The 288,358-nt window shown below is 42.3% G+C and overlaps 2 protein-coding genes and 1 pseudogene across 2 annotated transcripts; 1 reads left to right on the plus strand and 2 right to left on the minus strand.

The window, feature by feature from the left end:
• The first annotated feature begins 91,524 nt into the window (after nucleotides 1–91,524).
• LOC147443303 (ATP-dependent zinc metalloprotease FTSH 9, chloroplastic/mitochondrial-like) lies at nucleotides 91,525–188,509 on the plus strand. The gene is made up of 17 exons (XM_086529198.1): nucleotides 91,525–92,509; nucleotides 147,790–147,943; nucleotides 148,072–148,161; nucleotides 148,586–148,671; nucleotides 148,780–148,906; nucleotides 149,193–149,312; nucleotides 150,198–150,248; nucleotides 150,352–150,413; nucleotides 185,081–185,138; nucleotides 185,479–185,604; nucleotides 185,692–185,772; nucleotides 185,856–185,985; nucleotides 186,066–186,214; nucleotides 186,361–186,642; nucleotides 187,711–187,809; nucleotides 187,886–187,939; nucleotides 188,008–188,509. The coding sequence occupies exons 1-17, from the start codon at nucleotides 91,788–91,790 to the stop codon at nucleotides 188,134–188,136; spliced, it is 2,520 nt and encodes an 839-aa protein (XP_086385324.1). The 5' UTR covers nucleotides 91,525–91,787; the 3' UTR covers nucleotides 188,137–188,509.
• A 16,028-nt stretch (nucleotides 188,510–204,537) lies between these two features.
• On the minus strand, nucleotides 204,538–204,891 carry LOC147443304 (uncharacterized). Its single transcript, XM_086529887.1, has one exon. The coding sequence runs from the start codon at nucleotides 204,889–204,891 to the stop codon at nucleotides 204,538–204,540; it is 354 nt and encodes a 117-aa protein (XP_086386013.1).
• A 14,275-nt stretch (nucleotides 204,892–219,166) lies between these two features.
• LOC147443305 (uncharacterized) lies at nucleotides 219,167–220,018 on the minus strand (annotated as a pseudogene).
• Between the last annotated feature and the right edge of the window lie 68,340 nt (nucleotides 220,019–288,358).

The following is a 288,358-nucleotide window of genomic DNA, read 5'->3' on the forward strand; positions in this document are numbered from 1 at the left end:
AAGATGATTGGTGGTTTGGAGGGTTAGGAGGGTTTGTGAGTTAGCCCCAAAAACAGTAGTGGGAAAACTAGTGGGTGAAGTAACGGAAGCCCTTCTATTACCATGGTAGCCGGAAATCCGAGTTCCAGGTGGGATCGGGGAGGTAAGAAGAACCACTTAAAACGCAGCCAAGCGCACAAATTGCTTTATGTGGTGGATCTAGGAGCGGCAGGCGACACCAAGATGAAGTAATTGAAGTAGCTCCGAGAAAGCTAGCCGTCAATGCCAGGGTGAGGTTATTGGAATGGCGTCGAGAGTGGTTATTAGAATAGTGCCAAGATGATAGCCGTAGGCACCGAGATGACAGTCGTCAGTGCCGTAAGTGCTGAGGGGACCGCCGTCACTGTCACAATCGCCAAGCCGAGAAAGATAGTCGCCTCAAGATGGCAGCCGGCAGTACCTAAAACGCCGTTGTGGTTGAAGTTATTACTTAGAATTAAATCAAAATTGACAACCTATCAAGATCACAATAAGCACAAATTCCTTCCATTCATTACAAATTAGGTATCTACTGTTAGAAGTTATGGTAAATAATGATACAAAAGAGTAATTATGGACATTTTAATTTTGATAGAAAATACTTATTCATTATATGGAATTTATGATATGTCAACTTATGCAAAGATAATCTTTGGCCTTGCATGATTGAAGCATTAAATTTTGGTTGAAATTTCATTTGCAAAGCAATTCGTGATCTTTTTATGCAATCTACACTAGTCCTAGTGTAGTTGTTTGTATCCTAGTCATGGTAGCTCAAGCTCTTCATTTGATTGACTTAAGTAGAGAGATTTGATTGTTGGTGGCTAGCTTGTCCAAATGGCTTCAAATAGAGACATGTCCTTTAGTAGATTCTTTCACTGTCTTCTCGGTGCCATCTTTGCAACTTACAGATAGAGAAAAATCCATGGAGACTTATTAGTACAAAGCATGTGATAAAACTTGTTTAAAATCATGGATAGAAGTATCATCCTATTATCAACAAGGGAGTTAAGTGCAAATCGGGCTCCAGCTGCGGGCTCTGCAAAACTTTTCAAGAAAACACAAGAAAAGCTAATTAGTTCAAATTAATTTACCTGGTTGTTAAAACTAGTAAGCTTCCTTCTAAGAAATTGGAAGTTTTCGCTTTCAATGGTTGGGTGTCGTCCTGACCCTTGACCCTCGACCCTCGAAATATAACCTTCCCACCCATCGTGGTTCAAACCCTGATGATGCAGATGAAGACTACAATATCTCAAAAAGCACCTCCTTTTGTGAGTCGAGATGGATCGACCTTGGCTTCAAAGGCCTTGATGGGTGGCCAAGGAAGTGAAGAAAATTTATCAATTTTTTTTTTCTTTCTTCTCGTGTTCGGTGGCCTACCAGGGGTGACTATGCCCTTAAGGACTAAGAGTCCTGAGAGTGGGTGGGCGGCCAATTCTTAACGCAATTTGGAGCCACACCTTTTTTCTAAGCTTTTTTTTAAAATAAAAAATTGCATGTCGGTAGAACTGCAGTGTAGTCGACTTGAGGACTGAGGAGGATGCATCCCAACAGATGCCATGTTTGATTATGGAAGGACTAGGGGCCCACCTACAACTGGCTGGCCATGGACACATCGTATGGTGTACTTGAGTCAAGGAGGTAATCGGCCCTTGGGCTAACCAGCGGCGGCCTTGACAAGCTGAGAGCGGATGATGGCGATTGGCTAACTTCGGCATGTACTTGATTATAGGAGATGAATTTTATGGTGACATCGAACTTCAAAGACAAGAACCATTTGAGACCTAGGCGGCCGCGTTTAATACAGTACCATGGAGAGCGACACTCTAATAGCATGGGGTAAAGCAAGGCTTGCATGCCTCATCCATTGTGCATTTTGGGCTCAGCGTCTACTGAACGATGCCCTGGAGGTTAGCACAAAGCCCATCATTTTTAGTTTGGGCTTAAGATTCCAAATAGGTGGCATAAGATTCTTAGAGCCAGCAATACTCTCTCTTTCTCTCCCTTTCTCTCTCTCTCTCTCTCTCTCTCGTACACCTAGTCAATTATGAGGAGCGTCATAAGCACTCTCCATCAAGGCTTTCATGCCATGATGAGAGCAATAGCAGGGCTTTCCTTATTTTACTACCTACATCCATGCTTTGTCTTCTTCTCCAATTCTCAATCTGAGATGTGTCAATTTAGCACTACAATTTTTCCCATAACTTTTTTAGCACTATTTTACCTGTAAAATCCAAGCCTAATATCTTGAATTCCTAAGATGCTTTCGTGTGCTAGATCATAGACCATATTTTGAGATATTTTAACACTATTTTTCTTGCAAATTCCTCCCAAAATTTTATTTTAAATTTCTCGTGAGCTCAAGGCTAAGCTGAGATATACTATTCTTATGACAAGGTTATGAGCTCTCTAGTTTTTTGAGAATTTTGCTTGCCAAAATATCAAAATAGCCAATGGTTGTACCATTGTAAATAACAAAAGTATATTCTTACCTTTTGGGAATCATACATGAACATGTTTTGCATGTAGTGAAATTCACCAAGTATTGATAAAATGCGTTCTCTATTCAAGCTCGTCTAAAACTGATATGGCAAATCTCTTTCGCAAGGCATCAGCATGAAGATTTCCTTGATCTTGCTTTTATTTTGCAATCTTTGATCTATTAGCAAAATTTACATTGCAACTCTAAATTTACCTCGGTGTTCTCAATGATATCTTCTTGATTGCCAAGATTGAGCCTTCATGCTCACATATAATTACTTCTCGTAAAACGAAACCTTCACTGTGCTACCACTATTGGGAGCAGGGGTGGGCTTCCACCCTTTACCATGAAATTCAACCATTGATCTTGCCTTGATGGAGAAGGGAAAAGAGAGCGATGGAAAGCATATTTACACATAATACTACACAAAGAAACATAGGAGACAAATATTACACAAGAAGGTGACACAGAGAAACTCCATAGCCCAAGACATAGGTTAAGAGAGGGGAAAGGGAAAAATTGAGAGCATCTACACAAAAATGACCTAAAGATTGTAGCTCCAAACTCCACGGCACCTCTTGTGGAGTTTGGTATTTAATATTTAATATTACTTGTTGGTGCCAAAATTTGGAGGCCCCTCTTTTACACTTAGTTCCACTTTAGTTATGAGTGGAGCATATCACTTATTGCATGACCCTCTTAGGGTGAGTTCTCGCTATTCTATTTACAAAGCAACCATAATGGCTTATTGATAAAATATCTAAACATTGTGCAAATATAAAATGGCCGAGTAATTTATTTATTGACGACTCCTTCTCCTCAACTCCCAAAATTCCAATCTACAATTCATCAACTCACCATTAGTAAAAAGAGAAAGATAGCACATTAATTAATCATTATGCTCCAGCTATCCCAATTGTAGTTCACCACATACAACAAGAAGGTGCCCAGTCTTGTAACATCATCACATGTTTCTCATCAAATTGACCATGACCATGAGCATAAATATCATCTCCTTCCAGCACAAAAGTTTCATCCAAAAGGGGCATAAGTTATGCATCCTCATCCTGCAAAGAAATTTTCATACTATCTATAGTAGGTTGTATATGAATTGTAAAGTGTTCTTCAACCCTCTCACCTTCTTCAAGAACCTTTTTAACTCTTCAACCTAAAATTTTTTATATTGCATAAAAATAGCATAAGTTTTGTTTTCCATGGCACCATGATATCTCATCCTCTCATCGGTAAAAATAAGGGATTGAAAATCAATAAGCACCCCCTCTAAATGGGCTTTTCTATTATTAGAACCTTCTTCAATTAGTAAATACATATAAGTGTAATACAAAATCATCTACATCATCACATAACTCTAAGTTGGACGTAGAGATAGAATCCTCTTCTTGCATGAAGTCATCATCATGTGCACCCTTCAAGTTGTGGAAGCTCATACATTCGTGGACAAGTACTCTCGAGCACAATATTAGTATTCCTTCTATGACTAGGAAAGTGTACACATGTTTCAAAAATCCATTTGACTTCATCTTGATTAGTAGTTTCTACATGGAAAACATTCTTGTGTACATCACCGGATGACCCAAAATTAACATCCATGTCACATAGTGTTAGTACCATATATGTGGATGTGGTGCATGCGAACACACTTAGGATCATCTAGACACTTTTTTACTCACAAAAGGTTTTTTCTCCCGTGCATTGTATATATACCCATCACTTTAGGTTTAACTTGTCTTTCTATTTTTGTACTAAGTTATACACTCTCTGTTGTGTGCCTTGATCTTCTTCACCTTCTCCAAGTTGTGTGTGTGCCCCTCCAACCCTAATTCTAACAATAAGTATCATAGGAGGTCACGTCCTCCTAGTACTCTTGTCAGCACCCCTTCACTCAAGTTATCATATTTTTGCAAGCTTTGGCGAATGTCAACAACGCAACTAATACTTCACCATATCTCGTAGAGCTTAAGAAGCTCAATTTTTTATTCGGGCTCATTTCGGCCTCTGTGTCCACTACAAGTAGTATTGTGCATGCATTTTTGGTCCTATTGTACAAAATTTTGTGAGTGAAATTTTCTACTAAGTAGGTCCATTATAGTTCTCTTCAGGTTGTGCTATATAGCATGTGTTCATTCTTCTTCATTTTCCCCCTTTCGAGGTAGTTTTCACATCAGTTGTTGCAATTAATTGCCATGGCTAACAACAACACACATGTTTTTAAAAGATGTTTGCTAGTGAGGAATAATTGGATGCACATAAGTACCCAACGTGGGCTTAGATGATGACACATGTTAATGTGTCAAAGGGTGTCTAGAATATTGTGTAGGGCGTTGATGTACGTATTCTGTGGATACATGATCTACTGAGAATGTTGCAGGCTCTAGAAAAATTGTTCCTGCTAGAGTTGTTGTGCGCTTTGCCGCACGTGTTAGAGGCTGGAAACTTGCATGTGCACTGTGTACGAGCCTCGAAAGGCTGCAAGCGCACAACTAGACATTCCTAGCAAACTCAAAGGTGCAGGGGTGTGTCACTCATGGCTCAATGCTTCCATCATGAAGGATCATGTGCCGCAAAGAAGGAGGAGCCGCCACTGCCACCGCACTCAACCGCTGATGCCGCCGCAATGCTCTCTCTCTCTCTCTCTCTCTCTCTCTCTCTCTCTCTCTCTCAAGCATACACACACACACGCATGCACGCACGCACGTGCATGCGTGCACGTGTGTGTGTGTGTATGCTTGAGAGAGAGAGAGAGAGAGAGAGAGAGAGAGAGAGAGCATTGTGCGCGTGTGTGTGTGTGTGTGCTCGCGCGTGCGTGAGCACATGAAAGAGGAGAAGATAGAGGTAGAGCAAGAGCACTTCTTAGCTTGCACCTCAAAGAATGAGGCTTTTTAGGTCAAATGGACCTTTTATAAGAGTTTGACCCATTCACACATCAGCGCCCACAGTGGCCGGTCATTGCAAAACTACTGTAAAAATAAGATAAGTGGTGTGCCTCTCATCGGAGATCACTTACACACCTATTTGATCGGCAAGCGTAGTCCATGACTCAATCAAATAAATAATAAGGCGCCCATCGTCGAAGGTGATAGGGTGTTCGTGAGGGTTAACATGCCCCCCTTCCTGATGTAGATTCCATCCTCAGAAGCTATTGAGATGAAGCCCGTTCGTCGAGGTGGAAGAGCATTCGAGATTGAATGTCCTTAGCCTTCTTCAATCACTACATCGGCACAGTAATTGCATTCTCACATACATTTAAAAAACATATGAAGTTGTAGGCACACAAATTGATTGGTAATAGAATATTATACAATTTGTCAACAGTAAACGTTGAATTGTAATATAATTAGATGCATAAGCAATTGTAAAGGTAAAAAAATAAACAATTTTGGGGTCACTAATTTAACCCGAAAAGGCACTAGAGGTCAACTATTAATACCATGGGCAAGCTTCTCAATTCTCTCTAGTCAATTAGGTTGTTTAATCACGAGAGCAAAGTATTTCATGTTCGAGGGTTGACTAGCGGTTATACCTAGAAGACCTTGTAGTTAAGCTACGATAAAATAAATTGCTTATAAAATCATCACTTGAATTCTTCCCTTTGTTTGACCCCTCAAAGTTTTTTCAGATTGATTTAATTTTTATGTGTTGCTTATTTTGTATGCCTTGGGCTTTTTGCTTTTCAAGGAAAAGTGCCCACACTGGGAACCTCTAAAGCTCTAGTACCATAAGCAATACATGTGAGTGAAGTACCAAATCAAGCTGGGATTTCCCTTTCAGCTTAAGATTTTACATCGTGGCACTTTTGAAATTTATTTTTGTTCGTTTTCAGCATTTCAATTTTGTAACTTTGGGGGGCCATATGACAATGTTACCGTCCCTAGGCTCATCACACTAGTAAACTCTCTTTATGATACTTAAGCTAAAGTACAATAGAGACTAAGCCCAGTAGAAAACCCTAGAACATTGCACACAATGCTACCTAAATCGGATTAAGAACCTAAAGTAACCATTGATTATTAGGAATGCATTCCCCATGGTATTAAGAGAAGATCTCTAACACCTAACTTGGTCAAACTAACTTAGTCACACTACTTGATTCTTAAACCTAGACAAGGGACTATAATAGAAAATTATATCGAATCTAATGTTTAATACTAAGCAAAGGTGTTGAATATTATGCTACCAATCATAGTTAAAGCAAATAAACATGAATGCTAAAACAACAAGAGGCACTGCTAATGCACAAGAAGCATCTGTTTGTGTTGATGATCGTGCTTGATTCAAAGAGTGGACGAGAGAAAGATCCCATGAAGTTCAAAATCCTAACAATAGCAACGCGTTCCTGTACACACTAGAAAACAGAAGGAATACCTCTAGGAGGCACATCAGTGGGAAGAGGCATCAACCTTTATTGAACACAATCAAACAACATAAGGAGCCCTAACCTAATTATTTGCACATCCCTAGAGACATTGAATAGATGGACGGAAAACCCTAGGTCTAAACCCCTATCCTTGTCATCGTCTCAAGAAAAACAAAGTCATCATCCATGAGACCATACGTGCCATCCGTGTTATCATGTAACTCTTCCTCATCATTAGAGGCACAAATGTTCACTAAGAATGTCACTAGATGTCTATAGTCATCTTGGTCAAGAGGGTAACCTTGAGCAATTGGAGAGATGTCCTCTACTAAGTATGGATCAGTCATGGTCAAGAGACGTATCAGCCATTCTAGTTCCTTGAAATTCTTCTCACACGCTAGCGTATCTACCAAATCCCATTCACAGGCAAGCACCGAGAAAACTATGTGAAATACTTGTGAAAATCAAAGAGGGTACCTCTCACCCAAGGTAGGAGTGGATGATCTAGAGTACTAGCCATATCTGTACAGACAGATAGATGATGGTTAGAGTGCAAATATTATAAGGGTCATATCAAAAGGCTGTGTCCTTGTGCTGCATAATGTGTTTTTATGATTTTGTTTCATGTACTAGAACTTGTAGGTTTCCAAATTTTAGTTTGGTGGCTCTTGTTTATTTACTTCTCTTAAAAAAATTTATTGATTATAGGGCTATATATATACATTCTCTAAGATTGGAAGATTGAGAGGCCAGGGAGGAAGGTTAAGAGGGGAGCAAGTGAATGATGGGTGTCAGCAAACACTCCCCCCTTCCTTGGGTAGATCATACCTTTTGGAACGATGTAGTCACCTTTTGAAACCAATTGTTCCAAGTTGTTATGGGTGAAGACCTTGACCGATAGTTTTCGACCGCCGTAGGCATTTCACCTAGTTGCAAGGGTGGTAAGGTACTCTCCCATGATTTTATTTGCAATGTTGTTGTAGGTGGTGAACTTACAACAAAAGGTGCAAATTCTTTCTTGTTTTTATGGATATTTACAATGGTAGGTGGAGGTTGTGTCGAAGCTTGTATTTTCGTATATGAGCTACAAGAAGAGCAAGAAGCTTCATTTGTTTTTTCTATAATTAAGCCGAGCAAAACAAGTCGTTCTCGCTTAGGCACCCAAACTAGCTCCAGATGAGGTGTGTAGTGTTCTGTGATCTTTTCCTTCCCACAATCTTCAATGGGATTTATCGTTATAGGATTTGACTCACATGGGTCAGGTGACACGTAAGAACATAATTTACATTTTGGCACCCAGATTTAATTGCAATATTTTCTTACATTTCTAGGAGCGAGTGGGGCGTTTCTTACAAGGCTTCTGTTTTTTAGCATAAAAAATTGTTGCTAAAGAAGCTCTAGGGACCCATTTGTATGTTTTCTTAGTTATACTACGATGGGTCTTGTGTGTCTCATTTTTTGTTTCAACTAGAGAAGTAGAAGCTCTAGAGAGTTGGGCTATAGGGACATATGGTTCAACCTCCTGGACATGCGATGTTTTGGGTTTTATTTTTTGAGGAGGTAATATCTCAGGGACTATGGCTTGAGTGGCAGGGCTAAGAGTTGGTTTCTGCATTGTGACATTCCTAGTCCCCCAATCAATAGTGCATTTGGTCGCTATCATCCATGTGCATCATAGGTTTATATTGCCTTCCATAGTTCCAACAGGCATGACCAAAAAGTCTTGAGCTACAACCCCGTTGTCATAACTAATACAAGTGTGCCAGATTCCAAAAATCGTAGTTTTTTTCTTGTTGACACACTTGACTTGGATAGTACTCTCAGATAGAGATGGATTTCCAAACTGACACCACATCCCATATGATAGCAGATTATATGTAGTACCCATGTCCAATAAGGCGTTATATAGCACCTTCCCATAGGCGCTATTTAGCTCAATAGGGTATTGTAGACGTGTGTCAGAGTCCAACCAATCATCATTTGTTTCAACGTGAAATGCATGTGTAACTCCAAGGTTGGCCTCCCGTTGGTGTCTTATACATTGTTGTCGCTCCTTAGCCTCAACTTGAGCTTGTATCTTCTTCAATTTTGCTTGTACCCTGGCTGCCTTTTTTTTATGGATGGCATGTAGCTCCTCTTGGCTTAAAGGATCATAATATCTTTCAAATTTACTCCCGTTGAGGAATCCAATGGTTTCAACTCCATCAAGAGTTTCCACATGAATGGTAGCTTGTGGGGTGATTTCGCATACTCTATATGGTCCTTCTCCGGAATATTTCAAATTTTTCTTCTCGTTACGTACTCCATACATAAGGACTTTATCCCCAGCCTTGATATCTTTGTTCTTTAGATGATGGTCAAACCATTTCTTTCTCCACAAGTGCATTCTTTGTCTAACCTCTCAAGGATATATAAACGCTCAACTAAAGGGTTACCATCTACCCGTAGACTAGGAATTAGAACTCCCATGTCATAACTGCTTCTTGGCCATATGCCAATTTGAATGGCGTACAATTAATAGCCACTTTGTAAGAAGTACGATAAGCCCATAGAGTTGATGTCAGCTTCAAATCCCAATCTGTGCAATGAGCTTCCTCTGTTTTGGTCAAGATAGAAATAAAGGTCTTGTTAGTGCTCTCAGCTTGGCCATTTGCTTGTGGATAATAAGGTGTAGACTTATGGTGGGCTATCATGAAGTTTGTCGTGAGTTCCTTTATCGCTCCAGTTATAAAACGAGTCCCATTGTCACTCACAATCTCAAAGGGAAAACCATATCGCATAATAATGTTCTCAAAGAGAAACTTGGCAGTTGACCTTGCAGCATCCTGACGTGTCTCCCTGGCTTCCATCCACTTTGTCACATACTCAGTGGAAACAATAATATATCGAGATTGAGTGTTACGAGCTGCCGGACTAATTGGGCCTACAAAGTCTAAACCCCATTTTTCAAATGGTTGAGTCACTTTAATAGTATGTAAGGGCATCTTAACCTTTCGTTGTGTGATCTTGTAACGTTGGCATTCATCACACCCTTTTGCAAAAAGTGATTTATCTTTGAAGAAAATAGGCCACCAATAGCCTGATTGCAATACCTTTCTAGCAATTAGTTCCCCTCAGAAATGTCCTCCGGCTATACCCGTGTGGGCTTCTTGCAATATGTATAAATACTCATCCTCACGAGCACGTCTAAGAATATCGTCCTTCTCTGGCTTGTAGAGAGTTCTTGCAATTAGAGAATAAGGTTCACATTCCTTTAACACTTTTTGAGCTATATCCTTACGAAGCTCTTTGGGTGAAAAACCATTCACTAGAAAGTTCACAATCTTCTCACTCCATTCAGGCACGGTCTCGAGTAGATATAGGGAAGTATCAAGCAATTCATCATCAATTCCAGGAGGGGCTTCACCATTGGATATGCAAGACAAATGATCCACCATGACATGTGTTTTATCGGTCTCACCACAAAGATAAAATCAAACTCAAGAAGAATTAACAACCATCATGTAATTCTTATCGTGGAACAAGGTTTATTTACTAGATACAACAAGGCTTGATGATCAACATAGAAAACAAACTTGTTGGCAAGAAGGTAGTAGCAAAATTTCTTCACTGCATAAATCATAGTTGAACCTTCCCTCTCTGTAGTAGTGTACTTTCTCTCAGCATCATTTAATTAACGACTTGAAAAGCTAATGGGGTAGTCCAATTTATGTTCTCCTGGTTGAGCTAGAACACACCCAAGAGCAAAGTTCGATGCATCAATATGCACATGGAAAATTACATTCCAATCGGGAACTCATACAATGGGAGCACTGGTTAAGGTTGTTTTTAATAACTCATAAGCATGGTCACACTCTGCGGTCAAGTGGAACTCAATAAGAAGTTTGTACAATGGACGAGCTATCTCGGCAAAGTTTAAAATAAACCGCCAGTAATTGTGCACTTTGTTGCACGTGTTGAAGGCTGAGAACTTGGCTCTACACTGTGTGCGAGCCACGAATGGCTGCAAGCACACAACTAGAAGATCCTAGCAAGCTCAAAGGGGCTGGGGTGTGTCACTCACCGCTCAATGCTTTCGTCCTGAAGGTTCCTGTGCCGTAAAGAAGAAGGAACCGCCGCTGCCATCGTGCTCAACCGCCTCACCACCATTGATCCCACCGCAATGCTTGATCAAACAAACTCTCTCTCTCTCTCTCTCTCTCTCTCTCTCTCTCTCTCTCTCTCTCTCTTTCCTCTCTCTCTCTCTCAAGCATACACACACACACACACACGCGCGCGCGTACACATGTGAGCACACAAAGGAGGAGAAGACAGAGATGGAGCAAGAGCACTTCTTAGCTTACACCTCATAGAATGAGAATTTTTAGGTCAAATGGACCTTTTATAAGAGTTTGATCCATTCACACATGGGTGCCCATAGTTGCCAATTGTTGCAAAACTACTGTAAAAATAAGATAAATGGTGCGTCTCTCATCGGTGATCACCTACACACCTATTGAACCGACAAGCCTGGTCCATGACTCAATCAAATAAATAATAAGGCGTCGTTGAAGGTGATAGGGTGTCCATGAGGGTTAACATGCCCCTCTTCTTGATGTAGATTTCGTCATCGAAAGCTATTGAGATGGAGCCCGTTTGTCGAGGTGGAAGAGCTTCCGAGATTGAATGTCCTTACCCTTCTTCAATTACTGTAAAATCAACCAAAATTGGCACAAAAATTGCATTCTCATATATAATTAAAAAGAATATGCAGTTGTAGGCACACAAATGATTGGTAACATAATATTATACAAATTGTCAGTAGTAAACATTAAACTCTAATATAATCAAACGCATAAGCAGTTGTAAAGGTCCAAAACTAAACAAGTCTGGGGTTGCTAATTTAATGGTTGAAAGGCACTAGAGATCAACTATTAATACCATGGGAAAACTTCTTAATTCTCTCTAGTCAATTAAGTTGTTTAATCGTGAGAGCAAGGTATTTCATGTTCGAGGGCTAACTAGAGGCTATTCCTAGAAGACCTTGTAGTTAAGCTACGATAAAAGGAATTGCTTATGAAATCATTTCCTGTATTATTTCCTTTGTTTGACCCCCCAAAGTTTTTTCACATTGATTCAATTTTGATGTGTGTGCTTATTTTGTATGCCTTAGGCTTTCTTCTTTTCAAGAAAAAGCGCCCACACTGGCAACCTCTAGGGCTCTAGTACCATAGGAAATACATGTGAGTGAAGTACCAAATCAAGTTGGGATTTCTCTTTCAGCTTAAGATTTTACAGCGTGGCACTTTTGATTTTTTTGTTTGTTCATTTTCAGCATTTCAATTTTGTAACTTTGGGGGGTCATATGACATTGTTACCCTCCCCAGGCTCATCACACTAGTAAAATCCCTTTATAATACTTAAGCTAAAGGTCAATAGGGACTAAGCCCACTAGAAGCCCTAGTACATTGCACACAATGCTGCCTAAATTGGATTAAGAATCTAAAGTAACCATTGATTATTAAGAAGGCATTATCCATGGTATTAAGAGAAGATCTCTAACACCTAACTTGGTCAAACTGCTTGATTCTTAAACCTAGATAAGGGATTATGACAAAAAATTATATAGAATCTAATGTTTAATCTAAGCAAATGTGTTGAATATTGTGCTACCAATCACATTTGAAGCAGACAAACATAGATGCAGAAACAAAGACAAGGGGCAATGCTAATGGACAAGAAACACCGGTTCATGCTCGGTTCGAAGAGTGAATGAGACAAAGAATCCATGAAGGTCAAAATTGCAATTCTGCAATGCATTCTTGTACACACTAGAAAACACAAGGAATGCCTCTAGGAGGCACATCAATGGGAAGAGGCACCAACATTTATTGAACACAATTAAACAACATAAGGAACCCTAACCTAATTATTTGCACCCCCCTAGAGAGTCCATGGTCAAGAGACGTGTCAGCCATTCTAGTTCCTTGAAATTCTTCTCACACGCTAGCGTATCTACCAAATCCCATTCACAGGCAAGCATCGGGTAGACTATGTGAAAAGTAAAGAGGGTACCTCTCACCCAAGGTAGGAGTGGATGACTCTAGCGTACTAGCCATATCTGTACACACATATAGATGATGGTTAGAGTGAAAATATTATAAGGGTCATATCAAAAGGTCGTGTCCTCGTGCATAATGGGTTTTTATGATTTTGGGTCATGTACTAGAACTTGTAGGTTTCCAAATTTTAGTTTGGTGGCTCTTCCTCATTTACTTTTAAAATAAAAATAAAAATTGAGTATAGGGCTATATAGATACATTCCCTAAGATTGGAAGATTGAGAGGTCAGGGAGGAAGGTTAAGAGGGGATCAAGTAAATGATGGGTGTCAGCAAACACTCCCCCCTTCCTTGGTTAGATCATACCTTTTGGAACGATGTCGTCACCTTTTGAAACCAATTGTTCCAAGTTCTTATGGGTAAAGACCTTGCCCAATAGTTTGCGACCGCCCCTAGGCATTTCATCTAGTTGCAAGGGTGGTAAGGTACTCTCCCATGATTTTATTCCCAATGTTGTTGTAGGTTGTGAACTTACAACAGGAAGTGCAAATTCTTCCTTGTTTGTATGGATATTTACAATGGTAGGTGGAGGTTGTGTCGAAGCTTGTATGTCCGTATATGAACTGCATGAAGAGCAAGAAGCTTCATTTTTTTTTTCTATAATTGAGCCGAGCGAAACAAGTCGTTCTCGCTTGGGTACCCAAACTAGCTCCGGATGAGGTGTGTAGTGTTCTGTGATCTTTCCCTTTCCACGATCTTCAATCGGCTTTATCGTTACAAGATTTGACAAGTAAGAACAAAATTTACGTTTTGACACCCAGATTTTATCATTTCCTTCATAGTAGCCTTGGGTTTCCAATAGTTGTTTAGAAATCCAACACAACATTTTCTTACATTCCTAGGAGCAAGTGGGGCATTTCTTACAAGGCTTCTGTTTTTTAGCATCAGAAATTGTCGCTAAATAAGCTTTGGAGACCCATTTGTATGTTTTCTTAGATATATTGCGATGGGTCTTGTGTTTCTCATTTTTTGTTTCCACTACAAAAGTTGAAGCTCTAGAGAGTTGGGCTATAGTGACATATGGTTCAACCTCCCGGACATGCAATGTTTTGGGTTTTATTTCCTCAGGAGTTAATACCTCAGGGACTATGACTTGAGTGGCAGGGCTAAGAGTTGGTTTCTGTGTTGTGACACTCCCATTCCCCCAGGGCCTATCAATAGTGCATTTGGTTGCTATTATCCACGTGCATCCTAGGTTTATATTGCCTTCCATGGTTCCAGCAAACATGACCAAAAAGTCTTGAGCTACAACCCCATTGTCATAACTGACACAAGTGTGTAGAATTTCAAAAACTGTAGTTTTTTTCTTTTTGATACCCTTGACTTGGATAGTACTCTCAGATAGAGATGGATTTCCCAACTAACGCCACACTCTATATGAAAACATATTATATTTAGCACCCGTGTCCAATAAGACGTTATATAGCACTTTCCCATAGGTGCTATTTAGCTCAATAGGGTAATGTAGAGGTGTGTCAGAGTCCAATCAATCATCCTCTATTTCACTGTGAAATGCATGTGTAACTCCAAGGTTGGCCTCTCGTTGGCATCTTATACGTTGTTGTAGCTCCTTAGCCTCAGCTTGAGCTTGTATCTTCTTCGATTCTACTTGTGCCTTTGTTGCCTTTTCTTTATGGATGTCATGTAGCTTCTCTTGGCTTAAAGGATCATAATATCTTTTAAATTTTCTCCCATTGAGGAATCCAATGGTTTCAACTCCATCAAGAGTTTCCACACGAATGGTACCTTGTGGGGTGATTTTGCATACTTTATATGGTCCTTTTCCTGCATATTTCAAATTTTTCTTCTGGTTATGCACTCCTTACATTAAGATTTTATCCCCAAACTTGATATCCTTGTTCTTTAGATGATGGTCAAACCATTTCTTTCTCCTATCTTTCTCCACAAGTTCATTTTGCAAAACCAATTGCCTTTCTTCGTCTAACCTCTCAAGGATTTATAAACGCTCAACTAAAGGGTTACCATCCCAACCTTCTTGTAAAGCTACCCGTAGACTAGGAATTACAAACTCCCATGGAATAACTTCTTCTTGGCCATATACTATTTTGAATGGTGTACAATTAATAGCCACTTTGTAAGAAGTACAATAAGCCCATAGAGCCGATGTCAGCTTCAAATCCCAATCTGTGCGATGAGCTTTGAGTGTTTTAGTTAGGATAGAAATTAAGGTCTTGTTAGTGTTCTCCGCTTGGCCATTTGCTTGTGGTTAATAAGGTGTAGACTTATGGTGGGCTATCATAAAGTTGGTAGTGAGTTCCTTTATCAACCTATTTATAAAATGAGTACCATTATTGCTCACAATCTCAAAGGGACAACCAAATCGCGTAATAATGTTCTCAAAGAGAAACTTGGCAGTTGACCTTGCATCAGCCTTGCGTGTCACACTAGCTTCCATCCACTTTGTCACATAGTCAGTGGCAACAATAATATATCGAGATTGAGTGTTACAAGCTGCCGGACTAATTGGGCCTACAAAGTCTAAACCCAATTTTTGAAATGGTTGAATCACTTCAATAGGATGTAAGGACATCTTATCCTTTTGTCGTGTGATCTTGTAACATTGGTATTCATCACACCCTTTTGCAAAAAGTGATGCATCTTTGAATAAGGTAGGCCACCAATAGCCTAATTGCAACACCTTTCTAGCAGTTAGTTCCCATGAGAAATGCTCTCCAGCTATACCCATGTGGGCTTCTTGCAGTATGTAGAAATACTCATCCTCACGGGCACAACGTCTAACAATGTCGTCCTTCCCTAGCTTGTAGAGAGTTCCTGCAATTAGAGAATAAGATTTATGTTCCTTTAACAGTTTTCAAGCTATATCCTTGCGAAGCTCTTTGGGTGGAAAACCATTAATTAAAAAGTTCACAATCTTCTCACTCCATTCAAGCATGGTCTCTACTAGGAATAGGGAAGTATCGGACAATTCATCATTGATTCCACTAGGGGCTTCACCATTGGGTATGCGAGACAAATGATCTGCCATGACATATCTCTTATTGGGTCTCACCACAACGGTAAAATCAAACTCAAGAAGAATTAACAACCATCATGTAATTCTTCCCATGGAACAAGGTTTATTTACTGATACAACAATGCTTGATGATAGAAAACAAACTTGTTGGGAAGAAGGTAGTAGCAAAATTTCTTCACTGCATAAATCATAGCTAAACCTTCCCTCTATGTGGTGATGTAGTTTCTCTCAGCATCATTTAATTGATGACTTGCACAGCTAATGGGGTAGTTCAATTTATGTTTTTCTGGCTGAGCTAGAACACACCCGATAGCAAATTTCGATGTATCAATATGCACATGGAAAATTACATTCCAATTAGGAACTCCTAGAATGGGAGCACTCGTTAAGGTTTTTTTTAATAACTCATAAGCATGGTCACACTCTGCGGTCCAGTGAAACTCAATAAGAAGTTTGTACAATGGACGAGCTATCTTGGCAAAGTTTAAAATAAACCGTCAGTAATAACCAACATGGCCCATGAATCTTTGAGCCCCCTTATATTTTTTAGGTGGTCGAAAATTGGAAATGGCCTTAATTTTGATCTTATCTGTAGAAATCCCATTTTTGGACACTATATGCCCCAAAATGACTCCATGTTTAACCCAAAATTGGCATTTGAAAGGGTTTAAGGAGATGAGATACAACCTGCACTTTTCAAACACTTTTTGTAAACATGATAGATGTTTCTTCCAAGAAGAATAAACACAAAGGTCATCTAAGAAAGCTTCGCAAAACTCCCTCAAATATTCCCTAAAAGCAGAGTTTATCAATCTTGGCAAGGGCATTGATTAAGCCAAAAGCAATAACACAAAATACAAACACTCCAAATTTGATTATAAAAGAATTTTTAGCTTAGTCCTCTAGTGCAATTGTGATTTGATTGTATCCAGAGTACCCATCTAAAAAGCTATAAGCTTCCTTTCCTGCAACTCTTTCAAGCACATGTTCTGAATATGGCAAGGGGTAATGGTCTCTCCTAGTGGCGGCATTGACCTTCTTGAGATCCATGCACACTCTGAGTTTCCCATTCTTTTTCGGCATAATAACTATTGGAGACACCCATTCTGAGTGCTCAATAGGGTATATGAATCTGCATTTGACAAGCTTTTCAATCCCTTTTTTAACAATCTTTGCATACTTAGGATTCATTGGATAGGGTCGTTGCTGGACTGGCTTAGCCATGCTATTCATGGGAATTGTGTGTTGCACCACAGAAGGTGGAACACCTTTCATATCATGATATGTCCAAGCAAATATATCCTTGAATTCCTTGAGATGTTCTTTAAGTACATACTCCGCAGTCTCTATCAGATATTGGGCAATGAAAACAGGTTTGGACTCCTCATTTGGGTCTGCTAACTCTATTCCCTTAACTATCATTGGACCATCATATACTCCGTTGCTTCCATCCATAGGCGTCCTCTTTGCCTTTATATACATAACCTTACGTTCCTTTGTGGTGTAGGATTTGAAATGTTCAGGTGCGGAATGTAAGTCTCTGCAATCTTTTTGTTTTGTGGACTATGATTTCTCATCCACTTCCTTTTGTTGTTGAGCTAGCTCTCGATTTTGTTGTCTCCTTACGGTGCGGCTCAACTTTGGCTTCTCTATAGCCTCTAGTTGTGTGATGTCAATTGGTTGTGGACTACACCACATAACGCTTTGAAGGTATTCACCCCAGTTATCTATCAACATCCGATGGGCATCACATGCCCCTATATAATTAAGCCATTCTACAATTTATTTTCATTTATTCTAGCACGCACATTTGCTCGATATCATCGCCTCTTATATCTCTTACTCTTCTAGTCTAATTTTTTATTACGATCAATCTCTAGTGAAGAGTCACTAGATGAATTGCTACTCGTGTCTTCTCCCCTTCCGGATAGATTATCATCTAGGGTAACACTGGGCCTTGAATGGTTCATCCCGACATTTGCACCAAGATTTAACTCAGATTCTTTGTCTTCAGAGTCAATTTCAATTGATGATTCTGATCCCGAATCGTGTGGGCTATAGTATTTTGAGACGCTACTGGTTCCAATGTCAGTCAAGCCTCCATCTTGTAGGTCATCAGAAGCTATATGCATTGCTCCTATCATATTTAAAGGTACAAGTGGTGGCATTTTATCCCCCTCAGATGTTACCCAGGTTGTCCCCCTATTTCCCAAGTGTCTATGGTTGCTAGAGGACCCAATCCACATTGTCAGACTCAGTCATCCCGGGTAGAACATCCATATAAGGAGAATCTTCCCCAACATTAGTGTAGGTGCATGTGACCTCAACACTTTAGAAGTGTTGGTGAGTGCCTGTGAAGTTCGCTCACCTAGTTTTTTAGGTGTTTACAACCCAATTTTTATTTTTATTTTTGGTCCTTTTTTATAAACAAGCCATGGAATATGGCGTGTGATAGCTCAAGATAAGCGTCTTGGCTAGAGGGACGTGCAGTGCTTTACAGCCCCCAATTTGATTACGCAAAGCCCTCGGAATTCTAAAAAAGGTCTTTTCCCAATCGTGAAGAAGGCTAGAATTAGTAAGTCCAAAGGGTGAGTATGAAGGGGATGGTGGAGGACTTGAAGAACTTGTTCCACATGCTCACCCTTCACTTGAGGTCCTGGTCTTTATATATATAGTAGTGTGTATACTATATCATAAGACTGAGACCTGGGCTGGGCTTGGCGGTCTCGAGGCTCGAGGGAATGATCCTGATCCTTCCTTTTGAAATAATATTTTTTTATTTTCTTTTTGGTTTTGAGTTTTCTTTTTGGTCCCAGATATTTCGAGCGTTTTTTAAAACTTGTTTTTTCTTTTAATTAATTAATTTATTTTTAAAAAATTAAACAAATTTGAAAAAGTTTTTTGTGGATAATGTTGCACGTGGGCACCGAGCTTACGCGCACACACTAATTACCTCTACTCACACACTTACACAAAACTACACATTGTCTACACTAACTACTGCACATTGTCTACACTTCCTAACACAGCAAAATTGCTCACTCATAGAGTACTCAATCTACTCATTGTCTACTGCACATTACAGATTCACACTAACTAACAGGTCTGCTAATACCTGCACATTACACATCTTAGCAAATCTAACAACACTTGCACATTGCAACACTTAATAGAACTAACAAATCTTGCTAAAACTTGCCCATTACAGCCACTTAGCAGATCTAACACAACTCAGCAAAAACCAAAAAATAGATGAAAGAAAGGCTTCCTTCAGAGGTAGCATTGAGTGCTCCTCAAGCTTAGTGCAAGGCAGTCCCCGACCCAGCGGTGCCAAAAATGTGAGCTTTGCCGCACGTATCGGAGGCTGGGAACTTGCTTGTGCACTATGTGCGAGCCTCAAAAGGCTGCAAGCACACAACTAGATAGTCCTAGCAAGCTCAAAGGGACAGGGATACGTCACTCGCCGCTCAATGCTTCCGTCGTGAAGGATCCTATGCTGTGAAGAAGAAGGAGCCACCACCACCACTGCACTCAACCGCCTTGCCACCGTCAATGTTGCCGCAATGCTCTCTCTCTCTCTCTCTCTCTCTCTCTCTCTCTCTCTCTCTCTCTCTCTCTCTCTCTCTCTCTCTCAAGCATACACACACACATACACACGTGAGCATTGGAAGGAGGAGAAGACAGAGGTAGAGCAAGAGCACTTCTTAGCCTGCACCTCAAATAATGAGGATCTTTAGGTCAAATGGACCTTTTATAAGAGTTTGGCCCATTCACACATGGGCGCCCACAATGACCGGTCGTTGTGAAACTACTGTAAAAATAAGATAAGTGGTGCACCTCTCATCGGCGATCATCTACACACCTATTGGATCGACAAGCCCAGTCAACGACTCAATCAAATAAATAAAAAGGCGTTCGTCGAAGGTGATAGGGTGTCCGTGAGGGTTAACAGTTGTTTTGCTTAGGATTGAGCAATCTGGTTGGAATGTAACAGATATGCAAGCCTCTGCACACTCCATCCTTCGGTAATTACCTATACTGCATGACTTTCATTGATAATTACTCCAAGCATGCATGGGTGTATCCTCTTAAAGCTAAGTCCGAAGTGCTCATGTGCTTCAAGCAATTTTTTTATGGCTAAAAATGTCTCAAAATGTATTATTCGATTTTGGCTTGGGTTTTTCATGCTACCTATGTGCGTAATAGATGCCCACTAAAGCTTTGCAATCTAAGACTCTTTATGAAGTATTGCATGATAAGAAGCCTTTATTGATCACATGCACATCTTTGGTTGTTTATCTTATGCTTTGTGCCACAAAATTAGTGCAAAATTTTGGATGATAAGGCTGTCAAATGCATTTTTATTGGTTAAGAAAAAGACCATTGGTACGAAGGGAGTTTCCAAGTTGAAATGTAAGCCGGATGGTGAGATTGATTGTTACAAGTCTTGAAGGAGTACGAGCGGAAGTGCGACGCGAGAGAGAGTGCGAGAAGAAGAGCACGACGATATGGTGAACTCGCTCTACTGTAATGTGTAGAGCATAGTGAGTTCTTATTAGGTTTTTACAAAAGAATATGTGTACATACCTGGCGGCCCGCCCACTTACCTGGGCGACCACATTGGGCTTTATACCCCAAAACCCTCCCACTTAAAGTCCAATGTGGTACTTTAAGTGTGAGAGAAGCTACTATACAAGCTAATATACAGGAGATGTAGAGAAGTGATGTACTACCCTACACCTAACTGCTTGCGAAAATGCGCAAAGCTCTCTGAGGGAAGTCCTTTTGTAAGTAGATCAGCACGATTTTCTGTGGTGTGAACTTTGACAAGCTGAAGTTGCTTATCCTCGAGCATTTCCCTGATGAAATGATACTTCACATCCACATGCTTTGTCTTTGAGTGATAAACTGGATTGCGAGCCAATTGTATAGCACTTTGACTATCACAATATAACACAAGCATCTCTTCTTTGATTCCCAAATCTGTTACTAGTCGATTAAGCCAAATTGATTCTTTGCATGCCTCTGATGCTGCAACATATTCAGCCTCTATAGTAGACTGAGTAACACAATCTTGTAATCTAGAACGCCATGATACTGCTCCACCAGCCAATGTAAAGACATACCCTGACGTAGACCTTCGGTTGTCTAAGTCACCTGCATAATCTGAGTCTGTAAAACCCTTTACACTTAGCTTCTGACTCCCATAGCATATACGCATACTCTTTGTAGCTTTCAGGTATCTCAATATTCCTTTCACTGCCTCCCAATGTTTCTTGCCTGGGTTTGACATGTATCGATTTACTACTCCCACTGCAAATGCAATGTTTGGGCGAGTAGCAATCATTGCATACATCAAACTACCCACTGCAGACGCATATGGAATCTTATCCATTTCAGCATGTTCTTCCTCAGACACAGGACAATCTTGTTTGCTAAGTTTCACATATGGTGGCAATGGAACACTCAGTGCCTTTCCCTTCTCCATATTGAAATGTTGCAAAACCTTGTCAATATACTTTGTTTGAGATAACCAAATCAACTTCTTTGATCTGTCTCTCTCAATGCGCATACCAAGTATATGACTTGCCTCACCCATGTCTTTCATGTCAAACAATTTTGCCATCTTTGACTTCAAAGCTGAAATTTCTTCCAAGTGCTTGCCAGCAATCAACATGTCATCCACATACAAAATAAGGATCAGCCAACTACCATCCTTAGCCTTCTTTGTATATAGACAGTGATCGAACTCACTACGTTTGTAGCCTTGAGAAAGCATAAACTTGTGGAATTTATGGTACCATGCCCTCGGTGATTGTTTTAAGCCATAAAGAGTCTTTAACAACTGGCATACCCAATCTTCCTTGCCTTTCTCAACAAACCCTTCTGGCTGCTACATGTAAATTTCCACATCTAAATCACCATGCAAGAACGCTGTCTTGACATCCATTTGGTGCAACACCAAATCTAATATGGCAACCAATGCAAGAAAGCATCTCAATGTAGTCATCTTGACCACCGGAGAGAAGAGTTCATCAAAGTCAATGCCTTGTTCTTGCTTAAAGCCCTTGGCAACAAGCCTTGCTTTGTACTTTGGCTGACTATCATGAGCGGTGATCTTATACCTGTAAACCCATTTACAAGGTAGAGCCTTTTTGCCCTGTGGTAATTTAACTAGCTTCCATGTCTGGTTTTTATGCAGAGTTGTCATCTCTGACTGCATGGTCAATTGCGGAGTCCTTCATTTGCACTGCTTCCTTGTAACATGAAGGCTTATTGCAATCAGTCAACATGACATAGTTCATAGACGGAACAAACCTATCAGGAGGTCGCGTGATACGTCCAGATCTACGCACAATAGGTGGCTCAGGCTCAGCCACAACCCGTGGTTCCACTCTATCATGTCCTTGCTTCTCTTGAGCCCTGACATTTTGTCTTGCACATGCAGGTCCATCTTCTTGGAAGACAACTCTTCTAATCTCCTCTACCCTCTCTGGTTTAGAATGATATTTGGCTTCATTAAAGTGAACATCATTGCTGCGGATAACCTTTTCTGATTCGGGATCCCAAAGTCTGTACCCCATCTCACCAGAATTACCATAGCCTAGAAAGATGCACTTTCTACTCTTTGGCTCAAGTTTGTTCCTAAATTCCTCTGGAACATGAGTATATGCCTCACTCCTTGTTTGGAGACACATGAAGTGATGCCCCTGAGTCTATAATCCAGTCACTCAGTGCATTTCCATCAGATGCTGTAAGAAGAGCTGAGTCCATTGTATTCTTCAAGAAGTAGATGTCTCCTGACACTAGACTGTCATCCTCTGCAACAGTGTTTGTCACATTTATTTCTTGAATCTTCACTGAGGACTTGTTCTTCTCACCATGGTCTTCAGCTTTCTCTTTGCCTTTTTCTGCTTTCCATTCTCTGGAGTCTCTTTTCATGTGACCCTTCTTGCCACAATGGTAGCATTCTATGTCACTCTTGCCTTTAGCACTGCGGGACTTGCTACGAGACTGATTCCTCTTTCCACCTTTGTACTTTTCTTTGGTCCTTCCCCTGACAACTAAGGCTGTTCCTTTGCCTTTGTCCATTGTCTTTCTATTGGTTTCTTCAGTAAGCAGACTTCCTTCTACACCTGCTATGTTCAAACCATCTGGAGGTGCAGAATCACTCAAAGCTGTGCGAAAAGTGTCCCAACTTTCCGGCAATGTGATCAACAGGAACATAGCTCTAACAGGTTCATCAAACTTGACACCTTGAGCTGACAACTGACTATAGATTGTGTTGAATTCATTCAAATGATTGGACATAGGTGTCCCTTCTTTCATCTTCAAGTCAACAAGCTTCTTAAGCCAGTATACCTGTGAAGTTGCACTTTGCTTCTCATAAAGATCACTCAGCTTTAACCATGCTTGATAAGCCAAAATCTCGTCTGCTACATTGAAGTAAACGCTTTCTGCCAAAGTCAGCATAATGGTAGAAAGTGCCAATGCATCCATTTCGCTCCATTCATCTTCGTCCATATCTTCTAGTTTTATCCCCTTGAGCTTTATAGGTTTTATCTGCTTTTTTTGTACCAACACATGCCAAATCTGCTTCTTCCACAATGGGAAATTGGTTCCATCCAGCTTCTTGATATTGTAAAGAGCAGTGTCCTGTGATCCATCTATAGCTATGCTTCACAGTAGTTTACTTTCCTGGGAAAAATTCGGCAAAGTTTCCCCTGTAAACTGACCTCTGAACCAATATCAACCTGTCAAATGAACCAAGAAAGCTTCAGATTCTGCAGAAATTTTGGCAAAGTCTCCTTTGTAAAATGGCTCTGGTGTACTAAAACCAGACCAAAAAACAACTCAAAAAACCATTGTCTCTCTAACACTGTAAGCTGTCGGTAAACCTGTCCTGCACCTGTACTGTCTCTGACTGTCCTGTCACTGTCCTGTAAGCATAGACTGCGACAATGCCTCAACGGCAGTAAAGCAAAGATGCAATCCCAACTATCTAACTCATAGTCAATACATCCTAGCTGCCTATCTAAGGGTGCTCGAGGGATCGCTCCAAGACCTGTATCACCGAAAGGATCTCAACATTCAAGAATCCCCCAGCTCAATAAAACCTCACTCGACCCTCAACAAAGGCTGCAGTAAATCTGACAGTACATAGACTTCCCACAAAGTCATACATCCACAAATTTCCCACTGTATGCTGTAACCGCTGCGGCGGTTGTTTGCTGCGTGACTCACAGCCAGCAAACCCTCAACAAACATACATCATCTCTGACAATACATCCCATGTGGAAGTACCTGCAATGTCAGGATGAAATCTGGAATATCAAGCAGCAAACACAAGCTACCTGATGAACTAGTGGATGTCGCCTACAGACTGTGTGTAGATGTGCCCGTGTCGTATGTGACACGCCTCCAAGAACTGTGAGCCGTCCTTTGATGTGTAGACAACCACAAATCAACACTCTGGGAGTGTCGATATCCTCAGCACCTGCAGTCGTAGGCTGAAAACCCCAAATTTGCAGAGTCGGATTTGCACCCGCTGAGACCACGTAGTCGAAAATGGCCTGCGCAGAACTTTGTCGAAGCCGAACGGTGACCGAGATGACCTCATAATGAAATTCTCAGCACACCTAGCCCTACGGGCTGTCCCACAAGATTTGGGGCCGTGTCTTTGCCTGTCGAATTTCACTCCAATCTGAGCTGGTGACTCTAGCCTCCTGCAGTGCTGTGCCGAGCCTCGATCTGAGCTCTGATACCAATTGAAGGAGTACGAGCGGAAGTGCAACACGAGAGAGAGTGCGAGAAGAAGAGCACGACGATATGGTGAACTCGCTCTACTGTAATGTGTAGAGCATAGTGAGTTCTTATTAGGTTTTTACAAAAGAATATGTGTACATACCTGGCGGCCCGCCCACTTACCTGGGCGACCACATTGGGCTTTATACCCCAACATGGAGGCCATTTTTCGGGTGATAAGATGGCAAAAATTGTCTTGACCGCAGGAATTTGGTGGCCTGCATTGCACATGGATGCTGAAGAGTTTGTAAAGCGTTGTGATGCACTTACCTGAGCGACCACATTGGGCTTTATACCCCAACAAGTCTAGACTTGTTGCAAAAGATTATGCACAACAGAATGGCATTGACTATGAAGACACTTTTACTCCCAATTGTTGTATGACTACTAGTTGTTTTCTATGTGCATTGGTTTCTCACTTTGGATGGGATGTACGTCAATTAGACATTGTTATTGCTTCCATGAATGGTGATATGTTTGAGGAAGTATATGTAATGTAGTCTCGCAATTTTGTCAAGAAAGGACAAGAAAAGAAATTGTGCAAATGCAAGAAAGATTTATATGGGTTGAAGTGGTCTCCTCATGCTTGGTGTGAGAAAGTTGACACTCATTTGGTTTCATAACAATCCAACTAAAAGCACTTTGCAGGTCAAACATGAGGGTGATGTAGTGATAGGCCTCTTGTCTAAACTTTAACATTCACTAAGACATGGGTTTCTTATTAGTCTCTTCTTCAAGCTTTGATGTGGATTTGGCATGCCCTTTAGGGCTTCATTTCTTTGTTTTTTGGTCAAGTCTGTGTATGAATTCCAATCTCTTAATGGCTTCAAAAAATATATATTCACTACTTACATAGTGCAAGGACACTCTAAAGAGAAGAAAAACGCTAAAGGGAAAATGAACAAAGAAAAGCACAAATGTATCAATATGCATTAGACCATCCCTCTTTATATGTCTTTATATGGATGTTAGCAGCGACTAACACAGGCTACACCGAATGTGCATCAAGCGGGAGATATGCTATGGTTTTGCATAATATTTCCAACACACTTTGTATAAGTCTTGGGCTCACTTGGAGTTTCGAAGTTGTATATGCTAGTTAGAAGGCTCAAGCTTAAACCCATAGTAGAAGGGATTGTGGTGAAATCCTTTCAAAGGAAGCCTTTATGCAAGGAGGTTTCATTCTTGAGTATCCACTCTTGAGGATCCACTTTTGAGAGCTCCCTCTCTCTTGAGTGTTCACTCTATGGCCTAGCCTTGAGCTTAATGCCCACGCTTAAGAGGCTAGTGCTAATCCAATTGTAATAAGATTAAGTTCTTTTTGATTAATCTAATTCATATTTTCTCATTAGTCTATTTATTCTCTACATTTCATCATGTCATGGAGTAGTATTACACTCTCATTATTCTAGATTTGAGAGAGGTATGTACTTCTTGCTATTAATAAGTCTTATCTCTCTATGAGCAATTGATTTTCGATATTTAGCATCACAAATTAGGTTGATTAAGTTGGGTCTTAATCTTGTAATTTGTGTGCGTGCCCTATTCTTTGCTTGTGTGTAGATAGGTTTTATGAAGCTCTAGGACCATTCACCTCGTGTGTGTAGCTATTGATGAAGTGCCGTAATTGGCATGTTGTAATTAGTGTGTGCTTATCATTAGTGTGCTTGGGGTTTCTAGTCTATGGAAGTGGGACTTTTGTGGACTTGATGTGTGTAGGAGTTTTAAGATTAGTGATTAGAGAATGATTAGAGTTAGTCTTGCCATGGCTACTCTCTACTTGCATTGGAGATGTGATCTCTTGAATCCTCTATTTCTATTCATCCGATGCTCGTGTTTCCATGCCCTAGCCGGGTTTTTCGATCCATGAATTTGATAATTTTGTGTGGGTTGTGATTAGGTTGTGCTACAATGCCTCCCTATATTTGGCACCGTTGTCGGGGATCGATAACCTAAGCTAGTGAGTTTAGGATGTGTAGAATAGAGTAATTTCATTACTAATTTCTTGGTTTTTGAGTGTGTGTAACTCAATTTTTTGTTCTATTTGATGATGTTGTGCAAGAAATTGATGCTAATGTTGAGTTATGAACACCCCAAACCCCAAATTCCACCCCCAATTTTACTAACTTCATACTAACCCTTCTAATTTCTCTTCGTTTCCATGCTAATTTTTACTAACCTTGCTAACCTAACCACTAACATTTGAAGTGTAAAGTATGTTAAATCCCCTTGTAAGAGGTGGAATCATCACTCTAATCAAGTTAATTGTGCTAATTTATGCCTAATTTGATGATTTGAGTGTTTATTTTTTGCCTACAAATGGTCGATTTTGGAGCCGATTTGATGGTGCACACACTTGTGTGTCCAATGATGCGACTTCGCGTGGAGCAAATGAATTGCTTGGAGTGTAATTATGATGTAAGTGCACTCACTTTGTCATGTTAATTCTTAATTGATTATGTGGTTCAATGTTGTTAATCATTTGCTACAATTAGGTGTGTAACACAAATTGACCTACACTTTGCACCTAATTTGATTCACTTGGAATGAAATTGATGATCAAATCTTAACTAATGAACCTTGGGTGTGCAAGATAATGCTTAAGAATTCATGTGTGTGCATAAAAATCATTGTGTGTGTGCATGCACCAAAGAGGGAAAAAAATGTCAAAAATTTCAAGTGTGTGTGCACCTAATCTTCAAAGTGTGCATACATAAAAATTCATGGAATTGATGATTTATAAGTATGCAACCATGTAATTGATGTGTATGCTAGGCTAATTTAAACATTGGATAAGTCTAATTGCCAAAAAATTGGGCAAAGATTGAGTATACGCCCATCCAAGACCACTTGATTTTCAATGATTGATGGTCAATTGGGGCACCAAAATGCTTTTTGATAGAGAAATGTTCATAAAAAGAATGTGCAATCATTATGTGTAAACCTAAATGCATTGGCAAGTGAGCCAAATTTGATCTTTTGTGCTTAATTTTTGAGTGTGTGCATTGCTTGATTGGGTCAAAATAGTGTTAATTTTTTAGAAATAAGCAGGCATGTGTTACCATATACATGTGGTAGTGATGTGTGTGAACACACTAGGACCGCCGGGGCATTTTTTCCCTCTTTAGGAGGTTTTTTCCCCGTGCATTGTATATACGCCCGTCACTCTAGGGCTATCTATCTTTCCATTGCACACTAAGTAACACACTCTCTATTGTGTGCCTCGAGCTGCCTTCGTCTTCTCCAAGCTGTGTGTGTTTCTCTGCAACCCTAATTCCAACAATTGGTATCAAAGCAGGTCACGTCCTCCCGGGCTTAGTCGCCACCTGCTCCAGCACACGCCTGCTCACTTTCTCCGATTTCAGTGAGCTTTGGCAAGCGTTCGTAGGTCGACAAATATTTTGGGAGAGCTCGAAGATCTTGGTCTGCTCAGAATTTTGATTTGGGCTCATTTCGGCCTCCGTTTCCACTACAGGCAGTACTGCACAGGCTATTTCGTCATTTTGTGCAAAATTTCTGTCAGTATCGTTTTCTGCATAACAGGTGCCTTATAGTCTTCTATGGTTTGTGCTATATAGCACAGGTTGTTCCCGCTCCATTTCTCCTATTTTCGGGCAGTTTTCACGTCAGGTGCAACATTTACCATGGCTGACAACCACAACACAGATGTGTTCAAGATGTTTTCTGCTGAGGACAGGTTGGATGGGGACAACTACCCTATGTGGGCTTATATGATGCAACATGTTCTTGTGTCAAAGGGTGTCTGGAACATTGTGCAGGGCATTGATGTACGTCCTGGTTCTGAGGATGTAGGCGATGTTGAGGATGTTGCAGGTCTTGCTGCAAGGATTGCAGCTGTTAGAGTTGTTTTGCCTACCGCAGAACAAGCTCGTTGGGATATTAAGGATGCGCAGGTTCATGCATTGATTGCGTTGTCTGTGAAGCGCACCATTGTTCCTCACATCCGTTCAGCAAAATCTGCAAAACAGGCTTGGGATATTCTAGCAGGTCTTTATGCAAGCCGCAATGAGGCTAAAATTTCTTTGCTGCGTAAAGAGTTGGAGTCGAAGATTATGCATGAGTAAGATGATATGGACACTTTCCTTGCTAGTGTCAAGGATATCAATGAGCAACTTATTTCTGCAGGTGAAGTCATTTCAGACAGTTCCCTTGTGCAGATTGTTCTTGATGCCTTACCAGATTCCTACCAGACTTTTGCTAGTACTTGGAGACTGATGACCCAAGGAAATCCTGAAGTTGTCAAGTTTGATGCATTATGCACATTGCTGTTGCAAGAGTCACTTTCCAGAAAAAACAGAACTAGGCAACGTGCAGTTGAACAGGATTTTATTGCTTCTCAAAGAAAGGGTGGTAACAGTAATGCAGCCACTTCTTATGGTTCTGCTGCGAGTGGCAAAAATTATGTTCCTAATGCTTCTACTGGCAGCACTTCGTCTGGCAATTCTCGTGATAAGGGCAAAAAGAAGATGCGTTGCCATTATTGTAAAGCCAATGATCACTTGATCAAGTCGTGTCCTAAGTTGAAGGCCAAAGAGGCTAAGAAGAAAGAGGGTGGTTCCACTACAAATGCTGGTTCCACTACAAATGCAGCCATTGTTGAGTCTTCTGTGAAAGGAGACTGTAATGTTGATGTTGATGCAGAATGGGCGTTTAGCGCAGAGTGCACTTACAATCCTGTTGTCCATGATGCATGCTTGTCAGTTGCTGCAGATTCACATGTGTGGTATTTCGACAATGGTGCTACAAAGCACATTACCTCACATCGTGAATTGTTTACCTCTCTCGAGTCTGTCCCTCATGGGAATTCAGTCACTTGTGCCGACAATGCCTCTTATCCACTTCAGGGAGTTGGAAAGATTGTGCTTATTGTTGCTAATGGCAGTTCTTTCACACTTGTTGATGCACTTTATGTACCTGGGATCAAGAAGAATCTCTTGTCTGTATCCGCACTTGCTAGACTTGGACTTGTAGTCAAATTTGTGGATGACAGATGTACAGTTCATGATCTCAGTTTTGGTGATGAAATTGTTGCATCTGGCCTTTTGTGTCATGGGCTGTATAAGCTCACTTTGTATGAAAACTATGCACAAAATTTTGCAAATGTTGTTGCAGATTCAAGGGCTATTTCAGATGCAAAACTTTGGCAAGCACGTTTTCGTCATCTGAATTTTGCCAGTTTGCTGCGTTTGCAGAAATCTGATATGGTTGCTTCTTTTCCGCCTCTTGAAGCACCTGTCAAACATGTTTGTGAAGGCTGTATTTTGGGTAAGATGCAGCGTTTTAAGTTTCCAAAGGATGGTTCAGTTCGGGCCACATGCAGGTTGCAGCTTGTGCATAGTGATGTTTGTGGGCCCATGCAAACTCCGTCCTTGGGCAATTACCTGTACTTCGTGACTTTCATTGATGATTACTCCAGGCATGCATGGGTATTTCCGCTTAAAGTGAAGTCCGAAGTTTTTATGTGCTTCAAACAATTTCTGGCTATGGCTGAAAATGTCTCGAAATGTACTATGGGCACCCTCCGTTCCGATCGAGGGGGGGATAATATGTCTCATGAATTTAATGCATTTCTAGCTAGTCGTGGGATAAAACACCAATGTACAGTGCCTTATACACCTTAGCAAAATGGTGTTGCTGAGAGGAAAAACAGGTCACTGACGAAAATGGCACGATGTATTGTCAAAAGTGAAAATGCTAGCCTTTTTAGAGGGGCAATACCATGGGGTTGAACCTTCTGCAGAAAAATTTTCTCTTCGTGCTAAACAAGAGCAAGCACCCACACCATCAGCAGCTATTGCAAGAGAGGTTGAGGATCACATTGGAGGTACTCCTCTCTTTCAACATTCAACTATTACATGGGATAATATTACAGTGTCTAGGAAGAAAAAACAAACAGGGGATATCAACTGTGAGGAAGAAAATACTTCACATCGGCTGAGTTCCGAAGCAGTTAGCAGAGTGGCCACTAAAGAATACAATGAATATGATGAGGGATTGGTGGCAAAGGAGACTAACATACATAAGACAATGTGGTCAATTTTTCATATATCAAAAGGTAGTAGAGTTCAATGCCAAGGATGGGAAGTGCAAAAAATGCATTAAAAACACCGGTAAAGGCACTATTGCACCATCCTTTTGAGGGATTAGTACTTGGGATAACGGAACAAATAGTGCTTATGAAAGAGGCTCAAAGACCCAATTCATGTGGATCTACAATGAGAGTAGATCACATATGGAAAATTTGTAACACAATCACACAGTGTCCAGCTAGAGTACCAAGCATATGGCCCGTAGAAAAGAGAACAAACTTGATTACTAGTGAATTACCGAATTTGGAGGTTGTAGGGTTCACAATGAAGAAGAGGCCAGTTACAAAAAGATGTGACGTGCATTATTGACCAACTATCTCAATTCAAGCCGCCAAGTGAATTGACTCAATAGTTACAATGGAAGCTCAAATTGTACAACATACAATGGACAAACGAGGCTGTCATAACAGTCCAAAATAAAGCACATTGTATGTAAAGCATGAGGGTGATGTACTTCTTATTGTGATTCTCTATGTGGATGATTTGTTGATCACTGGACCAACTGAGAGACAAATTGTTGAATTTAAGGCTTATTTGAATGCTACTTTCAAGATGAAAGATTTGGGGATGTTGCATCATTACTTGGGTATACAGTTTAAGCAGTGTGTGGTATTACCTTGTGTCAGACAAGTTACATAGAGACATTACTATGTAAGTTTGGACTTGAGGATTGCAAACCTATTACCATCCCATGGAAATAGGTTTGAAATTGAGTCTTCGTCATGCTAGTGATTCTGCCTTTGTAACTCTTTACCATACTATTGTTGGTTGCCTTATTTATGTATGCAACACGAGGCTGGACATTCAGTTTGCAGTCTCACAGGTCACCAGATTCATGCATAGCCTAGGGTCTAAGCATTGGTAGGCTATCAAGAGGATTTTTTTCTACTTGAGTGGCACTTTACATCTTGGATTGTTTTATCCCAAGGGGGGATCATTGCCGCTAGATTTACATGCTTTTTCGGAGTTAGATTGGGCTAGTTGTTTTGACACATGAGTGTCCATGAGTGGTTTTTGTTTCATGCTTGACAGTTCATGCATATCATGGTTGATCATAGTCTTCACAACTACGGTTGTGTGTGTATGGCTCAGACGCCTTATGGCTGATTTGGGTGTTGGACTAGACACTCCCAACACTATCTACACTAGCAGTCAGAGTGCATTAGTAGTTGCAAGGAACCCAGTTTTTCATGCTCACACAAAGCACATTGAGGTGCATTACCACTATGTCAGGTAGAGACTCTCAGCAGGAGAGATCAGCTTGGCTTACGTGCCAACACAAGACAACCTTGCAGATCTTTTCACAAAGGCATTGTCTCGTGAGAAGTTCAAAGCTTTCCACAAAGCTTTGGGCTTACTCCCCTTTGTGGACTGATCATGTCCTCATGGCATGGCACTTCCCTATACTCTATGTGCCAACTCTCATTCACCACATCACTCCCGGGGGGATTTGTTACCATATACATTTGGTAGTGATGTGTGTTCATGATGTGTATGAACACACTTAGGATTGTTGGGGCATTTTTTCCCTCACTAGGAGGTTTTTTCCCGCGTGCATTGTATATACGCCCATCACTCTAGGGCTATCTTATATTTCCATTGCGCACTAATACACTCTTTGTTGTGTGCCTTGAGCTTCCTTCATCTTCTCCAAGTTGTATATGTTTTCTTGCAACCCTAATTTCAACATATGTGCACATGTGTGTGTGTGTGTGTGTGTGTGTAATTAATTAAATAAAAGCATTTATTTTATATTAGTTTACAGATCCAAGAGATTAAATAAATAATCAATTTTATTTATAAATTTATTTACTTGCTTATACATAATTAGGGTATAAAAGTTTAGTTAGGTTCGATAACTTGTATGATTACATGTACATGTTTGTACATACATATATTTACATATTTTAATATTAATTGGACATATTCAAATTAATGAAAAATTAGTTGACATATTATTCAATTTCTTTAAAAGGATTTTTACCATTGGTCTCCCATCATAAAGCAAAAAAAATGCTTTGGCATGCTCTGTGTGTGTGTGTGTGTGTGTGTGTGTGTGTGTGTGTGTGTGTGTTCACCTCAGAATTGGTCAAATCACTCTTTTTCTCACATGTGCTTGAAAGTCTCTCAAAATTATCACATGTGCAAGATCAACTCTCACATATGGAAAGCACTTCACACTACAGTCCCCCTCTCCATTCTACTATGGAATGAGATCCTCCCTTCACCCTCGGGGCATGCTCAATGCAAGAAAAGAATTTTGTAGCTACCATGTCTCCAAAACCTTGTGAGCACTCTCTCTCAACCAAAACCCTTGCCTCTCTTGCCTCAAAAAAAAATCTCCCTTATCACTAAAATGATGTGCTAACTCTAACTCTCTCTCTCTCTCTCTCTCATTAATTGCACACCAAGCATTAAAACTATGACCTAGTACAACATCCTAGTAGAGAGGTTCTCCAACATCTTGCCCTAACCTCCACTTGTCTCTCTTTTCAAGAGACCCCTTAAAGGCTAAGCAACTATTCCAAGAGGACGTGGATGCTCTACTAAGGGACATCATGGTGGTCGCAATACCGAGGAGGAACCTATCATGGAGCAAATGGAGGAAGTGGAAGTAGCCCAACCTCCCCCTTTGGTCCAAGAAATTGTGGCTTGACTCCCCTCCCCACGGCTGCATATCCCATGGTGGTCACTCACAATGTAAGTCATAGATTGTTTTTTTCGGGATTACTCCAATGCTAGGTGTTAAGGGAAGTGAATAGACTACATGCCCACAAGAGATGCACATTACCATGTGAATGCTTGAATGACCTGTGGATTTCTTTCTATTGGCATGTTGTGACAAGATTTTGTTTCCTAATTATGGTATGGAAATGGTGGGAAATGTTAATTTCAAGATTGTGTATAACTCGGCAATGATAGAGGGTAAACTCTTTGATATGAGAATCAAGGAGGGCTAGAGTGTTGGGGTAAGTGTGGGTTTATCCTCAACCCATAGGGGAACCAACATTGATCAAGGGATCACATTGGCATAAGTAACTAAGGGAGTTGACACAATTTGCAGATAGGCCGTGGGTCCTAGCTATGTTTTTATGGTCGGAGCTCAAGGCCTTCTGATGGGTTGGTAGCTAGACGAGAGGACGTTGGAGAGGGGGAATGGGGAACACATCTTAGAACACCAAAGCAAGAGAAAGAGAAGGGGGGAAGGGGAGAACGGCACCAAATTGGGCGACAATGGCTTGATCTTGCTTCATAGGGACATTCACAATGCTTACAATGCCAACACTATGGCTAGTCTCATCAAAAACACCTCGTGGGCTTGATAGGCACACGTCTCTGTCATTAAAAAATACCCTATGTAGACTTGAACGACTCCAAAAACCCTAAAATGATCAAAAAAAAATTGGGGGTCTCATAACAACTTTAAAATTTACTTCCCCATTGGTCCACTTGGTGACCAAATTTGGTAACTTTGAGAGGGCGGTGCCCTTTTGCTTGAAAAGCTTCACAATTTTTTTCTCACTAACGCCGGGAACACTACCGATATCGCTAGTGCCCCTTTTGATTTTTGGAGGGCTCACATCTCTCTCTCTCTCTCTCTCTCTCTCTCTCTCTCTCTCTCTCTCTCTCTCTCTCTCTCTCTCTCTCTCTCTCTCTCTCTCTCTCTCTCTCTCTCTCTTCGTGTTCAATGAAAGGGCCATGCCCTTGTATATATATCCCAACCCCTTGGGGTCCAACATCGCATACGTGATCATTTGCTGCCACGTGGTAGCTCATGGCCGCCCATCACTTGGGGAGTTGAGAAAAACCTATATGAAACCCATAAAATAGATTTTTTTCCCCACACTTCAAAGCTCTGCCATTTTCTGCTCATGGATTCAATGCCCAAGCCGCAAAGCCATGGTAAAACTCTTCTATGCAAACTCTGAATCCCCTGGCCCTTTTTGCATTTTGAGGCTCTTGAGACTGCAAACAAATACCCTAAAACGGAGAAAAAGTCATCTGACCCCACTCCATCGTCAATTGTTGTAGACTTTGACTGGGCATATCTTGGAAATCATGACTCCGATTGACGAGCCGTCAAATCCATCGACTGACTCCCCACACTGCACACAACCCTCTGGAACCTTGATGAGCCCAAAAGGATTCCTGTTGGCATGCCTACCGAGGCGGTCAAAGTACCTTGAGAAAGAAGGTGGTCAGGTGGACTCGGTTAGTCAAGTGCATTACTTGCAATAGCATGCAAACTAGGTAGCCCCCTTTTGGAGAACAAGACTTGTACATTCTCAAGTTGAGGATGGGAAAAGAAGTAGATAGTCCTCTCATCACCACAGGGTCAATCTCCATGTGAGAGGATCTCCCTATACAGGAGCCTTTGAGTAACTTGGGAGTATGATAGATATCTTAGAGGTGGTATTAGAGCATAAATTGTAAAATCAAGGATATCCTAATGAATCATGGGTTTTTTGTCACAAGTTTACTTAGAAAATGAACTAGTGAGAGAAATGATTAACTTGGCATTTGATCGCCTTAGTAATCGGTGTTTAGAGGACTAGATAGAATTAGCACAAACATCTCTAAAACATCACTTCCTCTACTCCAATGCAAAAACTTATTTACGCTTCCCATCTCATTGTGAAGTGTTACTTGTTAACAATTTTAAAGATCTAACTTTGTTTACTCCAAATCCTTACTATGTTTCCTTTGGTATGCTATGGAAGAAAGATAATCATGAAAAAATTATACATGTACAAATGCCAGTATATTTATGGTATTATCACTACATATATTTGGAAGTTTAGGGTACTTTGTAGTCGTAAATTTCACCCTGGATCATTGAAGGTTTTAGGGTATATAATCTAGATCTATATGTGGATGCTATGCGACCTTCCTCACTACAAGATGTAGTGTTTTGAGAAAAACCGCTAGAGAAAGATCTTAAGACCAACTAAATCTTAGGTGACGACCTATCCTAGGCAATCAAGATCAAGGGTGCAACTCCTTTCCTTCATCATCAGAAAGCTCTCTAGCTATCTTCCCAAGTGAGCAACCTTAATCATGGTGGGGCTTGGCAAATTGCTACAACACCAACCCGCGCTCCAAGAACTTTAACTTAAAATGGGGGGCCAAGCACTAGGAAATCTAGAAACCCACTCCAATCTAGACCCTCTCTCTCTCTCTCTCTCTCTCCTCTCTCTCTCTCTCTCTCTCTCTCTCTCTCTCTCTCTCTCTCTCTCTCTCTCTCTCTCTCTCTCTCTCTCACACACACACACACACACACACACACACACACACACACACAGATGTGTTAAGTGTAGGACACATGGAGTTTTGAGAAGCTTTACTTTCATCAAATTGAGCAGTCTTGCCAAATATGCCAAAGGATATAGAATGGAATGTATTTGAATAGAACGCAACCTACTAAAGATGTTTTATGGCACGCACTTTGCAAAAGATTATGTCACAAAGAATGTGATCACTCCAGAAAATACTCAATTTTTGACGGATCTATCTCAAAAACTTACCAAATCTTGTGAGAAGGCTATTTTGGTTTTCATAGCCCTTAATGAAAGGTCTCCTTACACAAAAACAATTGAGTCAATTTCAGTATTGTAAGCCTATCTTACTCTTATTTTAATTTATTTCACGTATTTAATTCCGTTGAGGTGTGCCCTCTTAGGGTTGGAAATGGACCAAGCCTAGGAGTTTTGACTCGTGCATCATCCAAGGTTTCTTCCTACCCTTCCAATCCTAGTTGGAAAGTATTCCACCTCATATAAGGGAGTCCCCCACATTTATTTAATTCCTTTGAGGTGTGCCCTTTTAGGGTTGGAAATGGACCAAGCCTAGGAATTTTGACTCGTGCAACATCAAGGTTTCTTCCTACCCTTCCAATCCTATTTGGAAGGTATTCCACCTCATATAAGGGAGTCCCCCGCATCACCAAATGTTCATGTCATCTCGCAATCACTTGCCACCTCATCCATCACCTAGATGTCACAACTCTAACACGTCATCTTCCATAGGCTCAAGGGCTATAGGTTTCCCTCTATTGTAATGAGATCTTATGGCCCTAGGCCCATAGGGTGCCAATATACAAGTTCAAGGGCCATATATTTCCCTCTATAGATTGCCATGGTGCCCATGCAAGTGACCTTGAATGGTATAAATGCTCTTGCAAAGTTTATACATTGACACCCTAAGGCCACCGTTGGCCCTCGGCACATATGTTGCCTTCTATTCCAATGAGAGATCACATGGCCCTAGGGCCATAGGGTACCAATTTATAGGGTCAAGTTCCATAGGTTGCCCTCTATTGTAATCAAAGATCCTATGGCCCTTGGGCAATAAGGCTTCCATGGTGCCCATTGGGCGACCTTGAATGGTATAAATTCTATTGGAGGGCTTATATGTTGACATCAAAAGGTTACTGTTTGACCCTAGGGCCATATGTTGCCCTCTAATTTATTTAGAAATCCAATGGCCCTAGGGCCATAGGGTTCTAATGTAGAATAGAAAGGGCCACAGGTTTCCCACTATTCCAATTATAGATAATATGTCCCCAGGTCCATAGGGATGTCATTTTGTACATGTAGGTGCCCTTGAATAGCCTACATGGTGTTTGGTAGCGTTTACATTGACACCTAGGTCACCCTATGGTCCTAGGGCCATAGGTTACCCTCTACTCTAATGAGAGATCCTATGGCCTTAGGGCCATAGGGTGCCAATGTACAATCTCAAGGGCCATAGTGTGCCAATATAGAATCTCAAGAACCATTAGTTGTTCTCTATTCCAAATAGAGATTCTATGGCCCTAGGGCCATATGTTTCTCTCTATTCTACTGAGATTCCATATGCCCCTAAGGCCATCGGCGGTTTCCCTCTATTGTAATAAGATTAGTTGGCCCTTGGGCCATAGGCTGCCAATGTACAAGCTCAAGGGCTGTAATGGAAATGGCCTATGAACTTTGAGGATAGAAAAATTAAGAGAATTAGAGTGAGCATTTTTGTGAGATTACTTTGAGAATGTGGAGTGTGAACTTAATTGATGGAAGCAACATAAACATAGTACGTAATTAAATTGGCATGAACAATAATTTTGCAAGAGAGAGAGTATTAGAGAACATGACAATAGATGAGGACCGGATTTACTTGGAGCCGGTCCCCCCCTCTAAAAGGCGTTTGTATTACAGATTCTCCCATCAAGAGACACTTTGTTACAATACAATCTCCTTGTGACCTTGGTGATGCTATGAAGACGGAAAGCTTTATGCATCACAAGCTTAACATAAACTTTGTAAAAAGCATTAACTATACAAAGACTCAGTCCCAAGGCCTCAATCACCTTCGAAGGTGGAGAGAGCTAGTGAGGAATGAGGGTAGGAAAGAGGAAGAAGAAACATTCCATAGGAGAGAGAAATAATTCCTCACTTATCATCACTCTTCTTGCTTAGCGTAGCATAATAGCATAGTAATGAAGATGAAGAAGATGACAAGCTTAAGCATTGAAACGTGGCTCTTGGTTGGATTTGCATTCCATAGCCAAGAGTGTTGGTGTAGGCTCTCCACTTCTCAACAAACTTGGAGAAGGAGATGGAGCTCTTTCATTTTGCACTCCACACAATGAGAGAATGTGTGTGTGGGGGGGGGGGGGGGGGGGGGGGGGAGAGTATACCCCCCCTCTCATGCTTGGTCCACCTTTCTCTCTCTCTCTCTCTCTCTCTCTCTCTCTCTCATTATTTTATTATTTCCTTTCGACATGTGTCCTCTTTTTCCTCTTTGAGAGAAAGAACTTAATTATTTATTTTTATGTATCTAAATTCTCATTGGACCCCTTTAAAACCTATCCAATATCATTCAAACACATCATGAGAGCCACATGTGGAGGATCATTTGAACATGTGTCTTTTATGCTTATTAAGTCATTTGGTTGAATGGAATACTTCAAGGACTTATTCAATCAAGCATAGCATATTCATGTCTCTTGAGAGTTATCTTTGAATTGAATACTTCAAGAACTTTAATCATTTAAGCATGTGAGAAACACCTCAAGCTTTTGGGTAAAGTTCTCACTAAAACTTAGCAAGCCAACAAGCACCTTATGCTTGGGTAGGATTCCCACCTCAAGGTCATCCTTAGCTTGCCTAAGGTCAAAGGACTTTTGAACACTAACTTTTGGAAATCCTTAATGAAGCTAACCCTACGGTCTTTAAGCTCCATTAGGTAGCATTGCTCTTTGACAGACCATCTCTCATTTGGACCCTGTTGGACGGATACGCCGCGACGGACGTCAGCATAGCGAGAACTCACCTAACATATAATGTCAGCTAAGGACGAAGCTCGACCCGCAGGCGCGTGGAAGCAAGCATAAGGTGTCAACTTACACTCGACCGACTCCTAACTAATTCCTACAGAGATCTCTACCAATTGTCTAAGTCACAGCTTTCAAGAGTGCATAAGAGGAGACTTCCTACAATGCTTTCTAGACCCTAACACCCATCAAACAATCTCGAAACACCATAGAACTTGAAGGAGACCCTACTAATTGTTGGGGTATAGGCGCCTGTGCCTTGCCCGGCCGCCCAGAGTCTGGGCGCCCACTAACTTGTATACCTTATACATAGCATAAGTGTATAGGGGGCTGCTCACTCTTTGAGTCTCCCCACCCACATCGTGTGTGTCTCCTTCTCTCTCTCTCACTCTCCGTCTGTGGTGCTCCTCGATCCTCTTCAATTGGTATCAGAGCTATGGTGACCGCGGAGAGCACGACAGCTTTGAGAGCTTCGAGGCGATAGCTCGCTCGCTCTCGACGGTGGAGTTCGATCGTGGAGTTTCACGGAGAGAGATTTTAGCTTGAGGAGCATTGTCTTTGGAGCTTAGGAGCTTGGTGTGGTCAAGCTTGGTCGAGGAGGCGGTTGCGGCTTCCTTGGTGAGAGGAGCTTTTGAGCTCAGTGGAGCTCGTTAGAGAAGTGCTCGGCGGAGGAGAGCTTGACATTCGAGTGCTTGGATGCTGTTGTGGCAGAGCTCTTGTGTTGGAGCTTGCATTGAGAGGGCATTGCATCACACAAAGTGGAGCAGGAGCAGGTTCAAAACTGTGTGCAGCTCGTTTTTGCCATTTTCGGGCTCTAAAACGCAGTTTTTTGCGTAGCTCCGTCATACAGAGTCAGATCTACATGATCCACGAGTCTAGGTCAGGGTTTTGGCACGCTCCGGACGCGATGGTGATGTCTATTTGCTGAAATTATGCTTTGAATTACAGCAGGTACAGCAGCAAGTTCATTTGTGCACTCTCGGGTCCCAAAAACACTGTTTTTGGCATAGCTTTCACACCCGGACTCGGATACATATGATCCAGGAGTCTACTTTGGGGTTTTGGCACGCTCCGGACGCGCTCGTCATATCAGAATTTTAAAATTCTGAATGCTGAATTTTTTGCAGCAGCAATTGTTTATTGTGTGTCGAGGATTCCACACATGGTTTGCTCTCAGATGTGAGAGTGATATTTGCTGCAAGTTTCCTCACAGATGGGAGGATACGATGTATGCCTTACGTGGTTTGATGCTCAGGGAGACTAATGTGATTGCATTTTGAGCTCGGCAATGTATACCTCGAGTATGTTTTTTGGCAGTCACAGGTAGAGCAGATATTTGTGTACTAGATTTGCAGGTGTTTGCAATGATGTATGCAAAGTGTGGAGATTTGGTGCATGCATTTGGAGTACGGTTTGATGCGCTTTGGTTGCTCATGGTTTTGAGCGTGTAGTCAGTTTGGTTACTGGTTTTGTGGCCGTTTTACTGACGAAACTCTGGCGAAATTTTCCCAGGAGTTTTATGCGCATCATTTATGCGATCTAGGTAGAGATTGCGGGTTGCACTCAGCATTTGCGTGCGGTGTTCTCTGCAGGTGGGAGATTTGTGTGTGTGTATGCATCGATACCGCACATTGTGGGCTTGGTGATTAGCTCACGGGTTTGACAGGCGTACAGTTATCTTGGCACACTCACAGGAGTGAGTATTGTGATGTATGCTTGTGTGGCTACGAGCTAGGTAGCCGGATTCGAGCACTAATGGCTTGAGGTTTTTCAGCAGGTTTCAGCTACAGGTTTACAAGTTTACAGGTAGGTTTGAGGGCTTATTTGGGCGCTGAATTTTCAGCCATTGTTTCCTCTTTGTAGGTGTCCATGTATGGCTCAGTTGTAGGCTGATCTGGGACACATTTGTGACTTGTTTATGCAGCTGTTTAAGAGCTGAATTTTGGGGCTGTTTTGGGGCTGATTTGCAGCCATATCTTACAGCCATATTTGCAGACTTTTGTTGATGCAATTCGAGCCAGTTTAGGGCTGATTTGGTTGACATTTGCTACTCATTGTTGGTTGCTCTTTTGCGAGCATTATGGCTGATTTTTCATTTGACTTCCAGCGTTATGGTCTGACACAGTTTGATGGTGCAGATTTTGTTGCTTGGAAGGAGCATATGCTTGTTGCATTGGCGGATTTGGGGCAGGATAAACCCTTGCGTGGTTTATCGGCGAAGCCCAATTCTATGCGTGATGATGATTGGCAGGATCTTGATGAGTTAGCCATGTCTACGATTTGTTTGCATCTGGTTGAGTCTGTTTACTGGCAGGTCTCGAGGGAGACTACAACTCATGCTTTATGGCAGAGTTTACATGCTATGTACGCGGCATCCATGTCTACTAGGGAGTCTAGTCCCACTTCTATGTCCATGGGAGAGATTGGTCCCACACGCAAGTCTCGACGGCATAGAGACTTGACATGTTGGCATTGTGGACATAGAGGGCACATTAGGCGTCGATGTTTCAGGCGTTTGAGACAACGGAGGCGACAGATGCGTGATGCAGATTTGGGCATGACAGATGCTAGTGAGATCAGTACGGTGGTTACTGAGTATGCTTGTGACGGCGATGTCACATTTACATCTAGCTTGTCTTCAGACGATCTTATGTCTACGGATTGCATATCGGATTGCACATTGTCTTCACATTGGTTACTAGATTCAGATGCTACTTTCCATGTCACGTCGCATCGTGAGTGGTTTAGCACGTTTTCTAGTGGGAGACTTGGTTGTGTGCACATGGTTGATGGTGCTATGTATGACATTGAGGGTACAGGAGATGTATGTTTGTCCTTGCCCAGTGGTATGAGATTTACCCTGCGTCATGTGCGTTATGTGCCAGATCTGAGACGGGATTTGATCTCAGTCAGACAGTTACGGGATAGTGGATGTCAGATTTCGCTACGAGAGCGAGATTTTGTGATGCATTTGGGTTCGCTAGTGATTGCGAGAGGTGCCAGGAGTGGTACAGGTTACCCATTGCATGTGGATCACGCGAGAGACGGTGTTGTCTCTGTGATCATGCAGCCAGGTAGACAGCGAGAGAGCAGGCGAGTCTCTTTTGCTTGTGGGTTGCAGGATGCTTTGCATGGAGTGCAGAGTAGTGAGCTTGTTGTGCACACAGTTGGGGCACGACTTGAGCAATCACACAGAGAGGTGACAGAGTCAGACATGCATGCTTTGCTAGTGACTGAGCAAAGCAGAGAGTCAGTTGTGCGAGATACTTCTATGCAGGATAGACAGGTAGAGCAGTCTTGCTCTAGTGAGTCACGACAGGAGGACGTTGTGCAAGAGTCTATGCATACGGAGTTAGAGCATGAGAGCTCTAGTGAGTCACAGCAGATTGAGTGGTCATGTTTGCAGTGGATGATTGCAGAGGAGGCTGAGATGTCAGCGATTATGCAGTCATTCCTTTCTATGCTCGACAATGAGCATGGGGATATAGTTATGCAGGATATGTCTTCCAGCAGACACCTAGAGCAGCTGGTTTGCTCTGAGGTTGCACGACAGGTTGATGCGTCTTTTGCGGACAGTCAGGAGATGCATGTGGCTGACACGCCTTGTCAGTCAGAGATGCCTATTGCCAGGGACATATATGTTGATGCATGCTCCGTAGAGCTAGCAGGGCCCGCTAGCATTGCATCGGCATTCGGTGGTCTCATGTATGAGATGCTGATCTTGAGACCGGATATCGCAGCTGCAGTGGGAGCATTTGCAGTTGGGGTTGTCAGTCGTTTGTTGACTGATGATGGCATAGTGCACGAGGGAGATATGCAGGTATTGCGTACATACTTGCAGTACGTGTGCGGTACGTCTGGTGGTGTATGGACTTACACGGGAGCAGGACAGCCGGATGCACACGATCACAGCCAGCCAGTGGGCATCGGTTGAGAGCGGTTTTCTCTCACCTTTTTTAGTCTTTAGACTAGGTTCCCTTGCTTAAAGGCACAGTCGCCTTTAAGTGGGAGGTTGTTGGGGTATAGGCGCCTGTGCCTTGCCCGGCCGCCCAGAGTCTGGGCGCCCACTAACTTGTATACCTTATACATAGCATAAGTGTATAGGGGGCTGCTCACTCTTTGAGTCTCCCCACCCACATCGTGTGTGTCTCCTTCTCTCTCTCTCACTCTCCGTCTGTGGTGCTCCCCGATCCTCTTCACTAATACCAATAGGTCGCTCTCCCTAAGGTCTATGAACCAAAACCCCAACCCAAAACACCTGGTGCAAAATCACGTAGGATGTCTGCCGAAATTTGCAGGTCTTCGTTTCCAAAATCTAAAGTGCCTAATGTGTAGTTCTACTCCATGTGAACGTGTGGATATGCTACAATGCAAAATCGGACAACGTATGCTCACCCAAACACCAGATGAAGCTCGTAGAAGGAGCTCGCAGAACCGGACCGTACGCGCACAATGTAGGTATCGACGCGTAGCTCTCGTCAGGGGCAACACGCTGCACTCGATTCCAACCACCGGTGCACACGTAGCGTCAAGATGAAGCTCACACTCTCTCTCTCGTACACAGTACGCTCACTCATAGACTTCAAAACTTTTTTTTTAAATGACTAAAGGTTTTTTCATTAAGGTCAAAAAGTGGTATATATACCTTACAATTCTCAAACCCTAAAGTTCCAAAATCAACCATCTACTCAATCTAACTATCAAAACTGGGATACAATCTGGAAACTTCTTTAAGTCCCAATATTTACAAGGTGAAAAATCAGGTTTTCCTCAATGAATGAATAATTACAAAAAATAATAATCTTTCGAGTAGTTAGTTGCCGTGGGGTGTGTCCAGCTTCTAACACTCCCCCCCTCCTTTCTCATGTCGTCCCCGACATGGCCGCTGATCCGCTTCTTCATCGTATCGTTTCTCGCATCTTGATCAGTGATTCATATCTTGCATGTAGATTTATCATTGTGGGGCCGAAAATGTCAGTGTTTATTGTGAAGAAGCCTATGTAGAACGCTTCTTCAAAAGCCTGGAGGTGATAGGATGGTAGAAACATTATCCTTTGATACAACGCATGTATCACCTAAGGCTGACCAGACATATCATAAGCGCATAAGTAAGTATCCTGGAAGAAAAAGATGTTGTCGGTCACCTGGCCTGGCTTGAAAGTCTCAAATATTGCTAAGAGGGTTTTGCAGATTTTCTTCATCATGATGCATGTAAGGTCAGGTGAGCCAGTGAACAGTTTGATGGCGCCCGTTAGGGTTTTCACCATGTATTGGACACTTATTCTCTCACCTGCCTTCAAGCCTGGCAGCTTAGGGTAATTCAGCCAAGAGGGTTGGCTCCTTTGCAAGATTTCTTGCGCTTTCCACGTCCTGATCCTTGGTAGAGGACAAAAGCTGAGGTTGTCTCTGATGTTTTTCGGTGCCTCTACCAAGTAGATTAGGTATTGTGGGTACTTTGTGAGCCAGGCCTTCCTCCACTTTGGCTGAGAATCAACAATTAGCCTGACCCCTTCTGGTTGTGAGGTATCTGCATTGTAAAGTGGTACGGTCGGCTCTTCTCTTATCCGCTTGTTGATGGTGGTTGCCTCATATTTCAGTAATGGATATAGGAGAGAGGGTCGAAGCCACTCGCGCCTGAGGTTGCTGGCGTCGATCTTCTGAATGGTCATAGACTTGAAAACCCTCTGCTCCCACTCCAAGGCTTCCTTGGATGTCTCTCTGAGCTCCACCTCTATTGCTTTACGCAACCTTTCTTCCTCTTCCTGTGTTAGATCATGTGGCTCTTGAGAGGATCCTTCCAGGATTTCCTCTTGCATAGGCGTGTCCACTGGATCTACCACATTTTCTAAATCAATGCCCTCATTGGCTGCTGGCCATGTGCCCTCTTGCTCTCCTGCTTGCTGTCCTTTCAACTCCTCTATCTGCCTCAGGAGTTTTTGCTTTTGCGTTTCCGCTTCTTCACCCATATTCACAAGGAGGTCATTTAATTCGGCGTTTATTCTCTCCGCCTCCTTGAGCTTTCTTTTCATACTTTCTACTTCCTCTTGCAGGGCTTTTTGCTCTTCTTCCATTCTTGTTTGCATGACGATAGATCCTTCTGCCATCATCAATCTTTGCTTTTTCTCTAGAGTCGGCTCCTTCTGAAGTTCTTGCATCTGTTCTTCATAGAGTTGACTCTCCGTATTGATGTGAGACGAGCTAGTAGCTCTGACTCTGGCAGGTGATGCTCGCAGCCTCTGGATGGTTTGATCTTTTACTTTGAGTTGGTCCTTGAGCTCAAGGACCTCATCCTGGCTTGCTTCTTGATCTATTTCCGCCTTTTCTTTGGCGTTTCTCATAGCTTCAACTTCTTTAGACTCTTCCGCCAGCTGTAGGGTCAGGTTATCTCTTTCTCTCTCGGCATCTAGCAGTGATTTGCTGAGATGCTGAGATTCTTCTTCAACTGCTTGCATTCTTTTTGCTGCTGCTTGGTTTTCTTCCTCCATTGCCTGGCATCCTTGTAATGCCCTTGCTAGGCTGGCATGTAGCTCAGCTTCCCTCTCCTTCTTCCTTTGGCTTTGTCCTTGTAGAGTGTCTACTTCCATCTTAATCTTCACTTCAGTGGCCTTGAGAGCTGCCATCTCCCTTTCTGAAGCCATGGATTGCGCTCTAAATCCGGTTAGCTTCGTCATCACCACGTCCCAGTCATTGGAGGGTGGGTGCAGGTCCACTATATCTGTGGCAATTTCTTTTAATTCCACTAGCCTGATGCCTTGCATTTGTTCTTTAGGCCCTATGCTCGCCAAGTCGAATGCGACTGTGGCGGCTTCTTCCTTCGTGTATCCTGCAGCTAGCAGGTCCAAAAATGTGTGATAAGAATCTTCTAACTCTTTTTTCTCACTTCAAGGCTCAGCCTCTTCCTTTGGCTTCGGCTCCTGGCTCTGCTCCTGCTTGGCCTCCTCCCGTTCTTATGGCTTGTCTTCAGCCTCTTTCTCTTCTTGTAGAGGGCTACTAGGAGGTGGTGAGGGCAGTGGTGAGGGCCGTGGGCTGGGTTTAGGGCTGGCCGGTAGAGATGTAGGCTTGCCCTTTAAATCTCTGTCTGCTTTAGTTTTTCTTTCACTTTCTTGGCTCTCTTGCTCATCTAGCAGTTTCTGTCGTATTTGCTCCACTTCCTCCTATGTGAAAGGGACATGCGGTATATTCTTTGATGCGGCATCAAGAATCTCAAAATTCTTGATATAATCCTCGAATCTGTCCCTTTGCACTCTTCGAGATGATCCCGACATTGACTCTAGAGAAGGCTTTTAGAGTTCACTTAATTCGCCTTTAAGGGCTCTCTCTGCTTTGAAGCTCTCCATCAGCCTCTCTAATCTTGCCGCTTTTTGTGACCTTGTTTCTTTTGCAGGTACTTGGGCAAATTCCTTCTTTCCTTTCTTTTGCTTCGGCTGCTCCTCTTGAACCGGCTTTAGCCGTCTTTTCAGTCTTGTAGCCACCCTTGGTGCTCTTTGGGGCTCGTCTTCTTTGTCTTCTTTTAGCCTCAGCCAGTCGTTTTGAGACGGGGGGTCAGGCTACCTTCCTTTTGCATGTAGTGCCCCATAAATCACCTTAGTGATTAGTTCTCCTGGCACAATATAGTTCTTGTTACCCATCTTTACTAGGTTGTCATGTATATACGCCGCATAATTGATTATCTTTGGGGTGCCTTCCATCATTGCCCAAGTGAATGTCGTGGCAATTGCACCTGGTGGCATTCTGTACTTCTGTGGCCTCTTCGTACACATGTGAAAATATTGGTTGTACAACTGGCTCATGATTGCCACTCTTGGGTTGGCAATATCTTCAAAAGTGTAGTTTCCTTTCTTCTCATTGTACACCTGGACCTCATCCCTTCTTTTAGTTACACTATCCCCCTTGCTGAAGAGGTCTAGTGCATCTGCTACAACCTACTCATTGATGATTATTTCCATTTCTGGCCTGCCTTGTAGATCTGTTACTTTGGCCACTCCATCTTCTTTGATGGTTGTCACAAACTCCCATACTCTGTTTATGTCCACCCCTGCCGGTATTGCTTCAAAGTAGTTGTAGAGATCAATCTTCTCCAAGTACCCAGCCATCTTGCTTCTTACGAACTCATTGAGTTCTCGCGGCAGCATTGGTAGCTCGATGACATTGCCTTCAGTGTCTTTGAACACTCCTTGGTAGATCTTTAGGTCGTTGGACTCTAACAGATCTTCTTGTATCCATGTGCTGGTGGGCTTTAGTGTTCCTTCTGGAATGACGAAGGGTTCCACTTCTTCCAGGTAATCCTTGATGGTCATTCTTTTCTTCTTTGCCGGTGACTTCGCGACTGCCATAGATCCTGTTGCACTCAGTAGTCCGAAGTTAGCGTTTTTTCCATATTAGCTGCAAAACTGAGTTTTAACTATCCAAATGACTTGAAAATTGAAAATAAAGCTTAAAAGGAACTTGTGAAGCTGTGCATGTGCTCACGGTGCAAATCTGGCCAAAATTTTTCATTTAGACATCCTACGCGTAGGATGTCTTTTTCATCAAAATTAGTTGATACTTGACATGCTGGTAGTGCATGGCTCATGGAACATGGCTACATGCCTGGATTTGGATTTGGATATCAAAAGTGGGTTTTTGGGCTGATTCAGGCTTTAGGTCACAAATTGGGTAGAAAGTCCATCATAGATAGCAATTGAGGTCCAAATGGGTTGAAAATTGGTATATGGGCTCATTGCACCATGGTCTTGGCTCCCATGATTTCAGTCTTTGCACAGAAGGCCTACAGTATGCTGGAGACATCCTACACGTAGGATGTCTATTTCATCAAAATGACATGAAATTTGTTTTGTGGGTAGTCCTTAGCTTATGGAACATGGCCATGCTCTTGGATTTGGATTTGGACAAGGATTGATGCTTGTAAGAGCTTGTGTGGTGTTTTTGGGCTCCAAAAGTGTATCTTGGAGGTGTTGGGGGTCAAAAATTATTAGAATGGCTTCAAAATTGATATATGAGCTCTGATGATGAGGAGATTGGATATGGAATGAACAAACATCCTCTACAGGCCAAAAAAGTCAAATAGACATCCTACGCGTAGGATGTCTACTTCACCAATTTTTGCTTCTGACCACACAGATTGGTTGTTAATGTGTTGGTGAATATGTTGTGCAAGTTTCATGTGATTTGAACAAGATTTGGTAGGTCTATGGCCCATTATTGCCTCTATGCCCGAACTTTGCATTTTTTTATGCATATGAGGTCAATTTTGGTCCAAATGTGATGAGACTTGGTGGATAGCATGTGAAGGTCATTCAGAAAATGTGTATGATGAAAAATGTTGGAGTTTGTGCCCGAAAGTGTTCTTGAGACATCTTACGCGTAGGATGTCTCCTGATGATTTCTTCATGGATGGTGCTCCTAGTGCCTGCCCTTGGTCCCCCAAAGTCCCTTTTAAGCCTAATTTCAACAAAAAAGTCAAATGGATAGAGAATAACTCCCTGTGTGGACTTCAGAGCCTCCGAGTCGTTTTCTGGCTTTTGGAGTGCTTTTTGGCAAAGAAATTTCTTGAGGTTGGTCTCCATAGTTGCCTGACCCCTTGGAGATCCTTGCCTTATGGTTTTTGTCGACTTTGGCTTCACCGGAGCTTCATTTGGCAATTTGTCGCTCTAGAAGCAACCGTGGTTGCATTTACATACCTTCGATGATTTATGGTGGTCTACCACCATAGGACTTGGTTGTTGATGGTCTAGGAAAGTTGCTCGTGAAGTTTGGTAGCAAACAGCCTTGCGGTTTGGCCGCAAGAGCAATTTAACGCTTTGTGTGTTTGATGCCGTTTTTGAAGTTTTAGTGCCGCCTCGGGTCACTTTTTGGTCATGCGGGTCATATAGACTTGTAGAGCATGTCGAGATGCTCCTACCCATGAATTTTGGTGGCATTTGGTCGCCGTTTCGCCTATTTCCCATTTGGTGGCCTCTTGCAGTTTTCTAGAAACTAGGGTTTTTCCCGATGGTTTTCTACTACCTTTGGACATCTAGGATTGGTCTCCTAGGCTAGGGTAAGTTGTCGATGAAGTCTTGTTGCTTTTGGGTTAGCCATTAGGCCGCCGCCTCTACTTGTAGGTCTCTACCGCCCGCTTTGTGTGTGACCCCTACGCTAGTTTTCGCGACAAAACGACAAACATGCGCGAAAAGCTCAAGGTGGTGAGCCTACCTCTCATGTCTGGAGCTCGTCGGGTAGTCGTGCGCGTCGTAGAAGCTGCTAGAAGGTCGGTTCGCTCTAGGTGGCAGAAGCTCTCTCCACACGGTCAATAGTGAGAATGAGCTAAAAATGAGGTGAAAATTTCTTATAATGGAAATCCCCGAACCACTTTTCATGAAATTTGACATGTGCTCCTATCTTCTTGCGAGATGCGGTTTAGGCTCAAAAATTTCTTGATTTGGACTCCATTTGCTCTGTTGACCAGAAATTTGGCATTTCGGTCAAAACCTGGCCAAAACACGCTTTCCGCTCCAGTCTCATAATTGCACCCCTATTGTACCATAGGTTGTCCTATAGTCACTGATCATCCCCATTCTTTTTTTCATTACGACCGTTTTTCACTTGCTTTTTGTATTTTTGAAGTTTTTCTGTCGAAAATTAGCAAAATTAAAAGGAAAATTTCAAATCACACCCAAAAAATCTCCAAAAATCATAATAAATCACAAACATCACCGCAAAACATTATATACACTCACATGCAATTTTTATGCCCAGTATTTTACCCGAAAAATGTCTATTTCTACTTATATACACACACCTAGGGGCTTGATTTGGCGTTTGGTCCCATATACCTATAGATACATGCTGTATAAGGGCATAACTACTTGGGTTACTACAAAAAAAATTGCAATCAAACAACAACCCTTAAAATACTCAAAATTCATGCCCTTTTTTGCTCTTTCTGCTATTGGTTCCGCATTTGAGAATGCCTCCCCCCCTCCTAGTCGGAGTCCTCTCGGACGACAAGTTATCGCCTCAGAGTATGTGTCGTGCATAGGTTGAAAAAGTTGTGCTAATGCTTGGCCGATTAATGTGGCCCTATTTTATGCATACTCGGTCAATGCATGGAAAAATTAATGTTGTGCAAGAGAAGGGAATAAGCAAGATGCTTATTGGCATTCGCCGTCGAGGTTTCCTGTTTTCTTTGCAAGTAACAGCTGTAACTCTACTGCTCTCTGTTTAATTGTCTTTTTTGCAAAAGGCAATTGCTTTGCCGAAACTGTTGATAGAGCCGTAGTTGTTTCTAGGTCAAGGATTGACTTGGCCGGAATGGCTATGGGCCGTAGTGCCTTTGCTTTCCATTCGTATTTTGCTTCTGCCGGTTTTTGTAGATGTTTTGGGACTTCCTTGGTTGCCACTGTTTTGTTGTTGATTGGCATCCACATAAGTCGGTTTTCCTTTTTTAAATGCAGCTTTCTGCCTTCCGTTGTTGCTTGTACTGAAGGGAGTTCCTTTTGCTTTTGTTTTGGTATCCAAATGTTAGTGACATTTTGGTTATGGCTAAGCATTTTCTTTGGGATCAATGTCTGTTCTATGCCCTTGGTTTTTGGTTGAACCATCTGCTTCATTGGAATTCTTTTGTTGCATTGTTGTTGGTCTGCCATGGCAGTTCTATCCTTCCGCATCCATACTTGTTTCCCTTGTTTTAGTAACCTAGTTCTTTGCATTGCGGCCGGTGACTTCGTATGTCTCTAATTAGCATGGTTGGCCTTGACCTGATTGTTGGTCTCGGGTATCATGTTGTTCTTTGGTGGCATTTTTGCTTTTGGATCTTTTTTCAGTGATTGCATGGCTTGCAGCTGATTATTTTGGCATTGCTGAGCAAAGGCTATCACCTGTTGTTCATGTGCATGCTGAATTTTGACTGCCTTTGCATTCCAATCTATCTGCACATTGTACTCTTTTTGCCACGGTTGTCCCAACATCATTGGGTGTTGTGTGCTTTCATCCTCCACCACATAGAATTTGTGTGGGTAAATATATTGATGTATTTGTACATGCAATATAGTCCATCCCAATGTTTTCAACGGGTGTGATGTGCTACTTTCCAGCACTTGAGGAGTAGGATGAAGTGGACCTGTGAGTTTGAGTTGTTGGTATAATCCGTAAGAGATCAAATTTGCTTGAGCTCTAGAATCAAGCAATGCTATTGATTTAACTTGATTGCTGCCCACTTTGACTGCAATTATTGGCTCCGCTGTGTCTTCATCCAACTTCGTCATTCGAATGGCATTGATTCGCAATGGTGCTCCACTTTGTTGTTGTTGTCGCAGAAGTCTTATTTTTGCTATGCGTTCCTTTGCTTCTGATTGAGCTTCCTCTCGTACTCTCTGTTTTTCTTTCATTCTTTGTTTTCCTTGATGAATTTGTTGGTGCATCTCCTGTGTGAGTGGTAGATGGTATTTCTTCATCCGACATCCACTAATCTAGTTCGGCATTTCTTCACCTGCTAATGTAGCAAGCTTGATAGCTCCACTTTGTGATAGATCACTAATCACAAAGGGTCCCATCCCTCGCTTTTTAATTTTCTTGACATGTTGCTTCAAAGTATAAACAAGTACGTAATCACCTGTTTTGAACTATTTAGTGCGCACATGTTTGTCAAAAAACTCTTTTTGTCTTCTCTTTTTAGCATAGATTGAAGCTACAGCTCTCAAGCGGAGTTCATCTAGCTTTTCAAGATCATCTATTCTTGAAGAGAGCTCATGTCCTTTCCATTCTAAGCGTTTTGCTACTCGTAGAGTTGGAATTAAAAACTCTATGGATAGTATAGCATTTAGGCCAAACACCATGTTGTACGGTGTTGTTCCTATCGATGTTTTGTAAGCTACCCTGTATGCCCATAGTGTTGAGTGTAGCTGTTGATCCCAATCTGTTCTTGATTCTGACACTATTTTAGTGAGAACCGTGCATAGTGTTTTATTTGTGGCCTCAGCTTGTCCATTTGCCTGTGGATGGTATGGAGCAGATTTCCTATGTATGACCATGAATTCCTCTAGAAGATATTCAATGACTTCATTGAAAAAATGTGTCCCACGATCACTGACAATTTCTATTGGTAACCCGTAACGTACAAAAACATTCTCATACAAAAATTGTGCAGTAATGCGTGCATCAGCTTTTTGTGTCACCTTGGCTTCGACCCATTTTGTGAGATAGTCCGTAGCCACAATGATATATTGGGTATGGGTGCGATATTGGGTGAGATAGGTCCCACAAAATCAATGCCCCATTTTGCAAATGCTCTTGCTCCCATCATTGGCCGTAATGGAATCTCATCTCTTTTTATTGGCACCTTGGTGCGATGACATGCATCACAACGCTTTACAAACTCTTCAGCATCCATGTGCAATGCAGGCCACCAAATTCCTGCGGTTAAGTCAATTTTTGCCATCTTATCGCCCGAAAAATGGCCTCCATGTTGGGGTATAAAGCCCAATGTGGTCGCCCAGGTAAGTGGGCGGGCCGCCAGGTATGTACACATATTCTTTTGTAAAAACCTAATAAGAACTCACTATGCTCTACACATTACAGTAGAGCGAGTTCACCATATCGTCGTGCTCTTCTTCTCACACTCTCTCTCGCGTTGCACTTCCGCTCGTAGTCCTTCAATTGGTATCAGAGCTCAGATCGAGGCTCGGGGCAGCACTGCAGGAGGCTAGAGTCACCAACTCAGATTGGAGTGAAATTCGACAGGCGAAGACACGGCCCCAAATCTCGTGGGCCAGCCCAAAGGACTCGGTGTTGTCAAAATTTCATCTGAGGTCATCTCGGCCACCGTTCAGCTTCGACAAAGGTCTGCGCATGCCGTTTTCGACTACATGGTCTCAGCGGGTGCAAATCCGACTCTGCAAATTTGGGGTTTTCGGCCTACAACTGCAGGTGCTGAGGATATCGACACTCCCAGAGTGTTGATTTGTGGTTGTCTACACATCGAAGGACGGCTCATAGTTCTTGGAGGCGTGTCACATATGACACGGGCGCATCTACACACAGACTATAGGCGACATCCACTAGTTCATCAGGTAGCTTGTGTTTGCTGCTTGATATTCCAGATTTCATCCTGACATTGCAGGTACTTCCACATGGGATGTATTGTCAGAGATGATGTATGTCTGTTGAGGGTTTGCTGGCTGTGAGTCACGCAGCAAACAACCGCTGCAGCAGTTACAACATACAGTGGGAAATTTGTGGATGTATGACTTTGTGGGAAGTCTGTGTACTGTCAGATTTACTGCAGCCTTTGTTGAGGGTCGAGTGAGATTTTATTGAGCTGGGGGATTCTCGAATGTTGAGATCCTTTCGGTGATACAGATCTTGGAGCAATCCCTCGAGCACCCTTAGATAGACAGCTAGGATGTATTGACTGTGAGTTAGATAGTTGGGATTGCATCTTTGCTTTACTGCCGTTGAGGCATTGTCGCAGTTAATGCTTACAGGACAGTGACAGGACAGTCAGAGACAGTACAGGTGCAGGACAGGTTTACCGACAACTTACAGTGTTAGAGAGACAGTGGTTTTTTGAGCTGTTTTTTGGTTTGTTTTTAGTACACCAGAGCCATTTTACAAAGGAGACTCTACCAAAATTCTGGAGAATCTGAAGCTTTCTTGGTTCATTTGACAGGTTGATATTGGTTCAGAGGTCAGTTTACAGGGTAAACTCTTCCGAATTTTTCCCAGAAAAGTAAACTACTGTGAAGCGTGGCTATGGCTGGATCACAAGACACTGCTCTTTACAATATCAAGAAGCTGGATGGAACCAATTTCCCATTGTGGAAGCAGCAGATTTGGCACGTGTTGGTACAAAAGAAGCAGATAAAACCTATAAAGCTCAAGGGGATAAAACCAGAAGATATGGACGAAGATGAATGGAGCGAAATGGATGAATTGGCACTTTCTACCATTATGTTGACTTTGGCAGAAAGCGTTTACTTCAATGTAGCAGACGAGATGTCGGCTTATCAAGCATGGTTAAAGCTGACTGATCTTTATGAGAAGCAGAGTGCAGCTCCATAGGTATACTGGCTTAAGAAGCTTGTTGACTTGAAGATGAAAGAAGGGACACCTATGTCCAATCATCTGAATGAATTCAACACCATCTACATTCAGTTGTCAGCTCAAGGTGTCAAGTTTGATGAACCTGTTAGAGCTATGTTCCTGTTGATCACATTGCCGGAAAGTTGGGACACTTTTCGCACAGCTTTGAGTAATTCTGCACCTCCAGATGGTTTGAACATAGCAGGTGTAGAAGGAAGACTGCTTACTAAAGAAACCAATAGAAAGACAATGGACAAAGGCAAAGGAACAGCCTTAGTTGTCAGGGGAAGGACCAAAGAAAAGTACAAAGGTGGAAAGAGGAATCAGTCTCGTAGCAAGTCCCGCAGTGCTAAAGGCAAGAGTGACATAGAATGCTACCATTGTGGCAAGAAGGGTCACATGAAAAGAGACTACAGAGAATGGAAAGCAGAAAAAGGCAAAGAGAAAGCTGAAGACCATGGTGAGAAGAACAAGTCCTCAGTGAAGATTCAAGAAATAAATGTGACAAACACTGTTGCAGAGGATGACAGTCTAGTGTCAGGAGACATCTACTTCTTGAAGAATACAATGGACTCAGCTCTTCTTACAGCATCTGATGGAAATGCACTGAGTGACTGGATTATAGACTCAGCAGCATCACTTCATGTGTCTCCAAACAAGGAGTGGTTTACTTCTTATGTGACCACTAAAGATCATGTTCGGCTAGGCAATGGGCAGACATGTGAGATCTTAGGTGTTGGAGATGTTCAATTGAAGTTTCAGAATGGCTCTTCTTTCACGCTGAAGAATGTGAGACATGTTCCCGCAATTACAAAGAGCTTGATCAGCACAGGTTTACTTGATGATGCTGGCTACGTCACCACTTTTGGACAAAACATGTGGAAGATATCCAAGGGTTCTATGACAGTAGCACATGGAGTAAAGTCTGGAGGACTTTACATTATTTATGTATCAAATGTCTCTAAAAATGTAATCAATGTAACCGAGTAGCCGAACGTTTCTTTGTGGCATAGCCGGTTAGGACATATGTCCAAGAAGGGAATGGAAATCTTGTCTCGTTCTGGTTATTTGCCTGGCTTTTCATTTAATGATTTTGAATTCTGTGAACATTGTCTGTATGGTAAGCAAACAAAGCAGCCACATAAGCACAGAAGCAGTAGAAGAGATACACAGTTGGCACTTGTTCATAATGATTTGTGTGGACCTATGCCTAACCTATCTCTAGGGGGAGCTTCTTACTTTATGACATTTATAGATGATTACTCGAGGAAAGTATGGGTTTACTTTCTCAAGCACAAGGATGAAGCGTTTAGTGTTTTCAAAACGTTTGTGACACTTGTGGAGAATCAGAGTGGCAAGAAGCTTAAATTCTTACGCACTGACAATGGTGGAGAGTATGTTTCAAAGGCCTTTCAGGACTTTTGTGAGTCAAAAGGTATAAAACGTGAACTTACTGCTCCTTAAAATCCTCCTCAAAATGGTGTTGCTGAGAGGATGAATAGGACCATACAAGAGAAGGTCATAAGTATGTTGTCTAATGCACAGCTGCCAAATGGGTTTTGGACTGAAGCTGTATCAACAGCTGTTCATCTTGTAAATAGATCTCCTAGCAAGGTTTTGCAGAAGGATTCAGTGCCAGAGATGGTATGGTCAGGCAAAATGCCCTCATACAAGCATCTCAGAGTCTTTGGCTATGAGGCATATACTCACGTTCCAAAGGAATTTAGGAACAAACTTGAGCCAAAGAGTAGAAAGTGCATCTTTCTAGGCTATGGTAATTCTGGTGAGATGGGGTACAGACTTTGGGATCCCGAATCCAGAAAGGTTGTCCGCAGCAATGATGTTCACTTTAATGAATCCAAATATCATTCTAAACCAGAGAGGGTTGAGGAGATTAGAAGAGTTGTCTTCCAAGAAGATGGACCTGCACGTGCAAGACAAAATGTCAGGGCTCAAGAGGAGCAAGGACAGGATAGAGTGGAACCACAGGTTGTGGCTGAGCCTGAGCCACCTATTGTGTGTAGATGTGGACGTGTCACGCGACCTCCTGATAGGTTTGTTCCATCTATGAACTATTTCATGTTGACTGATTGCAATGAGCCTTCATGTTACAAGGAAGCAGTGCAAATGAAGGACTCCGGGAATTGGCAATTGGCCATGCAGTCAGAGATGACAGCTCTGCCTAAAAACAAGACATGGAAGCTAGTTAAATTACCACAGGGCAAAAAGGCTCTACCTTGTAAATGGGTTTACAGGTATAAGATCACCGCTCATGATAGTCAGCCAAAGTACAAAGCAAGGCTTGTTGCCAAGGGCTTTAAGCAAGAACAAGGCATTGACTTTGATGAAGTCTTCTCTCCGGTGGTCAAGATGACTACATTGAGATGCTTTCTTGCATTGGTTGCCATATTAGATTTGGTGTTGCACCAAATGGATGTCAAGACAGCGTTCTTGCATGGTGATTTAGATGTGGAAATTTACATGCAGCAGCCAGAAGGGTTTGTTGAGAAAGGCAAGGAAGATTGGGTATGCCAGTTGTTAAAGAGTCTTTATGGCTTAAAACAATCACCGAGGGCATGGTGCCATAAATTCCACAAGTTTATGCTTTCTCAAGGCTACAAACGTAGTGAGTTCGATCACTGTCTATATACAAAGAAGGCTAAGGATGGTAGTTGGCTGATCCTTATTTTGTATGTGGATGACATGTTGATTGCTGGCAAGCACTTGGAAGAAATTTCAGCTTTGAAGTCAAAGATGGCAAAATTGTTTGACATGAAAGACATGGGTGAGGCAAGTCATATACTTGGTATGCGCATTGAGAGAGACAGATTAAAGAAGTTGATTTGGTTATCTCAAACAGAGTATATTGACAAGGGTTTGCAACGTTTCAATATGGAGAAGGGAAAGGCATTGAGTGTTCCATTGCCACCATATGTGAAACTTAGCAAACAAGATTGCATGTGTCTGAGGAAGAAAAGGCTGAAATGGATAAGATTCCATATGCGTCTGCAGTGGGTAGTTTGATGTATGCAATGATTGCTACTCGCCCAGACATTGCATTTGCAGTGGGAGTAGTAAGTCGATACATGTCAAACCCAGGCAAGAAACATTGGGAGGCAGTAAAAGGAATATTGAGATACCTGAAAGCTACAAAGAGTATGCGTATATGCTATGGGAGTCAGGAGCTAAGTGTAAAGGGTTTTACAGACTCAGGTTATGCAGGTGACTTAGACAACCGAAGGTCTACGTCAAGGTATGTTTTTACATTGGCTGGTGGAGCAGTATCATGGCGTTCTAGATTACAAGATTGTGTTACTCAGTCTACTACAGAGGGTGAATATGTTGCAGCATCAGAGGCATGCAAAGAATCAATTTGGCTTAATCGACTAGTAACAGATTTGGGAATCAAAGAAGAGATGCTTGTGTTATATTGTGATAGTCAAAGTGCTATACAATTGGCTCGCAATCCAGTTTATCACTCAAAGACAAAGCATGTGGATGTGAAGTATCATTTCATCAGGGAAATGCTCGAGGATAAGCAACTTCAGCTTGTCAAAGTTCACACCACAGAAAATCGTGCTGATCTACTTACAAAAGGACTTCCCTCAGAGAGCTTTGCGCATTTTCGCAAGCAGTTAGGTGTAGGGTAGTACATCACTTCTCTACATCTCTTGTATATTAGCTTGTATAGTAGCTTCTCTCACACTTAAAGTACCACATTGGACTTTAAGTGGGAGGTTGTTGGGGTATAAGGCCCAATGTGGTCGCCCAGGTAAGTGGGCGGGCCGCCAGGTATGTACACATATTCTTTTGGAAAAACCTAATAAGAACTCACTATGCTCTACACATTACAGTAGAGCGAGTTCACCATATCGTCGTGCTCTTCTTCTCGCACTCTCTCTCGCATCACACTTCCGCTCGTACTCCTTCACTCCACTTATTCCGCTATGTGCATTTTCTAGAATCAGCAGGTATTCGCTTTCACTTGCACAGATTCTAAGTTGATTGTCCTTTCCTCGCTTATAGAGTTGGTTCCCTATTAATTGAAAGTCACGAGCTTCCAGCTCTATAGATTTTTTCCGTGCTCTTGTGATGTTCTCAGGAAACGTCCTGGTGGTCAAGAAATCAATGATATATTGACTCCATGCAGGTGCAATGTTTACCTCAAACAATGTCGCGTGATCCACTGGTCGTTTGGCACTACATATAGTACAATTGGTAACATAAGAATGTGAGTTCGCATACATAGTTGGCCAATAAACCCCTAACTGTTTCAGTCTCTGGTGTGTTTTCACTGTTGAACAATGAAATGCACAATCCTGAACATGTGCTTCTTCAAGGTAGCACTCGAATTCTTCCGGATTTATACATAATCGTAGAATTTGGTCTGATCCAAGATGATACAGCCGTCCTGCTATCAACTGGAAGTTTTTTGTTTGTCGAATTGTTTGTTGTCTGGATCTGTATTCCGTGTTATCAGACCCACTTCCAAAGGAAAGAATGCTAACGATTCCTTGAGACCATTTGGGTACCATTTCAATATTGAAAAGATAAGCATCTGGTATGTCATCATCTACTCTTTCAGGAGCTTCCCCGTTGTGTATCCTTGAAAGATGATCCGCTCGTAGATGGGTTTTACCCTTTTTGACCACCACTGTGAAGTCAAATTCTAGCAATATAATAAACCAGCGTACGATTCTCCCTATATTGCATGGTTTATTTACCAGATACAAAAGAGCTTGATGATCTGTAAAGAACACAAATTTGTTTGCAAGCAAATAATGCCGAAATTTCTTTACAGCATAAATCATTCCTAACCCTTATCGTTCGGTGGTTGTGTAGTTTTTTTCCGCACTGTTTAACTGTCGGCTTGCATAACAGACTGGAAAATCCATTGTTCCATCTCCAGGTTGAGCAAGAATACTTCCAATGGCATATGCAGAAGCATCAATGTGAACATGGAATATCTTTTCCCAATCTGGTGCCTTAAGTACAGGTGCTGATATCAGGTTTTCCTTCAGCTTTTCGAATGAAGTTTCACACTCCTCGGTCCAATCAAAATGGACTATCAAACGATACAGAGGTTGTGCGATAGCATACATGTATATGAATCTTCGATAATATCCACAGTGTCCCATGAAGGATTGCACTTGTTTCGCATTAGTAGGCCTAGGTAGGTCTACAATGACTTTGACTTTGTCTAGGTCAGTGGTTATGCCATTTCTTGAGACAATGTGTCCTAAGATGCGGCCTTGCTTAACCATGAATACACACTTTTCCGGGTTAAGACAAATTCGATATGTCCTGCATTTTTCAAAGACCTTTTGCAAATGGTCAATATGCTCCTCTCGTAGAAGAGAGTGCACACAAAGATCATCCATGTAAATTTCTAATAATATTCTTAGGTATTTTTTGAACGCATGCATCATTAACCTTTGGAAGGTAGCTGGGGCATTAGTTAAGCCAAACGGCATAACTCGATACGCATAAATTCCCCATTCTGTGGCAAACGTTGTTTTGTGTTGATCCTCCCTTGCTATGGTCAGTTGGTTGTATCCTGAAAACCCATCCAGAAAGGAATAAGCCCGTTTCCCGGCCACCCGCTCGAGTATATGTTCTGTGATTGGCAAGGGATAATTATCCCTTATGGTGGTTGCATTTACCTTTTTGAGGTTTACACACACTCGCAGTTTTCCATTCTTTTTGGGAACTACCACAATGGGTGACACCCAATCTGTATGTTCGATTTCATAGATGAATTCAGCTTCCATCAGTTTATCAATCTCTTCTTTGATTCGTTTAGCAAATGTGTCATTATAAGTATAAGGACGTTGTTTGCTAGGTTTTGCATCCGATTTCAAAGGAATTGTATGTTGGCATATCGATGGATCAACTCCCTTGAGGTCTTTATACGACCATGCAAACACATCTTTATACTTCTTGAGAAGTTGTGTTAGCCGTTCTTCTTCTTCAGGCTCTAAATCGTTGGCTATATAGACCGGCTTAGGCTTTTCACCTAGTTCTGCAAGGTCTATCCTTTTTGCATTTTCTGGCCCATCGTAAGATTCTTGGTTGGTTCTTTCCCTGACTGGTGGTGTCATGATGATTTTTCTGTCCTGGATAGTAAATTTCCGATAGTGTGATGGTACATTCATGTTTTTCTTTTCTGACTCCCCTTTACCATCACTATCTTCTTCAGTAGTCCATATCTCTCTTAAAGACCGTTTCAGTTCTTGGTATTTCTGTTTACGCTCCAGTTTGGTCCACTCTTGGTCTTTTGTTGTTTCTTTTTTTTATTTTTGAGATTTTTGTGATTTTGTTTCTGTTTTAGCTTTTCGTACCTGTTTTATTTCCTCTCGCGTTATTTTCCTTCGATCTTTTGAGAATCTTCCTGATATTTGATCTTTCACACAATCCTCTGCTTTTACAAGCATCAAATGGTGAGTTTTACCTTTTATCCTGGGTATCAGGTTCTCTCTCGCTTTGTTTCCTGTTCGTTTCCTCCTATAGCGTTCCTGGCGTCTAGGGTGTTGATTAGCAAAATCATAAAACTTGATATTCTTGGTTTCCCTTCCACGCTCACTTGAGGTGTCTGAACACTCATTATCTGCATCATCATTTACTTCTAGATGTTCAGAGGAGTTATAAAACTCTTTTTGTTCTGGTGGTTCTACCGTCTCATCTTCTCCTGGTATAATGTTCACCATGTAATAGGGTAGCACATCATAGCCATCCTTATCGCGAAATTTTGTTGTTGGACTATCTGTAATGGTACAAACATCCAATGTTGCTAGTATGTATTCCCATTCTAGAGGTTCCAAGGCATCTTCAGGGAAAGGTTCCGGAATATACTCCTTGTCTTCTATCGCTCTTTCTAAGATGTCCTCTCTTCTTAGGCTTCCACAATGTGAAGCTCCGCACATCCATAGCTCTTTTTGTTGCCCTAACCATGCCGGGATTTCTGATCCTTCTACTGTAGCTGAATCAAACTCTTCCACAGGTGTTTGGTTCACATCTTTGTAACTATGGTCTTTCAGGTGTATTTTAGTTGTTGTCTCGCCATGTCTGAGGTAATATGTGGTCGTAACCCCAATCTTGGACCATTTTCAATTGTCGCATGAATGGTCGTCCCAAGATGATCTCATAATTGTTCTTTTTGTCGAAATCGACTATTGCAAATGTATGCTCATACTCAATTCCGCACGAGGTGACAATCACTTTCTCTAAGAATCCTAGAGGCTTCTCCATGAACCCATCTGCCAATTGCAGTTTCATTCTGATAGCCCACAAAGCTGGTTTTTCCCATTTTTTTCAGATTTCCTTGGTGGCAATAGCAACTCCTGCTCCACTGTCAAGAATAGCTTTGGAAACTACTCCTTGTAATTCTACTGGTAGCGTGGTGTTTCCATCTTCTCCCTCGCAATACTCTCCAAGCGTGGTGTTTCCATCTTCTCCCTCGCAATACTCTCCAACCTTGTTTAATGGTACTGGCCTAGTGTTTAGTTGAGGCCTTTGAGATGGGATTGATCTCACTTCCAACTTGGCTTCATACTCTCCTAGGTAAGAGGGTAAAGTTCTCAGCAAGTCTGGTTGGCTGTGCCCCGAACTAATTGATCCTTGGTCTCCCCCTTGTGAATGTATCTCAAAGTTTATTTGTGATCTCGCCTCAAATTCTTCAATAGGAGGTAAGGTTACATTCTGCTCTTTTCTCGTGCTATTCATGTGGTTACTCATCCTATTCGCCTCGTTGGTCTCACGGATTTGCTTCCACAGATCGTCTAGACCGTTACAGTCCTTACCCATTTCTGCCAATATTTTAGGCTGGAACCCGTCACTTGCCTCTTCTATGGTATGTGGCACTATGATAGGCTCTCCTCTGGACTCATAGGCATTAGTGAGTCTTTATTTTGTTTCTACATGTTTCTCTAAAGTTGGTTGGATAGGGATTGGAGCTGATGCCTCATGCCAATTTGCAGGTTTACCTAGCGGGTCTTCCATCAATGATTGAGTTGTTTCGATCATCTTTTTACCCATTTTCAACCTTTGTTTTTCTATTTCTGCATATGGATAAGTCATCCACCTTTGCTTCTGGGTTTGGTTCTTTTTGAGTCTAGCTTCATAAGCCTTTAGAAGTGCATCCAACTACTCATTTACCTTGTCAGCCAGTACAGATCCTCCTGATTCTGCACTTTTGGGCTCTGCTATTTCCTTGGGTGCTATGGTTGATGTGGTGTGTGAACTTAAGCTAGCCCCTCTAACCGCTCTAATCTATCCTTTGTATGTTTCAACTCCTCGGATAGAGTTGTTTGCTCTCGTTCCTTCCTGGCTTTCATACGCGCCTTTCTAGCTTTCCAAGTGCTTCTCTGATCTTTCGTTTCGGAGCTTTGGGCATTGGTTTTTGGCTCTTCAACTATGGGTTGGTTAGTCATTCTTTGACCTTGGGCTCGTGTTACTGCCTGAATAGGTATGATTGTTTCATTTTCCGACCCTCCACTGGAAGGTACTGTTTCTAGCATGTTCAAGGTGATTTTTGCTCCTTTGCTCGGGTTTTTAGGGCAATCCGGAATCAAATGAGTAACTCCACACTCAGTGCAATATGCGTTGACTCTAATGATTTCATCATGAGGACAGTCTCTCAGCCAATGGTCTCCACCACACTTGTAGCAGGGTCCCTTGGGTTGTTGAGGTGCTCCTTGAGCTCCTCTTTGTTGGTAAGCATGTCTCTGTCCGCCCATGCCCCCATTGGCTATGAACAACAATGTTCGTTCATCTAAACTATATCTCCCTTCTCCTGCTGCCTTTGCAGCAGTTGGTGGTCCTGTATTTCCTATCATGCTCCATGGTTCTGGTGTCGAGGGTTCTTCCGGTGGATAATAGACAGGGTTTGTCGCATATCCATTGGGATCTTCATAATATGCATGCATAGGCACCAAAGCCTTATCCTGTGATTCGGTTACGGTTGGTGTGTATCTTATACCGACTGGTCGTAATCCTGGTAGGGGTGGTTGTTGCCCCAACACCGGTTGTGGTCTTTCTACACCTACAGGTCCTGGTAAGTTGCTTGCTTGATATCTAGGCATCGGTGGAGCTTGAGGAGAAGGTACCGGAGCTTGGGAAGCATAAGGTCTCTCTTTCACATACCCCTTGTTATAATACCATTCCTCTGTCCCATGGTTTGTCCATTTTTGTTCAATAGCACAGCACTTGGGTTGTTTAGCATGGGGTTTGGCGTACAAGTTAATCTTTTTTAGCACTTCATCTACAAGCTGATCTTGGTTTACAGCCACTTCTCATTTCGGTGCCGTCTTAGAAGACTTGCTTCCACTTTGTTGTGAAGATGAATCGTCATCAAGGTCCTTGAACTCCCCCTCTTTGTAGATCGCACAATTGTCCACAAGATAAAGAGCCTCCTTAGTCAACTCATTCAACGTCGTGCTCCTCTTCATATGTAAGTCTTTCTGGAGATCCGCATTCCTTAGTCCTTGGATGAATATCAGCATGAGTCTGGACTGAGTTGACAGTTCTTCCACAGGACAAAACTTAACATATCTTTTTAGCCTTAGGGCTGCTTTTCGTACAGATTCTCCATCTTTCTGTTTGAATTTATGGATTTGTGAGACTGTATTATGAGCTATCCCCCTTTGTGAGAATTCCTCGATAAATTCATCAAACACTTCCTCCATAGACTCAAAGTCTCTATGATCTCTAGAGTCAAACCAAGTGGCAGCATCATTCTCTAGGGTTAGTCCAAACCCTGCAAATTGGGTAGGGAAGTCTAACACCTCTTCGGCTCTAATTACACGCACAAAGGCTGCTACATGATCTCTTGGGTCTCTGCTTCCTGTGTATTTCTTGTTTACCCATTTTTTCACTTGAGAAGGTCTAATTCTCCGATGGTCTACAAACCTCATCATTGGATCTCCACGTCCTAATCGATATACCTCCTCAGGTCTTCTGTAATAGGTTGGTTCCTCTCCCAATGGTGCTCCTAAGCCATAATTTCTAACGGTTCTCGCTGGAGGTGGTTCATCTCTTCGAACTCGTTCTATGGGTGGTCCTCCAGGCTTTGTTGACCCTTGAGTCTTTGACTTACTCTCTCCTTGATACTTTGAATAGAGGGGTGGTTCTTGCAAATCCCTTAGCCCTCGTGCGGCTTGATAACCCTCTTGGCTTCGGTCTTTTTCCGCTGTTGCACTCTGTCGGAGCCATGCCTGCAATGATGGCTGGTTTGCTGGTGGGTTTTGGTTCTTGAATGCTTGTGGTCAGGTGGAATGTGAGGTAGCGTCATACTCATCAGAAAAGGGATTTGTCGACTTACTTGGGGTGTAGGTGGCTCTTGGCACTTCTTCAGGGGCATATGTTGATGCTCCTGGACCTGTTGCCCTTTCTACCTCCTCTGGGAGAATACGTTGGTATTCTCGCCCGTATCTATCAACAAAAACTATACCCTTCCCCATGGCAGTTTCATAAGAGAATAAGTAAAGAACCTTGTCTTTGCTTAATTCGTTTACGTATGGTTCTTTGCTGCGAAAGTAAGCGACTATACCCTCACTCTCATGCTTGTAGATTCCCACGTTCTCATTATAAGTTGGAACCCTGGTTGTTTTCTTATCATACATAAAAATAGCTCCGGGCCGATCAATGTTTGGTGGCGGTTCTTGAGCTTCTGAAACCATTTTCCCTTTCGCCACCTTATCTCCATATCTATTGTAATCTTCAAGGTTACTGACTATTAGATAGTGGTTCCCCTTTTCGTCTCGGAATCTATCTCCATCATCATAGACTCGGATTATTTCCAATCTCTGAGCTGGCCTCTCTTCGTTACAAATGCACCTGCGTCCTCGATAGTCAGAATAGACTAGGGCTCCCCTTGAGTTTGTTCCCTCTAAGAAGATCACCGTGAGTTTGGAATCATTCAAAGGATTTTAGGAGGTGCTTCCTCCTGGCATCGGTCCGTCATAGGTGAAACCTCCTGGCTGTTGACTACCCATCATGAAGAAATATTTGTCTGACGAAGTGTCAGTATCACTACCTTCCTCAATAATTGGTGCTAGAGGATCTAGCCTTGCCTGAGTTACACTCTCTTCGGTGGAAACTAAGCTACCTTGGTCACCTGCCACCTTCTAGTCTGTAACAATGTATCTTCCTAATCTTAAATTCATCAAACTTATCAATGCAATTTATCACAACTCCAACCACTCACCTGTCAAAGGATCAGTCTCTGCACAACTTCTTGCTTTGTTGCTGAATATACCTGTACACAAGCGTTTAATTTCGGCAATTGAATCAAAGCATTTACCTGCTAGAGGTTATCTTAGTAATGATTGGTATAACTGGAGAGTTAATCTCAACCACTACTGTATTTTATACACTGCATATGTTCTGGATTGGGTCTGCTAATCTGAAATTGTACTTCCCTCAAATGTTGGTCAATTTATACGAAGAAGTCTAAATTCAGTATTTGCTCCGTCAAATGGGCAAACAAGGTCCAAATTCACTTCTGAAAGAAGTTCTAGAATCCTTAAGCCAAATGGAATCTCACTGTCTAAGCTCAGTCAAATTTTCTCTTCAGTCAACCCCAATAGACATCCTACGCGTAGGATGTCTTCTGCTTAGTTTTGCCCGGATTTTTGCACTATGGTTTCCCCTTGATGTGCTGAGTCTACATTTGTTTTTGCTTTTTGATTTGGATACCTATTGGCTGGTCAATGAGCCAGAAATCTGTTCCGACAGCCTGTTGTTGATCTTGATCAGTCTAGTCAACTCCAATTTGGACCAAAATTGACTAGGAGGCTTGCCTTAAGCTTTACAACACCTTGCTATGCTCACAGTCAAAGTCTGGCTTCAATTTCTTGCTTTAAACATCCTACGCGTAGGATGTCTTTTTTATCAGAATGGCTTCAAACTCAAAGCACAGGCTCCCCTTGAGTTGCTGATCACTTTGGTACTCAAAATTTGGTTTGGAGTCCAAAATGACAGAGAAGACATCCTACGCGTAGGATGTCCTTTTGGCCTGTTTGACCCCAGACTTGTCCCACAGTTTCCCTTTGATGTCAGTAACCCAGTGGTATGTTTAGATTTTGGTTTGGATTTCAAAAGTCCCAAATTTTAGCTGTTCTTACCTTTTTCAGTCAAAAGTGCTAAAGTCTTCTCTGAACCCAATTTTCTCACCCAATTGAGGTGAAACCCCTCTTAGTCACTCAATATATCATGCAAGACATGCTCATGCAGCCATCTTATGGTTTTGGTCTCAAAATAATGCTTTGGCACAATTTGGGTAGGATGTCTGGCAATTTTAGTCTATCTGGCCTTATCCTATCAAGATATGGTCAAATTTCCACTTTCCAGTTGAAATAAGGGTAAACCCCACCTTCTGAACACACTGGTCAACTCAAAATCCCAAAATTCCCACCAGATTAGCCTGTAGACATCCTACGCGTAGGATATCTCCTGGCTTAAAATTAATTTTTTTCCTGACTGAAATGCTCTTGATGCTCTGTAGCTTTATCAGAAACACTCACAGTAACTTTTGGATTTCTCTTAGGCTTTCAAACACACTTTTGCGTTTTTTTTTTTTGCGTCCTTTTGCAAACTTGTGATGACTTTACCAAGCAAGTATACATACATGAAATGCTCTAGATCCTGAATCATGATGTCCTACTTACTCTACTCCTACTTATCATGTGAAATGGTGATAATGGTGTTTTGGTTGCTTTCTGGCCTCTCCGGACTCTCAAGCTTTCCTCTCACCGCTTCTACCACTCCAACTTCTACTCAAGAACTCGACTACTACCTAAAACTATCTTGGTCTACCTAATCTACCTAGGTCGAAGGATCTAGGCCAGACACACGCTTCCTAGACTCTCTCTAAGACCTAGAGAGTCCTCCACCCTCTGATCCTATCTAAATGTAAAACGAGACTTTTGGCAAGCCCAAAATCTCTATCCTCAAGGATTAGTCTCGGTCACCTACTTAAGGTTTTCGTCCCCGATAGGGGCGCCAATGTTGGACGGATACGCCGTGACGGACGTTAGCACATCGAGAACTCACCTAACATATAATGTCAGCTAAGGACGAAGCTCGACCCGCAGGCGCGTGGAAGCAAGCATAAGGTGTCAACTTACACTCAACCGACTCCTAACTAATTCCTACAGAGATCTCTACCAATTGTCTAAGTCACAGCCTTCAAGAGTGCATAAGAGGAGACTTCCTACAACGCTTTCTAGAGCCGAACACCCATCAAACAATTTCGAAACACCATAGAACTTGAAGGAGACCCTACTAATACCAATAGGTCGCTCTCCCTAAGGTCTATGAACCAAAACCCCAACCCAAAACACTCGGTGCAAAATCACGTAGGATTTCTGACCGAAATTTGCAAGTCTTCCTTTCCAAAATCTAAAGTGTCTAATGTGTAGTTCTACTCAATGTGAACGTGTAGATATGCTGCAATGCAAAATCGGACAACGTATGCTCACCCAAACACCAGATGAATCTTGTAGAAGGAGCTCGCAGAGCCGAACCGTACGCGCACAATGTAGGTATCGGTGCGTATCTCTCGTCGGGGGCAACACGCTGCACTTCTCCGCACTCGATTCCGACCACCGGTGCACATGTAGCGTCAAGATGAAGCTCACACTCTCTCTCTCGTACACAGTATGCTCACTCACAAACTTCAAAACTTCTTTTAAAAATGACTAAAGGTTTTTTCATTAAGGTCAAAAAGTGGTATATATACCTTACAATTCTCAAACCCTAAAGTTCCAAAATCAACCATCTACTCAATCTAACTATCAAAACTGGGATACAATCTGGAAACTTCTGTAAGTCCCAATATTTACAAGGTGAAAAATGAGGTTTTCCTCAATGAATGAATAATTACAAAAAATAATAATCTTTCGAGTAGGTAGTTGCCATGGGGTGTGTCCAGCTTCTAACAGACCCCTTTACCATTGGCCCCGTGTTGAGATAGATCTGTAAGCACATGTCTATATTCTAACCCTTGTTCCCGTTTATTAACCCACATTAAATTATCAGTTTAATATGCAAAAATCATTTGGGTTGGTTAGATATTAGATTTTATGACATTACCTCTCTCTTGAAATCATAGTCGTCCTCGACTATGAGGTAAAAGAGATAAATCCATAGTCATTAGTCAATTTGTCTTAGTGGGTAGAGAATCCCTTTTTACCCTACGACATCATTCCAAGATGGATGACTAATCCATTTGGTGCTTGGGAGACATAGCTGCCGCAAGCATGTCTGCTCTTTAGTCCATTTCAACCTCCCAAGTAGAGTGACAAATTCTACATGGTGTTTGAGAGACGTCACCATCACAAACATGATTCTTAGTATGCATACTACTTAAATTTGTGCACAATAAAGAGAGAATTAGTCTTATAAGACAAAAATATCGATCATTTAAAAGAAATATGTACATTTGCTTACTCTAATGTAGCATTGTAAGCGTTGACAAGGTTCATACTATCCTTAAGCTGGATTCCTTGCATCCATCTAGCATCTTCAAAAGGATTATTTTTGAACTTAATAAGATACTATTCGATAATATTACCATGTCGTAGTACCTTGTCTTCATGCCGAAGGATAGCTTCGGGTTGTAGCACCTCTTCTTGGTCTTCGATTTCGGGAGAGTCTTCAATAATTGTTTAATTTGGAGGCTCTCCTTTGTAGGGATTAAGTAGGCTCGCATGAAAAGCATTGTGTATGAGCCAATGGTTAGGCAATTTGAGTTGATAAGCCACCTCATTGATTGGCTTCAAATTTTGAAAAGGACCATAGTGTCTGTTTGCTAGTTTAGCATAATACTTTTGATGGCCCATAGGATTTTTGCCCATCGTTTGCCTCAATCGAGCCTTACAAAACTTAAGTAAGACCCAATCATTTTCTTTGAACGTTAACAGCAGCTTTTTGCCTCAGTTGAGAGATGGATATAGCCTCCTTAATCTTTTGAAATGATGCTTGCAGGTCACGGCTATACTCATCGGTAGCAAAGATCTTCCCATGTACTTTAAGTAGCAAGGGACTTTTAGGTCTTCCCTCTATGATTTCAAAAGGTGCTTTTCTCGTAGCAGTATGGATGGTATTATTATACACATACTCTACAAGAGGTAAGTACTTTTTGCATTGTGAGCGTTGATCTACTTCCGAACATAGATCTTTAGTAGATCAAGAATCGTAAGATTGGCTATCTCACTTTGGCCATCTGTTTGTGGGTGATAGGCCAAAGAGAAGTTCAATGTTGTACCTAGATTTTCAAAGAGACCTTTCCAAAAATTACTGGTCATTCTAGGATCTCTATCTGACACGATGGATGTTGGCAATCCATGGTGTTTGAAAATTTGGGATATGAAGAGAGTTGCCATTTGGTGTGCCTTAATAGTCTTCTTGACAGGGATAAAGTGTGCTTGCTTGCTAAACCTATCGACTATTGTCCATATTCTCTTATTCCCATGGATAGACTTGGGTAATCCAAAGATAAAATCCATGGATATACTCTCCCATGGTGAATTAGGGATTGGCAATGGCTAGAGTAATCCAGGTTGCTTTTCTCTATCATACTTGGTCTTTTTGGCATACCACACATTTTGAAACATACTCTTGTATGTCCACTTTTATGGTAGGCCAATAAAAGTACGTTCCTACTCCTCGAAGAGTAGGTCGAATGCCTCTATGCCCTGCATAGGGAGGAGCATGGGATTCATACATGACTTTCTCACGAAGGGAGTGGGTAACACATAGCCTATTGTCATGGAGGAGATAACCATCCTACAAGGTGAATGGTTCCTCTTTCCTCCCCAAAGCAAGGGCTGATATTATGTCTTTAAAGTCATGGTCAATAGCATACTCATCTATCATAGAAGATAGATCATTGTGAGTTGCTATAGACACAACATTGATTTTTGGTCATCGTGAAAGTGCATCAGTCAATTGATTGTGCTTACCAGCAATGTGAGCAATGTGGAAATTTTTTTGCGAAAGAAAATTTGCCCACCTCATTTGTTTGTCGGAAAGCTTTGTTTGCGTCATGAAGTACTTGAGACTTTGATGGTATGTTCATAAAATGAATGGAGTCCCCAATAAATAGAGCTTTCATGTGTCTAGGGCATGTAGCACTAAAAATAGCCAAAATTGAAAATTTTACCTTGAAAAATATGCGTTGTTTTTTTGTTCGATACTAATCATGGGGCTTGAAAATCCATTAAAGCAAAGTTTTGGGGAGCCTTGATTTTTTATTTTAAATTGATCTTTTGGGTTTTCCTTCAGATTTGAATGTGTAGAGTAAGGATGACTTGAATCTAATTAGAGCTTAATTAGAAGTGAATTAAGATGCGATCATAATGTAATTAGAGTGAGGATGACCTGAATCTAATTAGAGCTTAATTAGAAGTGAATAAAGATGCAATCAGAATGTAATTAGACAGTAACAACACCTAATGCTAGCACCCTATGGCCCAAGGCCATAGGATGTGCATATACCCGCCACAAAACACCTGTAGCTAGCACCCTATGGTCCCATGTACATATATCCGCCACACAACACCTATTGCTAGCACCCTATGGTCGCAAGGCCATAGGATGTGCATATACCCGCCACAAAACACATGTAGCTAGCACCCTATGTCCCCATGTACATATACCCACCACATAACACCTATTGCTAGCACCCTATGGTCCCAAGGCCATAGGATGTGCATATACCCGCCACAAAACACCTGTAGCTAGCACCCTATGGTCCCAAGGCCATAGGATGTGCATATACCCACCACAAAACACCTGTAGCTAGCACCCTATGGCCCCATGTACATATACCCTCCACACAACACCTAGCACCCTATGGTCCCGAGGCCATAGGATGTGCATATACCCGCCACAAAACATCTGTAGCTAGCACCCTATGGCTCCATGTACATATACCCACCACACAACACCTATTGCTAGCACCCTATGGTCCCAAGGCCATAGGATGTGCATATACCCACCACAAAACACCTGTAGCTAGCACCCTATGGCCCCAAGGCCATAGGATGTACATATACCCGCCACAAAACACCTGTAGCAAGCACCCTATGGCCCCAAGGCCATAGGATGTACATATACCCACCACAAAACACCTGTAGCTAGCACCCTATGGCCCCAAGGCCACAGGATGTACACATACCCGCTACAAAACACCCGTAGCAAGCACCCTATGGCTCCAAGGCCATGGGATGTACACATACCCACCACAAAACACCTATAGCAAGCACCCTATGACCCCAAGGCCATAGGATGTACACATACCCACCACAAAACCCCTGTAGCGAGCACCTTATGGCCCCAAGGTCATAGGATGTACATATACCCACCACAAAACACCTGTATAGCGAGCACCCTATGGCCTTGGGGCCATAGGATGTACACATACTCATTACAAATATCTACATATGGCATCCTTTGGGCATAGGTTTTATGCATACTCACCACAAAACATCCACATCTAGTACCCTAAGGCCATAAGTCCATAGGATATATACATACTCATCATCATGAAATGCCAACATATAACATCCTATGGCCCTGGGGCCATAGATGTATACAAATTCATCACAAAATACCTACATAGCATCTTGTGGCCCTAAGGCCATAGGATGTATTATGAAACACCTACATATAGTATCCTACAGCCCCAAGGCCATAGGATGTCTATATGTGGGGCTACGTGGGGCTCTTCTCACAAACAACTAGATGTAGAACCCTTTGCCACTATGGCCATAGGATGCACACAAGTTTCTTTGAGTTTCTTCTTCATCATTGACATAAACAACGTTAAATTACAGGTAAATTTCTAGATACTTGTGCTTGTTTGTTTAACAAATATTTGTGTGAACCTTCCTGGAGGTATGGTTTTCAAAAATGGTGATAGAGTGTGCATGTTTGTAGCCACGCAAAAGATGGCCCTTGAAGTGTATGTGAAGTAGACCCAAATGCATATTGTTCTGGTATGCTTATTAGGGAAGGCAATGTATCACTGTCAGTTGATTTGTGTTTTGAAAAAAAAAGCTCTCATTCAATTTCCAACAATGGATGCATTGACATTGGGAGATGCTTTTCACAGTACTGTGAAATGGAGTATAGGGTTGTTGCAAAGTGTGAATGAGATGCAGTACCAAGGGGTTCATATGCATTATGCTGACAAACCAATGGGAGCATTAGAGGTATAATATGATGGGATGAGCTACAGGGAGTTTTGGAAGAATAAGAGGGTTGAACTATGGGATGAAAGCAAAACAAATGTAGTAGCCAAAGGGGTTGTCATGTATGTCTGTCCATTTGACTGTATAAACTTTGGCGAGCTAGGTGAAGATAACATCGGTATTGGTATTGAAGCATCATATGCTGGTGAGGCTACTATTTTAGCTGAATCTGATGTATGTAGCATCAATCTAGTATGTTGGCCTATCAACAAAGTGACAATTATGGATGGAAAATAATTGTTGCGGTATGAGGATTTACATGTATGGATGAATTGCAAGATACATGCATTGAATTAGCTCGTTTGATAGAGCCTATTTCAAAAAAGCAAAAGTATTGCTTTATAAATAGGAAGCCAAAAATATATGCAAAACCTCCTAAGAAATCCAATCAAGCATCCTTACCATCTGTCCAACTCGTTTCAACCATAGATTGTTGCTCCAGACAATGTTGTTAATATGCCAATCGAGGTAAGGTCATGTCTATGTGCAATGAATTTTGGGGACAGAGTTTGCAAAATAGAACCAACTATGTGTATGATACAATGTTGATTGCTTGGCGTCAGAACAAAACAACTACAAAGAGCTGCTCTGTATTTTCTTTTAATGGAAATGAGGTTTGCAGTAGAGCTTGGTATGAAAAACATGGCATTCCAAAAACTTCCTTTTATCGTTACCATGAACAATTTGAGGATGGGGTTCGACACTTACTGCATGATGGTAATGATGGTGTCATAAGACAAGGAAGGGACCATACAAAAATGGGAAGGGCATTGATACGCTCTTTTGTTGAGGAAAAGTCAGAGAGAATGCCACATAAGAGTAGAACTATGGAGGATGGTACTAGGGAAACTTTGCTTGCAATACCGAACACGTACAATCAAATAGACATTTTACATGATGTCAACAAAACGCTCAAGGGTATGAGTCTCAAGACAATGTCTAGCACTACATTCAATAGGGTTTGGAATACAGAGTTTGCTAATGTGACCTTGTCAAAAACAAGTGAGTTCTCCAAATGTATTGTGTGTAGTCGGATAAAGTCTCAACTAGAGTCAACAAAGGATGATGAGCTGATTGCACGTTTGAAGAATGAACGTAGAATTCACATGATGCAACAACAAAGTTGTAGGAATGTGTACCACACATGGCGTAAGTTCTCGCAATTGCAAAAGGATAAGTATTTATGCATTATACATGATAAAATGGACCAAAAACAGACAACAATACCTAGATTGCGTGTGAACTCAAAAGACTATGCGAATGCATATCACCTACATGTATCATTAACAGGTATGATAACACATGGACATGTTCATGGGATGTATGGTCATTTCTCGCCTTCAGATCCCAATGCTACAATTGGTTCCCTCGCAGTATGCTTATAGGACTTGGAAAGAACAGATAAACATGGACTAGAAGATTTATGCCATGAAGGTATGCCACACAGCAATGTAACATTATTCAATGCATTAAACTCAAGGACGGCTCTAGACCACCATAGGATGAGGCAAGAGTGTGAGAGGGGTGCATCAACAATAACACCACCGTTGCCCATTGAAGGATGTAATGAAGAGATTGCTAACTTGCAATCATCCTCCTCTCAATGTGTTGTGGATACCATGTCCACTCCCGTGTTTAAAAAATTGCCTGAAGTCTTTTGCTACATCTAGATAATCGTGCACACAAGAATAAGAATCGATATTTATTTGCATACTTATCCTTGCTAGTAGCAAAGGGTGTTTTCAAAACCGTGCATTTGGGATTCTAATGGTGGGTCATACACATGAGGACATAGATGCAATGTTTAGCAGGTTCTCAGAGAGATTGCGAACAGGAATGACATTCACTTTTCCACACTCGATGGAACATTTTCAAAAATGTGAAAGCTCAGCTCCCATCACCATTTCTGATGATGCAAGTTCGTGACTTCAAATCCTTTGTTAAAGGGTACATGTGTGATGGACAAGATGCTCTTGTTGGACACTCTAAGCCACTTCAATTTCATTTCTTTATGCAAGGTGAAATCCTAGTAATGAAATACAAAATTCACCCAAAATCACCTAATTGGATGTCGAGGGAGTCAGGAATTGAGTTGTGGAAAAATGATGATCAAGGAAAACCAAAATTGCCAATAGGCTATCCACTTGTCATTCAAGGGATTAAGACATATCTTGAATTCTAGAAAAGATGGACTCTACTAAAGGGAAAGGACCACGATTCTACAAAATACATAGAGCCAATTATTATTTATTGGCAAAACATAATTGGTGAGCTTGAACAACCAACCAATAAACAAACTGGTGAATATACATCATTTTGGCCAAAGACTATAGGGAGTCATCGAATGAAACAAATAGAGGAAGACACATATGAGTTTCAAGGATATGAAGAATTGAATGATCACTATGTTGGTCCTCAAAGTGCAAGGCCATAGGAAGCTTTTAGTCCTCAAATTGATGTAAGGAAAGGGGATTTTGTTCTTGTGAGACCCACAGATCTAGAATATCCGAGATGGCTAGGAGTTGCAGAGTCAGATGTTGATGTGGACAGCTCATCTCCTAACTACAAAAAAAAATTTATTCAATACTGGGCACCAAAACATTGGAAAAAAAATCCCACAATCCAAGAACAATATGAGGATTGTTGGAAAAAGAATTGGTGCTACAATTTTGATGACCCAAAGCGTTGGGAATGTGTTGATGCAGTTGTGTGGTCATGGACTCCAAGGGGTGGAAGACTTGCAAAAGCAATTAAAATCCCATCCAATGTTGTGGAGAAAGCACAAGCTAGCTTAATAGGAGAAACTGAATAGCATTTCATTTTCATATATTATTTTTCTTGTTATCCGTGTCTATGTATGATTTTACAAAGTATTCATTAACACCAACATGAAAATATTTATTTTGGATGGGACAAAAAAAGGTGTTTCTCAACCACCATTTTCTTGAGAATCTATCTCTTGTCCAATGTATCACACAAGTCCTCAACAAAAAACTTATCTATAACATTCCCAAAATAATTGAAATTTTCCCAAATCAAATGGGAAATAGGAATCCATAAGCATTGAAATCAGTCCCAAAGTTGTGGGATTTTAACCATTTCATATAAAAGAGTGTTATTAGCTTACATTAAAGAGCTCACTGTTATCAATGTTGGATCTACAAAATCAACATGTGGGAGGAATGTGGCCCTGCAAGGTAGCCTCCTGAGGGCTTGCTTGTTGAGTGCGTGATGAGAATATCCCACTTGAGGACCTGTTGCAATTGCACCTCCTCTGGCTTTGTAGCACCAGGTCCCACTGCACGCACTCCCTCGGCCATCAGCACGGCGTGCTCCTCTAGAACCCTATCCTCCATGAGTGTTGCAGCCACGGATTGCTTGTCCATTTGTCCACTCACCCCAAACCCCAAACGCTCATCAAGTGACAAGGTCAACATACTATCCTGTGAAGTCGCGGAGCGGAGCTTAGATCGACTCTCACACACTCACACAGAGATACACAGACAGAGAGCTTACACAGTACACAGAGAATTCGTTGAAGGGTTATTTCCCAAAACTTACTATTCATACAAGTATAAATGAGTATATACAAAGAGTTAGTGATAAGCGAGTTAGGCGGGTGGCCGGCCATATTTGTATAAGAGGCCACTTGGGCTTTAATCCCAACAACTTCCCACTTAAAGTCCAATGTGGCACTTTAAGTAACTGTAAATCTACATGGCTGCCATCTATCCAATGCCCAATAACTCACGACAATGCACAAAGCCCTCTCCTGGAAGTCCCTTTGTGAGTGGATCAGCAGGATTGTCCTTGGTGTGGATCTTCAGCAGTTGTATCTGCTTGTCTTCAAGTACTTCCCTAATGAAGTGATATTTCACATGAATATGCTTAGTCTTCGAATGGAATACTGGATTCTTTGCCAATTGTATAGCACTTTGACTATCACGATATAACTCTGGCATATCTACTTTGATTCCCAAGTCTGCTACCAATCTACCAAGCCAAATAGCTTCTTTGCATGCCTCATCTCCTGCAACATACTCAGCTTCTGTAGTAGACTGCGTAATACAATCTTGTAATCGAGATCGCCATGATATGGCACCTCCAGCCAATGTAAAGACATAGCCTAATCTTGTAATCTTGTAATCGAGATCGCCATGATATGGCACCTCCAGCCAATGTAAAGACATAGCCTAATGTAGATCTCCTCTTATCCAAGTCTCATGCATAATCTGAGTCAGTGTATCCTCTGACACTCAAATCGTGACTACCATAGCATATGCGCATACTCTTTGTATGTTTTAAGTATCTCATGATACCTTTCACCGCCTCCCAATGTTTCTTGCCGGGATTTGACATATATCTGCTAACCACTCCCACTGCAAATGCAATATCCGAACGTGTAGCAATCATTGCATACATAAAACTCCCACATGCAGACGCATACGGCACCGTATCCATTTCAACCTTTTCCACCTTAGACTGTGGGCAATCTTGGTTGCTTAGTTTCACATATGACAACAATGCTGTCATCAGTGCCTTTCCCATGTCCATATGGAAACGTTGCAACACCTTGTCAATATACTCTTCCTGAGGTAAGTAAAGCATCTTCTTTGACCTATCTCGCTGGATATGCATACCATTTTTTACTTAAGAGCTGAAATTTCTGCCATTTGTCTACCAGCAAGTAACATGTCATCCACATACAAGATGAGGATTATCAAGCTACCATCCTTAGCTTGTCGAGTATACAGGCAATGATCTGTCTCACTTCTCCTGTATCCTTGAGAAAGCATAAATTGGTGAAACTTCTTGTACCATTCTCTTAGTGCCTGTTTCAAGCCATAGAGACTCTTTCTCAAATGACATACCAATTTTTCTTTACTTTTCTCAACATACCCTTCTGGCTCCTGCATATAAACCTCCTCATGCAAATCTCCATGAAGAAATGTCGTTTTCACATCCATCTGATGTAAATGCAGATCATGTTTGGCAACCAAAGCAAGTACACTTCTCAATGTTGTCATCTTGACAACTGGTGAAAAGACTTCATCAAAATCTATTCCGTGTTCTTGCTTAAAACCCTTAGCAACCAACCGTGCTTTGTATTTTGGCTATCCATCATGAGGAGTAAGCTTATACCTGTAAACCCGCTTACAAGGTAGAGCTTTCTTGCCCTCTGGAAATTGAACCAAATCCCACGTTTGATTCTTATGCAGAGCCGTCATCTCTGATTGCATGGCCAACTGCCATTTTTTCGAGTCAATCACTTGTAATGCCTCCTTGTAACAAGATGGTTCTCCGCAATCCGTGAGCATGACATAATTTAGAGGTGGCACGTAACGATCAGGTGGTTTGGAGACACGCTCAGAACGTCTCACCACAACTGATTCTGCCTCTCTAGCCACTATAGGCTGTTCTTGAGCCTGACCATGCTGTCTTGATGTGCTAGCACTAGGTCCATCTTCCCCGAAGACAACTCTTTTGATTTCCTCTGTCTTCTCTGGCTTAGCGTGAAACTTGGCTTCATTGAAATGCACATCATTGCTACGAATAACTTTTCTGGACTCAGGATCCCAAAGCCGGTAACCCATCTCGTCCGATTCTCCGCAGCCAAGAAATATACACTTCCTGCTCTTTGGTTCTAACTTATTCCTCAAATCCTTAGAAATATGGCTATAAGATTCACAACCAAAGACTCTGAGATGCTTATACGAAGGTGCCTTGCCTGTCCATAGCATCTCGGCCACTTCACTCTTATCTAGAACCCTACTAGGAGACCTGTTGATCAAATGGAGTGTTGTAGCCACTGCTTCCGCCCAAAATCCATAAGGCAACTCAGCATTTGACAACATGCTTCTGACCTTCTCTTGTATGGTCCTATTCATACGTTCTGCAACTCCATTTTGTGAAGGATTGTATGGTGCAGTAAGTTCCCGCTTTATCCCTTTTGCTTCACAAAAGTCTTGGAAAGCCTTGGAAACATACTCTCCACCATTGTCTGTCCTTAAGCATCTCATCTTTTGACCACTCTGATTCTCCACAAGTTGCAGCAATGTCTTAAAGACCTTGAGCACCTCATCCTTGTGCTTCAAGAAGTAAACCCATACTTTACAAGAATAGTCGTCTATAAAGATACAAAAGTACGCTACTCCCCCTAGCGACAAACTAGGCATTGGTCCGCATAAGTCACTGTGTACAAGAGCCAACCGTTCATCCTTACGATTTCCCTTTGATCTATGCGGTTCCTGTGTTTGCTTACCATAAACACAATGCTTACAAAACTCAAAATCTTGAAATGAAAAGCCAGGCAAATAACCATAACAAGAAAGTATTTCCATTCCTCTTTTTGACATATGTCCCAGCCTACGATGCCATAGTGACACACTTGGCTGCTCAATCACATTAATTACATGGTTTTTAACCTCTGAAACATGTAAAGTGTACAGAGTTCCTGACTTGCTGCCGTGTGCTACAGTCATTGAACCTTTGGAGATCTTCCAAGCGTTGTTTCCAAAGACTGTCACATAACCCGCATCATCCAACTTCCCTGTACTGATCAAGCTCTTTCGGATTGCTGGAACATGTCTGACATTCTTGAGCCATAAAGAAGAGCCATTCTGAAACTTCAATTGCACATCTCCCACTCCAAGTATGTCACAAACCTGCTCATTTCCAAGTCTGACATAATCTTTAGTAGCCACATATGATGTAAACCACTCTTTGTGCGGAGAAACATGTAAAGATGCCCCTCAGTCGATAATCCAATCACTCATAGCATGTCTATCCTCTGCAGTCAAGAAAACAGAATCAAAATTGCTTGTGAGGAAGATGTCACCAGCTACTATACTAGAATCACTGTCTGAACCTGATCCTGTGACATTCACTTCTTCAATCTTCACTGAACTCTTCTTTTCATCTTGCTCAGAACTCTTTGTTTTGCCTTTTTCTTGTTTCCACTTCGTACAGTCTCTCTTCATGTAACCCTTCTTGCCACAATGGTAGCATTCTATGTCATCCTTTGACTTCGATTGACGAGACATACTTCGGTTTTGTGCCTTCTTACCCTTCTTCTCTTTAGACTGTTGTCTCCCCGAACGACCAAAGCACTATTGCCTTTGCCTTTGTCAATGTTCTTCATGTTCACTTCCTCTATAAGCAAGCAGCCTTCTACATTGGCACTTGTAAGACCCTCTGGCATGACAGAATTACTTAATGCCGTGCGAAAAATATCCCAATTGTCTGGCAAAGTGATTAAGAGAAACATAGCCTTCACTGAATCTGGAAAGACTATCTCCTGTGTTGTTAACTAGCTGAAAATTGTGTGAAATTCATTGAGATGATTTGACATGGTTGTCGCTTCCTTCATCTTCAAATCCACCAATTTCTTGAGCCAGTAAATCTGAGAAGCAACACTTTGTTTCTCGTACATACCACATAGCTTTTACTATACTCCATACATTGTAGTCTCTTCTGCTACGTTGAAGTAAACATTTTCTGCTAGTGTCAACATGATTGTGGAATAAGCTAACTCGTCAAGCTCTTCCCACTCATCTTCAGCCATACCTTCTGGTCTCTCCCCTTTGAGCTTCAGTGGCTTCACTTGTTTTTTCTGCACCAAAACCTGCCAAATCTGCTTCTTCCAGAATGGAAAGTTTGTGTCATCCAGCTTCTTTATGTTGTAAAGAGTCTCACTTTGAGAAGATGCCATGTCTGCCAAACTGTTTACTCCTGGGAAAAATCCGACAGAGTTTCCCCTGTAAACTGGCCTCTATACACAATAAACAAGCTGTAAACAACGAGTTGAACACCTCTCCTCAAGAGCTGTCAGTATTTTGAAAAATTTTGACAGAGTCCCCGCTGTAAACTGAGCTCTGGAAACCAAAAGATATATCAAAAACAACCATAAATAGCTGACCACTGACAAATCTAAAAATCTCTGTAATATGTTATCCTGTAAGCATACACTATCTCCTGTCTGGGCAATCACATAACCTGTATCTGTCTCAAGACTGAACCTTGAACAATGCCTCAACGGCTTGATGCAATCCAGTGTCTACACAAAGTCATACATCCTATGGGATAAAAGTCACCGAAGAGGATGTGTGTAGAGGGGAACTCCAACAACCTAATCCACCTCACACTGGGTAACCCAGCCCCCAGTGCTTGGCTTGAAAAAATCTCACACACGACCCTCTCAGATGGCTCAACAAACTGCCCAGAACTAGCATACATCCTACAATGATCAATCACTGTCCTATGACCACTACGGCGGTCTGTCTGCTAGCGTGACTCACAACTAGCAGACCCACAATCACAATACATCAATCTGCAATACATGCCAGTGGTGTCAAGCCATCTTATGGCCACACCTCCCCTAGAACTTGGCAAGCACAAGAAGTAGCAATGCAGACTGCAATATATATATCTGATGATATATATGTGTACCTGGTCTATAGATGATGCTTTGAAGACTAATGAGTGATGTATGTCGATGCAGATATTGATGCCGATCACCTCCTGCTTGCCAATCTACACAAGACGGGTTTCTTTGCAGCTGAAACCTATCTTTTGATGTAGTGCTCAAAACGAAATTTTGAGGGTATAAACAGCTTCTAAAGGGGGGTAAAACTTCAGGTCGCCTACTGGAAATACTCCCGGAACACCGAGTGTGAATTTCCAAGCTCCGGATCCAGAATTTGCATGAAAAGTGGGCACGCGTGATTTCGCGAAAACGCACTGAACCTTGCTCTGATACCAATTGAAGTCGCGGAGCGGAGCTTAGATCGACTCTCACACACTCACACAGAGATACACAGACAGAGAGCTTACACAGTACGCAAAGAATTCGTTGAAGGGTTATTTCCCAAAACTTATTATTCACACAAGTATAAGTGAGTATATACAAAGAGTTAGTGATAAGCGAGTTAGGTGGGCGGCCGGCCATATCCGTATAAGAGGCCACTTGGGCTTTAATCCCAACATCCTGCTGATGCAAAGAGGTTTCTATGCCCCATTGTTGGTAGAGGAAAATTGGTATCTAACAATGGCGGGCAGTGTAAATGCACACACATGTTGTGCACTAAGCACTAAACTTAGGGATTTAATATTTACGTAATTACCACAAATTTTGTGTGATCACAAGGTCTTATTGACATATTTACATGATTACACTTAACATGATCACAAAGAATCCGGTTTAGGGCAACCTGGAAACCCACTAAAATCTCATCAGGATTTTCCATTCTCCCGGCGGGCGGGACGGGCTTTTTTGTTTTCCCTGCGAGCCTACCGAGAATAATTAAAAGACCGACGGGCCCGTAGAATTATATATATACGGGCCCGATCGAGCCCGCTAGGTGTTATTCTTTGTTTCATCTTTTGTGTGTGTGTGTGTGTGTGTGTGTGTGTGTGTGTGTGAGAGAGAGAGAGAGAGAGAGAGAGAGAGAGAGAGAGAACTCCTCGATCGCCTTTGTAGGTACACCGAGAGGAGAGAGGGAGAGAGGGGATCGTGTGGGAGCGTGCGCTGCGTCGCAATGCGCGGCAGTAGCGGAGTACATGACCACACGATCTGACTATGTGTTGTGTGTGTGTATGCGTTGTGTGGTAATGTGTCTTTTGTTGTATTGCACGGCAGTCATAAGGTACCTTACCACACAACGGGAGTGTGTGCGTAAGCTGTTCTACGGAACAATGCTTACCACGGGGGGATCACTTCAGTGACACGGGAAAGATGGTGTCCTTGTGGTAAGTATTGGCTTACTGTATGGGTACTACGTCGATAACGTGGAGAATCTAGTATCCTTATGGTAAGTCAACTTCCCTTCCCTTTTCCCAAAAAACATATGGGCATCGATCGATAACGCGACTATATGATGTTCGTATGCAGGCCATTATTTCTCCTTAGATTCAGGCGTCACTCGATCGATAACGCGGCTAATAGAGTGTCATTTGTTAGAAGCATCTGTTTTTGCATAAATGTGGCATTCATGTCGTTAACCCGATCGTACAAACGTCATATAATTTGTATGTGTATGTGCAGTTAATTTTTTAAGTATTAAGTATATGAAATACTTGGTCGGTAACGCGGCTATGAAGAGTATTTCATATACAAATGTTTGAGTTGTTTGACTTTGTTGTTTTTAAGTGCCCATATGAAGTTATATACTAACTAATCATATTCAAAAGAATGTTATTTTAAATGCTACATTTACATAAATTATATGTAAAAGGTATTTGCACACAATTTGCATGTTAAATATTCAATTTTATCTTTTTAAAGGACCTCAAGCATTATCGCTATTTTTAATGCTTCCTTTACATAAATTCTCTATGAAAAAGAATTGCACATAATTTGCATGTTAAATATTCTTTTGTATCTTTTTAAAGAGCATCAATTATCATCACTATTTTGAATGCTACATTTATATAAATTCTATGTAAAAAAGTGTGTGAAGACAATTTGCATGTTAAATATTGATTTCTATCTTTTTAAAGAGCAAGACATTCTTTACAATTTTCTAGCCCGATTTGTATACTTTCAATGTTTTAAAAGTTTTTGAAGTCTTTAAGTCGACGTGTGCTTTGTTTGAACTAGTGTGTGCACACGGAGAAAAATATAAATTAAAAATTCAATATATGCTAAAATATGCCAGATTGTTAACATGTATTGTTTTGATCTGGATTAAGTTCTCATAAACCACTTGTTTAATCCGAATTTGCATTTTACACGTGTAACAGATTGCAGTTTTAAGTGAAGATTGTTTTCAATTTTTATCAATCTTTTCTTGCACGTTTCTTAAAGTCTTCAAGTCGTGGTTGAGGGTTTGCCTGAAATAGTGTGAGAGTGTTAGTGCCATTTGCAACCATGAATTTGTATTTGATATGCCATTTTTTATTGTCCACTGCAAATATGACGCCAGATCAAAAGAAAAGTATTATGCGTGCCATTCGTAAAGAATGTATTTTGGCAGTTTCATCATGTGCAGATGGTCTCATACAGCAGATTAGTGAAAGCGATGTCTTCATCAAAGACCTCACTAGCGTTATATGGGAGAACACAGAGCGCAGGTTACGAGGTAAAGGCCAATACGAGCAAGTTTAGGACAGTGTTGGGCAATATGAAAGTATATTGCAGAGACTTAAAGGAAGATATCACTCCTGCCTACGACATGTCAAAATTAGAGCTCTGGGATAAATTGTGGGAGGAACAGAAGGTAAAGATGAAGCGTGTGAAAGCGTAGGACCAAGCAGCCTTACCTAAGAGATTGAAGATGGCCCAAGATGTGCAAGCAGCTTTGGGAGGTCGATCCGATGCCAGCGGCACCAGCCCAATCATGCGCACGGCTTTGAATGCCAAGTATGCTCATCTTGTCGGCATCCCTCATGAAGCCTTGGTAGAAGGTGTGAGGGTCGGAGCAGGCTCCTTGGTGTGTGCACATTGTACACCATCAAAGGCATCTCTTTCTTTCCAAACCACATTACATATGTGGGAAAATACTACAAAGGAGGGAGTGAGGCGAAATTTGACAGCTTTCAGACAGAGCAAGGAATGCAAACGCTTCACCCTCCATTGTAATGTACATTAGCTTTACTAGTGAAGCTCGTTGGATCACAATATTCCCATACTACAATGGGGGTACCGTGGACGACATGATGTGTCGCTTACCATTCACTCACGAATTGTTCAGACGACACATGCACAGGCTACAACACGGCTAGAGGTCATTGCCTACAACAAATCTTCCTATATAAGAGATAGACTCGGCATGGATCAAAGCAGTGATCGAGCAGATGCTAGCCATTTGCCACGCCTTAATCGATGGCGTTGCGGCTGCCCACTCGACCGGGATAGTGTACAGTGACCTGCAGCCGTTCAACATAATGTTGGACTTTACTCATGCAAATAAATCCCGTGTCGACATCATTGATTGGGGGATGATGCTCAGAAGGCCAGCTAAGTGCGCATCAATTGATTATCTGGATCCAAGTGCACAGTTGGACTCTACAGTTTTGGAGGCACAAAGAGCAAGGGATGTAGAGATGGCTAAGCGATCGTGGATTGCTCCAGAACTATACGATCCACGGTGCATAGATGCATACACAAAAGCGAGCCACATTTATGCATTGGGCTATCTATTTGATATGCTGACAGCTTTTTGGAGTGCAGCCAAAAAAGTTTATTTTCCATGAGAAGTTTTTCACCACCCGGATGAAAATGTTATGAGGGCTATTTGGATTAAAGTAGATTGTTGGATGAAGTTAAAAGAGCGAGAACAAAGAAGAAATGCATCTGACGTGTTGATATTTTTCAAGAAACATTTAAAGACAGATTCTAATCCTATCCAACGTCCCCTTGTTGAACTTGCACCATCATTTTATCGGATCTAAATAGTTTTATGATATACATCTGTCTTATCCAAGGTATTCTATTTTTTATTAAAGTGTATTATCTAGTTTGAAGTGGTTCACCTCCTTGAGTCAATTATCTTTAGTCATTTCAAATTTGTTGTGTTGAGTGTCGGTATTTCAAATTTGCCTTGTGGTTCAATTACATCCGGCAATTGTGATTTTTGTTTAGTCGCATTAGTTGTGGTTTGATTTAGTGGATTATAACGTCTTATGTAGTGGACGAGAAGTTGCTATCTTGTGCATCTATGAGACTGTTGAATCGTGAGAATATATATTTGCCAATAATATTGAATATTTTTCTATCTGTCGATTTCAGCTCCAAGAGAAAATGACCGGTGAAGAACAAGATATTGGCACCCAATCAGTGCCTGATGATCAACAACAAGCGGCTGTTAATGCATTTCAGCGCATGAAGTCTCTAGCACACCGTATGTCGGCACAACAAGCGACGTGCATTGCTCGACGACTCTCAAAATGGGCAAATCCAAACCACATGCAATGGAAAGAGATCAATAAAGAAGTGACGAAGGACATGATCAAAACAATATGGTCATGTGAGGACGCAGAGATCAAGAAAGGAAGATGGAAGGTTTCGAAGTGCAACCATGATGCGTTAAAAAAAAAATGTTGAGAGGATCTACTTGGAAGTTTATGGCCATCCCATGCACAATGCAGATTGTGCATTATGTTTTGCAAAAATATTATATGTTCACTTTGTGCAACAACGACCAGTAGACTTTTCGTCAAAGGAGACAATTGTTGCCACTCATGATATCAAGGAGAGTTGTGTCACTTTCACCTGAGATGAGCTAGCATTGATAGTGGAAGGCGCTGACCTGCAATTAAAGAGAGAAGGATATTTACACGACACAGGTGGCAGAGAAGGATGCAAAAATAACACGTCTTTCTATAGCCACTCAGACACCCCAACCCTCACACGTCCGGATGGAGAAAAGCATTCACCGCTTAAGCCAGGACGTTCAAAATCTGACAAAGCGAGTGAATCCAACACATGTACAAGGGACACACATCAGCCACCTTGTCGTGCATCCAAATTTGGTCCCCTCGTCTACTTTAGATGCATCCTCATCGTCCCAATGTTCAGTTTGCTACAAGAATTTTGATGGATGGAGTGGATAGTATACATTGATGGATGGAGTGGATATTATACATTGACATGTGGTCATTATTATCACTTCATCTGTCTTATTCATTTAATGTAAAATAGTAGCCGATGTGCAATCTGTTCACAAGATATTCCACAAGGAATATATATTATGTTTGGCATGGCAAATGAATATAAATTCAAGCAAGCCTGCCAAGATACCCCTAGCACAATTAGAAAATCTATTTGGTGAACAAGATGCTGCTTCAGAGCAACACAATTGAGATCGACAAACCATGTATAATCGCGAATATGAAGCATTGTATATGATAAAAACACATTTGAATATAAGGTCTTTTACAATGGTTTCTGACACGATCTTCATTCTACTCTCAAGCTATATTGAATCTGTGAAGTTGTTATCTGGTTCTAAGTTTGAGTGTTGTGGTTCTCCTTGTAAATCAACCTCCACATCTATTATCAAATTATCCTCTATTTCGTCTATAGTGTATTGAGATACACCAACATTGAACTCTTCTTCATCTGCGTTTTGACAATCATACAACCAGGTTGGCATTTCCTCTTCGTAGCCAACACTTTTGATGTGATTCAATATATTTTCGTTGCATACATATACACTAATTTTTCTGCTCTGTTTGCTAATAGTTTATTGCGAATAGTGCTGTGAACATACTTGTACATACTCTAGTTTCTCTCTGAACTTTAGTTTTTTGCACATTGTGCGAGTATTTTCATTGCAAGGGGACGTAAGGTAGAGTAATGCTCTCCACCATTCATCATCCACCACTTCCATGTAGGTTGCTCTTTTGCCATTACCTATACAAAATCATTCGCAAAAGGACCTTCTTTTAATATAGATGCACTCATTTCTTTGATGCAATCAATTCGGTCCTGAACAGTGGAGTAGAACGTGTTCACCAAATGATAGAAATCGCTTACCACCTTTGTATTGAACATCATATCTAAATTCCAATACTCCGAATTGAGCATGTAAGCAACGCTATGGAGTGGACTATGAGCGCTCTTCCACCTTGCATGAAAATACTTGGCCAAATTTTTTTGTTGTTTGCCAAAGAATGGTAGTCGGCACTCCTTCTCTACTACAAACTCTTTCAGCTCGTCGGGATTTTCAAGACTCTGTTGGACTGACCACCATGTCATCCACACTTTGCCCAAGTTTGGTGCCCTTTAATCAAGGTTGCGGATCACGAACATAATGGGCATCATTACATGGTACGCATCCATTACACTCCTCCACCAAGTAGCCTTGTTTACGTTATCACATAGACATGTAATTTTATCTTTCACTTTTTCTTTTTGCTCAAGTTGCCATTCATCAAAGGCCGTGTAATTGAATGTGTCAATCACAACACATTTATTGCGGAGAAGTGATTCCAAGGTATAAAAGTGCGTGTAGAACCGAGTTTTAGCAGGAAGTTTCAACATCACTGATATGCGCATTCTATACAAATCGAGCACTCTTTGTCGTTTCAAGATAAATTTCACAATCTGACGTGCTGTGCCAATTATTTTGGCGAACCATGTGGTTTCTTCGCTAGTGTATCAATCCTTCAGCACCAAGTTTAAGCTGTGTGTATTACAACCATTGGAAAAAATGTGTGGAAAGCACTTCTTTATTAATTTGCTGGCGTTTGTACAATTCTTTACGTTGTCCATGACTACTTAAATGACATGTTCAACACCAATTTCTTTAATTACATTAATCAAAACCTCAGAAATGTATTTGCCACTTTTAATTGCACTAGAACTATCAATCGCCTTTATAAACGTTTCTCCCCTTGGACAAACCATCATTACATTGATCAGCAGTCTTCTTTGAACATTTAACCAGCCATCACTCACAATTGTGCATCCTGAAAGCGAAATATTCCCAAGTATTATTTTGCCAACAGGCTCTTTGACTTCAATGTAACATTTGTCCAAAAATACATTTCGTATTGTGTGATAAGAAGGAGCTGAAAATCCTGGGCCAAACTCACTGATTTCTTCCAAACAACCTTCCAATGATTGCTGTTTACCATGACCAAAGCACTTCCAGTAAAGAATATTACTTTGGCGAGTGTAGTTTGTGCTTCTTCTAAACACTTCACTCGAAAGCTTTGATATAACGATTTTTGACGCATTTGACCAAGTCCACCTTCATTGTGACGCTTAAAAGAAACATTGCCTGGAATTTCCTCCCCCTGTGCAGGTTGTTCTCCAAGGTTAGTTGGCGTCACTACAGGATCTGCGGAGTTAATATTTGGTTCTGAGCTCTTGACTCGCAGCCATAGAGCTATATATCTGTTGTCTCTTGCCACCCTTTTTGGCGAGCTCTTCTCTGGAATGCTTTGCAATTGCAGGTGCCTGAGGATGTTCACATTTCTTACAACTCTTTTTAATGCTACCCACAAAATGATCCCTAATACGTGGTGCACCGCCTGATTTTGTTGTGTGACAAAATTTACATTGCCACTCCATGTATCAGTCGCATATGTTGTGAGTATAATCCCACTCTTTGCCATGAGCTTTTTTATTATTTGGCTTCTTCGTACCACTTGTGCCCACATTTTGCTCCATTGCTTTTAAATTAAAACTGACAACAAAAGAACCAGATGTTCAGTTTTTGAAACATTTTTTCTTATTTTCAATATATATTAAAAACCCATTCAATATGAAAGTAACTATGATGCAAAATATGACATTTTCAATGCATGCTAGTCATATCGATCACCTATATTGTGAGCAAACATACACATGCAATACAATCTATGCACGGCATAATAACTACAACAATGCTATGAATTTCTCAGTGCAATTATTATTATAATGATTATCAATATGTCCACTTTGATTTGCAAACAATAAGACACATCTAATTTCAAATCCTAAAAAGAATAATCAACATCTACACTGAACGATGTCACTTGTTTGCAAAAAAACAAATGAAAGCAATAAAATATATTGATCATTTCATGCACTAATAATCTATCATAATACATGATGCACACTTTGTATAAACCAATGCATGAACTAACGCAAATAAATCTTCAATATGATCACTCAATCGAGAACTACTTGTACCCAGTGAAGGATTGTAGCCCCCCCCATGCAACCAATTCAATATATAAAAGCTATTTTAACCCAATTAAGGATTATAGCTCTTATATTGTGGAGTGACAGTGTATATCAACTCAAATCTATGATGGTGAAAAATGTAACACTTCAAGGATCTTTATATGCACAATACACTAGTACAGGACATCCGACCTTTGACTATCAACTCGTCATTTTCATATGCTCATCTTCTAAAACCAATTACAGCTCTCATTTGGACCAATGGCTTCTTCGCAATGAGCATGACTCTCCAAGTTTTCAATTGTTTTGTTTTTGTACCTTTATGTCGGTAAAAGAATTAAAAATTTAAGAAGTGGTTACCAAATTAAGGATCACATTCGGCCCAAAAAAAGGACATGTGACTCTGTAACCTTTAGGTCAATTAACAAGGAGATGACTATACCCGGCACTAGGATACACTCCCCAAGGATTTGCCTAGTTAAAGAACCACGGTTAGCACACTGTTTACTATATAAAATTATCCCCGCCGAGCTTTTTCATTTTTCCGGCAGGCCCGCCGGGTATATGTATTGGCCCGACGGGCCCACCGAGAAAAAGAAAAAGCCCGGTGGGTCCCGCAGGGAAAAATAAAAAGCCCGGAGGGCTAATCGGTTCTATGGGCTTTTGCAGGTCATAATTAAAGTCACGTTAACAATTAACGTGGTCACATGATTTTCTTGTGTAAATACTAGAGTTATTAACGTAATCACACGATTGTGATTACGTAAATGAAATACCACACTAAAGATGTAAGCGGTGTTTTGCATCCCAATTTGTAGAAGCTCCCATTGTCAAAAGATCCATGCAGATGATGCACTTGGCATGCTCTCCAAAGGTAGCATAAATGACATCAGAAGCTCGCGCATCCCTAGACCACAGTCTAGCATGTAAGGGTATGCTAGAATGGAAGGTTGTAAGATCCATGGAGATGATGGACTTGGCTTGATCTCCAAAGGTAGCAATAATGCCGTAAAAATCTCACACATTCCTAGACCATAGTCTAGCATGTAAGGGTATGTTGAAATGGAAGGTTGTACTCGATGGAGGCTAGGGGCGCTACTAAGGCAATCGTGTCTATGAGCAAAGTGCTCAACCCAAAAGAAAGCAGTATGTAGCTCAATGGTAGAGCCTCTCTATGTGGCACGTGTTTTTCCAAGCACTTGCTCCAGCTCCCCAACCTTGACTTGCACCATAAAAAACTCTTGTATTCGGTCCTCCAATTGGCATCGGAGCTTCAAAGAGAGTTCACCTTAAAACAACCACACAAAAAAAATAGCTTCAATGAAGGAGATGCAACACTTCCACACGATGAGATAGCCCTATCAATGGAGGTGGAGCCCAAAAGTAAGCAGTATGTAGCTCAATGGTAGAGCCTCTCTATGTGGCACGTGTCTTTCCACTTGCTCCAGCTCCCCAACCTTGACTTGCACCATCAAAAACTCTTGTATGCGGTCCTCCAATTGGCATTGGAGCTTCAAAGAGAGGTCACCCTAAAACAGCCACACAAAAAAAATAGCTTCAATGAAGGAGATGCAACACTTCGTCACACGATGACATAGCCCTATCAATGGAGGTGGAGCAACTGTTGGTGTAGAGGACGCATCCTATTTGGGAAAAATGGGAAAAAATAATTTCCTACAACAGATCCATAAAAAAGAAATTGTGGGAAAAAGATATCGTATTGATTGTAATGCCCATTGTATGGGTCTCCAAAACTAGGCTCACGAGGGATGTAATCGCTTTCGGCATCTAGGAAAACAAAATTGCAACAAGGACGTCACCACAAACGTTTGATCTGCCAAAACAAAAAATTGTTATGTGTGAAACATACTATGGAATCTCCTCCATGTCTTGAAACGAGTCATTTATTGTGGTAGTCCACCTCTAGCCCTAGAACAAACTCTACAAATAGCTACATCACAAAACATATGGGCTCTTGGAAATAATGGAGTAGGGCTCTATAGTACATCACATATACCTTCTGGTAAAGAGCATGGAGTCTTATCGTGAAGATTCTTTGGCAAAATTTTCAACCTCTTATAGTATCACGTGGCCTTCTTTTGTAGTTCTTCTTCTTTTACAACCATCTTTTACAACCATTCACCTTTTTGTTTGTATCTCCCAACCAAACATCTGTTGGCAATTTATTTAGTTATATCCCAAGGGATTTTTCACTATCACTCAATGTGTAATGCCTTCGGGCTTTGATATGTTTTGATTATGTAAAAACATCTTACCTTGTATGAAGATTCATTAGTATGCACAAAACATGTCCACTTATCTGAGAGTGCACGATATAAAAGTCCTCTCTTAGTTGGTATAGGTTAAGTGATCAGATTATTTTTATCGTTCAATTTTCTTCAATGAGAGCTTCCAATTGGCTTCTCCACCACACATAGCTAAAGCGGGGAGAGCCTCTACACGATTGTCTTCTGTACTGTTCTATATTCCTCGTCCTCGCCATCGCCATCGCCATCGACATCGACATCGTCATCGTCATCTACTGCAAGCTGTCTTAGAACGCCCTTACATTGTTCGTGTATCTCAGCTCCACTCAACCCTCTTCCTCCATCTCCCTCTGCTGTGGGTCATGGTTTAGCAGGGTTATACGGCCAGCGGACACAATGTGTTGTCTGCACAGCTCTCTTTTACATGCCAACGAAGCTGCTTTCACATATCCACAAGCTACTCGATACGCAAAGGTCTACAACCACGTCAGGTTCTACGGATTTTCTAGGCATTCCACTGGAGCGCATCTATATTGCTTGTCTGCAGCAAGACACAACATTCATTTTCATGTAGCACTGTCCAGGCGCAGAGTCAAATGCTCTCGGGCCTTGGCATTCAGTGAGCAGGAAAGCATAAAGGAATCATGCGATCAGGCAAGGAGCGTGGGAGTCGATGATGTAGACCTTTCATCTGAAAATGTGGTAGAGGGTTCTTTTACCCAAAAAGACGATTTTGTTCCCAGTGTGACGCCAGATACTTTTCAAAGTCGAGAAGATGGGTCTTCTAAGTCAAGAAATTCAGTATTGACACAGACATTAGCCCAAGAGTCAGATAAGCAGCCTAGCTTAGGTCCCGGTGATTCACCCATGTTGCAAGCAGATGAAGAGAAACTCGGCAAAGAGGTGGGTTCCACATCACCAACTATCTTGTCAGGCCTGGGCCCATTCTGCACATGGGCATGGGGAGTTATGAAGGGTAATCCCCTTGTTGAGTGGATCAACAACTGGAGTGTGTGGCAAGAAAAACGAAGGCTGGAACATCTTCTTCGTCAAGCGGATTCAAACCTCTTAGATGCCTCTAAACAGGGTGCTCTTCTTGCTGAGCTAAACAAGCACAGGTATGGTTTATAGAGCTCTTTGTAGTTACTTGTGTGGTTCATGTGCGACGAATTCTGAAGACTGTTAGTCAACTATTTTATTGAAATTCAATTGGAATCAATGTGGGTGGATTCAGCGTTCCGGTCTTGATATGGTGTCTCTCATAGGAACCTTTTATGGATCATAAGGGTGGTTGATAGGCAAATGTTTATTTTACTTTTCTTGATCAACAGTGGACTCACAGAAATCGCAAAGAAAAGACTTTAAACTTCGCAACATGATGTTACCGGAGTTTTTAGGTTTAGAAAGAATTGCATAGTTATGTGTTACATTGAATGTGCCATATCTAAATTGATTCTAGGTGCATATCGACATTGGTTTGGCTCATCCTTTAGAATTTGTGGATCATCCGCTGTTATTGGAGGACTTTGTTTTCATGCCACATAGTGGTAAGTCGGTGACATTTGTCCCTTTCAAAGGTCTAGTTTCAGCATCAACCTTGCATAATGAAGTTCAAATAATCTTGCCTTTGGATAGACAAACATGGTTGTAGATTGTTTGGGCATGTCATTCACGGGTCTTGAGGAAATGAAATTAGTTAGCATTGCAAGGCCTCTAGGCTGGCCATATAGCTGTTATTTGTAATCTTGCCTTAAAATGAGGGTGTGTAGGTATTGCTGTTTTTAACGGAAGGGTTGAAGGTATTTTTTATGTGAGAAGTGGTTCAAGAGCCTAAAGCTTTTTTTTGATGTTATGCACAAGTTGCTGTCCCAATCAGATTATATATCTTGCTCTCTTTGAGCTGGTCGCGTAGTTGCTATGTAAGTGCGCTCATGGTAATAGGTGTCGAAAATATGTCATCACACTAGATGGTGGCGTCCTAATTTGTTTGGAACGGTTGGTCGGCCAGATTGGCCCTGCATATGCATGGTAGTCCATATATTGTGATTGGCTCTAGGTGCTCGAGGTTTGGGGTGCCTGTATCTATTTATGCACATGACTAGGTCACCTTCACTAGTACAAAGGTGACCCGCCGCTCTCATTCATCTAGTTGTATGAGAATTCTCTTTAGTGATTAAGGTATTACTCTTGGGTCACACCGTCTTCTTGTTAGAGTTATGGCATCTCAAGTGAACTGCCGAATGTGTTTATTTTGGCTTTTAGGTATTTGTTTTACTTATTTGTTAAAGTCTAGGTAGGGCAATTTACTGAGGTGGGTTGTACATTGTATCAGTTATTCATTGCCAAGGTTGATTGGTTTAAGAGACTCTCTCTCTCTCTCTCTCTCGTGCTTACTCTCCTTGGTCTCTACGCTTTTGCATCGTCGACTTTGACATGGTATTAGAGCTGTGTGCCTGCAGAGCCTTGGTGGAGTATGTGGACCGTGGAGCAGTGGTGAGAAGACCCGTGAAGTAAATTGCCTCCCTTGTCGTCTGCGCTAACCCCCTTCATCCTCGCCTCCAGCGTTTTGAAACGCTGGCTACCACAGCCGCTTGGCGTTTTCTCGAAGCCCTTCCTTGTGAGTGGCACCTAGCAAGCGCTGTCGCTAGTGTGTCAAAACGCTTGCGTTTTCAAGCGCCCCTTGTCAAAGTCAACGATGCGGAAGCGTAGAGACCAAGGGGAGTGAGCACGAGAGAGAGAGAGAGAGAGAGAGAGAGAGAGAGAGAGAGAGAGAGAGAGAGAGAGAGAGAGAGAGAGAGAGAGAGAGATATTAACGTCCTGTCGAGGCCAAAACTGACCTATAGGAGATATCAAAAAACATCTTTGGTTACGATCCACTTCGGGGTATCATTTGAAGAAAAGTACATGTGGAATAAAAGAAACTAACTTCAAAGCGCTCATGACTCATGAGAGTTACATGTTACAATTGTAGAATCACCATGTGCATAAACGTGACTAGATGTGCATAAGTATCAAGTTCATGTCTTTGAAAGAGAGGGTGGACCCTTGAAATCTCTGATGATAGCTTTTCCTCCTCTATAGACCGCCCACTTGCTTTGCTTCCTTGCTTCTCTGACCTTTACCAGTTCCCCAACTCTATTCTTTAATTGTAGTGGTGTCAACTCATCAGAAATCCATACAGATGTGCCTTGTAGTGATTTAGTCTGCTTCATTACCTTGATCTTATCATCCATGTCATAATATCGGACTCTGGCCTGTTTCCCCTTAATTTGGATGTCAGTGGGATCACCAAGGTCGATAAAAGGTAACATTTTTCAAGTCTTTCCTTAATAATGTCTACATCCAAGATGTATCCCTCAAGCTGCTCGTCTGTGTTGGTACCTACTGACCAACCTTCTGGCAAACCTCCAATTCGAACATAATTTTCCAAGCTTTTGGCCCTTTCATTTTCTTTCAGAACTGATAGTACTTCGCCGACAAAATTCTCAGATTTTACCTTAGTTTTCGTGCTTTCTTGTTGTGTTTCCTGTAATTTCTGAGTTGCTTCTTGGCCGCTTCTTGAATCTCTTGCTTGTTCTTGATGTCCTGCAATTGAGCTTCAAGGCCTGCGATCCTTGTTTCTTGACTAGCAATGTTTCCTTGTGTGTAAATTTCGTCCTAAGGGTTGAGACCTCCTGTTGCAATTTCTTCAATTCTCCCATGGGTTTTGGGGCTTAATTAGGGGTGGAACGGGGGTTGGGTTCGAGACCATTGCTGCAAATGTTTTTGGTTTTGGGGCCATATTCCTGAGCAAGGGGGGGTGCTGTATCAAACCCTAAAAAATTAGGGTCCCCCCTCCCCCCTTGGGGGGTACACTAAAGGTAAAGGTAAGTCTCCCCGGCTGCTAGAAAATTGACACATTGGGCTGCTGCCGAAAAGGAGGAGAAATAAAACTGCCGCGTGAGGAAACTACTTGCTGGCTGACTGTGGTCGACGACGAGGGGCTGCTGGCTGACTGTGGGCGACGCGTTGAGCTTGCTGACGGGCCTGAAGCTGAGGCGACAGGTTGAGAGAGAGAGAGAGAGAGAGAGAGAGAGAGAGAGAGAGAGAGAGAGAGAGAGAGAGAGAGAGAGAGAGAGAGAGAGAGTCTTCTGAACCATCAACCTTGGCAATGAATAACTGAAAGTCTGAATGTGTATACAATGGAGGCAAGGGGCTGCTTATATAGCAAGCCTAGTAAATTGCCCTACCCAAGACTTTGACAAATAAGTAAAATAAATACCTAAAAGCTAAACTAAATAATGGGATCACATTGGGCAGTTCACTTGAGATGCCTAAACTTTAACACCCTCTCTACAGCTCATAGTGGACATCAATAGTGAGACCAATTCAATGAAGCAGCTACCATGGACACCCCAGAAAGGCCACCAACTGGATACACCTCGGTGTTGCTCTCCTCAACTTTGTACTTGAAAGTAATGCCATCTTGAGCATCGATTGCCTTTGTAGAAACTTTGAACTGTAGACCATACTACGTCCAATAATCCCCGTTCGTGAACTATGAACACATCACGTCCAAAATATAAAACTCCAAGATAATGAACTATTGGAACACATCCTGTCCATAATCTGACCAACAACAATGAATTGGTGCATCAATCCATAGTGTTTTAGACGTCTGATTGGTTCCTTGCCTGATGCATGTGCATTGAACTCGGACCTACGGGTCCAAACATCAATAACTTGAACTCCAACACAAGGGTCCAAATTAATTATAGGGAGCATTGCTTGCCCCTCTCTGCCACTCACAAGCCTCTCTTTGGCTGAAGCTAGTGGTGACAACGGTCTCCATGTGACTAGAAGGCGGGAGTCCGTGCCAGTGTAGTCACCACCACACCAGCAACCTCATTGCTGTCCTTCCCTGAGTCACCATCATTGCTTTCCTCATGTTGCTTGCTTTTACCTTTGTCCTTTGTAGAATCTCTATCTTTGGCTTTGGATTTGCAATCCTTGGCCAAATGACCTCGCTTTCGACATTTGTAACAAGGGTACTTTGTCCTCTTTCTGGAATCCGAAGCAGCAAGTGCTTCACCATGTGCTTCCACTGTCTCAGAAATCTGAATTTTGCCTTGAGTTACCAACACGGCTTCATGAGATCATCAAACTCCAGCTTTTCCTTCGTGACTTGTAGCCGTAGTGTCCTAGCCACTGTTTCATACTCTTGAAGCAACTTCGTGAGAACCAAAGCAGCTAACTGGGTACTCGTCAGTGCACATTTCATAGCTGATAGTTGATCATGAATAACTTTAATCTTCATAAGGAATGATTGCATGGACTTTCCTCGGGAAAAGTGGATAGCAAACAACTGTCCAAGAAGGGTGATTGCTTGCATCGTAGAATCCCGATCGAACATACCTACGAGCTTGAACCACATTTTGTTGGCAGTCTTCAAGGTCTGAATAGCTGGAGAAAGGTCCTTTGTAAGACATTCTGCAATGGCCGACATTGCCTTCGCATATGCAGCATCCCAATCGACACATGATTTGAGATATTCGTCATCTTGAAGGCGGGTGTACCTGTTGTGGGAATCCCGTGTGGGACGAGGCTCCGAGCCGTCGACAACATCCCGTAAACCTTTCCGTGAGAACCATAGTCGCATAATCAAATTCCAATGAGCGTAGTTATTCTCGTTCAATTTTTCGCTCGAGCTTGAGCAAGGCGGGGCCATGGTGAAGTTGCGAGATCTGGAACTCCGAGAACCTTCTCGCACTCCAAAGTGTGGCCGCACGAACCAAGCCGCAAGATCTTTAATTTCCTCGCCTCTGCTAAGCCGCTCCGCACCCTCTGCTATCCCTCTCTTCAACTACAAAGCCGCTCGCCTTGCCGCTTCCCAAATCGCTTCACCACTATGGTTTTCACACTTCCCAAAGCCAATCAAGGGAGCCTCTATTGATGCCCCTCTCTTGGGCTCGCGGTCAATTGGCAAGCCGGTGGACATAGTGTTTTGAAACGCTTTAGTGGGAAAAGAGGAGGGCACTCCTGGCACTAGCAGCGTTTTGAAACGCTTTAGGACAGGTGATCTCTTCCCTGCACATTGCCGCCACAAGGCGTTTTGAGATGCTCGCAGGGGATAAGAGGGAACTGGTGCCGGCTGAAGTTGTTCCACTGCTAAAACGCCAGCGGTGGCCAGTGGGGGTCTTTACTTACACCACTCTGCTGCTTCACAGGTCTACGACATACTTGTACGGCTAGTATGTCTCCGGGCTGGCCACCCATAGTCTAGGTTTGGGACCGGCCGCCCATTTGTTCGGGCGCCCACATATCTTTGCATATATCATTTTTCTGTTGGGTCGTGGGGATTTTTATCAGGCCTTGCCCTACCTCCCCTTGGGCACCTATTTATAGGGCCAGGGGGGTACTCACTTCCACATCTCAGAGATCACACAGACTGATTGTACTAAGGGTCTTATGCTCATGGAAGTCATGGGGGGCTGATCGTCCCCTCTTCATCATTTCTTGCGTTTGTGGTTTACTCTCTCTCTCTCTCTCTCTCATGCTTCTGCACACGCGCACACTCACATGGTATTAGAGCTCAAGCATCACATGGTATTAGCAGCTTCAGGCTCTACCTATTCTGAGGCGCTACATCACATCAGGTTCTTCTCCCAAGGGCTGGATCAGCCAGCATTTTTGCAACTGGAGCCGGATGTGCTAGCATTTTTACATCAGTCAGGCAAGCGCTGAAACAGGAGCCATTTTTGTCGCGGAGGTCCTCACCTCAACCTGCGTTTTTTGCAAGAAACATCAGATCTGCTGATTTCCCTGCTAGCACTACCATTTCTGGACATCTTTTTCGCGGAAAACCCCTCGAGATCCATTTGCCTTTTTGACCTTCATCTATGTTTTTGGGTTTTTAGCCCATGCGCACACTCACATGGTATTAGAGCTCAAGCATCACATGGTATCAGCAGCCTCAGGCTCTACCTATTCTGAGGCGCTACATCACATCAGGTTCTTCTCCCAAGGGCTGGATCAGCCAGCATTTTTGCAACTGGAGCCGGATGTGCTAGCGTTTTTACATCAGTCAGGCAAGCGCAGAAACGGGAGCCATTTTTGTCGCGGAGGACCTCACCTCAACCTGTGTTTTTTGCAAGAAACATCAGATCCTGCTGATTTCCCTGCTAGCACTACCATTTCTGGACATCTTTTTCGCGGAAAACCCCTCGAGATCCATTTGCCTTTTTGACCTTCATCTGTGTTTTTGGGTTTTCAGCCCATTTTCGGTTTTCAACACCTTGCAGTTGTATTTTTGGGCGGACAGCAGCCACATGGTTTGTGTTTTTCACAGAGGATGAAGTTACCTTCTTCGAGGACACCATCCGGTGGTGGTCCTTGCGGTCTCTCAGTGATTGCTGCAGTACACGGTATCTTTGACATCGGCTTGATCATCTACGCGCGTACGATCCTTGGGAGATCCATTCATTCCAGCCATCATTCGGCGGTTGTGCACTCCAGAGGGGGTGGTGACTTGTGGTTTGCTATGGACACACATAGCTATCCACTCATCAGAGGAGTTCACACGAGATATGGCCATGCTCATGGCATATGGGATCACGACATTCCCAGAGAAAACACCACCATCTTGGGTGGACAGACGCTTACCACTTGACCTCGACACGTCAGATGGCTTGCTTACTCAAAAGCATCTACATGGATTTAGGGAGAGGATATTGTATCACTTCTTGGACGGGTTCATTGGTTGGATCTATAGACTGGAGTGTGACTTCAGTACTTTGAAGTTTGGACTCTCTTGGAGAGTTTACCTGCGAGATGCGGGAGATCAAGCATCCCGCGACTACATCCGGAGTCACCCGGAGCTTGGCTTGGATGGTAGTGTAGTTGCTCTTCTACATTCCTGATCATTTGGATTGCCACCTTCAGAGTTGCTTACACTCACCCTCTGGAACCTTACAACAAACTCCCCCCCCCCCCCCCCCCCCCCCCCCTCTCGGACTTGGGCAGTCAGCCACTCCGAGCTCATTCACATTGAGAGCCACACCTGAGTCGCAGTTTGGTGGCGTTGTTGGCGCGGAATCTCTTATGGTTCACACCGAAGGATTGGAGGCTGGAGATACACGCAAGACGGCGCAGACAGATTGGTATGGCCTTTCCTCTTCTCAGAGGATCTTCACAGCGCAAACTACTGAATCTGGCTTTCCCCTCATCTTGGATTACCCTACCTATTGACAAGACACCATACGGTGGTGGTCCGTGCGGTCTCCCGGTGACCTTTGCAGCTTATGGTAGCTTCTACTGTGCAGACTGTTTAGTCTGGCTTTCCTTGATTCGGGGGACGTTTATGGCGCAGATTACTACATCTGGCCTTCCTGGAGTTTTTACAGAGCTTAGCCACCTGGCCACACTGGGTTGCAAGTTCATGCATTGACAAGCTTGCGATCATTCTCATGACGGTTTCTGGGCTTCTCCATTTTCTCCAGACGGTTTGACTACAAACATCACAGATCCTATTGGGCATGACACTTGCAGATCTATTGGCACTTCTTTCACGACAAGGAGTTGTTTTCACACTCTATTCGAGACCTTCACGTAGTATCTTCACCGTGTATCGACGGAGTACAACAATTTGCTACATTGCTCTTGACGGCACTTTACAATAGAGATTTCTTGGCGGTCGTGACACCTCAGACTGCTGCTACACTCGCGGAGTTCGTCGAAGTATTGTCTCAGTGGACATTGCAACAGACATCTTCATCATTTGCCTCACATCTTCTGCTTCACGCGGTTTGTTTAGCATTAGGTGCTGAGAGGGGGTGTTAGACTTACACCACTCTGTTGCTTCACAGGTCTAGGGCATACTTGTACGGCTAGTATGTCTCCGGGCTGGCCATCCATAGTCTAGGTTTGGGGCCGGCCGCCCATTTTGTTCGAGCGTCCACATATATTTGCATAAATCATTTTTTTGTTGGGTCGTGGGGATTTTTATCAGACCTTGCCCTACAGGCTACCTCCCCTTAGGCACCTATTTAGGCCAAGGGGGTACCCACTTCCACATCTCAGAGATCACAATACTGATTGTACTGAGGGTTTTATGCTCATGGTAGTCATGGGGGGGGGATCAGCCCCCTCTTCACCATATCTTGCGTTTGTGGTCCTCTCTCTCTCTCTCTCTAAAAAAACGCAGCCGTTTTTTCACCTAGTAGACAGCAATCCACTCTTTTGATCATAACTTCTTCATCCGAACTCCGATTTGGGTGATCTATAGCCTCAATCGAAGAGCACGAAGTGCTCTATGCATTGATGTAAAGACAGAAATTTTCAGAGTTATGGAAGGCGTTTCTGCAACAGCATTTCCGAAGTGAAGAGGTTCAACAAAATTGATTCTCATCTCCTATTTTACATACAATGTCTTCCGGCACTCGCAAGGGTTCTTCTTCTTCAACAAGGTCAACAACCATTGTGGAAAATGATCCAAAATCTCCTAAGTGTGGAGATAGCAACACAACCACCCAACCAACGACATCGGAAACCATGATCATGGCGTACTTGGTATCATTGCAAGAGACCGTAAACAAACAAGGCGAAGACTTACGAGCACTTGCAATGGAGAATGACACACTAAGGGTACTTGTGGTTGAGAATGAGAATCTCAAGAGGACACTTGAGATGCAAACAACACATTTGATGCAACTTGAAGAGAAAGTCAAGGAATGTAAACGCTCTCTTGTGGACTTGAATGCTTTGAAGGAGCGGATGAGCAAAGTAGAGCATGACCATGTATTGAAAGAGGAGAAATTTGACACTATGAGCCGGGATGTATGCGACATGAAAAATGTATGCACAAACAAGTCTTGGGCTGATGTATGTGGTAGCAATGTGGTTTCTAATTCCTCACTCATGCAAGCTATGGTTCAAACAAAGAATGTTGAGAATGTGGATTTGGAGGAGTTGAAGGAACGGGAGAGACGTTCCAAGAACATTGTTATTCGTGGAATTGCCGAAGAGAAGTTAGAGACACCTCCTTCTCTTGCCATTGTTATTGAAGATTTCTTCAAAACCCACTTTGGCATGTCCGGAGTTATGGTCTATGGAGCACATAGAGTGGGGAAGCAAGGAGCTCCTCGCTCGGGAGAACGGCCAATTGTATGCACCATGCCGGATGAGACCAAGCGAAAGATTATCCTTGATAATAGTTGGATTTATTTGAGGGATACAAAATGTTTTGTATGTGAAGATCGCACTATTAAGCAACAAAATATGCGTCGCAAGGCATATGAGGAAAAGAATAATAAAGACAAGGAGATCTCTCATGAAGAAAATGTGCCCAAGGAGGAGGCAAGTCTCTCAAGCAAATAGGGATGTGTGACCTATGAGACCGAGTTACAATTGAAAATATGCTTTTGGAATTGTAATGGATACCCATGGAATGCGGGGGTTGGCATTGATGAACTAACAAGCAAAGCCGATGTTGTACTTCTTGTTGAAACTTGGGAGCATGATACATAAAGGATTAACGGCTTGGAGGATTACAATGTACATTCATTGATGTGGTCAAAGAATCTCAAGCAACGAAGAGGACAAGGAGGGTTAGCATGTATTGTTAAGAAAGGATTGGAAGATTTTGTATCAATTGTGAAAGATGACAAGTACAAACGTTATGTATGGCTGAAAATTATGACACCAAAAAGAGCACCCATTTTTGTAGCCGGTTGCTACATTCCTCATCATGATTCTCCCTTTTATGGTTGCATGGATAGAGATCAACCATTTTCTGATTTTGAAGAGGACATTGCTTATTTCAAAGGTGAAGGTGATGTTATTGTATTTGGGGATATGAATGCTCGCACAAAAACATTGCAACATGATACTCAACAATTTGATATGCCGTACATTTCAAGGGAGTTGGAGGAAGTTCACTTGTATGATCGTACTTCAGTGGATGAGAAAGAGCCGGATCACTATGGAAAGTTACTTTTACACATGTGTAATAGCACGGGTATGCTCATTGCCAATGGTGTATCTTTGTGGAGTGGAACCAATGGATTTACATGTAGGAGACATAATAGGGATAGTGTGATTGACTATATGCTACTCTCTGAAGCCATCATGTATCGCATAAAGAGTTTTATGTTTGGTCGATGGACCCCGGAATCCGACCATCGCACCTTATGTATTGACTTTTCATGTGGAGAAGCAACTAAGCATGATAATCTCAGCCAAAGGAAAGAGAAGTTATCACTATGTATGGATTTCAAACGGGCACCAATGTACATTGAAATGGTTGAGCAAAAATTATGGATGACAAAGCTTCAATGTGATGCACCATTGGAAACTAAATGGGAAGCTTTCAAGAAAGCTATTTGTTCTTGTGCGGAAGAATGCTTTGCTATAAAGCATCTTCATGGTATCAACAAAGATAGATCACGCAAAAAGGTGGTTTGATAAAGAATGTCAAGATGCTCGAAAGTCCTTGATAAAGCTTGATGCAACTATGGACAAAGACAACTATCAAAGTCATTTGCATACATACAAGGCATTGATTCAAAAGAAGAGAAGAAGATGGGAAGTAAAGCAACAAGAATTTCAAGTCCAAGAAAAGACACATGCATGTGGAAGATTTTGGAGAAACTTGAGAGGCAAGCGGGTTGAGAATTTTGGTAACTTGAGTCTAGTGGATATGTACACACATTGTAGGCAATTATATGAGCAAGCAAATACTGAAAAAATGCCATTTTATGGTTCACTCCCATGTATGCCGTCTTTTTTTACTATTGAGGATGTATGCGGTGGGCTTGAAAAGTTGGCCACTCGCAAAGCGGGAGATCTTCAAGGTATCAAGCCGGAGATAATCAAATGGACGGGAGATTTTACCCATGAGTGGATGTGTGATATGTTCAACCTTGCACTTCAACATGGTATGCCTTATGATTGGAGTACTAATTGGGTTAAGCCTTTGCATAAAGGAGGGGATGTAAAGAATGTAAGCAACTACCGGACTATAATGATTGGGTCTCTTATGGCAAAGTTGTTTGGGTGCATAATGGAGATGAAATTGAGTGATTGGGCTGAAGAGAATGACAAGCGTGCAAAGGGACAAGCGGGTTTTCGTCGATGCCATAGCACCATTGATCATCTTGTCACTCTTCGTGTTCTCATGGAGGAAAGTTGGTTGAAAGGCAAGCGATTGTATTGTTGTTTTGTGGACTTTAAGAAAGCCTTTGATATGATTCCACGTAACAATTTGTGGAGAAGGATGGAAGAACTCCAAGTGCCAAGTGAGTTTATGCTTGCGGTTTCTTGAATCTATGAGAAGGTGATTTGTCAATTGCGCATGGGAAGAGAAATTTCAGAAATTTTTGTAAGCACTATTGGGGTTAAACAAGGATGTCCATTGTCACCAACTCTCTTTGGTATATGCATCGATCAATTGGAACAAATGGTACTTGACTTTATGCAAGAAGAAGGCATTGAAGAGGTCACTATTTGCAATTCGGTAATCATGCTTTTGTTGTATGCGGATGATGTAGTGCTTCTAGCACACACTTTAGAAGATGCACAAAAGCTTATGGTTGTCCTTGAGAACTTTTGCTTGCATAGTGGGCTGATTGTAAATGAATCCAAAACAAAGGTTATGCTTGTGAAAACCAACCATAAGGAGAAGCCATGCATTGTGTACAACAACGAGACACTTGAAGTTGTTGAGAGCTTTAAGTACCTTGGCCTTGAGGTTCCATCCAATCACAAGTGGCATGAATGTGCTATGCGTTGTTTGGAAGCGGGAAAGAGAGCATATTATGCATTTGAGAGCATGTGTAATGCGCGAAACATCAAGTGTTGGGTTCTCAAGAAGTATCTTTTTGATGCATTGGTGACACCGGTTCTTCTTTATGGAGTTGAAGTGTGGGGCGGGAGCATCTCAAAGTCTACTTGGAAAGAGTTTGAGAATGTCCAAAAGCGTTTTCTTACAAACTTTCTCCAAGTTAAGACACAAACACCATATATGCTCCTACTTCTTGAGTCGAGATCTCTTCCAATTGAGGTTATGGGCATGGAAAGGGTTGTGGAGTACATGATAAAGATGCGTCAAAACCCCTCACATCGACTTCCTACAATTGCATGGGAAGCAAGCAAAAAAGTTCAAAAGACGCATAAAAGCAAGATCTTGAGCACGGGATGGATGCAAGACATAAAGAAGTGGTTTGGGAGATGGGATGCATTACACTTGCTACATGATGCTTCAATTGACTCTCAAGTGAATGAAGCTTTTCTACAACGCCAATGTATTACGGCTTGGGAGAAATCCGGTGGGTCACGCTTCATACATTACACCACCTATATTGCCCCCAACTTCAAAACCATGTTCTTCGCTGAGAGAGGAAACCGTACTCACACTTACATGCTTGAGTCTATTCCCTTGTCCGCGATACGCACTATCGCAGCAATTCGGCTTAGCTCCCATTTCCTTCGATGCGAGATAGGGCGTTGGGGCAATGGAGAAGAGTCAAATCGATTGTGCACATTATGCTCACTGCAAGTTCGAGAGTCTGAGTACCACACACTACTAGAGTGCTCAGCTTTTGATCACATCCGAACTTGCTTCTCTCACATTTTCAGCCATAACTTAGACCTGCACACTTTCCTCTCCCAGCCAAAGTGTGGGCTCTCCATTGCGACTCTCATCACTACAATTTTGGAGCATCAAGAGTCACTCATCAGCCGTACACATACTACATCACATGTAACTTTGGTCCCATAGGTCATATTTGACCTCCGAGGACGATAATAAAATCTCTCTCTCTCTCTCTCTCTCTCTCTCTCTCTCTCTCTCTCTCTCTCTCTCACGCTTCCGCACTCGCACACTCACATTTAGGCGTTGCCGGCGACGCCCTTTCAAAACGCGCGTAGATAGAGGGACAGTGCTGCTGCAGGAGGGCTCGGTGATGCCAAGGGCCAAGTGCCCAGTGTTTTGAAACGCTGTGGGGAGCACCGGGGGTGGGGGGGGGGGCTTCTGGCGACACCGTTCTCTCCTCTTGTGTTTTAAAAGGCTGTTTAGCAGCGGGTTGTGTAGTTCCTTCTTGGGCAGTGGGTCCTCTTGCCGAAAACCAAAAGCAATAGCTTTCGAGCGACCTCTTGGTATTGGCAAAGCCCCCCCCGGGTGGATTGTCTTGGAGCGGAATTTTCCGGAGAGCATTGTTTTTGGGAGCGGCTTCGCGCTAACCGTGCAGCCATTACTAAAGTGCTTTGTGGCGACTTCGGAGAAGTGCAGACTGGAGCTCAAAAGACGGATAGCAGATTTTGAGGAGCGGCTTGGAGATTGTGCGGCCACCTTTCGGTGTACGAGAAGGTACTAAGCCCAGATCTTCCAACTTCAACATGGCCCCCCCTTGCTCGAGCGTCAGTGACAAATTAAACGACGATAACTATGCCCATTGGAATTTGATTATGCGACTTTGGTTCCAAGGTTGCATCCGTATGTACGTACGGATTCTATTCGTACCGTATGTCCATATAGTACGGTTCAGTACGTACGGATAGGTTTCGTACACGTTTTTTTTTGGTTTTTTTTTGTTGGGGGTGTGTGTGTGTGTTTGGGTTGCTCTATTTCAGTTGATTAGGCCTCTCTTTTTGAAAAATGCCTTGCTTCAATTGAGAGCGACTGGTTTTATCAGAGATACGGGCGTCGGGTACAGTGCAGTGTGTGCTCCTCTCTTGCAGGTGCCAGCTTTGAGTGCAGTGTGCAGTTTGTAGTACTTATTACTTATTAGAGTTAGGACTTCATACTTTAGTCTTGGATTATGATGATCATTATGTATTTATTTTGATGCTCTTAGTTTTATGTGACCATGATAGCAGACATCTGATACTATTTGGTTAGCTAAGCTCAGCTTTGTGTTTTCATTGTTCGGTTAGAGTCGTGGACTCTAGTTTTTGGCATTTGCAATGGTCTATTGTTGATTTGCTAGTCTTTATTAAAAGTCTTGGTGAATGCATATATAAATGTATAAAGTACTCTTAGTTTTAGGCTTTGTGAAAAAAAGTAAGAATTTTTACGTACCTAAAAACTCAATCGATTCTGTACTACGTACCTTACGAACCGAATTTGTACCGAACACTACGTACCTAACTACGTTTGGTTCTCACGGAAAGGCTTATGGGACATTGTCGACGGCTTGGAGCCCCGCCCTACGAGGGATCCCAACAACAGGTATACCCCCCTTCAAGATGAGTATCAAAAATCGTGTGTCAATTTGGGACGCTTGTAATGCGAAGGCAATGTCGGCCATTGCGGAATCTTTTACAAAGGAAATTTCAGCAGCCATTGAGACTTTGAAGACTACCAACGAAATGTGGTTCAAGCTCGTTGGAATGTTTGATCGAGATTCTATGATGCGAGCAGTCACCCTTCTTGGATAGTTATTTGCCATCGAGTTTCCACGAGGAAGTTCCATGCAATCATTTCTTATGAAGGCTAAAGCTATTCATGATCAACTATCAACTATGAAAAGTGCTCTGAATATTACTCAGTTAGTTGCTTGGGTTCTCACGAAGTTGCTTGAGGTGTATGAAACAGTGTCAAGGACACTTCAACTACAGATCACGAAGGAAAAGCTAGAATTTGATGATCTCAACTCTTTTCTCATTGAGGAGGAAGCCGTGTCTATATCTGTCTTCTCTCGTTTCTATTCACTCATCCGTGTTCCTTTCCTCACTCCTCCTTGGTATAAGAGCACTCAGGTTGAGTATGCTATGAGACACCGGCAGTTTCCTTCGAGAGAGGCGCGTGGGAATCTCTTCCTTGGATTAAATGAAACAGCTAAAACCTCAAAATGTTTCATGTCACAATGTGCCATACATGAACAAGGCAATTGTGGAGAGAGATTATTGAGGTAGAAAGAGACGGGACATTTGAGAGAGAGAGAGAGAGAGAGAGAGAGAGAGAGAGAGAGAGATGGGAACATGCTGAAAACAAATTGCCATAAGAAGTGACCAAGGGTGGTCGGGCATAGAACTGACATTCCTCGATGGATAGACCCAAGGTAGACACAACTGCGATTGCTCTTTCCATTTGCCCCTGCACGCGAGACCAGTGACATGGCCTCAACATGGGTACCTCCCTTGACATGCTCTGAGAGCATAGATCTAGTGCATCTCCTCTTGGTGAGATCAGATCAAGATTTGGATTTCGGCCGAGAAACCCCGTCATGCATGATTGCAAGCCTATGTAAGCTTATCGTGAGGAGGACTGCATCGTAAGGTCTCCACACACTGCCACTATTGCCCAACAAAAACGCCAAAGAGCTGACCAATAGTGCCAAAGGGCTGGCCAAAAACGCTAGAGGAGCAAAGTTACACAGAGGGGAATGGGGGCTCTAGACGATTCCAGAACGGGGGCCCTTGGGACGATAGAACAGGAACGAGCCAAAACGGTAAACTTGTTTCCAGAATGGGGGGCCTTGGGACAATAGAACGGGAACGAGAGCTGGGACAGTAAACTTAAAATATGCTTAAATTAGGTTGGCTTCAACCTATATGTTAGTAGAGAGCCACACACATCCATTAGTCCAAGTAGAATCCTATTTAGGCATGCTTCGCAATGATACACGTAATTGCGCCACGCGGTAATCGGTTGCAAATCCATTACACACAACACATGTCATGAATCACTATTCACAAATGCATCTTGATTCTTCGTAAAAGAACATTTAACTTAAAGTTGAGTAGAGTCTAGACTCCACATAAAAGCTTGGAGCAAAAAGATGATAGATCATGACATTGACTTACTGTGAGTGTGCGTGTGTGCGGGAGAGAGAGAGAGAGAGAGAGAGAGAGAGAGAGAGAGAGAGAGAGAGAGAGAGAGAGAGAGAGAGAGAGAGAGAGAGAGAGAGAGAGAGAACACAAAACGCTGCAGATGGGGCGATCACTACCAGAGAGCATAAGACAAGTACAATGTCAATCTGTGTAGTGGGTACCCCCCTGGCCTCATATATATAAGTGCCCAAGAGGAGGCTGAGCAGTGCAGATGGATGCTCCACGACCCAGCATAAAATGTGTGTGTCCCATGGTGGGCACCCAACTCCGGCCGGCCCCAAACTCGGGCGGTTGGACAAGGTACAACCTAGACTATGGGTGGCCAAAGAGAGACCCTAGCCGTACAAGGAAGTACCCTAGACCTGTGTGAAGCGGCAGAGTGGTGTAAATCTAACACCCCCTCTCAACACCTGATCCTGAACAAACTGCATGAAGCCGAAGATGTGAGGCAAATGATGAAGATGTCTCTGCCATGTCCACTGAAGGACAAGACTCCGGCGAACTCCGCGAGTGTATCAGTAGCCTAGGGTGTCCCAACCTCTGAGAGATCTCCATGGTAAAGTGCCGTCACAAGCTGTGTAGCAAACTGTTGTACTCCGCTAATTCAGTGTGAATGTATTGCGTGAAGGTTCCGAACTGAGTGTGAAAACAACTCCTTGTCGTAAAAGAAGTGCCAATAGACCTGCAGTGTCCTGCCCAATAGGATCTGTGGTGTCTGTAGTCAAACCGTCTCGAGAAAATGGGGAAGCCAAGGAACCGTCATGAGAATGACCGGAAGCCTGCCAATGCATGAACCTGTAACCCAGTGTGGCCAGGTGGCTAAGCTGTGTAAAACTCTGCGCCGTAAATATCCTCCGAAACAAGGAAAGCCAGACTAAGCAGTCTGCACTGTAGAAGTTACCGTAAGCTGCAGCAGTCATCGAGAGACCGCATGGACCACCACCGGATGGTGTCCTATCAGCAGGTAGGGTAATCCAAGATGAGGGGAAAGCCAGACTCAACAGTCTGCGTTGTGAAGAGCCTCTGAGAAGAGGTGTGGTGAGACGAAGTTGTTTGCACTGTAATCATGTAAGGTGCAGCGGAAATGAATGTTGAACTTTGCTCAAGACGAGTGCTCCAAACTGTGCTCAAGGTTCCTTTTACTTATGGAAGGGAGAGCTTTCCGTTCTTAATGAGAGAGTGCAATGGACACAAACAAAGTGAATGGACACTGTGCGTGAAGGTGCATGACACTGAGTACGACACCAGAGTTGTTGTAAAACCCTCCTCCAAGGGCCCCGCTCTCAATGGCGGGAGTGGTCTACTATCGATTGCACAATCTGGTACAATGGCTGAATGCAAATCTAAGGGATATGTCGACGTCGACGGAGTGGACAACAAGGATGATGCTAAGGCTGAAAACTGCGTACGTGATGAATCTGCAATGGGCTGGAGTCGACGGGTGGATCTGCTACTGGTTTGCTTGCTAAGTTGTTCGCTGAAATTGCTGCCTAAAAACGCTGGCTTTGGCTGAAACAAAACGCAGGTTCATGGCTGAATTCTGCTGCCTTCAACTCGCGGGAACAGGCTGCTGCAAATCGCCAAGAGAAACGCTGTCTATGGCTGAGGTAATGCTGCAGAAAATGCTGCCTTCTGGTGCTTCAAAAAGCTGGATAGGCTGGCTGTTTACTGCTTGAAAAAACGCCAGGTGCTGGGGTACAAAAATGCTATCTGCAGGCCTTTTACTTGTTGAATCTGATGGTTTGGGAAGCGCCAATGCAAAGGTTGAAAACGCTGATGCTACTGTCCCAAAAACGCTAGGTAGCTTGTGGTTAAAAACGCCACCAAGGGAAAGTCTGGCTCGAGAGAAGTTCTTGTCCTTGTTCTTGCTGAGAGTCGGCCTGCTGAGCAATGCTCCTGTTGCCTCATCTGCCAGAAAGTGCTAGCTTTGGTTTTCTTATATATTATCTTACCCAATTTGCCCTACTCAGTTCCCAACAAAAGTCACTTAATAAATAAGTGAAAAATGTCAAGAATAAGAAAAATAGGTTTAATGCACTGGAAAATTCTTTTGATGGATTCTGATGGTAATGCTGATGATCATGTTGTGTGCAACCGGAGGATATGCATCTAATCTAAGTGATTGGTCATGCACAATCTGCAAACAGACTCACAAAAGTGCCAGATAAGACTGACTTGACTGAACCGAACCCTGGTCATGCTGTAGCTTGTCCACGGACACATAGGGTTGGATGTGTCACATGACATCCCCTCCTTTTCAAAGTGAGGTACTGGTACCGAACTGCATGGCGTCGAGGGAGATCGCCAACAACATCCGGAATCCTTGAAGGACTCTTCGCCCGCCCACTCTAAGGTGTGGGTCGTGCGATAGTTGAACTTCATAAAGGTCTGCAACGCTTGCTTCTTTGGGCCGCCCTGAAAGCGACACAAAGTCATTGGTAGCTCCTTCAATGCTTCAACTTTGTCTATGGATGTAGGTCCACCTTCTTCAAGAATCTCCATGGTTGAAAATTCTTGAAACCACTTCCAACACAAAACCATGAACATACCTATTCCATGTATAGTGATTGGAAAAAATCTCGTCCTCCTAAAAGACTGTGCATGCAATGTAGATGAACAAATAGACGGAGTGCCAAACCATGCACCACACACACGCAAACAATGAGCTCGAATAGTGTCTTTCTGATCTAAATCAATCAACTGTAGCAATTCACAACGGAAATGCCCATGCTTGGTGCTCATACTTTCTTGTGCTCTTTCTACGACTGTGTCATGCCAAGGAAGAGACATGGAATGTGACTTCCTTGAATGCATACTTTTCAGCTTTTCATGAATAATCCGCATACATCTGTGCTCATTCATGAGCGAAACGTGCTCAACGTACAATATGTCATGCCTAGGAAAAGGGATCACAGAAAGACGTTGACTAAAGTACAGGAAACGATCACGAATGAAACACTCGAACAATGCGTGCTGACAAATCATTCGAACACATAGTACTTCCTGTAAGGGTTCTTTGGACCTAGGCTCGAGAGCCAAGATCGGTTCTTCCTGAGGGGGTTCTTTAGACCAGCCAAGATCGGTTCTTCGTGATTGATCGAATCTGCAACGAGGTTAGCTTCGCTAGAAAAAGCATCAACTAAACCATCATTCTTGTGAACAATCACATCGTGGTCATACAAATCATCATGCTCGTGAGAAATCACATCTTGATCATGCAAATTATCATGCTTGTCATTGTCATCCAAATCATCATGCTTATCATCATGCAAATCCCGTGTGTCATACTTTGGAGAAGAAGAGACTGAGAGAGTCTCCTTTTCCCTAATCTCTTGCATTCGTGCCTGCACTTGAGAAAAGAGTCGTAACATCTCTTTCATGTGTCGGTCGTTCATTGCTTTTCTTGCTTTGGTCTCTCGATCAAATTCTGCTTTTCTTTCTTCGGCTTCCAAGTGCGCTTGCTCGCGGTCACACTCTATGGCTGCCATTCTTTCTTTGTGTTCTACCTTTCTTTCTGCTTTTCGTGCTTCGCGTTCTAACTTTATGTCCATCACCATCTTGTCGAAAAGCTCCATAGGATCTAATGCAATCTTTGGCGTAGATGGGAAAGAGGGAAAATAGGCTAAATGCACTGGAAAATTTCCCTGAAGGATTCTGATGGGAATGCTTATGATCATGCTGTGTGCAACCAGAGGATATGCATCTACACTAAGTGTCTGGGCATGCACGGTCTGCGAACAGACTCACAAAAGTGTCAGATCACCTCTAAATCTAGACTGACTGGACTGACGGAACCCTTGTCGTGCTGTAGCTTGTCCACAGACACATAGGGTTGGATGTGTCACGTGACATCTCCTCCTTTTCAAAGTGAGGTACTGGTATTGAACTGTATGGCGTCGAGGGAGATCGCCAATAGCATCCGGAATCCTGGAAGGGACTCTTCGCCGGCCCACTCTGATGTGTGGGTCGTGCGGTACTTGAACTTCATAAAGGTCTGCAACGCTTGCTTCTTTGGGCCGCGCCGAAAGCGACACAAAGTCTTCTGTGGCTCCTTCAATGCCTCAACTTCGTCGAGTGTCATGCTTCTTTCTTCTTCAAGAATCTCCATGGCTGAAAATTCCTGAAACCATTTCCAACACAAAACCATGAACATACCTATTCCATGTAAAGTGAGTGGAAAAAATCTTGTCTTCCTCAAAGACTGTGCATGCAATGTGGATGAACAAAGAGACGGAGTGCCAAACCGTTTACTACACACACCCACAATGAGATCGTATCTTTCTCTTCGGATCTAAAGAAATTAACTGTGGCAATTCACAACAGAAATGCCCATGCTTGGTGCTCATACTTTCATGTGCTCTTTCTACAAATGTGTCATGCCAAGGAAGAGACATGGTATGTGATGTCCTTAAATGCATACTTTTCAACTTTTCATGAACAATCTGCATACATTCGTGCTCATTCATGAGTGAAACGTGCTCAACGTACAATATGTCATGCCTAGGAAAAGGGATCACATAAAGACGCTGACGAAAATATAGGAAAACGATCACGAATGAAACACTCGAACAATGCGTGCGTACTAATCATGCGAAGACATAATACTTCCTGTAAGGGTTCTTTGGACTTAGGCTCGAGAGCCAAGATCGCTTCTTCTTGAGGGGGTTCTTTGGACCTCGTCTCAAGAGCTAAGATCGATCCTTCGTGATTGATCGAATCTGCAACGAGGTTAGCTTCGCTAGAAAAAGCATCCACTAACACATCATCCTTGTGAACAATCACATCATCTTCATGAAAATCCTCATGCTTGTGAGAAATCACATCTTGATCATCGTGGAAATCATCATGCTTGTCATTGTCAACCAAATCATCATGCAAATCATTGGCATTCAAATCATCATGCTCATCATTATCATTCAATTCATCATGCTTCTCATAATCATGCGAATCCTGTGTGTCATGCTTTGGAGAAGAAGAGACTGAGAGAGTCTCCTTCTCATGAATCCATTCAATCTTCGCCTGCACATTAGCAATGAGAGAGGGAGAATGAACAACTTCCTCTCCATGAATGACAATGGGAGAGTCGCTTTTGGCATTGAGAGTGAACATATTTTCCGCCCAATCAATGAGAGGGTTACACTCACGAAACCATTGAATGTCCAAAATCATATCACATCCTGAGAGAGGAGAGACAAAAAATCTTCTACAGAATGCAGCTTGTTGAATTGTAAACAACACACGAAGACACTCTTAACCTCTAGGCGGGCTCTGTCAACAAGAGAGGGACTGATCACATCATGCATACTACCTAGGTCAAACAATATGACAAAACGCTGCCCCGTCATATGACCATAACATTTAATGAGAGACTCATAAATAACTGTAACAAGGAACGGGGGGAACACAGCCCAAACGTTCCGAAACGGCGTTTCGGACGAGTACCGTTCCCGAAACAGAGATGGGAATGGAACGCCGTTCAGGAACGGGGTGTAACCGGAACGGTGTTTCGGAATGGGCGGAACATGAGGTGGAACGGCGAAACGCGGGGCGGAACGGGTAAAAGTAAGCATTTGGGGGAAAAAAAGGTTGGCTTTTGGGGGCAGATTTAGGGTTGTTCGGGGAACATATTTGGTGCAGTTTGAGGGCAGGTTAGGGGGTAGATTTGGGGGCAGTTGTTTAGGAGTTTAGTTGAGACTAAGCTAAATGGAGGTTATTCAATCCTTACTTTAGGTGGACCGTTCCAGCCCCGTTCCCGTTCCGGCCCCCCCTCCTCCTCCCCGTTCTTGTCCCCCGTTCCGGACTCTCGTTCCCGTCCTCCGTTCTCGTTCCGGGTAACTATGTGATAAATGGGAGGGTCAGGAGAAACTTGGGGCACACTCGTGTTGTCATTAATTGCATTGACAGAGGAAGTGGGTTCAGTGGATTCTTTAGATTCATTAGAGTCAAGCTTAGGACATGTTCTTTTTATGTGACCCTTAAGGTGGCAATGAAAACAACTACCTTCCTTAGAATAAGTGCTTTGCTCTTCCGACGTGATGTATCCTCCTAAAATTCCTTGTGCTACCTTTTCATCTGGAGTGAGCTTAGGTTTAGCAATTGTGTTAGCCTTACCCTTAGGTTCATTGGAAGAATTCTTTTCTGAGAGACTATTGGAAGATTGGTTAGAAGACTCACCGTTCTTACCATTCTTACCGTTCTTAGGGTTCTGAGAAGTCTGCGAGGTACTTGTGGGAGTCTTGTTCTCCTTAGGCTTTCCCTTGTTGTGCTTCATCTCGTGTGCGAGAGCAATCGCTACCGCCTTGTTGAGATCGATTGGATCGAGCACCTCGACATTGTATTTGATATACTCGTCCAATCCATAAAGGAATGCCTCTTTGCGCTCATCATCCGACTTGCGTAATTGGGTACCTAGCTGCAAAACACGATTAGAAAAAGACATAAACGGCATACCACTTTGCTTGAGAGCGCGCCAATCGTCCTTCAATCGTGCGAGGTACTGAGGTGACATACACCGCGCCTTGAGCTTGTCTTTGAAATTAGCCCAATTGAAGGAAAGAGGCGTGAATTCGTCGGCTTCCTCTAGGTGCACGGCTAACTGTGCCTCTTGCCATGCGTGGTACCAATTGATGGCATCACAGGCAAGGTAAATAGCTGCCGTCAAAACTTTGCTATTTCCTGTCTTCTTAGTTGTCACAAAATAAGCATTAAATTGATGCAACCAAGAATGAATAATCGTAGCATCCATCTTACTATCATACTTACTGAAAGGCAACTTCTCTGTGACTCAATTGTTGGAATCTGCATCGTGGCTTGCACCACTTGAGGAACTCCCACGATCTTTGGCTGGTTCGGACTTCGAGGCAAGTACTTGTCGAACCAATTCTTGAGTACGGAGGTCTCTTTGAGCCTCACGCTCGGCCTCCAAGGCCGCTCTTTGAGCCTCCCGATCAGCTTCCAAGGCCGCTCGTGTTGCTTCAGCTTCCTCCTTTCTTTGTGCTTTTCTTTCTTTTCGTTCGTCGCGCTCGCGTTCCAAGGCAATGTGAGTCGCTTCTTGTTTGGCCATCATGTCCATCATCGTCTTGACCACCACTTCCATAGGATTTGGTACAATTAGTGGCATAGATGACGAAGGGGGAGGGTCGGAAAAACCTCCTGGTGGGAAAAATTCTTCGTCGCCTCTCTCATGCTCATCACCTGCATGCAAAGTATCCATTCCGTTGACCATGCACATGATCTTTGGTTCTTAAGTTCAGGAGGAACTTGGGTGCTTGAGGGTCTTGAGGTTCTTGAGGGTTTTCTTTCGCTTGCAATCTGTGTTTGAGAAGGATCTTTTCTTCACCCGAGTTATACTCTTTTCCGCGGGCGCACCCCTTGGCGGTTTTGCGCTAACACCAAGGTTGCTTTTTCCCACCTCACGTCGATTGGCCGGCGGCTAAGTGCACGGTCCGCTCTCAATGAGTGAAAAGGGGCACAAGGGGAGGCTGGACAAGCCCTTCTTTCTTGGGATTCCTGTCGCTCTTCAAAAACACGATTAGGAATCGACACGCCCAAGCAAACTTGGGCTCGTGTGACCGCAACAAGCAAAAAAAATTGTTATGATTCTTGTGGTTCTTTCCTTGAGTGATACAGAACACTGCCAAAACTCTAATACCAATGTAAGGTGCAGCGGAATGAATATTGTTCTTTCTTGGGATTCCTGTCGCTCTTCAAAAACACGATTAGGAATCGACACGCCCAAGCAAACTTGGGCTCGTGTGACCGCAACAAGCAAAAAAAATTGTTGTGATTCTTGTGGTTCTTTCCTTGAGTGATACAGAACACTGCCAAAACTCTAATACCAATGTAAGGTGCAGCGGAATGAATATTGTTCTTTCTCAAAATGAGTGCTCCATAATGTGCGCAAGGTTCCTTTTTGTTCTTATGGAAGGGAGAGCCTTCCGTTCTTAATGAGAGAGTGCTATGATCACAAACAAAGCGAATGGACACTGTGCGAGTGCAAATGTATGAGACTGAGAGATAGAGAGAGAAGAGATAGAAATACGACACCAGAGACGTTGTAAAACCCTCCTCCGAAGGCCCCACTCTCGTCGACGAGAGTGGTCTACTATTGATTGCACAAACTGGCACAAAGTGGATGCATGTGACTGATGCAAGTCTAGGCTAGGTCGATGTCAACGACGGAGATGGTGAGACCGATCTAAGGGCTGAATTCTGCCGTTCTTTTACTGCTGTCCAAAAACGTTGTTGGCTGAATTTTGCTACTGCTGAAAACGCTAGGAAAAACGCTGAGTTTGCTGGTCTTTATGGCTGAAAATCTGCGGGTTCTTATCTACTGAAATCCGATGGTCTTTAGGGCTGAAAACTGCAGATCTTCAGGGCTGAAAACTGCAGGTCTTTGTCTGCTGAAAGCGCCATGCACACAAGGGCGATGATGCTTCAGAAAAGGCTAGGGTTGCTGGTACCTTCCTGATGGAAAACGCTAGTTCTGGGACTGTCCTCTACAGTGAAGCTTGCTGATGAAAAACGCTAGCATGGGGAAATCTGTGGGGATGGATCCTTGGAGGAAAAACGCTAATGGCTGGGACTTCCTGGCGATGAAGCTAGGATGAAAACGCTAGGGTTGGAAGTTCTTGCTTGGAGGAGAAACGCCACCAATGAAGGTTCTTGCTGAGAAGTTGTCTGTTGCGCGATGGAGCTTCTGCTGCCTCTTCTGCCAATTAGTGCTAGTCTAGGTTTAAACTTACTGAATTTACCCTACCTACTTTCCAACAAAAGTCACTTAAAAATAATAAGTGAAAAATGTCAAAAATAGAGAAAATAGACTAAATGCACTGGGAAATTTCCCCTAAAGGATTCTGATGGGAATGCTTATGATCGTGCTGTGTGCAACCAGAGGATATGCATCTACACTAAGTGTCTGGGCATGCACGGTCTGCGAACAGACTCACAAAAGTGCCAGATCACTTCTAAATCTAGACTGACTGGACTGACGGAACCCTTGTCGTGCTGTAGCTTGTCCACAGACACATAGGGTTGGATGTATCTGTAACAACTTGGACACTCCAAGTCAAGAATCAACCGCGACAACACCAAATAACCACTTCAAAACAAGTCACAGATCACAATAGATGTACACTGGCCCGGCGGAGTTCCGTGCCTAGAGATATTTGCCCCAAAGACTGGCGTCCCTTTCGGTATTTCTTTTTATATTAATCAAATCAAAGTACAAGAGAGCGGTTAGGGTTTCACTCTCAGACTCTGCGTCCAGATGCTCTGAGAAGTGAAGCCCTCACCACTTATTTAAAGGTTACAAGGGATGCCCAAAAGCAGAGCCCCAAAAGCTTGAAAGCAAAAGCAGATTCTCTCTCTCTCTCAATGAGAGTCAGTAAAAAGCAAGTTCTCTTTTTCTCTTTCTTTCTCCCAAATCAAAGCGAAAAGCTGAGATTTGCGTCGCTCAAAATTTCCCAAAAAAATAAATAAATAAAAAACAAAATAAAATAAATAAATAAATAAATAAATAAATAAATAAATAAATTTTAATAATCCGCCTCCGCGATTTTCGAGAATTAGGGTTTTTGGCAAAAATTAGGGTTTGTAGGAATTTTAGGGTTTCTGCTATCCGCCACGTCATCACTTTGTGACATACCTACCCCCCTCTTGAAAGCATTGTAATCGACCGCGATTACGCTTGCAAAACCGACAAAAGCCATAAACCGCCCTAGCAGACACTGACTGTTAGTACCTACGTACTAGGAACACACATCTAGCACATGTACAAAATCGACAGTCACACGCACGACATCACAGGACATCACCAGACATCACAGGACATCACATGACATTCAACATTCATTCGGATCTTAGACCATGATTTATCGGCAATGTAGCTAGCAATCACATCTAGGTCCAATTGGGACCTCATCGATGTCCGATTGACTAACCCCTATTGCAACCATGTCTATTCGAGATCAATCAGACCAAAATGCTGAAGTCATTTCGTCTATCAGTTCCTGCACTCACAAGAAGTCAAGAACAAATCAGTATCATAATCAGGAATTCCATTTCATAAAGTCATCCAGCAGAATACTGTCAGCTCTCAGTATCCCTGAAGCTCAAAGAGACATCAGTGACTTTAGTATCAAAATCGAGGCATCTGTTGACAAAGGAGTGGAGTAACTCCCCTCTTGTGCATCCCATTTCACCAGATCTCCGGCCAAGCTGAATTTTGGGTTCCGTTTGGAGTTTTAATCGGAAGGAGACATCATTTATCTTGTCAGCGATCTTGAAAGGTCCGTAGTATCGCATACTAAGCTTTGGAAAAAGCCTCTCCTTTCCCTTTTTCTTTCGTAGGCGTGCCTTCTCAAAAGGTAAGAGCACCCAATCATCCTCCTTCAATTTCAAGTCGGGACGATGGCGATCCACTGCCTTTTTCTGTCGTTCTTGAGACTCCTGCAAAGTCTCGCGAACCTTGGCAAAAGCCCTATCCAAATCTCGCGAATATTTATCCGCTTCAAATTTCTAATCTTTCGTGCTTAGGAAGGATGGAACCTTCGCAGCACTTTCAACAATCTCACATGGCGTCTTCCCCGTCGAAGAGTGTATTGTGTTATTGTAGGCAAATTCCACCAAAGGTAAATTCTTTTTCCATTGAGTCTTGTGATCCAAGATACAAGACTTCAATAAATCTAAAATCACTGAATTGGCAATCTCAAATTGCCCGCCAGTCTGCAAGTGGAACGATGACGAGAACTGCAACTGCGTGCCAATGTTCTCCCAAATTGCCTTCCAAAACAAACTCATAAATCTGGGGTCTCTGTCGGAGAGAATTGTCTCAGACGTGCCATGTAATCGGAAAATCATCGTGATCATTCTGTGTTCTCGGGAGATAAAAAAAATGAAATCCATTTCAATATTTTCCCTGGGGTGGGTGGGTATGGGTAAAGGCTGTAACAATCCCTGTGCCTTATGCCTGTCAAACTTGACCTTCTGGCATACCAAGCAACTGTGCACAAACTCTTCCACATCCTTCTTGAGTCACGGCCAAAAGAAGTATCTCTCTACCCCTTGCATGGTGGTAGCAATGCCGCGGTGACCCGTAAAAGGTGGACAATGGCATTCAGTCATAACCTTATCCCTCAACGGCTGTGTAACGCACAACATAGTCTTTCTCATCAAGTAGCCTTCCCGAAGGGAGTATCCCGCTACTGTCTCCCCATCCCGTATCCGTGTGAAAATATCTGCAAAATCTGTATCTGTGGCATACTGATCGACCATATCCTCGAAGTTCCTATGATGTATCGCGGAAATAGCCAGAACCAACGGTTTTCAAGACAAAGCATCTGCCACCACATTCTTCTGTCCCTGCACATGGACAATCTAGAAGTGGAACTGTGACAAGATGTTCGCCCACCGCATCTGCTTTTTCGAAAGCTGCTTCTGTGAGAAGAAGTAGCGCAAACTCTGATGGTTTGTAAAGACAGTAAAATCAGCTCCGAGTAGGTAATGCCGCCACTGAGTAAGAACCTGGATAACCGCCAAAAGCTCTTTCTCATAGATCTGTGCTGTCATCTCCGACCTAGAGAACAAACGGCTCTCGTAAGCTATGACATGGCCTTCTTGCATCAAGACCGCACCCAGACTACGACCACAAGCATCACAAAATACTTCAAATGACTTCTGCAAGTCCAGCAAAGTCAAAATAGGTCCCGTAGTCAATTTCTCTTTCAATGTCCGAAAGGCAGTCACCTCTGTGGGTCCCCACGAAAAAGGTACTCCTTTCGGAGTCAAGGTATGCAAAGGGGAAGCAACCTCTGCAAACTTTCGTATGAACCGCCTGTAGTACGAACACAGTCCCAAGAAGCTTCTAACTTCATGGACATTCCTCAAATCGGGCCAATCACGGATAGTCTTTATCTTGGTCGGGTCCATTTGCACTCCTGCTGTGCTGACACAATGTGTCCCAAAAAGTGTATCTTTGGTAGGAAAAAAATCACTTTTCTTTGTATTAATCACTAACGTGTGATATCGTAATGCCTGAAAGACTTGAAGCAGATGATCTCTCTGTTCTGCCTCATTCTTGGAGAAAACAATGATGTCGTCAAAGAAAGTGCCAACAAATACCTTGTACTCTCGAAAAATCCTGTCCATCATCTGGTTAAATGTCGCAGGAGCATTGGTTAAGCCAAAAGGCATCACCAAAAACTCAAATAACCCAAAAGTCGTCCGAAAAGCTGTCTTGTAGACATCTCTCGGTGCTATCCTGATCTGATGGTATCCACTCTTCAAGTCAATCCTGCTAAAGCACGAGTATCCCTGTAACCTGTCGAGTATATCATCGATCCTAGGAATCGGAAATCTGTTCTTGATGGTGATTTGTTGAAAGCTCTATAATCGATGCACATTCTCCAAGATCCGTCTTTCTTCAAAACCAACAACACTGTAGAGCAATACGGTGAAGTACTAGGCTGGACAAGACCCTTTTCCAAGAGGTCTTTCACTGGGCTCATAATCTTGTCATTCTGCACTCGGCTCACATAGTAAGGTGGCCGATTCGGTGGCGTGCTTCCAAGTATCAGATCAATGGTTTGATCTTCGGGCCCTTTGAAAAGCAATCGGCATGAGTGTGGAGAAAAATCTTGGCGTTCTTTTGATCAGGTCAAAACATATTCAACCTTTATCCATCGTTCAGTTCTCTTCCAAAAGAATGAGTAAGAAACTAAAGTTCATCAAGTACAATCTCTAAGCCCTTCATTTATCAAAGTCGCTTTCTCGGCCCGGTAGTCAACCACGGCGTAGTTCTTGTGGTACCAAGGGATCCTGAGTAGAACGTCACTCGCGTGCCCTCTATACCCTTATCATTGCAGACAAAGTTTGCCAATGCTCGGTGTAATGGCAACATCCCATCCGGGTGCCAGTCGAACTACCTCCGCCTGTGGTGTCAGTCTGTCGGGCATAATTCCAAATTGAGCCGCCAATTCCAAGTGAAAAGAAGTTGGCCTTGGCTCCTTCAAAAGAGCTTCTTGATCCTTCACTTTGCCCCAAAAGCGGCAAAGTTTGTACTTTCATTCATTAAATTCAGTGCAAGTCCCACGCCATGTGGTACCTGTTTTGCTTTTCTATCTGCCTTTTCTGCCACATTCCTCAGCGGCTCTTGAAGGCTCAAGCCTGTCGTCGTCTTTATCATTCTGTTCTTTCTGTGCCTTTGTAGGGCACTTCGCGGAGATATGTCCCTGTTCCCCGCATCCAAAGCACTTCCCCTCTCTGATGAAGCGAGCTCTCTCCTCAGGAGTAAGGTTGGGTCGTGCATCATTTTTCTCTGGGTTGCTCTTTTTTCTTTCTACTTTCATTCCTAGAAGTCTGTTCGGCTCGTTGTGTCATGGCCTCATCTGTGGGGTAGGTCAGACTGCCAGAGTGAATGGCAAAGCCCCGCTTCGCATGACTCATCAACTCCTGAATAGAACCTGACTTCTGTTCCAAGCAGTGATCTCGGATCTCTGTAGGTAGACCCAAGGTAAACCGTTCAATCTGTTCTCTGAACAAGATCTTCTTGAATGAAGAGGCGGGTAGAAAGAGCTCCAGAATCTTTCACAGTAAGTATTTACTGTATCGCTCTTGGTCATCCGAAGATGGTTCCAAGCAGCTCGTATATCTCGTTCAAACTCTTGCATCAACCAAGAAGAAATAAAAAGCCTCTTAAATTTCAGCCATGTAACTGGCGCAGTCTTGTTTAAAAGAAGCGTGGACCACCAAGTACGAGCATTCCCCTTAAGGTAAGAGGTAGCTCTCTGAATCTTGGAGTGCTCTGAATAGCGTCCTCCCGCGAAAGCGATGTCAAACTGCTGTATAAAAGACAAAGCCTTCGAAGCATCTGAGTATCCTGAAAAGTATCAAACTTGATCGAGTGGTCACCTTCCTTAAACTCTCGGACTTTCTTGCTTTCATCTTCGAGAAAGTCATACTGGTTGGCTTTGTAAAATTCTTCTTGTTCGCATAAAAGTTGCCATGATCAGAATCTGAGCTGTCTGTACACGAGTCCTCAGTAGAACTGTCATCTCTGGGCGAGATGTAGCCTTCTTTCCCTTTTTCTTGCCCTTTCCGAAGCTTTGTTTCTTGCTTCGCTTTTTGCTTTTTTTCTGTATTCTTGGCTCGAGTCTGAAGAGCTAGAAGAACTGTCAGAAGAAGAAGAAGAAGAAGAACTAGGTACTCCTTCAAATCGAACACGCTTCTTCTGTTTCTTTGCCTTGTCAAAAGTCGACCGACGACCCAAATATCCCGAGAAGTCAGTGCCTTTCTTCTGCTTTTTGCCGTGCTTTTTGGCTTTCTTTTGCGCGTCAAAAAGCTGAGCAATCCGTGCATCAACCACGTTCTCCAGTTCCTTCTCCGTATATTTTCTTGGAGGCAGAAGGTTTCTTGAGAGCGGGTTTCGGGAGTGTTGTTGTGGTTCTTTGCCACTCCATCTGTACCTCTTCCAAAGAGGTCTAGTTCATATATTTTGCCATCTTCGGGTCCTTGGCAAAATTGAGCATCATCTTTGTTGCATCGCCAATCAATTGACGACGCTCCATCTCTCTTTGCTCCGCCTGAGTAGGCCGAGGCGGGCCATACTCTTTGTCTGAATCTTCGTTGTGATCCCAGCCTGCATCTCCAGATGCAGAGGGAGTCGACTGATCATTGCCTGAAGCCATAGGTGCCGCGGAAAAAAATTTTCGGGGATCGGATTTCCCGTAGAAGAGAAATCGGCCGTGCTCTGATACCACTGTAACAGACTTGGACACTCCAAGTCAAGAATCAACCGCGACAGCACCAAATAACCACTTCAAAACAAGTCACAGATCACAATAGATGTGCACTGGCCTGGCGGAGTTCCGTGCCTAGAGATATTTGCCCCAAAGACTGGCGCCCCTTTCGGTATTTCTTTTTATATTAATAAAATCAAAGTACAAGAGAGCGGTTAGGGTTTCACTCTCAGACTCTACGTCCAGATGCTCTGAGAAGTGAAGCCCTCACCACTTATTTAAAGGTTATAAGGGATGCCCAAAAGCAGAGCCCCAAAAGCTTGAAAGCAAAAGCAGATTCTCTCTCTCTCAATGAGAGTCAGTAAAAAGCAAGTTCTCTTTTTCTCTTTCTTTCTCCCAAATCAAAGCGAAAAGCTGAGATTTGCGTCGCTCAAAATTTCCCAAAAAAAATAAAATAAAATCTTTTTTTTAATAATCCGCCTCCGCGATTTCCGGAAATTAGGGTTTTCGGCAGAAATTAGGGTTTCTGCTATCCGCCACGTCATCACTTTGTGACAGTATCACATGATATAGCCGGAGTCGACGGGTGGATCTGCTACTAGTTTGCTTGCTAAGTTGTTCGCTGAAATAGCTGCCTAAAAACGCTGGCTTTGGTTGAAACAAAACGCAGGTTCATGGCTGAATTCTGCTGCCTTCAACACGCGGAACAGGCTGCTGCAAATCGCCAAGAGAAACGCTGTCTATGGCTGAGGTAATGCTGCAGAAAATGCTGCCTTCTAGTGCTTCAAAACGCTGGATAGGCCGGTTGTTTACTGCTTGAAAACCCGCGAGGTGCTGGGGTACAAAAATGCTATCTGCAGGCCTTGTACTTGTTGAATCTGATGGTTGGTGAAACGCCAATGCAAAGGCTGAAAACGCTGATTCTACTGTCCAAAAAATGCTAGGTAGCTTGTGGGTAAAAACGCCACAAGGGTTTGGCTCGAGGGAGGTTCTTGTCCTTGTTCTTGCTGAGAGTCGGCCTGCTGAGCAATGCTCCTGATGCCTCATCTGCCAGAAAGTGCTAGCTTTGGTTTTCTTATATATTATCTTACCCAATTTGCCCTACTTAGTTCCCAACAAAAAGTCATTTAATAAGTAAGTGAAAAATGTCAAAAATAGGGAAAATAGGTTTAATGCTCTGGAAAGTTTCCCTGATGGATTCTGATGGTAATGTTGATGATCATGCTGTGTGCAACCGGAGGATATGCATCTAATCTAAGTGACTGGTCATGCATGGTCTGCGAACAGACTCACAAAAGTGCCAGATCACTTCCTATTCTAGACTGGCTTGACTGAACTGAACCCTGGTCATGCTGTAGCTTGTCCACGGACACATAGGGTTGGATGTGTCACGTGACAAATCATCCTGTATGAAGGAGGGAAGCCAGACACAACAGTCTGCATTGTGAATAACCTCTGAGAAGAGGAAAGGCTAGACCAATTTGTCTGTGTCGTCTTGCCTATATCTCTTGCCTCCAATCCTTCGGTGTCAACCAAAACATGCCAACAACTGTCACAAACTGATGACGTGGCATGCCCAATACAGAAAACCGAAATGCTCGAATTGCTGACGTGGCGCTGTGTACGGCATGACACGTGGTAGCTGTACGGACCCTGCGTTTTGCGGCGGAATTTGTGAAAGCTAAAAGCTGCGGCAGTTTTGCTTTTTGGCTATGCATGTTGGGAGAAAGAGAGAGCGAGAGAGAGCTCTTCTGCTTTATTGTTAAAAGCTATTTATTTTCAGCTTTTGGAGCTTGCTTTACTTTACAAGCAAGAGAGAGAAAAAGCCTTTGCTTTATTTTTAGGCTTTTGATTTTCAGCTTTTGGGGCTCTGCTTTTGGCATCCCTTGTACTCTTTAAATAAGTGGGTAGCCACTCACAACTCAGAGAATTTGGACGTAGAGTTTGAGTGTGAGCGCCTGCCCGTACTCTTGTACTTTGAACACAGATTAATATAAAAAGAAATACCGAAAGGGACGCCAGACTTCGTGGCCAATATCTCTAGGCACGTAACTCCGCCGGGCCAGTGTCGAATCAATTGTGAACTGTGAACTGTTTTGAAGTGGTTATTTGTGCTGTCTCGGTAGATTCTTGACTTGGAGTGTTTAAGTTTGTTACAGTGGTATTAGAGCACGGCCGATTTCTCTTTTACGGGAAATCCGATCCCTAATTTTTTTTTCCGGGGCACCTATGTTTTCAGGCAAAGATCAGTCGACTCCCTCTGCATCCGAAGATGCGAGAAGGGATCACAACGAAGATTCAGGCAAGGAGTATGCACTCTAGCCTCTATGTATCTTTTTGTAGCCACTTGTAGCACTTTGGTTGGCCTTTTAAGTGTTAGATTTACACCACTCTCCTGCTTCACACAGGTCTAGGGCACTCCCTTGTACGGCTAGTGTCTCCGGGCTGGCCACCCATAGTGGAGGTTGTACCTTGTCCGAGTGCTCGAGTTTGGGGCCGGCAACCCACTTGAGTTGGGCGCCCACCATGGGACACTCACACATTTTATGTTGGGTCGTGGGGCATCCATTTGCACTGCTCGACCTCCTCTTGGGCACTTATATATATGAGGCCAGGGGGGTACCCACTACACACATTGACATTGTACTAGTCCTGAGTTCTGGTAGTCATGGGGGGACTGATCGCCCCCTCTTCCCCATCTGCAGCGTTTTGTGTTCTACTGTCTCTTTCTCTCGCTCTCCTCTCTCATGCGCACTTTCACATGGTATCAGCAACGAGCTTTTTCATGGTCTTGAGACCAGGCGCATCATCATCTGCATCACGTTCTTCTCCCAGGAGTCAAAATAGCCAATGTTCACAGCATGAAGGGGTGGTGCCATCTTCTGCACGACAAGATGATCTCTATGTTCGGCCTCATTCTGGAGAAAACAATGATATCATAAAAGAAAGTGCCAACAAATAGCCTATACTCTCGAAAAATCCTGTCCATCATCCAATTAAATGATGGACCAAGCGTAGGCAAGACCAAGTGGGTGGGAAGCCCAACGCTCCCCCTCACCTGCAAATGCAATGTCTTCCTCTACTTTTGGTGCAAAAGTGCTGATGTTCCTACCATGCACTTGCTGAAAACGCTGTTGTTTTCTTGCTGGACAGCTCCACCAAAATAACGCAGGTGCCCAGAAAACGCAGCTCCCCAAAAACGCTAGGGGCAACAGAAACGCAGGTGGAGGGAGAGGTCTTCTGCGCGATGAAAAGGCCTATAGATGCCAACATTGGCTATAAATGAATTGATCGCCAGTGGAAGAAGCAAAAATGCAGATGTCTGAGCATGCCCTCGTGGTGGAGCTTCAGGTCTTTGAGGCATTAGGAGATCACAAGTTAGGGATTAATGCGAAGAAAAGTGAATTTTTCCTACCAGAGATACACTTTTTGGGACACATTGTGTCAGCAGCAGGAGTGCAAATGGATCCCGCCAAGATAGAGACTATTCATGATTGGCCCGATTTGAAGAATGTCCATGAAGTTAGGCTTCTTGGGATTGTGTTCGTACTATAGGCGGTTCATTCGAAAGTTTAAGAGGTTGCTTTCCCTTTGCATATCTTGACACAGAAAGGAGTCCCTTTCTCGTGGGGACCCACAAAGGTGATTGCCTTTTAGACTTTGAAAGAGAAATTGACTACGGGACCAGTTTTGACTTTGCCGGACTTGTAGAAGTCATTTGAAGTATATTGTGATGGTTGTGGTCGTAGTCTGGGTGCGGTCTTAATGCAAGAAGGCCGTGTCATTGCTTACGAGAGCCGATTTTTCTCAAGGCCGGAACGGACAGCACAGATTCATGAGAAAGAGCTTTTCGCAGTTATCCATGCTCTTAGTCAGTGGCGGCACTACCTACTCTGAGCGGACTTTACTGTCTTTACAGACCATCAGAGTTTACGCTACTTCTTGTCACAGAAGCAGCTATCGGAAAAGCAGATGCGGTGGGCGAACATCTTGTCACAATTTCACCTCCAGATTGTCCATGTGCAGGGACAGAAGAATTTGGTGGCAGATGCTTTGTCATGGGGAGGTGGCAGCTGTTAACTATGTCACGAGGACGTGGCAACTGCTAACTTTAGTTGTTGGTTTCTTTCCAATGGGTTTTGTTTTATTTTTGAGACCCTCTTCTTCAAGTAGCAAACGGTCGGACGTTGTATGGTCAATGTGAACAGTAGTTTCACCGCAGACGGGAAGTGGTCGGCATTGGAATTCGTATAGTAAGAGGATGTCCAGGGTCAGAGCAAGATCATATAGGTCCCCTTGTCGCACTTAGCAAGTTGGTGGATACGAGGGAGTGAACTCAATAAAGGCCTAAAGTCAAGGTGTGACTACCAATGGAAAGTATTCGACAGTTGGGCCACATTGCACTTTTGGATGCGGTTCCAATGAAGATAGATGGTCAGAGGACCAGTGGGAGATTTTTAGGCGGCAAACCCGAAACGGCAAATTCTTGTAAATGCTCCAAGTGGCAGTTTTTCATGAACTTGCCTCATGCAGAAAAATGGGCGCTGAATTTTATACTAGGAGAGGCCTCCTTTTGCATTTTGTCACAGGTTAAGAGCTATGGAGTGCTTCCTTTCCCACTTATGTACAATGCGGTGGTAGGAGTGATGCCCTGCACGCTATGCACTGCTCTCTCTCTCCGCTATGAGTAGTATGTTATGCCCCTCTACTGGGCTTTTCATTTGACCAATGTACAGTTATGTGGGTTCATGTGTGATTGCTGAGGCAAGAGCCTCTTGCACAGGTATTGGATTAGCTAGCGGCTAATTCCCCGCAGGTACAGGTGAATTCGGAGAGGTTTCACTTGAGAAATCTCGTCCGATTTAAAGGGCAATTAGCCCTATAGGTGCGAGAGCTCGAGGTCTTGCTATAGATGCGACCGGCACGCGAAACGGAGCCCAAAACAGGGAATTACAGCCTGCTGTGTATTTTTGCAGGTTTAGGGTTTCGGCCCTAAACGGACCCTAATACCCCCAGGAGGTTCGGTGATCTGGCGCATTTTCGGGAAAAAACAGAGAATTCAGCGTGCTGCAGATTCTCGCCAGGTTTTTCAAAGTGTCCGTATGCGTCGGGAAAGTCATCTATTGCGTGGAGATACTGATTGTGAAGCGTCCTAGTATAGTTATGCTGTCAGAATTGGGCCAGAACAGGTGTTTCTTAGCCTAGATTGTGCGGGGCAGCTCGTAGGAGATCACAGGTTTTATTCCCTCTGTTAAAAAATAAAGAAATACCGAAAGGGGCGCCAATTTTGGGGCCTAGAGGTTGTCGGCGTTTGCTTGGAGCATTCTAGCTTCCGAGCCGTGTGTGTACTTAGGTGTTAATCCCCGTTACAGGTTACCTTTGCAAAGTACTCTGTGTGTGTCTAAAGTAAAGAAGTTTGGGTGAGAGCCAACGCCTATCGCCCCACGGGCCGGTTTCATGGTTCCGTTGCTGGGACATCAGTCACTTTTTCCTCAAAGAGTGAGCCGCGGTTGTTTGGGTAAAGACACAGAGTGTAGGAACGCGGGATTACACTATGGCCGACAAGGGGAAGGGCATTATGGAAGAGGGTTCCTCTTCAAAGGACAGGTAGGAGATCCCTATGGTTTTCGAGATTGGCGAGAGCTCACGGCCATGTCAGTCTGTACCTCCAGTCAATGTGAATGTCCCTCCAGTAGTACAGAGCTTTATGACTGGGCAACTTGAGGATGATGCGTTCAAGACTCAGTTAGTTGCCGCAGTGAATTGTCTTTTCGCAGCTAGTGCAGAATCCAAGGTTTATGGAGTTCTTGCAAGCGCTACGAGTGCAACAACAAAATATGCAACCTACGTCGCGTACGGAGCTTGTTGAGGCTCAAGCTCAGGTACTTCATGTGGCTCAGGAGGATAGGGAACACTCGCATGTTGCGGAGGCAGGGGCTCCAAAACAGGTTTCTCCTGTCGTTGAACAGGTGGCTAGAACGCCTATTCCACAGGTTATGCCAGTTCAGCCCGCCACCTTTCAGAGCCAGCAGGCTGTCTTGAATGGACAGGGAACTGGATACCAGGCTATGCACCCAGTTTTTGCACCACCCACGGTACATCCTGGGTATTTCGGGGGTGGATCAGTGTTCCAAAGTATGGCTAGTTATGTGCCTGGAAGTCAGGCGTACATGCCAGGAACAGTGTTCGAGGGTATGCAAGGCATCATGCCAAACCCCATGTATGGTAGTATCGGCATGCAACAAGGTTTTCACTGCAACCAGGGCCAGTTTGGGGTGCCACAGGGTCATTTTGGCATGGCTGGTTTTTCTGGACAGCAGCTAGATATCGCACCTTTGACGCAAAATGTCAATGGCCAAGATGTGCCGATCATGCTTACTACAGTGCCCATGTTGCAAACCATCCCTTATGACAACTTGGGGGCACTAGAGAAGCCGAAGGCTTACAAAGAAGGTGGTGCAGCTGTAAAGTTTATTACCTTCAGTGGTTTCGAGAATAAGACAAAAGCTCTTACCTTCCTCCAGCAGTTTGATACAACATATGCAGGAGGGAATTTTACAGAGGCCTCGAAAGTGAGGAAAGCTGCCACTTTCTTAAAGGACAATGCGCTCACATAGTGGACGACATTGTTAATGCAAGGACAGGCACCCGCCACTTGGGTTTACTTCAAGCAAATGTTCGCATCTACTTGGCTGTCAAACGAATTTGAAGCCGATGTCTTGACAGATTGGCACCAGCTTACTTCAGCTTCGTGCAAGAGCTTGCTGGAGTACAATAGGAGGTTTTGTAAAGCGTTACTCTCAGTGGTGCCATTGACAGAGCAGATAGAGAAGTACTGTTGTGGGTTGCCTAAAGGGCTTTGCGATTTCTGTACAAAGAACAGAGTGGCTATCCTCACTCAGCTTATGGAAGTTGCGAACACTGGTCTTGCCTTGTTGAAAGGAGAAGACAATGGATTTCCGAGCAACGACAAAGGAGGGCAGCAAAAGAAAAATTCATCGAAGAAGCCCTTTGTGAAAACATCTCCTGATGCATCACAGGGGTCGGAAAAGGCCATTAAAGACGAGGATTCAGCCTGGACTTCTGGAGCGCAGGGAAAGAAACAGAAAAGGAAGCCTTTTCTGCGCAAGTCGCTCGAGGAAAAGAAGGTCCTAATGGCTGAGAACAAATGCTTTATATGCGAGCAGCCTGGTCACTTTGCTATCAATTGTCCACAAAGGAAAAGACCAGCTGACTCAGAGGATAAAGAAGACCAGAAAGGCAAGAAGCCTAAACCCATGGCAGGTTTAGTGCCAGACATGGTGGGTGACAGGCCCAGCACAGATGCCAGTGAGTTATGCAGGGCATGGGGTAAAGTTAGGGATGAGACGGCACTCATCTTCTTTGATCCAGGTGCCAAAGCCAACTTTATCTCACCAGAGTTAGCTATGAAGCTGGGCATCAGAGTTGAAGAGATGGGGTACACAGCAGAGGCAGGGTTGGCATGTCCTGGCCACTCAGAGTGTGTTACTCCTATCATTGGAAAATTGCGTCTGCATATTCAGTTGATGTGGACACAGAAGAGTTCTACATCATGCCGCTGAAAGGTTGTGACGCCTTGTTGGGGATCCCGTGGATGTTCCGAGTGCATGGAGCCTTGTGTTGGGTTTTCAAGCCCAAGTGTCACCCGTGGGCACAGCCCCTTATAGCCATGCAGTTACAAGTATACTTGCAGTTCAGTTTTGCATGGCAATTGCATGGAAGGTCCAAACCTATATATGTATCTCAAGGCTTAATACTAAAAGCATAGCGTTATTTTTGTGTCGAATCTCTGCTCTCTCTCTCTCTCTCTCTCTCTCTCTCTCTCTCTCTCTCTCTCTCTCTCGCCTTCTGCTGTGCTCAGCACCACGCCATGGCCCTTAGGCTGCATCCCCCATAGCCTCAGGTTCCAACAACTGGTATCAGAGCCATAGAGCCTGCCCCCGGTCTCCGCTCGACTCGAAGCCCTGTGGGAATCGCTGCCTGCAGTGAGGAAGGACGCGGAGTTGACCTGTTGCAAAACGCAGAAAGTTGGCATCATGGTGATCGCCTTGGCCTGAGCAGCATTTCACGACGCCATAACTTCTTTCAATTTGGCCTCTTGAGCCTGCTGTGAGCGAAACCATCTTCAGCGTCGTCGTCGTCTGTTGCGCCATCTCTACACAGAGAAATTTCGCCACTTTTTCCCTTTTCACACCTTATACAAGGTGGCCATTATCTTTGGCCTTAGAGGGTCTTCACACCCCCACTTAAAACCTTAAAACGCTCTCATCTCGGTATATGCACGTAAGAAGCTTCGGTGCATCGAGTTGCCAGAGATTGCTGTTTCAATTGAAGGTTGTCATCATGATCTTGCCAAGGTAAGATCAGCATTACGAGGTGGTTTTGAAAAGTATGGCCTTGGACACCGGCTCGAGAAGCATGTTACTTGTGCTGCAGATGTTTATGATCCACCATGTACTCGCACATCGCATACAAGTAGCCAAAATCGCCGACGGCATCCTCAACATCATCATCATCCCAAAAATGACTATAAGAATCGGCACAAAGGGAAAGGAAGCAGTCACACAGAAAAGGAGTCACAAAAGAAGCAAGTTCGAACCGGTCACTTTCAAATGGTTTTTTGGGCTTTCTACTGGCAGTATTCTTCAAAGGTTCTTCAATCAAGTTGTTCTGGTCAAAAGTCGTGCTCTGTCATTTCTTTTTGTTGTCATAGGTTTGTTATGCTTTTGTCTATTGTCAAAAACAATCATATATTTCCTGTTAAAAGCCTTGTTTTTAGCTTATCAAATGTCACTTACATCCACGTCCAAATTTTGTACGGGATATAGACACTGCCATCCATAAATGGTAAGACCTCCCATTTTGTTAGTTCTCAGCCTGTTGTTATCACTTCTCATGAGGTTACTGGGTACACCTTAAACTCAAGGTTTGGCAGTGAACCAAAAACTCCACTTTTGGTAGCTAATTTTTGACCTACATCCAATCTGTTCAAGGGGGGGTTATTGACCTAGCACCAGGTTATGGATAAACCAAAAAATCCTTGGTTGTGAGAAAACCTAAAACTCACGGTTGACGAGTATACCAAAAACTCGAGCTATCATGAGAGTGGTGTGTCTAGTTCGGGCTTGAGGGGGGGATTGTTGGGTTTTCAAGCCCAAGTGTCACCCGTGGGCACAGTCCCTTATAGCCATGCAATTACAAGTGTACTTGCAGTTCAGTTTTGCATGGCAATTGCATGGAAGGTCCAAACCTATATATGTATCTCAAGGCTTAATACTAAAAGCATAGCGTTATTTTTGTGTCGAATCTTTGCTCTCTCTCTCTCTCTCTCTCTCTCTCTCTCTCTCGCCTTCTGCTGTGCTCAGCACCACACCATGGCCCTTAGGCTGCATCCCCCATAGCCTCAGGTTCCAACACCTTGGATCAACAAAAAGATCACTGTACAGCATAGGGGCAAAACTCACATCTTGGATGTAAAGCTTAAAGGAGAGTCAGTCCCTATTGTATCTGCTTCTGCTATCACTTCTGTAATAAAGAATCATGTTTCTGTGTACTTGATTTTTGCATGTAATGTCTCAGATAGTGGTCAGTTAAATTTATCTTTGTTAGATAAAGAAAGGTCAGTATTTTTGCAAAAGTTTAGTGATTGTTTTTCTGATTCATTACCGTCGCAATTGTCGCCAGAGAGACCTGAGGACCATCGGATAGATTTGGTGCCAGGGTGTAGCCCACCAAATAGACTTCCCTACAGGGTTAGTGCGGCGCAGCAGAAAGAGATTATGGGCCAGGTTGAGGAGTTATTAGAGAAGGGGCTGATTCAGCCTAGTTCTTCACCCTTTTGCTCCCCAGTGCTCCTATGTGTAGAAGAAGGATGGCTCATGGCGCATGTGTATTGATTATCGTGCGTTGAATAAGAATACCATCAAGAATAGGTTTCCTTTTCCGCACGAAAGATAAGGTTTTGAAGCGGATGAATACACATGCGACTTAGACACGGCTTTTGCCAAGGTCCATGAGGCTTTGGCAAAATCTCAGGAAAGACAGAAAAAGGCAGCGGATCGCCATTGTCGAGATTTGAAACTAAAGGAGGATGATTGGGTGCTCTTACGTTTTGAGAAGGCACGCCTGATAAAGAAAAAGTGAAAGGAGAGGCTTTTTCCAAAGCTTAGTATGCGATACTACGGACCTTTCAAGATCTCTGAAAAGATCAATGATGTCTCCTTTTGGTTGAAACTGCCTGACACTTGGAGGATTCACAATGCATTTCATGTGAGTCTCTTGAAACCTTTTAAAGGTGATGTGCCTGAAGATGGGGAGCTCCACGAGCAACCCGAAGTGGAGGAAAACGAGGAGACCGACCTAAGGGCTGAAATCTGCAATCTTTGTTCTACTGTCCAAAAACGCTATGGGCTGAAATCTGCGACTAGTCCAAAAACGATGATTTGGGGGCTGTTTTTTGTGGGTTTTGACGCTGAAAATCTGCAGGTTTAGGGCTGAAAACTGAGGTTTCTTTAGGCTGAAACTGATGGTCTTTCCGGGCTGAATCTGCTGCTTCTTTAGGCTGAATCTTGCTGGTCTTTTCTACTGCTGAATTCGTTGTAGGCTGAGGTTATAAAGGTCGAAAACGCTAGGCTGACGCAGGTCAAAAACGCTAGGTGGCTAGGTTTCCCAAAAACGCTGCTTGCTGGCTGATTCTTATGGCGATCCTTGCTGATGCAAAATGCTAGGCCAAGGGGGTACTGAGGCGATGATGTTGATGCAAAATCGCCAGGCTTGGGAAAGTCCTCGCGGAGATGCTGAAGGTGAAAACGCTAGGGGAGGTTCTTGCTTCTTGCTTGGAGGAAAAGTCCACCAAGTTCTTGTTGAGAAGTTTCCTGCTGAGCTTGGCTCCTGTTGCCTCTTCTGCCAATTAGTGATAGTCTAGGTTTGCTTATATACAAACTTACTCAATTTGCCCTACCTACTTTCCAACAAAAGTCACTTAAAATAATAAGTGAAAAATGTCAAAAATAGGTAAAATAGGCTAAATGCATTGGAAAATTCTCTTGAAGTATATGATGGATTCTGATGATCATGCTGTGTGCAACCAGAGGATATGCATCTACACTAAGTGACTGGGCATGCACGGTCTACGAATAGACTCACAAAAGTGCCAGATCACTTCTAAATCTAGACTGATTGGACGGATTGAACCCTTGCTATGCTGTAGCTTGTTCACGGAGACGTAGGGTTGGATGTGTCACGTGACACTTTAAATAAGTGGGTAGGCCACTCACAACTCAGAGCGTCTGTACGCAGAGTCTATGAGTGTGAGCGCTTGCCCGTACTCTTGTACTTTGAACACAAATTAATATAAAAAGAAATACCAAAAGGGACGCCAGACTTTGGGGCCAATATCTCTAGGCACGGAACTCCGGCGTGCCAGTGTCGAATCAATTGTGAACTGTGAATTGCCTTGAAGTGGTTATTTGTACTGTCGCAGTAGGTTCTTGACTTGGAGTGTCCAAGTCTGTTACAACAACGCCACCAAACCGCATCTCGGTGTGGCTCTCAATGTGAATGACCTGGGAGTGTCCTACTGCCCAGGTCGGGGGATAAGTCTGTTGTAAGGTTACCGAGGGTGAGTGTATGCAACTTTGAAGGTAGCAATCAAAATGATCAGGAGTATAGAAGAGCAACTGCAGTACCATCCAAGCCAAGCTTCGGGTGACTTCAGATGTAGTCGAGTAACGATGCCCGATCTCCCGTATCTCGCGGGTAAACTCTCCAAGAGAGTCCAAAGCACTGAAGTCCCACTCCGGTCTGTAGATCCAAGCAATGATCCTGTCCAAGAAGAGATCTAAGATCCTCTCCCTAAGTCCATGTATATGCTCCTGTGTAAGCAAGCGATCTGACGCATCGAGGTCAAGTGGTAAGTGTTGTCACCCAAGATGGTGGTGTTCTCTTTGGGAATGTCGGAATCCCATATGCCATGAGCATGGCCATATCTCATGTGAGCTCCTCTGATGAGTGCATTGGTGTGTCCATAGCAAACCACAAGTCACCACCCCCTTTGGAGTGCGCAACCGCTGAATGATGGCTGGAATGAATGGATCTTCCAAGGATCGTACGCCTGTAGATGATCAAGCCGATGTCAAAGATAACGTGTACTGCAGCAATCATTGAGAGATCGCATGGACCACCATCGGATGGTGTTCTGGTAGGAGGTAACCTCATCCTTTGTGAAAAACACAAACCATGTGGCTGCTGTCCACCCAAAAACGCAACTGCGAGGTGATGGAAACGCTGCTGTCCAGCGATTTTCAGCGTGCTCGGCAAGGTCCGGAGCAATGCAGAGGGATTGGGGAGGGTGGGGAATCAATGTCATAACCTCTGATAGGCTGAAAACAGAGAAAACAGCAGTGGTTAATGGCTATAATTTGATGGAAACAAAGAGGAATGTCATCGGCAAAGCACCGGATGCTGGGCCGGTTAGGCGTAGGCAAGACCAAGTGGGTGGGAAGCCCAACGCTCCCCCTCATCTGCAAATGCAGTGTCTTCCTCTGCTTTTGGTGCAAACGTGCTGATGTTCCTACCGTGCACTTGCTGAAAACGCTGTTGTTTTCTTGTTGGACAGCTCCACCAAAATAACGCAGGTGCCCAGAAAACGCAGCTCCCCAAAAACGCTAGGGGTAGCAAAAACGCAGGTGGAGGGAGGGGTTTTCTGCGACGAAAAGGCCTATAGATGCCAGCATTGGCTGTAAATGAATTGATCGCCAGTGGAAGAAGCAAAAACGCAGATGTCTGAGCATGCCCGCGTGGTGGATGTCGTGCAGAAGATGGCACCACCCCTTCATGCTGTGAACATTGGCTATTTTGACTCCTGGGAGAAGAACGTGATGTAGATGATGATGCGCCTGGTCTCAAGTCCATGAAAAAGCTCGCTGTTGATACCATGTGAAAGTGCGCATGAGAGAGGAGAGCGAGAGAAAGAGACAGTAGAACACAAAACGCTGCAGATGGGGAAGAGGGGGCGATCAGCCCCCCATGACTACCAGAACATAGGACTAGTACAATGTCAATGTGTGTAGTGGGTACCCCCTTGGCCTCATATATATAAGTGCCCAAGAGGAGGTCGAGCAGTGCAGATGGATGCCCCACGACCCAACATAAAATGTGTGAGTGTCCCATGGTGGGCGTCCAACTCAAGTGGGTTGCCGGCCCCAAACTCGAGGAGTCGGACAAGGTACAACCTCGACTATGGGTGGCCAGCCCGGAGACACTAGCCGTACAAGGGAGTGCCCTAGACCTGTGTGAAGCAGGAGAGTGGTGTAAATCTAACACTTAAAAGGCCAACCAAAGTGCTACAAGTGGCTACAAAAAGATACATAGAGGCTAGAGTGCAGAATAAAAACTGTTAAGAGTCACTAGGTGAAGAGTCAATCACGCATGATGTTGCTAAATGGACTATTTTCTTATTTTTTGAGTAATTTCTATTTATTGAAATTAGGATATTTAGATGTGCACATGAAACCGGCCCGCAGGGCGGTAGGCTTTAGCTTTCACCCGAAACTTTACTTTAGACTTTAGGACAGAGAGGAACTTCACGAATAAGCCTGTGACTGGAATTCAACACTTCAAGACAAACCACGGCCTGGCAGCTAGAGCGCTACCAAGTAGAGACCCTGTTGGCCCCAAAGACTGACGCCCCTTTCGGTATTTCTTTATTCTTATTATACTTGAGAAAAACCTGTAAACTTTTACAAGCTGTCCTACTTTTATCGGGCTGAAATTCCTTTATTCTAACCCGATTTCGGTAACATAACCACAGTAGAAGTCTCCACGGACAAAATCCCAAGTAAACATTGACTTTCCACGCACTTTATGTCACAAACTACTGATGTGCCAAATCGTAAAGAATGGAGCCAACTTGCAGATGCGGGCCGAGGGGCCTAAACCCTAAGAAGAACAAGTAAGAGAAAAAGAAGTCCTACCAACTTATCGGGACCCTGTCCGATGGGGCCCCAAGTGATATAAAGGATTAAAATAAAGCAAGACCCGCATGCACGCAAAAACTGATGACGTGGCAGATTTTTGAAAATTGCGTTGGCATGATGACGTGGCAGGCTATACAGATTTCTGCATTTTGCGTTGGCTGATGACGTGGTAGGCCGTACGGATTTTTGTAAATTACGCTTGCAGCTTTTGGCATTGCTTTTTGGACGAGAAGCTTTTGAGTTTTGAAGGCTTTTCACTGTAACTGCCTTTCAGGCCAAGGGTCTTTAAATATGAAGTTAGGTCTCATTCTCTGGCACGCTTCTTGGAGAAGGTTCAAGATGTAGAGTCTGGAGTACTGGCTTGTACTGTGTTGATGCAATATAAAGAAATACCGAAAGGGGCGCCAAGGTTTGGGGCCAATACTCTTTGGGGTGGAATTCCGCCACTCCGTGTCTTGTGTCGTCTCTTTCTTTCAGTTCAGTTGTTATTAAAGTGCTAAAAGTCTGTCCAGTCTGTTCTTTTCCATCAGATTCAGTCAGGGGAATTTTCAAGTGCATTTAGCCTATTTTCCCTATTTTTGACATTTTTCACTTATTATTTTTAAGTGACTTCCCAACAAAAGTAGGTAGGGCAATTTTGCTAAGTATATAAGCAAACCCAAGTTAGCACTAAATGGCAGAAGAGGCAGTAGGAGCACATGCTCAACAGGCATCTTCTCAGCAAGAACCCACAGTACCCTCAGCATCCGCGAGCCTTGGTGACCTCCCTTCCCAAGCCTAGCGTTTTCAGATCCCCCTTCATCGCCAGACACTTTCCACCCCTGGGGTTTTCCAGATTGGCTTCATCGCCACAGATAGAACCAGCCCTAGCGTTTTACTAATGCTACAGAAGAGACCTAGCGTTTTCTACTTTCAGCCCAATCTGCAGCAGGACCTCAGCATTTTACTAACGCTACCACAGCCATCAGCGTTTTTGGTTTTCAGCCCTTACCGCATCAGATAGTCAGTGTTTTCAGACCTATTGGACATGAGCAGATTCAGCCCTAGTTGGTTGCAGAAGACCCCCATTTTCAGCCCATAAAAACGCAGCCAAAACAGTCATTTTCAGCCACCGAAACAGTTCCGAAATTCAGCAGATAGAAGACCACAGATTTCAGCCCTAAAGTCTTCGTCGGCATCACCGTCGTCGTCATCCATTGTACCACTTTGTGCAATCAATAAGTAGACCACTCTCGCCGACGAGAGTGGGGCCTTCGGAGGAGGGTTTTACAACGTCTGTGGTGTCGTATCTCTCTTCTCTCTCTTTCTCTCAGTCTCATACACTTGCACGCACAGTGTCCATTCACTTTGTTTGTGATCATAGCATTCTCCCATTAAGAACGGAAGGCTCTCCCTTCCATAAGAACAAAAGGGGCCTTGATCACAGTTTGGAGCACTCATCTTGAGCAAAGTGCAAACAATCCTTCCGCTGCACCTAACATTGGTATCAGAGCTTTGACAGTGTTCTGTATCACTCAAGGAAAGAACCACAAGAATCACAATTTTTTTTTTGCTTGTTGAGGTCGCACGAACCCAAGTTTGCTTGGGCGTGTCGATTCCTAATCGTGTTTTGTTGAAGAGTGACAGGAATCCTAGGAAAGAAGGGCTTGTCCAGCCTCCCCTTGTGTCTCCTGCCACTCATTGAGATCGGACCGTGCACTTAGCGGCCGGCCAATCGACGTGAGGTGGGAAAAAGAAACCTTGGTGTGAGCGCAAGGCCGCCAAGGGGTGCGCCCGCGGAAAAGAGTAGAACTCGGGTGAAGAGAAGATCTTTCTCAAACGCGATTTGCAAGCGAAAGAGAATCTCAAGACCCTCAAGAACCTAAGAACCCAAGACCCTCAAGATCCCAAGTTCCTCGTGGACTTAAGAACCCAAGACCCCAAGAACCCACAAGAACCCACGATTGCAGAATGGTCATCACTCGAAGCGGAATGGATACTTCGCTTGGAGGTGATGAGCATGAGAGAGGCGAAGAAGAATTTTCCCCACCAGGAGGTTTTTCCGACCCTTCCCCATCTACGACAAGGATTGCACTAACTTCTATGGAGGCTTTTGACAAGAGGATGATGGACAGGAAGTTAGAAAGCGAAGAAAGAATAGCAGCCATAGAGCGCATAGCAGCCATAGAGCGCAGATACCAAGAAAGAATGGCAGCCATAGCGTGTGAGAGCGAGCAAGCACGCTTGGAAGCCAAAGCAAGAGAAGCGGAATTTGATCGAGAGACCAAAGCAAGAGAAGCAAAATTTGATTGCGAGACCAAAGAAAGAGAAGCATAATTTTATCGCGAGAACAAAGCAAGAATGCAAGAGTTCTTGCGACTCTTGTCTCAAGTTCAAGCACAGAAGCAAGAGAATCAGGAAAAGGAGACTCTCAGTCTCTTCTTCTCCAAAGCATGACACACAGGATTTGCATGATTGTGAACAACATGATGATTTGACTGACAAGCATGATGAATTGAATGACAATGATTTGCATGACAAAGATGAGCATGATGATTTGGATGCCAATGACAAGCAGGATGATTTGCATGATCAAGATGTGATTTCTCACGAGCATGATGATTTGCATGATCAAGATGTGATTTCTCACGAGCATGATGATTTGCCTGATCAAGATGTGATTTCTCACGAGCATGATGAGTTGCATGAAGATGATGTGATTGTTCACAAGGATGATGTGTTAGTGGATGCTTTTTCTAGCGAAGCTAACTTCGCTGTAGATTCGATCAATCACGAAGAACCGATCTTGGCTTTCGAGTCAAGGTCCAAAGAATCCCCACTGGACGATTTGATCATTCGGGAAGAAGCGATCTTGGCTCTCGAGCTTAAGTCCAAAGAACCATTACAGGAAGTATTATGTGTTCGCATGATTGATACGCACGCATTGTTCGAATGTTTCTTTCGTGATCGTTTCCTGTATTTTAGTCAGCATCGATCCCTTTTCCTAGGCATGACATATTGTATGTTGAGCACGTTTCTCTCATGGATGAGCACGAATGTATGCGGATTTTTCATGAAAAGCTGAAAAGTATGTATGTAAGGAAGTCACATTCCATGTCTCTTCCTTGGCATGACACAGTTGTAGAAAGAGCACATGAAAGTATGAGCACCAAGCGTGGGCATTTCCATTGTATTTTGTCACAGTTGATTGCTCTAGTTCATAAGCGAAAGATTCGGTCTTATTGTTTGCATGTGTTTGATGAAGGGGTTGTCACTCCGTCTATTGGTTCATCTACATTGCATGCACAGTCTTTGAGGAAGACACGATTTTTTTCACTCACTTTACATGGAATGGGTATGTTCATGGTTTTGTGTTAGGAATGGTTTCAAGAATTTTCAGCATATGAGTGTAACAGACTTGGACACTCCAAGTCAAGAATCAATCGTGACAACACCAAATAACCACTTCAAAACAATTCACAGACCACAATAGATTTGCACTGGCCCCAAAGACTGGCGCCCCTTTCAGTATTTCTTTATTTATTAAATCAATGTCAAAGTACAAAGAGCGTTTAGGGTTTCACTCTCAGACTCTGCGTCCAGATGCTGTGCAGAGTGAGCCCTAAACCATTTATTTATTTGTTTACAAGGGATGCCCAAAAGTAGGGCCCCAAAAGCTTTTAAAAATAAAAGCAAAATTCTCTCTCTCTCTCTCTCTCTCTCTCTCTCTCTCTCTCTCTCTCTCTCTCTCTCTCTCTCTCTCTCTCTCTCTCTCGGCCCAACGTAGAGAAAAGCAGCATGATTGCATCGCTAGCTGGCTGTTTTTTTAATCTCCGCAAATTCCGGAAATCCGTACACTGCTGCCACATGGCATTTGCCGCTTGCTTTTAGGATTTCCAGCCACTAGCAGTTAGGGTTAGGGTTTCCAAAAATTAGGGTTTTTGCAATTCAGGATTTCTGGCAGAAATTAGGGTTTGTAGGAATTTTAGGGTTTCTGGCAGAAATTAGAGTCTCTTCTGTCAGTAGCCACGTCATCACTTTGTGACATACCCCCCTCTTGAAAGCATTGTAATTGACCGCGATTATGCCTGCAAAACCGACAGAAGCCATAAACCGTCTTAGCAGACACTGACTGTTAGTACCTACGTACTAGGAACACACATCTAGCACATGTACCAATCGACAGTCACATCACAGGACATCACAGGACATCACTAGACATCACAGGACATCACAGGACATTCAACATTCATTCGGATCTTAGACCATGATTTATCGGCAATGTAGCTAGCAATCACATCTAGGTCCAATCGGGACCTCATCGATGTCCGATTGACTAACCCCTATTGCAACCATGTGTATTCAAGATCAATCAGACCAAAATGTTGCAGTCATTTCGTCTATCAGTTCCTGCATTTAAAAGAAGTCAAGAACAAATCAGTATCATAATCAGGAATTTCATTTCATAAAGTCATCGCAGAATACTGTGAGCTCTCAATATCCCTGAAGCTCAAAGAGACATCAACGACTTTAGTATCAAAATCAAGGCATCTTGTTGACAAAGGAGCGGAGTGACTCCCCTCTTGTGCATCCCACTGCACCAGATCTCCGGCCAAGCTGAATTCTGGGTTTCATTTGGAATAGACTATGCTAAACCAAAAGCATCGAGGTAAAGTTTCACAATCTGAGGAGTATCTGCTAGGTCCTCCTCCACCACCCACTTCGCATTTAATGCAGGATAGTTCTTGAACTTAACCAAAGAACCGCCTTCAGACTTTACCTTTAGTCTTCGTATCCTTATGTGCCAAAATCTGTTCAGGAACAAGGATCTCCTCGCTTTCTTCCACTTCGGGTTGCTCATCAGGCTCCCCATCATCAGGCACATCACCCTTAACAGGTTTCAAGAGACTTACATGGAATGCATTGTGAATCCTCCAGGTATCTGGCAGTTTCAATCGGAAGGAGACATCATTTATCTTTTTAGTGATCTGGAAAGGTCCATAGTATCGCATACTAAGCTTTGGAAAAAGCCTCTCCTTTCTCTTTTTCTTTCTTAGGCGTGCCTTCTCAAAACGTAAGAGCACCCAATCATCCTCCTTCAATTTCAAGTCGTGACGATGGTGATCCGCTGCCTTTTTTCTGCTGTTCTTGAGACTTCTGCAAAGTCTCGCGAACCTTGGCAAAAGTCGTATCCAAGTCTTGCGTATATTCATCCGCTTCAAAAAATCTTATCTTTCGTGCTCAGGAAGGATGGAACCTTCGCAGCACTTTCAACAATCTCAAATGGCGTCTTCCCCGTCGAAGAGTGTATCGTGTTATTGTAGGCAAATTCCATCAAAGGTAAGTAATTTTCTCATTGAGTCTTCTGATCCGAGATACAAGACTTAAATAAATCTAAAACCACTGAATTGGCAATCTCAAATTGCTCGTCAGTCTGCAAGTGGAACGATGACGAGACTGCAACTGCGTGCCAATGTTCTGTCAAATTGCCTTCCAAAACAAACTCATAAATCTGGGGTCTCTGTCGGAGACAATCGTCTCAGACATGCCATGTTATCGAAAAATCATCGTGACCATTCTGTGTTCTCGGGAGATCAAAAATAAAATCCATTGCATTACTTTCCCAGGGGTGGGTGGGTATGGGTAAAGGCTGTAACAATCCCTGTGCCTTATGCCTGTCAAACTTGACCTTCTGGCATAGTAAGCAACTGCGCACAAACTCTTCCACATCCTTTTTGAATCTTGGCCAAAAAAAGTATCTCTCTACCCCTTTCATGGTGGTAGCAATGCCGCGGTGACCCGTAAAACTGGACAGTGGCATTCAGTTCATAACCTTTTCCCTCAACTGTTGTGTAATGCACAACATAGTTTTTCTCATCAAGTAGCCTTCCCAAATGGAGTATCCTGCTTACTGTCTCCCGGCCCCGTATCCGTGTGTAAATATCTGCAAAATCTGTATCTGTGGCATATTGGTCGACCATATCCTCAAAGCTCCTATGATGTATCGCGGAAATAGCCAGAACCAACGTCTTTCGAGATAAAGCATTTGCCACCACATTCTTCTGTCCCTGCACATGGACAATCTGGAAGTGAAACTGTGACAAGATGTTCGCCCACCGCATCTGCTTTGCCGAAAGCTGCTTCTGTGACAAGAAGTAGCGCAAACTCTGATGGTCTGTAAAGACAATAAAATCCGCTCCGAGTAGGTAATGCCGCCACTGAGTAAGAGCATGGATAACCGCCAAAAGCTCTTTCCTATAAATCTGTGCTGTCATCTCCGGCCTAGAGAACAATCGGCTCTCGTAAGCAATGACATGGCCTTTTTGCATTAAGACCGCACCCAGACTACGACCACAAGCATCACAATATACTTCAAATGACTTCTGCAAGTCCGGCAAAGTCAAAACTAGACCCGTAGTCAATTTCTCTTTCAATGTCTGAAAGGCAGTCACCTCTGCTGATCCCCACGAGAAAGGGACTCCTTTCTGTGTCAAGATATGCAAAGGGGAAGCAACCTCTGCAAACTTTCGTATGAACCGCCTGCAGTACGAACAATACTAACTTCATTGACATTCTTCAAATCGGGCCAATCATGTATAGTCTGTAGCTTGGCGGGATCCATTTGCACTCCTGCTGCTGAGACAAAGTGTCCCAAAAATTATATCTCTGAAGCAGATGATCTCTGTGTTCTGCCTCATTGTTGGAGAAAACAATGATATCATCACAGAAAGTGCCAACAAATAGCCTATATTCTCGAAAAATCCTGTCCATCATCCGGTTAAATGTTGCGGGAGCATTGGTTAAGCCAACATGCATCACCAAAAACTCAAATAACCCAAAAAATAGTCCGAAAGGCTGTCTTGTAGACGTCTCCCTGCGCGATTGGGATCTGATGATATCCACTCTTTAGATCAATCCTGCTAAAGCACGAGGATCCCTGTAACCTGGGAATCGAAAATCTGTTCTTGATGGTGATTTTGTTGAGAGCTCTATAATCGATGCACATTCTCCAAGATCCCTCTTTCTTCAAATCCAACAACAGTGGAGAGCAATTCGGTGAAGTACTAGTCTGGACAAGACCCTTTTTCAAGAGGTCTTTCACTTCGTTCATAATTTTTTCATTTTGTACTCGGCTCACACGGTAAGGTGGCCGGTTCGGTGGCGGGCTTCCAGGTATCAGATCAATGGTCCGATCTTCAGGCCCTCTTAAAAGCAATCGGCATGAGTTTGAAGAAAAAAATCTAGGCATTATTTTGTTCCGGTCAACACATATTCAACCTTTATCCATCGTTCAGTTCTCTCCCAAAAGAATGAGTAAAGAAACTGAAGTTTATCAAGTACAATCTGTGAGCCCTTCATTTATGAAAGTCGCTTTCTCGGCCCGGTAGTCAACCACGGCGTAGTTCTTGTGGTACCAAGGGATTCTAAGTAGAATGTCACTCGCGTGCCCTGAACACCCCTGTCATTGCAAACGAAGTTTGCCAATGCTCGGTGTAATGGCAACATCCTGTCCGGGTGCCAGTCGAACTACCTCCGCCTGTGGCGTCAGTCTGTCGGGTGTAATTCCAAATCGAGCCGCCAATTCCAAGTGAAAAGAAGCTGGCCTTGACTCCTTCAAAAGAGCTTCCCGATCCTTCACTTTGCCTCAAAAGTGGCAAAGTTTGTACTTTCATTCATTTGATTCGGTGCAGGTCCCACACCATGTGGTACCAGTTCTGCTTTTCTACCTGCCTTTTCTGCCACGTTCCTCAGCTGCTCTCGAACTCTCAAGCCTGTCGTCATCTTTATCATTCTGTTCTTTCTGTGCTTTTTTATGGCACTTCGCGGAGATAGATCCATGTTCCCCGCATCCAAAGCACTTCCCCTCTCTAATGAAGCGAGCTCTCTCCTAAGGAGTAAGCTTGGGTCGTGCATCCTTTTTCTCTGGGTTGTCTTTTTCTTTCTACTTTCATTCCTAGAAGTCTGTTCGGCTTGTTGTGTCATGGCCTCATCTATGGGGTAGGTCACACTGCCAGAGTGAATGGCAAAGCCCCGCTTCGCATGACTCATCAACTACTGAATAGAAGCTGACTTCTGTTCCAAGCAGTGACCTCGGATCTCTGTAGGTAGACCCAAGGTAAACCGCTCAATCTGTTCTCTGAACGAGACCTTCTTGAATGAAGAGGCGGGTAGAAAAGAGCTCCAGAATCTCTCACAATAAGCATTTATTGTATCTTTCTTGGATCCGAAGATGGTTCCAAGCAGCTCGTATATCTCGTTGATACTCTTGCGTCAACCAAGAAGAAATAAAAAGCTTCTTAAATTTCAGCCATTTAACTGGCGCAGTTTTGTTTAAAAGAAGCGTGGATCACCAAGTGCGAGCATTCCCCTTAAAGTAAGAGGCAGCTCTCCGAATCTTGGAGTGCTATGAGTAGCGTCCTCCCGCGAAAGCGATGTCAAACTGCTGTTTAAAAGACAAAGCCTTCGAAGCATTTGAGTATCTTGAAAAAGTATCAAATTTGATTGAGTGTCCACCTTCCTTAAACTCTCGGACTTTCTTGCTTTTATCTTCTAGAAAGTCATACTGGTTGGCTTTATAAAAATTCTTCTTGTTCGCATAAAAGTTACCGTAATCGGAATCTGAGCTGTCTGTAGACAAGTCCTCAGTAGAACTGTGAGTCTCTGGGCGAGATTTAGCCTTCTTTGCCTTTTTCTTGCCCTTTCCGAAGCGTTGTTTCTTGCTTCGCTTTTTATCTTTTCCGTCTTCTTCGCTCGAATCTGAAGAGCTAGAAGAACTGTCAGAAGAAGAAGAAGAAGAACTGGGTACTCCTTCACGCTTCTTCTGTTTCTTTGCTTTGTCAAATGTTGACTGACGACCCAAATAACCCGGGAAGTCAGTGCCTTTCTTGTGCTTTTTACCGTGCTTTTTGGCTTTCCTTTGCACGTCAAAAAGCTGAGCAATCCATGCATCAACCACCTCTTCTAGTTCCTTCTCTGAATATTTCTTGTGAGCAGAAGGTTTCTTGAGAGCGGGTTTCCGGGGTGGTGTAGTGGTTTTCTGCCACTGCTCGTGCACTTTCTGAAAAGAAGTCTCGCTCATATATTTTGCAAATTTTGGGTCCTTCGCAAAATTGAGCATCATCTTTGTTGCATCATCGATCATTTGACAACGCTCCATCTCTCGTCGCTCCGCCTGAGTAGGCCGAGGCGGGCCATACTCTCTATCGAAATCTTCGTTGTGATCCCTGTGCGCATCTCCAGATGCAGAGGGAGTGACTGATCCTTGCGTGAAGCCATAGGTGCCGCGGAAAAAAATTGGGGATCCGATTTCCCTTAGAAAAGAAATTGGCTGTGCTCTGATACCACTGTAATAGACTTGGACACTCCAAATCAAGAATCAATGGTGACAGCACCAAATAACCACTTCAAAACAATTCACAGATCACATTAGATTTGCACTGGCCCGGCGGAGTTCTATGCCTAGAGATATTGGCCCCAAAGATTGGCGCCCCTTTCGGTATTTCTTTATTTATTAAACCAATGTCAATGTACAAAGAGCGGTTAGGGTTTCACTTTCAGACTCTGCGTCCAGATGCTCTGCAGAGTGAGCCCTAAACCGTTTATTTATTTTTTTACAAGGGATGCCCAAAAGCAGAGCCCCAAAAGCTCTTAAAAATAAAAGCAAAATTCTCTCTCTCTCTCTCTCTCTCTCTCTCTCTCTCTCTCTCTCAAGAGAGTAAAAATTAAAGCAATCAATCTCTCTCTCTCTCTCTCTCTCTCTCTCTCTCTCTCTCTCTCTCTCGGCCCAGCGTAGAGAAAAGCAGCATGATTGTGTCGCTAGCTGGCTGTTTTTTTAATCTCCGCAAAATCCGGAGATCCGTACACTGCTGCCATGTGGCATTTGCTGCTTGCTTTTAGGGTTTCAGCCAGCAGTTAGGGTTAGGGTTCCAGAAATTAGGGTTTCTGCAAATTAGGGTTTTTGGCAGAAATTAGGGTTTGCAGGAATTTTAGGGTTTCTGGCAGAAATTAGAGTCTCTGTTGTCGGTAGCCACGTCAACACTTTGTGACAATGAGTTTGTCACATGTGCTCTTTCATGTGTGTATCCTTTGAGTATGTGTCAAAAAGATGAATTGTAGCATTTTATCATAGTCACCTTGGGGGTGATGTGAATGTGATAGTAACGAGATTTTGTAGATCGACATGGGTGAATAGATCAACGCTGTCTGGATGTGATTGCTAAATAAGTTACAATGATTATGATTCTCCTCTAAGATCTCGACGGGGATAGTGATGTGAATAAAGCAATACCCCCCCACTTGCACAAGAAGTGCTGACGTGGCATGCTGTACAAATTTTCGCTAATGACATGGCAGACTGTATTGCTTTCTGCAGATTACGCTGGGCTTGTTGGGCGCTGGGCTTTTGGGATAGGCCAGGGCCTTTACAAGTGTGCCCAAGGCCTCACCTCTGCTCAGATTTGACTTGGGAGTACTGGGAGAGAGAGGACAACCCTCCCTTGGACATTGTACTTTGCAAAGCATATTAATAAAGAAATACCGAGAAGGGGCGCCAATCTTTGGGGCCAGTGCATCTAGGCACGGAACTCCGCCGTGCCGTGTCGACTCTCTCTCTCTCTCTCTCTCTCTCTCTCTCTCTCTCTCTTCTCGAGTTTGGCAGTTTCTCACGTGTGTTGTAATATATGTTTGGCTTGGAGTGTCCAAGTCTATTACACGTGCCCACACACAGGTGAATGTTCCCACAATTTGGCCTACAAGTCTGCCTCTGTTTGCCTTTGTTTCTTAGTGCACATGGTCAACCTTATGCTCAGCACAATGCACACATTTTTCTACTTTTTGTGATTGGATATTTTCTTGAGGTTTGTCTTTGTGTCTTCCTTACAGTCCTGAGGCAGTCATTAAAAGGTTTGAGGGAAGATATCATTCAACGGATGCACAGTGTGTGGCAGAGTATCTTCGAGCGCTTGTTTTGACCAATGCCATATCTGATTATCTTCCTGACGAGCGATATGGAAGAAGTTCAACCCTTCCTGCCCTGGTATCATATTTGCTTACTTCATCTTGATAACAGCATTCTCACACTGTGTAGTAGCATACAAAGATTGCTTTGCTGGTATTGAGGATTGTTTGTTTTTTTCTGATAGTGTTTGTCATGGTTTTGGACAGTTACAAGAATTGACGAAGCGTGCAGGGGGCCTGGATGAACCTTTTGCAACTCCAGGCATGACAGACAAGCGTCCACTGCATGTCGTGATGGTTAGTCAATGTGAAAAATATCTAGGATAAGGGTCCTATTGCAAGGATTCAAAGATCAGCATATTGCAGTTAGCGGACACGTCCAAATGAGAAAGCCTGTCATTTGTGTACTAATCTGTTTTGTGTATAATCAGAGTTTTCTTTTTTTCTTGCTTCTTTCTTTGGTCTTAGTATCTGCATTTGGCTCATCTCATCATTTGTGTGATGTTATGTATCAAAAGGCCCAAAAATATATATCATAGGCTGAGTGGAACAGCATGTTCTGAGTGCTTGATGTGATTTGAAGTTTATTGGGAGTTTGTACATCTAGCCAGAAATTTGCTTATGCCCTTGTTTAAAGATATCAGCAACGTGATCTTTAAAAGAGTTTCTGAGCATGCTAAATTGATGTCTCACTCACTCGGATTTGATTTTTTGGTTTAAGGTTGATGCAAAAGGAAGCAAGTCCATGCGATTTATCCAGGAACTCATTTCCACATGCTTATTCATGATATTTTTTAGTGTGATGTGGTATGGCTCTACTTTGATTTTTTTGCTTTGTGTGTGCTCTGTGTGCAGTCTTTTACAATTCCCCCTTCTATTCGTTGGTTTTTGAGGTCTAATTCTGTTGTGTGTTAGGGTGATGTTTGCAGCTTTTTTAAGAAAATATGTCAGTAGCATGGGTGGTATGGGTCCATCAACCGGGATCAGCACCAGCACTGCTTATGCTCCTAAAGAATATAGCAAGGAGACTCTTCCAGAGAAGGTGCACATCTTGTTTAGCTGAATGACTTGTGTAAGCCTTTAGAATACTTGAACGATTGATAGGCGAGGCTGCATAAAATTTTGAGTCTTTGATTCCTTTTCTTACATGCAATTCCGTCAGATTGTTGCTTTTCTTCATTGAGAGGAGTGTAGCTTGTCAGATCTACTGTAACTGTCAACAAAAGGAGCATGTGCACTTAGTGATATTTTTTCTGAGTTTTAGGTAACCTTTTAGTGCGAAGGTTTTCACTAGTAATAAACAAGAGGTTTTTTTTTTGTTTCAATAGAATACAAAAACTTTCAAAGATGTGAAGGGTTGTGATGAGGCTAAAGAAGAGCTAGAAGAGATTGTGGAGTATCTCAAAGATCCTGCCAAGTTCACACGCCTTGGTGGCAAGTTACCAAAGGTATGTGGACCAAATGTCTTGTTTCTTAATGTGCTGACATGCGCATTAGTTTCAACATGATCTAGGATTGGTATTGTGTTTTTTTTTGCTAAAGCATATTGTTGTACTAACCTGAGGAAAATGCCTTTTATGATGTTGATGTGAGCCCTGATTAAGTATGATTTGGCTGAGTATGGTTTTGCTACTCATGGTACTTGTATGTTACCTCTTTGTGTGTGAAAAAGAGTGAACATTATAAGACATTTTTTTCAACCGTGAAAACAAGATTGTAAACAAAAATAAGCTCCAGAAGATTTGTTTATCTGATCAGTGATTTGGCTTGGATGTATTGATCAAAGGATTGAAAACCATATTACGAGATGTATTTAATAATTAGTTAGACAATACTCTTATTTTTGGTTCAATACAAGTCATATTGTAAGGGGTTCAGCTGATTGATTTCATATTAGCAGCCATGTGGAGTAGGTAATCAGAAACTTTTAAATGCAAATATATTTATTTAGCAGGAAATGTGATTGCAACTGTGAAGGAGATTAGCCTTAAGCCACCCTGCTTCATGATACCAGTCAAGGCTCCTGAGTAGCCTCTTTTTCTATGTGTGAGGCATCATTTTGTGTCATGTAGCAATGAGCATGGGAGACATAGCATTGAACATTATAGTGGCTTGTGTAGCCCTCATATGCACCATCACAACCATTTTGTCAGTTCCCGCTTCGTAATGTCACTTGACTTTATGAAGGGTTTTTAGATTGGCAAAAGTCATTGTCTTTGTGTGACTGTGTCATGATAGAGGGGGTCTTTTACAAATCTGATTCTTTCCAGAAGTAAAACGATATTCTAACCCTGAATTTTAAATATTTAAGGCCCCTTTTTTGGTTGTATCAGGGTGTTTTGCTGACCGGCCCACCTGGAACAGGAAAGACGCTATTAGCAAAGGTGTCCTTGATGTTTCGATTTAATGAGTGGCTGTTTTCCATCTTTCTTGTCCTATATTATTTTGTTCAACTCTACATTATGCTTAATTGTTGTCATGTGTCAGGCAATAGCTGGTGAAGCTGGGGTTCCATTCTTCTACCGGGCAGGTTCTGAGTTTGAAGAAATGTAAGAATTTCCGATCTTGCACTGCTAATATTTATTTTGAAACTATTGTTTTTGCGGTCCAATTGTGATCTGGCAAGGATTTTCCTGAATCTGAGCTGCTTATCAGGGTGGAGTGTAGTCTAGTTTGAACAGTTGGTAAATTGAATAGTTGAAAAAGGTTCTGTATAATGAGGATAAGACGGGCCTGCAGCCTTAGTCATAATATGATTAGGGTACTTTACTGGGCTTTCAAGTCCTTCAGAAATAGTGTGCTCGAAACAAATAATTGAATACGTAAGCAGCTGCTGAAGTCTCTAGAAGAGTTTCAGTTGCTGGAATTTTGCAGTTGTAGCCTGTGCTGGATTAATGTTTCAGCTGGACACTTTTAGAAAGGGATTCTTGTTCGTTGTCTGCCTTATTTGCTGACATGCGGTAAGCAGACACTATGTTTATCTTCCTCAGTAGATAAAGGAACAAGGTATTCCATGATTTTAATGATAAACATTGTGTCAATGCAAATAGATTAGGCCATTGTGGTGACAAATGTGAAGTTTCTGGCCTAGAGGAGTGATTGCCAAGCATGATGGAGCCAGACTTCTAATGGTTTGGTGGTAGATGTTTTTAGGGACGTTCCAATGCTCTAGCTTGTTACCAGTCAACAGTAATGCATTGGGTGTTACATATAGAGGAGCATCTTGACTTTTGGAGTTTAGCAATAGACGGCTTCGGTAGGTTAGCGTGGTCATTTTGCTTTACAGGATGTTAGGCTTTTGAGCAGTTTTTCTTCATATCGCACATGACTTCTCGTTGTAAAGAGTCCACGGGACGATTCAATATCCAAGTTGACAGTGGCTGTTAGACACAAAAAGGACACTTCTTGGAGAAGCTCAAACCGCTCAAGTATCCTTGAGTAATCTTGTGTGTACCAAGACTTTTCTCTTACTCTCAATCAGAATCACACCCACACTCACTCGCAAGTGGAGCTTCAACTCCTTGGCCTAAAGAGAATGCTTGATTCAGAGCTCGTGGTAAAATTGTCTTTTGAAAGTAGCATATGTCCTCCATTTGCTTTGGTTTGAAATGGCTCAAATAGCGAGTTTGTACAAAAACATTCAAAAATAGCGATAGGCAAATGCAACCCATGAAAAATACAAGTTGAAAAGGACACGACTCGCTCTATCCTTGTTTACTCCCTCACAAGGGTACCTACTCATCTAGTAGAAACACAAATTTCGATAAATGGTTCTTGCTTGTTTGGACATGGTTTGTTGTTGTTTTCCCATGGAACGATCCTCTTAGACGTTTCATACATTAAGATGCCACTCAAAGAAATGTTTGCTATTACTTAGGAAGCTTATATCCATCAGACCGTTAAGTTTTGCAAGAGGGCAGTATGCTAAAAATGAAGGTGGTTGAGTTTGTTTTTGAATCATGAAGTACGTTGGCAAAAGATTTACAAAATCTTTTAAACCAAGTAATCATTAAGTGAATTAAAAAAGTTTCATGCGTTATACATAATTTTTGTGTGTTGTAAATAAAGCCATATGTTGGGACCCCTTTGGAGGAATTACTCATGGAGCATTGTTTTGAGAGTTTTGAGGAAGCAAAAGTCATGTAGCTGGAGAGACTTCAATGAATTGCTCCTCAGAGGAATTGTGGTAGACTGAGAGTTCTTGTAGGAACACCCATGGCAATTGGGGAAATGCTGGGATACCATGTACATAGCTACTATTTAAGGAGGAAAAAATGTCAAAGGCACTAGATGAATTTGACGAAGAGGATGTACTTCGGTTTCGACGGCTTCACTTCTTTGAGATAGAGCGTCCTCTTTTCCTTTCTCCATTCTCCTTCTTCATGGCTGGCAGACTTCGTGATTGACTCCTTCCCTTAGGATTGCATTGCTCTGCTGGATGATCTTCCTTGGTTTCTTTGGGCTTCTCACCTTCTCGAGTTTGAGAAGTTCTCGGATGGAGCGGTTCTTCTCTTGCAAACTTTGAAGAGCTTGTAAGATAGCAGTGTTTGTTTCTTCCATTAGTGAAGTTTGAGAAGTTCTCAGATGGAGCGGTTCTCCTCTTGCAAACTTTGAAGAGCTTGTAAGATAGCAGTGTTTGTTTCTTCCATTAGTGAACAAAGAGATGCTGAAGCAAACGTGCACACAAGCAACTATAAGCACTAGTAGCGTAGGGGTGAGGATGAAGCCAAAGCTCTGATACCACTATAAGCGCCCCATGCATCTAAGAGTGCTTATTCGTGGTTCAATACTTAAAGAACTTAACAAGAATACGAATCACAACTCAAGAAAGAGAGAAGAGATAGAATGAGGGTTGAAGATGGGTACCCCCTCGATGGAAATATATTTTTTGCTCAATGCAAGTACCTTAGGATTGAGCTCACTTACAATCAAGCCGCGAGTGAGTTTTAAGTACACTCACACTCGTAGATCATGTAAGATGTATATGTGCTCATGAATAAAACCAAACCACACAAAAGATGATTCTAACATATTTACAAGGAGGAAATTCAGTTGCTTCCTGGGATAGAATAGTAGTCCATCTTCATTCATGGTGGGAGAAAGAGCTCAAAGCTTCAAGAGTAGAGCTGAATGTTCTGATTTGCAGGTTTGCTGCCCTGAAAATGAATGAGAGAGAGAGAGAGAGAGAGAGAGAGAGAGAGAGAGAGAGAGAGAGAGAGAGAGAGAGAGAGAGAGAGAGAGAGAGGAGGAAAAGGGAGAGGTAATAGCGGTGAATGATCCATCTGCATGGGAATAGGGACCTCGAGAAGAGGGGAAGGAGCGGGTGAGGGAACATCAAGTGAAGGAGGAGCTGGTGGCAGAGGTAAGTGATCCTGTGCTGAAGAAGAAGAATGTCGAGGAGAAGCAGGGGGTAAGGGGGTGGTGGAAACTTGAGAGGGAGCAGGAGAGGTAACACTGGGGGCTGCATGCGTTGTAGGTTGCTGACGAGGACGGAAGGAATGGTTACGACCCACTGTCTGCCATGCAGCCTCAGTAGGAGCTAAAGCGGAGGGAGGAACATGGAGGGTCGAAGCTCGAGGAGCACCTGTAGGCTGCTGAGGTGCTCGAGTAGTAGTAGGAGGAACCGGTTGTTGACGCTGACCACGTGGCTGAGCATGAGTGCCACGAGCCGGCTGTTGTTGCCGCCGATGGCGTGGCAGTGTGGGGCAATCTCGTGCCAAGTGTCCCATCTCGTGACAGCGTAAGCACTGTCCTGGGCGGCCAGTGACTACCATTCGGCAAGAGTAGTCTCGATCGCGCACAGCCACAGTAACTGTATCTGGTAATGAAGTATCCCCAAACACCAGGACCTGAATGCGAGGTGGACCAGATGAGAAGATGCAGGATCCTGGAACTACTGTGCCAAAATGAGCAGCAATCATCTGAAGGAGATGCTCATCAATAAAATGGAGAGGCATATCCAGGAAGGAGAGCGTCAGAGGGAATCTGGGAATAAGGTTTCGATTGTCAAACTCCTCAGTAGTAAACTCGGGATATTACCTCGTCAAGTATATCATCCTGCGATCAGAGAGTATCGGAGAGCGAGCTAGGAGAGTTGAGGCAGTGGCGGGATCTGAAAGACGTACCATGAATATGCCCCTGCCAAGGAATGTAAGCTCCGAGACACGTCCCTGAGTAGTGCCCAATGCAGTTTGACACCAATCACGTATAGAAGAGCGAGGTGGAGACTGTCCAATCATCTGGCCAACCAAGGCATGCTGTGCCAAGTGTTGTATTTTGGAATCAATGCGTGTCAACAGGTCGCCAGTACAGTCCACGCGATAGGCAAGTGGTGATGGAGCGCCGTGTGTAGCACTCGAGAGCGGCAAAGCCGCCATGAAGAATGGGCGAGACTAGCAAACGGGAAAAGCAAGACCCGAAATGAAGCTTGGACTCTTTCTCCCTCCCTCAGCCGCTCATACTTACGTCCCACGCAGTTTTCTCAGCTCTTGCCCTCTTTCGTGGGGCACTCATCGGGCTGAAATGTGCGGTGACTCAGAAGGGCCATTGCGGGTGCAGCTCTACCTTATGCATCACAAGCCAGGTTGTGTCCCTCTTTAATAGGCAGCCGCTCTCAGCCTACCCATTCTTTTTTCCTTCCATTCCACGCAGCTCAGGAATGGTCTGAGGATCAGGTTCTACATTTTGTGCATGCACAAACTATGGCTCAGCTTCATTTATGATTGTCTACTTCCGCTCCGGATATATTGTCTCCACACTTCCCTTCATGTATTGGTGCTATGGAATGGAGTGATGTTTATGCTTGCTATTCATTGCCTATGGTCATTCATGTATCCTCAGATGTGGTGCTTCCTATGTCTATGCGCATTTGGGGTGTCAAAGCTGCAACATCGGTAATGCAATGAGACACCATATTTTAGAGAGGGATTGCGGGTTGCTTTCCTACCGCCCGAAGCTCACCCTTGGATGGCCCAGCTGCCTCCAAGAAGATGTGCAGTTAGTCAGATGCTCTACCAATTCTTTCATGCAGACTATGGATTTACATGTAGTTTCTTGGAATGCTAATGGTTTACAGACTTCTTGGGTAAGAGGTTCCCGTAAGCTTTTACTTCGCAGAGATTTACACGCTCATGTAGTAGGCACTGTGGATATATTACTAGTACAGGAGCATAAGATTGCCATTCCCTTTGGTAATCTCATGCCCTCGGGCGCTCACTCTTTTTGGGAGCCTGCTCTGGGCGTTCATGGACAGAGTTGCGGTGTATGCATCTCAGTGGGGCCACGTTACTTGGCCTCAGTTCAGCAGCATGGCACCCTTGTCGCTGGCAGAGCAGTCTATGTTTCTATTCGGATTCGAGACTCTATCATTGGTTTTATGTCAGTCTATGCACCCACTACTCCTCGGGAGAGGGCTACTTTTTGGTCCTCCTTGGCTGCTGTTCTACCTGCTGTAGACTCTTGGGTTGTTGGAGGTGACTTCAACAACGTCGAGAGCGACTCTGATTGGCGATCCATCACACCTCCAGTTCTATCATCCATTTCTCCCGATGAGCAGCCAGCTTGGGATCGATTTCTTCTAGCTATTCAAGGTGTTGACGCCTGGCACATACCCTCTTTTGGTCACCACCTTGCTACACTTCATTACTCGTGGGGGTTTCAGAGGCAGTAGGGGAGATTATTAGAGCGACTTGATTGTTTTTACATTGGCCCTTGGGCAGCAGCTCTAGGTGGATTTACTACTATTTGGAGAGGGACCAGCCTCTCAGATCATTTACCCATCTCATTGTTTATCTCCTTCACTAGATCCTCTGCACAGAGACGAGGCTGCCGCATCCCTGACAGTGTTCTCACCACTGAAGTTTTGCAGCAGCAGATTCGTGACTTATGGTCCACGGATGCTTCTTATTGTGGTCCCCCTGGAGAGTTCCTTGCTCATTGCATTACTCAGTCTAGTAATTACTGCCGTGATTAGACTGCTATTATTCATCGTCAGTTGAGAGTACGCGAGTCTGATCTTCACATTCCTCTTGGTTCCACACAACGCTTGCTTGAGGAGTGGCCTCAGGATGCTTATCTCGCTGCTAGACAAACAGAGCTCACAGAGGAGATACGTCGCGTACAGGAGGCTAGGTCTGAGTTCACTCATCATGCTTCAGTATCTCATTGGATAGCTTAAGCTGATCGAATGAATAAAGCCTTCTTCGCTGCGCATAAAGAGCGCCCACCTGGCACCACCCTTCGGACTTTGTGCGATGCTCAAGGGACACTACATATGCATCCTGATGTTATTCTTGATATGTCTGTAGATTATTTTGAGGCATTGTTCACTGCTGATGTATGCACTACTGAGGTTTTACTTGCTTGTGAGCAGATCTGGCATCACACCCGACACCGTTGTACAGACACTATGGCAGAGATCTTGTTGGCACCCTTCACACTTGCAGAGCTTCATGCTGCTATCGAGAGTCTAGATCCATCCTCCTGTCCAGGAGAGGATGGCCTCACTAGAGCTTTCTTTTTGACTTATTGGGATGTATTGCATATACCACTGCTTCGCGGTTGTCAGGACATCTTTGCATCAGGATATATGCATCCGGATCTTTGTATAATTCTCATATCTCTTATTCCGAAAGGGGGTGACACCACACGATTGATATGCAAGAGTTACAAGCCACAGACGCCCCGCTTCAGCTGGCTAGATGGGAGTGTGCATTATCTATGTTACAACCCATTACGTGGGTCCACCATAACCTGTGACCACTCATCAGTAACCTACTCAAATGCACTATTCAGGCTTTCTTCAAAGAGGAAAATAATATTCAAATGCAAAAATAAGCATTATTGCGAAAAGGATACAAGATCTTTTTCTACTGAGTTGTGATAGCCCAGCGGCTCTTGATCAACTGTCCTCAGTTGAAAAGCTTCTTCGTATCGTTTGATTTTGTCCTTCTCTAAAGATTCAACTCCCTTCTAGATTTGCAAGCTTCGTTTTATCTTTCTCCTTGATACTTCCTTAATTTTTTGAAGTTGCCGATATTCTTGACATGTTGGACTTTCAAAAGTAGTTCCCAAAATCTCTTGATGTTGTCTTTCAAAGATTCATTCTTTCTTGGCTATAGGTGGTCCTGTAATAGACTTGGACACTCGAAGTCGGGATTCTACCGCGACACAGCAAAAATTCACTTCAAAACAGTTCACAGTTGATGATTGATTCAACACTGGCCTGGCAGAGTTCCGTGCCTAGAGATATTGGCCCCAAAGACTGGCGCCCCTTTCGGTATTTCTTTTTATATTAATCTGCAACTCAAAGTACAAGGGAGTGGGAGGCTCTCACTCTCAGACTCTGCGTCCAGATGCTCTTAGAAGTGGGAGGCTTGCCCACTTATTTATTCATTACAAGGGATGCCAAAAGCAGAGCCCCAAAAACTGTTTCAAAAGTCAAAGGCTTTTAAAAGCTCTCTCTCTCTCTCTCTCTCTCTCTCTCTCTCTCTCTCTCTCTCTCTCTCTTTGTCATTCTCTTCCAATTTATACAAAATAAAGCAAGTCAATTTGCGTGGAAACAGCCAGCGCTTGCGTAGCCAAAAGCTGCCCAAAAAGCTGCCGTACGTTGCTGCCACGTCATCAGGCCGTACGGTTTTCCGCAGAAGGCGCCGTGATTTCAAGGGAGGCCGTATGTTGCTGCCACGTCACCCAACCAGAGCAAGAATGTGTGTGTACAGAGTCACCACGTCACTAGTTTTTGACATACCCCCCTCTTGAAAGCATTGTAATCGCCCTCGATTATGCTTGCAAAACAAACAGAAGCCATAAACTGTCTTAGCAGACACTGACTCTTAGTACCGACACACTAGGAACACACATCTAGCACATGTGCCAATCAACAGTCACATCACACGACATCACATGACATCACTTGACATCACAGGACATTACATGACAAATCACATTCAACATTCATTCGGATCTCAGACCATGATTCATCGGCAATTCAAATAGCAATCGCAACTAGATCCACTCACGACGTCATAGATGCCCGATTGACTAATCCCTAGTGCAACCATGTCTATCGAGATCATTCAAACCAAAATGCTGCAGTCATTTCGTCTATCAGTTCCTGCACTTAAACAAGTCAAGAACAAATCAGTATCATATTATCGGGAATTCCAATTCATAAAGTCATTATAGGAGAATATTGTCAGCTCTCAGTATCCCCGAAGCTCAAAGAGCCATCAGTGACTCTAGTATCAAAAATCGAGGCATCTGTTGACAAAGGAGCGGAGTAACTCCCCTCTTGTGCATACCCGCTGCACCAGATTTCCGGCCAAGCTAAGTTCGGGGTTCCAATTGGAATACTATGCTAAACAAAAAGCTTCAAGGTAAAGATTCACAATATGAGGAGTATCTGCTAGGCCCTCCTCCTCCATCCACTTCGCATCCAATGCATGATAGTTCTTGAATTTAACCAAGAACCGCCTTATCACTTTACTCTTAATCTTTCTGTTTTTATGTGCCAATATCTGTTTGGGAACAAGAATCTCCTTGTTTTCTTTCACTTCGGGTTGCTCATCAGGCTCCCCATCTTCGGGCACATCGCCTTTAAAAAGCTTCAAGAGACTCACATGAAAAGCATTGTGAATCCTCCAAGTTTCGGGCAGCTTCAGTCGGAAGGAGACATCATTTATCTTTTCGGAGACTTGGAAAGGTCCGTAGTATTGTATACTAAGCTTTGGAAAAAGCCTCTTCTTTCCCTTTTTCTTTCTCTTCTCAAAACGTAAGAGCACCCCATCGTTCTCCTTCAATTTCAAATCGCGACGATGGCAATCTGCTGCCTTTTTCTGTCTTTCTTGAGATTTTTGCAAAGCCTTGCGGACCTTGGCAAAAGCCGTGTCGAAGTCACGCGTGTACTCATCGGCTTCAAAAATCTTATCTTTTGTGCTTATAGAAAGGTTGGAACCTTCGTAGCACCTTCAATAATCTCAAATGGCGCCTTCCCCGTCAAAGAGTGTATCGTGTTATTGTAGGCAAATTCCACCAAAGTAAATACTTTTCCCATTGAGTCTTCTGATCCGAGATGTATAACTTCAATAAATCTAGTACCACTGAATTGGCAATCTCTGATTGCCCGTCAGTTTGCGGGTGGAAAGATTACGAGAACTGCAACCGCGTGCCAATGTTCTCCCAAATAGCCTTCCAAAACAAACTTGTGAATCTGGGGTCCCTGTCGGAGACAATCGTCTCGGGCATGCTATGTAATTGAAGATCTGGGCTATAGACAGTCTCGCGAAGTGATCCGGCTTGACTGTTTTCTTCATTGGAATGAAATGAGCTTGCTTGCTAAATCTGTCAATATTAGTCTAGATACCATCGTGACCACTCTGTGTTCTCGGGAGATAAAAAATGAAATCCATTGCAATACTTTCCCAGGGGCGGGTGGGTATGGGTAAAGGCTGTAACAATCCCTGTGCTTTATGCCTGTCAAACTTGACCTTCTGGCATACCAAGCAACTGCGCACAAACTCGTTCACATGGTTCTTGAGTCTCGGCCAAAAGAAGTATCTCTCTACCCCTTTCAAGGTGGTAGCAATGCCGCGGTTCTCTATGTTCTGCCTCATCCTCGGAGAAAACAATGATGTCGTCAAAGAAAGTGCAACCAAATAGTCTGTACTCTCGAAAAATCCTTTCTATCATTCGGTTAAATGTCGCAAGAGCATTGGTTAGGCCAAAAGGCATCACCAAAAGCTCAAATAACCCAAAAGTTGTTCGAAAAGCTGTCTTGTAGACATCTCCCAGGGTGATTCGGATCTGATGATATCCGCTCTTCAAGTCGATCCTACTAAAACACGAGGATCCCTGTAGTTGGTCAAGAATATCATCTATCCTAGGAATCGGAAATTTGTTCTGGATGGTGGTTTTGTTGAGAGCTCTATAATCGATGCACATTCTCCAAGATCCGTCTTTCTTCAAAACCAAGAACATTGGAGAGTAGTTCAGTGAAGTACTAGGCTGGACAAGACCCTTTTCCAAGAGGTCTGTCACTTAGTTCATAATTTCTTTGTTCTGGGCTCGGCTCACAGGGTTCGGTGGCCGGTTCGGTGGTGTGCTTCTAGGTATCAGATCAATGGTATGATCCTCAGGACGAGCTAGTGGTAACTCGCTGGCAGGCCCTCTGAAAAGCAATCGGCATGAGTGTGGAGAAAATCTTGGCGTTCTTTATCAAGTTCAGACATATTTGTCCTATTCTCATCATTCAACTCATATTTGTCCTATTCTCATCATTCTTTATCAAGTTCAGACATATTTGTCCTATTCTCATCATTCAACTCTCTCAAGAAGATCGAGTAAACAAACAGACTGGATTTCATTAATTTTGAAACGGTCGAAGCCGATACAATAGGGATAGACTCGCCCTTAAGTTTTACATCTAGTACAATGGTTTTGCCCTTCTCTGTAGTCAAAGTCACTTTTCTTGCGCGATAGTCGACCACGGTATTGTTCTTGTGGTACCAGGGAACTTCCAAGAGGACATCACAACCTTCCAAGGGCATTATGTAGAAGTCCTCATGCCCCAAATACCCCTGACAATGCAACCGAAGTTTGCCAATGACAGGTGTAATGGCTACGTCCCTGTCGGGTGCCGCTAGAACTGCCTCTGCTAGTGGTCCGATCCGATCGGTTGTGATCTCAAGCCGCTCCGCCAATTTAGGTGAAATGAAGTTGGCCTTGGCTCCTCCATCAAAGAAGATCAGGGTTTCTTGGTCTTTCACTTTGCCCCAAGCTCGGCAAAGTTCTGTACTCTCATCAATCGTGCTTGGGTCAGTACCCATGCAATCTTGAACCATTCCTGCTTTCATCTTGCCTTTTCATCTACTTGCCTCAGCTGCTTTCGAACCCTCTGGCCTGTCTTCATCCTGCAGTGATCTCGGATCTCTGTAGGAAGTCCCAAGGTAAACCGCTCAATCTGTTCTTTGAACGAGATCTTCTTAAATGAAGAGGCTGGTAGAAAAGAGCTCCAGAATCCCTCGCAATATGCTCCAATATATCCTTCTTGGTCATCCGAAGATGGTTCCAAGCAGTTCGTATGTTGCGTTCGTACTCTCGAGTCAGCCAAGAAGAAATAAAAAGCCTTTTAAATTTCAGCCATTTAACTGGCGCTGTCTTGATTAATAGAAGCGTGGACCACCAAGTTCGAGCATTTCCCTTGAAGTAAGAGGTAGCCCTCCGAATCTTGAAATGCTCTGAGTAACGCCCTCCAGGGAAAGCTACGACAAACTGTTGTATGAAGGCCAAAGCCTTCGAAGCATCTCTATATTAATTGACTGTCCACCTTCCTTAAACTCTCGGACTTTCTTGCTTTTATCTTCTAGAAAGTCATACTGGTTGGCTTTATAGAAATTTTTCTTCTCTGCGTAAAAGCTACTGTCATCAGAGTCCGAACTATTCGAAGATGAGTCCTCTGTACAACTGTCAACAATTGGGCGAGATTTAGACTTATTTGCCTTTTTCTTGCCCTTTCCGAATCTTTGCTTTTTGCTTCGATTTTTCCCTTTTCTGTCTTCTTCGCTCGAGTCAGAGGAGCTAGAAGAACTCTCAGAAGAAGAAGAAGGAGAAGAACTGGGTACTCCTTCAAATTGAACACGCTTCTTCTGCTTTCTTGCCGATGCAAATGTAGACCGACGACCCAAAGAACCCGGGAAGTCAGTTCCTTTCTTCTGCTTTTTGTCGTGCTTTTTTGCTTTGTTCTGCGCATCAAAAAGCTGAGAAATTCGTGCATCAACCACCTCTCCTTATTCTTGCTCTGTATACATCCTTGGAGTAGGAGGTTTCTTCAGTGCCGGTTTGAGGGGCGGTTTTGTAGTTTGTTGCCACTGTGAATGCACCTCTTGAAGGAGGTCTGGCTCATAAATTTTGCAAATTTCGAGTCCTTCGCAAAATTTAGCATCATCTATGTTGCATCGTCGATCAATCGTTGATGCTCCATCTCTTCGAGCTTCGCCTCGATAGGCTGAGGCGGGCCATACTCCGCACGTGAATCCTCTTCGTGATCTCTTCTCGCATCTCCGGATGCAGAGGAAGTCGACTGATCTTTGTCTGAATCAATAACTGCCGCGTAAAAAGGATCGGATTTCCCGGTAGAAGAGAAATCAGAATCCCAGGTTTATGGAGTTCGTGCAAGTTCCACCGGTGAGGCAAGGCAACATTCTTATCAAGCAGAGAATGTTGAGGCTCATGGGCAAGTCCCAAATGTGACACAGGAGGATAGGGAGCATTTGCATGTTGCGGAGTCACTTGAGACTCCAAGGCAAACTTTTCCTGTCTATGAGCATGTGGCTAGGACGCCAATTCCTTAGGCTATATCAGTCCAGCCAGCCACCTTTGAGCATCCAAATATTGGTTTAAATGGACAGGGAACTACTTTCCAGGTATGCATCAGGTGTTTCTTGGGTATTTTGGGAGTGGATCTGTATTTCAAAGCATGGTTGATTATGCGCCTGGAAATCAGCAGTACATGCCATGAACAATGTTTGGGGGTATGCAAGGCATGATGCCAAACCCCATGTATGCTAATGTTGGCTTACAGCCAGGGTTTCAGACTACTCAGGGCCAGTTTGGGTGCCACAGGGAAATTTTGGTATGTCTGGTTTTTGCAATCAAGTAGGCAAATATGACATTAGGAAGTCAAAATGCTAATGGGCAAGGAGCATAGGTTATCCCAACCTTTGTACACATGTTGCAAACACTTCCCTATGATAATTTGACAGTGCTTGACAAGCCGAAACCATACAAAGAAGGTGGTGTAGTTGTTGTGAAGTTTGACATTTTCAGTGGTTTTGAAGCCAAGAGGAAGGCTCTTATCTTCCTCCAACAATTTGTCCAACAATTTGATTATGCTTATGAAGGGGGGGATTTTACAGAGGCTTTGAAGGTTTGGAAAGCTGCCCCTTTCTCAAGAGGAAATGCGCGTTCATGGTGGACGACCTTGTTAATGCAAGGATAGGCACCGGCCACATGGGTTCACTTCAAACAGATGTTTGCATCTGCATGGCTGTGAAATGAGTATGAAGTTGATGCTATGACAGATTGGCACCAATTCAATGCGGCTAGCTACAAAACCTTAGAGGAGAATTGAAAGTTGTGTAAAGCATTGCTGTCAGTAACTTCCTACAGATTTGTGCCATTGACGGAGCAGATAGATAAGTATTGTTGTGGACTGCCTAAAGCCTAAAGGGCTTAGGAAAATTATTGTACAAAGGACAAAGTCGCCACCCTTACTCAGCTAATTGTCAAGCGCAGCGGAAGTGTTTAAGCCTTAAGGATTTTTCTCGGATCTAGTACTCCGCACACAAATACAAGGTTACTTTACGTCACTTGAAAGAACTGAACAGAGAGAGAGAGAGAGAGAGAGAGAGAGAGAGAGAGAGAGAGAGAGAGAGAGAGAGAGAGAGAGAGAGAGAGAGAGAGAGAGAGAGAGATGACACGGCATGTCGGGTCCCAACCACCCTCAAGGGTCCCCTTGCTCTGTTGCCAGAGTAAGTACTTGCTTCATTTCTTACACAAAAATGCTGATACAATGATGCTAAATGATGAGATGCTAATGGCTACTTGATGCGACTGATGTTGGGTATTGCTGGGGTGCTGCGGTACTATGAGGCTAAGGACTCGATATTGCGGGTACTTGGTGCTTGATACTGCGGGGTACTACAGGTGCTACACAAAAATGCTGATACAATGATGCTAAATGATGAGATGCTAATGGCTACTTGATGCGACTGATGTTGGGTATTGCTGGGGTGCTGCGGTACTATGAGGCTAAGGACTCGATATTGCGGGTACTTGGTGCTTGATACTGCGGGGTACTACAGGTGCTTGGTATTGCGGGTACTTGGGTATGTCGCAGTACCTGGGTATTGTAGGTACTTGGGTGCTAAGGACACGCCGGTCCTGATGATCGCTACATTGAGCTAGGCAGGAGCCAAGCCAAAGTTCCAAGGTTGTTTCAAAACGTACGTACGGATCCGTTCTTTACCGTATGGCAGTACTGTTTTTTAATTTTTTAATTTTTGGAGAGATAAGGCCATAAAGTGATTTCACGAGGGTTTCCGAGCCATTCCGTACACTTTTGGGCACATAAACAGAGGTCTTCAAATGTCTCTAAAATCTAATGCGTGTAATCTTGTTTTTTAGCGGAAATGTCCTAGAAAGTTCCGTAAATTGAGGTTTTTTTATCAAGAGTACGTATTTTTACGCACATAAAAATATTTTCTTTGCGGAACAACGTACAATACGTACAGATCCTCCACGTACAGTACGTTTGGAACCACCTTGAACCAAACGCAAGGGGTGCCAGATGTTGGGGTACTGCGTCGTTGACGACGACGACGACAAGGGTACTTGTACTGCGGTGCTGCTGAGGTACTAATGGGTATTGTTGGAGATGCTTGGTACGACGACGACGACGACGATGACGATGACGATGACGATGACGAGGCTGTGGGCTAATGTCATGTGACACATCCAACACTATGTGTCCATGGACAAGCTACAGCATGACCAGGGTTCAGTTCACTCAGTCTAGATCAGGAAGTGATCTGGCACTTTTGTGAGTCTATTCGCAGACCGTGCATGTCCAGACACTTAGATTAGATGCATATCCTCTAGTTGCACACAGCATGACCATCAGATTCTAGTCAGATCCCATCAGTAGCATTTTTACACTGTATAGGCCTATTTTCCCTATTTTTTACATTTTTCACATATTATTTTTAAATGACTTTTGTTGGAATAGAGGTAGAGCAATTTTGCTAAGTTAATAAATAAGCAAACTAGAGTTAGCACTTTCTGGCAGAAGAGGCAGCAGGAGCACCTTGCTCAACAGGCAACTTCTCAGCAAGACTAACCCCCGCGACTAGTCTGGCGTTTTCTCCATAGAAGACCTAGCGTTTTTGCATTAGATCAGCCTTGGCGATTTGTGCACAGCAGATCAGCCCCGGCGTCGTCAAGACACAGCAGATCAGCCTAGCGTTTTGCATTTGTAGAACAACCGGCGATAGCAGCAGATTTTCAGCCCTAGCGTTTTTGCATCTGCATTATACCCCAGCGTTTTGTAGATTCTGCAACCGGCCCGTAGGGCGGTAGGCGTTGGCTTTCACTCGAAATTCATTACTTTATGCACACACACAGAGCACTTAGCAAAGAGAACCTGCGACGGGAGTTAACACTTAAACACACACACGGCTCGGAAGCTAGAATGCTCCGAGCAGACGCCGACAACCTGTAGGCCCCAAAATTGGCGCCCCTTTCGGTATTTCTTTATTCTTTAGGAGGGTAAATTACAAGGTAAGGTCCTGGGAATCCTTCACGTGTATCCACCTAGATACCATTTGATTTGGCCAAATTTCGGCAGCATAACAGCCCCAAAACTTGCGCGAAATCAATTCCCCTGCTGGAACTCGCTTGCACTGTCGTATACCCTTTGATTCCTGTCCAAAAACAGTAAATTCAGCACGCTGTATTTACTGGTTTTTGCCCTGTTTTCAGCCCCAAACAGTCCCCTAACTGTCCTTTGCCAGTGGGGCACGATTCCCAATGATCCTGGCGTCCGTATGGCTGAAAAACAGTCAAATTACAGCGCATACACAGCGCTGATTTTGCACCTGTACGGTGAGGTTATGACCCTCACCAGTGCCTGCTTTGGAGCAGCAGTTAGCTACCCCTGTTCCTGCTCAAGGAGGCTCTTGCCTCAGCACAAAAGCATGAACCCACACAACTGTACATCAGTCAAATGAGTAGCCCTCTTGTGGGGCATCACATAACTGCACGTAGGGGAGAAAGAGAGCAGTATGTAGCGTGCGGGGCATCACTCCCGTCACCATACTGTACATAGAGGGCAAGGTAAGCATTCCATAGCTTCTGTACCTGTTGCAATTCGCCTGTGGCTGAAAATGGCGCCCCCTTTGTTGATATGCAGCTCGTTTTTGCCTCCCAGAGTGGCAGAATCGCTCACAAGCTGACACGTCGCCCAGTTTCCGAGTTTGGGCTTTCCCTGCTAAAAATATCTCAACTGGTGCGTCAGTTGACTTCGCGGGAGAGTTGTAAAGTGTTCCCCTAGTCATACCGAAGGTAATGACGCGAACACATTTCGTGGCCCAAAATAGCAGTTCCCTAAATTTTAGGAGATGCTTCCGTTGGGCTCCCACTGGTCTTCTGACCATCTATCCTCATTGGGACCGCATCCAAAAATGCAATGTGGCCCAACTGTCGGATACTTTTGGTTGGTAGTCCCACCTTGACTTTACGCCTTAATTGAGTTCACTTCCTAGTATCCACCAACTTGCTAAGTGCGACGGGGGGACCTATATGATCTTGCTCTGAGCCTAGACATCCTCTTATCATACGAATTCCAGTGCCGACCCCTTCCCGTCTGCGGGTGAATCTACCGTTCACATTGGCCATACAATGTCCGACCGTTTGCTACTTCAAAAAGAGGGTCTTAAACAAATAAAATAAACCCCATTGGAAAGAAACCAACAACCAAGGTTAGCAGTTGCCACATCTCTGTGACATGGTTAATAACTGCCACGTCCTCGTGACATACCCCCCTCTTGAAATCGCAAACGTCCTCGATTGCATACCATAAATACACGCCACTGATGATCTTGTGCTATTAACACTCTTTTATCATCGCATGTATCCGCAAGAAAGGTCGTAACATACATAGATACAAATGACTTAATGAGGCCTTCATACTTTTGCCATTTCCATCTATGGCACTGAATTCATATGTACATTTGATGTACTAGCTCTATCATTACCCCTCCTTTGCACACGTTGGGTTGGGGCATAAGTAGGCTGTAACCCAAAGGCTTCAAGGTAAAGCTGCAATACATTTGGTGACTCTGACAGTTCATGCTCTTCCATCCACTTTGCATCCATAGGCGGATAGTTCTTGAACTTCACCAAATAGCGTCTTGCAACTTGTCCTTTAACTTTTCTGTCCTTATGTGCCAAAACTTGCTTAGGTACCAGGATCTCATCAAGTTCCTCAACTTCTGGCTCATCCTCAACTGGCATATCTTCTGGCACATCACCCACGAAGGGTCTTAGAAGACTGACGTGAAACGCATTATGAATCTTCCATGCATCAGGCAATTTCAGCCTGTAAGCCACATCGCTGATCTTGTCAAGCACTTGAAAAGGCCCATAGTAACGCATGCTGAGCTTAGGAAACAGCCGTTCCTTGCCCTTCATCTTCTTTAACCTTGCCTTTTCGAACCTTAAGAGAACCCAATCACCAGGTGATAGTAGCAATTCACGACGGTGACGATCAGCAGCCTTTTTCTGTTTTGCCTGAGTCTTCTCCAAGGCAACTTTAATCTTCTTATACATCTCATCCATGTTCTCAACATATCGATCTGCCTCAAAGATCTTGTCCTTTGTGTGCAAAATGGGAGGAACCTTTTTGCCGCCTTCAACAATTTCAAAAGGTGCTTTGCTAGTAGACGAATGCACCGTATTATTGTACGCATACTCAAGCATAGGCAAATACTGTTCCCACTTGCCCTTATTATCTGACACATAGCATTTCAGCAGATCTAAGACAGTAGAATTGGCCTCTTCTGACTGTCCATCAGTTTGTGGATGAAACGAAGACGAGAACTTGAGCGTAGTACCCATGTTCTCAAACAATCCTCTCCAGAACAAACTGATCATGCGAGGATCACGATCACTGATAATCGATTGTGGCATACCATGGTACTTAAACACATTGTACATGAACAAGCGTGCCATCTGATCAGATTTTATCTTCTTCCTGACAGGGATAAAATGGACCTGCTTGCTGAACCTGTAGATAATGGTCCATATACCATCATTCCCTGTTGGTGTCCTTGGAAGATCAAAGATAAAGTCCATAGCAATGCTTTCCCATGGCTTATCCGGAATCGGCAGTGGTTGTAACAACCCTGGTGCCTTTTGCCTTTCAAACTTGACCTTTTGGCAAACTATGCATGCTCGCACAAAGGCATCCACATCTCTCCTCAAGGTAGGCCAATAGAAGAACGTCTCTACCGCTTTAACTGTTGCATCAATGCCACGATGCCCTGCATACGGTGGGACATGACTCTCTTCCATGACCTTATGTCGCAGTGGCCTAGTGACACAAAGTCTGCCATGCATCATCATAAAACCGTCTCTGAGGAGGTAGTGCTCGTGATGTTGCCCCTCTTGTAACTGTTCAAAGATCCTTGCAAAATCTTCATCAGCAATATATTGTTCCTTCATGTCATCTAACTCATGATGATAAGGAATTGACACAGCTGAAATTTGTGGCTTTCTTGATAACGCATCAGCCACAACATTCTTCTTGCCTTCCACATGCATAATCTGGAAGTGGAACATGGAAAGAATGTTTGCCCATCGCATATGCTTTTCGGATAACTTTGACTGTGTCAAGAAGTATCGCAAGGTCTGATGATCTGTTTGGACAACAAAATCAGCACCTAAGAGGTAGTGCTTCCAGCTAGAAAGCGCATGAATCACGGCCAAGAGCTCTTTCTCATAGACTTGCATAGTCCTCTCTGGCCCTTGCAAAATTCGGCTTTCATAGGCTACTACCCGTCCATCTTGCATTAGCACTGCTCCGATGCTACTGCCGCACGCGTCACATTGGACCACAAATGACTTCCTGAGATCTGGCAAAACAATAACTGAATCTGAAGTCAACTTTTCCTTTAAGAGACTAAAAGCTGAAATCTCTTTTTGGGTCCATCTGAAAGTGACCTCTTTCTTTTGCAATGCGTGAAGAGGCGATGCTATCTCTGCAAAATTTCTGATAAACCTTCTATAGTAGGAACACAATCCCAAGAAGCTTCTGACATCGTGCACAGTCTTCAAGTCTGGCCATGTCTTGATAGCTTCGACCTTTGCGGGATCCATTCTAACACCATCCTTTGAGACTATGTGGCCCAGAAAGTGGATCTCTTCAAGGAAGAATTCACTTTTCTTAGGATTGACAAGTAACCTGTGACTGCGCAGCTCTTCGAACACAATGGTCAAGTGACGCCTATGCTCCTCTTCATTCTTCGAATACACAATCATGTCATCGAAGAATGTTCCAACAAACTGTTGATGCGAGCGGAAAATCCGGTCCATCATTGTGTTGAACGTGGCTGGAGCATTTGTTAGCCCAAACGACATCACTAGAAACTCATAAAGACCAAATGTCGTTCTAAACGCAGTCTTGTGCACATCCTCTGGGCTTATACGAATCTGATGGTACCCACTCTTCAGGTCTATCCTGCTGAAAATTGCAGCACCCTCTAAACGATCGAGAATATCATCAATGCGAGGCATAGGAAACCTATTCTTGATGGTATTCTTATTCAACGCACGGTAATCAATACACATGCGCCATGAGCCATCCTTCTTCTGCACTAGGAGCACTGGGGAGCAAAACGGTGAAGAACTAGGCTGAATCAGCCCCTTCTCTAATAACTCCTCAACCTGGCCCATAATCTCTTTCTGCTGCGCCGCACTAACCCTGTAGGGAGGTCTATTTGGTGGGCTACACCCTGGCACCAAATCTATCCGATGGTCCTCAGGTCTCTCTGGCGGCAATTGCGACGGTAATGAATCAGAAAAACAGTCATTAAACTTTTGCAAAAATGCTGACCTTTCTTTATCTAACACAGATAAATTTGATTGATCCTTATCTGAGACATCACGTGCAAAAATCAAGTACACAGAAAGATGATTCTTTATTACAGAAATGATAGCAGAAGCAGATACAATAGGGACTGACTCTCCTTTAAGCTTTACATCCAAGATGTGAGTTTTGCCCCTATGCTGTACAGTGATCTTTTTGTTGTAGGCATCCAAGACTCCATGCACTCGGAACATCCACGGGATCCCCAACAAGGCGTCACAACCTTCCAGCGGCATGATGTAAAACTCTTCAGTGTCCACATACGACTGAATATGCAGACGCAGTTTTCCAATGATGGGAGTAACACACTCTGAGTGGCCAGGACATGCCAACCCTGCCTCTGCTGTGTACCCCATCTCTTCAGCTTTGATGCCGAGCTTCATAGCTAACTCTGGTGAGATAAAGTTGGCTTTGGCACCTGGATCAAAGAAGATGAGTGCCGTCTGATCCCTAACTTTACCCCATGCCCTGCATAACTCACTGGCATCTGTGCTGGGTCTGTCACCCACCATGTCTGGCACTAAACCTGCCGTGGGTTTAGGCTTCTTGCCTTTCTGGTCTTCTTTATCCTCTGAGTCAGTTGGCCTTTTCCTTTGTGGACAATTGATAGAAATATGACCAGGCTGCTCGCATATAAAGCATTTGTTCTCAGCCATTAGGACCTTCTTTTCCTCGAGCGACTTGCGCACAAAAGGCTTCCTTTTCTGTTTCTTTGCCTGCGCTCCAAAAGTCCCAGCTGAATCCTTGTCTTTGGTGGCCTGTTCTGACCCCTGTGACGCATCAGGAGCCGTTTTCACAAAGGGCTTCTTCGCTGAATTTTTCTTTTGCTGCCCTCCTTTATCACTGCTCGGAAATCCACTGTCCTCTCCTTTCAACAGGGCAAGACCATTGTTCGCAACTTCCATAAGCTGAGTAAGGGTAGCCACTCTATTCTTTGTATAGTAATCGCGAAGCCCTTTAGGCAGCCCACAACAATCCTTCTCTATCTGCTCTGTCAATGGCACAAATCTGTAGGAGGTCACTGAGAGTAATGCTTTACAAAACCTCCTATTGTACTCCAGCAAGCTCTTACACGAAGCTGCCGTAAGCTGGTGCCAATCTGTCAAGACATCGGCTTCAAATTCATTTGATAGCCAAGCAGATGCAAACATTTGCTTGAAGTAAACCCAAGTGGCGGGTGCCTGTCCTTGCATTAACAATGTCGTCCACCATGTAAGCGCATTGTCCTTTAAGAAAGTGGCAGCTTTCCTGACCTTCGAGGCCTCTGTAAAATTCCCTCCCGCATAAGCTGTATCAAACTGCTGGAGGAAAGTGAGTGCCTTTGTCTTATCCTCGAAACCACTGAAGGTACTGAACTTTACCGCTGCACCACCTTCTTTGTAAGCCTTCGGCTTCTCTAGTGCCCCCAAGTTGTCATACGGGATGGTCTGCAACATGGGCACTGTAGTAGGCATGATCGGCACGTGTTGGCCATTCACATTTTGCGTCAGAGGTGCGATATCTGGCTGCTGTCCAGAAAAACCAGCCATGCCAAAATGACCCTGTGGCACCCCAAACTGGCCCTGGTTGCCGTGGAAACCTTGCTGCATGCCGATAGTACCATACATGGGGTTTGGCATGATGCCTTGCATACCCCCGAATACTGTTCCTGGCATGTACGGCTGACTTCCAGACGCATAACCAGCCATACTTTGGAACACTGATCCACCCCCGAAATACCCACGATGTACCGTGGGTGGTGGAAAAACTGAGTGCATAGCCTGGTATCCAGCTCCCTGCCCATTCAAGACAGCATGCTGGCTCTGAAAGGTGGCGGGCTGAACTGGCATAACCTGTGGAATAGGTGTTCTAGCCACCTGTTCAAGCACGGGAGGAACCTGCTTTGGAGCCCCCGACTCCGCAACATGCGAGTGTTCCCTTTCCTCCTGCGCCTCATGAAGTACCTGGGCTTGAGCTTCAACAAGCTCCGTACGCAGCGTAGGTTGCCTATTTTGATGTTGCACTGGTGGCGCTTGCAAGAATTCCATAAACCTCGGATTCTGCACCAGCTGCGAAAAGACATTCACCGCGGCAACTAACTGAGTCTTAAACGCATCATCCTCGAGTTGCCCTGTCATAAAGCCCTGTACTACTGGAGGGACATTCACGTTGACAGGAGGTACAGACTGACGTGGCCGTGAGCTCTCGCCAATCTCAAAAACCATAGGAATCTCCTGCCTGTCCTTTGAAGAGGAACCCTCTTCCATAATTCCCTTCCCCTTGTCGGTCATACCGCGTTCTTGCAATGTGTGTCTTTACCTTGAACAATCCAGGCTCACTCTTTGAGGAAAAAGTGATTGATGTCCCGGCAACGGAACCATGCAACCGGCCCGTAGGGCGGTAGGCGTTGGCTTTCACCCGAAATTCTTTACTTTATGCACACACACAGAGCACTTAGCAAAGAGAACCTGCGACGGGAGTTAACACTTAAACACACACACGGCTCGGAAGCTAGAATGCTCCGAGCAGACGCCGACAACCTGTAGGCCCCAAAATTGGCGCCCCTTTCGGTATTTCTTTATTCTTTAGGAGGGTAAATTACAAGGTAAGGTCCTGGGAATCCTTCACGTGTATCCACCTAGATACCATTTGATTTGGCCAAATTTCGGCAGCATAACAACCCCAAAACTTGCGCGAAATCAATTCCCCTGCTGGAACTCGCTTGCACTGTCGTATACCCTTTGATTCCTGTCCAAAAACAGTAAATTCAGCACGCTGTATTTACTGGTTTTTGCCCTGTTTTCAGCCCCAAACAGTCCCCTAACTGTCCTTTGCCAGTGGGGCACGATTCCCAATGATCCTGGCGTCCGTATGGCTGAAAAACAGTCAAATTACAGCGCATACACAGCGCTGATTTTGCACCTGTACGGTGAGGTTATGACCCTCACCAGTGCCTGCTTTGGAGCAGCAGTTAGCTACCCCTGTTCCTGCTCAAGGAGGCTCTTGCCTCAGCACAAAAGCATGAACCCACACAACTGTACATCAGTCAAATGAGTAGCCCTCTTGTGGGGCATCACATAACTGCACGTAGGGGAGAAAGAGAGTAGTATGTAGCGTGCGGGGCATCACTCCCGTCACCATACTGTACATAGAGGGCAAGGTAAGCATTCCATAGCTTCTGTACCTGTTGCAATCCGCCTGTGGCTGAAAATGGCGCCCCCTTTGTTGATATGCAGCTCGTTTTTGCCTCCCAGAGTGGCAGAATCGCTCACAAGCTGACACGTCGCCCAGTTTCCGAGTTTGGGCTTTCCCTGCTAAAAATATCTCAACTGGTGCGTCAGTTGACTTCGCGGGAGAGTTGTAAAGTGTTCCCCTAGTCATACCGAAGGTAATGACGCGAACACATTTCGTGGCCCAAAATAGCAGTTCCCTAAATTTTAGGAGATGCTTCCGTTGGGCTCCCACTGGTCTTCTGACCATCTATCCTCATTGGGACCGCATCCAAAAATGCAATGTGGCCCAACTGTCGGATACTTTTGGTTGGTAGTCCCACCTTGACTTTACGCCTTAATTGAGTTCACTTCCTAGTATCCACCAACTTGCTAAGTGCGACGGGGGGACCTATATGATCTTGCTCTGAGCCTAGACATCCTCTTATCATACGAATTCCAGTGCCGACCCCTTCCAGTCTGCGGGTGAATCTACCGTTCACATTGGCCATACAATGTCCGACCGTTTGCTACTTCAAAAAGAGGGTCTTAAACAAATAAAATAAACCCCATTGGAAAGAAACCAACAACCAAGGTTAGCAGTTGCCACATCTCTGTGACATGGTTAATAACTGCCACGTCCTCGTGACAGATTTTCCGTGAGGGAACGTCAAGAACCATCAGCTTTTTCAGTTTTCAGCCCTTAGACGCAGCAGAAGAACCCCCGACACCTTCCCGCAGTAGTTCCTTGCCGCACGGTCAGTTCCCGCAAGGTTTACAGTTTCAGCCCGGAAAACGCAGATTTCAGCATCTGCGTTTTCAGCGCGTCATTGTCGCATCGTCGTCATCGACATAGAGTCAGAACTCAACAGATAGAAGATTTGCAGATTTCAGCCCTTAGCGTTTTCAGATTTCAGCCCGTCTCGTTGTCGTCCTCATCATTGTCGACATCGTCGGCAAGTCCAAGCATTGTAGAGATTTGTGCAATCATAAGTAGACCGCTCTCGCCATAGAGAGTGGGGCCTTCATAGGAGGGTTTTACAGCGTCTCTGGTGTCGTATTCTCTTCTATCTCTCATTCTCATGCACCTTCATTCACAGTGTTCATCCACTTTGTTTGTGTCCATTGCACTCTCTCACTAAAGGAAGGGAAGGCTCTCTCTTCCTAAGTAAAAGGAACCTTGAGCATAGTTCGGAGCACTCATCTTGAGCAAAGTTCAAACATTCATTCCGCTGCACCTTACATTGGTATCAGAGCTTTGGTAGTGTTCTGTATCACTCAAGGAAAGAACCACAAGAACCACATAATTTTTTTTGCTTGTTGAGGTCGCACGAACCCAAGTTCGCTTGGGCGTGTCCGAATTTGGGCGTGTCGATTCCTAATCGTGTTTTTGAAGCGTGATGGGAATCCCAAAAAAGAAGGGCTTGTCCAGCCTCCCCTTGTGCCTCTTTTCAGTCAGTGAGAGCGGACCGTGCACTTAGCGGCTGGCCAATCGACGTGAGGTGGGAAAAAGCAACCTTGTTGTGAGCGCAAGGCCGCCAAGGGGTGCGCCCGCGGAAAGGAGCAGAACTCGGGTGAAGAGAAGATCCTTCTCTAACAGAGATTGCAAGCAAAAGAAGACGCTCAAGAACCTCAAGAACCTCAAGACCTCAAGGACCCAAGAACCCAAGACCCACAAGAACCCATGACTTCAGTGGATGGTCATCACTCGAAGCGGAATGAGAGGATGATGGACTGGGAGTTAGAAAGCGAAGAAAGAATAGCAGCCATAGAGCGCAAATACCACGAAAGAATGATAGCCATAGCGCGTGAGAGCGAGCAAGCACGCTTGGAAGCCAAAGAAAGACAAGTCAAATTTGATCGCGAGAACAACGAAAGACAAGTAGAATATGACCGCGAGAACAAAGCAAGACAAGAGAAGAGCGATCAACACTTGAAAGAGTTGTGGCGACTTTTTTCTCAAGTGCAGGCGCACTTTGCACAGAATCAAGAAAAGGAGACTCTCTCAGTCTCTACTTCTCCAAAGCAAGACACACATGATTTGCATGATGATTTGAATGACAATGATTTGCATGATGATTTGAATGATAATGATGAGCAGGATGATTTGGATGACACTGACAAGCATGATGATTTGCATGATCAAGATGTGATTTCTCACAAGCATGATGATTTGCATGAAGATGACGTGATTGTTCAGAAGGATGATGAGCTAGTTGATGCTTTTTCTAGCGAAGCTAACCTTGTTGCAGATTTGATCAATCACGAAGGATCGATCTTGGCTTTTGAGCCTAGGTCCAAAGAACCCTCACAGGAAGTATTATGTGTTCGCATGATTGGTACGCACGCATTGTTTGAGTGTTTCATTCGTGATCGTTTCTTGTATTTTAGTACGCTGAACTTTGTGTTGATATATTCTCATGTATGTGTGTGTGTGTGTGTGTGGTGTGTGTTGTGTTTGGGAGCATATGCTAGTACCTAGTTCTACACCCACTATTGGGCACTGACGACGTTAGCGGGGATGTCGTGGTATTTAGTCAATACTATGCATGATGGAGTTGATGGTTATAATGTCTTGTGGGTGACTACCATGGGTCTATACCTTGCACTTTCCTTTAAGGGTGAGTCTGGGCTTATCTTGGATTCATCTAGGTATATTTTTTAGTCGTATAGCGGATATGCAGACTTCACATTGTGAAGTTTTCGTCCGAGTTACGACCAGTTGATATTGTGCTAATTCTTTCCATCTTTTGTGGTGCGTATGCCCTATCAACTACCTCATTTTTGTGCTAATTTTTTCGATTTAATGCTTCTTTTAGTGCTAGGCTTCATTATGGCTGAGTCTGATCTTGATCTCCGAAGTCATGACAGAAACTTAGTACGTTGAACTTTGTGTTGATGTATGCTCATGTGTGTGTGCGTGTGGTGTGTGTTGTGTTTGGGAGCATATGTTAGTACCTAGTTCTACACCCACTATTGCGCACTGACGACGTTAGTGGGGATGTCGTGGTATTTAGTCACTACTATGTATGATGGAGCTGATGGTTATATTGTCTTGTGGGTGACTACCATGGGTCTATGCCTTGCACTTTCCTTTAAGGGTGAGTCTGGGATTATCCTGGATTCATCTAGGTATATAGTCCGCGTCTTTATGTGATCCCTTTTCCTAGGCATGAGATATTGTACGTTGAGCATGTTTCACTTATGAATGAGCACGGATGTATGCGGATTATTCATGAAAGTTGAAAAGTATGCATTTAAGGAAGTCACATTCCATGTCTCTTCCTTGGCACGACACAATTGTAGAAAGAGCACAAGAAAGTATGAGCACCAAGCATGGGCATTTCCATTGTGTTTTGCCACGATTAATTGATTTAGATCAGCACGACAAGATTCGATCTTATTGTTTGTGTGTGTGTGGTGAATGGTTTGGCACTCCGTCTCTTTGTTCATTTACATTGCATGCACATTCTATTAGGACGAGAAGATTTTTTCCACTCATTTTACATGGAATAGGTATGTTCATAGTTTTGTGTTGGAAATGGTTTCAGGAATTTTCAGCCATGGAGATTCTTGAAGAAGAAAGAAGCATGACTCTAGACGAAGTTGAAGCATCGAAGCAGCCACAGAAGACTTTGTGTCGCTTTCGGCGTGGCCCATAGAAGCAAGCGTTGTAGACCTTTATGAAGTTCAAGTATCACACGATCCACACATCAGAGTGGGCTAGCGAAGAGTCCTTTCCAGGATTCCGGATGCTATTGGCGATCTGCCTCGATGCTATACAGTTGGGTACCAGTACCTCACTTTGAAAAGGAGGGGATGTCACGTGACACATCGAACCCTATGTGTCCGTGGACAAGCTACAGCATGACCAGGGTTCAGTTCAGTCAGTCTAGATCAGGAAGTGATCTGACACTTTTGTAAGTCTGTTCGCAGACCGTGCATGTCCAGACACTTAAATTAGATGCATATCCTCTGGTTGCACACAACATGACCATCAGATTCCAGTCAGATCCCATCAGTAGCATTTTTACAGTGCATAGGCCTATTTTCCCTATTTTTGACATTTTTCACTAATTATTATTAAATGACGTTTGTTGGAAAGTAGGTAGAGCAATTTTGCTAAGTTAATATATAAGCAAACTAGAGTTAGCACTTTCTGGCAGAAGAGGCAGCAAGAGCACCTTGCTCAATAGGCAACTTCTTAGCAAGACCAACCCCCGCGACTACTCTGGCGTTTTCTCCACAGAAGTCCTAGCGTTTTCGCATCAGATCAGCCTTGTCGATTTGTGCACAGCAGATCAGCCCTGGCGTCGTCAAGACACAGCAGATCAGCCTAGCGTTTTGCATTTGCAGAACAACCGGCGATAGCAGCAGATTTTCAGCCCTAGCGTTTTTGCATCTACATTATACCCGAGCGTTTTGCAGATTCTCCACGACGGAACATCAAGAACCATCAACGTTTTCAGTTTTCAGCCCTTACACACAGCAGAAGAACCCTCGACACCTTCCCGCGGCAGTTCCTCGCCGCACGGTCAGTTTCCGCAAGGTTTACAGTTTCAGCCCGGAAAACGCAGATTTCAGCATTTGCGTTTTCAGCGCGTCATCGTCGCATCGTCGTCATCGACATAGAGTCAGAATTTAGCAGATCGAAGATTTGCAGATTTCAACCCTTAGCGTTTCAGATTTCAGCCCGTCTCGTCGTCGTCCTCATGGTCGGCAAGTCCAAGCATTGTAGAGATTTGTGCAATCATAAGTAGACCGCTCTCGCCATAGAGAGTGGGGCCTTCGAAGGAGGGTTTTACAGCGTCTCTGGTGTCGTATTCTCTTCTCTATCTCTCATTCTCATGCATCTCATTCACAGTGTTCATCCACTTTGTTTGTGTCCATTGCACTCCCTCACTAAAGGAAGGGAAGGCTCTCTCTTCCGTAAGTAAAAGGAACCTTGAGCACAGTTCAGAGCACTCATCTTGAGCAAAGTTCAAACATTCATTCTGCTGCACGTTACAGTTGATTTGCTATCGTCGGGAACGACGATGTGCTGAAAACTGAAAATGCTGGTGATGCTAATGGCTGGAAACTGGAAACGTTGAGGTGTTTCTGCGGTAGATGCGAGGGGCTGATGTCATGGGTACGATGAGGCCGAAAACAGTGATGTATTGCTCTGGAAAAACGCTCATGTGGTTGGCACACCAGGTGCTTGGTAGTGCTAGTAGTGAGAGGCACCTTCACTGCTCCTCTTCCTGCTACTGGTGCCCCTAGGACTACATTTATACTTCTTTTAGCCATTTGTCCTGCCTACCTTTAATAAATGTCATGTCAAAGTCACTTATTAATAAATGACCTAAGTGACTTTTCATATGCCTAAATGCTTACGTGACTTAACTTGCAAGTGAGGGTAATGCAACTATGATCGGCCTGGACATGCCCGTCCTGCTAGAGGCTCACAAGGGTGCTAGGCGAGGTCCTAAGCTAAGATTGACGCTAGACTGCAACAGAAGCTTGTCCTTGTGGTGCAAGTGGTGCGCACGTGACACTATTGGAGGTTGCCAACACTAGTATTGCCTTGTTGAAAGAAGAAGACAATGGATTCCAAGGCAACGTAAAAGGGGAAAAGCAGAGAAAGATGAGGACTCAGTCGTCTGGAGGACATGCCAAGAAGCAGAAGAAGCCTTTTGTGCGCAAGTCTTTTGAGGAAAAGAAGGCTTTAATGGTTGAGGGTAGATGCTTTATTTATGAGCAGCCTGGTCACTTTGCTGCGGATTGTCCAAAGAAGAAGAGGCTAGCTGACTCAGATGGCAAAGAGGGCAAGAAAGGAAAGAAGACCAAACCCACGGCAAGAGATATGGTGGGGGATAGGCCAAATTGTGATGCTAGTGAACTCTGTAGAGTGTGGGGTAAAGTCAGGGATCAAACAACACTTAATTCCAGAGTAGGCTATCAAGTTGGGCATTAAAGCTAAAGAGATGGGGTACATAGTAGAGGCAGGTTTGGCATGTCCTGGAGGTTGGCCATGTAGAGTGTGTAACTCCCATCATTGGAAAGGTGCGTCTGGATATTCAGTTCTATGTCGACACAGAAGAGTTTTATATCACGCCTTTGGCAGGGTGCGATGCTTTGTTGGGAGTCCCATGGATGTTCTGTGTACATGGAGTGTTGGATGTCTTCAACAAAAAGATCACCTTGGAGCATAGGGGCAAAACTCTCATCTTGGATTTAAAGCTAAAAGGAGAGTCTGTCCCTATTGTATCAGCTTTTGCTATCACTTTTGTAATTAAAAATCATCTTTTTTGCGTACTTATTTTTTGCACGTGATGTTTCAGATAATTGTTCGTTAATTTCATCTTTGTTAGATAAAGAAAGATAAGCATTTTTGCAAGAGTTTAGTGACTTTCTTTGATTCATTACCGTCTTAGTTGCTGCTAGAGAGGCTTGAGGATCATGCGATAGATTTGGTGCTAGGTCGTAGCCTACCAAATAGACCTCCCTACAGGGTTAGTGCAGCCCAACAAAAAGAGATTATGAACCAAGTAGAGGAGCTGTTAGAAAAAGGACTGATTCAACCTAGTTCTTCACTCTTTTGCTCTCCAGTGCTCTTAATGCATAAGAAATATGGCTCTTGGCTCTTGTGTATTGATTACCGCGTGTTGAACAAGAATATCATCAAGAGCAATTTCCTATTTTAAGGATTGATGATATTCTTGATTGCCTAGAGAGTGTGGCAATTTTCAGCAGGATAGATCTTAAAAGTGAATACCATCAGATCCGTATTAGGAAGAGGATGTGCACATGAGTGCATTTAGAACGACATTCGGTCTATATGAGTTTCTAATGATGTTATCTAGTCTTACAAATGCTCCTGCTACTTTAACATGATGATGGATCGGATTTTCCGTCCACATTCTTTGATGACATGATAGTCTATTGGAAAAATAAAGAAGTGTATAGGCATCATTTGACCCATTGTGGTCGAAGAGCTACGCAATGACATGTTGCTCATCAACGGCAAGGAAAGTGAATTCTTCCTAGAAGAGATCCACTTTCAAGGGCACATAGTGTCAAAGGATGGTGTCCGAATGAATCTTGCCAAGGTTGAAGCAATTACGACGTGGCCAACTTTGCATGATGTCCATAGCTTCTTGGGATTATGTTTCTATTCCAAAAGGTTCATTCGTAATTTTACCGATATTGCTTCACCCCTACATGCTCTTCAAAAGAAAGAGGTTACTTTCAAATGGACTCAAAAAAGAGATTTCAGCTTTTAATCTCTTGAAGGAAAAAATGACTTTGGATCCTGTAATCGTTTTGCTCAATCTCTTGATACCTGAGCAGATTTTTTAGCTTATAAGGAAAGAAAAGTTAAGGGAAAAGTTGCAAGACGTTATTTGGTGAAGATAAAAAACTATCCACCTATGGATGCAAAGTGGATAGAAGAAAGGGAATTGGTAGAGTCACAAAATGTATTGCAACTTGACCTTGAAGCCTTTGGTTTACAACCCATGTATTCCCCAACTTAGATCACTTCATTAGAGCAAAGGTCAAAGGTTTCGACACATGCTCAAAAGAGGGGTGATGTTGGAGCTAGCACGTCTCATGTACATAGAGATTCAGTGCAATAGAAGTGTACATTGCTTGACAAATTAAGGTATAATGCTCACTTCTATGATAGACAAAAATGACAAAAGTATGAAGGTTTCAACTTTCATTAAGTCATTTGTACCTATGTTCCATAATCTTTCTTATGGATACACGCTGTCACGTGCGCACTTCACTTGTGCTACGTGGACACGCTTCTGCCATAGTCTAGCATGAGTCCTAGCAGGACGTGCATGTCAAGGCCAGTCACACTTTCATACCCTTTCCTGCACAAGAACAGTCATTTCATCATGCAGACATTTTACCGCGTGAACCATCTCTTATAAGTCATTTTACTAAAAGTGACTTTTGGAATTCTTTTTGTAAGTTTGTTGGGAAAGTAGGTAGGGCAAATTGCTAAAGATCTATAAAAGAAACCCATCGGGGACTCACTAGAAGCAGAAGAAGCAGGACACAGAAGGGCAGGCACCCGTAGTATAGTAGGCAGGCACCCATAGGTTCCAGCGTTTTCTCAAGATCAGCCCAGCGTTTTCAGCCTCAAGCAATCAACGTTTTCAACTTGACAGCCCCAACGTTTTCAGCTTGACAACGTCAGCATTTTCAACCATACAGCATCAGCGTTTTCAGCCAGATAGCATCAGCATTTTCAGCCAAGGATCATAAGCAATTTCAGCCAAGAGCACTAGCGTTCTCAGTCTCAGATTTCAGCCTTGGTCGTCACCGCTGCCGTCGTCGTCATCATCGACTTAGCCTTCTCTTGCATCATAGCATCAAGTTCATTGCATCAACACCATTGTACGAGATTTGTGCAATCAATAGCATAGACCTCTCTCGCCATCGAAAGAGGGGCCCTTGGAGGAGGGTTTGAGAACCGTTTGGTGTCGTATTCTTCTCTCTCTTTTTCTCTCAGTCTCAGCACCTTCATTCACAGTAGCATTCACTTTGTTTGTGATCATGGCACAGTTCGGAGCACTCATCCTGAGCACTATCAACATTCACTTCCGTTGCACCTGACATTGGTATCAGAGCTTTGTGCGTGCTTCGGCTTCGCGAACTCGAGGGGAGAACTTCAGAAGAATCAAGAACCTCTGAAGAACCAAGAACCATCAAGAACACAAGTTGAACCAAAGAACCCAAAGAACCTCTCCCAATTTTTTTTTCTTGAAGAATCTTTGAGTCCCGACCATGGACTTGCCAGTTCCCATCTTCGTTGCCATGTCTTTGAAGGAATATCGACATCGGATTCCAAGCGAGAAAACCCTATCACTTATAAATCCAACAATTCATTTATAATTTTTCTTTTCTGTCAAATAAAGCCAATTTAGCAACAGTGGTGATAACTAGGGCTGAAATCTGAGACCGAGAACGCTAGTGCTCCTGGCTGAAATTGCTCATGATCCTGGGCTGAAAACGTTGATGCTATGTGGATGGCTGAAAACGCTGGGGTTGTCAGGCTGAAAACGTTGATTGCTTGAGGCTGAAAACGTTGGGCTGATCTTGAGAAAACGTGGTACTTGTGGGTGCTTGCCTGCTCTGCTACGGGTGCCTGCCCTTCTGTGTCCTGCTTCTTCTGCTTCTACTGAGTGCCCGATGGGTTTCTTTTATAGAGCTTTAGCAATTTTCCCTACCCACTTTTCCAACAAACTTACAAAAAGAATTCCAAAAGTCACTTTTAATAAAATGACTTGGAAGAGGTGGTTCACGTGGTAAAATGCCTGCATTATGAAACGATTGTTCTTGTGCAAGAGAGGGTATGCAAGTGTGACTGGCCTGGACATGCACGTCCTGTTAGAGGCTCACAAAGGTGCGAGGCTCAGTCCTAAGCTAAGGCTCATGCTAGACTATGGCCGAAGCAATGTCCACGTAGCGCAAGTGAAGTGCGTACGTGACATTCCCCCTGTTAAAAGTGAGGCATAGCTGTCGAACTGCTATCTGTACTTCCGATGCTGACTGATGAATGCTTCTGATGTCGTGGATGCACAAACTTATGCAGATTCCTCCAAAACCAGGGACTGATGGTACTACGGGTGTTGTGGATATTGTTGGCGATGCAAACACCGTGTAAGGGTGTCACAAGACGGGCACCACGTGCCAATAGAAAAGAACAGACTGAACAGACTTTTAACACTTCAATAACAACTGAACTGAAAGAGAGATACGACACGCGACACGGAGTGGCGGAATTCCACCCCAGAGAGTATTGGCCCCAAACCTTGGCGCCCCTTTCGGTATTTCTTTATATTGCATCAACACAGTACAAGCCGGTACTCCAGACTCTACACCTTCTCCAGGAAGCATGCCAGAGAATGAGCCCTAGCCTCATATTTAAAGGCCCTTGGCCTGAAAAGCAGCTACAGTAAAAAGCCTTTAAAACTCAAAAGCTTCTGAAACAAAAAGCAATGCCAAAAGCTCCCAGCGTAATTTACGAAAATCCGTACAGCCTGCCACGTCATCAGCCAGCGCAAAACTCGGAAGTTCGTATAGCATACCACGTCATCATGTCAGTGCAATTTTCGGAAATCTGCCATGTCATCAGTTTTGGCCTGTGTTCGGATCCTGCTTTATTTTAATCCTTTATGTCACTTGGGGCCCCATCGGACAGGGTCGCCATAAGGTGGGAGGACTTCTTCTGTGACTTGTTCTTCTTAGGGTTTAGGCCCCTTGGCCGACATTTGCAAGTTGGCTCTATTCTTTAGGGCTTTGACACATCATCAGTTTGTTACATCTCCCCTTCTTGAAAGAGAGTATTCGTCCGTGATTACAACATATCTGCAGAACAACTCAAGTTAGCAAAAAAAAAATTCCGAGGGACATTCCGAGGGACAATCAGTTTCCTCTTTTTATTAAAGAGTTAACTTCTCCTTTCTGCTCTTTTGATCAAGGAGTTAGCTTCTTCTTTCGGCTGTTTTGATCAAGGAGTTAGCTTCTCCTTTCGTTCAGATAGGAACTCCTGATATTCCGGCGTAGTAAAATTAGCCATTACACCCAGACCGTATTGATCTTCCACGGGTGTCTTGATGCAGTAAAATTACATACCCAGGCAATCTCATCCAATTAGGAATATTCAGTAGTTGGCACATCACAATGCAACACAAATGCTCACATATGCATGTTACAAGACATAGAAACATAAAGCCGCCGATGAACACTCCCCCCGCAAATAACCATCCAAGTCCGGGCCATGAGCTATTCAATGACTCCCTCATCACTCCTCCCGCAAATAACCTAAAAAGGTCCGGGCCATGAGATATAGAGCCCTTTTACGACCAAACGCCCCCCCCCAGACCGCAACCTGCGTCGTTTGGAGGTGCTGAGAGTAACCACTGCTCAGACTTCTAATACTCCCCCCACATAACCATCCAGGTCCGGGCCATGAGTAACAACAACAATACTCCCCCCGTAAATAACCACAAGGGTCCGGGCCATGAGTAAAATCAACACTCTTCAATCATTCAATACTCCCCCCGCAAATAACCACAAGGGTCCGAGCCATGAGTATGAACAAGCATTCTCAAACATCATTTCTCACTACTCCACCCGGGAGTAAAATCACCAATCATTTAAACAAGTATTAAAACGAGAGTCAAGCATTTGAAATCAGCACCAAAACAGGTTCAAAACAGATAGCATCCATTTCAAACAAATTCCAAACAGGATCACCAACAAGTTCTCAAATATATTTCAAACTTAAAAAGCAATCTCGACACCAGTCGAGCTCGAAAAGTCGACTGACTTTCCATCTTGAAACCCGCACCAAAAATCAGGGTTAGGTTCCTTGCATGAGGTCGTAGCCGAGCACAGCATGGTCCATCAACTCTTGGACAGATAGTGTTTCTTTGGCGGCCTTGGTAGTCCCAAGAGATAGCAATCACAGTAAACCTCCAAGGTTATCAACTCGAGAAGAGACATCTACTGAGAGATGTCGAGAAATTTCAAGATATAATCTGCTAGGGTTTCCATGGGAAGCATTTCAGGACACCCCACTCTGCCAGAAGTTGCACTCCGAAGGAAGATGTAAGAAACCATATAACTTCGGGCAAAATAATTTTCTTGAAAGCTTGCCAAGTACTTGGAGTATGCTGCTTGGTAGCTATCTACATCTGCATGGCATTGTCTCCGAGAAAAATAGACCGTCTGGTGTCGTATTCTTCTCTTGCTCTCTCTCTGAGTCTCAACACCTTCATTCATAGTAGCATTCACTTTGTTTGTGATCATTGCACTCTCTCTCTAAAGGAACGGAAGGCTCTCCCTTCCGTAAGTAAAAGGAATCCTTGAGCACAGTTCGGAGCACTCATCCTGAGCACTATCAACATTCACTTCCGCTGCACCTTACACATGCGATGATAAAAGGGGTACCAATCACACTAAATCATTTGTGGCATATATATCAAGCATGCGATTGAGGATGTTTGCAATTTCAAGAGGGGTGTATGTCATGAGATTGTGACAAACACTAGCCTTATTTGTTGGTTTTCTTCTCTTGATTTTTACCATCACTCAGTTTGCACCTTTTGTTGGTCTTGTGGGCCATTTTGGAGACTTCAATATGTTTTCTTTCTTCCTTTCTTCGTCTTTGTAAACTGTCTGGGTCTCTAGTGTTCTTCACGAACCATTTTCATAGTCCACAAATTCAGATCCTGCATGTTTGATCCTATTTTATGGTGTAGTTTTAAAGTTATTGCATTCTATACTGTTTCACCCTCGAATTGGTTTGTGATTTTGTTAAGTGCAGGTTTGTTGGCGTTGGAGCACGGCGTGTGCGTGCATTATTTCAGGCGGCTAAGAAAAAGGTGCCTTGTGAAATGTCTAGTCTTGTACATGGAGAATGCATTTTTCTGTGTGCACACAAGCATGTATGGCTGCAAGGCTGGAATGCCGTACGAGATATTTTTCCAACTGATTTTCTTCACTTAAGTAAAAGCTTCTGACGTGCATATCCATGAGGAGCAAAGAGGGTGCATGTATGCATGCATGTCTATGTATTGAGCTTCTTCTCACGCCTCGCTCATTTCAATCGTTTTTTTGGTCGATCATTCATCTTGTTGAGGTGATATCCATTACTAGGAAAGAGGAGGCATTTATGCAAGCATGAGAAGAAATTATTTTTGTTAAGAAAATTGTTGTTTGCAGGCGCCTTGTATCGTGTTTATTGACGAGATTGATGCAGTTGGGTCAACTCGGAAGCAGTGGGAAGGCCATACTAAAAAGACACTCCATCAACTGCTTGTAGAAATGGATGGGTTTGAGGCTAATGAGGTGCGTGTGTACTGTTTTACCAAGGCAATGGGGAAAACTGCAATTTTTGCAAGTTTTAAATATTTGAAAAACTGACAATATTGGCAGGGGATTATTGTGGTAGCGGCCACAAACTTGCCGGAAATCCTTGATCCTGCCTTGACTCGCCCTGGCCGATTTGATCGGCACGTAAGTTATCTTGCACTTGTTCAAGGAATTGTATTAATGTTTTGTCTTTTTTCAAAGAGGTAAATGCTTTCTTTGTGTTGTAGGTTGTTGTAACCAACCCAGATGTTCGAGGACGGCAGGAAATTTTGGAGCTGTATCTTCATAATAAGCCTTTGGCTGACGATGTGGATGTGAAACTGCTGGCTAGGGGCACACCTGGTTTTAATGGTGCAGGTAATGTGCATCGATGATGACTGAAATTTTCTGGACTTCCTGTTTGGGTTATGAATGAAATTGTGAGTTTTCATTTGTAGATCTGGCAAATCTGGTCAATATGGCGGCTCTTAAAGCTGCTGTTGAGGGAACAGATAATATAAGTGGTGCCCAGCTGGAGTTCGCGAAGGACAAGATTGTCATGGGAACCGAGCGCAAGTCGTTTGTACAGTCAGATGAATCTAGGAAGGTAAGCTAGAGTTGCTTCCACAAACTTTCTATGTGCACAGCTTTGGGCTTGTATAGTGCGTATAGGGTATGAAGATATTTGCTGCTGTATGTCAAAAAATCTGGTAGTCTAGAAAGCTTAACACGGAGGTGTTTGTCTGGCTGCAGTTAACTGCCTACCATGAGAGTGGACATGCTGTTGTGGCGTTCAATACAGCTGGTGCCTATCCTATCCATAAAGCAACCATCACTCCTCGAGGCAATGCTCTTGGCATGGTTTCTCAAATTCCTGACAAAGATGAAACTTCTGTCAGTAAGATCCAAATGCTGGCACGACTAGATGTTGCTATGGGAGGGCGAGTAGCTGAAGAGCTTATCTTTGGCTCTGAGCAAGTGACAACTGGTGCTCGCAGTGATCTTCAACATGCCACTGCACTTGCACGACATATGGTAAGGAAAGTGCTCTACTGTAACTGCTCCATTGTTTGGATCGAGTTCAGGAGTGTGTGCAAGTGATTTCTGGGCTAGGTAGTCGGATATAGGTTTAAAGGTGTACCTACAGACTCTGTGCATGTGCTGTGCCCTCCTTTGGAACTAGAGTTACCGATAGAACGTGGGAGAACCAGGGCTTTCACGAGTTTTTCTGATCCAGCTGCTATATAGGTAACGGCGGCTATCTAGTTAGCTTTCCAAGTTTGTGATCCAGACTCTGTAGTCAAAAGTAACTTCTTCTGTGCTATAGCAAGCTATGTTCATGTTTGTCAAGGAGAGCTTTGAGCAGAGTTCAGAGTGTACATCTTTGATACATGATGGGCTTTACCTCTTGCATTGGATTATTTCATCTCTTACTCTTTTTGCCAACTTGTGGTAATACTGTAGAGTGCCATGATATTGAGCTGTGAGTGGATCATGGCAATGTTTTGCTTTTATCAATGTTTAACTGGCTAAGATCTCTTCCAGAGAACCCATGATATGGGGAAGATATGCACTGTTTTTTTGGTTACAAAAATAAAAGGGCAATGTGATAGTGGGTTTGTTTTTAGAAGACGACCGAAGACCCAACATCATAGTTAAAAGACCCCTTCAAGCACAAGGCTGCGATCTCTATTTTTGTCCCATGGGCTGTGACAATCAAATTTTTGCTACACAGCATGTGAGATGAGCTGGAACTTGAAAATGCTGGGCGTGCAAGTTTCTAGGATCCTGTAGAACATAGTGACCTTAGTGGTCCTGGGTTTCTCAGGTCAGATGGACTCCATAATTTAGCGACTTATAATTCCACATTCGTACACCTAAAACAAAACAAAAAATGATTTGTCTCAAGCAAGCATTTTGATCGACCAAGACTGAGAGCGGAAGGGTTTTACATTCATGGTAGAGTGCTTGCTTCATGTACTGAAAAAAACTGAGTGCGTGCAGTGGAAATTTGTTCTCATTGTCTTAAATTTTCACGGCATTTGCAACATGTGAGTTCTGCCCTTGTCGGAAATAAATCCGCTGTGTATTGTTGAGTCTTAGGTGTCCGAATGTGGAATGAGTGAGAGTGTTGGACCCATTTACATTGCCGTTGATGAGCAGAGACCAAGCCAAGAGATTCAGAGGAACATAGATGCAGAGGTATTTGTTTTATAACATTTTGCATGGGGTTTGTATTTTTGATGCCAATCGTAACTTCCGATTGGTTCTCTTTCAGGTTGTCAGACTGCTGAAAGAAGCATATGAGCGTGTCAAGCTCCTACTTAAGAAGGTATCATAGACCCTTATTATATGTCCATTTTGTGCGGTGCATTTCTAACATTGGGTGTCTTGAAACAGCGTGAAGCGGACCTGCATTCTCTAGCAAATGCCCTTTTGGAGCATGAAACCCTCTCATCTAAGCAGATACATCAAATTCTCTCCCCCTTCCAACAGACCAATGATCCAACTCCAGAAGCTGCAAGTTGATGCCCCCTTTTTACGTGCATCCATATTGCATCCATATTATACGCACCCTTTTTATGGGTACCTGTAAGATATCAAAGATTTCCTTCTAGGCGAAGTAGATAACTTTCTTCCATGTGCATGTATCTAAGGACTGAATCAAGTAATTGATTCCTTTCTTGGCGTCCAATTTATTCGGCACGCCAAGATTATTTACTGTTGGAGGCTCTGTATTTAAGAAAAAAGGACTTCTACCGGATGTCATAGTCAGTTGTTACCCCTTACATTGTTGTGGGTTTCAACACAGGGTCTATGACTGAGGTGTTGTGAAGTTCTCAATCGGGTCTGTTAAGTGTTCATTTGGCTGTAGTATTCTCTTAACATTTGTTGGGCCAAAGATATCTGACAAACATGAAAAGGTCTGGGATCAAAATGCAGGCCCCCCTCTCCCGCCCCGGTCGTCCTGTGCATACCTTAACTTGAGGATTTGTGGCCTATGTTGACCTCACGCTCTCGCAGATTCCTCATATACAGGAGGTAATGCCATATATTAGATAGGCCAGTGAAAAAGATAAGATTGCTTTTTATTGAGATAGAAGGTTGGTAGTATTAGAGGGATGCTCCGCATGACAGTGCGAGACCTTTGGGGCCACACTATAGATGGCAGCATGGAATTGTAATGGGTCACTTTGCCTAGATGTAGGGGCATTTGGGGATAGCTTTATGGGGAGACATCATCATTTACTCAGAGACACGAAGCACGAGGACAACCTACACCAAGATGTAGGTGGGAGACAACATGTTGAGTAAAGACGAGGGTAGAGGGTCACGAGTAGGAGTTCTATTCAGGGAGGAGCTACAATTGCTTGTGCACAATGTCTGGAGAGAAGATACATGTGGGTGAGACATAGGGTTGAGACAGGTAGATTCTTGTACATTGCTATATGTTACTTTGTCCCTAGCACATCAATGTATGCCACATTTAGAGGACAATCCCCGTTTTCGGTATTAAACAAGGATATATGGGAGTTCTTCAGAGATGGTGACATCATTCTCTTGGGGAACTTAAATGTTCGCACAAGAAATCATTAGACTACTTTTTATGATACCTATGATGAGATATTGAGAGAGCTAGACACTAGCGGTATGAGGTTTGATAAGACGTTCATAGGATGAGGAGCACACCAAGTATGAGAGATATTTGATGGAAATGGGGACCTCACATGGTCTAGCCGTAGTTAATTGGCCTACAATTTACCTTTGCAGTTGAGATTAGTTGTTTCTCACAGAGGCATGGGCCATCTCAGTGGACTATGTCATGGCACAACTGAGCTTTATTACCTGCGTTCAGGATTTCACAGTAGGACCCGTAGCAGTGGACACTTTCAATCTCCTTTCAGTATAGTATGACTGAAGTGTCATGACCGAGGACACATACTCACTATACATTTACTCTAGAGATTGACTCTGTATATACAGAAAAGATGTATGGTTACCTATGTGCAACGGCCAAGCCCGGGACTCTCAGCAAAGGAGATCGCAGCATCAGAGGCATACCCACATGCTTAGCCTAATCAAAGACGCAGTCTTGGAAGCATGCCTGAGAACAGTTGGTATGACAAGGAATGTTGAGATATGAAAGCATAGCTTTAGAGGCACTTGGTGAGACGGAAGAAGCAATCATAGTTGGGAAACAACACAGTTCACTTGCTCTATGCGCCGAAGTTTGGAAAATGACCTCTCCAAAATTATAATCGAATCCTAGCTCAAATGGAGCTAGATGTATACCAAGTGTTCTTGAGTAGAGATTCGGGAGAGGCATGGCGTCTCTTTCATGAGCACTCACCTTACCCTGTGATTCCCTTGATGTGTGGGGTAAGTATGCAACTTCCTTATATACGGTCCCAGTACAAACATCCCTTTCCAATCCTCATGAGCCATGCCCATCTACGAGTTCCTTCTTTACTCCCGAGATGGTAAAGACGGCCATTGATTGGATGAAGACCAGGAGGGCATATGATCACGATGAACTTGTGGCAGAGCACCTTATACATGCTTAGAGACATGTTGGTAGAGGTTCTTGCAATTCTATTTAATTGTGTGAGAGGGGCTTACTGGATCAATCTCCTTTATGCACAGCTTATGGGATACTACCAGAGGCAGATATGCCAGATTTGGCCCTTAAGTCCTCCAGACAATTAGCTATACAAGGGGACACATCATGCTGGTATGCACATATGTCATCATGGTTCTAGATACATAGATTCAGCACGGACAAATTACCTCCCTTCTGGTAATGTCTTGATGCACCATCACTGTCCCTTACACGGGTGGAGATTACTAGACTCATTTGTCCAGACCTCATTGAGCTTGCCTCTGGAGGAGATGAATAGAGCCAATGCGGGCGTTGGGCACAAAGATGGCTTTCAATAGAGCATCTCCTCCAACTCACACATGATGGGTTTGTGATTTGACCCAATTTTATGGATACACATCTCTCATGTGTTACGACATGCCATTGGTTAGATACGAACATCCTAACATTAGGTTGAGATTGAGACTGACAGGTTCAGAGGAATACTAACAGCCAGTAGGATATGTGGCATAGAGTAGGATATGCCGCCTATGCCACAAAGAGCCAGAAACGTCTCCAGAGTCATGAGCTATCAGGACTAGAGATGTCTTGGACTATATCTACTTGAGCTACAAAGAGACAAAGACAATTTATTGAAGATATCTAGAGAGAGACAATCCCAAAGACAAATGAGTGATTTCTTTCCATCAAATACCGGATAGATAGAGGAGCAACCACCGTTGAAAAGCTTAGCTCATACTCACACCCGCGGTACTTTTATTGACTGAACATTGGAGCTAGGGAGATCGAGTCGTCCCGACTGAGGAGAGGAGCTTCACAACATTGATGAAGAGTACAACAGAGGATTTGAGCCATAGTGGCTCAATCCAGCGTGTAGATGAGGATAGATTCACCACCACTATATCACCCTCTTATTTTGGGCACCCTCATATACCCACACAGTTCCCGCTAGCACTTTGAGATTCATAGTATCTCTTTTATGTACCTGTACCCAGACATGGTATTGGATTCACCAGCTCTTGTAACGGATTGGTCTCATAGGTCATTTTGGCATTTTGAAGACGTTATTATATCATTTCATTTCATCTCTCTCTCTCTCTCTCTCTCTCTCTCTCTCTCTCTCTCTCTTTGTGTGTGTGTGTGTGTGTGTGTGTGTGTGTGTGAAAGGAGAAATGCAAAACGTGGACGTGGTAGGTATGAACTCACATCCTGATCAATTGGTCTACAATCGTCCATTTTGAGTCATGTTCCCACTTGCCATTTGGACTTGCTAGGGGATGCCAAAATTCTCTTGCATTGAGGTTATTTGGCTTTACATTTTTGACATTACAAATAGTCTTTAACATGATGTAATCCTGGCATTAAAATTGTCGTCATGAGAGCATGTCTTTCTTATTCCTAGATGCCTAACACTTGGACTATCATGAGACTTATCAAGAATGTGGTGCCAACTTTTTGCACACATTGGTACACATACTCTCCCCTTGTGCAATATGTATCCATTTTCATCGGAAAAGTGTGAGCATCATTTGAAATTGGATGATAGTGTGGAGGATTTGAAGAACTATTTATGTTGGAGCTAGGATGGTTTCCTTATTTGTACATCGCTCCATGTTGTAGAGTATGTCTCGTCATAGTTATTCCGGTGAATCTTAAAACAAGATTTATAGGTCATGTTCATGCCTTAGGTTAGTTATGAGGAGAACACAACCAATTTTTAATCTCACCAAAATTAATACCATATTAAGATTATGGTGATAAGTTTTAAGATGAAAAAATCATAAAAATTTAGTGTCGTTTTAACAATTTTTTTACAAATTAAACATAACATATCATCAAAATAAGATTTTTCATAGATTTCCAAGGTCTATAAATAAGGAAAAACTTTTAATAACAAAAACACAAGCTTCATAAATCAGCTATTAGACCAAATTTTTGTTGTAATAAAAAAACCCAAATCTTGAAAATGTTGACAAAGGAAAATCTTGGTCTTTCAAAGCTTCTTTGATTAACATGATGAGGTTAAGGGGGGCGAAATTTAAGGTTTATAATATATTTACACACCAACAGTCATCAACGAAATATATTTCAAGGTTTCAATCTCATAGGCATCTTGTAATTTAAGCTCATCTAAAAAAGTTTATTGGTGCATAATTTTTTGCAAAATAAACATTGCTATGAAAAACCAATGAAAGTGTGTGTATGCGTTTACCTATTTTGTCCATATGAGGTATTTGTATACGAGTAAATGAGAGAATGAAACAAAACTAGAAGTGGAATTTATTTTCTTCTCAGAGAATTATCCACTTTCGTGGCTTTTGTAAAACAAATATGAGGTCACAATGAAAAATCGCTATAGGGAAACAAACCCAACACATAATACAAGTTGAAGAAAAATCTAGTGATGTAGAAGTTTCCAATGTGTAACCATCCTTAAGGACTAATCAGTCCAAATGCACAAAATTTTACCATTCCCTCTAAAATATAGGTCAAAGTATGTTTAAGCAAGCTCAAACCTCATTCAAAAATACATAAGCATTTGTATGATAGATCTACGAACTTGCTATAGTTTTGGGAGAAAAATTGATGACCTTTGACAACCATCCAAAGTAGGTGAAAAAAAACAATTTTATGTTAAAAAAATACCAATTTTATTTTTTTAAAAATTAGACCGGATTTTGTTCCACAAAGTTATTTATGCATCTAAAATGCATGCACAAAGAGTTTTGTGAAGTTTTGTTATCATGTGCAGCTGTTATTCTTAAATTATTAAAAATTGGCATGGGTCACTTTAGTAGCCCAAGCACTTTTGTGGCTCACTGACAAGACTAGTGTTGATTAATTAGAGCTAATCTTTGAGAAATAAAAAATGGAAATTTGAACATGTGCAATTTTTGATATATGACATCAATCACCAATTATGACTTGGATAATCATCAACAACATAAAACAATGAAAATTTCGATGAACCAATTGTTTCCGTTAATTGAATTCACAAATGTTGCATATTTGAGCCACACTACTTTCTATATTTATTTTTAGTCACAAAGAAAGTTCTGTCACATGAGAGTTGCAAAAATGTCAAACATATATATAAGTAGCTACCATGGATTATTGTATGCACCTTGCTCAACTTTTTCTTAGATTAGGGTACGAGTTTTGTTGAACCATCAACAAAACTGTTGTTTTATATTGGTGTTTCTCATGAGTGTAGCTGCTATTGAGGTTGTGTACAAAAGTGAGGGATTATAATTTTTATAAATATTTTAGCTAACATTTTATAAGTTTGCAAAACCATTTCTTGATATTTTCTTAAATTTTATGCTTCATTTTATTTAAATTTGTGAAAGGAAATTTGTTCTTTTTGGTACCGAACTAGTGTTAATAGATTACAAAAATGCACTTGTTAGTTTGGGAACAAGACAGAATTGATCTCACATAGTGAAAACACCCCTCTATTTTCTAGGCTCTTGGTATTAGAGTTCGACATGAAATAGGTATGAGAGTCGTGACAACACCTTGATGGTAGGACTAGATTGTAGCACAAGCTTTGTTGGATCATGTCCCTTGCTGTAGTTTCTGGCATACCCCTCCCTCCCCAATTAGGTCGTTTGTCCATGTTACTTGCCATGTTTCAATGCTGGTAGCCATTTTCTCCGATTTCCTCCATACTCATTGTCTTGAATGTTTAGTTGTTTTCCCCTTGTCGTCTTCATGCTTCTCACCATTTTACACCCTTTTCCACGTTTTGGCATATTCTTCAATTTATGTCATTTTAGACCCGTTTTGTCCTGTTTGATGCTATATCAAACGTGTGCAAGCACTTTTTTTGCCTTTTTAACCATTTTTAATTGTTATTTACAAGTTTATTGATTATTTTGTGGAATTTTGTCATGCTAGGCAACATTTTGGCATTTGCTTTGTTTCTTATCGTTGGGCTTGAAATAGGATCAAAGAATAAAAAATGTACTCCGATGTGACTGAAGAAGAATCGACCATGAGGGGAAAATTGAAATTCAAGAGAAGTGAGGACAAAGAAAAGGGACCTTGAGCATAAAGTTGATGAATACAAATAGGCTCTCAAAACATGATTGGACTCGATGGAGCTCACTATCACCTCCTATTCTCTAATGATGCCATGGCCCCTACGATAACCCTAACATACCAGTGGTGTTGGCATTCTCTATGGTGGTCGCTATTACACGTGTTCTATCGGTGTAGCTTTGGCCTTGATGAGTGTGTCAACAAGATTTTGAATATCAACTTTTTGAAAATAGTAAATGTACAGTGCACAAAGTATAAAACCAATAGAAATATTTTGATTATGAAACTAACTAGCAACACTCAAGTTTGTGTACAAGATGTGGCTACTTATATAGGAGTAGCAAGCTAGTGAAAGTGGTAGTACAATGGTTAGGTGCATCTCTTAAGGACCAAGAGGCATCTTCTAAACGTCAAAGTGCACCTTCTAATGTAGCTTCCAAAGGCCACTCCTTTGGCTTCTTGTGCAACTCACTTAAGCCCACATTCTATCATATAGTTACTTGATTGGATTGCATACTAAACTAAAGATAGTATACATCAATGTGTTGTGGCATAGGACAAAGGTTATATACCCAACAACCCTCCCCTTGGACTAAACTACGGAAGATTGTATAGAGACTCATACCAGCCACACATGCTAATGGAAGTCACACAGACTGGTAGTCACATAAACTAAAGTGACAGAGGCTACAATAGGTGGTTTGATCATGATATGCTATCACACAAAGTTAAGTATCCTCCCCTCAAACAAAGAACCACTATAGATTGAATGAGTAGTCTGAAGACCTTCCTTGTCTTAGTCTTCTCCATGTCGTTTGCTACATTGACTCTACCTTTGTCTTTGCTATTGCTATTGCTATTGTGTCACTTTGATGGTGGATGAATTTGATCCCTCAATTGCTACAAAACTTGTTGTTGTAGCAGTCCTTGGAAAGTGTCATGGCTTGCCACACTCGTAACACTTCTTCTTATTGTTATTTGACCTAGATGATGAGCATGTCCTAAATGATGATGCAAGATATGCTCCTCCATTGATGTAGTTTTCTTTCTTTTCTTCTTTTCTTCTTCATGGGTTGCATTTATGACTTGTTGCAATAAAGGTGTGGGATCTTTTTACTCTAGAACTCTGTTTATACTGTCATAAGTGTTGGGTAGAGCATGCAAAGCATAGCTACTTTGTCTTCTTCGGGGATTTAGTAAATGTAAGTGAGTAATATGATTATGCTCATTAACTTATTTACTAAGCTAGAGATGTCTCTCTTGAAGCATAGCTAGTTAGTAAAGATTCTTCCTTAACACTAGTTTGGTAACTTGATAGGACATAGAAGTTGTTTTAAGTTGGCACCAAATTGGAACTGTACACTTATATTTGGACTTAATCTTGAATGTACCATGTTTATTGAGTGAAATTTGGCAATTTGAAGACAACATAGTATTAACTCAAAATGAGTCCGATTGTGATAAGATGAAAAATCATTTCCGCCTTTGTGTTGTTTGCTATAAAGGGTATTAGGTGCCCAAAAACTCAAGGAAGAAGAGTTACCTAGTTAGAACTAGATAAACACACTCAAAAATTCTTTTTGATTACAAAGACACTTCCAAAATATTCATCCTAATGTGAATTTTACTAGCAAATCACCATAGAGATTTTTTCGTAAATGGGCCATAGCTTCCAATACATAGCCATTTCATTTTATAGAAGCACAAAAACACTTTTATAACTACCTATGCTAGCTATGTAGCACTTTAGAGGTCACTAAGTTGTGTTTTAGACGATCTAATGCTAATGTCATGAAAATTGACAAAAAAAAAAAACATTTGTATTTTGGCTTGAGTTTGGTTTAAAAATGTTACTGAAACCAACTCTAAAGGTGGAAGTAGCCCCAAAAAATTTCAAGTTTTTTTAAGGTCATAAGCTAGATTTGTGGATATCGAACACTTTAGAGACTCCATGGCATCTCAAGCAATAATTCTAGAAAGTTGATGAGTTAAGAGGACACGAATGTGTTCAAGGACATAAAAGTGTCCTAGTACCCATCTAGTGTTAATTAAGCTAATTTTACGTTACTTTTATAGAAACGTGCAAAGAAATAAAAAGAATTATTATTTTGGTGGATACTAGTGAGAGATTGAGAACAAGCTAGTTGACTTTCTTAAAAACAATTGAATTTGTAGAAGGTCTTCAGAACTTGTGTTTAGAGAGATAGAAAGCAACATAGAAGGCAACCGAGAAAGTAAAAAAGAAAAAACCATAAGTGTTTGGATTTGGTTAGTCCTATTTGGAAAGAATGAGTTGAAGATTTTTTTTGAGGATGACTTTTGAGCCTTACATTTTTAGCTTTATTGATTCATGGTGTGGATTAACTAGCTCGTTTTGGTTTTGTTAAATGAAATTTCAATGCATAAGGAATTGTTATACTGAAATGGCAGGTAATTGTCTAGCATGAAATAAACTTGTGGAATAATGAACTAATGCTAGTTTGGAAAACCAAATTTAATTACTGCTCTTTACTCGTTGGCCTGCAAGGAGTCAATTTCTGTGTTAAAAAAAAAAAAAACTATTTTTTCTGCCTAAAATTTTTGATTGACACAATTTCATAAAGTATAGAATTTCTTAATCAAAAAAATCTTATAGACCTTTATTTTGAAAAATTTGCGGCATTTGAAGAGATTAATCATGTGGTTAATAACAATTACTACATGAAGCGGTTTAACAGAGTTAAACTCTTCCAAACTATCACTTTTGCTAATAAATATAAATGGTGGCTTGGTATTAGGCTTAATTGTGATTCCCTCATTAGCTTGATGAGGCACAAGGAACACCCTCAATGGGCCAACTACCAAGCATTGAGTATGGAGTGTGGGTAAGGGCATGCGTGTGCCTGTGCGCACACACACACACACACACACACACACACACACACACACACACACACACACACACACACACACACACACTTGTACATTTTAAAGTCAATCTTTGACTCTAACCAATACTTACCTCATTTGAGCTTCTCATAAGGCTTGGACTCATGATGATCTTTACCTAACAAACTTATCTTTGACCTTGTCAAGCATTAGACATGTTTGTACTCTTATAAGTGGGTGGTGCCAAAGCTTAACTTAAAAATATATGGTGATTTTTTTAACCCTTGGGGAAAATATTCCTTTCCGCCAGGGTTGTACAGATTTCATCAGCATTTGGGCATATCATGTATGACCTACTTGTGTTGAGGTCTGACCTAACAGCTGTATTGGGAGCATTTGCATTAGGGATTGTCATATGTACGATGAATGACACTAGCATGATGCATTCTAGAGCTTTTTCGACCATATAGAGTTGTCTGTAAGATTTGCATGCAGGCTCTAGTGTGGATTTGCATGCTTGTGTATCACTAGAGCCAATGTGGCTACATGTAGATTGAGTGAGTGAGCCAGTGGGCGTAGGCTGAGAGAGTCTTTCACCTATTTCTTATACATGCTAGTAGTTTAGCTAGTAGGATCTACTTATCAGCACATTCATCTTTAAGTGGGAGGGTAAAAGCATGTTAATGTGTCACTGAATTTGATGTCCCGGACAATGCTAACTAGCACAATTTTGACATATGCTAACTAGTACAATAACATGAACTACATCTCCAAGATAGATGACATATGATATATCAATAGAAAGCTCTTGAAACAAGGAATCCAAATGTACAACCTCCGACAAATTTTGACATTATCTGTAAAATTTTTACCGGACGCTCAATTATTTTAAGATGTGCTAATTTGAAAATGATGCTAACTAGCACAAAAAGCGTGTCACGTTGATATGCTTTCACCTGTGAGTATATTGGGGTAAATGTGGTATGTGTCTTGCCTCGAGGTTGGATGTTCAATGTCCCCGACTGTCCATTGAATTCACTAAACACTGACCTTATCCTTTCTACATAAAAGAATAAGGGGTCTCACTCATTGAGGAGTGACTAATCCACCTACACACACAGCCTATCACTCTACACTCACCGCACACGCACCTGCACCACATAGCTTTCACATTAGCATAATTTTTAGTTGAGAGTCATATGTCTTTTGAGCATGTAAATGTGTTCTTTCAAAGTAATATAATTAGTTCAAAACACACACATATAGACACAAGGGTAACTTAAGTTTCTTGCGTTAGCCATGACAACGACTCCTAAGTACGCTTTATTATAGAGGGATATCTAGGCTCACATTACGATGATTCAGTGTGATTTACCATTATTAGTAAATCCTATGAGGAAGTAGAAAGGTGTTAGGTGGTGTGGAATCTATCTATAATGGGATTCCTACACATATTCATTATTTTCTTTTGACATGACCATATTTAGGATGTAGGAGTTAGCAATTTTTATTTCACTCAAGAAGGATTCCTTTTAATTGAAAACATGTACTAATATTCACAAAAACATTGTCTATTACTGCCCACAATTTGTTAAAACTCCTTTGAGCATAATGTTCACATCACCATTGTTGAGAGTATGTAATGTTTACAAAATTCTCTCAAGGAGATAATATGTGTTGCTTTGCTATTTACAAAATACTTGATAATATGTTGGTTTACAAAATACTTTTGGGGGTTCTGGGAGTTCTTGGACTCTTTCTTGTGCTTGCCTCCTATGTTCTTCTTGGGCTCTTCCTTGGTGTTTTTGGGTCTTCTTTGTTCCTTTTTCCCTCCTCAGGCTCTGTCTCTTTGGATGTCTTTTTTTGTTTCTCTTCCTCCTTGGGCTGTAGCTCTTTCTCCTTGGGCTTTCCTTTTTGTCTCCTTCTTTTACTCCTCTTTGGCATGTGTTTGTGTTTTTTTGGGGCTCTTTCTTGGGGTGACAGGATTCTTTGCCTTCTTCTCTTTCTTTGAAACCTACTTGGGATTATCTTCCTTTGGAACTTCCTTGGGATTCTCTTCCTCTGACTTTTCTCTTTTGCGTGGATCCTCCTTGCCCTCTGTGGTGCCTGGCCTCTTCCTTTTGCTGCTTTGGCCCTTTGAGGGCTTGGGTGTTGTTGTGAGTTTGTTGTCCAACATTTGTAGGACCTTCAAAGAAAAGGATAGTATGAGTCCCATGTCAAAAAGTGAAAGATGCGTAATTCCCATCATTCATGTCAAAACACTAAGGAGGGGTCTTCAAAAATGAAGGAGCACTATGCGGGCTGAGTAGCTATGAATATTTCCAAAGCTACTAAGATTACACCATATCACTCATCACGGGGCAAAAAGCCTATCATATTTTGGCCTTGAGGATTTGCAGCACATTAAGGTTTTCAGTGACCATCTCACAAAACAACTGAAGGATGCTAAGCAACATGTCGCCAATGAAAGACAACAATTCAAAGCTGTGAGGGTTTTGGAAGCAGGCAATGCTAGGGTTAGCCCAATTGTGGTTGCTATGAGACAAAAGCTTCATGATGCTGACAATGAATTTCAAAGTTTACTACAGAGTCACATTATGGATGTAAAGAGGGAAATAGAGCTCAAAGTGAAGATAGAGACACTTAAAAAGACACTGGATGGTTTGGGGTTTTCTCACAGTGAGGACACCCCCATTGATGCTAAAATTGACATAACTTACCATCATATAAGTGTTTGTGACTTTTGTGCTTGCACCTTATGTTTGGAATATGTGCACAACTATCCTATGGACTTACCATGCTTCTCTTTTATTTGATTTGTAGATTAATGTGGAGGTGCCAAAAGAAAAAGTGCGTGCCTGTGAACGTCAATTACAACTACTCATGCATACAAGCAAGATGCTACAAGGATCCTTCTTCCCCATTGCACTCTGTAATTTAGATATGGACACTTTTACGAAAAGGATAGGAGGGGTATGCGACGAGACGATGATCAAACAACATACTGGCTATGTTTTGCCACTCGAAGTGCAAGAAATCACTACAATGGTCAAGTTTACACCAATCTTTAGTAAGAAAATCATAAACGGATGCATGTTAATCAGTAAACTAGCATAACAAGAAAATATTGGTATGCTAATTTAGCATACTATGAATGCTAGTTAGCATACTATGATTGCTAGGTAGCATATTGTGTATGCTAGTTAGCACAGTGGACATGGTGGCCAGCATAGTTTGTATGCTAGTTAGCATAGTGAGTATGATGGCTAGCATACTATGTATGTTAATTAGCATACCCAATTATGCTAGCTAGCATATCTAGTTATGCTAGTTAGCATACCCAGTTTAGCTAGTTAGCATACCTAGCAAGATACTTAGCATACCTAGTTATGGTAGTAAGCATACATGCTACTGTGTATTCTAGTAAGCAAACCCAATTATGAAAGTAAGCATACATGCTACTGTGTATGCTACTTAGCATACCCAATTATGCTAGTTAGCATCATACACAACTATGCTAATAAGCATACATGCTACTGTGTATGCTAGTTAGCATACCTAGTTTTGATAGTAAGCATACATGGTACTGTGTATGCTAGTTAGCATACCCCATTATGCTTGTTAGCATACATGGTATTGTGTATGTTAATTAACAAAACCTGTTATGCTAGCTAGCATGCATGGTACTTTGTATGCTAGTTAGCATACCCAATTATGCTAGTTCGTAGGTCCATGCTTCTGTGTATGCTAGTCATCATACATCCTAATTATGCTATATGTACTAGTTAGCAGAGTCTATATGCTAGCTAGCATAGGGGTATGGTGGCTATCATATTGTGTTTAGTTAGCATATTGTGGTATGGTGGCTAGCATATTGTGTTTAGTTAGCATATTGTGGTATGGTGGCCAGCATATTGTTTTTAATTAGAATACCCACTTATGCTATTTAGCTTACCTACTTATGCTAGTTAGCCTAAATGTTACTGTGTATGCTATGTAGCATACATGCTAGTTAGTATATTGGCTCTGGTGGCCAACATACCCAATTATGCTAGTTAGTATACATGGTACTCTGTATGCTAGCTAGCACACCCAGTTATGCTAGCTAGCATAGATGCTATTGTGTATGCTGAGTATGTATGCTAGTTAGCATACACAAGGATGATAGTTAGCATCTATTCTACTATGTATGCTAGTCAACATTCATAGCATTCAACATACATGCTTATTATGCTATGTATGCTAGTCAACATAGTCTGTATGCTAATTAGCATACTGGGTATGCTAGCTGGCATACCCAATTATGCTAGTTAGCATACATGCTAGCTACTCTCTGTATGCTTGTTAGAATTGTCTGTATGTCTAGTTAACATAGTGTGTATGCTAGCTAGCATACTCAATTATGCTAGTTAACATACCCAATTATGTTAATCATGACATTGTGTGCTTGTTGGAATATTGTGAGATCGAAAGCATGCTTTCTTTGCTAGTTAGCTTAGTATGTATGCTAGTTAGCATAGTGGGGATCCAACTTTGCATTTTTACTAGAAATTTGGATATGATAATTAATGTCTGAAAGGAATACACATGAATCGATGATGTGGGAAGCCCACATGACAAGAAGCATGTCAAACAGAGGATTGAAGAAGAGAAACCCTGTAATGATGACTTGGATGAGCTGGATAGAATACATGAAGGGGTAAATGTGACATCGCAGTAAGGGAAATTTCTCGGGTGATGTAGACAACAAAGAAACGGACGATGATGATGACTTCATCATGATTACTCATGCCAAACCTAGTCCCATTATAGCTGATGAAATAAGTGCTTCAGAGGAAACAGTCAGGAGTGTGCAAGAGGAAGCTATGAGGATTGAAAGCCAGGAAGAATGTGCAAGACGCCGGTGATGACAACCCTCTCATGTGTTTTGTAAACAAACTGAAGTTGAAGAGGAAAGGTGGCCTAGAACAGAATCCAAAAGAGCCTAGAGAGGATGCTTGTGTTGCCCCAAAGAGCACCCAAGATGACCTTATTGAAGGTGAAAAGAAAGCCACTCACTCATGCGCTTGCAAGAAACTATGATGAAGTTGTTCTCTGTTGTGCCCAAATTTTGCAGTGCTAGTAAGATGCACATCTTATGGCGTGTATCTCTCTGAATATTTATAATGGAGAAAATTGTGGGCATAAATATGTTTCTGTGAAACAGTTCAATAGTTTTCATTGTCTTTTATGATGTCTTCATTCAATACCTTTATTGTGTCGCAGGGAAAGAGAAACTACAATTAATTGCCTTACATGATATGAATGTTTCCATTGCATTGAAAAAAAAACAGAAAGGTGTATCGCTAAGGCCAAATAGCTGAGAAGAGAAAAAAATGAGATTGAGAAGCGCCTGGACCGCTACCTTAAACATCGTAGGAAATTTGATGATTACTTGAATTTTGTTCATCCCTCGGGGCAAGTTATTTTTTCCGAGTGGTATCCACCATTAAACCCAATATGGGTGCCCAAGATGGTTCTTGATTTGAATGGCATGATGGTTAAAGTTGTAGAGTCAAAGCATGGTGAAGTTCCCCCTGAATATGCAAGGGAAATGATAAAGTATTGTATGCAAGATAGGTGGTATGTATTTTGTCACAAAAACAGTCACCAATTTCTAGATTGATGCCTCTAGTTTTTCCTTGTGTACATCTCGAGCACCAGCATGCAACATAAAGTAAATGAAATAGTAGGTACAATATTCAAACTGCAGCGGGCAAGGATGGCAATTTTTTTTGCATCGGAGCATTGTGGTAAGGTGCCTTAGCTGATACATAATAAGCCCGTTTTCTTCAAGAACTTGAGTATGTTTTGGAGGGGCTTAATGTATTTTGGGCCCAAAAACACTCTGATCATTGATGATAGTAAGTACAAAGTGTACCAGAACCTGAAGGAAGTTGGCTTATTACTCCCAAGTTAGTGGACGAGACATTGTTGAACAACGACAACAGTTTCTGGTAGACACTTTGGCTCCCTGGCTGTTTCTGTGGCTGCAATCAGAGGACTATGCAGTAGAAGGGTCTGATACTGGCCCAAAAGAGTTTTTTGATGTAGTCCTCAACAAGTTAGAAGCAGATTTGCGAGAAAGAGATGAGGCCAAGTGGAGGGTAGAGATCCATTGGAGACAAAGGGAGTCTGATGAAGAAGGTGAAAAGCATGAGAGGGAAAGGCTCGAAAGGGAACAATTAGAGAAGCAACAACAATTTGAATTAGAAAGGCCAATGCAGGAACTGGAGGCTTAACAAAGCGAGGAGCACAAGCACAATGGGTACTACAAGTATAAGCGCCCTAGGCAGCACAAGCGTTTTGAAGAGTAGGAGTCTCTTCACATACTTGTTAAATTATTACTATGATGGAAAGTTGTAATATCATGATGAGATTGCCTTTTCAATGTTCATAGCTATTCTAGCTTTCATTCCAGATAGTAATGTTTACAAATTTTGTACTATTGTATTTTTTGGGGTCATACCTTGTGCTATGTTGGCATATTTTTTGGGTCTTGCTAACATTATATGAATGCAATGGTAGCATATGGAGTGTTGCTTTTTACACTCAATAAGTTAGTTGACTTATCGAGTTTGTTGCTAGTATAGATAGTTATAACCAACATGAATGATACTTTGTATGCTAGTTAGCATACCCTGTTATGCTAGTGAGCAGACGTGCTTCTCTGTATGCCATTCAACATACATGCTAATTATGCTATGTATGATAGTAAGTAAATTTTGTATACTAGTTAGCGTAGGGGGTATGGTGGCGAGCATACTGTGTTTAGTTAGCATACCCACTCTATTTAGCATATCTATTGTGTATGCTTGTTAGCATACATGATATTTTTTCTATGTATGCTAGTTAGCATAGTGGCTATGGTGTCTAGCATACCCAGTTATCCTAGTTACTATACCCATTTTCTAGTTAGCATACATGATAGTTATTTTATGTACGCTTGTTATCATAGTTTGTATGCTAGTTAGCATAGTGTGTATCCTGGCTAGCATATTGTGTATGCTAGTTAGCATACCCAGTTATGCTAGTTAGCATAATCAGTTATGCTAGTTAGCATACCCAATTACTGGTTGTTATAAACACCAAAGCCATGTATACACACAAGAGACCTAAAACCAACTTTATGATAAAATTGTGTTATTTGCAGTAATAAGTATATTGAAAATTCAGTCGTTACAACTCAAAAAGCTGAAGGGAATGTTATTACATATTTCTTCATAGCTTTTTGGGTGATTGTGTATACTTTCCTTCTCCTTGGGATGTGCTCCATAGGTATTTTGATACATCATCGCACTAGATATGAAAGTAGGTGGACGATGGGCTGCTTGTGGTCTAGCTTGAAGGTGTAATGCATCCAATTGCTTATAATAAAATCATTGCACAACATATGAGCCTGTGTCAATTACATTACTCCATTCATTGATGTACCCCTTCTCCACCTTCTCGTTTGCTGCAACACACTTGACGAGGTAGAAATCCACATCCTCAGCATTAGTTGAAGCATCTGGATTTATAGCAAAAGTGTTTCCAACACATAGATCACTACTCAACACATCATGATTTCCTTCGTATGTGAAGCCATCATAGCCAACAACTTCCTCTGTTGTTGAAACTTCATCTGTTGGCTCAGAATCTACCAAAACCTCATCAGGTAATGGCAACAGAATATGATAATCCCAAGCCTGCACGTGAACTTTATTGATGCAGCAATTACACCTTTTATGCATGCAGACATCATAAAATCATGCCAAGTTTCTTGTTTGAAGGGTAGTTGGATCATGTGGGTTGTGACCACCAAAAGCATGCAGAGAGCAAGATTTTGCCAAAGTGGCACAATTCCACTTGACTTCCATGTTCACATACATACAGACACATTCCCTTTCTTTTGAAAGATATGATGCAGCTCCCTCTGACAGGTTGTCTTGGCAATAAGAAACCACATCTGCTACACTTAGAAAAATAGCTCCATGCAATTTTAGATGCTCATGGATGAAGTTTCTTTTCACAACTGCCCATGCAACATCATGCTCACCCTTGCCATGCCATGATCCAAAGAAGAACTAGCTCATCCCAATACATGTGAGTCCACCATATCTTGCAACAAAAGAGAAAGGCTTGTCTCCCTTGAATTGCGAGGCTGCACCATTGGACCACACCCAACGTTTCAAGAGTGACACCCTCTTGTTGTAATAAACCACGGTGTGGCATGAAGCAATGTTGCACAAACAATGTGTCATGCACCTTGTCATCTAATATGAAGAAGTGGATTGTTTTGACTACCTCCCCTGTCTTGTAGTAGTACGTTATGTGTACAAAAATGGTGTAGTCCTCAGAAAAATCAACAAGTGAGACAACAACATCATCCAAAAACCAAAGTAGAAAATTCTTGAATTGTTGTCCTTGCCATTGAGCTACATAGTTATGAGTGATGAAGAGCTTCAACTTGGTCTTCAAGAGTTGCAAAAACTCCTAGCACTTGATTTTTTAATGCAAAAATATCTTTTCCTTTTTTATTGTTTCCATGCTTGTCTATTTATTCTACATATGAAAATACTTTCACAATAATACTCTTACACGGTTTTGGTGTCTCTAAGAAACATAATTCTAACCTCTTGACTCCACATATCTTATAGAATCCATTAGGAAATCTCTTCTATGAAAACTGTATCTGTTGGATTTGGACAGAGAACCAACTCCCACATTTGTGTGACACCTTTGAATGTGTGATGTGAAGCCAAGAAACCCTTGCTAATGTTTTTGCATGTGGCACAGATACTGCATGGACAATTGCAACCCACATCATGTAGCCTAAAGGCACGAGACTGCATGTGGTTCACTGAGTCCTTTAAAAAGGACATCTTCACATGGTATTTGCAACAAGTGTATCTATCCTTCAGCCTCTCTAAAAGGATGGATTCAACATCTCAAAAATTCTCATGCCAATCTTGCAATCTAGATGTTTTTATTTAATTATGTGAGAGGATTCAACCTGCAATATCCAGATTTGATTAGTATATATACTAAGATAAATGAATCAAAACATAAATATATAGATTTTTACCTAGGACATTCGGCATGTTCATGAAAACAAATCAGAGTGTTAAATAGCACATTCAACATCCCTAACATGCATGTAATAGGGTGCGTTGACTACCATATATAGTTTTTTCATTAGCACAATAGGTATGCTAAATATCATAATCAGTGTGCCCAACAAGCATATGTAAATAACATAGCATGTGTGCTAACTAGCATAAAAGGTATGCTAACTAGCTCCTTAGGTATGCTAACTAGCATAGCATGTATGCTAACTAGCATACTAGCTATGCTAGCAAGAATAATCAATGTGTTGTTCATCATATGAGGTATGCTAAACTACATAGAATATGTGCTAAGAAGAATAGAAAGTATGCTATTTAGTATGGATTGGGTTTTGACCAGCATACCCTGAATGCTAACAAGAATAATAGGTGTGCTGTGATTAGCATACCAGTTTGAAGTTGATTATACCCAACATGGTAATTAGCATACTAGGTATGCTAACAAGGATAGAATGTGCTAACCAGCATACCCATTGTACTAGTTAGCATACTAGGAAAGGTAGCTAGCATAATCATTTTGTCAAACAACATACTCAGCATGCTAGTTTGCATACGAGGAACGCTAACTAGCATACACATTGTGTTAAACATCATATGGAGCATGTTGGTGAGCATACTAGGTAGGTTAACTAGCATAAATGGTGTTAATTAGCATACATATGGTGTTAACTAGAATACTTTGTATGCTAGGTAGATTACTAGGCATGCTAGCTAGCATACTCATTATGCTAAACAATATACCTAGCATACTAGGAATGCTAACTAGCATAAACCTTGTGTTAAACAACATACTCAACATGCTAGTGAGAATACTAGGTATGCTAACTAGCATAGAGGGTGCTAACTAGTATACATATTGTGTTAAACAGCATACTCAGCATGCTAGTGAGCATACTAGGTATGCTAACTAGAATAAAGGGTATTAATTAGCATGTGTATTGTGTTAACCAGCATACTCTGTAAGATTAGTAGGGTGCTAACTAGCATACATATTGTGTTAACTAACATACTATGTATGCTAGGTAGGTTACTGGGCATGCTAACTAGCATACTCATTATGCTAAACAACATACCCAACTACTAGGAATGCTAACTTGCATAAACCTTGTGCTAAACAACATACTCAGAATGCTAGTGATCATACTAGGTATGTTAACTAGCATAAAGGGTGTTAATTAGCATACATATTGTGCTAACTAGCATACTGTGTAAGATAACTAGGCATGCTAACTAGCATACTCATTATGATAAATAGAAAACCTAGCATACTAGGTATGCTAACTAGCATAAACTTTGTGTTAAACAACATACTCAGAATGCTAGTGAGCATATTAGGTATGTTAACTAGCATAAAGGGTGTTAATTAACATACATATTGTGTTAACCAACATACTATGTATGCTAGGTAGATTCCTAAGCATGATAACTGGCATACTCATTATGTTAAACAACATAGCCAACATACTTGGAATGCCATCATACTTGTGTTAAACAACATATTCAACATGCTTAACAACATACTAAGTATGTTAACTAGCATAACATATTGAGTTAACCAGCATACTTTGTATGCTAGGTAGATTACTAGGCATGCTAACTAGCATACTCATGGCATGCTATCTATCTTACCTAGCGTGTTAACAAGCATTCTGAGTATTATGTATAGTGTGGTTACTAGTATGAGTCTATAGATGAGTATGCTATTGATCAACATATACAATTTATTATGCACTAGAGATATGATACATAGAATGCATAAGTTATGGCATAAGTATTTGAAATAGGACTTGAACATATAAATTTTGGGAGGTCTTACCACTTATTGTGGCAGTGTCTAACTCGTACAATTTATTTTGACTAAAAAACGTAAAAAGAGTTGATCTAAAGAACATCATTGTCAACAAAAAGTATCTGGGGTTTGGTATCTCTACCAATCACATGAATTTGACTTTTACCCTTTTGAAAGCACCTATTTGAAGGATAATTTGTCTTACCACAGTGAACACAAGGATTCTTCTTGAAACGGTCATTTGTCTGGTGATTGTTGCGCCCACAAATGGCACAAGACAAGGTACCAATGGATGGTCGAGATGAAGCTGAGGTAGAAGCACAATTAGTGACTGCATATGCACTAGGACTACCAAAAAAACTGATGGGAGATACTGCAGGGGATATTGTACATGCACTAGGAATAATGAGAGAATTAGTACGGGACACCCTTTTTTCTTTTTCCTCCAATGAATTGATGATACCATCCAAGGAAGGCAACATATCTTTCTCTTTTAAAACAGTAATAATCTGATGGAATTCATCAGGCAAACTTTTTAACAAAACAACTATGAGATCTTCACACTGGGGCTTCGACATAAACAAGTTGAGTTTTAATACTCTTCAGTCGGTTAGGTAAAGATTTACATGTTTTCATCGGTCGGCACTCATAGCAAGAGAGTACAACTCCCTCTTTAGATTCATCATTGAATACTTAGCTTTAGCACCAAAAACCTTCTCTAGCTATATCCAGCCAGCACTAGAAGATTGCACGTCATCCAAGTAGTAAATAAAGTCATCTTTGAGAGATGTCAGAATAATACCTAATGCTTGATCGTCCTTGCGTTGTTGCTTGGCAGATGTGCCCGCTTCGTCAGTTGATAAGGGTTTCACGACACTCCACAGGCTCTTTCGCATCAAATGACCTTTCACTTTAATTTCCCAGGTATGAAAGCTCGTTCCAATGAATTTATCCACCTTCGATGCCATGCTTGATTTTCCAATAATAGCTCGTAGTTGAGCCTTGTCCGCTACAACAATTGTTAGCTCTGCTGCAACCACCCTTTTGATATGCTCGAGCTGCCAAGCATTTTGAAATGCTTACCACAAAATTGTTGTGCTTGCCTTGCAAGAGAGCCTTTTGAGATGCTATACAAATTGCCAAGTTTTGTTGTCAGCTACTAGGCATTTCATTATGCTAGCAAAAACCTCCAATAGGTTGATACTTTCTGCAGCAGCATTCCAAAATTCTCACAAAGTTATCCCTTGCAAAATTGGCCACCATATGCAACCTTTTGAAAAGCGCTATATTGATGGCTCCATCGCTACCAGTGACGCCAACGTTTCAAAACGCTACCTTGCTAACCCTCACTTGTCTGCCTGTTGATGCCAAGTTTATGAGCGACAGCGTTCTGAAACGCGTGGTTTGCGCATTGTAGCCTCTGCCCGCCGCCTATAGTAGCAGCCACCTATCAAATTGCATCCTTGCAGCTCTGATACCACGTGTTGGGGTTAGGGACGGTTATGGAGGAATAACAACAACAACAAGGGCACACACACACAGAGAGAGAGAGAGAGAGAGAGAGAGAGAGAGAGAGAGAGAGAGAGAGAGAGAGAGAGAGAGAGAGAGAGAGAGAGAGAGAGAGAGAGAGAGACATTCAACTCACATAAAAAGACACGCTATTTTGTATTGTGTATATCTTTTTAAAAGAAACCTTACAATATATAAGTCTTTGTTTTTAGCCATGCTAGCCATGCAAAACTTCTTTAAAAAATTGGAGTTCATCTGCATGCTCCAAAAAGGAGTATTCCCATGGGTTGACACCAAATTGAACGAAGGCCAACAAAACCCCCCCTCAAGCCCGAACTAGATATATCACTCTCATGATATCTCGAGGTTTTGGTGTACTCATCAATTGTGAATTTTAGTTTCTCTCACAACCAAGGGCTTTGGTATATCCATAACCTGATGCTATGGTAATGAAGCCCCCCTTAAGTATAGATAGGGTGTAGGTTAAAAATTAGGTACCAATAAATTGAGTTTTTGGTTCACTCCTAAACCTTAGGTTTAAGGTGTACCCAATAACCTCATGAGAAGTGGGACAAAATAGGACTTGAAGATATAAATTTTGAAAGGTCTTACCACTTATGTGTGGCAGTGTCTAACTCGTACAATTTATTTTGACCAAAAATCATAAAAAGAATTGATCTAAAAAACATTGTTGTCAACAAAAAGTATTTGGGGTTTGGTATCTCCATCAATCACATGAATTTCATTTTTACCCTTTTGAAAGCACCTATTTGAAGGATGATTTGTCTTAACACATTGAACACAAGGATTCTTCTTGAAACCGTCATTTGTCTGGTGATTGTTGCACCCACAAATGATACATGACCTGGTACCAATGGATGGTCGAGATGAAGCTGAGGTAGAAGCACAATTAGTGATTGCATATGCACTAGGAGTACTAGAAAAATGCCGGCGGATACTGCCGGGGATATTGTACATGCACTAGGAATAATGAGAGAGTTAGTACGGGATACCCTTTGTTCTTTTTCCTCCAATGAATTGATGATACCATCCAAGGAGGGCAATAGATCTTTCTCTTTTAAAATAGTAATAATCTGATGGAATTCATCAGGAAACCTTTTTAACAAAACAGCTATGAGATCTTCTTTTGGCACTAAGGATTCGACATAAACAAGTTGAGTTTTCATACTCTTTAGTCAGTTAGCTAAAGATTTACATGTTTTCATCGGCACTCATAGCAAGAGAGTACAGCTCCATTTTTAGACTCATCATTGAATACTTAGCTTTAGCACCAAAAACCTTCTCTAGCTGTATCCAACCAGCACTAGAAATTGCACGTCATCCAAGTAGTAAATAAAGTCATCTTTGAGAAATTTTAGAATAATACCTAATGCTTGATCATCCTTGCATTGTTGCTTGGCAGATAATGCTCTCGTAACTGCAGCGGATGTGCTGGCTTTGTCGGTTGATAAGGGTTTCACGACAATCTATAGGCTCTTCCGCATCAAATAACTTTAATTTCCTAGGTATGAAAGATCATTCCATTGAATTTATCCACCTTCAATTCCATGCTTGATATTTCAGTAATAGCTCATAGTCGAGCCTTGTCCGCTACAACAATTGTTAGCTCTGCTGCAACCACCCTTTTGGTATGCTCAAGCAGCCAAGTGTTTTGAAATGCTTACCGCAAAATTGTTGTGTTTGCCTTGCAAGAGAGCCTTTTGAGATGCTATACAAATTTCCAAGTTTTGTTGTCAGCTACTAGGCGTTTCAGTATGCTAGCAAAAACCTCTAGTAGGTTGATATTTTCTACAGTAGCATTCCAAAATGCTCACAAAATTATCCCTTGCAAAACTAGCCACCATATGCAACCTTTCGAAAAGCGTTATATTGATGGCTCCATGGCTACCAGCGATGCCAATGTTTCAAAATGAGTCCTTGCCAACCCTCACTTGTCTGCCTATTGATGCCAAGTTTATGAGCGACAACATTTTGAAACGCGTCGTCTGTGCCTTGTAGCCTCTACCCGCATGCTGCTGCTTATCAAAACGCGTCCTTGCAGCTCTGATACCACGTGTTGGGGTTAGGGACGACTATGGAGGAACAACAACAACAACAAGAGCAGAGAGAGAGAGAGAGAGAGAGAGAGAGAGAGAGAGAGAGAGAGAGAGAGAGAGAGAGAGAGAGAGAGAGAGAGAGAGAGATTCAACTCACAAAAAATGACATGCTATTCTGTATTGTGTATATCTTTTTAAAAGAAACCTTACAATATATAAGTCTTTATTTTTAGCCATGCTAGCCATGTAAAACTTCTAAAAATAATTGGAGTTCATATGCATGCTCCGAAAGGAAGTATTCCCATGGGTTGACGTTGAATTGAACGAGGGCTTGGAAACCTAGCAACTTCTTGTTCTCCATCATCATCTGCTTCTCTCTCTCTCTCTCTCTCTCTCTCTCTCTCTCTCTCTCTCTCTCTCGATCAAACATTCAAAATTTATAAATCTCTGCTCTCTCTATCACTATTCTCTCACTCATACATGTGACTTGTCTTGGCAAATGTTGTGATATATATTGGGCAACAAGATTAACCACCAACGTGATCTATTTTATCACACTTGTGAGCACTCGTACACATGCAACAAATCAATTTCAAGGGTTCAGACTCCATAATAATGAAATTCAATTTTGAACAACATTTAAAGAATGCAATACAGACTTTTATTAAAAGGGTTTAAAGTACACAGCTTAAAACAACAACTACAATAAGATAGATATGGAGGAAAAAATAGTACAATATGATAATATGGTGTCAAGGCCTTCTTTCTCCAACATTAGTGAGGAAAGGTGAGATCTAGTTGTTGTTGTTGTTGTTGTTGTTGTTGGCTCCATTGGCTATGCCTTGCACCACAATGTATACCATCCACACTTCTACCCAAGCCGCCACATGTCATTCGAAAGATGCACACTCCTATGGATTCAAAAACCATGTTCTCCCATATCATACTTGCATTATTGGCTAGTACGGCAACTTGATCGACATCCCATTTGGTTGGATGTGCATTGAAATCAAGGTATTGCATGGTGTTGTATATAGAGCTTGTGGCATTTTCCACTGCACGTAGAGAGTTCGTGTAGTTGTGTGCACTTTGTGTTGTGCATACTGTATTCATAGCATATACACTATTGAGAATATAATTGGTGTGCACATTGTTGATGGGGTCAATATGGGGAGGGGGGTTGACCACGTTGATCGCGTTGTCCGCGATTTTCCCTAGGCATGTTAAATATGTGAATGAGAGAAAACACAAGGAATAACTGTAGAAAGTAGATATTAGCGTGACTTGCGCATGAATGAATGAATGAAACTAGTGTTCTTCTGGCTATCTATGAAAAACACCTAAGCGTTTTTACTTCAAAGGTCATTCACACCATGTCGTCCGCAATATTTTCACTTAAAATATTATGAAGGGAAAAAAAATCACTAAAAGATTAACTACCATCGATTGACGTGCCTTTAAAAATTAAACATGGTCACAAAAATAAAAAAAACCATAGAGCAAACACATATCAGATTGAGGAAAAATTAAAACATAGTATAACCAACCAGTAAGTGCAGGTGTGCCATTACATAGAAATAAGTTAACATGGAGTAATCAATACAAGTAGAGATTTAGGTTCCCGGTGGCTCGCAAATCTTGTGGGGGTTGCGCTACTAGGGCGTGTGCAGGTGGGAGCCCCATGGGCAATAAGTGTCAAAAACAATTTCTTGTCCCGGTTAATGATGATGCAATGTCGTTGTAGATGCTCGCACTCCATTGCCAAGCCACCACAACCTGCAAGACTATCTAAAACTGTATCCCCAACCTTTGTGAAGATACCCAACAACCACATATTTACAAAAGCACAAACATTAGCATACATTTCAATGGCACATTAGCGGACTAGTTCAATGGAAACAAAGATCATAAAAGTGCCCTCCTAGACTTTTTGAGAAAAGAGCTTTCTCTTCTCCACTCCATGCCAAAATGGTGCTCCAAGGGCATCTAGCATCCATGGCAAGTCCCGTAGTGGCTCTCGGATCTTGTCACAATCAAGCTCGAACCTATCGTTTGTTAACTGCCACATCTCGTGCTTGACGATCATATAGTGGAATCACTAGAAGGCCTTTCATTTCACATGTGAACATGACCAGCAATAAGGGTGCGACCTGCAATATGAATACTACTTTAAACAAAAAAACACCCCAATATCTACCAACTATGAGATTTGTGGAGAAATGGTTGAGAACCTATTGGATCCGTGAAGTCATCTATCATAGCGTATGTGCGTGATACCATACGAAGAAAAATAGTGCGAAGATGGTAAAAATCTTGCAAGCGGGCCTCCTTGGTGATGAGTGTCAAGTGGTTTGTCCGACAGGCCATGACTAATGTGCCATCCAATAGTAAAAACTCTTCAGCTAGGGTGAACACACTGGCAACGAGCTCGATAGAGAATGCATTCCATCAAGGTATTCCACCAATGTTGGAATTAAGTTTGCAATGTGTGGAAAGGTCTACCCACACAAGTCGCACTTCTCCAAGCCGATTAGGCTTCATTTTGCCAAAGTGTGAGAGAGACCCGAAGGCTCGTGCAATACATATATACCATGCAAAAGAAGATTGAGAGAGTGTTTACCAAATTCAAAATGGATGCCAAAGTGTCATAAAATCACTCAGAAGAAATCTTTGAATCCATGATAGCCTTCTGTAGATGGCATACTTTAGCAAGTATTGCAAGATGTACTGGGACTATCCCAAAACATAAAATTTTTGCCGTGTGTGCATCAAAGTCAGTCGAAAGTGTGTCAAATGCAAAATTAAATGCAATATTAGGTACCACAATTTTGTTTTAAAAAAACAGACATTTGTTTGTGGTGGCATTTCTTACCTATTGGAAAGGAGTCAAGTTGTTCGGGTGGCCGAATAGAAACTGGGTGGCTGCCCTCGCTTTGTCCAATAGCAATGGATATGGTTTTCTCTGGAACCCAGGATCTCAAAGCCTGGGAAGGGCTAGGTCTATGTGATTCCAAGTGACGTTCAGAATCACCTTGCTCATCATCTGACCCGCCACCTTCATGCTCGCTCCTCACCATTCATAGTTCACACAATTTTGATATTGTTTAGTTCAATATATGTATAGCATGCATTGGACAATACAAGAAAAATGTGGTTGTTCCTCTACATTGTGGGTAGCTTGTATGGTTTTCTTCCATTGCATAAAAGCCTTGCCAAAGTGCATTTGTCAAAAAGCCTGCAGTGCATCGCTAGGAGACATGCCACCATCACGTGCGGCACGTGCATGTAGCTTCTTTAACGTGGAGTTCTTGGCCTTCATCTTTTTGGCCACACTCAATACACCCCTGCACATTAAGTATTAGTAATGTGGCAATACTAGATAACCCCACAAAGTGCCCTATAAACTTTTGTCCTATCTTCTTCATTGAATTTATCCAATAAGGAATGTGGTTCCACAAGCGTTAATTTTTGCATAATAAATATGTCGTGCGTAGTGGTGTAAGGCACATGGACTCGCGTCACCCTAGTTTTGAATGAAATAGTATATTAACAATTGATAATATCAAGTACACCAATAGAAGTGGAAAGAAATTTAGTTGTTGAACATATCCGAGCACCAAGAGAAATTATGTCATCTTCGCAAGGTTGCACTTCACAATCGTGCACTCAACCTTTTAGTGAAAATTCTTACAACCGCTCCCATAATGTCCAATCTTTCCACGCACGGAGCCGGTGGTTGCCATCCCATACTATGAACATTTTCTCCTCCATGTGAGAGATATTGGAAATGTCTCTAATTTGGTCATCAAATATGGATGGTATCACTAACTCTCTCTCGTAAGTGCCACGCCTAGGGATCTTGTCCAAGAAAAGCGTCAGACACACTGAAGCTAGCCATCGTGGGCTAGTAACCTCTTTCGGCTATAGAGCTCGTTAGTTCAACCACACAATCATCATTCATTCTAATGGCCGGGTTGGCCAAAAGACGGCAAAGGGGGATGTGAGGAAACAAGTGATTGTATGGCACAACATTTGTATCAATCGAACCCAATCAGATGTGGTTATCAACCACAGATCCAAATAAATTGATAAGAGGATCATTACTTGTGTTTTTTGCAAGGATAGTCCTCGACGTGATTGCACTCGTCGAAGGAGGCACTTGCAATGTTGTCAAAATGGATGCTCCAACAACGGAACCTACTCTCTTGAGTGGTGTGCAGAGGATTTTCTTCTTCACTAATTTAAATCATCATTTCTCCTTGGAGGTCCATGTTTGTGGATTGTTTTCTTGTTAAAATTGACACCTTGTCTCTTAATTAGGGGGGCGTCCCTTTCTCGCCGCCCCTTGCCGCGTGCCTCTCCACTGTCCCCTGCGACCCCTTTCAAACCCCCCCCCCGATCGCTTTGACGCCTTGCATCCCTCGTTGCCCCTTGCCTTCCCCACAGCCTCCTATCGTGCGCGCGCCCCATGTCCATCGCCATGCGCCTCTCGTTGCTCTGTTGCCCCCCCCGGGTCGCCCCTTGCCTTCCCCGTTGTCCCTTGTTGTGCATGCGCCCTTGCATCCCCGTGTTGCTGCCCCCCATCGCCCTACGCCCTAGCTTGGAATATATATATATATATATATATATATATATATATATATATATATATATATATATATATATATATATATATATATATATATATATATATATATATAGAGAGAGAGAGAGAGAGAGAGAGAGAGAGAGAGAGGGGGGGGGGGGACGGGGGGGGATTCACATGGGGATATATATATATATATATATATATATATATATATATATATATATATATATATATATAGAGAGAGAGAGAGAGAGAGAGAGAGAGAGAGAGAGATGGGATGGGGGGGGATTTGGGTTCGTGTGATTCACACGAGAGGTTTATGATCTAGGGTTTTTTGTCTTTGGAACATATTTCAAAAGTTTGGCATATCTTAAGAAACAATTTAACGTGTTTACTAATGTGCTTCTCTTATGTTATAGCACGCAAGTTCTCCTCACTATTGCAACTTGTGAAATGAAAGAGGAAGACATGGACGAACAAATTGTGTTTTGGTAGTGCATAAATGAAGTTATGGAGGATCATGGATGTGGGAGAGCAAATTTCCATGGATTCATGGCGGACGAAGCTCAAGCCAACTGGAATGTAGTTCACACAGTGTTCAATGGTAGCAAAGACAATGTTGTACAACATCAAGAGCGATCTTGCCTTTTTCATTGGAAACAAAGCACACACCACAAAGTACATCGTCTCTTCATCTCAACAAACTCACAAAGACATGTGCAAAAAGTGGCATCTAGCCCCCTTTAAAGAGGCGGCTACAGTGGAGTCTTGTCTACTTCGACAATGGTGGTGAAATGGAGATTGCATGGATAAAAACATCCCTGCAATGGACTGTTGGTTGAGTTGGTGGGAGGTGTGTATTACACATTTGGGGAGCATCATGTCAGCAATAGAGAGAAGTGATGATGGGGCAGACACTCCAAGAACCAGCTTGGCCGAGAGCAAGCATGGTAGCTGGTTTGCAAGCGAAGGGTTCAAAAGAAAAATCTCATTGTATGATACATGTACTTCAGATATGGAAAATGCTATACTACAAATCACAAAGGTAGTTTCTGACTCTCAAGGTAAACATATTCAAAAGGGTCCTTCACTTGAGAGGCTCAAGGAAAGAGTTTTCTCTAGTCCAACACAAGTGATAAGACTAGTAAATGAGGCTAAATCTGGAACACCCATGTATAAGGCTAGCACCCGCACCCAGCTGGAAGGAGACAAAGAAACCATTTGGCAAAAGCGAGGGCCATTGATTGTGATTGATCTTGAAGATGAATCGACACATAGGCTAGACTACAATGCAAAAACACAAGACCGCACACACATGGAAGGCCAAGGAAGATTATTTTCACGGAAGATTTAGGAATAGTAGATTGGAGTGATAATTCCATAGAGAAGATGAAGTTTTGTGTTTTGGGACGAAAGGTCAATGAAGCTATGTGGGCAATCAGAAGAACCGCTACCGATAGTTTTGTGACATGCAGTGGCACCCCCAGCGGTGGAAAAAGATGTGGACAAAACATTGTGGCATGTAGTAAAGGGACTCTTGCACCATCCTTTTAGGGGTATAGAAAACATCCAAATGGGCTACTCAGACAATGGTTTTGGTTCTATCCCAGACATGGGATCATAATATAGAGCCAAGGCCAGCTCCTCCTCCAACAACAACTTGGCCGGTTGATCTAGGAACAAATCTTACAGATGAAGAAGTTGAGGTGCTACTTGAAGGAGGATTTCAAGTGGAGACAGTTAGAAGATATCGAGATAGTGCAACAACAATGCGAACTCCTCCCAGGGGTGGAGGTGATTCCTCTTCCGCTTCAACAAAAGCTAGTAGTAGTGCTTCAATACTAAGAAATGGCATAAGAGTCAAATTTCAGGCTTCCATTCCAGAGCAGACAGCTAAGAAAATTGGTCTTGCTCTTTGTTTAAAGGCTAAGGTGATTGAAGAGAAATGCATTGTAGAAAAAGCACATTGAGTCTCAAGGTTGAGCGTCATGCAGTAGATGGACATGTGGGGATGTATGAGGTGCACATTGAGGATGAGCCCTATTTCACATGTCCTGATTTTATTGATAGGGAGGCCAAGAAAAAATCTTATTTGGCTTGCAAGCACTCATACTTCATTTTCTTGAGAGTCCTTGGATTGAACCAAAATGAAAACATCGTCATACATCAACCCGTGCTAAAGAAAATACATGTCTACAATGCTCTTATCCATGAACGCACATATCCAAACTTAGAGTCAAGACCAATTTTGTGACACATTTTTCGCCATGTATTGTAGCTGACAAAGTTGGTATAGATTGCGTAGGAGTTGGACCTTTGGCAAAGATGTTTTGGATTATCTTGGGTTATAAAACTTTTAATCTCTCTTTTTATTAGCACTAATCTTGATGTAAATTGATTTAGGTATATACTTCTCCTTGTGTGTGTGTGTGTGTGTGTGTGTGTGTGTGTGTGAGAGAGAGAGAGAGAGAGAGAGAGAGAGAGAGAGAGAGAGAGAGAGAGAGAGAGAGAGAGAGAGAGAGAGAGAGAGAGAGAGGATCAAGAGACAGAAAAATCCGAGGGCACTTGGGATAGGGGAAAAGAGAGAGAGAGAGAGAGAGAGAGAGAGAGAGAGAGAGAGAGAGAGAGAGAGAGAGAGAGAGAGAGAGAGAGAGAGAGAGAGAGGCCAAGGCCGAGGTCGACAAAGGATCAAGAGAGAAGAGAGAGAAAGAAAGAGAGAGGTCGACAAAGGATCAAGAGAGAAGAGAGAGAAAGAAAGAGAGAGGTCGACAAAGGATCAAGAGAGAAGAGAGAGAAATAAAGAGAGAGGTCGAGACCGACAGAGGGTCAAGGGAGAGAAAAAAGGAGCAAAAGCGATGGTGATGACGATGTGGGACTCGAGGTGTGTTTACCTAGAAACAAATCTGAGAGATAGATAGATAGATAGATGCATTATCGTCCATGGAGGTCAGATATGACCTATGGGACCAAGAAAACATACATGGTTGGACCTCTTACTAGAGGAGTACATGGAGAATCATGGCTAAGGTGGATACAACAAAATTTGTGACATATGTCATTTAGGGGAGGGAGAAGGAGAAGATGGCTTGGGGGTTTTTGGAGTCCGAAATTCTTTGATGATGGCTTTGTCGCCTCGATAGACGGCCCATTTGCCAGATGCTCATGCCTTTCGAACCTTTTGGAGTTCTTGTTTCTTGACTTTAAGTTGGGCAAGTGTCAAGCCTCGCTTATCCATACTGTGGTGCCCTTGAGGAGTCGTGCTTGTTGTAGAAGTGTAATGCGCGCCTCTTTAGTCTTGAAAACCAAGATGCCTTGGTTGGTGCGGTTGTCCTGGTGAACCCTCTCAATTGTGTTGGGGTCAAACTTGGTTGGGTGGATTGCTTGGTTGAGTTTCACTAGGGTTGTGGCGCAGTCGTCATTCTCTTCCCACCAAGTAGAGGGCAGGCCGCCGATACGAACAGATAGTGCTAGTCCTTCCCGTCGACGGCGTCCTTGCATGCACTCTTCTACTTTGGAGGAGACCACCGCAGTTGCTGCTTGGACTTGGGTGGCAAGTGTGGCCATGCTTGCGGTGAGGGTGCTTTCGACTGCCTTTGATTTGGCAAGACAGTGCTCACTATCATCTTTCTTTTGAGACTACAAGGAGGAGAAGTGTGCCTCAAGGGCTGCAAGACGCCCCTTGAGCTCTACGTTCTCATCTTTGAGCTCTCGAATTTGAGAGTGAAGGCGGTCCATTAGATCCACCTGTGGGCTGGGCACGAAGATCCGTGTCCGTTTGATTGGGGAGAGAGAGCCTCTTCGTCGCTGCATCGTTGGTCTGAGATTTTTCCTTGTAGTCGAGGGCGTAGATTTCTCTTGAAGTCGAGGCACAAATCTTTGAGTTCTTGTGGGGCAGACTGCTTAGGTTAGGGCAATGGGCAGAGGCCTTTTTTTTTTCCCTTGCCCCCTTGGTGAAAAGACAAAGTGGCCGTGACGGCGGCGTGGCCTGGCTTGGACCGAGAGCAGATCGCCTGGCTTGGCTGGGCTGGTAACGCATGGCACGACAATACACGGAGACAGGCTCGAACAGAGCGCGCGTGTGAGGCGTGACCTCGCTGGGCTAGAGTGGTGCACAGAGGGAGCGGGAGTAAAGAAGCTTGGTGCACGCAGGGAAGAAATGCGGGTTTGGATTGGCGAGGGAGGGTAGGGCGAAGCTACGGCTGTGGTGTGACCTCCCGCAGGGCTGTCCCTTGCCCCAGGGAGGCCAGAGATGTCCTGCTCTGCTGCTCGAGGTTCTTTACCGCCTAGGGTTGGGAGGCAGAGAGAGAGAGAGAGAGAGAGAGAGAGAGAGAGAGAGAGAGAGAGAGAGAGAGAGAGAGAGAGAGAGAGAGAGAGAGAGAGAGAGAGAGAGAGAGAGAGAGAGAGAGAGAGAGAGAGAGAGAGAGAGAGAGAGAGAGAGAGAGAGAGAGAGAGAGAGAGGATCAGAAGAGAGAATAAAGTTGAGAAGAGAAAAAAAATCTTTTTAGAATCTGCTCGCCAGATTCCAAAAAAGCGCTCGACAAAAAATATCCCCCGTTCATACAAGGCTAGAGAGAGAATGAGTGAGAGACACAAGGAGTGTTGGAAATGACTAATGTGAGGGATGCTGCTATTTGTTCCTAAGTGATGTTCTTATAGACATTGAAGAGATGTGTGTTGGACTTAGGGTTGCAGAGAAATGCACACAGCTTGGAGAAGATGAAGGAAGCTCAAGGCACACAATAGAGAGTGTGCTACTTAGTGTGCAATGGAAAGATAGATAGCCCTAGAGTGATGGGTGTATATACTATGCTCGGGGGAAAAATCCTCCTAAAGAGGGAAAAAATGCCCCGGCAGTCCTAGTCTGTTCACACACATCACTACCACATGTATATGGTAACAAATCCTTCCTGGAGTAATGGGGTGAACGAGAGCTGGCACATGAGTAAAGGGAAGTGCCATGCCTTGAGGACATGATCAGTCCACAAAGGAGAGTAAGCCCAAAGCTTTGTGGAAAGCTTCAAGCTTCTCACGAGACAATGCCTTTGTGAAAAGATCTGCAAGGTTGTCCTGTGTTGACACATAAGCCAAGCTAATCTCTCCTGTTGAGAGCCTCTCCCTGACATAGTGGTAATGCACCTCAATGTGCTTTGTGCGAGCATGAAAAACTGGGTTCCTCGCAACTGCCAATGCACTCTGACTGTGAGTGTAGATAGTGTTGGCAGTGTCCTGTCCAACACCCAAATCAACCATAAGGCGTCTGAGCCATACACACTCAACCGTAGCTGTGAAGACTGCCCTGTACTCAACCTCACAACTCGAAGTGGCCACAGTAGGTTGCTTCTTGCTCAACCATGATATACATGAACTGCCAAGCATAAAACAAAAACCACTTGTGGACACTCGCCTGTCAAAACAACCAGCCCAATCTGAGTCCAAAAAAGCATGTAAGTTTGGCGGCAATGATCCCGCCTTGGGATAAAACAATCCAAGATTTAAAGTGCCACTAAGGTAGCAAAAAATCCTCTTGATATCTTGCCAATGCTTAGACCCTGGGCTATGCATAAATCTGTTGACCTGTGAAACTGCAAACTGAATATCTAGCCTGGTGCTGCATACATAAATGGGGAAGCAGTTTGGTAAAGAGTGACATCTGCAAGATCACCAGCATCATGTAGACTCAATTTCAAACCTGTCTACATGGAGTGGCAATAGGTTTGCAATCCTCAAGTCCAAACTTACATAGCAATGTCTCTGTGTAACTTTTTTGACACAAGGCAATACCACCATCACACTGCTTAAACTGTATGCTCAAGTAATGATGCAACATCCCCAAATGTTTCATCTTGAAAGTAGCATTCAAATCAGCCTTAAACTTAGCAATATGTCTCTCATTTGGTCCAGTGATTAGTAAATCATCTACATAAAGAACCACAATGAGGAGTACATCACCCTCACGCTTTACATACAATGTGCTTTCTGTTGGACTGTTACAAAAGCCTAGTTTGACCAAATGAGTGTCAGCTTTCTCATACCAAGCACGAGGAGATTTCTTCAACCCATACAAAGCCTTGTTACATTTGCACACTTTGTCCTCTTGTCCTTTCTTGCCAAAACTGTGAGGCTGCGCTACATAAACTTCCTCAAATATGTCACCATTCAAGAAAGTAGTAACAATGTCTGATTGATGTACATCCCAACCAAATGAGCTGCCAATGCACATAGAAAATGCACAGCAGTCATACGACAAGTGGAGCAAAAGTTTCTTCATAATCTATGCCTTTTTGTTGTGCATAACCCTTTGCAACAATTCGAGCCTTATGGCAATAGATCTCACCATCCAGCTTGCATTTCAACTTGTAAACCCACTTCGTACCAATGGCCTTTTTGCCAGGAGGCAAATCACATAAAGTCCATGTGTCATTTTCTATAAGTGCATCATATTCTGATCGCATGGCAGCCATCCAATTTTTTGAATTTTGTGCTTCATCAAAGGACAGAGGTTCCTCAACATCATGTAAGTTAGACATAGCCAAAGCATAACAATCTGATGCATTAGATGCATGGCGAGAGCCTGAACGAGTACAACTAGACAAAGGTACATCCAATTTACTGTCACACAAAGTGTGCACCAACCATTTTGGCATACCTCTAGCCTGCTCATTTTCAGTCCTTTCCTCATCAATTACATCATGTACATCTACATCAATAATAGGCTGATCTATAACATTTTTGGAAACCCCCATAGGTTGTACATTTGCCTCATTGGAATTTACATTTGAACTTCCACCACTGAGGCAACAATGTGTCATAAATGTCCTGTGAGCTTACATTACTGTCTCTAGTACATGACAACAAGGGCTGAACAGAATCTTACACAAATACTACATCCTGTGAAACCAAAATATGCTTTGTTTGCGGATGATACAACCTGTAACCTTTGCTTTCAGCACTATAACCAACAAAAATACATTTGACAACCTTATCATCCAATTTTCTGTGCTGCACTTGTGGCACTAAACCATAAGCCAAACATCCAAAAACACGCATGTGCTCAATAGATGGCTTTCTATCATTCCATGCTTCATATGGAGTCATAGACCTCAACGCTTTTGTAGGACACCAGTTGAGTACATAAGTGGCACACACGATAGCCTCGAGCCAAAATGAATCTGGTAAAGCTTGACTCTTGACCATACATCTTGCCATTTCCATAAGAGACCTCTTTTCCTCTCAGCAACACCATTTTGTTGAGGCATATATGTCACTGTACATTGGTGTTTTATCCCACGACTAGCCAGAAATGCATTTAATTCATGAGACATATACTCCCCCCCTCGATCGGAACGGAGGGTGCCCATAGTACATTTTGATACATTTCAAGCCATAGCCAGAAATTTTTTGAAGCACGTAAAAACTTTGGACTTTTCTTTAAGAGGAAATACCCATGCATGCCTGGAGTAATCATCAATGAAAGTCACGAACTATAGGTAATTGCCCAAGGACGGAGTTTGCATGGACCCACAAACGTCACTATGAACAAGCTGCAACTTGCATGTGGCCCTAATTGAACCATCCTTTGGAAAGTTAGAACGCTGCATTTTACCCAATATACAACCTTCACAAACATGTTTGATGGGTGCTTCAAGAGGCGGCAAAGAAGCAACCACATCAGATTTCTGCAAAACGCAGCAAGCTGGCAAAATTCAGATGCCCAAAACATGCTTGCCAAAGTTTTGCATCTGAAATAGCCCTTGAATTTGCAACTGCATTTGCAAAATTTTGTCCACAGTTGTCATACAAAGTGAGCTTATACATCCCACGACACAAAAGGCCAGATGCAACAGAGATCAAAAACTGTACATTTGTCATCCACAAATTTGACTACAAGTCCAAGTCTAGCAAGTGCGGATACAGACAAAAGATTCTTCTTGATCCCAAGTACATAAAGTGCATCAACAAGTGTGAAAGAACTGCCATTTTTAGCAGTAAGCACAATCTTTCCAACCCCCTGAACCGGATAAGAGTCATTGTTGGCACAAGTGACTGAATTCCCATGAGGGATAGACTCAAGAGAGGTGAACAATTCACGATGTGAGGTAATGTGCTTTGTAGCACCGCTGTCAAAATACCACACATGTGAATCTGCAGCAACTGACAAGCATGCATCATGGACAGCAGGATTGTAAGTGCACTCTGCACTGTGCACTAAAATCCCATTCTGCATCAACATCAACATCATAGTCTCCTTTTATAGAAGACTCAACAATGGCTGCATTTGTAGTGGAACTAGCATTTGCAGTGGAACCACCCTCTTTCTTCTTAGCCTCTTTGGCCTTCAACTTAGGACATTGCTTGATCAAGTGATCATTAGCTTTACAATAATTTCAATGCATCTTCTTTTTGGCCTTATTACCAGAATTGCCAGACAAAGTGTTTCCAGCAGAAGCATTGGGAATAGAAGTTTTTCCACTCGCAGCAGAACCATAAGAAGTGGCTGCATTACTGTTACCACCCTTTCTTTGAGAAGCAATAAAAGCTTGTTCAACTGCACACTGTCTAGTCCTGTTTTTTCTAGAAAGTGACTCTTGCAATAGCAATGTGCATAATGCATCAAACTTGACAACTTCAGGATTTCCTTGGGTCATAAGTCTCCAAGTACTAGCAAAAGTCTGGTAAGAATCTGGTAAGGCATCAAGAACAGTCTGCACAAGGGAACTGTCTGAAATGACTTCACCTACAGAAATCAATTGCTCGTTGATATCCTTGACACCAGCAAGGAAAGTGTCCATATCATCTTCCTCATGCATAATCTTTGACTCCAGCTCTTTACGCAGCAAAGCAGTTTTAGCCTCATTGCGACTTGCATAAAGACCAGCCAAACTATCCCAAGCCTGTTTTGCAAATTTTGCTGAAAAAATGTAAGGAACAATGGTGCGCTTCACATACAACGCAATCAATGCATGAGCCTGTGCATCCTTTACATCCCAATGAGATTGTTCTGTTGTAGGCAAAACAACTCTAATAGCAGCAATTCTTGCAGCAAGACCTGCAACATCCTCAACATTTCTTGCATCCTCAGGACCAGGACGCACATCAATGCCCTGCACAATATTCCAGCCGCCCTTTAACACAAGAACATGCTGCATCATGTAAGCCCACATAGGGTAATTGTCCCCATCCAATCTGTCCTCAGTAGCAAACATCTTGAACACATCTATGTTGTTGTGAGCCATGGTAAATGTTGCACCTGATGTGAAAATTGCCCGAAAAGAGGAGAAATGAAGCGGGAACAACACGTGCTATATAGCACAGGCAGTAGTAGACTGTAAGGCACCTGTTATTATGCAGAAAATGGCACTGACAAAAATTTTGCACAAAATGACAAAATAACATGTGCAGTACTGCTTGTAGTGGAAACGGAGGCAGAAACGAGCCTGAATAAAAAATCTGAGCAGATTGAGCTCTACGAGCCTACGTGAAATTTTTTTCGACCTGCTAACGCTCGCCAAAGCTCACAGAAATCGGAGAAAGTGAGCAGGTGTGTGCTAGAGCTGCTAGCGACAGAGTTCGAGAGGACGCAACATGCTCTGATAACAACTGTTAGAATTAGGGTTGCAGAGAAACGCACACAGCTTGGAGAAGACGAAGGAAGCACAAGGCACACAATAGAGAGTGTGTTACTTAGTGTGCAATGGAAAGATAGATAGCCCTAGAGTGATGGGTGTATATACAATGCTTGGGGGAAAAACCTCCTAAAGAAGGGAAAAATGCCATGGCGGTCCTAGTGTGTTCACACACATCACTACCACATGTATATGGTAACAATGTGCTAAGACATTGAGATTTTGAGAAGAAAATCTGCTCATAGCTATGTTTATGTGCTCAACATTGTAGCTTTTTGCTTCCACACCTCTTATAGGATAAGCAAACCTGCTTGTAGCTATATTTATGGGGGTGGTCAACATTGTAGCTTGTTACTTTCACACCACTTATAGGATTATAACTTTGTTAGACTAAGAGTTCAAAAGAAGCATAATTGGGTCCATGCAGTTGAAGAGTAGTATACCATGAATGGATGCCAATCTTTGCAAGTAGTGATATTCCTATATGAGTGGAAAATTATTTATTTAGTTTTAATTTATTTTCTTGGGGAAGAGAGAGAGAGAGTATGGAAGTTTGCTACTACTCTATAGGTTCCATTGAATTAAGTATCGGCAACTGATGGATTATGATATGCAATCCTTGTTTCTAATTAATTTTTTTAACTATACCAATTATGGGATTTGAGCTTTGTCAAATTAAGAGTCCAAATGAAGCATACTTTGGAGCCTTGAAGTTTAAGACTACTAAATGGATGTCAATATCTTGCAAAAAGTGAAAAAAGATTATGGTTCTTTAGGGGAGGGGGTATATTCTAGATTGCTTCATGGTGTGTTAAAATTGAAACAACGATTTTTAATAAGAATGTAGAAGAGAAAATATGAAATGAGGTGGAGGATGGTGTGGAAGATAATATCTAGGAGGTGGCTTTAGCTCTATTAACGACTAAGCCTACATAGCTTACTTTAAAACCTTAGATTGTTCCAAGGATTGGTAGCATTATCTTAACAAACCCTCCGTAAATGATTTCCAATCATAAAACAATTGGATCATTAAAGAGTGAATCTACCCCCAACCAAGCATTCAAGAGTGCCCCCATAGGACATGATTAAATGGGAAACTTAAGAGTATCTGATGTATCCAAGTAGAAGATAGGGTTCATGTAGGAGAATCAAGAGTATAATATGCACCAATCAATAAGGAGCATTCTAATGTATCCAAGTACAAGATAGGGTACATGGAGGGTACATGTAGGAGAATCAATGGGATAATATGCACCAATCAATAAGGAGCATTCTAATGTATTCAAGTGGAAGATCGGGTGCATGTAGGAGGAGAATCAATAGGATAATATGCACCAATCAGTATGGAGCATTCTAAGAAATCTTAGAAAGCCCAAACCATGTTTAGTTCTATATTAGCTAGGGTCTTCCCCAAATTTTCCTCTGATCCTTGTGGTAAAATGTGCATCTGTGCCATTAACAATGCTCCAAAAACCTTTTCTCATGAGTGCAAATAGGAGCTTTACCTGCCATACATGGAATTGTGTATCCTCAAAGATGTATGTCTCCAGCTTGCTACCCATATTTCTCTAGAGTGATCTTTGAACTCATCTCGAGAACTCCCCAAAAATGTACACTTTACAAAATCATCACAATAAATGTAGTAGATATATATATATATATTGCTTGAATTTTATCCTTTGTGTAGAGTTGTGAGCTCTTTGTTGAGGGTCACCTCTCTTGATGAAGAGAAAAAAGAAAGACAGCAATATACTACAAGTTGGAATGATTCCCTATGCAGAGAACTTCTTCAAATAGCATGTACAAGTGACCCCTAGACAAAATGGCACCAATGCAAGCTTGAAGATGGAGGATCTCGTGTGCAAGAATCACCTCTTGTGAATCAAATCCAGAGAGAAAGTGAGTTTTCTACTCTGTGTAGCTTCCACATGGAACTTAAGGAATCATGGCCCGTGTGAAAAACCTTAGCAAGACTTGAAGCTCCCTGAGTTGATTCACAGCAATCACCTCTTGTGAATCAACTCCAAAAATAAAGTGAGTTTTGTACTCTTTAGCATCCACATGGAACTCAAGGAATTGTGGGCCGTGTGAAAACCCTTAGCAAGACTTGAAGCTCCTTGAGTTGCAATTTACCACAACAGCCAGTTCCGTTCAAACCCCTCAAAAAGCTAGAGGGGCCTCACACTCACAAATTAGGATTCAAAGGGCCAGTCAACTCACCCCACGTGGATGTATATGTGAGAATTTCCAATATAGATCGTTTTATGTTTGGTTTTGCTTGAACTCACATACTTAAAAATGGCTACTCTTCTAATTGAGAATAGATGGGCTAACCATGGCTAAGTCAAGCTCAAGAGGTTGTACCAAAAAGCTCATGAAAAGTAATTTGCACTCACTTGGTGGCAATCAAGGTTTTGTGCACACGCAATGATTACAAAATGATGCAATAAATGCCATATAATTGACTATTTTGGGACTAGTGACTAGCTAAAACTTAATACATTAATGAATTCCTAATGGTATCTAGCTTCCTATGCAATTAGGAGACTAGTGGCTCAAGAGTCTAACTCAAGAACTTGCTCTGACCACTATTTGATAGATTATTAACCAAGACTTGGATATGCAAAAAATATTTGATCAATAAAAAGGGTAAGAAGAAAAACCTAATGATCTAGCATAGAGATTAAGTTCTAGGATTATGAAGACTAGGAGATACTACCCAACAACTAGGATTGATAGGCTAGGAAAAATACTTGGATGGCACCAAAATGTAAAATTCTTGACACATGCACAACCCTTAGATGTACACCATATGTGAACTAACAAAATGGAATTAATAGAAATGGGTGAAAAATGGGCTTACAATGCCTATTTTCAACATGTGTATTACAAGTGAGTAAACCAAGGTTTCTCATAAAGATATAAGAGTGATAAGATAAGATGAGGTAGGAGGTGATAATGAAGAGAACATCTACTAAGAGGAAGCTTTCATTCTTTTGAGACTAAGCCTATAGTTTCTGGTTACCAGTACCAACTTAATAGCCTGGAGGTCTTGCTTGTCAACAAAGTGATGAAAGAGCTTGACAATATAGTGATGCCAATCTGTGATTCGGAGTTTGACTGGAATGCCTGGAAATGGCGCGGAAGCAGTCTCTTATGGAAACCCCATCCTAAAGGCATTTATCATACAATTATGCATTAAAAAATTGGTGTAGCCCCCTTAACAAGATATGGAAAAAACAATCGCCGGAGGAAAGGTGGGAGCAAGTAATGGAGAACATCTAAAAGCCAAAGGTTCCGCAGCACATAAAGGTATTTTTATGGAAGGTAATTTGGGGTGCTCTACCGACAGGGGTGAAGATTCAGGAGAGAGGGATTGGGTCATATTGATGCTTGGGTTGCAGGTTGGCTAGTGAAGATCTGGCCCACTTATGCATGGAACACCTATTTAGGAAAATAGGGAAAAATTCACACATTTGGGACGATTCTTTGTGTCTCATGGACTTAAGGTAAGGTTGTATTGTACTAGGTTGTTGCACATATAAAAACTGAGATACAATGTTTAGTGGATTCTTATTAGTCTGCAAGATCCAATATGGTCCGTTTTCAACAACCATACTATACACTAGAGTGTTTTTGCACATGTTAGTTTACAAATACACACACACACACACACATGCTCATGCACCCAAAATTTTCTTCCCACACATGCTTCATTTGATAAAACAATAAAAATGTAAGTTGCAAGAAAAACTTGGGTGACTAAAGTGAAAAAAAACACCATTCATATTGAATAAGATTTCTTGAAGATTACAAAGGTGGGATGCCATTATCAATGTTGATAATGACCATAGCTATGGGTGGACTAATTGGAACCATTGTTAGAAGATTACAAAGTTGAAAGGCGAATGCTAAGCGATCATTCCTCTTCATTTGCATTGACATTTGATGGTGCCTCATGTTCATCAAGTTTCAACTGACTCTCTTTGGCTTTGAGGATTATTGCCTTTGGAATCTTGATTTTTTCAGGAATTCGTCCACCCTTGGGCTTCCATGCCCAAATGATGCAACTAGTGTCTTCCCAACGTTGAGGATCATTGATGTTCTCTCTCCAATACTTGTTCCAAAAATCCTTGTAAACCTCCACATCACTTGCATTTTTCTTCTTTGAAATTGGTGCCCAGTATCGTATCTTCACTTGAAGATAGGTTGCTGAGTCATTGTTCTGATCAATATCTGTTGCTGCCACTCCTAACCAAATTGGGTAATTTTCATCACAAGGTTGCACAATTACAAAGTCTCCCTTTGCCACATCAAGAGTTGGATTGAACTCCTCAGCAGGTTTGTTGTGCATTGGACCACAATAGTGGCCCTCAATTATGTCAAGTGCTTCATCTAGACCATCTTCCAATGGAACTTCAAGAGGATGATCTTGTTCACGCATACTCCTTGGCCAAAAGTCATCAAATAAAGTGTTTTCACTTTGTCCAGGGTTTTGCATAGCTTGCATGAGATTCTCCCAGTACATAAGAACTGGGTTGATCCACCTAGCATACTCACTTTCATCTCCTTTCTCTTGCAAGTGATCTTTCCACCAACTAACATACTTCTTTATTCCTTCCATAACTTTCTCACTATCCTTAACATACTCAAAGGGTGGTAATACTTTTGGAACACCTTCAGGAAGCTTGGCTCCTCCTTGGTCATTTCTCTTCCATAACTCTATACCATTTTCGGGTGACCAATCCACATTTTTAGGGTGCACTTTGTACTGCATCAAAGGTATTCCATCACTCATATAGAACCTAAATTGCAATGGCTTTGAATGACCCACTAAGCTATCTGCTCCATCATGTAAGAACCCCTTTAAAAATCCTTTAAAGTCTGCCACCTTTTGTAGGAGAAAAGGTGTTGGATGCATGCTAACACACTCACTGAAGATCTTCATCAAATGTGGAAATGTAAAAATGGCTTGTTTTCTAAGCTTCTCTGAAAAGCGACTGAACAATGCATCAATGCCTTCATGAGTGTGACCAACCATAAGAAATCCAAGTTGTACAGTGTCAAATACTCCTCGTGCAACCAACAACGATAGGTATGCAAACACATATCAATTCTTATTTTCTGAACCACAATTGTCAAGTTGCAACAGCAATGTTCTTGGCAACCTCTTGAACCCAAATACATTGCCATCCTCCTGTACATGTGCATTAGTAGAAAAGATTGATTGCATCCTTGGACAATCATTTCCCTGTCTAGATGCAAAATTCTCAGTGTCCACATTCACATTTGTGATTAGATCACTCTCTGCCTCTTCATTTTGAGCACTCTTTTCCTTGCAGTACTGGTTTTTCTCCTTAAGCACTTTCATATGGTGATAGAGAGAAGTTGTAGACAAAACACAATCAAAAAGATTTGTTCGTGGTTCTACACTTGAGTTTTCTAAGCTCAAGTCACCAAACATATGTTTATCTCTTCTTTCTAAGTTTCTTAGACATTTTGAGAGAGATGCAATTGTGAAGTTGGGATCACTCGGCCATAATCCCAATGCAAAGTGACCATAAGTTGTTTGTCCATGTCCATGAGTGAGCATTCCTGTCAAGGATACTGGAAGCCTCTCAACTCCATTGAGAGATTTTGGAACTGGTTTAATTTGTGGTATAGCAGTCTTACTCTGGTCCATCTTGTCATGTATAATGCACAAGAACTTGGTTGGATTCATTTCTGAAGAGCTCCTCCAAGCATAGTACAGATTTCTACAGCTCATTTTTTGCAACATGTGTGCTCTCCTCTGTGCCATGTATCTAGCACACTCCACCTAATTTTTGGTAGACTCCAGCTTGACCTTTATGGATGTGCAAATGTCACATTTATAGAATGTGCTTGATTTTGATAAAGTGACTGTCTTGAAGACTGTGTTCCACAACCTTGAGAATGTTGGCTGTGACAACGTTTTGTATACCATTGTGACAAGTGTGTCGTTTACTTCCCGCAAAATGTCCACTTGTTTGTACATCGTTGGTAGAACACGTTGAGTTTCCCGAGTGCCATGCATGGTTGTCCTTGACTTATGTGGCATTTGATCTGCATTATTATCTATGAAGCCTTGTATGAGTGCTTTTGCCATCTCAACATGTGTCAAGCTCTTCCTTATTATTCCAGTGTTTCCATGATTGCCATTGCATGCTCCATCCGAGAATTTTTTACGCAGCCTGTAAAATGTTGACTTTCCTATTCCATGCATTACATACCATGCTTTACTACATACCTTCTTTCCATCAAGAGTAAACTCAAAGCATTCCTCTTCTTGATCTTTTCTATGAGCCATGCTCATACAATCCAATACAAATGTGCATCAACTAGTGTAGCTTTGTCCCCAAAAGTCTGCCCTCGCTTGCATGATTTTGGATCTGTTTCCAATTTGGCAGCATCGCATCTCACAACAATCAATTGTTGCAACTTTGTGAATGTTTGCAGCATCACATTGTTTGTTGAAAGCATGAGCATTACCTTTTTTTTTTCTAGGCCTAACTCTATGTACATAACTCCTTTTCTTACCTGTCCCATCTCTTATATCATAGTCACCGGCAATGGCATCCTGCTCTCTATCATTTTGAGTATGAAGAAGAAGACCTAGTTCTGTACTGGTGGTTGTTGAAAGGACGCCCTTTCAACAACGTTTTCATAAAGATTCCATTAAAGATTCCTCAAAGATTCCTCAAAGATTCCTCAAAGATTCTGTAAAGATTCCACATTAAGATGGTGATGAAGTAATGAAGATGAAGATGGATGCTGCAACATGAAGATACGACTTCATGGACGTCATCGAATATCCCGTTATTATTATTTTGAGCCATTACGGCCACTTTTGTAATGTTTACGGGAACCTCATATTTTAAATCGGCACTTGTATTTTGGCCGCAGATGCTTGTATAATGAGTAAAGCCAACTCAGTTTCTTGTAATTAAGCTCTGTAGAAGCCTAAGGACAATTCAGGTCATCTGGCCGGACATTAGGTTTGAAGGCTTTGTATATAAGCTAAAACCTAAGGCTTTGTAAAGAAGACATTACGTTATCTCAAATAATATACAGTGGTGGGTTCTGCAGCACACAGTAGTGAGCTTCACACACACACACCGTCGCGCACACTAATCACATTGAAGATATGAGAGTAGGAGCGTGTTAGCATCGAGGAGCTCTCCGCGTCGACGCACGCAATGCAAGCCGAGGACCACATCGCGAGCCCGCCTGCTACGAGCTATATTTGGTCGTAAGTACCTCAAACAACATCCGTTCTAAATGATCCAGTAGTCGTTAGAATCAGGGCGAGAAGCTCTTCGTGTTGATGTCTTTGTAGATCAGTTCCGGACACTTTGGAAATTGTTGTTTTGAGTCTATCGCGACAGCGGTTAGAGGTCTTACAGTTATGGTTTTCAGGGTTTAGGTGTTTGGCCATATAGGATATAGGATTTTGAGTCTTGCCCTTCGATTTCGAGTCATTTCGATATGATTTGAGACTGTTTCGAGCTTGTAGTGTTTCGTAGGATGTGTTGTCTGTTTCTTTGCTTTATGGTAGTGTTGTGGTAGGATTAGTGACTGTAGAGTGTTGTTCGTGTCTAGCTCAGGGTTGACAACCTAGAGATTGCCTCCATGCCCTAGTCGGGTCAGCTACGTCCTCGGATTGACAATTTGTTGGTCTGTGTTCTCGCTGTGCTCCATCGTCCGTCGCTGCGTACCCACTAACATTGGCGCCGTTGCCGGGGATGAAGCGCCTAAACTAGCGTAGACCGCATCACTCGTGTTTGATAGTATAGCGTTTCTCTAGAGTTTTCTAGAGTGTTGTCACCATTTTCCTTCTTAGTGGGAAGTCAGAGAGCGGATCTCTTGAATGAGGGATAGCCAGGGAGCCTGCGTCTCACCGAGGTGGTCCACCATGAGGTTGAGGTATGGTTATATTATTTTGTTGTGTGTTTAGATTAGGTTTTATGGTTTGTGTGTTTGGTTGTGACTTATGGTTGTGAAGAACTTGAAAGAGAAAAAACCGCAAAGAAAAACGCAAAAGGTAAGCAAGAGGCTGTTTGCTTGCTAGAAAGCAAGTGAATTGTGAAATGCTTGAATCCAAAGGAAAAGAAGTCCAAATTGAATGAAACTTTGGGGATAGGCTTCTAAGGGCATTGGGAACCAAACTGTCCAAAAACAGAGAAAAAAATCACTTCCCAGTGGTTCTCTACTCAGTCTATCGCGATAGACTGGTGAATTGGAGATAGACTCACAAACAGGCAAAACCCCTCATACACAGGCAAAACACATCAATACAAGGCTGCTCCCAAAAATTGAGTGTACTTGGACACCTGCTTGACCACTAAACCTCAAGTCTGGTGTTTTGAGTCAAACTTCAGAGACAAATTGGGTGAAGGGACTTGACCAAATTTCCAAACCTTATGAAACTTGGTATACATGATCTACAGAGGGTAGGGAACACATCTGTGAAGAGAAAATTTGAAAAAAGTGTCATTTTGACATCCTTGGTGAGTCTATCGCGATAGACTAAGAACCCAGTGATAGAAACTGATTTTTTCAAAAACGTGTGTGGCATAGCTTGGAAAGGTGCTATCAAGGACACATAAAAATTTTGAAGTCATTTGGACATCAGAAAGTGGGTCTAAGACCATTTGAGAGGATTCAGCTTGTAGAAAACACCAGATCTAGTCTAACTGACAAAGTAAAAATCCAAACCACTTGAAAATCGGTAGGAGGACTAAGGAGAGGTGTTGGAACACAGTGGTATAGTCAAAGTTCAAGTTTGACCTATAAAAGGGGTACTTGCTCAGTCTATTGCGATAGACTCAAAGCAGGGCCAAAGAAATTGAAAATTTCAAAACCCTCTGGAGCATAGCTTGTTTAGCCTCTCAGGAGGTTGCACACAAAATTTGGTGGATTTTGGACATTGGGAAGTCATCCTAAGTCTATTTTCTAGTGATCAGATAGACTCAGAATTCTAGAGTTGGAGTTAGAGACCTAAGAAAAACTCCAAACCAAGTGGAAATTGCTGAGCAAGGTGTACAGAGCATAGGGAACACAGTGGTGAAGAGAAATCTGGAAAATTTTCAAAATTGAAGAATCTGTTGAGTCTATCGCGATAGACTGGGGCTTTTTCATAGAAATTGAAAATTTTGAAACTGACCTCATGGCCTTGTTCTACATGTTGTTGTGAGCCTATGGTTAACATTTGAGTAAATTTGGAGTATTGTAAGTGCATCTAAGAGGATTACTTCATAAGATCAGAAAAGAAACTGTTGTTTGATGCAAGTTACAAAGGAAAAGTATTCCAAATAGGTTGAAACTTGGTGAGTAGTATCTCAAGAGAAGGGGGAACTCAAATCTGTAAAAACAGTTGAACAATTGTATCCCAGTAACACTCTGGTGAGTCTATTGCGATAGACTCAGAAATTCACTGTAGAAAAATCAAAATTCAAATCTGACTTCATATTTGGGTTCAGAAGGCCCATTATACCCTGTACACAAAGTTTGAGTGCATTTGGACATTTGCAAGGGGTACTTGGTGAGTCTATCGCGATAGACAACTGAGGAAAAAATTTTGAGAAAATGTTTGAAACCAAGTATACCACTGGGTTTATCATTGCCTAAGGAGTGCACACACCAATTTTGGGCTCAAACTGACCACTTGGAAAAACATCAGATAGAGCAACTTTCCAAATTACATCTCACTGTTTTGGTCATAACTTTCACATACGGACTCCGATTCCAAAACTTTTTTTATCAAAACGTAGCTTGAGAGTAGCACTACAGATCTTAGAGTAAAGTGACAAGCTGTTTAAGGCCTCAAAATTCATCCGGAAGTCAGGGGTGTCTAAAACGGACAATTTGAGAGAATTGTGAGAAAACGCTCACGGTTTTGGACATAGTTTTGGATTTTCCCTGACCAAAATACTTGAACACACTGAGAGAGGTATTACTACAGCAAGCTAGAGCTATTAAGCCTAGAATTCATGTCTACATCAGACTCAGACTCCGCTTATACAAGCACATGGATTGCAGGGATAGATGAGCACCCGCCCAGAATAGATCTTCCAAACCTACAGTACATAAAGACCAATTTTGTGGAGAGAGTTTGGACGTATAACCATGAAAGTGAAGAACTATATAGGTATATTAATGGAAATCAATTCAACCTTTACAGTTGCTTAGAGCCTTATCCAGATGAGCTGACAGAATACAAGCTCTTATATGTCTATACATACGAGGTCGACGGACAATGGACATCTTTATTTGTTGACAAGTATGGACGAGAATATAGAGCTGTAGAAAGCACAAATCCGCGAACCAAATTAGAGATGAGTGGATATTTGGTCAATGAAGGACCTCAGATACATCCACCAAACACAGGAACCTCTAAGAGAATTCCAAAGAGGGGGCCACCACCTAGATTTCCCCCTAGAGCGATAACGAGAGATGAAATGATACCAAAGAGGAGTATGGTTCCATACTTTGCACCCCAAAGTATAAGACCATCTCAGCTAAGAAAATGGGTAAATAGAAAGTACAATGGCATAGGAGACCCATACACCCATGTCTCGGCTTTCAAGCAAGTCCTACGAGCAGAACGAGTAGAGGACTTCCACACGCAGTATGAGGGTTTTGGACTTACATTGGAGGACAATGCACAAGCATGGTTTAAACTATTGAACCGGAGAGTGTTCACAACCATTGAGAAAATGTTGGATGAATTTGTTCAAGAATTCACCAAGAGGGGCATACACCCTTCCTAAGATTCAGGAATTTAAACAAGGCGAAACAGAAACATTGCGACATGCAATACTGCATTTCAAGAAATATGTTGCTAGATGTCCTACCCAAGAGTTACCCACGCCAGAACGTCAGATCATATGCTTCATCAGAGGTCTTAGGAATGAGAATATCCAAAAGTACCTATACATGAAAAGATACCAAACCTTGGAAGAGGTGACCAAAGTGGCGGTTGACCTAGTTGACAATTGCGAATTCTATGACGATGGTTAGAAGAAGATGAATGATGCGAGTGAGAAAAAGAAAACCGATGATCTTGAGGATCAAAGCGGGAATCTAGGAAAAAACCAAGTAAATATTGAGGAGCAAATCATAGAGAATGTGATGCAATGCATCAACCACTCTGACAGAGTACGAGCCTATAGAATTCCTCAACGACTCAGGTGCATGACATGTGGAGGGGACCATCTGACGCAACATTTTCCTGACTATAGACCTAAGACTCCACCAGGGTTTGAGCATGTTTTGTCTCAACCGCCTAGATATCATCCTGTAGCGGAACAAGTGTTCTTAAGTGAAACACCCATAGGTGCTAGAAATGCATATGTGAATCATGAGCTTCAAATAGAAAGATATATGGTAGATCAGAGGCCACTTCAAGGTCAATATCAAGTATTGCCACAACAACCAATACGTCCATGTGACAAATGTGGTAGTAGTGATCACTTGATTAAGGATTGTCCACACCATGATATCATGATAAATGTATATTGTAATGAGTGTGCAATCACACATATGATTTTGGATTGTCTTAAGAATCCAAGAAAGAAAGGTAAAATGCAACCACATGTTACCTTTCCTTCTACCATCAAATCAAAGAAAGAACGAGCCGCAACAAAAGGAGAGACAACAACAACAACAACAGAGCAAGAAACAATTGCAAAAGAACAGGTGCTTAAACAACAAGAAGATGAAAGTAAGCAATTTGCTCCAGTAAACGTTGTCACAAGAGCACAAGCACAAGTGCAAGAGCAGAAGCCTACAAATGGAGAGACTAGTAAGAGTTCCAAAAGCCGTAGAAACTCTAGACGAGCAAGAAGGACTAGAATGAAAGCGAGACTAGAAAGGGAAAAAGGAGAAGAAAAGGTTGTTACAACTGAATTGGAAACAACTCAAGAGCAACAAACACAGCAAAGGGAAGTTGAAACCCTTAAACCAGCTGAAGCACCCAAGAGTGCTAGTTCAGGAGGATCTGTCCTAGTGGACAAAGTGAATGAGCCTTTAGACGCGATTTTACAAGCTTATGGGGCTAGATTGGCAAATAGATAGACCTTAGAACAAAGATGGATGACTTATCCTTATCCTGAACTAGAGAAGCAGAGGCTAGAAATGTGTAAGCAGCTCATTGAAACTGCTCAAGCATTGCTAGAACCACCTCCACCATAATTGAAGGATAGGATAGTCACCCCAGTGCACAAAGACGAGAGCATTAAAGTAGACGAATTGCCTTGAGAAGAGGTGGATCATAGGGAAGAACCACTGCCAAGGTCGCAAGACTCGAGGGTAGTCCAAAATACAACAGATGAATCAATGAGGGATTTCCCACCTTATGTTCCTATAGTTGAGAAGGAGTGGCTAGAGGAGTTATGGAAGGCTGTCCGAGATGCCCAAAAAAGAGAAGAGGATGATGGACCAGCACCATTTCCTGAAATCACATTAGATAGACCACAAATGAGTGTTGATGCGAGGTCATATTATGGTGACGTAGGATTGGTAGCCTCCGAAGACAGTAGACCTGCATCGTTAAGAACTTTGCCACAGTACATGGGAGATTTTGAGGCAAAGTCTGAGATTGTGAGAGTTCCATCACAGAGGCTAGGAGGGACAAAAGAATTGGACACAAAAAATTTGACTGACTTGCTATCCACACCAGTGAAGTGCACAATCACGTTGGCAGAACTTTTAAAAATCAGGCCAAGTATGTGGACGGATATAGGAAAATGCTTGGAAAAAATTGGGATCAAAAGCCCGTTAAGGTTCCTGGAAAAAGAGCTAGATGAGATCGAGAAGCCTAGATCAAATGTAAGACCGGTACCTCTGAACAAAGTAGGAGAGTACTGTGAAGGAGAAGATGGTAATGCCACTTTGCCTGTCAAGTATAATGGGATTGAAAAAAAAGCTATACTTGACAGCGGAGTAGGAATGGCCATAGCAACAAAACGAATATGGGAGAAATGGGGTAGGCCCGCCTTTAGAACAACCAGAATAAAATTAAAGTTAGCGGATGGGCATGTGGAAAGACCCATGGGATTGCTAGAAGCGATAGTGGTGTCTTCTTGTGGTATAGAGTATCCGCATACTTTTGCCATAGTTGACTTTGGCAAGAAAAATAACTATGAAATCATCCTTGGAAGACCATTCATGAGACAACTCAAGATGGTACAAGATTGGGGTTATGATTATCTATACTTGAGACATGCTGAAACCACAACACGTGTAAATATGAGAAATCATAGTTACCAAGATGTAACTAGAACGCCCGTGGAAGATTTTGATTCTGCAACCCAAAGTGGATCAACAGACCATCCGTGGATGGGAAAAAAGAAAGAAATATGGATGTGCGGAGCATCAGAGTGTAGTGACTTTGGGAGAAATGAGAATTCCTTAGAGAGGGTCTTAGAAGATGATGCTTACATAAGAGAACCTTTTCCGGAAGAGGCGTTAGAACCGCTAGAGTGGACTCAGATATTGGCTACTTTGGATGTCTGTGTTAATGAGACCACACCAACAAAATTTTGCGATGAGAATGGGTATGACATAGTCCCCTACTACATGTTAAGGGTTATGTGTGAGACAGATGAAGAATATGAGTATGAGTTCGAAACAGGGTTATCAGCTATGGGGATAGCACAAAACTAGACACCTAGCCCGAATACTGGTCATATAGAAATGGGTTCTCTTTGCGATCAGTGTGCGATAACACACTTGATTACAAATTGTCCAACTCGAATGCATAGTACAAAGGAGGAGCCGCAAGTCAACGAAGCAAAGTTGCAGGAAGAAGGGCTAAGATCCAAAGAATATGCTTCAGATCTAGCGCCTACAAAAGAGCAATATGAAGACTTGGAATCAATCAAAGAAGAGGTGCAGCAAGTGACAGGAAGTTCAGACACTATTGGTGACATTTCAACAGTTGAAGTCGAGGAAGAAGAGCCTATGACTCTACAGGAACCAAATGCTGATTTTGTCTCTCCAAAAGACATATCAGAGGAAATGGTGTTCAAGCAGGAGCTAGAACACACAGATGAACTCAGAAGTGTGAGCAATGAAGAAGACGACAAGGAGTCCAGGCCAAAGATTGCTCAAGTCACTCAAGAGAACACAGGCAATATGTACCAAAGAAGATCAACTTTTTGCTAAGTGCACAAGACGGAGTCAAGATGAATTTTATGGCAGAAATTGATACAAATTCCACGACTAATGTTATGTCATATGGCATGTGGTTACTTCTAGGTAAGCCACAGCTTTATGATATTCAGATAAAGGTGAATCTCTCACCTGAAGTAGATGTTATAAGTATGGGGATTGCAGAAGCTACTCTCCAACTACACTCACAGAATGTCAAGGAAACATTCTTGGTGGTAGATTCTTGACAAATGGGAACACACTTGATTTTGTCCAAGCCATGGCCACAAGTCTTTGAAGACGAGCCTGAATCTTTAACAATGGTCATCACGACAAGCTATCAAGTGGCAACAGAGGTCAAGCCTACAACAGCTCAAAGATTCTTGGCTATTCAAAAAGGCAAAGCTAAAGTAAGCCCACAGTCTCTAGCCCAGCCAATGCAAGTGCAAGACAAAGCCTCTACATCAAAAGCCAAACCATCAACAAAACAATGGAAACCCAAGCAAAAAATCTATCAACCGAAGTTTCCATCGCCCAAAAGTCTCCAAAGGAAGTCAAACCAGGTCAACCAAGTGCTAGTATCCAAGGCACAGATTAAAGTTAATGATCCAATTTGGATACAATCACAGGAACAACCTCAACAAGCAAAGGTAACAGGATGGATCACATCAAGTGAGTCAATTATTGCACAAGGCTACAAGAAAGGAAATTCAGATGTTTGGGTCAAAAAGTCCAAGATAACAGCCTGGCGATATCCATCCCATGACAACCACTCAGTCAGGAATCAACAAATCCGTCAACGTCAATCACATAACTCAACCAAGAGAAAGGACAAGTACAAAAAGAAAAAGAGAAGGTCTTCCACTGGACAAACCATACGACAAGTCTGGGTAATGAAATCAGAATTCTACCAGACTACCCAACAAAGTCAAGTGAAGATCACCTCCAAGCAAGTTCAAAGATTCATTCCAGTCGAGTTACTCGAAGCACAAGGATTCTATGAGAGTAACTTTCAAATCTGGTTACCTAAGGTAGTAGCTTATCAAGGAATCACCAAGGAAAAACAAGAAACATCAAGAAATGAAGAGCAGCCACCCGCTACACCCAAGAGTACTACAACCTATAGATGGATCCCTCGTCAATTACTACAAGAGCAAGGCTTTTACAAAAGTAACAGCCATATTTGGAAATTAAATACAAGGTACCATCAAGTCAAAGAAGAAACAAGGCAAGTGGCAAAGGAGATCACACGAGGCCCAAGAACAATGTGGGTTCCAAAATCCGCGATTGAGGCTCAACAACAAGAAAGATACACAACTCCTTTACAGCCTCTTAACAACAAAAAGAAAGCAACGGTAAATACGGAGGTCACAGTCTTGAAGAACATTATCTGGAAGAAGAAGACTTCATCAACGATTGCTTCAACATCAATACATGTCTCATCAAGCGACCACAATTTGCTACCAAGGAATGAAGAGCAGATATGCCAATGTATTGGACAACATGGCATCTCAAACAGAAACTAACGAGAAAGGCCTAAACATCAAAAGCATATGGAATTGGATTTCAGGCCATGATCAGGTAAGTCCAAGTCGCCATTAAACTTACATGGCATAAGAGTCTAGAGTCGGGCAGCTAAGCCACTAAATGAGAAAAGTGTCAGACCCAAGCTTCAAGTTAATATTTTTTTGTGGTCTATGAGTCTAGCTTATAGGTATAAGCTCAAGCTGGAGAATTGAGCATACAAGTCATGTCGCTCATGCTGGAAGAGGTGAGCTTAAGAGTCAAAGTCCATATAATATATAAGGTGGAGAAGGCGGAGTAGTCGAAAACAAAAACACTCACGCACTTGACACAGTGAGGAAGAGTGGAGAAACCTCGACAACAAAAACCCTTCTTGTGAGTAGTGAAAGCTTTTGAAGCACTCATGCTATATGTTTTGCTTGCTACACTAACTCCATGAAGAACCCATCAATACTCTTCTCTCGCACCGCATCTTGTTTAACATCCATAACTCTGTGCACGCATATAGATGTCCCATCATTGGACATATGCATTAGGCACTCTGTTTTATTCCACCCATGCACTTACACAAACAAATGACGATGACCAAGCGGAAACAGGTTTTATGAGCCTTTGCTCAACAACAATGACTCTGACTTCAAGCTACTAACACTTATCCATGTATATCAAGCCCATACTAGTAGCCATATGGCCATATGTACTTTAACTTAGCATAACTCTATAACATCAGAACCTAAGTACATATAGCCTCGCATTTAATTATGACTAAAGACATTTTTTCCCACTGGGTTTTTCCCTTTAGTCTTATCCAGGTATCTAAGACCTTCATTTTGTATATACGCTACATTTAACGTTTACTCTTTTATTTTTTATAACAAAAAAAACAAGAAGAACCACGATATCCTCACACTACTAATTGCAAATCTACTGACAAGTCAAAAGGGAGAGGCCAAAAAACAGCTTGACAAAGCTTCAAGTCAACTTATAGGTACGACTGCCAGATAACAACCACAGAAAAAGCAAACTAGAGCTACAATGACAACGACCTGCTGCACCAACAAGTCGATACAACCTCATGCAATTCAAGATACAACAACCAATCGGAGGGGGAGAGTTCCAGGCTTCAAATACACTACAGGTATAACTTCAAGGCAGCTTTAACATCACGCAAAGCGACCAACTACAAAAGAAGCTGCCACAACAACTTCAACCAACACCAAGACATCAAGAACTCGTCAAGGCCAGCACAGACATAGGGTCTTGTCGGGGATGGCAAGAATTCGGAGGGGGAGAGTGTTGAAAGGAATCCCTTTCAACAACGTTTCCATAAAGATTCCATTAAAGATTCCTCAAAGATTCTGTAAAGATTCCACATGAAGATGGTGATGAAGTAATGAAGATGAAGATGGATGCTGCAACATGAAGATACGACTTCATGGACGTCATCGAATATCCCGTTATTATTATTTTGAGCAATTACGGCCACTTTTGTAATGTTTACGGGAACCTCATATTTTAAATCGGCACTTGTATTTTGGCCGCAGATGCTTGTATAATGAGTAAAGCCAACTCAGTTTCTTGTAATTAAGCTCTGTAGAAGCCTAAGGACAATTCAAGTCATCTGGCCGGACATTAGGTTTGAAGGCTTTGTATATACGCTAAAACCTAAGGCTTTGTAAAGAAGACATTACGTTATCTCAAATAATATACAGTGGTGGGTTCTGCAGCACACAGTAGTGAGCTTTACGCACACACACCGTCGCGCACACTAATCACATTGAAGATATGAGAGTAGGAGCGTGTTAGCATCGAGGAGCTCTCCGCGTCGATGCAAGCAATGCAAGCCGAGGACCACATCGCGAGCCCGCCTGCTACGAGCTATATTTGGTCGTAAGTACCTCAAACGACATCCGTTCTGAATGATCCAGTAGTCGTTAGAATCAGGGCGAGAAGCTCTTCGTGTTGATGTGTTTGTAGATCAGTTCCGGACACTTTGTAAATTGTTGTTTTGAGTCTATCGCGACAGCGGTTAGAGGTCTTACAGTTATGGTTTTCAGGGTTTAGGTGTTTGGCCATATAGGATATAGGATTTCGAGTCATTTCGATATGATTTGAGACTGTTTCGAGCTTGTAGTGTTTCTTAGGATTCGTTGTCTGTTTCTTTGCTTTATGGTAGTGTTGTGGTAGGATTAGTGACTGTAGAGTGTTGTTCGTGTCTAGTTCAGGGTTGAAAACCTAGAGATTGCCTCCATGCCCTAGTCAGGTCAGCTATGTCCTCGGATTGACAGTTTGTTGCTCTGTGTTCTCGTTGTGCTCCATCGTCCGTCCCGGCGTACCCGCTAACAGTGGTACCTTCTTCAAAACTAGTTTCGGTGTTGTTATCTATGAAATCATCCTCATAGTCATCACTGGAAGCATATAAGCTATCAAGGGAATCTTTCGTTTCTTCCATGAGGAAATCTTGAATACCCTCAATGGCAGAAGAAGATCTAGTGTCTTTGATCAAGGGCTCACCATGCTAGTGTCTTTGATCTAGTGTCGTTGATCAAGGGCGCACCATTCTCAAATGTGAGCTACCTAATAGGCTAGCTTACCAAATTCAAACTTGAAATATCACTTTGATGTGGATGCATCGACCCTTCCACAATGACACCCAAGCTACTCTCACCTAGTTCAGTACAGTTTATAGCCTCATATGGGTGGACCAGAAATACCACTCCATTACCAAGTTTTGTAGATCTATTATCAGCCCAAAGGATAACTCTTTTCTCTTTCCAATTCGCTCTATCTATCAAGCCATCTTCTTGACCAACAAGAAAATCCTCATCTATTGTGTGAGATTTTCCTCTGTCCATAACAATATTATGCAATGGCCATTTGATGATGCTTCCAACTGCTTGAGACATGGTTCTTGCATCCATTCTGATGAATGGAATGAAGAAGGTGTCATCAAAACTTTCTGGTACATGTATCGCCACACATGTTGTGCCAATCAATTCAAAACCACAACATTGAGATGCATCAGTGGAATTAATAACCCCACGAGCTTTCCTTGTGGAGCCATCAACAAGAAACACTGAATCACCTTGTTTTGGACCCTGCAATTTTTGAGAAAATCAAGAGATATCAGTAAAATTGTATGTCTGAACATATAACTCAAAATTTAATGCATTCCCAAGATACACTCACAATTTTGGCAAAATCGTGCATCCCATTCAATTAAGAAACTCTACACTGAGTCAATCTATGGAGGATGGTAGGAGGCTCGAGCTCAGGTTTGAGCCTGTATGTACATCCAAGTGCTAGAAATCTAAAGCTAACAAGAGTTGCAAGATAGGGACTATGTTACATTGCAGAGGCACCCATGGAATTTGATAGGAGGATGGAGCCTTTATGCACATCCAAGTGCTAGAAATATATAGCTCACAAGAGTTACAAGATGGATCTCGAGTTATATTGAATCAACCCATTGGGGATGGTAGGAGGCTCGAGCTCAAGTTTGAGCCTAAATGTACATCTAAGTGCTAGAAATCTAAAGCTGAAAATAGGTCCAAGATGGTGCCTAAGTTACAATTCCGGAGCATAGATGGAGCCTAAATGTAGGTCTAAGTGCTAGAAATCTTTAGCTTAAAATAGTTGCAAGATGGATCTCAAGCTATATTGAGTCAACCCACGCACGACGGTAGGAGGCTGAAGCTCAAGTTTGATCCTAGATGTACATCTAAGTGCTATAAATACCTAGATAAAAAGAGTTTCACAAAGCCAAAGTTTCATAGAGGCAAGCATGGAATTTTGTAGGTGGCTCGATCTCAAGTTTGAGCCTAAATGTACATCCAAGTGTTAGAAATCTATACTTGTTACACGGGTTGCAAGATGTAGCCCAAGTTACATGGAGGCACCCATGGAATTTGGTAGAAGGCTCAAACTCAAGTTTGAGCATAGATGCACATTCAAGTGTTAGAAATCTACGAGCAACAACAGGTGTGAGAAAAAACCAAAGCTATGTTGAAGTAGCCTTGAATTTGGAAGGAGACTCAGATTCAAGTTTGAGCTATATTATACATTTAAAGAGTTGTAAGGTGGAGCCAAGGTAATGATGAGCTTTACATCAAACCTAAGTTTCCTTGAATGACCTATCAAAAGAGTCGGAGCTTACAAGAAGGTGAGGCTTCAAAGTAGTTGCATGACTGGCTCAAACTTAAGCTCGAGCCTAGTTAGTCATATAGTTTTCTTTTAGGATAGGAGATTAGTTCGAGTATAGGTGGCCTTGGAGATTATGCTATGACAATTGAGCCTTGATGGACATTCAAAATACAATGAGGTTTTTTTCTTAGTTGTTTATGTGTAAATCGATTCTTGGTGATTATAGTCCTCGTGTTTTACGTGTTGTAGCAGGACAATTTTACATGCAAAAAGGTGCAATGAAAGCGGTTAAGGAAGAGGGTTGGTGGAGGTGGGTCCCTCACTCATTGATCCTAAGAGGTTTTAGCCAAGGGAAGTCAAAACTATGTCCAACTTGTGAGTATGATTTTCCCAAAATTCTCAAAAAACTTGTTCTAGAGACCCCTAACTTCGTCGAATTTTTTGACCCTTTAAACGTCGTTTTTTTGAAAACTGTCCAAACAAGGTTTGTTCAGAAAAGCGTAGAGCCGCTCTCAAGCTACAGGCTCATAAAAAAAGTTTTGCAATCGGACTTCATATGTGAAAGTTATGCTGATTTTTGTGAAAAGTTTTTTTTCCACTTCTTTGAACCATCATGAAAACCGTTAGTTTTGGTCCACGCATGTAAGTTTGCTAATCTAACCTTGGTAGGGTTGGTGGGAAAAGCTATTAAAGGCTTTTTAATGCTTTTAAAACCTTCTATATTATAATAGGTTTGGATTTTTCTACAGACTATGACGAATTCGACGACGGCGCGACAGGTGAGATTCTTTACTCCCTTATCTCCTTGCCCTCTGCGAATCTGCTCGTGGCCCCACAAGGATATTTTTCACAACTCTATATTAATTCTCTATCTCTCTCTCTCCCTCTCTCTCTTCTACATTAAAACGGGGTTTCGGTTTTTGTGCAGACTGTGAAAAAACTGACGACGACATGACAGGTATGGCTCTTTACTTTCCCATCTCCCTCTCCTCTATGAATCTATTTGAAGTCCCAAAACGCTCTACATTAACTCTGTGTGTGTGTGTGTGTGTGTGTGTGTGTGTGTGTGTGTGCATATCTTTCTCTTTTTGATTGCAGGTGAAGATCTGATTGCAGTTTAGATTTGAAATTTGAATTTCAAATTCGAAAGGCTTATCCAGGTGTACTTCTTTGTCTCTCTCTCTCTCTCTCTCTCTCTCTCTCTCTCGTGTGTGTGTGTGTGTGTGTGTGTGTGTGTGTATGATATCTTCTTCTAATCTTTCTGTGTAATTACCCTCAGCTCCTCTTAATCACTCCCTAATCTCTCTATGTAATCTCCCTTGCCTCCTCTTAATCACTCCCTAATCTCTTCTAATCTCTCTATGTAATCTCCCTTGCCTCCTCTTAATCACTCCCTCCCTTCCTCTTAATCTCTCCTAAACTTGCATCTCAAAAGTTCAGTCTTCAATATCATTCTATTAGTTTATAATCTCTATTTAATCTACTTCTAATGACTACTTATACACATTATTGTTTGCTACCGTCTCCTTGATACACCTTTTAAACTCTATCATTAAGTTAATCAAACTACAACTACGTCTAAAATCACGCTCTATAAATTGAAAGTAAGTGGCTATTCTTTAATTAGAGTACTTAATCAATAAGTACTTTAATTAAAAAAATTTAAAACTGTAATTAAGTAATTAATCTACTTAAAGAAAAAGATAGATAAAAACACTTACTTGGTTGGGTACTGAGTGTGACATTTCCACTTGACGTAGATTCTTTGCTTTTGATTTTTAGCTCGTTTTTGGTACCTTGTTTCCTTGTTGAGAAACTAGAACAATGAGCTGATGTAGCTTAAACCTCACCTTCTAATGCTCTCAGTGCACTAGAATATTCCACTCTAGTGTGACCTCATGAGCTTATTGTGGATATTTTAGCATGATAGCGTTGCCTCATGCAAGTGCTTGAGACTTAACCAAGGCCAGAGCATAATAGCTCTAGGAAAAGCGACTCAAATTTAAGTTCGAACCTCGCCTACATATGCTATTGTAGCAAGTCTGGCTTAATGGCATCCTTCTGGCTACTTAGGGAAAGAGGCTCGAGCTTAAGTTCGAACCTTGCCTACATATGCTAATATAGCAAGTCTGCCTTGAACTTAAGTTTGAGCCTCAACTGTATATGTTACTTTAGCACTAGGGTGTACGGTTAGCCTCATGACATATGTGTGGCTACCAATGCCAGTAGGCTCAAACTTAAGTTCGATCCTCACTTGCATATGGTAGAGTAGCACCATCATGTAGGGCTTGTTGCTACCAAGGCCATAGAAGAACACCTTTAGGCTCGATCTTAAGTTCGAGCCTCAAGTGCATATTCTTTAGAACTAGGATGCAAGGCTTGCCTCCTAACATCCTTGAAGCTACCAATGGAAAGAGCCTTGCTTGCTGTGTAGCCCTACTATGTAAGGGCACAGCCTCATGACATCCTTGTGGCTATCAAGGACATGGCAAAATATCTTTAGACTCAAGCTAAAGTTTGAGTATTTCATATTGTAGCGCTAGGGGGAAAGGTTAGCCTTGTGAAACCCTTATAGCTACTAAGGTCATAGAATAGCATCCTTGTGGTGGCAAACAATGGGAAAGAGCTTGCACTTAAGTGTAGACCTTGCCTACAAATGTCAGTATAGCACTACGATGCATGTATAGCTTCATGACATCCATGTGGATACCAAAGGAAAAGAAAAACACTTTGAGGCTCGAGCTTAAGTTCGAGCCTCAATTGTATAAGCTATTGTAGCACTAGGGAGTATGTCTAGACTCATCCTTTAGAGATACTAGTTCCAAGAGGCTCGAACTTAAGTTTGATCCTCACTTGCATAGGCTAGTGTAGCACTAGAATGCAAGCCTAATGCCATCCTTGTGGCTACCATGGGTATAGAATAGCACCTTAAGTTCAAGCCTCATTTTCATATGCTAGTGTAGCACTAGGATGCAAGGCTTTCCTCATGACATCCTTGTGTCTACTAAGGGCAAGAGGCTCGAACTTAAGTTTGAGTCTTGCCTACATATGCTAGTATAGCACTAGCATGAAAGTCTAGCTTCATGACATCCTTGTGGATACCAAGAGAACAGAACAACACCTTTAGGTTCAAACTTAAGTTTTAGCCTCAATTGCATATGATATTGTAGCACCAATGTGTAAGGCTAGCCGAGGGATATCCTTGTGGCTACCTAGGGAAAGAGGCTCGAACTTAAGTTTGAACCTCGCCTACATATGCTAGTATAGCAAGTCTAACCTAATGACATCCTTGTGGATACTTAGGGAAAGTGGCTCAAATTTAAGTTCGAACCTTGCCTACATATGCTATTGTAGGCTATCTTAATGACATCCTTGTGGCTACTTAGGGAAAGAGGATCAAACTTAAGTTTGAACCTTGCCTACTTATGCTAGTATACCAAGTCTAACTTAATGACATCATTGTGTCTACTTAGGGAAAGCGGCTCAAATTTAAGTTCGAACCTTGTCTACATATGCTATTGTAGCAAGTCTGGCTTAATGGCATCCTTGTGGCTACTTAGGGAAAGGGGCTCGAGCTTAAGTTCAAACCTTGCCTACATATGCTAATATAGAAAGCTTGCCTTGAACTTAAGTTTGAGCATCAACTGTATATGTTACTTTAGCACTAGGGTTTAAGGTTAGCCTCATGACATCTGTGTGGCTACCAATGCCAGTAGGCTCAAACTTAAGTTCGATCCTCACTTGCATATACTAGAGTAGCACCAGCATGTAGGGCTTGTTGCTACCAAGGCCATAGAAGAACACCTTTAGGCTCGATCTTAAGTTCGAGCCTCATGTGCATATTCTTTAGCACTAGGATTCAAGGCTTGCCTCATGACATCCTTGTGGCTAGCCTTATTTTCATATGCTACTGTAGCACTAGGGTGTAAGGCTAGCCGAGGGACATCCTTGTGGCTACCAGAGGCAAGAGGCTCGAGCTTAAGTTCGAGCCTCACCTAGATATGTTAGTATAGCACTATCATGAAAATCTAGATTCACTAAGTCCTTTTAGGATTCATGCAAGAATAGAAAAACACTTAGGATTGAACTTAAGTCGAGCCTCATGGCATCCTTTTGGTTACCAATGACAAGAGGCTCAAAATTAAGTTTGATCCCCACTTGCATATTTGAGTGTAGCACTAGCATGGAAGGATAGCTTGATGACATATTTGTGGCTATCAAGGGCATAGAATAGCACCTTTAGGCTCGATCTTAAGTTCGAGCCTCAAGTGCATCAGGGAATAAAAAATCACTTTTAGGCTCAAACTTAAGTTTGAGCTTCCTCTCCATATGCTAATGTAGCACTAGTGTGCATGCTAGCCTCATGACATCCTTCTAGCTAGAAAAATCATAGAGCTTCACTTTTAGGCTCAAATTTAATGTAGCACTAACTTGCAAGACTACTCTCATGACATCCTTGTGGCTAGCAAGGGTACAAAACAACATCTTTTGGCTCAAACTTAAGTTCGAGCCTTGCCTACACATGCTAGTGTTTTTTTTTAAATGTACTATTTAACTTAAACATATGCTCCTTGTTTAGGTTCTAACATTGTTCTTTTTGGTTGTTTCAGGAATGGAGTCTTCCAATGTACCAAGTATACCAGAGTAGGGGACACAAGTCTTCACACTCGATGTTCTTGGAATGTCCACTCACGCCAAAACTATTGCTCCAAGAATAAAGGTTGACAAGAACTTTGAGTTAACAAAAGAAGAAGGATTGAAGTGGTTTGTGGATACCTACGATACAGATGCAAACTACAAAAGTGACATCCATCTATATTTGTCACAAGGCGATATGAAATATGGAGACATGGGGATTGTTGTGGGTGTCAAAGATGATGTGGATGCAACAACAATGCCATGCTTTGCATGTAATGTGCTACCTATTGGAGAGACCACAAAGGCAAACAAGTTTTGCTTATCATTGGGCACTTTTCATGTAGCAGACATGAATGGTAGCAAACTAGGAAAAGAAAATTCTATTGTAAAATTAGGATTGAATATCTCCAGCTTCACTAATCAAGAAGACTCGAGTGTGGACTGTGTGGAAGACCTAGTGAAGGCAGTGAAACATGCAAAGCGAGTCTTGAGCTTACCAAAGAAGATTGTACCTGCAAAGAAACCAATAGGGGCACTACCTAAGAAAGTTGTGGATAGGACAGGGAAAGACATAGTTAGGAGTGCACTTGCAGCATCAAGAGGTGCCCGTGCAAGCGCTTCAACACATGTAGAGAAGATCACTGCCACCATTAATTTAGAGGATCAAGAAGGTTCACAAGGGCAAGATGCACAAGGAATCATAAGAAAAATAAATGCAAAGGATGATTCTACTCTTGAGGAAGATCGGCAAAAACTAGCAAAGAGGAAGATGAAAAAGAGTGCAGAAGAAAAAGAGGTTTCTGAAGAGGAGTTGATGGACATGGAAACTCCATCCAAAGATAACAAGGCACTGACCTATTTAGAAATCAAGAAGGGATTCTATCCTTTTGGGATCAATGAAGTCTTTAGCATTGACGTGACAAGGTGTTTTCCTGCTCCGTCAAACTATGTGTACAGAAGATTAAATCTAGATTGGGTCAAGATTTTGACTTTAGACTTCATTCAAGAACCAAAGCAAGAGGAGATACTAGCAATTTTGATGCCTTGTGATCCTTCCAAAAAACATCCTCTTGACAAACTTGCCAAAGAGGATGTTCGCAATGTTGATTACTGGATCATCTCTGGACAACACTCCATTAGTGCTGCAAAATGTTTGCAAGGTGCAAACGTTGCAAAGGTTACCCCTCAATTGCATCAACAACTCAAATATAGATGATCAAATATTATTCTCAATTGCCCACCAAAGATCTCTCATGAAATCTCCAAAGATGCGAATCTATCTGTTGCAATGTCAATGCAAAAGGAGCCATTTCTTGACCAACTTATGCAAGCGCGAGCACAATGGCATGCAAATGGTTGTCTTTCTAAGCCACCACATGGTGTCAACCAAACCAAGAAGGACTTTGAGGCTTGGAAGGTACTTGTTTGATTCTTTGAAAACATGGATGTGATTGTTTTTAATCAATATCTATTTGTAAACTACAGTCTATCATAGGCTCAAGCAAGACCTCCATGTGCTCATTTAGAACTTAAATTGAGGTTTTAACTAAAGATTTAGTGTCACTTGCATATGAGGCTAAGCGAGGCTCGAACTTAAGTTTGAGCCCCACTTACATATACCCATGTATTTTGGACTTTGCATAGATGTATGTGAGCATATAAAGAAACAATTCAATCTAGCTAGGCTTGAACTTATTAAGTATGCGTCTCAATCCCACAAGTTAGAGCCTTGTCAATATTGATGTTGGAATTTTCAATTTTGCAGACCTTTGTGGAGACAACAGAGCACACGCTTCAAAAGGGATTTGTCAAGACCGACTTGCATTTGCTTCTATGTGATGAGAAGATATGGAAGAATTGGGTCAAGATCATGAGACAATATGCTCGACGCTTGCTACCAAATACAAAGGGAGAAACAATTGACGAAGGTTCCAACGAAAATCCTAAATTTCTAACTATGAAGGGTGGTCAGATTCGACAAGCACCTGGCACAGCAACACTGACACCTACATTGTTCAGGTGCATTTTAGGTCTCGAGAATAAAGAAGTTCTTGAACTACAAAATGCAATCCTGGACAAAACCATATTGCTAAAGAAGAGCAAGCATACCCCTCATAGAATGGACATGGATGAGATGGCTTGGAAGCTAAAAACAGATCGAGTGTTGAAAGAAGCAATAATATCATTCTTCTTTGATTTGACAAGGGAAAATTTATCTTGGGAGCAAATTTGTGAGAAGTACAAGCTAGGAGAGCATGAGTACAATCAAATGAGGTGCTATAGCTAGTACTATGTCAAGGACTCCCTCAACAGAGCAAAGAAGACTCCACCCTTACGTCCAAAAAGTGTAATAACTCGCCTCAATCATCTTTATACAGCTAATATGGGCATAATATCTCAAGATGAGTCTATTCCATGGAGAATCAAGGGGGTGGGCTTTGATATGGGGAAGATCAAAGACTTTTGCAATATAGAGCACGTACCATTTCAATTGGTTGTCTTGGATCTTCATGGTACTAAAGAAAATCTCTCTATAGATTTTTTTGCAAATTTGGCACTCAATCTAAACACATTAAATGCACAATACGAATATGTGCTAGTGTGTTTCATTGATTTCATCGATATCGGAATGCTTGTTGAAGGGGTTTCTAGCCAGTCAACTAAGGTCCATATTGAATATGGAAATATCCAAGCAACAAGAGATGACTCATGGATAGATGGAACTGTGGACTCTGCAATGGTTGCTCTTTTTGTTAGCAAGGTTGATAGATTTGAGGCTATTGACAAAGCTCATACAAAAAGAGTCTTTTTCTCAGGCTCTTGTGGCAAGGATCATGAATTTATTGATAGAAACTTCATTGATGGCCTTATCTCACAGGGTTTTGTCCTTAGCAAAGCTATGTTTTGGAAATTTTTTGCGGTGGAGTTGTGTTGGAGCAAAGCTTGTCGAAGAAGAGAATGGCAATTGCTCTATGTAAAGATGATTTTGAAGCAATGGAGTTAGAATCTCAATGCTATGGTCTTTTGGAGAGAAATCCATCCTTGCAGGAGTGGTGTGGTGCAAGTCAAGCGTCACTTGCGAGACAAACAGTGGAGCTGGATGATAAAGAAAAAGAAGACCTTAACAATCTTGACATTGATGAGCAACAAAGCAGTGGAGAGGATGTTGATGGAAATGAAGACAACAATAACGTAGACAGCATGGATGATAGTGAAGTTCAAGAAGCTACGAATTTTGATCATAATTTTGATCATCAAGGGGGGGTAGACAATGTTGAAGAAATGAGTCCAGTTGTGGATGTTGAGTGTGCAAAAGGAAATGATGAAGATAAAGAGGATGATGATGCAGGCAATGAGGATGCAAGAGGATGATAGAGCCCCTCAAGACATTGTATTAGCTGATGAACAAGGTGCGAATGCTTCTTAGAGTATTTTTGATACTAGGTTTAATGATGCATGCCATTATCATGTACCAACAAACTCCTAAAGTATAAAAAGGCAGGATAGTGTATTGAATTGATCAATTGTGATACTTTAGGTCCTTCAAACACTATTTTCTTAATACTATCTTGTGTATTTATCTAAAAGTATGTCATTTTAATTAGATTTAATTGCTGTTGGTTTAAAAAATGATGGGGGGGATCAAACTTGAGTTTGAGCCATCACAAAGCACATGTCTTTATTTAAAGTGTCAATTCACAAAGCATAGCTAGATGTGTATTAAGAGTAAGAAATTTTGGTTTTGGTGAGACAATAATGAAGCATTACCAAAGACTAATGAGGCTCAAACTTAAGTTCAAGCCTAACAAGGAGAGATAGCGAAGCACTTGTGTATGAACTTCAATCAAAAAATTCATGGCTGAGTTGTTCTAAGTGAGACTTGAACTTCCATATCCTAGTGTAGCACTTGCATATGTTACGTGAAACTCATAATGTATTTGTACCTAACAAGGCATTGAAATTTAGTTTGTAGGCTCGAACTTAAGTTTGAACCTTGCCTCCACATGTTAGTGTAGCACTACCATGTGAGGCCGAGCTCATGAGCACTACCATGTTAGGCCAATCTCAAGAGCATTGTAGTAATATAATCTTCTAAATAGCAATACTTACGGATCATGAAGTAAAAAGGATCATACCTTGAAAAATTCATAGTTAAGAGGTTTTTTGAATAGGCCCTAGATGTGCACAATATAATAATTTTATACATAGTGAATGCGTTGAGACTAGACATGGCTTGAGATTTAAGACTTACACTTGAAACATAAGATTAAGGTTAAGACTTAAGCCTTAGGCATGAACTTAAGTTTGAGCCTCAAAAGTCCTTGTCATAGAATCCTACCTCAGTACTTCCAAGTGAAGCTCACAATTTCATATCCTATTGTAGCGATTACATATGTTAAGAAAGAGAAAGAGTCATAATCTATAACAAGAAACTGAAATTTATTTTGTAGGATCGAACTTAAGTTCAAGCCTTGCCTTTGTATGTTAGTGTAGCACTACCATATGAGTCGAGTCTCATGAGCATTGTAGCAAAAAAATATTACAAATAACAAAATACTTATAGATTATGAAGAAAATTGGATGATACCTTGAAAAATTCATAGATAAGGCATTTTATAAATAGGTCTTCAGTGCACATAGTATAAAAGGTTTTCACATAGTGAATGATGAAGACTAAAAAGGGCTTAGGACTTACATTTTAAACTTCAAACATAAGCATAAATTTCGAAACTTAAGTTTTAGGCTTGAAACAAAAGCCTAAACTTTGAGACTTAAACCTTAGGCTGCAGCTTAAGATTAAGCCTCACTTTCAAATGTGCTTTAGGTGTCATTCTAGGTTAGTGTTAATGTGCTAAATGGAGCCTTTCAAGAGCTCCAAGCGACTCTTGCAACCAAGGACATACAAGAAAAAACTAACAAAGGGACAGGAAAATCGACACCAAATACAAACAAAGTCCAAAGCATTCAAGAAAGGGAGCAAGGGATTGAAGTTGGTGAGAAAAACAAAGGTACTTATTTGTCCAATGTGATTACTATAGATATGGCCCTTTTTGAAAGATAATACAAAATTCTATTATGTTGTCTTTGCAGGTGAAATTGACATTCAAAATCAAGGATCCAGTGTGCCACAAGTAGACATCAACGTTGAGGAGCTACGTCCTGATGCACGAAAACGTAGGCCACTTGGAAGCTTATATTCTTTTGAGAGAGATGGAGATAAACTGGTCTTTAAATCTTCCCACATCAATAAAGAAATGCAATCACTTTTAGGAGACATCATTATAGATGAGTATGGGAGTATGAGACGTAAATAAACGTGCAATTTACAATTGTGTGCTGCAAATATATGGTCCCTTGTTTTGAGATTTATAAGTGCAAAAACTTAAATTGTTATCATTCTTTTGTATCGTATGCAAAAAATATTGCTCATGCAATCAACATGAAGAAACATGCACTCATTCTTGATCGTAATGGATTTTTACTCAGTAAAGAAGACGAGAGGCATCCATGTACAGATTGTGTCAAAATTGACCTTGGTCACACCACAATTGTTGTTCGCTCGGGTTGTTTTGAATTTTTGGATGAGATATGTCAGTACTTTCATGTTGGCATTTGGTCCACCATGCTACAAAAGAATGTTTGCACTTATGTGAACACTCTTGAAAAGCATGCACATAAAAAATATCATTTCTTTATGGTATGGGGACAAGAAGATTGCTACATCCATAATCTTTGAAAAGTGTATAAGCCTAATGTTGAGGCTATGTTTAAGCCTTTGTTGAGGGTTTGGTGTCAGTGCAAGAATTTATGCAGTACAAAGAATACATTGCTCATTGATGATAGCCCTTTCAAGGGATGTATTAACCCAAACGATAACTGCTTATATCCTGAAAGTTTTCAAGGGAGTCCTGACTATCTTCTTTGCAATGAGCTTCTACCATACCTTTTAAATCTAAATAATAAAGATGGCATTCGATCTGTTATTTCACTCAATCGGCTAGGACAATCTCCAATCACAGAGGTTCATGACCTATTTACAAAGTTCCAAGACATTATGGAAGAATGGGGCATGTTCAATGTCCAAGTTCTAAGGGAAGAACTTGAAAACAATTCAATCGAAGTGGAAAGCTCATCTTGTGCATCTTCACAGCTACCATTGTGCAATAACAAGTTAAGTTATGTTCAAGAAAGTAGAGGCAAGAAAGTAGTAAACTCCTTAAGCAAGGATCCAGCTATGTTGGCATCCAAGTTTGGTGTGCCACTATTATCTTCAAACCAGCTGAACTTGTTAAAATTGTCTCACAAAACAAAAAATTTGAGTGATCAACATGCTATTGCTTATGCTACTAGCTTGGGGTATGGTCGTGGTCATTTCATTAGCGGAGTTGCAGCAAAAGCATACATATCAAAGCTACAAAAGGCCTACTTAAGCTTATGGGTAGGACTCACTTTAGATTTATCAAAAAATATAAAAAATAAAATCAATTTTTTATCTAATCTAGCATATTTGTTATTTTAGGTGGAAGAAAACAACCAGTAAGGGCTTGGCGTGCGCGTTGACTCAATCGCCTGGAACACACATACATCTAGAGTGGTGGAAATGTGTTAAGAAGATTTTGACCAAAACAATGTGTTGAGCTCTAGTATTTAGGCCAAAACAATGTGTTGGGTCCAATTATTTGAACATGAACCAAATATGTACACTTTTATAGTTCATCAACTAGATGTTATTCAACCTTGGAAAAGAAGTCTCTCTTTTATCTTTGTGGTTGGAGCTCTTTGTACAAGATTTCTTCTGTGTATTGAAGAAAAATATTTTCTTTTGTTGTCTTCTCAAGGTTTAAGTCTATATATATCATGGATAAAATAAATAATGTTGGTGCACAGTGTGTTAATTGAAAATAATATCTCTTCCATTGACCATCATGCCTTTTTTTTGGAACAGGAGATTCTGAAGCATATAAATTTGATTTCAAATGTACAAAGCATTTACTATTGAGGTGGCACATGTCATTGAGGACTCATAGGCCTAGAAGGAAATTGATTCCACCACCCTCAGATACTATACGAAAACAAAGAAGAGTATTGATCCTTGAACTCAATGGTGTTTTACTTAAGACCATTGAAATGCAACATGGTGATGTATGCCCAGATTGGGGAAAACATATGCATATCGTTGAAGAGAGTACAAATGTGTGGCATTTTATTCGCAAAGATGCTCAATTCCTTGATTTTTGCATGCAATGGTTTGAGGTGTCGATTTGGAGCACTAATAGATTGCAAAGGACTCGTCATATTCTTGAGTTATGCTTTCCACAACACCATCAAAAATTTAATGTCATAGCAGGACAGGGAGCATGCCAAAAGACAGATCTTCTAATTGGATATCGATTTGTATACCACAAGAACTTGGATGTAGCATGGAGAATTTTTCATGATTTGGATGGAAATAATACCTTAATTTTTGACGAGGCCCTTTACAGTGTAATGTGGAATATGTCCGGAACCTACTTGATTTTTCCAAAAATATGGAATCAATCAAAAGAAGAGCTTGAAAGTTTTTTGGAGAGAACAATCACTGCATGGTTACTTGGTTGGATCTATGCAAGGGACAAACGAGAGTATACTTGCAATATGTTGGTAAATGAAGTAGCTTGCGATAGAGAAACCTTGTACATATTGGAGCAATACATGAGAAAACGCAAAGTTTAATGATGATTTATAGTCATTGAGCCTCTTGACATAGTATCATTTCCTCAAATGAGTTGTACAATACTTGGATCCATGTAAATATGTGAATTGGATTTTATTTTTTATCTTGGTGTTTCTAAACACCACACTATTTTGAGGTCCCTTCAATTCTAAAATTTGTTTTTGATTATTGTAGATTCTTTTTATGAGTGTTGATATAGCCAATTCTTTAACTTTAATGTCTCAAATCTGAGCTACTGATTCAAAGAACTTTCTCTACATGAATAATGTTGTATAATGCAAATTGAGTTAGTGCCATGCTTCCCTCATTCTTTTGATGTCATTGTAGTTGATGCATATAAGTATGTATATAATTTATACACATATCCCTATAGATATGTGCTAAGGGGTATATGAAACATAGAGTGTAACCGTGAATAGATGATAGCTCAAACTACACAAAAATACTAAGTTTTTTAATAGCGTTATAAGAAATGGGACTTGAATAATTCCCAAAATTCCTAAATAGGTCTTATGGAATGCCCAACTATCAAAGGCCTTGCAAGGAAAATATGCAAGTGGGTCCAAAGAACATGGAAAATTGGTTTTTTCAAGATTGATCTATTCCTTGGAGGTAAGAATATAGGTAGTCTTTCCCTCCTCATCAGCACTCAAATCGTCAGGTACTTCTTCTTACATAATGTATGACTGACAAGGAACTGCCGTAGTGTTTGAAGGAGGTTCTGAGGTGGCAAGCTTCGTAGAAATTATACAAGAAAGAAAAGTGCTAATATGGACGCTCGGGTGCAAGCAAAACTTGGAGGATTGGTCTAGGACTACTTGTGCCTTGTTGTCAGTAGATGGAATGCCTAGGAAGGGGGGAAATCTTGGCCATTGTTAAATAGAAGATCTCAAAAGAACATGATAATTGACCTTGTGTATCAATGTTAAGGGGGCGGGTTGTTAGGGGTGGCTGCCCAGATAGTCAATGTAATTATTGTCCCTAGATGATTTCATGGGCTCAACAGGAGCATGGCAAGACCTTGTAATTTTTTTGGGATAATCACTATAATTCACTCACAATTGTGAGTTTTGGAAGAAAAAAAAGACTAAGCCTATAGAGCTTACTTTGGCCCTAGATTGTGCCTAGGATTGGTAAAATTTAATCAAATTACATACACACGTTTTCTTAGTCTTTTTGTTGGGATATAAGAAGCAATGAAGATATGAGACAAACACAATGAGAGAGAGAGAGAGAGAGAGAGAGAGAGAGAGAGAGATTTTATAATCTCCCTCAGTCATCCAATCTGACATTTGGGATCAAAAAAAACACACAACATAGGGGGTGTGGAACTAGTAAGTGACTCTCAATGCTCAAAATGAGCATCGCAATTGAGAGTCCATGTCATGATTAGGAGAAGACTGTGTGAATTTGATTTTCTAAAATGATTTTTCTTTGAGCCACAATCTGAGGTAACTTTTAAGTACATGGTTCTTTTACCTCAATGAGGTCTCTTTCAACTACCTCAAAAGGTCTTTTGAATCTTCTCATGGCCTTCTTTTCCCTCCTTTTCCCACCCTTTTTGTCTTACCTCCTCTTCTCTTCTCTTCCTATTGTCATATCTTCACCTTCATGTGCTCTGCATCCCATTCTCCTTAATCACTGGAGTCCACCCAATCTAAATGCCCTAGCACATCCATTGAGTCCATCACCTCTTAGGCCATATTAGATGAGCACAATCAATGGATCCCAATATTTATAATCAAGGGTAGTTGGATTATAATGAAATCATTAGGGAAATTTTAGACTCAAATTTGGTCCTTTTAGCGCTAGAGAGAGAATGCAACGCGATCAATGGATGGCAAGCTACCGTAACGGTAGCTTGGATTTTTCTCGTTTTTATCTCAAATTTCAACATTTTTAAAAAACAATCTTTAGTTGCATAAAAAACTTTAACACTAATATACGTTGTAGTTTGCTCGAATCTTTCTTGTCACGACCGAATGTAGGACAAATGTACCATAACCCACACTCAATGCAGTAGTCTGTACTTTTTTGATAGGAGAGACTTCATATTATTTCTGCTCATTTTCATTCATCTATACTCAACTAACTATTATGCACGCATTTGACTGTATTGTGTTTGCACTCAAAAACACCCCCCCTTCCACATTTGTGCTATGCATCTTTCCATAGAAGAATCACTAATGGAGAACAGAAGACCTCGACGACCATCCACAACTATTAAGTGTGTCAAAATTTTCAACAGCTTTGATTTGGACAACGGTCGATGGATTTCCACCACCATTATAGTTGGAAGTTGGGTTCTCCTACAAACCAGGAAGAGAAAGTGCACGGGCAACGAGTTTATCAACAATTATAAAGGTAGGGTGAAAAACTTTTGCTTGTCACAAACGAGCAAAATAGTCAAAGAGGTTCTCATTGAACACGCATATATGCACTCATACTTGCATCTACGAACAACACCGATAGGATTTTCAACAAACTGACCAAATTTTAAGTTTTCTTACATCCACAATAGATTTTACTCTTCACTCGTGTATTGTGCGTTTAACCTGCCAGTTGCAGATATTTATCCTTCCGATCAAGAAGACTGGCAGCCGCCGATGGATTGCATTATTGGCATTTTTGATGCATTCCATGCAACTGTGTGAGAGCTACTCTATAACACTAGCACCAGAAGTGCATTGGCTGAAAGAGGGGTTTTCTTCTTTGACCACTTTTATAATGCTCCGCGTTCTACGCTTGGCTTCGGCACTCTAGAATATCTCTTGATTCCTTCGAAGGACAGTCCAGATTGGCCAGTCCATTCATCTGAAATCACTGAGTGTTTCAGACTAAAGCTCCATCAGAAAATACAAAAGTTCTTAAGACCAAATATTGCTAGTCGGCTCGAATATGTTTCAATATTCATGCCCATGCATGATTCTCAAAATTTCATAGCTTCCTTCGACTACATAAGGTGGCATCGAGTGAATGGTCTTCTGGTAGCTTTGGACCAAGATTTAACTGATGACCTGAACAATCCTTTGAGAATGCTTGAGGTATGGTGTGGACCTGATCTGCTAACTGTTCTTAACATTCGAGGCAATGTGACACTACGACAAGTGCATGAGGATTTTGAGAACGAAGTTGACCTCAGTCTGCCTCCAAAAATCTTTTCCAGTGCAACATGTGCAAGGTAGTATGTTTTGTATCTAAACATTAATGCAGCATTAGTTATTTCCCTGCTGGTTATCATAACTAAATATTGGTCTAATCTAACTCTTTGATTAACTGTCGTACAGGTGCCTCAGAGAAAGAAGAAGAAGACGTTGTGCGTAGAGATAAAGGACGATCGACTATTTCTAGCGCAATACAACTCTTGATTGAAGAAGGCGGCTCACACAGTTTATCACATTGCCCTAAACTACGAATATCAAAGAAAGTTGTTGACAGCAAGTTTGCAATCTATGTTCATGCAAAAATGAATTGTAAAGGAATTTGTTGCAAATAAAGTCTAAGAATAATTATCTTTTCAAAATTGGCTCAAGTTGTCTTTATATTGGGTTTAATAATGTACACAGTAATGTCCAATTATATCCATTGATGAGTAGCTCTCTATTACAATTGAGGGGAGCTCTCCCGGGCTTGATTATCATGGGTGGAATGTAAAGACTCAAGAGACGGTCTGGGGGTTGGGTGAGGGGTTTGGGGTTGAGAAAAAGATTGTGCAGTGGTCTCGTCTTTCTCGGTAAAATCGGGTATCACAAAAAGACTAGAGGTTGAGTGGCCAGAAACACGAGGGGAGGCAAGTCCAGGCGCTTGGTCTGTCATTGCTTGAGGTGTTGTTTCGTACCTCCAAGGTGGAGGCTATAACATTTAATGGCCTAGTAACTTGTGTGTAGCAGAAAATAGCATAGACATAGTGAGCATTTCATTAGAATAGATTCCTAATGAGCATAGCAAGAGTGCTTGGGTGGAGAGAGCAACAAAAGGCATAACACCTAGTTAGATAGGCATGAACAATACTTCAAAAGAGAGAGAAATTAAGCTATTGGCAATAGTTGAGGACCAGATTTATATGGAGCCGGTCCCCCCTCCAAAAGCCTTTGTTTTATAGGTTTCCCCCATCAAGGGAGACATTTTACAGTACAATTCTTCATGTTCCTTCAATAACTAGCTAGTGCAAAGAAGATGAAAGCTTCAAGCACCAGCAAACACTTTAAAACACAACATCAATTCCCTCATGGTCTCAGACCCAAGACCTCACACACCTTCAAAGATGGTGAGAGCTAGCGGGGTATGAGAATAGATTGAGAGGAAGAAGGAGTAGTCTTACAAGAAAGATGTATATCTCCTCACATAATCACTCATATTATCATAGCATAGATTAGTAATTAGCATGGTAGAGGAGATGAGCATGCATTGAAGCTTGGCTCTTGGTTGGATTTGCATCTTAAAACCAAGAGTTGTTGGTGTAGACCTCCCTTCTCACAAGCTTGGAGTAGGTGATAAGCTTTCCATTAAAGCTTGAGAAGGAGAGAGAGAGAGTCTTCTTGCTTCACACATGAGCTAGTGTGAATGTGTGTGGAATAATGTCTTGAGAAATTCAGGCCCCGCTCTCTCTTGGTCGACCCCTCTTGCTAATTCCTCTTGTTGGCTTCCCATTGGACCCCTCCAGGGTTAGCCAATAGGATTTAAGAAGCATAAGTGATAGTCTTGTGACATGTGTCTCCCTTTTCCCTTTTGTGAGAGATTTAGGTAATTAATTAATGCAACTAAACTCTCTTTGGACCCCTTTGTCTCCTGGTCAATAGGAATCAAGCAAGCCATTGGGCTATTGAATGCTCATTGGACCCCTTGGGAGACTATCCAATAGTCTTCTAGAGAGCTGAATTCTTATTGGTTCTTTTATTAAGTGTTTTTAAATGAATTAAACTAGGTTTACTCTAGCCTAATTCTCATTGGTCCACCTCCATGGCCATCCAATAGGATTTGAGTGCACCTTGTGGGCATCTGGGCTAGGGAGCTGACATGTGTCCCTCATTCCCTTTGTGTAAAGGGAGCCTCTGTGTGTGTGTGTGTGTGTGTGTGTGTGTGTGTGTGTGTGTGTGTGTGTGTGTGTTTCTCTCTCATCCCCTACTTACAGGGCTCACCCCCTCCTATGTAGGATCCTTGAAGACTTTTTGGCACACTCACAAGCATCCAATTTTATAAAGCTTGAGGTATTGGCCACAACCTTTGAATTTTGGAACCTTAGCATTTTGGAAGTCTTAATGGGCTAAACCTTAGGGTCTTTAAAGCTCATTGTTGCACATTGCTCTTTTGCAGATGGCTCCCCCTTTGGATCCCTATTTTCCCTCTGTGGATCCCTATTGTGGTTGGTCTGCTAGCTTGACCAATATTCTAGATTTTTCTCCCCTGGTACTTCTCCATATATTAGTTTGACATGAGAAAATCATGTAGGAGAATTAGATATTAGTTATTAGATATTATTAGGCCGAGGTTGTGGTCATGGCGGCGGCACAACAAATGCATCGGCGGCTCCTAGAGGATGAGTCTCCACAAGATTGACCCTCGGGGGGTGCACTATGTAATCATGTTAATGTATAACGTGAGTTCGAAAGGAGGGGTTTTAAAATGCAAAAAAATTAGGCAATTTAACAGAAATACATTAAAATAAGGGGGTTTTATATTCACTTTTGGGAAAATTACTAAAATAAGGGGTCATTTTATTCATTCACACATGTTAATAGAGGGATTTTTTTAATACCCCACGAACGCACGTTATATAGTCGGGTACTAAATGGTGAACCCCCCGAGGATTGACCGCATTCTGGATCATTGTCGTCTTGAATGCCTCCACATGGATGTTTGACTAATCTGCTAGGTTCTAGCATTTCCTAGCCTTTATATGTAATTCAAAGAAATCATGTGTGCAAGAATTACAAAAGTGAAACATTGCACTTACACTTCTACGCTCATCAGCATAAATGCGTTCCAGAAGAAGCTCCGCATTTGCAAGAACTTTCCATCCACAAGAATGCCTGTCGTCTTGTTTTGGGACCTTGCAACTCAAAATCAGCATATCTTCCCAAACACTGTCTTAGGTCAATGCTTCCCATTCAGCGACAAGTTTTTGAACACACCTACAAGACATAGCATATGGTGACCACATGTTGCATCGAAATCACAAAATCAAGAAACAAGTAACTACGTACCTTCGAACATTCCCATGAAAACCATGCATAGAATATGCAAGGTAGCAACTCTTGCGCTCAATGTTTAGTTCAACAAAGCTTCAATGTGAACTGATTGCACAAAACAAGGAATTAGTTTGCTATTCATAGTATACAAAATATTTGAGAATAGCGAGATGAAAAACACTTACTTTTTCTTGTAAGCTAAAATTAAAACTTTTACCCTGTCCATGTTGACTCGTTGAAACCAATCAACGACTTCTATCAATGAAGTCATCTCCGAGGTAAGCACAACCGACTGCTGTGAATCCAAAACGGCTACCTCGGATTGTTGAGTCCATGAAAGGTTGAAAACTAGCATGCTGCAAATTGAGAAAATTAATTGATGAGGATCTCCAATAAGCCAGAATCAAATAAATACCTCTCCAAAAATTATATAACATACCAAAGACCAAAATTTATAATTTGGTCCATAAGCTCCCTCCCACTATTTGGCAAAACAGTTATCTCATGAAGGCCAAAACGAAAATACAAATTTTGACCCCAAACCAAAAGTGTTGCATCAAAAGTTGGGCCGAGAAAACCTAGGGTCTCAATGTTAGCTTGGTCAATTGCTGCTAACATCTCCCGTTCATTTGACTCGGCTGAAGGCTCTTCCACAAGTAGCTCTTGGGTTTGCTCCACATTCAAACGTTTGGCATACATGTGATGTGTGGTGCTCACATCGTACACCTTCACTTTGGTGACTGGAGGAATTGTAAAAATGTTTTCCATTCTCTTATTAGATAGATGGACTGGTGCAAGTGTCTTGTCGTACCTGAAGCGTAACAAACTAAGAGAATTGATATCTCGAGGCAACATTGTCACTCTCTGAGCATGAGCTCTGAGGACGTAGCTGTCTTGGAACATCTCGATCAAAAAGTCCTCAGTTGCCTCATGGAGGCAATCCCTCGCACTTCTGGCCCACTAATAATCCAAATTCGTGCTCTCACAAATTTGTCAAACTACTCTTTAGAAGGGTAACTTAGGAATAGCCAGAGAGATATGCCTCTGGAGTTTGTGTAGCTCAAGCATAACGCTTCGGTTTTGCTCGTACCTCCAACTACGCATTGTTGCCCGAAGATTAGGTAGAGTTTTGCTTGCAACTCTTGAGGATGAAGGTTGGTTGTCTTGCGGGTAAACCTTCCTTGCAGTCTGCTTTGTGCGAGCCATGAAAACAAGTGTTTGCCTTGGAAAGTGTTGTGCGAAAGAAAAAGAAGAAGATTGAGCAATGAGAAGGTTAGGCTGCAAAAGGTGACTCTTAAGAGGTGAGGACAGAGGTCAAACAGCAGTGGGGTATACGAAAGTAGAAATGTTATATAAGTACCAAGGACATCATCATCATTACTAAACGTGGGATATGCATGTGGCAGCGGCCGCACTTAATTGAGTCGTTCATCTTCATAGGGTAAGGTGCATCACCGCATGGAGGACACGTGGCATACTGCATGTTGACTATGTGGTTGTCCCTGCACAACGCAATATGGGATGGGCTTTGATCAACCAAACCCCCTCCTCGCGTTGTGTCACGACAAGGAAAAATGTAGTGGCACAACGTGAGAAGGGGGAGTGTACGGCAACCAGAACTCCCTATCACATTGTGGTGTGACACTCTTGATGGCGCGCAACAACCGATAAAGAGTGTCGTGCCACAATGCGATAGGGACCAACCATGTTGTCGAGATGACATCCTCGTTGTGGCATGATATTTGGATGTCGTGCAACAACACGATAGGAACCACCCATATTGTGAAGATAGTCCTTATCACGTTGTGGCATGATATTTGGATGTCGCTCCGCAATGCGATAGGGACCACCCATATCGTGGATACGCCTTCCTATTACATTGTGGGGCGACATTTGGATGTCACGTCACAACGCGATAGGGACCACCCATATCGTGGATGCACCTCCCTATTGCGTTGTGGCGCGACATTTGGTTGTCGCATCACAACACGATAGGGAGTGGATGCGCCTTCCTTCGTGTTGTTGTGTGATATTTGACTGTCGCGTTACAACGCGATAGGGACCACCCATATCCTGAAGAGAGCTCCCTATCGCGTTGTGGTGCGACATTTTTCTGTCGCTGCAGAGCGCGATCATATCAACGGCTGTGTGACATAAACCTCTCACTCGGATTGTGGTGCGACACATTCTGATAAAAACTCTTCCTTCATAATCAATAACCAAAAAAAAGAAACAAAGAGGCAGAGACAAAGGAAGAAGATATTTGGACATTTGTATCATTAGGAGATTTTGGAGGTCATTTGGAGGGCCTTCTAAGATATTCTATTTCTCTCTCTAGAAAATGTTCTTAAAATATACTTGCACTTGTTGCGTACGTCCAAAAGGACAATTGAACACTCTAAAAAGTGAACCTCTTTTCAAAAATCCTTGAAAACGGTCACTTTTTCATTCAATGCATGTGTCGTTTTCATGAAGTACACAACGCTCATTCAATATAGCTTTTGTCATCATTGAAATTAAAAAAATCACAAAATCATCAGTTGGTGTTGAATTTAAAGTTTTTGACACTACCAATGCGTCCAAAATGACCAAAAATTTAAAAAACGTCTATCTACTTGCCTCAATCTGACACCCAGAGAGAGAAATTATCAAAATACCCCTAAAAAGGAGATTTTGCCTCACGACGCGCGGGGGCCATCTACGAAATTCCAAATGGCCCTCCACGCGCCGTGAGGCAAAAAATAAAAAATTTGGATCACGGCGCACAGAGGGTCATCTAGAATTCTCCAGACGGTCCCTCGCGCACCATGATCCAAAATCCCTATTTTAGGGGTTTTTTGGTGATTTCTCCCTCTCCGAGTGTCAGATTGAGGCAAGTAGATAGGCGTTTTTTAGGTTTTTGGACGTTTTGGATGCATTGGCAATGTCAAAATCTTCAAATTCCAACACCAGTTGACAATTTTGTGATTTTTTTAAATTTCAATGATGACGAAAGCCATATTAAATGAGCGTCGCCTACCGCATGAAAAAGACATTCCCATTGAATGAAAAGGCACCCGTTTTCAAGGACCACTGACACCTTCTTTATATTTTTCTTAATATCAATCTATTTTTCTACGTAATGTAGGCTCTTCTTTCATTGGAGGAGCGCTTTTTTCTCTCTCTTATAAAAGGTCATCCAAAAGACCTCCGAAATCTCCTAATGTATCATCCAGGACTCCATTACACAAGACTAAGAGGTGATAGATGCACTATCTTGTTTGTCCCTTACAATTATTCTTCTTCCTTCTTTATCATTGGTGATTTATTGTCCTCGGTCTTTGCAGTGTTGGTTTTCCCAGCCTTTGCCTTCTGGTTTCCTTTCGTTTTCTTCTCCAGCTTCTTTCGGAGATCTTTTGCCTTAGCTATCATTTTCTCGACCTCCTTCATTTTTGCCATCATCTTTTGGGAAAGCTTCACCTTTCCTCTCTTCTTGTCCTCCATACTTGCGTTGTGTATATGTGAGCGAGTTCTAGAGTGTGCAGTCAAGGTGTTTCATATAGCTACAGTACTCAGTCAACTAGGACACGTGTCATAGGGATGGTTGAGTTTGCCTCGGTCTTTGTGCTGTATTCATTGCACCGTTTCTAATGAGATCATAAGGGTGGCTATAATGACTTGGTCGAGTTCTTGAGGAGTGTTAAGGCGGTTACGCCGCTAGCGGAAGCTAAATAGCGAGAACTCAACCAACAACAGAATTTGTCAGACGAGGACGGAGCTTGACCCGCAGGCGCATAGAAACAACTAGGTGGGTGTCAAATCACCTACTCGACCTTCTAATGACAATCACTACTAAGGAAATCAAATCTAAGTTCTAAAACACGCAAGTGACTGAAATCCATACTACGAACGAATGCTATACGAAACAGGATCTAGAATCATCGAATCGATCTCAAACTCAAGGGGGAGTCTATACACTAGGTAAGAACAACACCCTAAAGACTTGAACTGCAAAATCAACCTATAACCACTCTGTGCGGTAAACGCGTATGAAGACAGGCCGAAAAATACAGGTGACCGAAACTTGACCCCGATGGTACTAATGTGTAGCTTTACTCGTTGTGGTTCTATAGATATGCTGCACGCTCTATTCCAACACACGAGTTGGAAGAAAACTCACACCGAAGCTCGTAGGAACTTACCACACATAGAAGCCGATAGCGCGCACTCTTGGTATCTTTACGTAGCTCTCACCGTTGCTAACACAATGGTGGTGTCGCTTCTCCAATGGCGGCCCCGTAGCTCGCGTAGCAAGGAGATAAGACTCTCTCTCTCTCTCTCAGACACAGTCACCGCGCTCAAAAACTCACTTTGATTAATAATTGAATCCCCCCTTAGGTTACAAAACTTTGGCTTATATACCTCAGCCTTGGAGGTGAGAACATCTCTAATTATTTACATCAGCAGGTGAAATTACGTCGGGATTACAGGCTGGAAACTCAATTGAGTCCCGTTACTTAATGAATGGCTCAAATCAAAATTAATGTCGGAAAGACATTTATTACAATCAATGGTTACAAAATGATGGGTGTGAGCAAAAATGTGGTTGGGATCCTCTGTTGGCTCAACACTCCCCCCCTCCGCGTTCATGTCGTCCCTGACATGACTTTGAGGCTTGATCAATAGAGTCCTGTTGTCTTGAGCATCTGCAAATGTGATTCGTAGCGTAGGTTGCCGATGGTCAAGGTTGGGCCGAATATTTTGCTTTCGTGAGTGAAAAAGCCGGTGTAGAAAGCTTCTTCGAATGTTTGCATGTGGAAGCTAGGCAAAAACATAATTCTTTGGTATAAGAGATGTAACACCTTTGGCGATGGCTGCAATGAAAGATCATACATCATATCCATCACTGTGTCGGCCGTCGATAGTAGACTCGAGGTCGTGGCTTTATCTGGCGCGAACACTTCAATGCATGCTAAGAGAGTCCTGCAGATTTTCTTTAGCATCTGACACGAAAGGTCAGGAGAGCCAGTAAAGAGTTTGATGGTGCCCGGTAGGGTTTTCACCATGTAGGCTTTACCTATTCTCTCTCCTTCCTTTGGTCCTGGCATCCTGGGATAATTTAGCCAATTTGGCTTCTTTTCTGCAATCCTGCCATGCTCTTTCCAGTTTCTGACTCTTGGCACCGGGCAGAAGGTTGCATCCTCCCGAATCTCCTTTGGAGCCTCTACCAAGTAGATGAGGTAGGCTCGGTATTTGTTCAGCCAACCTTTCCTCCATCTAGGTTGAGAATCTACAATCTTCTTTGATTGTTCATCCTTTGTGATGTCGCCTTCATAAAGAGCGACATACTGCTCCTCCTCTATTCTCTTTTTCGTCTTTGTCACTTCAAATTTCATCAGAGGGAAAGGCAGGCTGGGTTGCATCCACTCTTCGTGGAGCACTTTTGTGTCTAAACCTTGAAGTCTAATGGAGATGAGGAGTCTCCTTTCCCATTCCATTTCCGCCTTGGCACTTTCCTCTGTTGACTTTTCTATTTGGTCCTGGAGCCTTTGTTCTTCTCCTTCAGAGATTCCTGAAGTCGAGGCCACTTCTTGAACTGGGGCTGGATCTTCGATTGTGGTTGCCTCTCCAGTTTCTGGTAGCTCTATGGCTGCTCCCCCTGCTTCTTCTTGTGGTGTCTCTGTTTCTCTTCTTTGTTGCTCTTGGAGGTCTTGGAGATGTTTGCAGAGGGCCTCATTTTCTGTCCTTAGTGTTTGGTTTTCTGATGTGAGCCTCTCCTCTGCAGCCAATGATCCCTCCGCCATGTGCAATCTTTGTACTTGCTCTAACCTCAGCTCTCTTTGCAAACTTTTGACCTGCTCTTCCAGAGCTGGTACGAGGGCTCCCTCTTGTTCTGTTCCTGCTCTGCTAGCTCTAGGGGTGGTCCTGAGTCTCATGATTGTCCTTTCTTGAAGTTCGACTCTTTCCCTTAGCTCAATGAGCTCATCCTTGGCTGCCTCCAGCTCATCTTCTATTCGCTCCTTTGCTTCCTGTGAACTTGTTACCTCTCTTGAAGCTTCGGCTAGTTGGAGTATCAAGCCGTCCCTCTCGTTTTCTGCGTCGTAGAGTGATGCTTTATGACTTTCAGATTCAGTCATAGCATTCTCTAACTTCTTCTGCAACTTTGCTTCCTTTTGTTTTGCTGTCTCAAGTGCTACTTCCTTTGCTCTGGATCTTTCTTTAATCTTGCTGAGCAGTTCATGCACCATGTGCATGTCTTTTTCATCTTCATCTGTCAACTTGACAGCTCTTTCTGCCACCACCTCCAATGGCTTCGGCTCGTCCATTTTCTCTTTACTCTCCATTGTACCCTTTGTCTTTTCCTTCGTCCCTTTCCGATCATCTTGTTTCCGTAGGGATATCCCATAAACTGCCTCCAGGGCCTCTTCTTCACTGTATCCGATCGCTGCCAGATCCTCGTAATCATCTTTCTTTTGCTGAACTGGATCTATCTCCTTTTCCTTGGTCCCGGCCTCCGACTTTTCCATAACTTCTGTTTCTATTTCTATTGTGGTTTCCTCCACAATAATTTCCATCTTCTTCGGGCTTGGTACAACAGTAAAAGAGGGCTGATTGTCCTCAGTCATCTTGGCTTTCCCTTTGTTTGCTTGCCCGTCTTTCTCTTGAGGTTCAGTAGACTCCTCTGCTTTCTTCTTCCCCTTGTCGTCCTTTTGCAGCTCAGCTTTTAAAAGCTGTACTTCCTCTTCAGTATAAGGCTCGACAAGTTGCTGCTCCAGTATGGCCTCCGACTCCTCATAAGCTCTAATATATTGATCATATTGATCAACATGTGGCCTGGCTGAGCTGGTTCCAACTTTACTGGGGTCCGGCACCCACATTTCTTCAAAGTCCCCCTTTAGAGCTCTTTCCGCTCTAAACTGCTCCACCAGCCTTTCCATTCTTACGGCTTTTTGACTTTTGGTTTGCTTGGGATCGGCCTTCTTCTTCACTTTCTTCTTGAGCGGCTCGTCCACGGCCTCTTCAGGTTCTGAAACTATTTCTAGTTTTCGGCGTGCTCTTGTGGACGCCCTCTTGGATACTTCTTGCTGTTCTTCCTCCTCATCGGCTTCTCTAAGCCACTCATTCTGGGAGGGAATCTGTGGCCCTTGATCCCTAGCTCCAATAGCTTCATAAGCTATTCTTGTTAGGATTTCTCCTCCTCCTATGTACTTTGGCTTCTGGTTGTGCATGGCGATTACTTGCTCGTGGATGTATTGAGCATAATTCACCTCTTTTGGCACGTTGCTCTTCAGTGCCCATGTGATGGTTGTCGCAATGGCATGGGGTGGTGTAGTATACTTCTGCGGTCTTTTACTGCACACATGGAAAAACTGGTTGTATAATCGGCAAAGGGTTGCCGCTCATTGATCTGCCATATCTCCGTAGGTTGTATTTTGTTTCTTTGATCCATAGACCTCTATGGCCTCCCTTCTTTCTCTGACAGAACTCCCTTTGTTGTGCAGCTTCAATGCATCTGCAATGAGCTGTGGAGTGATCTGTACTTCAACTGTTTCTCCATCCATGGCTGTCAACGTGGCTTTCCCATCCTTCTGAATGGATGTTGCCAACTCATACACTCTTCTTGTGTCTACACCTGATGGTCTCGAGGTGAAGAACCTGTGTAAGTCAGCCTTTTCCAGGTATCTGCTTATGTTCTCTGATCTGCTATAATCCACTAATTCTCGTGGGATCATAGGTACATCGACCGATTGCCCTTGAGGATCTCTGAAAGTCCCCTGGTAGATCTTTATTCCCTCTTTTTCTAGTACTGCTTCCTCCACCCAAGTCTTGGTTGGCTTGAGGGTTTCTGTTGGAATATCAAAAGGTTCTGCCTCTACAAGAGCATCCTTGATGGTTGGTCTTTTTCTCTTAGTTGCCGATGACTTAGCGAAATCCATGGATCCTGTAACTCCAATTTCAGAAGTTAGCGTCTTTTTAGTACTGAAAGCCGAAATGAAGCTTTTAACTATTCAAATGACTTGAAAATTGAAACATGAGCTATTCATGGCCTAAGGATGCAATGTAGGTGAAAAAATATGCAAACTGGGCTCAAAAACATGCTTGAGACATCATACGCGTATGATGTCTTTTGTGTCAGAATGACTTCATATTGGTTGTGCTTGTAGCTGATAGTGTATACATGAGTATCATATGCTTGGATTTGAGTTTGGATCCCATTTGGTCAAGTTTTGGCCAGTTTAGTCCAGTTCAGGCTCTTGGCAAAATTTTGAAAGGGAAATGGATTTTATGATCCAAATTGGGTAAAACTTGGTGGATTACCTTCAAATGGCATGTAGAACACTTCTGTTTGGTGGTTGAAGCCCTTAGATACCAAAATCACATAGTGAGACATAATACGCGTATGATGTCTTTTAGTGCATTTTTTGACCAATTTTCTCTATAAGCTTGGTTTTGGCTTTAGATAGGCTTATTCAGTGGATTTATCAAGTTTGGATAGAATTTGGACTAAAAATGGCTCTGGAGACATCATACGCGTATGATGTCTTTTTCATCAATTTTTCATGGGATTGGTTCTGTGGACTCTCCATGTGCTAGTGAAGGACTGTTTATACTCAAATCTTGGTTTGGACTTGAATATGTTGGATTTGGGACAAAAATAGGCTTTGTATGAAGGATTTTCTCTTAATTGGGCTAATGGGGTGATCCACTTGACCAAATGGTTCCAAACTTCATATGTAGCATGTATTAGATATATATAATGGATGTATGATGACAAATGAGCATTTTTGGCTCTGTAAGTGCAAATAGACATCATACGCGTATTATGTCTTTTGTGTCAAAATGGTGCTTTTTGGTTCCAGATAGCTTGTAGATGTGTTAATCAACAATCCTACAAAGTTTCAATGAGTTTGGAGTTATTTTGACAAAATTAGGACCAAAAATCAATTTTATGGCCTACTTTGCGTCTTTTTGGTTTTCCTTGGGTTTTCTAACTCCAATTCTCATGATACTTGGTTCATAGGATGTGATTAACATGTGGAATGAAGCTATGCACTCAAATGTTGAAATGGATGTGAAAATCATGATGTGAGACATCATACGTGTATGATGTCTTTTCTTGAAATGTTGGTCTTTTTGTGCAAAGAATGCTTTGTGCTAGTGCCCTAAGCCCTGCTAACTAGTTTTCAACTTAAAAAGTCATCAGTTTAGCTAAAAAGCCCCCTTATAGGCATTTCAGTCTCTGAAGTCGTCTTTTTGCCTTGGAGTTGAATTTCTTCAACTTTTCTTATTGAGAGTTGCATTTCCAGCTCATTGGATATGTTGTGAAGCCACCTATTCGGTTGAACTTGACTTTGGCTCCCCGTTCTCCATCTTTCTCCATTTGGTTGCCCGAAAGCGTCTTTTTCACCATCGGTAAGTGAATCAGCTTTCTTTTGGGTTTTGCTTGCAAACATAAGTCATCCATGTATATTTTAAGCTGCTTGTGAAGTTTCATGTCATTTGGTCGTCAATTTTAGCCGTTATGCCAAAATGACGCTTTGTGTGTCCACAGCCGAATCGGTTGTTCCGACCTACTTTTGGTGATCCAAACCCGGAGATACTCCATGGTTGCATTGCCCTCGATGTTGTTAAGCTTCCTGAGAAGTTTTGTGTCGTTCCGATAACTTTTTTCTGTTTGCCTCTTGCAGGCTCTGTTGACCTAGGGTTTTTCCAGTCATTCTTTCTCGAGCTTTGAGTGCTAGAAACTCATCTCCTATACTAGGGTAACCCACCTCTAAGTTCTTGCAAAGTTTGGTTAGGCGGTTGTGCCCCTACCTAGCGTTCTTCCCCATTCCCCGTCTGCTCTTGTTTCTTGGTTTTGGTGAGTTTTCGCGACAAAAGTTAACGATAAGCATCAAAAGCTTATGGCAACGATTCTACCTCTCATGTCTGGTGTCCTCTAAGCTCTCGTAGCAGTCGTAGAAGGTGGTAGAAGGTCGGATGCTCCTGTGTGCTCTTTGCTCTCTCCAAGAAGGTAATAGTGGAAATGAGCTTGATAGTGAAGTGAAAAATACTTAACTTCGGGCTTCCCGGATCACTTGTTACCAAATTTGACATGTGCTCCTATCTCGTCGTGAAATGCACTTTAGGATTTGAAATTTCTCAATTCGGACTCCGTTTGACCTGTTTCTGAGAAATTTGTCCACTTTGCCAAAATTCTGTCATTTCGGGCTTTCCGCAACTTTTTCAGAATTGTACCCCATTTTTACCATGGGTTGCCCTTGTCATTAGGACCATCACCGTCTATTCTTTTCTTTTTTCCGATCTCATTTCACCTGCTTTTTTATTTTTCTTTTATTTTTATTAAGAAAATCATAAAAAATAAAGGAAAATAGCAAATTGAAGCCAAAAAATTACAAACATACACGATAAATAGCTGGTAACCCTGTGTATATGAATATACACTTCTTTGTGATTTCTGGACTTGGATTACCACTTTTTTCCACTTTTTAGCTCCAAAAACACTCTTATTTAGTGATATTTACACATCTAGAGACCCAAATTCATCATTTGATCTCTTCTTGTTGCAAAACAAGGTATATAAGGGCATAAATATTATCAATATTCGCAATCAAACATAAAAAATTTGCAAAATCATGTAAGACACTGCCCTTGTAATATAATTTTTGTTTTTCTTTGTTTTTTTTTCCGCTTGTAGCTGCTTTGTAGCTCCTGCATACCTCCCCCCCTCCGAGTCTGAGTCCTCCCGGACGACTATGAAGTGTCTGTGGGTGAAGCATTGTAGTTGTTTTGGTCATAAGTTCCCAATGTAATTGTAGAGCGATGATACAACAGTCTTTCCAATAAAGCTGCTCTTTGTTTGATTGAAAGATTGGTGGTCGGGTTTTGGGTTGGTTTTGGCACTTCGGTGTTTGAATCAGTAGATGGATTCTTCGTTACCTTGTTGTCTTTTTTTACAATCCAAATCTGCTTCCGCTTTGCTTGTGCTTGCCACAAACTCTTTGCGACCCAAACCTGCTTTGTTCTGTGTGTTGATTTCCTCGCCTTGAAATACCTAGGAGTTTCCGTTGATTGTATTGAAGGGAGTTCCTGTTTACAAATCTTTGGGATCCAAATTTGCTGGCTGTAGCTTTGTGCCGTCATGAACTTCTTTGGAATCCAGATCTGTTTCACTGTCCTTGATTGTCGGGGATCACTCTGTTGTCTGGTATTGAAGACTCTGTTTGTGTTTTCTGGCATTACCTTTTTTGGTCTCCATACCATCGTTGACTCCGTTCTATCCCAAGGTTGAGCTGTTATATTATTGCTTGTCTTCCTTATCCAATGTTGAGAGTTCCTCGTCGACGAGCAATTCAGTTGTGTAGAAACTTTTGGTTGCCTTTGCTTCTTCTTTTTCTCTGTTTGTTGTTTGCCCTTGTCCGTGGATTCTCCCGTTGGAGGTGGCTCTGCTCCTTTGGTGAACTTAACTGATTGACTTTCACCTTCGTATTTGATAAGCACTGATTTAGAACTCCAGTCAATCATTGCATTGTATTGCTTCTGCCATGGTTGTCCTAGCAATAATGGATGTTGTGTAGCTTGGTCTTCAACCACGTAAAACATATGAGGATACACATATTGGTTAATCTGCATATGTAAAACTGTGCATCCGACAGTTTTGATTGCATTCTCAGAGTAACTCTTTAACTCTTGCTTGGCAGTTTGTAGTTTAGTGTCATTTGTCAATTGTCTATACAAACTGAGTGAAAGTAGGTTAGCTTGAGCTCCTGAATCCAATAGTGCTCTGGCTTTGATTTGGTTGGTTCCTACTTTGCATTCAATGATGGGTTCTTCTTTGTCATTATCCATTTCTGTTATACTGACTGCGTTTATTCGTATTGCTCCTTCATTGCGCTGTTTCTGATGCAGTAGTCTTCTTTTCTCCATTCTTTCCTTCGCCTCGGCTTGCGCTTCCTCCTCAATCTTTTTCTTTTTCTAGACACGCAGCTTTTCTTGATGTATTTTGAGAAGCATGTCTTGTGTTAGCGGCAACAGATACTTTTTCACTCTGCATCCACTAATCCAATTGGGCATTTCTTCTCCGTCTAATGTAGCAAGCTTGACGGCTCCACTTGGTGATAGATCTTTAATCACCAGAGGACCCATCCCTCGCTTTTTAAGCTTCTTAGCATGCTGTTTCAGAGTGTAAACTAGGACATAGTCCCCAACTTTAAACTCTTTAGTCCGCACATGCTTATCAAAAAATTCCTTTTGTCGCCTTTTTTGAGCGTAGATGGAAGCTACTGCTTTTAGGCGAAGCTCATCTAGCTTTTCCAGGTCATCTATTCTATCAGAGAGCTCGTGCCCTGTCCACTCTAGATCCTTAGCCACCCTTAAGGTTGAAATCAAGAATTCTATTGGCAAGATAGCATTTAGCCCAAAAACCATGTTATATGGGGTCGTTCCTATGGATGTTTTATACGCCACCCTATATGGCCATAATGTTGAATGTAACTTTTGGTCCCAGTCAGTTCTTGACTCAGATACAATCTTCATGAGGACCGTACATATGGTTTTGTTTGTTGCTTCAGCTTGTCCGTTTGCTTGTGGATGATACGGGGCTGATTTCCTATGGATTACCATGAATTCATCTAGAAGGATCTTTATCACTTCATTTATGAAATGTGTGCCTCAATCACTCACAATTTCTATTGGCAATCCATATCGTACAAAGACGTATTCATACAGAAATTGTGCCATGGTCCTGGCATCTGCTTTTTGAGTTGCCTTTGCTTCGACCCACTTTGTTAGATAGTCTGTAGCCACAACGATGTATTGTGCATGAGTCTTATATGCAGGAGGTGAAATGGGTCCAACATAATCAATCCCCCATTTTGCAAAAGCTCTTGCCCCCATCATTGGTCTAAGCGGCATATCATCTCTTTTAAGTGGTACTTTGGTCCGCTGACAGTCATCACACCGTTTAACGTATTCCTCAGCGTCCATATGTAATGTTGGCCACCATATTCCTGCGGCTAAGACAAGTTTTGCTGTCTTATCACCTGAGAAATGGCCTCCACCTACTCCTCCATGAGCTTGCTCTAGGATTATCACATACTCAGACTCTGATGCGCAAATCCTAAGCTGGTTGTCTTTACCTCTCTTATAGAGTTGATCTCCTATTAAAGCGTAATCTCTAGCTTCTGTCTCTACAGATTTCTGACGAGCTTTTGACGTTCCTTCTGGGAAAGTTCTATTTGTGAGATATTCAACAATATACTGACTCCATTCTGGAGCGATCATTATCTGATATAATGTTGAATACTCGGCTGGCGGTTTTGATGAACATACAATACATACTGTGACATATTCATGTACGCTTTCTTTCATTCCTGGCCAATAGACTCCCAATTGTAACAAATTCCTATATGTGTTCCTTCTTGAACAATGAAATGCACATTCCTGAACATGTGCTTCGCGCAGATATATATTATATTCCTCAGGATTGATGCATAGTCGTAAAACATGATCATTTCCCAATTGATACAACCTTCCTGCAATCAATTGAAGATTCTTGGATTGCTGAATAGCAATATGTTTCAGGTTGTATTTCTTCTATCGAACTCTCCTCCATAGGTTAATAGGTCAACGACATTTTGAGACCACTTAGGTATCATTTCTATGTTGAACAAGTACGCGTCTGGCATGTCGTCATCTACTCCTATAGGGTCTTCTCCATTCGTCAATCGCGAAAGATGATCAGCTCTAAGATGTGTTTTTCCTTTCTTTACTACTACCGTGAAGTCGAATTCCAGTAAGATAATGAACCATCTCACTATTCTCCCGGTATTGCATGGTTTATTCACTAGGTAGAGCAAGGCTTGGTGATCCGTAAAAAACACAAACTTGTTGGCTAGAAGATAATGCCGAAATTTCTTCACAGCATAGATCATTCCTAATCCTTCTCGCTCTGTTGTGGTGTAATTCTTCTCTGCATTGTTGAGCTGTCGACTGGCGTAACAGATAGGAAAATCCATGTTTCCTTCTTCTGGCTGAGCCAGAATGCATCCTATTGCATATGCCGAAGCATCTATGTGCACATGGAATATCTTCTCCCAATCTGGTGATTTCAAGACTGGAGCGGTAATGAGTGCCTCTTTCAATTTCTTGAATGATTCCTCACATTCCTCTGTCCATTCAAAGTTCACTATTAGCCTGTAAAGTGGTTGGCCTATTATAGCGTACATGTAAATGAATCGTCTATAATATCCACAATGTCCCATAAAGCTCTGTACTTGTTTCGCATTGGTTGGTCTAGGCATATCCACTATAACTTTTATCTTCTCTAAATCCGTGGATATTCCGTTTTGTGAGACAATATGTCCCAGAATTCTGCCCTGTCGGACCATAAACACACATTTCTCAGGATTGAGACAAATGCGATATGTCCTACATTTCTCAAATACTTTTCTTAGGTGTTCTAGATGCTCATCTCTTAGTAGAGAATGTACACATAAGTCATCCATGTATATTTCGAGAAACAGCCTTAAGTATTCTTTGAAAGCATGCGTCATCAGCCTCTGGAAGGTTGCGGGAGCATTGGTTAGACCAAAAGGCATAACCCGATAAGCATAAATTCCCCACTCCGTTGCAAAAGCTGTTTTATGTTGATCTTCCAATGCTATGGCTAGCTGGTTATATCCTGAAAAACCATCAAGAAAGGAGTATGCTGTTTTCCCTGATACACATTCTAGAACATGATCAGTTATCGGCAGGGGATAATTGTCCCTGATTGTTGCAGCATTCACTTTCTTTAGGTTGACACACTCGGAGTTTTCCGTTCTTCTTAGGTACTACCACAATCGGAGATACCCAATCAGTGTGTTCAATCTCGTATATGAATTCAGCTTCCATTAGCTTATCTATCTCTTCTTTGATTCGCTTAGCAAACGTATCATTATATGTGTATGGTCTCTATCTGCTAGGCTTTGCGTCTTGTTTCAGTGGGATTGTGTGTTGGCATATCGATGGGTCAACTCCCTTTAAGTCCTTATAAGACCATGCAAACACATCCCTATAATCTCTGAGAAGACTCAAAAGTCTCTCTTCCTCGCCTGGAGACAAATCTGTGGCTATGTATACCGGTCTAGGTGGCTCACCTGGAGCTGCTAAATCAACTTTTTTTGCATCCTCCGGTCCGTCATAAGATTCGTTCTCCTTCCTCTCTCGAATAGGTGGGGTTAATATCACCTTCCTATCCTCTATTGTGAATTTCCTATAGTGAGAGGGAACATCCATGTTTTCCTTGATTTTGGCGTTTTTGTCCTCTCCACTCTCAATTTCTGTAGTCCAAACTTCTTTCAGAGTTTTCTTGAGCTCTCTGTACTTGTTTCTACGTTCTAGCTTGGACTCCGTGTGTTCTCTGTTGCGCTTGTTCTTTTCTGATTTTTCTGTTTCAGTTTTCGTTCCATTCTTTTGAACTTGATTTCTTGAGCCTCTTTTGTCTTTTCGTAAGCTCTTTTGATCACTGCCTCTCATTCTTCCAGAAATCTTATCCTTAACACAATCTTCAGCCTTTACTAGCATTAGGAATTGATTTTTTCCTCTTATTCTAGGCATCGGATTGGTTCTAACCCCTTTTGTTTTTTTCTTTGCTCTATAGTGTTTCTGGCGTTGTTTTGTTTGGTTCGGAAAATCATAAAATCGGACATCCGTTATAGTTTCTTCGTTTCCGCTTGAATTGTCCGTTGACTCGTTGTCTGCTTCATTTCCCCACTCTGGATGATTGGGAATGTCGTGAAACACCTCTTCTTCATCTTCTTTTTCCAGTGTATCGTTTTTTTCAGTTTCTTTTCGAGTACAGTTCTCAACATGAAATACGGAACCACGTCGTACCCGTCCTTGTCGCAAAATTTCGTTGTGGGACCATCCGGAATTGCACAAACATCTAGGGTTGCTAGAATGTGTGTCCATTCTAATGGTTCAAACGTGTCCTCTGGAAAGGGTTCTCCTATATAAGTTTCGTCTTCGATAGCCCTTTCTAAAACACATTCTTCTCGTTTCAGACTTCCACATTTCGAAGCTCCACACATCCATAACTCCTTGGGTTTACCTAACCAAGCTGGAAATTCGGATCCCGCCAAAGTAGCTGAATCAAATCCTCTACCGGTGTTCGGTTCACATCTTTGTAGCTATGGTCTTTCAGGTTCACACGTGTAGTGGTTTCCATATTTCTCAGGTATATGTGATCGTAGCCCCAATCCTGGACCATTTTCAACTGTCTCATGAATGGTCTTCCCAGTATGATATCATAGTTATTCTCCTTGCCAAAATCGACAATAGCGAAAGTATGTTCGTATTCAATGCCGCAAGAAGTCACTACAACTTCTCTAATAACCCCATAGGTTTCTCCATGTGTCCATCTGCTAATTGGAGTTTCAACCTAGTCTTCCTTATTGCTGGTTTCCCCCATTTTTTCCAGATTTCTTTTGTAGCAATGGCTACCCCAGCTCCGCTGTCTAGTATTGCCATTGTGTTCACTCCTTGGAATTCAACTGGTAAGGTTGTATTCCCCTCTTCACCTTCGCAATACTCTCCGACCTTGTTTAAGGGTACAGGCTTAGCGTTCTTTTGTGGCTTGCTCAGCTCCTCCATGCTCTCTTGCAATCTCGATGTTGGATCTTTTATCCCGAATTTCTCCAAGCATTTTCCTACAGTGGTCCACATATGTGGTCTTAGCCTCAAAAGCTCAGCTAGAGTGATAGTGCATGTCACTGGTGTTGACAAAATCTCTATCAATCCTTGCGAGTCCATGACTTTTTCTGATGAGATTTTTCGTGAGGGAAGTGCTCTAATCTCGGATTTTGCTTCATACTCTCCTAAGTATGAAGGTAAGGTTTTCAGTGAATGAGGTTTGCTCTCCATTGTTCTAACAGAGCCCCCATCTCCCCAGTAAGATTGCAGATCCAAGTCCACTTGAGATCCTGCCTCAAATTCCACTATGGGAGGATTCCTGATGTCCTTTTCCCAATTTGTCTGATTAGCTTGGCAACTTAGCTCGTTTGCAAAGTTTGCCTCTCTCACTTGTTTCCAAAATTCATTGTAATCCTCATCTTTTCCGTAAATCCTCTGTATGACTGGATGAAAACTCTCTATCTCCTGATCGGTTGTGTTCAATACTATGCGGTCATCCTTTTGTGTATTTTCAGGCTTTTGTGCACTGGGAGTCTTTTCAGCTACCCGTGAAACGATAGTCTCTTGCTGAATGGGTTTTCCTTTCCACAATTCATTGTTTCTTTTGGTGGTTCTAATAAGGCTTGTGCAGTCTCGATCATTCTCTGGCACATTTCAAGTCTCTGCTTTTCCAATTCTGCGTTTGGGTATGTCATCCACCTCTGTTCTTGTGTTTGGTTGTTCTTTAACCTAGCTTCGTAAGCTCTCATCAGTGCGTCCAATGGTTCGTGTACCTTGTCGACTAGCACTGATCCCCCGGAGCTTAAGCTCGTTGTTTCTTTGATACTCTTTTGTTTCGTTCTTTCCGGGCTCATCTCTCGTTTCCCGTTTTGACTCTCAAGTTTTTCTAATCTAGCTTTAGTTTGCTTTAGTTCCTCAGCTAGAATAGCGTCTTCACGTTCTTTTCTCAACTTCATGCGTGCTTTTCTAGCTTTCCATGTGTTTTTCTGACTCCGCGGTCCTTGACTAACTACTTCAGTCGCTAACTTTCCATTCTCAGGTTCTCTAGTGGTTTTCTTAGCTTGAGCTCTAGTAACAACTTGCGTTGGTATCAGAGTTTCATTTTCAGACCCACTGCTGGTAGGAATAGTTTCTAGCATATTCAATGTCGTCTTTTGCACTTTGTTTGGATTCTTTGAACAATCCTCAATGAAGTGAGTAACCCCACACTCAGTGCAATAAGCGTTAATTCTAATGATTTCCGTATGTGGGCAAACATTCATCAGATGGTCACCTCCACACTTGTAACAGGGTCCTAGTGCTGGTCTTGGTCCCGCTTGATTCGTCCTTTGTGGGTAGGATGGTCTTTGTCCTGTTAACCCTCCATGAGCTATGAACATCAAGTTTCTTGCGTCCAAATTGTATCTCTCTTCATCAGAAGCACTTGTAATTGTTGGTATTCCAACATTCCCCATCATGCCCCATGGTTCTGGTTGTTTTGGTTCTTCTGGTGGGTAATGAACTGTCGGAGACATGTGTGCACCCGATTCTTTGTAATAGGCTTGAACAGGCACTAAGGCTTGTTCTTCCTGATTCTCTAAGGTTGGTGCATATCTAATGCCCACTGGTCTTGCTCCTGGTAAAGGTGGTTGTTGTCCCAATACCGGTTGCGGTCTTTCTATCCCCATAGGTCCAGGTACATTTCCCGTTGGGTATCGAGGTACTGGATGTACTTGAGGTGGTGCTAATTGAGCAGGAGGTGCGTACTGGCGCTCCCTTACATACCCTTTGTTGTAATAACACTCCTCTGTTGGATGATTTGTCCATTTTTGTTCAATAGCACACCATTTCAGTGTTTTTGGCAATGGTTTTTGGTATGGTGCCATCCTTTTTAGAGCATCTTCTATCATTTGCTCTACATTTGGCATGGTTGTTGTTTGAACATTCTTTTTAGTGGTAGTCTCGCTCGCTACGGAGGAGGAGCTACTGGATGCAAAATCTGTATCCGCTGACACCTCTCCATAAACCGTACAGTTATCCACTAAGTACAATGCCTCTCTCGTTACTTGCTCGAAACTTGTACAAGCTTTCAAGTGCAAGTCCTTTTGAGAGTGTCGTTCCTCAGTCCCTCAATAAAGAGAACAGATAGTCTGTCATCTTGTGGTCGTTCACGTACTGGACATCTCTCAATGTATTGTTTGAAGCGAAGTGAAGCTTCCTTCACCTTTTCGTGTTCTCTCTGTTTAAAAGCATATATTTGTGAGACCGTATTGTGCTTAATCCCTCGTTTTGAGAATTCCTCAGCAAACTCTCTTAGCAAATGGTCAATGTCATGGAATCCCCCTATGTTCATTGGTTGAAACCATGTCAATGCAGTACCTTCTAGAGTAAGACCAAATCCCTCGTATTGTGTATGGAAATCTGTTATCTGCTCAGCTCTTAAGACTTGCTTAAAGAGTGACACATGTGCATACGGATCTCCTGAACCACCATACTTCTTTGGCATACACTTGGCTACTTGAGATGGTCTCATACGTCTATGATCTGCTACCAATCTCATTGCTCCTGTGTCCCGGCTAAAGCTTTCTCTAGCATCATGGACTTCATGGGTTACCCTTGTCGGTTCCTCTGCCCTGAATCTACTACTGGGAGGTAAATGTGATGGTTCCGCTTCAAACCTTGGACCTGGAGTGGTATAGGTGGGGATTGGAATGCACTACCTCGATTCGTCTCCATTGACTCTCTGGAATGTAATGATCCCATTGGTCCAAGCTTCGAGTCCCAAGGTTGACTGAAAGAGTCAGCAACCTGAGTTCTTTGTCCTCCTGTTGTCATTGAGTTTTGCACTCCATTTGTTGGTGCTGGTCTATGTGAGCTAGAAGTAACATAATACTGATGTAGTGGTCCCCCAAAGTATGTATATCCTTCTAATTCTTTCTTGCCCATTGTTGAGTATTGCCTGCCATACTTATCGTAAGCGGCAATTTTCACTTCTGATCCCTCTGTGTAGGTAAAGACATAAAGTCTTTTTGGTCTGTCAACTCTCCGGTGTAGGGTTCTTCACATCTATAATAGAGATCTTGCTCCCCATTATTATATTTGTACAGCCCCACATAGATGTTATCAGTGTTGATCCTTGTAGTTTCATTCTCTCTTCTTAACCTCGCATTAGGGAAGTTCATTATTGGTGCTTTCTCCTCAAGTTCTTCATCTATTTTGGCTTTGGTGCCCATCAATCCCCACTTGTCCACAATGTTAGGGTTTAGGACTACCAAGTACATGGTACCCTCGTCATCTAGATATCTATCTCCGCTATAGCTCACAGGCACTAAGTCCTTGAACTCACTAGGTCTATCTTCTATCTTTACACAATAGCGGTCCATTCCATCTTTGTAGATCTTGGCACCTTGCTCATTGTCGTACTGGTATTTTATGAACAATAGCTTCATGGTGGCGGAAGGGTTTGATGATCCTGCTGCCATATTTTCTCTGTTGTTCAGGTTCAAGTGTTCCAAGTTTTCGGTGAAAATCTCGTAAGATCTCTCCGAAGAAGTATCAGAGACACTTCCTTCAAAGATCGGCTCTAATGGTTGCACCCAACTTTGGTTTACACATCCCTCGGTTGATATGACACTTGCTGGTTCCCCTTGTTTTGGTTGATTATTCCGGAGATTCCTGCCCGATCTCAAATTCATCAATTCCCCTAAAGGACTTTAACTTTTCCGTCTCGGCAATTTGTTTTCCCAGTTTTTGTGGTCAGAATTGATCCAAACTGATTGATACTTGTCAATTGTTTAATCTTGTCAGTGGGACAACTTCTGTTTCATCAGGTGAGAATTTTGTTAGTGTTATGCTGAAAAAGACATTATACGCGTATGATGTCTTTTTTCACAGATTTTGACTATTTTGGTTATGCTCACTCTCAGTGACCCCTTTATGCTCTGTTCACTCACAAAATTCAGTTTGAACTCTGTTTGAGCAAGTTATGGCTAATTTAGGCTTTTCTTGGCAATTTTCCTCTTTTGACTTGTTTTTTGGGTCAATTGTGATCCAAATGGGATGAAACTTGAAATATAACCTCTAGACAGCTATTACAATGGATCTGTGTTAGCAAAGTATCAGAATATGTCCAAAATTAGGTCAAAGACATCATACGCGTATGATGTCTTTTTCATCAATTTGGGTCCAAACTTGATATTTATGCTTCCTACAGTGCCTGTAACAATCTTGTCAGGTCAGATTTAAAAAATAAGCAGTGGAAGTGCCAAAAGACATTATACGCGTATGATGTCTTTTGTCCCAGATTTTGACTATTTTTGGTTTTAAGCCTTCTCCAATGTTTATAATTGAATTTCAAGTGTTTTTGTCAGGTCTGAATGTAAAAACAAGATTAGGTCCTAAGACATCATACGCGTATGATGTCTAAAGTTGCAGATTTCCAGTTTTTCAGCACAGAACTCTTCCAATAGCTCTTTTAAGTGCTCAGCAACAATCAGTTACACAGAAAATTTTTCTGAACTTGTTTATTGCATATTTCACTACCAAAGCGACTTTTTCAGTGATCTAACATGCAATCAAACACATCAAGCAAATAGAACACCAATTGATAGCTCTAGATCAGGATCAAATCAGGCCCTACCTAAGCTACTTCTAATCATAAAATGGATTTTTTGCAATTGAAAATATAAAGAGATTTACTACCACACAAGCAGTAGCAAATGCTTTTTATGTCAACAACCACTTAAACACCATCAAAAACAATCTAATCTAAGCTAAACTAAAAATACTGTCAACACGAAAGACCCAGGAATACCCCACTTCCTAGTATCTCTCGAGACCTTCGGAGTCCACCACTCCTAGATCTTTTCTAACTAAAGTATACAAAGTAGTTTATACGACTCACCTCGTAGGATTAGTCTAAGGTCACCTACTTAGGACTCTCGTCCCCGGCAGCGGCGCCAAATGTTAAGGCGGTTACGCCGCTAGCGGAAGCTAAATAGCGAGAACTCAACCAACAACAGAATTTGTCAGACGAGGACGGAGCTTGACCCGCAGGCGCATGGAAACAACTAGGTGGGTGTCAAATCACCTACTCGACCTTCTAATGACAATCACTACTAAGGAAATCAAATCTAAGTTCTAAAACACGCAAGTGACTGAAATCCATACTACGAACGAATGCTATACGAAACAGGATCTAGAATCATCGAATCGATCTCAAACTCAAGGGGGAGTCTATACACTAGGTAAGAACAACACCCTAAAGACTTGAACTGCAAAATCAACCTATAACCACTCTGTGCGGTAAACGCGTATGAAGACAGGACGAAAAATACAGGTGACCGAAACTTGACCCCGATGGTACTAATGTGTAGCTTTACTCGTTGTGGTTCTATAGATATGCTGCACGCTCTATTCCGACACACGAGTTGGAAGAAAACTCACACCGAAGCTCGTAGGAACTTACCACACATAGAAGCCGATAGCGCGCACTCTTGGTATCTTTACGTAGCTCTCACCGTTGCTAACACAATGGTGGTGTCGCTTCTCCAATGGCGGCCCCGTAGCTCGCGTAGCAAGGAGATAAGACTCTCTCTCTCTCTCTCAGACACAGTCACCGCGCTCAAAAACTCACTTTGATTAATAATTGAATCCCCCCTTAGGTTACAAAACTTTGGCTTATATACCTCAGCCTTGGAGGTGAGAACATCTCTAATTATTTACATCAGCAGGTGAAATTACGTCGGGATTACAGGCTGGAAACTCAATTGAGTCCCGTTACTTAATGAATGGCTCAAATCAAAATTAATGTCGGAAAGACATTTATTACAATCAATGGTTACAAAATGATGGGTGTGAGCAAAAATGTGGTTGGGATCCTCTGCTGGCTCAACAAGGAGTCTATATATAGAAGACTCAGCAGTCCCCCCTTCGTACTCCCTAGTGTTAGCCGGTGCCTTCCTACCTTTACCCTAACCAATAACCCAAGTTTTCTTACCTCTCTCCACAAATGGTTCCCTTTCAAATTGAGATAGGAGGAGCTGCCTTGCTCTAACGAGGCACCCAAAGACAAGCTATACCATTTTTTCTATAGAATTGGGCTTCAGGAGCAGCGGGAGCAGGAATTCAAGCTTGTTTTCAACCCTGCCTTCTCATTGCAAGAGTTTTTGGCTTCTATGTCGCATTTCCTTGTAGAGTTTCATTAGAAATACGAGCAACAGACGATCAGCGGTACATTTGAGTTTGAAGGTTGTCGATATGTTCATATGAAGGATATCAGTTCTGATCGTTCAAAGAAATATATTTTCTATAGGAGAAGCCTCAATTTGCCACTACAGTCTCGCACGAATGAAATTAGATATCACATACATAATCAAAAGTGTCGAGTTGCAGAATACTATGCTGGGTTCATTCTCTTTTTGAATGTTGATATGGATGATCACTAGGACCCAACAGAGGAGGCTAAGAGCAGTCCCACTGTTCGCTCACTATGAAACGAGTTGGTGCAACCACCAAGTGATGCTTTATGTGTTTTAAAAGGTGTTTAGTTGTCAGAGGGCCTTTGCCAACAAATGTGCTCCCTACCATCCCCATTGATGATCATCATTATGTAATGCTTAATGACATACATGGATGCAGCCGCATGTGTCGTGATGCTTCCAACCGAGTTGGAGTTCAGGGCGGTACAGGAAAGGCTTGGAATCACAGATATGGGGAGAATTTCTCTATCAACAACACTGATGCATTCCTCATCCTCTGCAAACAAGAGTACGCTTGACTTATGGAATGTTGGGGGAATGTTGCATTACTCGAAGAAGATGAAAATCAAAAGGTATACTACGGTCTAAACATTTTTTTGCTTCCCCATATGAGGGTTTCATGTGTATATACCAACACTTGGCTTTATTTATCGTAGTTCGTAGTCTATGATGCTAAGTTCATTCCTCGAACGAGGTAAAGGAGAATTGGGAAAGAATTCCTCCCTTGGTCAGTACTTGGAGAATTTGAACGCACCAAAGTTCCTGTGCTTCCATTACATCTTCTTTGAGGACAAGGCTGAATTCCCTCTTTTTTATTGAAGACACTCTCAAGGTATCTAGGAGGTGTGGCCATCAGATGGAACGCAGACAAGGTGATGCTGCTAGCAAGCAGTGGTCTCAATTTTTGGTGTAGGGCCTAGCATAGTATGGCCTACGCAGTCGCTACTTTCTGTCACATGTTGCATATGGTCTAGCTTGTGGAATCGCAGATCCACGTCAGTTGCCACAATATGGAAAACATGATCTATTGAAACAAAAGCAGCCAATCATTCAACTTATAGAAGAGGCTCCGTAGGTTGAGGCATCTGAGGAGATCCAATTGCTTGGCCTCAATGTGCTTTGCGACATATGCTGATGACAGAACGCGTCATCCAAAAGACCAATGCATGGACGAGGGTCCTTCAAATAAGGGCAATAGGCTAGAATATTTTGTATCATTTCTAGATGACTAGAAACAAACAGAATGTATTTGTTTT

This window comes from Adiantum capillus-veneris, chromosome 14, assembly GCF_014529385.1.
Source record: "Adiantum capillus-veneris isolate H3 chromosome 14, ASM1452938v2, whole genome shotgun sequence".
Taxonomy (NCBI): Eukaryota; Viridiplantae; Streptophyta; class Polypodiopsida; order Polypodiales; family Pteridaceae; genus Adiantum; species Adiantum capillus-veneris.

Coding starts and splice junctions, on each gene's coding strand:
- LOC147443303 (XM_086529198.1), top strand. CDS start 91,788: ATGTGTTGTCTGCACAGCTCTCTTTTACATGCCAACGAAGCTGCTTTC. Junction 150,414..185,080: donor GGTTCTGAGTTTGAAGAAAT/GTAAGAATTTCC, acceptor TGTTAAGTGCAG/GTTTGTTGGCGTTGGAGCAC. Junction 185,605..185,691: donor ATGGGTTTGAGGCTAATGAG/GTGCGTGTGTAC, acceptor CAATATTGGCAG/GGGATTATTGTGGTAGCGGC.
- LOC147443304 (XM_086529887.1), bottom strand. CDS start 204,891: ATGCATAAAAGGTGTAATTGCTGCATCAATAAAGTTCACGTGCAGGCT.